Raw genomic sequence first — 260,106 nt, 5'->3', positions numbered from 1 at the left:
GGGGTGGGTGTGACCAGGGTATATCCAGAGCAAGACACTACCCAGTCAGGGTGGCACCAAACCCTCTCCTGTTCGGCAGCAGGGATGGCAGTCTGACTGAGGAAGGGGGTTCGGGATCGGCCCTTCAGGCACACCTGTCCAAGGAGCTCATGGCGTTCACTTTGCGGGTAGATTTATTTGGGTAGTTTCGGGGGGACGGAGGGAAACCTTTCGTGGAGTCCCTGCCTGAATTGCTCAGGCTGGTGTTGCAGGGGTGAGACAGGAGCTATCCCTTGTCCCCGGGGCAGGAGAGGGTGGGAGGGGCAGCCCCACCTGCCCCCAGGGCTCAGGTCACGCACAGAGGCAGGAATAATACTGAGTGCTTACCACCTGCCAGGTGTATGGCTGAACGTTTTAAAAATATGTTTTTATTGATTTTATTTTTTGAATATATTTTATTGATTTTTCACAGAGAGGAAGGGAGAGGGATAGAGAGTTAGAAACATCGATGAGAGAGAAACATTGATCAGCTGCCTCCTGCACACTCCCTACTGGGGAGGTGCCCACAACCAAGGTACATGCCCTTGACCGGAATCGAACCTGGGACCCTTCAGTCCTCAGGCAAACGCTCTATCCACTGAGCCAAACCAGCCAGGGCTGTTTTTATTGATTTTACAGAGAAAGTGGGAGATGGATAGAGAGAGAGAAACATGGGTGAGAGAGCCTCCTGCACACCCCCTACTGGGGATCAGCAGAGACCCACAGTGCCTGTGCCCCTGCAGCCCGCAGGGAGGGAGCTAGGGAGGTGGCATTACCTAGTCTGCTCCTGGCCAGTCGGGCCTCCCAGGAGAGCCTGGGTGGATACAGCACACATTAGCCTGTGGCACGGAGCGGGGAGACCAAGGATGCACCGTGGATCAGCAGGCAGACTGCGACAGTCCACACATGCTATCTTTGGCTCGGCAACCTTTTCCATCCTCATCTGTGCCACCACCCCCAGCCGCCCCACCTTCCTAGAATCTACTGGCATGTTTTCATGCCTCCAAGATGTATGTTCTCCTCTGAGTCCAAGGAGACCATGACCTCTGTGGTCATCCAGATCCTTTCTGCTGCCTCACAGGTCTCCCCACCACCATGTCTACCTGCTCTGGTCGGTCCCTCCTCCACCTGGTGCCAGAGTTGCCTTGATTCCAGCCATACTACTACTCTGATTTAAAAACCTCCAATGGCCCGGCTGGCATGGCTCAGTGGTTTAGCATCGACCTATGAACCAGGAGGTCCATGGTTGGATTCCTGGTTAGGGCACATGCCTGGGTTGTGGGCTCGATCCCCAGTGAGGGGAGTGCAGGAGGCAGCCAATCAATGATCCTCTCTTATCATTGATGTTTATATCTCTCCCTGCCTCTCCCTCCCTCTCTAAAATCAATAAAAATATATATATTTTTAAAAAACAAACCTCCAATGGCTTCTCATTGCTCACCTGTACCTACAAAGTTTGGCTCAGTGGATAGAGTGTTGGCCTGGGGCCTGAAGGGTCCCAGGTTCCATTCCGGTCAAGGGCACGTACCTCAGTTGCAGGCTCCTCCCCGGCCCGGGCCCTGTTCGGGGCTCCTGCAGAGGAAACCAATCCTATTTCTCTCACATTGATATTTCTCTCTGTCTTTCCCTCTGTCTCCCACTCTCTCTAAAAATCGATGGAGCCCTAACCGGTTTGGCCCAGTGGATAGGGCGTCGACCTGCGGACTGAAAGGTCCCAGGTTCGATTCTGGTCAAGGGCATGTACCTTGGTTGCGGGCACATCCCCAGTGGGGGGTGTGCAGGAGGCAGCTGATCAATGTTTCTCTCTCATCAATGTTTCTAACTCTCTATCCCTTTCCCTCTCCCTTCCTCTCTGTAAAAAATTAATAAAATATATTTTTAAAAAAATCGGTGGAAAAATATCCTCGGGTGAGGATTAAAAAAAAAAAAAAAAGATTCTGAGCTCAGTCCTTTGCCTGAGTGATTGCTGTTGGCCTGGCAGGGGTCCTCAGACTACGGCCCACAGGCCACATGCGGCCCGCCAAGGACGTTTATCCGGCCCGCCGGGTATTGCTGCCTGTCCTGCTTAGCAGCCGACTCGTCCCGGGCCCGCAGTGCGCATAGGAATTTGTTCATAGTTTTTTTTTAAACTATAGTCCGGCCCTCCAACGGTCTGAGGGACAGTGAACTGGCCCCCTGTTGAAAAAGTCTGAGGACCCCTGCTGTTGGGGTTCTGCCTTTGGGAGGTATTTCTGTATGTCTTTTTCTAAAACAGCCGTGCTGGCTCTCTGGGTCACATTACCTGTTCGTTTCCTGCTGGAAACAACTTGAAACGTCATGAGTCTGACGACTTGCTTACTGTCCATCTCACTGCCTCCATGATGGCACAAACTCCAGATCTTAGCTCAGGGCTGCACACAGAGGCTGCTGAAGTTTGTTGACTGAATGGAGCGAGGCCACAAGAGCACCCATCATTTACTGTGTGCTTCACACGGTTACCGTGTTTCATCCTCCCAGCCTCTCTACAAAGGGGAAACGGTGGCTCTGCAAGATGAAACAATTAGACTCAGGTCACTGGGTGATAAGATGTGGGGCCTGAACTCAGGTCTTCCTGACCCAAAACCTACACAGTGCTCCTGAGGGGGTCCCACGGATGTCCTAAAATAGGTGCGAGGGCCCGAGGGTAATGAAGGGCTTTGCTGGCATGGGACAAAGGGCCCAGGGACAGATTGGACTGCTTAAATGTTAGGGAAGAGTTCCTTATGCAGAGGGGTTCTTTTTTTAAAATATATATTTTATTGATTTTTTACAGAGAGGAAGGGAGAGGGATAGAGAGTTAGAAACATCTATGAGAGAGAAACATCGATCAGCTGCCTCCTGCATACCCCCGACTGGGGATGTGCCCGCAACCAAGGTACATGCCCTTGACGGGAATCGAACCCGGGACCCTTCAGTCCGCAGGCCGACGCTCTATCCACTGAGCCAAACCGGTCAGGGCTCAGAGGGATTCTTGAAGCCCAGAAGAGGCAAGGGACTTGGCTGAGGTTATACAGTTGGTCAACTGGAGAGCCAGGACTCAAACCCAGGCTCCTAATGCCTCGGTAGGGGAATTGGCTGGACAGAGCAGCCGCCGCCTGCATAAGGGAAGTTATGTTTCAGGAGGCGGCATCCACAGCGGTTGTTTTCTGGCATTGATTTTTCCTGGCTGCATTCTGTACCAGCTATGTGAATTGGGAACATATCTCAAGTTCTCTAATGCCTCCATTTCCTCATTTTTAAGCGGAGAATCAAATGCGCTTGCATTTAGGAAGTCCTTAGTAGATGCCGGCCACAGAATGAGTACTCAGCACGCAAATGCTTTTCACTGTTATCTGGGTCTGGGAGCCAGGATGGGCTGGCGGGGGGAGAGGTACCATTAAAAGAGCTGGCCGTTGCCAGGCTCCGTGCCTCTTCTCTGATTTCTGAATGTTTTGGGGAATCTTAGGCACTGGGGGTGGGTAGCTGAGGCCTGCACATCCGTTCTAAAGATGAGGGCTGGAAATTTCAGAGGCCTGGAGGGGACATGCTGGCCTTGAAGCCTGTGTCTCCCATGACACTTTGCTGAAAGTGGCTGTCCCTGAGTCCGTCTGATGTGCCATATACTGTGATGAAGGGCACTGAGAGATGGGCTTGGAAAATGAAATGAACCCATCTTCACTTTTTTATTTTTTTATTTTTTAAATATATTTTATTGATTTTTTATAGAGAGGAAGGAAGAGGGATAGAGAGTTAGAAACATCGATCAACTGCCTCCTGCACACCCCCCACTGGGGATGTGCCCGCAACCAAGTTACGTGCCCTTGACCGGAATCGAACCTGGGACCTTTCAGTCCCCAGGCCGACGCTCTATCCACTGAGCCAAACCGGTTTTGGCCATCTTCACTTTTTAAAAAAATATATATTTTGCCCTAACCCGTTTGGCTCAGTGGATAGAGCTTCGGCCTGCGGACTGAAAGGTCCCAGGTTCAATTCCGGTCAAGGGCATGTACCTTGGTTGCAGGCACATCCCCAGTAGGAGGTGTGCAGGAGGCAGCTGACCAATGTTTCTCTCTCATCAATGTTCCTAACTCTCTGTCCCTCTCCCTTCCTCTCTGTAAAAAATCAATAAAATATATAAAAAAAATAAAATGAAAAAAATAAAAATATATATTTTTATTGATTTCAGAGAGGAAGGGAGTGGGAGAGAGAGATAGAAACATCAGTGATGAGAGAGAATCATTCATTGATTGGCTGCCTCCTACATGCCCCACACTGGGGACTGAGCCTGCAACCCCCTGGTTCATAGGTCGACGCTCAACCACTGAGCCATGCTGGCCGGGCTATCTTCACTCTTGATAAATCAGAGAGGATCTTTAGCCCCGCCCCTCGTCTCCACCTTTCAAATGCAGGTGAAGTCCACTGGTGAGAATTAGGCTGCAGACGTGTGCTGCCTGGGTGGAGCCCCAGCCCTGCCACATCCCAGCAGGGTGGCCCTGGATAAATTGCTTAACCCAGTTGTCGGCAAACTCATCAGTCAACAGAGCCAAATATCAACAGTGCAGCGATTGAAATTTCTTTTGAGAACCAAATTTTTTAAACTTAAACTTCTTCTGACGCCACTTCTTCAAAATAGACTCGCCCAGGCCGTGGTATTTTGTGGAAGAGCCACACTCAAGGGGACAAAGAGCTGCATGTGGCTCGCGAGCCGCAGTTTGCCAACCACTGGCTTAACCCATCCAAGCCTCAGTTTCCCCACCTGCAAATTGGGGATAATGATAAGATCTAACTCATAGCATTGTCCTAAGGATGAAATGAGAGAATTCATGAAAAACTCTTAGCACAGTGCCTGGCCCAAAGAAAAATACACCAAAAGTTGAGTATTATTATTTTCATCACTGCATCATCTGGCCCTTGCCTGTTTCACAGAGATGTCATATCAATTCACGTTGCAGTGGAAAAACAAAAGGAAAGTTGACCCCTTTTCAGAAACTGTTAGTGTGAAAATACAAGAATGTAGGTTAGGATTTTTCAGAGCCACAGCTATGCAGCGTAAGCCACTCGTTGCCATGTGAGGCAGTCAAGGGGGGGACTGTAATTGAGCTGTGTGTGAAAATGCCACCATTGTGTGGCTGTCACTCAGGAACGGGCCTCACTACTGCCATGCCAACAGTGCCACAGGTGTTGGGCTGCTCACAAGAGGGTGTGTTAAATTATTTGCTGAGGGGAGGGTATGAACGAGCCCAAGTTTCCCAGGCAACTGGTCTGCCGACCATGACTGCTGTAAGTTGGCTTTATCACCAGCACTTCTGGGACCTTCTACGTGCCCATCCCTGTCAAGGACTGGGAAGGACTCAGAAGTATAGAGTCCTTTACTTTGTGCCCACTCAGTGATGGTTGGCATGTTGCCATGTCCGGTACAATGATGGAGACCATCTGGGCAGTGCAAGGTCAATCGACAGCTTGATTCCGGACATCTGCAGAGTGCTCTGGAGTCTCTAGATGGTTTGATCAGCTGTGATTTGTTTTCCCAGTTAGCGGAAAGCATTGCCGTGCAAAGCCCTCTATTGGGTGGCAGGGCTATTACTGACATTATCTATTTCACATTTGGGACTTCTTGACTCAGCAGCCTCAGCCACACTGCCTTCCAGCTGGAGCTGCCCTGCTAAGCAGGTACAATGCCTGTTTGGCAGATGAGGAATTCAAGTCCAGAGAGGTGAGGTAAACCACTCCAGGTGACATAGCCAGGAAGCAGCAGATGCAGGATCAAACCTGGGCCTGCCTGCTTCCAGGCCTGTGCCTGGTCCACCCTCCTGCAGAACTTGAGGCAGGGAGGGGCCCTGAGTGGGGAAAGGGGAAGGGAACCCCCCCTTGAGTGGTGGGAAAGGAAGAATGCAGGGAGGGTGGGAGGAGATGAGAGGGCCAAGGGCCAGATTTGTAGGACCTTGGAGACCATAGTAAGGACTTTGGATTTTCATCTAAATGTCACGGGGAGGTGCCAGAGGGTTTTAAGCAAAATAGTGACATAATTTGATTTCTATTTTAAAAGAATTACTCAGTTTCCTGCTCTGTAAAATGGGGATAACTGTAGTACCTCCCCCATAAGGCTGTCATGAGGAAATGAAAGGGACTGAGTGGGAGGATGAGGGTAAGGGTCTTCGTTGGTGCCAGGCAGAATAGGCTGTTGAATGGATATTGGCCATGATGGTGACACAGAAGGTGCACTGAAGAATTCGGGGTGAGGCTGGGAGCCGGAGACAGCGAGGACCTGGAAGGACTACGCATACAGGTTAGAATCCAAGAATCCCTCTAGTCAGCTTGGCAGAACTGACGTGAGGCCGCCAGGAGAGGGAGAGAGTGAAGAGGGCTCGGGCTCTTCAAGTAAGCAAGAGGCAGCAAGGATCAGAAAATGGCAGTTCTGGTTTTTTATTTTTGTTCATCCTCACATGAGGATATTTTTCCATTGATTCTTAGAGAGAGTGGGAGGGAGGGAGACAGAGAAAGAGAAACATCAATGAGAGAAACACATCAGTTGTTTGCCTCCCGCATGCAGGGTGTGGGGGCCAGGATGGAGCCTGCAACTTAGGTACGTGCTCTTGACAGGAATCCTACCAGGGACCCTTCAGTACACAAGTCGATGCTCTAACCACTGAGCAACTGGCTAGGGCAAAATGGCAGCTCCAAAGTCTGTGTAAGAAGATGGGGCTGGGAGGGCACTCAATCTTCAGGTTATATTGCAGAAGCACGTGCTGTCTAACCGAAGGAGGAGGTTGCAGATGAGATTATGGGACGGGCTGCGCATCTGGAGTCCACTGCCTGCCCCATCCGGCTTCGCCAAACTTAAAAAGGGAGAGGATGTGTATGGACAAGAACAGAGAAAATAGAAAAAAATAAATCACCAAGACCAATGTTAGGGAGCACGAGTAATTTTAATAGCAACCCACCCAAGAAAAGCATAATGGTTACCGACACGTGAAACAAGCCCTTCACCCTCACTCTCCAGCAAGCATTCCTCAGCTGTGGCCGCTCTGGGAACTGCGCATGCCCAGTACAGTGTTTTTAAGCACCAGGCTTTTTGAGGGCTTAACTTCAAAAAAAGTTAGGAGCTGACTCTGTTATCAGTCCCAGGCCTTAGGGGTAGGTAGGGGCTGGAGAGACTGAGGCACCAAACATGCAAATAGGCTGAACGGTATAGAAAGTGAGAATGGTCTCTGCTGGCCCGCCTTGCAGGTTGAAGTGATAAGTACTGAGGCCTGAAAAGGCTCCACGCGCAAGCAAGGGCCGGTCTGCTATTAGCGAGGGTGTTGTAGTGATGACGCCACTGCCGCGCCCATCAATGGTCCGGCCAGTGCGGAAAGGGAAATCCCCGGAGAGGCGGAGCCGGCGCGCAGAACGGCGCCTGCGCAGTCACTCCCGTGCGCTGCGAGCGGAGCGGAGTCACCGCGGGGAAGTCCCTCCTACTGGGTTCCCGCTGGGGTCGCGAACGGCGCTGGGTGGGCTACAGCAGACACGCCTCACTCGGGGCGTCGCGGCGTCCGGGAAGCCTCTGGGCGTCATTTCCGCCCTCGTCCCCCGCCCCACACGGAGGGGGAGGAGCCGGAGACAGGCGCTCTGCCTGTGCGTCACTTCCATTGAGCCAAGCGGCGACAACGGCAACATGGCCCTGAACGGTGCAGGTGAGGATTTGAGCTTCGGGGTCCGCGGCTGCGGGGTCCGGGAGGCCACCTGCTTCGGCGAGAGCACCAGGTCCCTTGTGCCTTTCTTTCCCCAGAAGTCGACGATTTCTCCTGGGAGCCTCCGACCGAAGCGGAAACGAAGGTGCTGCAAGCTCGGCGGGAGCGGCAGAACCGCATCTCCTCGCTCATGGGCGATTACCTGCTGCGTGGTTACCGCATGCTGGGCGACACGTGCGCGGACTGTGGGGTGAGGAGGGACTCGGAATGTGAGAGCAGGGATGGGGCCCAGACTAGGCCGCACGGCCCTTCCCCAACCTCTCCTCTCCGGTCCCTATTGCCTGGCGTCTCACCCCAGCCCCTGTGCTTTCTGACCCATAGACGATCCTCCTCCAAAACAAACAGCGGCAGATCTACTGCGTGGCTTGTCAGGAGCTCGATTCAGACGTGGATAAAGATAATCCGGGTGAGGGGCTGCGTGTGCTTGGTGGAGAAGCGTGGTGATAGAGCCCTGGGGACAGTAGTGCTGGGAGGTGACAGTGGCGTCCTTGAGTGGGACGGAGGTAAGGCGCTTTCTCCTTTTAGCTCCATAAAGGAGCATTCATTCAGTAAGAGCAATGAGCACTTCCTGTGTGCCAGACACAAGGGAGGGTCCCAGCTCCATGAGGTATAGTCCTGATGAGACAGATGACTCCAGGACATACGTAAATATGATAGAAAAAGAAAATGAATGAGTTGCCCTATAGAGTGGCAGGGAACACATCTGAAGCATGTAAAGAGCAGAGCAGTAGAGAGTTAGGAGGTGGCTCAGGGCCGAGGTGGGCCAGGCATCCTGACCATTCTACTCGGTTTCTCCTCTTTTAGCTCTGAATGCCCAGGCTGCCCTCTCCCAAGCTCGGGAGCACCAGCTCGCCTCTGCCCTGGACCCCCCCTCAGGCTCTCGGCCCGCCCCTCAGCCCCCAGTACCCCGTCCAGAGCACTGTGAGGGAGCTGCAGCAGGGCTCAAGGCAGCCCAGGGGCCGGCCCCTCCTGCTGTGCTTCCAAATGCAGATGTCATGGCCAGCACACAGGAGGCCCTCCTGCAGAAGCTGACCTGGGCCTCAGCTGAATTGGGCTCTAGCACCTCCCTGGAGGCTAGCATCCAGCTGTGTAGCCTTATCCGGGCTTGTGCTGAAGCCCTGCAAAGCCTGCAGCAGCTGCAACACTGAGACCCCGCTTGAGAAAAACCCGCTAGAAAAACAGCTGCTCCTCCTGTGTGATTTGTTCTTTCCGTGGTTCTGAGTGTGCATGTTAGCCCCAGCGGCACTCACCTTTTTCCTGCTTTTGGTCTCTCTCCCTCCCACTGTCTAATCTCCTTGATGTCCCGAGACATGAGTTGGGCTTGTTTCTGCTCAGTTTCCCCACTCGGGGGGGTGATGGGGAGGGAGAGGACTCAGTGATAGTTGCCTCCTCAAAGTCAGGACCGGGAGGGATGGGCCTCTGCAGCACCTCTAGCCTCCTGAGCCACCCAGTGCTCCTTCTCCACCCTTTAGTGAGACAGGGATGCCAGTCCCCTTGGTAGCTTCTTCCCTGCCCAGCCCGGGTACTCAGACACTCACAAGGCACCAGGTTGCACGTTAGGGACCAAGTAGGGATTTACCCTGACCCCCACTTTTAGATCCTTTTCCTTGGGAGTTATAATTGGACAGGATAATTAAACAGTGTTGGGGGGAGCATAAAGAACTGTGAATGAACCGTGGCCGCCGCTTTTGGTCTTTTCCCTCCCCACTTGCCTGTCTCCCTTCTGTCACCCATCCCCTTTACTCAGCTTTCCGCGGCACAGGGGGAAGGGGAGGACTTGGGCCCACCGCCGTTGCCCTTTTAAGAGAGGCCCCGCCCATGCGGAGGGGGGTGGGGCAGGGGCGGAGTCGGAGGCATCTGGGTAGGAACAAAGCGCGGCCTGCGGGCGGCGGCTGGGCTCGGCCGGTGGGGCCCCGGGGTGCGGGCCCCGAGGGCAGCAGCCCGAGCGGAACATTGGAGGGAAGGAGTCGGCATTGTCGTCCGCGCCGGCCCGGCCATGAATGGGTTGCCTTCGGCCGAGGCGCCGGGCGGCACGGGCTGCGCCCTGGCCGGACTCCCGCCGCTGCCGCGCGGCCTCAGCGGTCTCCTTAACGCGAGCGGGGGCTCGTGGCGGGAGCTGGAGCGCGTCTACAGCCAGCGCAGCCGTATCCACGATGAGCTGAGCCGTGCGGCCCGCGTCCCTGAAGGGCCCCGCGGCGCCACGGGCGCTGCCAACGCCGGACCTGCCGCCGGTCCCCTTGGCCCGCGGCGCCCTGTCAACCTCGACTCGGCTTTAGCGGCGCTGCGCAAAGAGATGGTGAGTAGCTGGGCCCGGGCCAGGGGGTTTGGGTGGGAGAGGGGGTGGTTGCTGCTGCCGAATAGGAGAGTCCCGAGGTGGGGTGGAGTGCAGAGGCGCGGAACCAGCGCGGCCTGGGTCTCAGAGGACATGCAGGAGCCGGTTGGGTCAGAAGGGATATGGTAACAGTAATTATAGTTACCGTTTATGGCAGTAGTTCCATATGTTTTTAAACGCTTTACTCGATTTCATTCCGTCCTTACAGATGAGGGTTAGTGACTTGCTAAAGAGTCACAGCTTGCAGGTGGTGTCTATGTCCACAGACATTAGTACTTAGAAAGTGTGGGAAGATGGCTAGGGCTGTGGCTGGGCTGAGGGTGGCCTGGACCCCAACCCCAGCCCACCCTCAGTCTTTTGCAGGTGGGGTTGCGGCAGTTGGACATGTCCCTGCTGTGCCAGCTGTGGGGCCTGTACGAGTCAATCCAGGACTACAAGCACCTGTGCCAAGACTTGAGCCTGTGCCAGGACCTGTCATCTTCCCTGCATTCAGACAGCTCCTACCCACCTGATGCTGGCCTATCTGATGACGACGAACCTCCTGATGCCAGCCTGCCCCCAGACCCACCTCCCCTCACTGTGCCCCAGACACACAATGCCCGTGACCAGTGGCTGCAAGATGCCTTCCATATCAACCTCTGAAGAGCTGGGGGGAGGGGGCGGGCATGTACCCATGCAAAAGGCTCAGAAACTTACCCCTCAACAAGTACTCAGACTATAGTGCCTGCTTTCCCCCATACCACCTCACTCCACAGGAGGGCAAGGCCTGGGTCCCTCAGAGGCACAACTGCCAACCTCCTCTCCTATCTTGGGTTAGCTGGCACTGGGGCAGGCACCTGGGCTACAGCCTCTGCCCATGGCACTGGACCTCCACTTCTTCCACATGTATGCACCTCAGCTTAGCCAGCCTTCCGTCTGTCAGTGGGCCCAAAGCATCTTGCCCTCCCTGGGTATCTCTGGGATTGGGATGAGTATCTGGCTCCCATCTCCTTTTCACCTTTTGCTGCTGTTGGCAGCTGCTGGCTCAGGGGCATGCCACCTCTGGTCCCTGGGTTCCACTGCCCTCGACAAGGGCTCCAGGACCCAATCTTGCACCCGCCCACAGCCTGGAGGGCCAAGACTCTGTGCAGGATATTTAAGTTTAGGGGCCAGCCTCCTGGGCGCATAGATAAATAAATACTCTCAGCGTTCCAGTGTTCTGACTGCTTGGTTCTGGGACGGGAAGATAGCGGTGTTTCTGGCAAGTGCGGTCCCGTGCTCCGCCGGCAGGTGGCGCCGGGACCCTGAGTGAGGTTTGGCGGCGGCAGGGTGCGAATCCTCCCCCAGACGGACTGTGGAGCTTTCCAAGTTGGCCCAGCCTGGTCCGGCGGTTGTGTGTCTGCGGGCGAGTCACTTCCCCTCTCTGGCCGGAGGCCTGGGAGCCCAACCTCCTTCCCCACTCACTTTGGGCCTTCCTGGCTGGCCTGGAGGGAAGAAGAAGGAGCCGCCCATCTTAAGGAGAGAAATTTTCCACCCCGAGTCGAGTGGGGGCGGAGTTGGAGCAGCACAGGAAATGGGTGGGTCAGAGCTCGCAGGCCAAGGGGCCCCTCGGAGGAAGAGGGGAAGGCACTTCTGGGAAGGGCCTGGGAGCTAGCGAGTGCCCTATGGGTGGGAGGAAAGAGCTGCAGGGATAGAAGGGGGTGAAGTCGCCATCCCAGGTCTCCCAGAAGCCAAACAAGCCCTGAAGAAGAGATGGCGGTCAGTGCCCCAAGCTTTGGTGCATAAGACAAGGTCCCAGACACCCCCATTCCTCAGTCTCATACAGACAGCCTGGCCCCGCCCCACAGTGCTTGGGACCTTGAGGGTTGTAAGTTAAAAGACAGAGGAAATGGAGGACTACTCTGCTGGGACTGGGAGCCAAACCCACCAGAGAAGCCTGCACACTTGGGGACGGTGGGTACTCATTCCCTCATGCACACACAAACACCCCACAACTTTATATATATATATACACACACACACACACACATATATATACACACACACATATACACACATATACACACACACATATATATACACACATATATATACACACACATATACACATACACATATACACACACATATATATACACACACACATATATATACACACACACACACATATATATATATATATATGTATAAAGTTGATTTCAGAGAGGAAGGGAGAGAGAGAAACATCAGTGATGGGAGAGAAATATTGATCGGTTGCCTCTTGCACGCCCCACATTGGGGATCGAGCCCAGAACTCAGGCATGTGCCCTGACTGGGAATCAAACCATGACCTCCTGGTTCATAGATCGACTCTCAGCCACTGAGCCATGCCGGCTGGGCATCACCCCACAACTTCTGAGACCAAGAAGAGAGAACAGGACCTCAAAGTCGCACATTTAGGCTTTGGGGTTGCGCAGACCCACGCCCAGTTTCTTGCCTCCTGGAGACAACTCAGCTGGTACTCCTGGCAGATGAGGCGTCCCGTGTAAATGGAGTGTTTATCCAGCACCAGGCTTCTCTGTCCACGCACAAACCCTGCAGCGCTCCAGCCCTGGCAGGGTGGGAACAGGCTAATGTGCTGCCCGGGACAGTTCTCTAACTCGGCTTGACACCTGCGGCTCATTACCATACTGGGCGGACTGGTAAGCGATGCGGCTCTAATCTAGGTGTGAACAGTGGCTAACACCCAAGGCCGACTTCCCAGGGGAGGGAGCGGAAACACACACTCCGTTAGTGATAACGGATTCTACTTAACGAAACCTCACGAAATGTAAGGTTCCCAAATACAAACCAATTTCCAAGGTTTCATCCTCTCAGTCACTGCAAAAGGCGGAACTATCATCACTCCTATCTAACAGGGGGGAGCTGAGGCTCAGAGCGGTGTGCTTTGCCCAGGGTCACGCACTTTTTGGAGGACAGGATTTGATCTCCAGCTCTGCTCGTTGGGTGTTGGGACTAGCTTCCTACTGACCGCTGAAGAGGCAGGTTCTGCCTGGCCAATGGATGCTGTCCACAGGTAGAGCCTCCCAGGCTGGTACCTGACTCCTCCTCCTGCCGCCCCGGTGTTGAGTACAGTTGGCTCTGGTCCAGACTCGCACTGGGACCCTGAGCAAGTCTCTTCGCTTTTCTGGGCCTCTGTTTCCCAGCCTGTGAAATGGGGCTACCGGTACGTACCCCGCAGGGCTGTGGGCAGGAAGGGAGGCGGCCCTGGCAGCGCTCAGAGGGCGGCCCCGAGGTGCCGTTACCCTCTCCCCCGCAAGCGCGTCCACACCGCCTCGGAGCGCAACGAGCGGGCGCTGCAGTCCCGCCCCCCCACCCCCCCCACCCCCCCCCACCCCCCCACCCCCCCCACCCCCCCCGGTCGCGGTGAAAGGCCCCGGAAGCCCGGCCGCCCCGCCCCGCGCCCGCGCCCGCCGGAGCCCCGCCCGCCTTCCGACGGGGGTGCGGCTCCAGGAAACGGCGCGCTCCGCTCAGCGCTCCAGGGACCCGACGCGCTCCGGCCCCGCCGTCTCAGCCAGACCCACAGGCGGCAGGCCGGACAGCGGCCCGGGTCCGAGCCTCAGACAACTCCGCACCGACGGGGCGGGCAGCGCGGCCAGGAGCCCCGGGAGCCATGGGGACCTGGGCGGGGCCAGCGGTCGCGGGCCAGCGGGAGCCCGGGTTCTGAGGAGCCGGGCGGCGGGGCCATGACCTCGGTGTGGAAGCGCCTGCAGCGCGTGGGCAAACGGGCCGCCAAGTTCCATTTTGTGGCCTGTTACCACGAGCTGGTGGTGGAGTGCACCAAGAAATGGTGAGTGGGCGGAGGCCTCGGGACCCCGGGCTGCCTGGGACCCCATCCAGCCTTTGGAGCCTCAGAGAACCCCGTCCGCAGCGCAAGGACTAACGTGGCCCCCCCCCCGCCGCCCCCCTCTTGGCCCCTGATGTCCAGGCACAGACACTGAGAAGGGCCCTTGCAGCTGGTGGGACCCCTAGAGTTGGGGGGTGTGGGAGCTTTGAGGGAGTGGAGTCAGGACTTCCGCCTGAGACTGTCTGCGCCCACACTTCCCTCAGCTGCGCTCGGGCTGGGGGGAAGGGAGGCCTCATGTTTTTGGCCAGAGGATGGTTCAAGGTGGCCAGTTTTGAGCTGTGCCGGCGCCAGGCTGGGGCAGAAGCCTTCATGGGCCTCAGAACAAGGATGCTGTCCCCTCCTCCCTGCCCACTTGTTGAGCCAGAACCTCCCCCCCCCCCAGCCAGACTGGGCTCTGGGAGGCTGGATTCATCTCCACAATGTCCTTAAAAGGGGAAACTGAGCACTGGGAGGGATGAGGAGGGAGGCGGGAGTGGCTTAAAGGGGCCTCGGAGGTTGTGGGTCCGGGAGGAGAAGGCCTGGAGAGGGCAAGGTAGTGGGGTGGGGGAGACATGTGGGGGTGCAGGACCTGGCCTGGACTGCCAGAGGACCCAGGGGTATCTCATTCTCCACAGCTGCCTAGGCCCCTGCGTCACACCCTAAATATATGTGTTCACTGGTGTCAGCTTCCCTTGGCTGGCTTAGGGCACAGCTGAGGGGATCTTACCCGCCAGGCTAAATTTAGGCTCCCAAGAGGAAGGACTGCTGGGGTAGGAAGGGACCTTGGGGTCCCTTAGGGAGCTGCCATGTTCCTGGTCTTGCCCTTTCAGCGAGGCCCAGAGCAGACGGGCTGGCTGGGGCAGCACAGCACGGCTGGCATGGGAGGGAACTCTGGCCTCTGGCTTCTACCTGGTACCCGCCTCCCTGGGTAAGGTCAGAGGATACTAGACATGGTCGGGGAGAGCAGGCCAAAGGTGTGGGCCATGTCCACGCATGTGAGTCACAGCGGGCCCGTCAGGGCCTCCTGGGCTGCTGAGCCCAGGTTGGGAAGCTGCCCCTGCCCAGGTCGAAGCTCCCCAGGAGGGCGTGCCCAGCCTGAGTCAGACTGCTTGGCCAGGCCCCGCCCTCCCTAGGCACCCCTTGTCCACTTCCCCTTTCTGGGAAGGCCCCATGGATACCCCTGCTCGGCCATCACCTGCTGTTTGGGGTTGGGGAGAGGAGCTTGGCTCCAGGCCAGAGGCCTCTAGGGTCAGCTGTGTGACCTTTCCTGGCCCCCTAATCTCTCCAGGCCTCAGCATCCTCAGGGTTTGACCAGTGAGCCATTTATCTTGGCTCCGACTCCAGAGGGGCAGTGAACTGGGCGAACTCAAGTGCCCTGGCATGGGACTGGATACAAGGAGGCTCTCGTGCTGCCCTCGACCATCCCCACCCTCCTGGGCAGCAGTTGGACCCTCTAACCCAGGGGTCCTCAAACTACGGCCCGCGGGCCACATGCGGCCCGCCGAGAACATGTATCCGGCCTGCCGGGTGCCGCTGCCTGTCCTGCTTAGCAGCCAACTCGTCCCGGGCCCGCAGTGCGCATAGGAATTTGTTCATAGTTTTTTTTTTTTAACTATAGTCCGGCCCTCCAACCGTCTGAGGGACAGTGAACTGGCCCCCAGTTTGAGGACCCCTGCGAGTCTAACCCAAAGGGGCCCCCTTCCTCCAAGGCCCCGCCATGTGTCAGCTCCGTGCGGGGACTGGGCCCTGCACAGGCGACTCTCCTCTTGATTTGTCTCTGTCTCCTCACATCTCTGCCTGCCCTCCGAGTCTGCCCTGAACATGCTGTTCAGCTTAGATAGAACCTGGAGGTCTTCCTGGAGGCCCCTCACAGGAGTCAGACACCCTGCAAAGCTAGGGGCCGGGGCTCTGGGTTTGAGAGGTGGGACGCACGCTGATTCTCCGGGCCGGGTCCCTGGGCCCAGCAAAGGACTGGGCATCGAAGGCCCTGGGCGGGTGTCTAAAAACAAGCGGACCCTCTGACTCTCTGAGCACCTCTCACCCCCTGCCCCCTCCTCTGACTCAGGGCCTCCCCCCAAACTCGGACCTTGCACTTGCCATTCTACCTGGAGCCCTCACACTGCCCATCCCTCCCCCGCTCATGCCTCTGCTCCCACATCCAATCGTAAGGAGACCCTGTGCAGGCACGACGTGCTTGCGCGGCGCTCTCTCCGGCCTCTGAAGTCAGCTGAGTGTCTTTTTCCTCTTAATTAGCACTCTTCCCCCACCTTTGTTGTTCTGAGCCCAGAGGGTCCTGCCTCTGCTTTGCTCTGCTCTGACCCTAAGATGCCCTTCACAAACAGTGTGAGTGAAGGGCTTCTCTTAGCCTGGTCTGTGCCTCTGCAGGGTCCTTGCTGTGTTTCTCTGTATCTGTCTGTGCCGGTCCCTTTCTCCCTGCCTTCATAACCCCGCTGACCTACATTGGGCCTTTGCCCTTCTGCCCTGGGCCCCACCCTGCTGCAGCAGCCCCGCCCTGCTCCCTGTGGCTTCAGATAAAGGGCTGTCCATGCCCTCTCCTGGGGGAGGGGAATGTGGGCAGAGGGAAGACCCTGGAGGAGATGGAGAAGCTGGGCAGCCTGACTGAGCAGCCCCCCCCTCTCCCCCACCCCTCCCAGGCAGCCGGATAAGTTGGTGGTGGTGTGGACCCGGCGGAACCGACGCATCTGCTCCAAGGTATGTTAGCTGGGGATACAGGTTAGGGGTGGGGCCAGTGAGGGGGTGTGGGTAAAGTGGGTGAGGGCTGATGGAGTGGTGGACTTCGTGGACTCCGGTTCAGATCAGAATCCACAGAATGGAGAGAAAGATGTGGTCAAGGTTGAAGACAAGGGCAAAGGGGGAGGGGGAGAGTTCAGATTGGGGGAGGACTCAGACTGCTCATTGCAGGCCCATAGCTGGCAGCCGGGCATCCAGAACCCATACCGGGGCACCGTGGTGTGGATGGTGCCTGAGAATGTGGACATCTCCGTGACCCTGTACAGGGTGAGTCTCTAGCCCTCCACGTAGAGGGGACTGGGCTGGCGATCACAGCCCCAGGCAACCACAGGGGTCCCCTGCTGGGCTGTCAAGCCAAATAGGAAAGACTGGTGAGACCAAGAACAGGGCTGCCTGTTCAGCGTGAGTGGCCAGGAGGTCTCCTTGGAGGAGGTCACATTGACCTGCCACGGGCAGTAGGAGAGACAGCTGGGATCAGGAGAAGCTAGGGGCAGCCCAGGCAGGATGGACCAGCACGTGGGAAGGCCCCAACCAAACACCCCCTGAGCCGGCACAGGCTCTTCTCCCCGCCCTGCCCCTACCCAGCAGCCCCTGTGCTCACCAATGCTCCCTTTTCCCAGGACCCCCACGTGGACCAGTATGAGGCCAAAGAGTGGACGTTTGTTATTGAAAATGTGAGTGCCTGTGGTGGGCTGGGGGCGGGGGTCTTGGGGACTCTGGGGCAGCACTGTACTCATTCCTCCGGCCCCTCCCCCTGGCCCACAGGAGTCCAAGGGGCAGCGGAAGGTGCTGGCCTCGGCCGAGGTGGACCTGGCCCGCCACGCGGGGCCTGTGCCTGCCCAAGTTCCGCTGCGGCTGCGGCTGAAGGCCAAGTCGGTGAAGGTGGTACATGCGGAGTTGAGCCTCACCCTCTCGGGGGTGCTGCTGCGAGAGGGCCGTGCCACGTGAGTGTCTGCCCGCCCTCCTTGGCCCTAGTTTTCAATCTCTGACCCCAACCCTTACTCCTGACCTCTGACCCCCAGGGACGATGACATGCAGAGTCTTGCGAGCCTTATGAGCGTGAAGCCGAGTGACGTGGGCAACTTGGACGACTTTGCTGAGAGTGACGAGGAGGAGGCTAATGGTCCAGGGGCCCCTGAGGCTCGGGCTCACGCACCCCAGCCAGGTGGGCTCACAGCCGTGGACGTGGACTGACCACCAAGACGGAGGGAGGGCGGGCCACATAGAAGCCACTTGCCCTGTGGGACAGGGGCAGCTTAGGCACGCCCAGTGACGGGAGCTCACAATTGCCCAGGCAGCTCTGCCCTGCCCTGCAACCCTGGTTGTCCAAACTTGGCCCCCGGTCCTGTGGTGGCCTGGGTCCTTGGCTGAGTCCTGCAGGATCCGTTCCCAGGATTCCCCATGCTCCTGGCCCTCTCCACCCACCTGGAGAAGAGCGGGTGCCTCCCCCACCTTGTACTTGTCCTATAACAACTGTGCCCAAGGTGCGGAGGGGCTGCAGTCCACCCTCACCACCCTCACCACCCACGCTTATGCCGGTCACCAGCTTCCTTATCCCTCCCTTTAGCTTATTAAGGCTTTTTTTCTGTCTGTCCTCCTGGTTCTCTCTCTTTTTCTCTGCATTCTCGGGCCTGTCTCTTCTCGCAGGCCGGGGCGGTGCCCTGAGGCCGGGGCGGCTCCCAGGTAGGCCCAGCGCTCTAGTTGGAGGGAGGGGGTCAGACCTTCAGGGCTCGCCTTGATCTGAACCTGCCCCTCCAAACCCTTCCCCAGATCCCCCTCGAGAGCTGAAGACACTTTGTGAGGAGGAGGAGGGCCGAGCACAGCCCCAGCAGGCAGGTGAGGCCCAGACTGGGGCTGGATGGGGACTGGACCTCCAGTCATGGGGCCCAGGCCTCAGCACTGCCCTCCTTGCTTCTTCCCCAGCTGCCAGCCCTTCCAGTACTGAGGGTACCAGCCCAGCCCCTGTGAGTGTCCCTGCGCCCCCAGCCAGGGCCTCCCGGGGCCAGGGGTCAGAACCAGCTACTGTAGTCGGGGGCCAAGTGGGGCCTGAAGCCCCAAGGCCCCCCGGAACCCCACTGGAGACAAGGTGAGCTTTGGAACCAGCCCCACCCCCATGCCCTGACCAGTTAGGAAGCTGCCCTCCCTCTACCAACCTGCCTCTCCAGCACCCCAGCAATCTGAGGGGAAGGGGGGTTGGGGCTGAGAGTCGGGGGGGCAAATGACTCCTCCAACACCCCCTCCTGCTCTCTCCTCAGGTCCTCAAGACATTCAGGCCAGGATTTGGCCCCCATCCCGGCCCCTCGGCTCCGGAAAGGCTCTGATGCCCCCTGGCCCTTAGTCCCCCAAGGGAAAGATGAGGCCCCCAAAGCCTCAGGGGCTCCCCCAGCAGGAGTGGGTTCTGCTGGGGAGACCCAGGCCCAGGCAAGCCCTCAGGAAGGGACAGAGGCCCAGGGAGCCAGGCCAAGCTCAGGCATTGAGGATGGAGGCTGCAGAAACTCGTTGGGAGAGCAGAAAGTCAAGGCTGAGGAAGGCACCATTGGGGACAGGCCAGAGGCCAGTGGGGTGGACACTGAGCAGGGGTCAGGACCCAGAGGAGTGAACACTAAGAGGTCAGAGGTCAGAACTGGGGAGGCTGAAGAGAGTTCAGAAGTTAATCAAGTGGATGCTGAGCAGAGGTCAAACATGAGACACGTGGACACTAAGGGACCAGAGGCTACAGGGGTGATGTCTGAGGCAAGGGTGAAGGGAACTCCTGAGGCTCCTCTGAGGGCCTCTCAGGGGAGGACAGGGGTCAGCACCCAGGATGAGGCTCCTTCTATCCAGAGCTCACCCCCAGCAGAACCTGCAGGGCATCCCAGGCATCTCAGTGACTCCAAGGGGTCCAGGGCTGCTGCAGGCCCGGAGAGAGAGGGTGCAGAGGTGAGGGGCGGGGCCTCTGGTGTTGGGGGGACAGGCCTGGAGCAGGGCCCCTCTGTTGGAGCAGCAAGCACCAGGCCCCAGGTGAGCAGGTCCCAGGAAGCCCCACCCACAGCTGACCAGGGGGCAGTTTCTAGGGATCTGGGGGTCTGGGAGGCAGAAACTGGAGTCTTGAGTGTCCTGGGAACAGAGATGGGGATGAAAGAATCAGAGGTTCTGGGGACCCAGGAGACAGAAGCAGAGGGATCAGGGTTCCCAAAGATAGAGAGCGGGACTGCAGAAGCTGAGATGTTGGAGGCCCAGGAGACAGAGGCAGCGAGCTCAGGGGTTCTTGAGTCAGAAGCCGCTGGGATGGCAGAGTCTGAGGAACCGGAGACCCAGAAAACAGAGGCTGGGGCTTCAGGAGTTCTGAGAACAGAGACTGGGATGGCAGAGACTGAGATATTGGGGGCCCAGGTGATAACAGGGGGCTCAGGGGTACTGAGAATAGAAGCGGAGATAGCAGAGCCTGCAATACTGGGGGCCAAGGAGACAGAGGTGGGAGGGTCAGGGGTCTCAGCAATAACATCCGAGGTACCAGGGACCCAGGAAACAGAAGTAGGAGGTTCTGAGGTTCCAGGGTTTGAGACTGAGACAACAAAGGCAAAGATACTGGGGACCCAGGAGAAAACAGTTGAGGGTTCAAGGGTCCCCGAGATAGAAACAGAGGTAGAGGGTTCAGGGGTCCCAGGGGTGGTGACTGAGACAGCAGAAGCTGAGATATTGGGGACCCAGGAGGTAGCATCTGGGGGTTCAGGGGTCCCAGAGATGGGGACTGAGACAGCAGAAACTGAGATATTGGGGACCCAGGATAGAGCAGCTGGGGATTCAGAGGTCCCAGGGGTGGTGACTGAGACAGCAGAAGCTGAGATATTGGGGACCCAGGAGGTAGCATCTGGGGGTTCAGGGGTCCCAGGGGTGGTGACTGAGATAGCAGAAGCTGAGATATTGGGGACCCAGGAGGTAGCATCTGGGGGTTCAGGGGTCCCAAGGATGGGGACTGAGATAGCAGAAGCTGAGATATTGGGGACCCAGGATAGAGCATCTGGGGGTTCAGGGGTCCCAGGGGTGGTGACTGAGACAGAAGCTGAGATATTGGGGACCCAGGAGGTAGCAGCTGGGGGTTCAGGGGTCCCAGAGATGGGGACTGAGACAGCAGGGGCCCAGGAGACAGAGGTGGGGGATTCAGGGGTCTCAGGGCCAGAGGTTGGAATGTCAGAGGCTGAGGGACTGGGGACTCAACAGACAGAAAGAACGGTTTTGGAGGCTGAGAACTCGAAGGTCTCTGGGGTCCTGGAGGCAGAGACTGGGCTCTGCGGGAGCTTCATGTATGAGGCATTCAAGGCCCCAGTTACTAAGCATGGAGTTTTAAGGTCCCAGGGATCAGAGGCAGAGACTGCAGTTTTGAGGGTCCAGGAGTTGGAGGCTGGGGTTTTGGGGATTTCAGAGGCCAAGCCTGGGGTTTGGGGAGCCTGTGAAGAAGAGATGGAAGTTTTAGGTCCTCCAGAGAACCAATCTGGTATTTTTGAGGCCCAGGAAGCAGAGGCTGGGGTCTTGGGAACCGAGAAGGGGAGAGAAGCTGAGGCCAGCCTGACTGAGACGCAGGTGGCCAGTGGGGCAGGGGCTGGGGTGCCCAGGCCCTCAGGGGCCTCTTCCCCAGAGGAGCCAGAAGAGGACAGGAGGCTGCCCGGCAGCCAGGTAGGGATGGGGGCTGCCGAGGGCCCAGTCTTCTGCTTCTCACTAACCTGGGGCTGAGCTAACGGCGGCTCTGCATGGACCCACCTGGTCGACTGGGGTGGGGTGGCGCGGGCTCAGCTTCAAGGAGCCCCCTCACCCCGTCCTCTCTCAGGATACCCTGGCTCCCCCACCCTGTCTTCCCTGGGCTGCATGGAGTGGGACATCCTTAAGCTGATTTTTCTGGGCTGACCTTGAGGTGTGGCTGCTGTGACCTCTGATCTTGCCTGGGGGCCACGGATCTTTTAGGTGACTTTGGTAGATAACCCCAGAGCTGGAAACTTGCCTGGCTCCAAGGCTCTGGCCGGTGGTCTCTGGTGACTCCTACAAAACCAGAGCTGGGGCTGTTTTATGCCCAAGGACAGACGCACATATTCACATTCCCTAAGCCCATCCCTGTGTCCCCAGGCACTACCTGCCCTGGTCAGCTCCAGCCAGTCCCTGCTGGAGTGGTGCCAGGAAGTCACCGCTGGCTACCGTGGCGTCCGAGTCACCAACTTTACTACATCCTGGCGCAATGGTTTGGCTTTCTGTGCCATCCTGCACCGATTCTACCCAGACAAGATGTGAGCCACCAAAGGGGGTAGGAATGACCTGGGGAGCCTGCCAGGAGGGCAGTGTGAACCAGCCTCTGACCAGAGCTCTCTCCACAGCGACTATGCCTCCCTGGACCCGCTCAACATCAAGCAGAACAACAAGCAGGTGAGATGGGGAGGGAACAGTGCCTGGCGGGAAGGAGGGCCCAAGATTGCGGTCCCAATGTCTGTCGGAGAGGAATCTGGGCTGGCGGGCCCCAGCCGTGGCTTTTGGAAGTTCTGCCACCTTTTATCCTTTTGGTCTTTTAAAATTTAAATTGTTCGTTTTCCACGGTTTAGTTGTGTGGGTTTTAAAGCATATCTCCACTAGTGGGTTTTTCCAAAACCACTCCTTCGCGAGCAGTTGCTGGGTTACATGAGCGTTGCACTGTTGCTACGCTTCCTCCAATAGGAGGGTGAAGGCGTTGCTAGGCAAACCTTGGCATGCGGGTCGTGGGGACCCTGGGCGGTCCAGGGTGGTGCCACAGCGTAGCTGGGCAACAGCCGCCAACCGGGCTGCCACCGCTGACCCCGAGCTCTCCGTTCCTAGGCCTTCGATGGCTTCGCAGCCCTGGGCGTGTCGCGGCTGCTGGAGCCCGCGGACATGGTGCTGCTGTCGGTGCCGGACAAGCTCATAGTCATGACATACCTGTGCCAGATCCGCGCCTTCTGCACGGGGCAGGAGCTGCAGCTGGTGCAGCTGGAGGGCGGTGGCCGAGCTGGCACGTACCGTGTAGCCAGCACCCAATCCAGCCCGCCCGACGACCTGGACGCCAGTGGCCTGGCACAGAGGCTGCGGGAGCACCGGGCAGAGTCGCCCGAGGAGCCCAAGGAGCTGAAGGAGGCTGCGCGCCACGGGGAAGGGGCAGCCCCCGAGGGGGCTTCCAAGGACCAAGGGGCCGAGGCCGCCCAGGAGGCGCGCTCTGCGGAGGCCCCGGCTGAGGGCCCCGGAGCCCGAGCGTCGGTGCCCGCGGCTGAGGGGCTGGTGAACGGGGCCGGAGCGCCGGGCGCGGGAGGCGGCGTGCGGCTGCGGCGGTCATCAGTGAACGGGGAGGCCGGGCCGGTGCCCCCGCCCCGCGCGCACGGCTCCTTCTCCCACGTGCGGGACGCCGACCTGCTGAAGAAGAGGCGCTCGCGGCTGCGGAACAGCAACTCCTTCTCCGTGGAAGACCCCGACTCCGGAGCCACGGCTGCGGTGAGTCCTCTCCGCGGTGTGGGTTATGGGCAGCTAAGGGGCGGATCCCGAGGTGCCCCAAGGGCAGCGCTGGCGTGGAGGAGGGGGTTTGGGGGGCGGGACTCAGCGGGGCTGGGGAGGCACTCTGATCAGAGGGACCTTGGTGCCTGCGGAAGAGTCAGCAAGGCCCGCCGGGCCCCCAGCGACTGCGGGGAAGAGCCCTGGCCTCCTTAGGTACATGCTGTCGGGCTCTAGAAGGAAAGTCCCAGAAGGCTCCAGGTTGTCACACTCAGGGCAGCACTCCACGTGGCCTTTAGAGTGGGCTGGGCCTTTCTTCCCCTGCAGGTGGCCCAGGGTCAACCAGTAGCCATCGCTGCCTTGCAAGCTGGGGGCAAGGTGTCCATACCCAAGGGGGCCATTCAGGGCCTCCCAACACCAAGAGCCTCTGACTTGGGTCTTTAGCTCCAGATGCTGGAAACCAGTTTCCTCTTTTCTGTGATAATGGGAGGTTGGACATTGGAGACCCTCATCCCCTGCAGGTCTCAGGTCAGAGTCTGCCGGGGTGTGGTGTCACGTGGTCACTACAGATCTTAAAGGGGAGATGGTCCCAGAGAGGGCAAGGTTTTGCGCAAGGACTCCAGCCACTGAAGTCCAGGCCGTGGGCGTTCCAGCTGGGGTCTGCCCACTGCATCCTCCTGCCTGTGACAGCAGGAGCAGCGGTCAGACCACTCCAGCCTCCAGCTGCCCGGGATGGCTCCTGAGTTCTAAGGAAAGGAGGGGATACACTGGAAAGCCTTTTCTGAGCCAGGCCGATAGGACAGGCAGGTTTCCCAGGGGGCAGAATGGGAGGGGTGGTTCTAAAGTGGAGGGGCCCGCACAAGCAAAAACATGGCAGCAGGAAATCTCCGGTCTCCTGTAGGGAACTGCCAGGCCTCTCGGGTCAGGTCCGCAGGTGGTGGTGAGGCAGCCCGGGGAGCAGAAGCCTTGGGAGGGCCCAAAGGCACCCACAGGAGATGTGATAGACGGGAGTCAGAGGGACACAGCCACCCGGCCTAGCCAGTCTGCTGGCCTCTGGACACAGCCTTGTTAATGTCAGTGACTTCCCAGTGGCGTAGCTCAATGGTTGAGCGTCTATCTACCTATGGACCAGGAGGCAGCCAATCAATGATTCTCTCTCATCATTGATGTTTCTATCCTCTCTCCCTCTCCCTTCCTCTCCGAAATTAATCAAAATATAAAAAAAATAAAATAAAGGGGAGACTTCATCCTACAGTCTTCTGGGCCCAAGTTCAGTACCTGGTCCTTCCAAGCCAGGCCGCTTCCTGTTCTTGTCCCACAGGAGATATTTGACCAATGGGACTGCAGAGGACTTCTCCTCATTGGCCACTCCCAGACCCATGCTTGTGTGCAGTGGCAGGATGTCAGGCCTGGCCTCACCCTTGGGCACTCCCAGTGTCCTGGAGTAGGATGAAGTCAGGCCCCTTGAAGCTGGGGTGGGGCTGAAGCAATGCCATGAGGAGGGCAGGATGCCTCTGGTGCAGTTCAGCAAGGCTTCCTGGAGCAGGGGCCACACATAAGGGTGTAGGAAGGGGAATCTGGGCCAGACATGAGGAAGTACTGGAATTCCCACCAGCACTGGTGTGAGTAAGCTCAGCTGCTGCTGAGGTTGGGGTTTCTCCACTGTCCTGCCTCTGCCTGCCTGGTGGTTGAGCTCTTGCTGTGTGCCTGGCTTGCCTCCACAACCCATATGGACTCCTCACAATGCCCCTTCCAGGCGGGAATGACGGTCCCATTTTGCAGGTGAGAACATTGAGGCTCAGGGAGATGATGAAAGAGGCAAAGGGTGTGAACCCAGCTTCGGAGCCTGAACTCCTAAATGGGGGCTCCTTCTGGGCCCAGCACTAGTGACTGGTTGTGTGATCCTGGTAAAGCCACCTCCCTCTGTGCTCTCTGCCTGACGATGAGAGGCAAAGGCATGGAAGTTCTTGGCAGAGAAGCCTGGGAACCCACTCAGGGTGCTTTCTGAAAAGGGGCCTGTGTTTTCCCTCCGTGTCTGTCTGGAGCCTGCAACTCCAGGTCACACGGGGCTGGGGTGTCTTTTTTTTTTTTTTTAATATATTTTATTGATATTTTACAGAGAGGAAGGGAGAGGGATAGAGAGTCAGAAACATCGATGAGAGAGAAACATCGATCAGCTGCCTCCTGCACACTCCCCACTGGGGATGTGCCCGCAACCAAGGTACATGCCCTTGACCGGAATCGAACCCGGGACCCTTGAGTCCGCAGGCCGACGCTCTATCCACTGAGCCAAACCGGTTTCGGCAGGGGCTGGGGTGTCTTCCCATTTGACTTTCAAGAACACAGACAGGCCCAGTGGTTCTGTTCAGCCTAGAGGCAAGCAGCAAATCGGTGGCCAAGCTGGGAACAAACCTTTGGATTAGACATCCCTGGGCCCTCGGCCAGGCTCTGTGTGAGCCTCATCTATGACCCTCAATTTCCTCATCTGTAAAGTGGGGATAGTAGTCGCTCCTGCCTCTCAGGGTTGTTGGGAGAACTAAATGAGCTAATCCATGCATAGTCCCCAGCGTATGAATGCTGAGTCAATGTCAGCTATTCTTAATGATAATATCATAATAATGTTTTATGTTAATCAGTGTACTCTGAGTGCATTCTCTGGGCCCCACCCTGTCTGCGGGGCTACCTCTGGCCAGGGAGACATGGGTAACTAACAGCCATGATGGGGTGGGGGGTGGGGCTATGATGGGGGAGGCCCAGGAGGCCATGGAGGAAGCATCTGCCCAGCCTGGGGCTCAGGGGGCGCTTCCGGAGGCATGAAGGGCAAAGAGGGAAGCAGAAAGCGGTATGGGAGCCCGAAGGGGCTTCTGGAGGAGGTGGAGCTGAGCCAGGTCATGAAGGTCAAGTTGACTCCAGGCTGAGGAAGCTACTTGGGGAAGTGAAGTCCATGACTGCAGCTGGTGGGTGGCGACTGGGTGGGGTTCAGGGTAGTGGGAGTTGAGGCTGCAGCTGCCGGTAGGCCTTGGCAACGAGGCTGGGGGCTGGAGAGGTGGAGGTTTTAGGAAGACCCTTCAGTGGTGGCCTTAGGGTGTTAGCAGGCAGGGCATGGGTAGTGGCTGGTGAGGAGTTACCACTGACTCAGGCCAGAGAGATGGCACCTGAGCAAGGGGTGTCTAGGGCTCCCTCTCAGAGGGGTGCAGGGTGGGGTGGACAGTGGGGTGACCTAGAGCAGGAGCCATCAATGGAGCCTGGCTGTCAGCTGAGCTGAAAGTGGGGGGCCCCCAGGTCTGTCCCCGGGAGTCGCCAGGGACGAGGCAATCAGGGGCCAGTCCTGCCCTTCCAGTCTAAAATGGTAGTTCCAGGCAACTTTCCTGTTCTGAGTGATATGTGAAGTGGGGCTGGCTCTAGGCATAGAAATTGGTAACAGGAGAGCACCCCCCTTTGGTCAGTAGGTGGAGGTGCTGGCTCAGGATGGCCACATCAGGCCAGCTCCGTCCCTGTGTGGGGCCCTGGCCATGATGGAGACGCCAGCACTAGGTGACAGGAGTCAGCGGTGGCCTGGGAGAGGGAGATCCATGGAAGAGGGGGCAATAGGGGGAAGGAGGGGCTCCAGTTGGCCGCTACACAGCCTTTCACCCCTGACTCTCACCAATACTCTGTGAGGACCCAGGAACGAGGATGGTGAGGCTCAGAGAGTGCGAATCGACTGGCCAGGACCACAGGGCCAGGCTCTGGCTGGGTCCAGGGTGGGATTTTTGGGGAACCCCTCCAAGCCGTCACTGTCTCCTTCCTCCACAGGAAGGCCTGAGCCCTGCCCCCAGCCCACCCACAGCCCCAGCCCCACAGCAGCCCTCTGGTGAGTAGTTTTGAAGGGGTGGACCCAGCTCAACCAAAGCTGCTCCTTGATCCTGCACTGGGGACCTCTTGGGGGCAGGTGTCAGCTGGAGGTGCCTTAGCCTGGTCTCTGTCTGCAGGTGGCAGTCCCCCATTGGAGGAGCCATCCCCAAACCCAGGGGAAGAGGCTGGGCTGGTAAGGTGGGCTGAGGTGGGAGGAGCTGATGAGTGGGCACTTCCTAGGCAGGGCCTGGGTGGAACCCACCCTGTTCCCCCTCCCTTTTTACCCCAGCAACGGTTCCAGGACACAAGTCAGTACGTGTGCGCAGAGCTACAGGCCCTGGAACAGGAGCAGAGGCAGATAGATGGGCGGGCAGCTGAGGTGGAGACGCAGCTGAGGAGCCTTATGGCATCAGGTGGGCCAGGCTTCTAGAGTCCACTCCCCAACACATGCCACCAGATCTGCCCAGTCCTGCAGCCCTTCCTGCCCTGGGGAGGAGTTGGGGGGAGGCAAGACTGGGTTCATCATCCCCATTTACAGCTGGGCACCCTGAGGCCCTGAGCAGGGAAGCAGCTTGCTGGAGACACACACTCTGGCTTCTGGGATGCCATAAGGGAGCGTCCCCCCCCCCACCCCCCCGGTTCAGGGGCAGGCCTGGTGACTGTCAGGCCGGGCTCAGGTGCCAACAAGCTGCAGGAGGAGATGCTGATCCAGGAGTGGTTCACACTGGTCAACAAGAAGAACGCTCTCATCCGGAGGCAGGACCAGCTGCAGCTGCTGTGAGTGCTGGCCCCTCGCTGTCCAGGCCCCACCCCGCCACCCACGGCCCACAGAGCAGAGAAGCTTTGCTACTTTGATTAGAGCGACCCATTGCTTTCTTCTTTCTATGAAGATCTTTTTGAAAAATTGCTCAGCCATCTTATTCCCCCCCACATTTCCTGTTTAAAGTGTGTACCTCTTAAATTGGTGCTAATTTTACTAATGAGAGAAAAATGTGGTGCAGACAGGTCGGGGCTGAGTGCCCTAGTTTGACCCTGTTCCTTTACAGTCAGGAAAACTGAGGCCAGAGAGATCTGAGCTGGTTTCCCCAGGGGCATCAGAGAAGCCACTCTGGCAGTAATCGCCTTTGTAGTCCTGCTTTTTGGATAATTTTTAATACTTGCTGTTTATGAGTAATGTTCATGCAAATCATCCCACTGGGTTGCTTATTATTTTATTTTATTATTTTTTTTAATCCTCACCAGAGGAAATTTTTTTTTTAAATATATTTTATTGATTTTTTACAGAGAGGAAGGGAGAGAGATAGAGAGTTAGAAACATCAATGAGAGAGAAACATCAATCAGCTGCCTCCTGCACACCCCCTACTGGGGATGTGCCCACAACCAAGAATGCCCTTGACCGGAATCGAACCTGGGACCCCTGAGTCCGCAGGCCGATGCTCTATCCACTGAGCCAAACCGGTTAGGGCACCAGAGGAAATGTTTGTTTGTTTTTTTCCATTGATTCTAGGGGGAGAGAGAGAGAGGGGGAGATACATCCATCGGTTGCCTCCCATATGTCTCCCAACTGGGACTGAACCCAGGACCATTCAGTGCAGGGAGCGATGCTCTAACCCACTGAGCAACACACAGGGCTGTTTTATATTTTTAAAAGGGGCGGGGCACCCCGGCCGGGCAGCGCAGCTGGTTAGAAAGTCATCCCCGTAGGCCGAGGTTGCAGGTTTGATCTCTGGTCAGGGCACATACAAGAAGCAACCAATGAATGCATATGCAAGTGGAACAACAATATCAATGTTTCTCTCTCTTTCAAATAAATAATTAAAAATAAAATAAAAGGGGTGGGGGATGGGAGGAGACAATATAAACTTCCAACAATTGGGGAACAGTTGGAACAAAAGAGATGGCCGACTCCAGGATATAGCTCTGCCCTCAGCCCAGTCCTCAGGAGACCTGGTGGTGAGGTGGATGGGGGCCAGGGAGTGGCTCTCCGTTCCCCTTCCCCTGACCCGTCACCTCCGCCTCCCAGCATCGAGGAGCAGGACTTGGAGCGGAGGTTCGAGCTGCTGAGCCGGGAGCTACGGGCCATGCTGGCCATCGAAGGTGGGAGATGGGGCCGGAGGGGCCTGGGTTGAGGACAGGGCCGCGGCCGGTGCCTCCTGACCCTCCGCCTCTTCCGCCCTCAGACTGGCTGAAAACGGCCGCGCAGCAGCACCGAGAGCAGCTCTTGCTGGAGGAGTTGGTGTCGCTGGTGAACCAGCGCGACGAGCTGGTCCGGGACTTGGACCACAAGGAGCGGATGTGAGTGTGGCCGGGGTGCGCGGGGAGCGGGGAGCTGGGAGGGCCCGGGAGCGCACCCCCGAGCGCTGGGCATGGCCCCGCGGGCTGACGCGCACCCGCCCCGCCCCAGCGCCCTGGAGGAGGACGAGCGCCTGGAGCGCGGCCTGGAGCAGCGGCGCCGCAAGCTGAGCCGGCAGCTGAGCCGGCGCGAACGCTGTGTGCTGAGCTGAGCCGCCGCCGGAGTCCTCGGCTTTCCGGTCGCCGGGCGCATCGCCGCCCCGCCGTGCACTCCCGACGACCCGGCCCTCTCGGCTGCCGCGCGCGGCCTGTAGGGGCCGCTGTCGCTCCTTTACCAGGAGGCTCGGGCGGCCCTTGGGTCCCGTAGGACTGAGCGGCGCGCGCCGTCGGGCGGTATTTATTTGTCTGTGTGCGAGTGTGTGTGTGTGTGTTCGCGGGGCCTGGGGGTCCCCGGAGCGCCGCGCAGAACCCCTCCTCGACGGCAGGGCCCGGGTGGCCAGCCCCAGGGGAGCGGGGTGGTTGTGAACTGCCGCGCCCGCCCTCCTCTGCTTCCTGTTCCCTGTGAGCAATAAAGTTGGACAAGGCCACACAGCACCGACTCTTTCTCGGAGCAGCTGGGGTTATCAATGGACGGAAGGGGTTGGTGCTCAGCCGATAAGGTTGTCTGCGATCCTAAACGGGGCTGTGCGGGCTTTGAGGTTCCCAGATGCCAATGGAGGCGGGACTTTCCAAGGTTGATGGGGCTTTGGGTTGACTGCGGGGAACAACCATTTCCAAAGAAGAGACAAACACGGAGTTGGGATTGTTGACCATTTTATTTTTTTAAAGTCTCACTCTTTTTTTAAAATATATTTTTATTGATTTCGGAGAGGGAGAGAGAGAGAGAGAAACATCAATGATGAGAGAGACTCATAGATTGGCCGTCTCCTGCACGTCCCATTGGGGATCAGGCCCACACTGGGGATTGGGCCCACAACCCGGCATGTGCCCTTGACTGGAATCGAACCTGGGACCCTTCAGTCCGAAGGCTGACGCTCTATCCACCGAGCCAAACCACCTAGGTCCTAGGGCAACTATTTTATTTTTTGTTAACATTTTATTCTCTGAGGTTCTCACGTCTCCTCCCCTTCATCTCTAGATTCCTCCTCAGGCTTCTTCACCTGAAAGGAGTTAACTCCATCACCTAACACCTGTCAGCAGGCGGGGCCTGTTCTGGGGCTGCAGTTGAGGGGGGCAGGGTGCTCAGAGCCAGTTCATCCTGACCCAGGATGCCACTTTGGTCCTCAGCAGTCAAAGGGCCACTGGACCCAAAGAACTTCACCAAGGCACGGACCTGTGGCAGCTCCGAGAACGTCTCCACTGCCAGCAGCATGGCCAGGAGCCCCAGGAGCAAGTAACCTGGGGAGAAAAGGTTCTAGGGCAGCTTTGGGGATGCCAGCGATGCTCTTTGCCCACCCTCTAGCCTGGTGACCCACCCTGGTACCTGATGCCACTCACAACTTTCTGCCGAGTTCTTCCAACTAAAATTCCCTACACCTGGGAGGCTCAGCCTCCCCCAGTGGTGTATGGGAGTTGTAGTTCAGGCTCCTCTCCTCCCACTGGGTGCTTGTTGGCAGCTGAACTCACCAAGAAGTGCGATCTGGCCAAAGTGGTAAAGCACTGGATTCAGGTCAGGGCCACGACCAGGCAGCAGGTCCCCCAGGCCGATGGTGCTGAGTGAGCCGAAGCAGAAGTAGATGGCCTCCAGCAGGCTGTAGTTGCCCTGCAGACCCCACAGCAACAGCGCTGGCAGCAGCACGAAGGTACCAGCCACTAGCAGGCCCAGTCCAAGTGCCTGCAGCAACGCGGCCCTGGCTGGGGTCAGCTGCCAGCGGACAGCTACCCAGGCAACCGGGCAGCTGAGCAGAGGCAGCAGACAGTGGCGCAGTGTGGCCACAAGTGCTAGGGAAGCTGGCAGCCCCAGCGCCGCGTAGACCACACAGAAGGCTTTTCCACCTGCTGATAGTGGGGCCATGTGGCCATAACCTGAACAGGAGAAAGGCAGTGGGCAATGAGTCCTTGTGTGCAGTGCCTGCTAGGGTCCCCACTTCCCCCAACACGCCTCAGTGGAAAGGCTGCCCTCTAGTGGCTGAAACTGCTGGAACCGCTGGGGCTCAGGCTTTGGCTCTGCTTCTCATCAACTGGAGAGCCTTGGGCAAGTCCCTTAACCTCTTTGGACTACTCTTTTATTTTCTGGAAAATGAAAAATTAAAAGAGACAGTCTGCCCTCAGTCCTCTTGTAGCTGGGACAATTCTGAGAATTGCTGTCCTGCCCCAGAGGGAGCCTGGCTTTCTAAGAACCTCAGCTCTGCCCTTGACCGATACTTCTGTACCCACTGGGCAGGGCATCACCCCCCCCCCCCTTTCATTCCCCAAAGGTGTTTTGAGTTATCCTGCGTGCTGGGCCTTGCGCTGGAATCTGAGTCTGCTCAGGCCCTGCCATGCGGTGGGAGAGACAGGCAGGAAAATCTGTCAAGGCGCTCCCTAGGAAGAGCTGCCGAAGAGGCCGCGTGCATGAGAAAGAGCCTTCAGCACCAGAACAGCATGTGGAAAGCAGGGAGAGGTGTGAGAGCGGGAGGACAGGACCGTCTAGTCCAGAGCTTGTCAACTCGAATGCCTGGAGGAGCCAGGCAGTGGTGGGGACCAGGAGACAAAAGGGAGTGGTGGGGACGGGTGCCCTGGAGCCCATGCTCTGCCCAGAAGGGCAGCCCCGTTCCACTCCTGCCAGCTGTGCCTTGCAGGAATCCTGGCTCAATGCAAATATGTTTTCTGATTTTTCCAACCGAAGTTGGAAAACAGATTAATAAAAAAAATATTTAGAGACTTTGCTGACAAAAAAACACCAACCAAAAAAGCCAGGGCTGCCAAAACCGGTTTGGCTCAGTGGAAAGAGCGTCGGCCTGCGGACTGAAAGGTCCCAGGTTCGATTCTGGTCAAGGGCACGTAACTTGGTTGCGGGCACATCCCCAGTAGGAGGTGTGCAGGAGGCAGCTGATCGATGTTTCTCTCTCATTGATGTTTCTAACTCTCTGTCCCTCTTCCTTCCTCTCTGTAAAAAGTCAATAAAATATATTTTTAAAAAATAAAAAAAGCCAGGGCTGTGTGTCCCGTTGCTTTATTTCTTCGGCCCCTCACACATGCTGTTCCCTCTGCCAGGAACTCCTTCATCCCTCAAACCTGTGCCTTGGCTACCATCTCGTCAAGACTTCTCACCAAGGAGCCTTCCCTCACGTTCCCTCCTGAGTCAGTGCTGCTCATCTGTACTCTCAGGTTCACTCCATTTCCCTCCACCCCAGGATCCATCCCATGATGTGTTCCCTGCCTTGCTGCAGGCCCATGGGGTCTGGGCACCTCTCCTGGGTCTCAAAGTGTGCCTTGGGGTGGGGCTGGGGAGGCCACACCCCTCCTGGCAGCTGAAGTTGAGGCACCAGTTGGGGTGTGTTGGTGTGGAGAGACCCAGCTGTGATGTCAGGCCTAATAGGGCCTGGGCTCTGTCTGGCACTTTGGAGCTGGGGGAAGGGTTGTACCCCCAGGCACCCCAGGAATTAGGAGGCTCCCTTCTGCCCAGCCACCTGGCAGCCTTACCCGTGGTGGTGAGGATGCTGGCAGTGAAGAGCAGGGCTGAGGGCAGATCCCAGTTCCCAGCCTTTGAGACATTGCCCAGGCTGGAGATCCCATGGGCCTGGGCTGCCAGGGCGGTGCCCAGCAGCTCCTCCAGTGCCCCGGTTGGCAAGCATGCCCCATACTCCGCCTGGAAAGTGGCCAGCTCGGCCCTGAGCTGGGCCTGGAGCCGGCGTGCTGGGGGCCCCTCCAGGGCCTGGAGCACCGCAGCCCCAAGGCCCAGAGCCAGCAGGTGAGCCGCAATCAGTAGCCCATATCGAGCCCAGGGCCTCAGCCCCCCCATGGTGTGCTGCCGGGGAGTCTGAGGTGTCCTGAAAGCTGGCTGCTCCACCTCAGGCAACTGGGAGGGTTGGCAGGTGGGGCCAGAAGGAGGTGCTGCGTGGGTGGCTAAGTGAGGGAAGCCTGGAACACAGCTGGGGTGAGTGTGAATGGAGGGAGAGGTGGCATCTCAGGCTCGGAGATGAGCTGGATCACTCCTCCCAGTTTCTACGGCCATTATTTGCCCAATTCCCCAAAGCTGGGTGGTGAGGACCAGGTGGAGGAAGGCGAGGCCCAGAGAGGTAAATGACTGGCTCAAAACCACACTGCAGTGGTTTACCCAGGGACACGACCACCCCATCCACTCCGCAGTGGCTTGGATCCCGAGGACACAGCAGGAGAGGACAGACACACGTTCCTTCCTTCCTGGTGTTCACACAAGAAACCTGTTGGCAAGGAAGCATGCGGTTCACATGGTCCTATGCTCCCTGAAGGAAACCCCTGGGCAATGGGCGAGAGCTCTGGGGCAGGCAGGGGGCTCTCGCTGGGAAGGTTCCGGTAGGAGTGACAGTTCAGCTGGGGATAGAAGAGGCTAGTCAAGGTGGGAAAGAGCTGGGGTGAGAGGAACGGGCTGTGAGGGTAAGGACACAGGGCCTTGAGGACAAATGTGGCCCGGAGACCCATGGGGGGCATTACTGTACGCATCCTGGATGGAAGGTGGTGGCCTGGGCAGCCGAGTGGGAGAGGAATATGGGATTGGGATGGGTCTGGTAGGGACAAGGGTGGCAAGGTGTTAGAGGAACAGAGCACTTGGGACAGATGGTGCTGTCAGGTCTCCATTCCAAGTCCTTCCTGGTAACCACCACCCCCCGCCCCCCAACACTGGAGACAGTGAGCCTGGCTGCCATGGACCACGAAGGGGAGGGGAGCCCACACTGGGACTCCCATAAACATCAGAACCCCATGGTAGTAAGGAAAGTGTGAGTGGAGCCAGGTGCCAGGGTAGGTCACTCCTGTGTCCAGACCCTGGGATAGACAGTCAGTCAGACAGTCAGGACAAACCTCCAAAATGCTGCCAGAGGGCTTTGTGTTCCTGAGTTCAGCGAGCTGCCCGGGTTGGGAGCAGCATGGCCAAGTCCCAGGGGAGGTCACACGAACTGGCCCCAGAGGCTAAGCGGGGGCCTTCCGGCAGCAGGACTAATCAGGCGATCACCTGCAATGGTGGGAAGAGCCTGGCAAGGGTGAGGAGGTGGGTGAGGCCAGTTTGTGTGGGTGCCAGGGAGGCTGACAAGGGCCTTGAATGCCTGACTGAAGCTGGTGGACTTGATCCCAGGAGACGGGTATGGTGCAAGGCACCAGCCCAGGCCCAGGCCGACTGCCCATCTGCTGGGGGCATGAAGTCACCAGCATCGTGTGATGGGTTGGATCCCTGGTTACTTCCAAGAACGGTGACAGGCTGTGCTTGGGGAGATAGCTTGGGGAGTTTATTTGGCTTCATTGGATCCTGAGGCCAAGGCCCCAACCCTGGCCGGGGCAGCAGGAAGGCACCTAGAGAACCCTGGCCCTAGATGGCCCCCAGGGCAGGGGGGTTCAGGCACTAAGCCCTGGGGCAGGGGCCACAGTAGCAGGACTTGGTCAAAAGTGCTGGTGACAGCTGAGGCCGGCCCCTCTCCCTTGCACCTCCCCTCCTCCCTGCGCTACCCCTGGGGGCAATTCCCTGAGACAGGCTATGGTCCTCCCAACCAGCTGGGTACAGTGTCAGGCCCCAGTGGGGCAGGTAAGTCAGGGGACCCACAGGTTGCAGGTATGCGGGGGGTGCAGGCCCCCCATCCAGTGTGAAGGCTTCCTGTGCAGTGTAGTGTTCCTGACCCCCAAAGGGGGCGGGTCCCTGGGGGAAGCCAAGGCAGCGACAGAGGCTGGCCTGGCTCCTGTTCCAGTGTATGCTGTGGCTCCTCGGGGGCAGCTGGAGCGTGGGGAGCAGCCGGTCCACTCATGGCCCTGCCTCCGGCATCCACGGGGCCTGGGCACCCATGTCTTTGGTCTGTGCCCTACAGTCCTGAGGCCCCCCCCGGAAGGGGTTGGCAGGTGGAGAGTCCCAGAAAGGGTCTGAGTCTGGGAACAAGGTCCAGGGCGCCCGGCGGGGCGCAGGCTGTGGCGAGGGCAGGGGCGAAGGCCGCGGTCCAGCTGACACGAAGCTCCACGGGTCAATGCGGCTGCGGAGGGGTGAGGGCCGAGGTCGGCTGATGAGGCCCAGGGGCGGTGAGCGTGGGGTACCGGGGGTGCCAGGAGCAGAGCGGGATATCCCTGGCGGGGGTGAAACAGTGCTTCCTGTGAAGAGTGGGAGAGGAGCAGAGGGTCAGGCAGCACCTACTCTTGGGTGTCCCCAGGAGGCATGCCCTGCTCTGGGCCTGTTTTCCCATCTGCACAGCAAGCTACTTGACTCATCACTTCACGGCCCCTTAGCTCCACGGAGCACGTTTGTAATGTAGGGTTAAGAGCCGGGCCTCTGGAGCAGGCGGGCCTGGGCTTGGATCCCAGCTCTACCACTTGGTAGTGGGACCCGCAAGTCCCTTGCTCTCCCTGCGCCTTCAATTTCCTCACATAAAAATGGGTCTAGCCCAGGGGTGGGCAAACTTTTTGACTCGAGGGCCACCAATGGGTTCTTAAACTGGACCGGAGGGCCGGAACAAAAGCATGGATGGAATGTTTGTGTGAACTAATATAAATTCAAAGTAAAGGAGCGGAGGAGAGAGCAAGAGAACCGGACAGAACAGCCGGATCCGGCCCGCGGGCCGTAGTTTGCCCAAGGCTGGTCTAGCCCTAGCCGGCTTGGCTCAGTGGATAGAGCATCAGCCTGCGGACTGAAGGATCCCAGGTTCGATTCTGGTCAGGGCACATGCCTGGGTTGTGGGCTTGATCCCCAGTAGGGGGCGTGCAGGAGGCAGCCGATCAATGATTCTCTCTCATCATTGATGTTTCTATCTCTCTCTCCTTCTCCCTTCCTCTCTGAAATCAATAAAGAAATATATTACAAAAAAATGTGTCTAACAAGAGCAGCTATTCACAGGGTTCCTTCAATACCTGAGACAATCTCTGTGAAGCACTAGAAATAGGACCTGGCACAAGCAGGCAACTAGCATGCATCTGCCATCCCTGTGGTCATCATTATTCCTTTTATTTCACAACTAGCCTGGCGGGCCCCACTCCACTTCTGAGCACTGGTGGCTGAACTTAGAATTCAGTTCCTTTCAAGCGTGCCCAGCGCCCACGTGTGGGGCCCAGCGCCCAGGTGTGGGGCCCAGGGGAGACCATGTCCCCACCAGCCCTTCCTCCCTCCATCACCAGGCAGGAGGCCTGCACGGGGCCACTCACCGCGCCTCCCTTCCTCGCGTCTGGGACTCTTGGCCGAAGGCTGGCCTGCAGGGACACCCAGCTCCAGCAGCAGGGGCGCAGGCGTAGGTGGGCCTGGGGCGTCGGGGCTCAACCGGGAAGTGGGGGCTTCAGGCATCTTGGGGGAAGAGCGGATGAGCCGGGAGGGGAGTGAGGAAGGGGGCTGGGTGGGAGACAGGGTGGGGGGCGTTGGCTGGGGCTCCCCACGCGGCTGCAGGTCACGGCCGAGGCCCAGCGAGGCGAGCAGGGCAGTGCCGCGCAGCAGTGCACGCTGGATCAGCTTGGGGGTCCCAGAGCCGCTGCTGCGTTCAGCTGGGGCCGGCCGCCGGGGCTCCTCAGGCTCTGGGCTCGGCCGTGGGGGGTTACCTGGTGGCGAGGGTGGGGCATAGGTTAGGGGATCTTCAGGTGGGGTGCTCTGGTATCCCTCATTGGCCCTGGTATGAGGACTGAGTTAACATCTCCCCTGACCCCACCCATCGTGCATCCCCCATCGCACACATCCAGGTCTTTCAGAAGTGGGGGTGGGGGGAGGCTGCGCAGGCCAAAGCAGCAGCAAGGGCAAAGCCTGGGAGGCAGCTAGGTGCCCTGGAGCCAGAGATGGGGGATGAAGGGGGAGGAAAAGGGGTCACCAGGAGGCAAGCATTGGCCAGATCCTCAATGGCCAGCCAGGAGCACCTGCGGGGCCCCAGGGACAGGATTAGGGCCTGAGCCCTATGCCCACATTCTTCCTGGATGGGCAGAACTGGTCCTTCTGCCTGCCTGTCCCCACTTCAGGGGTAGCTTATCTGGGGCAGCAGGTGAACTCCAATGTGCACAACAGCCCCAAGAGACACACATCACTGTCCCTATTCCAGAAAGGAGGAAACAGGTTCAGAGAGGTCTGTTGTTTGTGCCAGGCCCGGGCAGAATGATTTAGGGAATGACGTTGACTGATCTCATTCTGCAAGAGTCCCGGGATCAGAGAGGTTAAGGGCTTGTCTGAGGCTGCACAGCCACTATGGGGTGGAGCAGGCCTCCCTCTAGGCAGGGGCAACAGAGCCTTTGCTCTCCACCACTTTCCAACCTTTCTGCTCTGGATTTCAGGACATCTGTGTCCTACTTGTGGGCCTAGGGGACCTGTCAAACCCCAATTTTGTCTGGTCCTCCTTGGCTCCAGAACCTGCCATGGCTCTCCACTGCCACTAGAAGAAAGTCCAGGCTCCTTGGCTGGGCTTTCAAAACCCTCCCCAGCCTTGCCCCGCCCCCTTCCCTTTCTCTTTAGGCCAAGCATAACGTGGGCCTGCCTGGAGAGGAGCACTGGGCGGGGTGTCCAGAGAAAGAACTAAAACTGGAAAAAAATGGCCCTAACCGGTTTGGCTCAGTGGATAGAGCGTCGGCCTGCGGACTCAAGGGTCCCAGGTTCGATTCCAATCAAGGGCATGTACCTTGGTTGCGGGCACATCCCCAGTAGGGGGTGTGCAGGAGGCAGCTGATCGATGTTTCTCTCTCATCGATGTTTCTAACTCTCTATCCCTCTCCCTTCCTCTCTGTAAAAAAATCAATAAAATATATTAAAATAAATAAATAAATAAATAAAACTGGAAAAAAATGAGCTTCTACTTTGAATCAGAACTTTTTTTTGCGGGGGTGGGGGGGAGGTGTCCCTGTTCTCAGCCACAACCCTTACCCAGTCTCTCTGTCTCTGGAGACAGGTCTCGGCATAAAAACTCCCCATCATTTTCAGGCTCTTCCTTAACAGGCGCCTGCTTATTTTTCCGGCTTTGCTCACTCATTCATTCAACAAACTTCTGCGGACAAACTTCCATCGTCAGGGCTGCACTGGGCTTCACAGACCCAGGAGGTGCAGGCCTCGTGCTCTCCTGTCACTGCCTGGCTCCCAACCCTGCTCTGAGCTCCAGCCAGACTTCCTTTTGCTCAGGTCTGGTGAGCCCCACGTCTGCACACACACTATTCTCTCTGCCCAGCACACCTTTCCCACCCAACTCAGGTGTCACCTCCTCTGTGAAGCTGGTGTTGTGATCCTATATAATAAAAGGCTAATATGCAAATTGACCGAATGGCGGATCGACAGGTCGTTATGATGCGCACTGACCACCAGGGGGCAGACGTTCAACGCAGGAGCTGCCCTGGTGGTCAGTGTGCTCCCACAGCGGGAGCGCCGCTCAGCCAGAAGCCCTGAGCTGGGCTTATGGCTGGCGAGCACAGCAGCGGTGGTGGCCGGAGCCTCTCCTGCTTCCGTTGGCAGCGCGAAGAATGTCTGACTGCCGGCTTAGTCCGAGGGCTCCCGGACTGTGAGAGGGTGCAGGAACCGCCCCCCCCCCCCCAAGCGCACAAATTTCGTGCACCGGGCCTCTAGTTTATAATAAGAAATGTATACTTGGTCTTCCTCTCATTTCAGGCACAGAGTTCCTAAAACCCTGGGAATTTTCTAAGTGATAGAGTGACAAAGGTAAAAGGAGCGCCTTTTAAATTCATAACAAGCCCCTTGACCACACCTGAGTTCCTATTGATGGGGTGACTTTTGGAAAGCCCTTAGGGATAGGGGTCTGGTCGCCGGAGGAACCAGCCACATCATTAGAGTTGGAACTTTCCAGGGAGGGGAGGGGCTGGAGATTGAGTTCAATCACCAATGATTTCATCGATCCATCATATCCACTTAATGAAGCCTCTATAAAACCCCGGCTGAAGGGGCTTGGAGAACTTCCTGGATAGTGAACACATCTGGGCGCTGGGAAAGTGGTGCATGCAGAGAGGGTGTTGGCGCCCACGTCCCTTCCCATATCCCTTGCCCTATGCATCTCCTTCATCTGGCTGCTCTTGATCTATATCCTTTATAATAAACTGGCAATCCAGTAAGTCAACTTTTCCCGAGTTCTGTGAGATGCTCTAGCACCGTGGTCGGCAAACGGCAGCTCGCGAGCCACATGCGGCTCTTTGGCCCCTTGAGTGTGGCTCTTCCACAAAATACCACGGCCTGGGCGAGTCTATTTTGAAGAAGTGGCGTTAGAAGAAGTTTAAGTTTAAAAAATTTGGCTCTCAAAGGAAATTTCAATCGTTGTACCGTTGATATTTGTCTCTGTTGACGAATGAGTTTGCCGACCACTGACCTAGCAAATTATCAAATCCGAGGAGGGCTTGTGGGAACCTCCAATTTATAGCCAGTCGGTCAGAAACACAGGCAACGACCTGGACTTGCCACTGGCATCTGAAGTGAGAGCAGTCTTGAGGGACTGAGCCCTTAACCTGTGGGGTCCAGGTAACTAACTCCAGGCAAATAGTGTCGGAAATGAACTGAACTGGAGTGGAAAGAAGTTCTTGCAGGGGGCTGGGAGGTCAAGGTCATGTACTCTTGTGGGCGACCGGAGTGCGGCTTGTGCTAGGGCAGTGGTTGGCAAACTCATTAGTCAACAGAGCCAAATATCAACAGTACAACGATTGAAATTCCTTTTGAGAGCCAAGTTTTTAAAACTTGAACTATATAGGTAGGTACATTGTTATTAACTTAATTAGGGTACTCCCAAGCTGGCCTTTGCTAAAAACTCAAGGCGCCAAAGAGCCGTATGTGGCTCGCGAGCCGCAGTTTGCCGACCACTGCGCTAGGGGAACCCAGTGCTCAGCCGGTGGCTGGGCTGGGGCAGGTGATGTCCTTTCAGGTAACCATTCCATCTTCCTTCCCTCCCTAGAGCCTGCTGAGGGCGCAGTGACTGCCTTGGGGCCAGGAAAGTGCCCTCTTCCAGGCCAGGCCTGCAAGGGAGACCAGAGAGGCGGGAAAGAGCCCTCTTCAGACTCTGGCTCCCTGAGGCTGGGCTTTATCCAGCTCCGTTGTGGGCCTGCAGTTCAAAACTGGATTCCAGGGCTCGCTCTGCTATGCCTGCTGGCTTCTGGTAGTCTCCCCACAGTACCCACAGAACGAGTGCAGCAAAAAGTCTTCTGGGGGCAACAAGGCCACTCACCATTGAGTGTTGGGGGTGTGGAAGGAGATCCCAAGGGGGATGAATCATCTGAATCCAGGTACCAGGTGGCTTCATCCATGCGGGACCTTCTCCTGGTTACAGGAAGGGAAGGGAGTTGCGCTTTGTGAGTCTCAGGACTGTTGGAAGGCAGATAATACTGGAGTTGGGGGCACTCACCTCCCATTCTGGGCTTCCCCAGGCTTGGGGGAACTGGGACCCCAGGCCCAGCATGCTCGACGTTCTCCATTGCTTGAGTCCTCCTGACGTCGGGGGGACTGGCGGCCCCATGCCTGGCCTGTTTCTGCAGGTTCCACTGCGGAGGGAAACCCAATGGAGTCTGAGCTGAGGTCAAGGCTCTGATCTTTGTGCTCTCCCATCATACGAATCAGGCTCCAGGGGTAACATGAGGATGGGAGCAGGCTGGGCTCCAATCCATCCCTGGGTGGGCTTTGGGCCACAGAGAACTTAACAGAATTGGGGCTCTCTAGGTGGGTTTGGGTCCTGGGGTAGGCAGCAGGGGGTGGGGGCATCTCATCTAGTCCGTCAGCGGGCATTTGCTGTTTAGTAGTTAGTACAGACACCACAGAAGTCGACCTGGGTTTGAATTCTGCTCTATTATTAGCTGTGTAATGTTAGGCAAGTTACTTTTTTCACTTTCCTTACTTATAAAACTTAAAAGGACAGCTCCCTCACAAAGTTATTGTGAGGAATTAAGTCAATATTAGCAAAACGTTTAGAAAAATGCAGACTCATAAAATTAGAAAATACTAGTATCATACAACTGTTTGACGTTTTAAAAGTTAGTAAAACAAATGCTGCTTGGGGAACTCGAAGGTACCAGTCTAGACTGATAGGGAAGGGAGACTGGGGCCGGGGTCCACTGCCAAGGATAAGGTTTGACAGAAAGAGGTGGAGCAAGGACAGAAAGAGGTGAGGTTTCTTACACTGGATGGCCCGAAACCGGGGAAAGGTGGGTGAGTCCCCAGCTCCGACCTCGAAGACGTTTCTCCTCCGGTCCAGGCCGGGCGAGGCCTGCACAGTGATTCGGTGTTTGAAGTCTGGGTTTGGGAAGGAAGCAGGGCCAGTTCGTGGTGAAGGAGAGCCAAGATCCCAACCTGCAGGGGCCCTGGGCCAGCTCGTAGGCAGTGCAGGGACCGGGCTTGGCACGGTGGGAATACGACTGGGGCCAGTTTACTGCCCTCCTGAGCCCCGGGCTCTCAGTAAGGAAAGCGGACCGCCTGCCTGGACTCCAGCATCCGCAGGAGAGCGACAGAGCCCGAGATCCCCAGAGGCCGAGGAGGCGGCCGCCGCCGCCGCCGCCGCCCCGCCCCGCCCCTCCCCGCCCCTCCCCGCCCCTCCCCGCCCCTCCCCGCCCCTCCCCGCCCCTCGGCCTTCCCAGAACTTTCAGGATTCCCGCCCCTTCCCCGTTGCAGCCACTCTCAGGCCGACATGCAAATATCCTCACCAGAACCCGCCCACAAACACGCCGAGTCCCAACCCCGACCAGCCTTCAGCTCACGCACCCACCCACTAACTCCCTGAACCAATCAGCACGAACGCCTGACCCCGCCCCCGCAGCCAATGGCGGGCGGCGCGCCGGGCCCGCCCCTTACCGAGTGGCATACTGATGCGCTCGCCGCCGTCGCGCGCGCGGAGCTTGCTGCGCTTGAAGGTGCCGCGGCGGCGGCGTACGTGCGGCCGCTCGCGGTCCACCTGCTGCAACAGCAGCGTCAGCTCGCGCTCGAACACCTCCAGCTCCCACTGAGCCAGCAGGTGTTCGCGCCGCCGCAGCTGCTCCGCCTGGGAACGCTGCTCACGCGCCGCGCGGGTCAGCTCCTCCTCGCGGCTCAGTAGTTCCTGTGCCCGGGACAGTGGAGACAGTGGGGTCAGTCCGGTAGGGCCTCGGCGCCCGCCCCAACTCTCCGCCCAAAGGAGACCCGAGTGTCTCCTTCCAACCCCGGGACACTGACTCCTCCCACCTTTTCCTTGGCCCGCAGCTCATCGAAAAGGCCTTGGATCTCACGCTTCCAGCCTTCCTGCATGGAATGGAAGGAGTCCCGCGGCATTTCCCGCAAGACCTGGGCCTCCAGCGCCTCCAACTGCTTCAGGATGGAGGCGAAGTCGGGCCTGCGGTGGGGGTCCTGCGCCCAACAATCTGGGGGCACAGCATGGAGGGGGGGACAGAATAAGAGGTCTGTGGGTGGAGGAGCTCTGTCCCTCACCCTCCCGCACCGTCCCCTTACCGGCCATGAGCTGTGCGAAGGGCTCGGGGCAGGTGGATGGGATGGGCAGTGTGAGCTTGTTAACAGCCACTCCGTAGGCTACAGCAAGGCAGTCGATGCCACGGTAGGGCACCTCTCCAGTCAGCAATTCCCACAATAGCACCCCAAAGCTGTGGGAGAGAGAAGGGTGTGTCCTCTCCTCTACTCATTGCCATTTCACCCCAAAGCAACCAGGAACTAAACGGCTTGGGTCCCTCCCCCTGACTGCCCAGCCTAGGATTTTGGCAGCCACATCTACCCCCTGCAGCCCCACAGCTGGCCCTGTCCAGCCTCCATCCAGGCCGCACCTCCAGACATCGCTGCCCTTAGAGAAGGTGGAAGCCTTGATGACCTCAGGAGCCATCCAGGCATAGGTGCCGGCGGCACTCATTTGTGTGGTTTTGTGCCACTCGCGGGCCAGGCCGAAGTCGGTGATCTTCAGGGTCTTGTGCTCCATGTCATCACCCTCAATGGGCTGCAGCAGCAGAACTGGGGAAGAGAGAGGCGGGACTGTGGTTGCTCCAGGCTCAGGTGGGAGGGGCACGGGAAGAGCTGGGAGCTAACTGTCCTCTGACAGACATCTAGCTGGGTACTGGGGGCATGGAGGTGATCTTGCCCAGGAAGGAGAGCTCGCTGCTGGGGCTGGGATGGAATCAGACAAAAATAACAATACTGGGAAATGTTTCCAGAGGGGCTACTATAAGCCACGCATTTTACACTCAGTTCTAGCAGTCACACGCAAAAATGTTGTGAGGTAGGCATCATTATCCCCATTTTACAGATGAAGAAACTGAGCAAGGAAATGACTTGGCTAAGGTCATAAACAAATTCAACAGAGATTCCAACCTCGTCTGTGTGGTTCCAAAGCCAGGCCTATAACTTTCTCCTAATACTGCATTGAATAGAAACTAGCAATATCGCAGCCTCTTAGCCTTGATGGCCTTAATTTTAAGAGAAACCTGTGTCTTATCATTTTGCGAAAACAGGAGTGTGAATCAGAATCTCCCTGGGGGTGGGGAGCAGGAGGGAGCCCTTTGGTGAGAAAGGAAGCCCAACAGGCGCCACAGACCCCTGGTGCCCATATCGCAGCGTGGCCAGTGCAGCCGCTCCCCAGGGAGCGAGACTCCAGAAGATAACTACTAACGCAGTTGGATGTGGAGAGAAAGGGAGGGGTCTGAGAAGATGATGGTTCTTGCCCAGAAAGGAGGAGCTTGGGCTAAATGTAGGAGTGGATGGTTAGACTTGGCAGGGGCTCATGGCTTTGACCCAAATGGGGCCACCATATCTGTACAGAGAGAAGCAGCAACTTGCAAACCTCTCATCAGGAAAAGCATGGCTCAGACGAGAGGAGTTTTAGAGGACAAAGTAACAGAATCATCCAGGGTCTGGAAGGGCCCCTCTACTGTCCTGGTCGTAGAAAACTGCACTGCAGAGGGGTGCCATCCAAGCCAAATACATTTCTGAATCTGTGTCATTCCCGAGCACACCTCAGCGCTCCTGCCCAGGTGACAGCTTCATAATGGGGGCAGCTCAGGGTACTTGGGGTGGAGTGCCAGCGTGCCACTCGGTCAGGGGCGGGCCCCAGCACCTAACACAGCCCAGTGAGTCAGAGAAGACTTCTCAGAAGAGGTGGCAGAACCAGGGCACTCACTTTTCCAGGCCTAAAAGCCACAACCCCTGATCCTGCTTCTGGCCAAGCTCTCTGGGCCTTGTGGGGGCATCTGGCACTGCTACCCAACCCTCCCCCAATGTCCTTGACTCCTGGGGCCTCTGACTGGTGGGTTTCCTTCAGGGCCTCCCCTCCCTCAGCCCTTTCAGTGCAGGTGTCCCTCAGAACCTGGCCTCTCCTAAACTTCTGCCCACTGCTCCCAGACTGTCTGGCTCTCCCAGGTGCCAGCCACCCATTGGCATCTCCCATATTTGGACCTCTAGGCCAGAAGTCAATTCAGCTGCCCACCAGCTGGCCTGCCTGATGTCCACAGGTCCTCAACAACCACCTTCATCATACCACCAGGCCTGGCAAACCTTGCCATTTCTCCTGATTCAGAGAATGGTCCTACAATCTCCCCTCTCCTCTGAGCCCGACTGGGGCTGAGTCCTGAGCAGTTAATAAAGCCGAGGATGACAACAAAAGCCACCTCAGAGGGTTGTCATGAGATCCCACTTTTTAAAGCCTTAGCACAGGGTCTGACACCCAGCATGAGCATGCTGAATGCCAGTGGTGCTAAAGACTGTCACTCACTAACACCTCTCTGTAGACTCTCTCTTCTCCATCCTCTATCACAACTTACTCTGGCTTGGCTGCTGGAGGCTCAGAACCGGACCGTTTAGTAAACCCTACAGGAGCTCATTCCCAAGAACTGCAACAGGCTGGGGGCAGGTGGCTGGAGTGGGACCAGCCAAAGGGGTCTGTGTGCCGGGGTTGGGAAGGGACTCCTGTCTCCTCTGGTGCCAGGACCCACCCATCCTCTTGAAGACCAACCTTTGCTGCTTCCTGGCTGTGTCTCCAGCCACATGTGAGACCTCACAGACTAGTGAAGCACCTTCTGTACCAGTATCTCAGGCCGGCAGGCCAGCCGCTCCTTTTCAGCCAGCTAATCTGAGCCCCAGATAACTCACCCAAAGTCTCAGGACTTCTTTGTACGGCGGCCTTTCTGCCACCTCCCACCCCCGGCTTGACCTGACAACTTCAATGTCTCGTCCTCTCCCCTGCATCTCCTGTTTTTCTCCAAGTGCTTTGAATTTGTCCCAACCCAAGTTGCTCTTCTGGTGTCTGATGTAGACCTTGGGAATGGGGTGGTCAGGACCACCCGGAAGAGAGAGCTAGAGATCCCCCTCTCAGTGCCCCCTTAGGGCTCCCTGGCCCCAGCCCCCTCCCAGGCTGGCCTCTGTGGGGCTCGGGAGTGGCCTAGGCTGCTCACACCTCTTCCGCTTCCCTCCCATGGTCTCTACTTCTCCTTTCTGTGGGCCTGGCGCAGGTCTCCAACTGGGGGGGTCCTTTGGGGGAGAATTGGGGGAGGTCAGCCTCAGGCCGGGCTGGCTGGTCAGTCCTGTGACTCGTGGGCCTGGAGAATTCCCCCTCCACTCCCCACCAGGCTTCCTCACAAGGCCCCCATTGTCCAGGAAAATCACGCCATTGTTTCCTGCCTGCGCCCCCCCCCAGTCCAGGGACTCCCCCGCCCCAATCCCGCAGACAGTACCTCAGGCCTAGGACTGGGGTCTGCAAGGTGGGAGGCCAGGCTCAGGGAGGCTGAGGGCACCCTGCCTGCCCTTTACCACCACCCAGACTCTGGGAGAGAAGCAGGGGAACTGGAGGGGAGTGGGGGTGCAATCCCTGGCTCCTTCCTCTCCCACAAGCCCCCCACCCCCAGCTCTTTCCTCCCCTGTAGGCAGCTGGACTGGGGAGGGAGCAGAGGCTGGAGCAGGGGCAGGAAGCTGGCTCAGGGGCAGCAGGAAATGCAGGAAGCGGTGGGGAGGGTGGGGAGCAGGGGCCTGGGCTATTGTTCCATTTTTTCTGGAAAGAAAACTGGAGGAAAAACAGAAGATGGAGTCCCCTCCCCCTGGGGCCTTCGGGGAATCCCCCTCAGGCTGGGCTGGGAGTGGGGGGTCCTAGATGGCTAGAACCGAGCAGTGAGGCCGAGAGGTGGGAACTGCCCCCTACTACAGATGACAGGAGGGGGAGGGTGGCTGGCAGGCATCCCCTGGCCCCCTCTGGCCCTGGCAAGGACTTGGATATCACCGGGTCCTGGCGTTCTCCCTCCAGGTCCCTTGTCCATGGTCAGCCCAGGCCAGGAGGCTCAAAATATACATCTCACCCCTGCAAGAGCTGTCCATGCCTCTCCACTATTCCCATTGGCCCCTCCTGCGCTTCCTCTGCTCTACAGCCTCCACCCTGGGCCTCCCCAGGCCCAGCCCTGTGTCCCCCCACTATTGTGCTGGGTACTGCCTCCTGGCCTTTGCTTTTGTCAGGCCCTGCTGGACATTCCTTGGGCGCCTCTCTGAATGCTGCCTGCGTTTGGCCTGCCTGCGTAAGGAAGCGCTCTGAACTTGTCACTCCTTGTTTTGGGTCCCTGCTGAGCAGTGTGCAATCCCCAATGGCTGAGGATGGAGGCCTAGTCCCACCACACCCACCCCAAGGGCTGATTCCAGGCGAGGCCCCGTTGGTGATCCAATCCCCAGATGTCCACACTCACGACTGAGGACTTACTGTGTGCTGGCAGCAGACACCAGGGCTTGCCAAGACTGTTAAGCCATTTTCCCCTCCCCGTTACTCCCTTTTTACAGAGTCTGAAATTGAGGCTCTGACTTGAAATAACCACCTAGAGGTCATGCAGCCAGGGGGAGGGGGAGGGCTGGAATTGCAGCAAGACCAGCAGGCTCTCCCCCCCCACCCCCACCCCGAGATCTCTGTTCTGGAGTACCTGCCCATCACAAGAGGAGGGGGAGGAGAGAGCCAACAGCACAAGTGTGAATTTAGGGGACAGGAAGGTGAGTGCCAGCATCCAGTGTTCTGCTACCTTGAGGCGGCCATCATTAGGCAGGGTCATTATGGCCCACCTGAGTGATCCCAATTTTTTAGCTTCTGTAAGCTGGCGTCAAGAACTTCTGCAGCTGGGGCATGAGAGACTCTGGTGCCTGGTACTCCTGCTTTGGGGGCAGTGGGCATGCCAATCAACTGGGACTCCCCTTGGGCAAGAGATCCTGCCTCTAGTACCAAAGAGGCCATGCTGGGAGAGGGCTGGGAGCCAGGTTCCTTTCAGAAGCCAGGTAGCCCCAGGCAGGTCCAGCTGAGAGTTGGCAGTATGTGTGTGCTTGGGCCATGCCACCCTCCACCCCTGCTCCCCCAAACTCACTGTTGTTGGACTTGAGGTCTCGGTGGATGACGGGCACCAGGGCCTCACAATGCAGGTAGTGCATCCCACGGGCAATTTGCACAGCCCAGTTGACCAGCACGTGGGGGGGTACACGCCGCCCCGCCAGGGCCCGGCTGAGGGGACCACCAGCTGCGTACTCCATCACCAGGCACAGGTTGGGCTCCTCAAGGCACACTGCCTTGAGGGCAATGATGTTGGGGTGTGCCAGCATGGCGAAAAGCCGGGCCTCCTGGCGCACACTCTCAGCTGTCACACTGATGTCCTCATCGGGGTCCTGTCGAGCTGCCTTCACAGCCACCAGCTCACCTCGCCAGCTTCCACGGTAGACCTTGCCGAAGCCACCAATGCCGATCACCTCCTCTAGCCGCAGCTCCTGAAAGCTGGCCACCTCACAGGGGGGCGGGCCGCCCCGAGACACATAGTTGGATGGAAAGATGCCTACCTGGCCGCCTACCTGGCCCGCCCACCAGCCCTCATCGCCGGAGATAGCTGCATCCCGGGACAGCACCTCCACACGGTCACCCTTCCGCAGGGCCAGCTCGTCCTGCCCATTGGGCTCGTAGTCAAACAAGGCTGTCCACACAGGGTTGGCATAAGCCGCTGCTTTCGGGGACCCCTCTGGCCAGCTTCCGCCGCTGCCACCGCCGCCCCCACTGCCACCGCCGTTCCATGAACCCAGTGGGCTCTTGAGGAAGAGGTTCTTCAAGGGCTCCATGGCTGGGGGCTGGCGTTGGGGCGTGTGGGGGACCTTCCCTGGGTGCCCCTGGTCTCCACCCCTGCTGGCTGCGGAGGCCCTAGTCCTGGAACCTGGGCATGCGGGCCCTGGCCCTCAGCCCCAGACCCACGCCTCTCTGGGGAGCCAGGAGTGTCGCCTCCTGGCCCGCCGCATCTCGGGCTTTCTGAGGAGGGCCAGCCAAGGCAGTGTGGTCAGGCTCGGGGGGTGGGACCCCGGGGTCTCTGGCGTCTCACCATTGCCAGCTCAGAAGGGCCTGGGCGTCCCTCAGCAGTCCCGGGAGCCTGGCTCCAGCGCCCGCCAAGTGTAAGGTGGAGCCGGTGAGGGGCAGTGCCTGGACTCCGGTTGGGTCTTTTCGCGCAGGGGTGGCTGGAGCGTCCCTAGTTGGGCCGAGCTGCCCCTTCCTGGCCCAGCTCCCTCGGCCCGATGGCTCCAACCCCCGTTCCCTTCTTCCTCCTCCCTTTGTACTTTGGCCCCGGGGGCGGGAGGCAGAGGTGGAGGGTGGAGTTTCACTTTTTTCCGCTCTTCTCCCTCCTGCAGGAAACAGCATCAGATGACGCGAGCGGGTAGCACCGCTCCCGTACCGGAGGCTGTGGGAGGCTAAGCAGGGGAGTTCCCGGGTCGCGGTCGAGAAGAGACAGAAGGAGGGAAGGGTAGACCCGACCCCGGTCGAAGTTGTCTCTGATAAGGATGGGCCACCCCCGCCCTGCGTCAGTTAAGAACCTGGCTTGGAAGTGAAGTAAACCCGAGTCTGGTCTCGGCTCCGAAGTTGTGACCCATCCTCTCTGCGCCTCATTCTCATATCTGAAATGGGGCTAGCTTTGCAGAGCTAGTGGGGCCGGGGTGGGGGAGATTGGAGGAGGACAGAACTGGCTGCACCTCAAATTCTTGGAACGGGTTGTCTCAGGCGCTCGTCTTCCCCTTACCAGGAAAGCAATTCGCTTCTTCATGCCTCTTCCCTAGTAGAGAAACCTGAGACCTGTCCTGAACTTAGCCCAGTGATTGGAGTCAGAATCGTTAAGTCGCCCTCCGCCACAGTGTTGACCCCAATTGCCTTGAGCCTGTCACTTTAAGAAAAACGACAATCTCCTATTTCGACTATTCCCGCCTGCTCTGGAGTGTCGCTCTCTACACTCCAAATCTGAACTCTGACCCGGAAGTAGAGGCAGCTCCAGCCCACAGATGCTCATGACGTTTGAGGTCCAGCCCTAAAAGGGGCTGACCTAGAGGGAGGTGCTCCAGTGGAGCTGAAATATCGCTGTAGCCCCGAGGAGTCCACGCCTCCACCCGTTTCCTCACCACCTTCATTGGAAGAGCTTTTTTAAAAATATATTTCTTTACTGATTTCAGAATGGAAGGGAGAGGGAGAGAGAAACATCTTCTACTGGGGATGGAGCCCGCAACTTAGGCATGTTCCCTTGGCCAGAATCGGAACTGGGACCCTTCAGTCCGCAGGCCAACGCTCTATCCACTGAGCCAAACCAGGGCATTGCAAGAGCTTTGCGCCAATTAACAGATCCTGCGCCGGGGGGAGGGGTCTCGCTCACTGCTTGTTGGTTCTTTGACCCGCACCAGAGCACCTTTAGTTCCACCCAGTGGTGGTTTTCGCTTGGTTGGCAACGCCTAGGTGTGCGCATGCGCCCAAGCGCTTCTACCCCTTGGATTCTCCTTCCTTAGACTTGGACTCTGCGCACGCCCAAAGGGCTCCCGGCTTCTCGGCGCTCCAACGCTTTCTCGCGCTTGCGCATTCATGCCATCAGATTTTCCTTTTCCGGGTCCCAACTGGGCCTGTCGGGCGCATGCGCCACTGCAGGCTGGCTGCTCGCGGCACCTTCTTCCGGCCTCCCCCTTGGGCCGGCGCCTGCAGGAGCGGGGCGAGTGTGGATCCCGAAGCGATTGACCTGTGACCCCGGAAGTGGACCTCAGGGTCCCGGGGCTCTCCCGGACCGGAGCCTGGGAGCCGTCGTCTGCATCTCCGGAGCACCCACCCCACGCCCACCTCTGGATGCCGCCGACGGGTGCCCGGCCCGTGCCCCGCGCTTGCTCGCCGGTTCGGCCTCTCGGAGCAGTTCTGGGTCGGGGGTGGGGGCCCAGACCCCGCCCCTGATGCGGCTCCCCCGCCGCGCCCTGGCCTGGCTCCGCTGACTGCCCCGACCGGCCCCGCCCCCTGCCCGCAACCTCGCCCCGCGGACCCTTCTTCCCTGCCGGGGGAGGCCATGGCGTGAGCGCGGCCAGCCCCGGGGCCTTCGGGCGCCAGGCGGGGCATGGGCCGGGGGCCGCCCCCATGAGGGTCCCAGGAGGGGGGCGCGCGCAGCAGTGGCGGGGCCATGGGGTCGCAGGTGTTACAGATACTGCGCCAGGGAGTGTGGGCCTCGCTCACCGGCGGTTGGTTCTTCGACCCGCACCAGAGCACCTTCTCCAACTGTTTCCACCTCTACGTCTGGATCTTCCTGCTTACCTTCCCCTTCCTGCTGTACATGGTGAGACACTGCCACCACCTACCTGTAACTCCTGCCGTCGAAAGTGAAGGCAGATGTCACCGAGGGTTGGCAGCCTGGCAGGGATTCGGAACTGCGCCCTGGGTGCTGGGGTGCGGAGAGAGGAATCTCCGCAGAGTTTGGATCTTGTGGAGAAGGAGTCAGATTCTTCCTTTGCTGGGCTGGGTGACCTTGAGCACCTCATGTAATTTCTTGAGTTAGGAGACAGGACCCCTGGCAAGGTATTTCACTAGTTTCACTGAGGGATGGCAGAGCTTCTCGTGAATTTGTGAATCCTAGCCATACTGTGGTGGTCCGGCTGTTGAGAAGGGACCTGACTTGCTCCTGCTGACATCTCCAGGTCCTGCCCCCCAGCTTGATGGTGGCCGGTGTGTACTGCCTCGTGGTGGCTGTCATCTTCACTACCATCAAGACTGTGAACTATCGGCTGCATGCCATGTTCGACCAGGGCGAGATTGTGGAGAAGCGCAACTCTACCCTGGGGGAGCAGGAGGAGGAGCCTGCCCCGGGGGACAGCAATCTGCTCAGGTGGGCGGGGCGGGGCGCTGTTGGGGATTGAAGGCTTCTTGGTGCCTGGGCCTGAGCATTGGAGGATGGAGGAGGGGCCTAGGGAACATTGGCTCCATGAGTGGTCAGTACTGGTTCTGTGGTTGGCCCTGGAATTGTGAAGGAGTGCTTGAGAAGTGATGGGGATGGCAGAGGAAGTGCTATGTAAAGAGTAGGTTAGCTCATAGCTAATGCTCTTTTCCACTTTCAGGGACCCTGGAGTGGAGATGACGGTGTTTCGGAAAGTGAGTTCCACCCCCCCAGTACGTTGTAGCTCCCAGCATTCCGTGTTTGGCTTCAACCAGGTCTCGGTGAGTGATCCCAGCCTTCAGCCTCTCCTACTCCTCTCCTGGGAGCCCTCCCCACCATGGGTATGTCCTGGGCTTCCTTCCTGTCCTGTTTGCTCCTTCACATCTTTTTCCATCTGCTCAGGAGTTGCTTCCCCGGATGGAGGACTCTGGGCCCCTCAGAGGTAGGTGGCTGCTGCTCAGGGCTGAAGGTGGTGGTGTGGAACGGGATGGCAGGCAGCTGCCCTGGGGTCCTGCTGATGCCTTTGGGGCCACGGTTGCAGACATCAAGGAGCTGGTGCGGGAGCAGGGCAGCAACAACGTGATCGTGACCTCAGCCGATCGAGAGATGCTAAAGTTAAGCTCACAGGAGAAACTGAGTGAGTGGGCTTGGTGTGGCAGGGGCTTGGGGGAAGACTGTCTTGTCTTAGAGTCACCCCAACTTTGCTTCCCTGGTGCTTTCTTTGTTCTGGATGGGGCCTCCTCAGGGTCCTACCCCTGCTGGGCTCTCAGAGAAAGATCCCTTAGCCACCAGTTCCTTTTGCAGTATGTCCTTCACTCACCTTCTGCCTTCCTTTCTTTGACAGTTGGAGACCTTCCCCAGACGCCCTTGGGGGCTGCCCCAGACCCCTCTCTCCCCAGTACAGATTCTTCGGAACGCTCTCCCCTGGCTGGAGATGGAGCCCCCTGGAGTGGGAGCAGTGTTGCTGACACTCCTATGAGCCCCCTACTGAAGGGGAGCCTCAGCCAGGAGCTGAGCAAGAGCTTCCTGACGCTGTCTCGGCCTGACCGGGCCCTGGTGAGGACCAGCAGTCGACGAGAACAACGCCGGGGAGTGGGTGGCTACCAGCCCCTGGACCGGCGGGGCTCAGGGGAGCCCATGACCCAGAAAGCTGGCTCCTCAGATTCCTGCTTTAGTGGCACCGACAGGGAGACATTGAGCAGCTTTAAGAGTGAGAAGACCAACTCAACCCACCTGGACAGCCCCCCTGGTGGGCAAGCCCCTGAGGGCAGCGACACAGACCCACCCTCTGAAGCTGAGCTGCCAGCCTCACCAGATGCTGGAGTCCCCTCAGATGACACACTGCGTTCTTTTGACACAGTCATAGGAGCAGGGACACCACCGGGGCCAGCTGAGCCACTCCTGGTTGTGCGGCCCAAAGACTTGGCCCTGCTTCGGCCTAGCAAACGGCGGCCGCCTGTGCGAAGACACTCCCCACCTGGCCATGCCCCTCGGAGGTCCCTGCTGGAAGGTGGGGGCTTCTTTGAAGATGAAGACACCAGCGAGGGCAGTGAACTGAGCCCGGCCTCCAGTCTCAGATCTCAGCGCCGCTATAGTACCGACAGCTCCTCTTCTTCCTGCTATTCCCCGGAGAGCTCCCGGGGCGCGGCAGGGGGTCCTCGGAAGCGACGGGCCCCTCATGGGGCTGAGGAAGGGACTGCTGTGCCCCCTAAGCGGCCCTATGGGACCCAGCGGACGCCTAGTACTGCCAGCGCCAAAACACATGCCCGTGTGCTGAGCATGGATGGGGCGGGGGGTGATGTCTTGAGGGCCCCCCTGGCTGGCTCCAAGGCTGAGCTAGAGGCCCAGGCAGGGGTAGAGCTGGCTGCTGGGGAGCCCACTGTGCTGGCTGCTGAGGCCCACCGGGGACCTGCTGCCAACCAACCTGGTTGGCGGGGGGAGCTGCAGGAGGAAGGTGCTGTGGGCGGAGGTAAGTGCCAGCTCCAGGGCTGGGCGGGTGGTGAGCTAGCTAGAGGCTTGGGTTCGGGCAAGGGGCAGGCTGGAGTGGGCCTGGTCAGTCAGCTCAGCCTGGCTCAGGCAGCAGATGGATGTGAACTCAGCGCTTGAGTGACATTGTCTGCCAAGCCCCTCAGGTAAGCAGGGCTGCAGCCATGAGGAGACAGGCAGAGACCTCGGGCACCTTGCCCTCGGTGCTGCGGTTCGTACCTGCAACCTCTGCCCCTGAGGACTCCCAGCGTCACATCCGTCTTCCTGGGCCACCAGTGGGGCAGGGCAGATCATACTGTCCTTATTTTCAGATGGGGAAACTGGCATGAGCGGTTGGTGACCTCACTGGGGCCTAGAGCCAGGGCATGGTTGGACTAGGCCTGACCTTATCTCCAGCAGGAGTGCCTGCACCCCCCACCCGCCCCGATCTGTCTAAGCTACTGTCACTTATGCTCGGGGGTCTCTCTCTGGGCAGCAGCTGAGGAGACGGGAAAGCGGGACCACTCGAGCAACGTGAGGCGGACCCAGGCGATCCGGAGGCGCCACAACGCAGGCAGTAACCCCACTCCTCCAGCCTCGGTCATGGGCTCACCCCCGAGGTGAGTACCTGCCACCGGTCGGAGGGCGGTGGGGCCGGGGACCATCTGGCTCTAGGTGGTGCTGACCCACGGCTGACCCTCTCCAGCAGCCTGCACGAGGCTCAGCGGGGCCGGGCTTCCTCCCACTCCCGGGCCCTGACGCTGCCCTCTGCCCTGCACTTCGCTTCCTCGTTGCTGCTCACTCGGGCTGGCGCCAACGTGCACGAGGCCTGCACCTTTGATGACACCTCGGAGGGGGCTGTGCACTACTTTTACGACGAGAGCGGTGAGCCCCTCCCTGCGGCCTGAGAACCCTGTAGGCCCAGCCTCCAGCCAGCCCAGGGCCCCCGCTTTCTCCTGCTGAGGGTCTGGTCAGCCCAGCAGCAGTGCTCGCCGTCAGGCACATCCTGACCTCTGGCCCTCTGCTGAGCGCCTCACCTGCATCGCCACCTGCAGCCTCTCTGAGGTGTGCATGGTCTCATGCCCGCTCTGCTGATGAGGAAACTGAGGCGCAGCCTGAAGTCAGAGGCTAAGTCAGTGGTAGAATGGAATCCACACCCGGGTGCCTGAGTGCAGGGCCCAGGCTCTTGACCAGCAGGCCCTCCCTCCTCCTGCTCTTGTCCTCAGGGGCTGGGTAAAGGGACATAGCACAGAGTTCTCTCGAAGGCCTTGGTGCCCACGTGGGTCGGGCCTTGGTGCTCCTATCTCTGACATGTTGCCAAATGCCCCACACCCCTGCTCCAGGCGTGCGGCGTTCCTACACCTTCGGGCTGGCTGGAGGCGGCTACGAAAACCCCGTAGGGCAGCAGGGGGATCAGGCAGCCAATGGGACCTGGTGAGTCCCCCAAGTGTGAGCTCTCCTGGGCCCGCAGCTGGGCTGCCCTTTCTGGGAAGTTTTCTCTCCAAGGCTGAACTGGAGGCCCAGGTGGGGGGTGGGGGTGGCTCTGCGTGTCTCCCCATGTCTCCGTTCACTGGGTTGGGAAGGGGCAGTTCAGAACCTCTAGGTGGGGGCAGTGAAGGGCAGGCCTACAAGGATCTCTTGGGTCCCTGACTCCGTGATACTTCTAATCAGGAGGCTTCCAGGGTCTTCCAGGAACCCAGGGCTACCTGCCCCCCTGGAACCCCCTATTCTGTTCTTTTTCTGATCTGAGCAGCCCCTCCAGTTATGGCCTGGGGTTGGCCTCAACCCCGCCCGGTGCCAACGGCCCTGACCCACATGGCTGTGGTTTCCACAGGGACCGCCACTCACATTCCTCCAGCTTCCACTCGGCTGATGTCCCTGAGGTGGCTGGGGGCCTGAACCTGCTGCAGCCGAGGCCCGTGGTTCTGCAGGGCATGCAGGTGCGCCGAGTGCCCCTGGAGATCCCGGAGGTGAGGAGCTATCAGGATCGGGCAAGGACCTGTAGGAGGGGGCAGTGGGGTGGGGGAGACCACCAAGCCCTCCCCCAGCTGCCAGGAGGGACAGCCGGCTGAGTGAGGGTTCCAGGGGCCTTGAGGCGTCTGTTCTGGCCTTTGATGGCTGGCACAGGATTTGCCTAGATCTGAGTGGTTCAGGGAGCTGCTTATTCAGCAAATGCAGCTGGAGTATCTTCTTTGTGTGTGTGTGTGTGTGTGTGTGTGTGTGTGTGTGTGTGTGTACTTACTGATTTCAGAGAGGAAAGGAGAGAGGGAGAGAGAGAAACACCAATGATAAGAGAGAATCATTGATGGGCTGCCTCCTACATGCCCCACACTGGGATTGAGCCCACAACCCAGGCATATGCTCCGACCAGGAATCAAACCGTGACCTCCTGGTTCATAGGTTGATGCTCAACCACTGTGCCACGCCGGCTGGGCATGGCGTATCTTCTTGATCGTGGAGGGACCCATAGTCAGTGGAGATGATGGGTGTTGGCAGTGACACCTACAGAAGGGGCAGTTTAACTTACTTACTAGACCGTAACTGCTGCTCCCTGCCTGGGCACCTGACACGTGGGCTAGCTTGGGGACACTTCCTGCTTGTCATCTCAGCAGTGACAGTGCTCTCTTTTACTCCTAGAAGTGTCCTGATTAGGACAGTAATTTTCAGGGTCAGCCAGTACTGGAAGTACTAAGCATGCGTGGAACAGATTCAGAGTTTAAAGAGTAGTGATAAAAGGAGCACCCAGGCCTCTAACACCCAGGCGCACAGGTAGACCATGGGCATCACGCAGAAGCCCCAGGTGCCTCTACCTGATGCACATATTCTCCTTAACTTTCACGTGTGGTAGCAGCGTTGTCCTTGCACAGCCGACAGTCACCTCCAAAGGCGGGCGTGTGTTTCTGGCTCTCCGTTATATCCCCGGGGCCCAGCACGGAGCCAGGCCCAAGGTTGTGCCCTATAAGTACTTGTTGAATGAAGAACACAAGTCAGAGAGGCTATAGCAGTGACGTTGGCACCAGGTCTGTCCGAGGCCGGTGTTCTGTGTGCGCCAGGGTGGGCTAGTCAAAGTGACCTCGATGGCTCTGTCTGGGAGATGAGTAGCATTTACACTGAGTCCTGAAGGACAAGGTGAATTTCATTGAGCCCAGGAAGAGGCAGGAGATGCTGCCCGAGTGGAGAAGACAGACGGATACAGGAGCTAGTCCCGGGCAGGCAGTGAGCCGTGTCCTGGGAACCTGGAGCAATGAGGAGGCCCTTGCAATGGAGAGTCAGGGCAGGCCACGGGGCTGCTAGAAGGTGGGGACTTTCTGTGCTGGAGGAAATGGTCAACCAGTACAGTGTGCCCAGTGGGAGGTGGAGGGGTGGAGGGGGGATGGACCCTGTAGAGGGCGAGGGGCTGATGGCCGCGGCTGTGGGGACTGCAGTTTGACCTGCTGGACCAGGACTCCCTGCACGAATCCCAGGAGCAGACACTGATGGAGGAGGCGCCGCCCCGAGCCCAGCACAGCTATAAGTACTGGCTCTTTCCTGGCCACTGGACGTCTGTGCGCTACGAGCGTCTCGCCCTGCTGGCCCTGCTGGACCGGTGAGTGCCCGCCGGTTAGCCCCCAGTCTCTTCCAGACCTTGTACATGTGGGGGCTGTCATGGCATCAGAGAACCTGACCGCTGGGGGTCACTGAGGGTGCACCGAAGACGAGTCTGCAGTGGGGTTTCTTTAGGTCCCCCTGGGGCACAAAGGGGTGGCCAAGTGGGTAATACTCTCCCTCCCAAAGCTCTGCTCAAAACAAACTGTCCCTTTTTAGTCTATTATTTTATTTGTTTCTGTAGTATATTTGGGTAAATTGAGTCCTGTTGCCTAAAAAAGCTGACGAACTATTTGTCACCCCATTTCTCAGGGGAAACAGGCCCAGAAAGTCAGGTGACTTTTGTTGTCTGTGTGGACAGTTTCGGCCTAGGACCCACGTCCTGGCTTCCCGTGTTCTGGGTTTCCCAAGGCTCTGTGACCGTGTGTGCTGAGCACTGCCTGTGTGCATGTGTGGCATGCCTTAGCTGGAGATGGGCAGGTCCCACGAGTGGTGGCACCTGGAGCCCTCCGTCTCTAGACGGGGCACAGATTGGGACACAAGGTGGCTTCCCGGAGCAGGTGCAACCTGGCCACGCCCCTGAGAGGTCAGAGGTCAGAGGATGAGGACTGGCATGGGCACAGGCCCAGACAGGGGCCTTTGTGGTCAGGTTCTGCGCCCCCTGCCCTTGTTGCCCCGTTCGTGGTGAGGAGGTTGTGTGACCTGACCCGCTGTCTCTCTAGGACTCGGGGGCTGCTGGAGAACATCCTTGGTGTCGGCCTGAGCAGCCTGGTCGCCTTCCTAGGCTACCTGTTGCTGCTCAAGGGCTTCTTCACCGACATCTGGGTCTTCCAGTTCTGCCTGGTCATCGCCTCCTGCCAGTACTCCCTGCTGAAGGTCAGGCCTGGCTCCTTTCCCCACCTCTTCCCAGGCACCTCCTTCCCATGACCTGGCTTGAGGGAGGTGAGCTAGCTAGAAGGCAAGATGCCTAAATCCCCCATAGCCAGCCCCCATCTTACAAATGGGAGAACCGGGGCTCAGTACAGTTTAGGGTCCTTCCCTGGTCACTCGTAACAGCCCAGTGGTAGAACTCAGCGGCTCCTGGGGCCTCTGTTTCCCCAAGGGTGCTGGCTCTCGATGCAATGTAGCTCCCATCTCTTCCAGAGTGTCCAGCCTGATGCGGCATCGCCCATGCACGTGAGTCCTGGAGGATCAGCCCCTGTGCCAGGAGGCTGGTCCTGGGCGGGGCTGAGACCAGGTGGGGAGGGTTCGGCTAGCCCCAGATCCTCCGTCCCTCTGCCCCTCCCCTGCCAGGCTTTCTGTCTTTGGTCCAGGGCCAGGCCTGGGGCGCCTGAGTGTGCATGTACGTGCATGATGTGTGCACATGCGTGCAGGGTGGTCAGTGGGGGAGGCCCAGCTCCTCACAGGCCCACTTCCCAGGGCCACAACTGGGTGATCGCATACAGCCGGCCCGTCTACTTCTGCATCTGCTGCCTGCTCATCTGGCTGCTGGACGCCCTAGGCTCGGCTCAGCCCTTCCCGCCCGTCTCCCTCTACGGCCTCACGCTCTTCTCCGCCTCCTTTTTCTTCTGTGCCCGTGACGTGGCCACTGGTGAGACTGGGCAGGGCTGCAGTGGCCCAGGGAGCAAAGCCTCAAGGTGGGCCTAGGGCCAGCCTGCAGGCTGACCGGGTCCTCACTTGCCCTCCTACCAGTGTTTACCTTGTGCTTCCCATTCGTCTTTCTCCTGGGCCTCCTGCCCCAAGTCAACACCTGCCTCATGTACCTGCTGGAGCAGATAGATATGCACGGCTTTGGGGGCACAGGTATGGTGCCCACAGGTGGCTTGGAGGTTAGGGGGCAGGGTGGGGCCCAGGCGGGCACCATGGATTCGAAGAGCCTGTTTGTTCTCCTCCCTTCCCCTCCCCTTTCCTCCCCAGGCAAGTGGTTTAAACCCCAAAATGCCAGAAGCTCTGGAGGCCTCTCAGGGCTGGGGGAACAGAAAAGGGGCTAGGGATGGAGCCCCAGGGAGGTTAGCCTCTGGGAGTTGAGGGGCAGCGGGGCGAGGGTGAGGTGGGGTGCCAGCAGGTAGGAGTAGGGCTTTAGCTGCTGTTTCTTACCTCGCAGCCGCCACCAGCCCACTCACTGCAGTCTTCAGCCTCTCCCGCAGCCTGCTGGCGGCTGCCCTGCTCTACGGCTTCTGCCTTGGGGCCATCAAGGTAGCGATGACTGTGGGGTGGAGGGCATGCTGAGGCCCAGGGTGGTGTCTGGACAGGGCTGTGTATTGGGCTTAGCTCAGCAATGGCTTCTCCCGTGGGGGGTGGCATCCCCTCCTCCCACCTCACCTCCTCTCCCTGCCCCTGACCAGCATGCGTTCTCTCCCCAGACTCCTTGGCCAGAGCAGCACGTCCCAGTCCTCTTCTCGGTCTTCTGTGGCCTCCTGGTGGCACTGTCCTACCACCTGAGCCGACAGAGCAGTGACCCCACCGTGCTCTGGTGGGTGCCCGCATGTGCCAGTCTGTGTGCACACACGTGTGTTTGTATGTGTGTCTTTGCATGGCAAGGGTTGGGGGGCGGTCTGTGGGTCTGTGCATGTGCCTGTCACCTACTGACCTTGGGGCCTGTGGGAGGAGGGGGCTCTCTCCAGACCTGGGTACCTGATTCTTCTCACCCCCCAGGTCTCTGATCCGAAGCAAGCTCTTCCCTGAGCTGGAGGAGCGGAGCTTGGAGACAGCCCGGGCCGAGCCCCCAGACCCACTGCCAGACAAGATGCGCCAGTCCGTGGTGAGGGGCCCGAGTGTGGGGCTCTAATATTGGGGTAGGGGGCTGAGAGAGGGTGTGGTCAGCCACCGGGTGACGGGCACCCAAGCCGGTTTCTCCTGGCCCTGCAGCGCGAGGTCCTGCACTCTGACCTAGTGATGTGTGTGGTGATCGCCGTGCTCACCTTTGCCATCAGCGCCAGCACCGTCTTCATTGCCCTGAAGGTTTGTGTGGCAAGGCCACCCCCTCCCCCTGGCTTCTTGCAGGAGCCCACTTGACCTGAGGGCCCTGAGCAGCCGTGGCCTCACGTCCCCTCGGCCCCTGCCCAGCCTGTGCCCAGGGCCCCCTGTGGCCCCTCGCCTCACTCCCCTTGGCTGAGCCTCTGGCCTCTCCCTCTTGCAGTCAGTGCTGGGGTTCGTGCTGTACGCACTGGCTGGGGCCGTGGGCTTCTTCACACATTACCTGCTGCCACAACTCCGCAAACAGCTGCCCTGGTTCTGCCTGTCCCAGCCTGTGCTGAAGCCGCAGGAGTACAGCCAGTACGAAGTGCGCGGTGAGTGCCCGCCTTTGTGCTGGGACCCTCCACCCCAGCCCACCTGCCCTGACTTCCTGGCTGATCCCAGTGTGGTCCTCTCGGCTTAGAGTGCCAGCAGGGGGCAGCCTCCTCCTGGGCTGCCCGTCTGCTTCACGGCCCTCGGTGCCCTCTCCTGCCGCTTGGCCCCTGCTGTGCCCTCCCCTGCCTGCTCTGCCCTCTTCTGCTCACCCTGTTCTCCAAGGAGATGGGAGAAGTCCAGGGCCTTAAAGAGATCTCTTGTCTGAGAATCACCAGCTGGTTACCAGTGGACTAAATCTGCCTGGTGCACGTTTTCACTTGGGCGGGGCAAACTCACTGGAGCCTGTATGTAAACGTCTGGATTTGTTATACAAAGGTCCACGTGCCTTGTTTTTATAAAACGGTGGAAGGTTTAGCCCTTGGGCCAGCATGTCCATGTGGCTATAATTAGCTCGAGCCAAGTGGCAGTGGCCCCTTCAGAAGGGCCCTAGAGCTCAGGGTCACTGTGCACTTGGCCTCACCCGCCTGCCTTGGCTGCAGTAGGCGTCTGGGAAGCCCTTGTCAGGTTAGAGCCTCCCCTCAGCCCCTGAATGCGCCCTGCCCAGGCCTCCTCACTTCTATTTGTGCCCAAGGTCACCCGCCTCCCCCACTCAGAGTCTCTAGGGACCCGGAACACAACCTCCTACGGTCTGCCCTCCCTCCAGGTTTCCTCCGAGGCACACCTGTCCTGGCTCTGCAGCGGGAGGGACGGGTGGAGGGCCAGGTGCTGACAATGGCGCCTCGTGTTGCAGGCGCTGCCCAGGTGATGTGGTTTGAGAAGCTGTACGCCGGCCTGCAGTGTGTGGAGAAGTACCTCCTTTACCCCGCCGTGGTGCTCAACGCCCTCACGGTGGACGCCCACACGGTGGTCAGCCACCCGGACAAGTTCTGCCTCTAGTGAGGACCGCTCCCATCCCACCACCTGCATTCCCACGTGATGCACGGAAACTGAAGCCCGGAGAGGAAATGAGACCCGCTCAGTGCCCAGCAAGCTAAAGGAGGACCCAGCTCCTCACTCGCTGTCCGTTGAGCATTTGCCTCTAGGAAAGCAGTGTGTCTCCCACATAGGTCTAAAGAGGGTGACCCTAAGAGGGCAGAGACTAAGTGTCATTGGCCCAAAAGAGCAGGGCCAGCCCAGCAGAGCCCAGGCAGCACAGCCACTGTCCCCTGAGGCCCCCCCTGCCCCCCGCCAGGCAACTAATACAATGCCTGCCCCTCACTCAGCTGCCGGGCGCTGCTGATGACCGTGGCTGGGCTGAAGTTGCTGCGCTCTGCCTTCTGCTGTCCACCCCAGCAGTACCTGACCCTGGCCTTCACAGTCCTGCTCTTCCACTTTGACTACCCGCGCCTCTCCCAGGGCTTTCTGCTCGACTACTTCCTCATGTCCCTGCTCTGCAGCAAGGTGAGCCAGTGGCTGCATTGCGGGATCTGGGCTGTGCGGCCGGAGCAGAACTCTTCTGCCTCAGTGCGGGGTTGGGCGGCTGACTCCCCAGGGGCCTGCGCCCCTCTAGCTGCCCCTCTAGCTGCTGTCCCACATCAGCCCCGCTGTGGGCCTTCCCAGCAGCTTCTTGAGGGGCAGAGAGGAAGGTATGGTCTAAAGAGGTTAAGTGACTTGCTTCAGGTCCCCAAGAGAATTGGTGGCCAACTAGGATTTGTGTTTCATATATATATATATATTGATTTTGGAGAGAAAGCGAGAGGGATAGAAAGAGAGTAGCGTCGACTGGCTGCCTCCTGCACGCCTCCCACTAGGGATCGAGCCTGCAACCTGGGCATGTGCCCTGACTGGAAGTCGAACCAAGACCTCTTGGTTCATAGGTCGATGCTCAACCACTGAGCCACACTGGCTGGGCATCACCCAGGATTTGAATCCCGGTCTTTCTCTGAATCACGATACTTGACCACCTTCCTTGTAAGCAGTAGATAGGTCTTGGCCTTGTTCTCAGGACACCGACCTCTGCCCCTTGGCCAGCAACAGTCCTGCAGCCCAGTTAAGAGCTGAGTTGCAGCCCTGACCGGTTTGGCTCAGTGGATAGAGCGTCGGCCTGCAGACTTAAGGGTCCCAGGTTCAATTCCGGTCAGGGGTTATGTTCCTTGGTTGTGGGCACATCCCCAATGGGGGGTGTGTAGGAGGCAGCTGATCGATGTTTCTGGCTCTCTATTCCTCTCCCTTCCTTTCTAAAATCAATAAAAATATATTAAAAAAAAGAAAAAAAGAATTAAAGCAACAACAACAAAAAAACCTTCTGTGCCAGCTGCAGGACTCCCAGTGGGGTTGGGCTCACAGTGAGCAAAGGACTGGTCCTGGCTCTGCCCTGGGTCCTGCAGTCGTGCCGCTGCGTAGGCCCGAGCCTCTTCTCGCTCGCTGGGCATTCTGATCTGGTTTTCTGGTCTGGCCCATGGTATGGAGAGCCAGCCTGTCTCTGAGGGCAGGGCCTGTGACTATGTCGACTTTTTTTTTTTTAATATATATATTTTATTGATTTTTTTTACAGAGAGGAAGGGAGAGGGAGAGAGTTAGAAACATCGATCAGCTGCCTCCTGCACACCCCCTACTGGGGATGTGCTCGCAACCAAGGTACATGCCCTTGACTGGAATCGAACCCGGGACCCTTCGGTCCGCAGGCCGACGCTCTATCCACTGAGCCAAACCAGTCAGGGCTATGCCTTGACTTTTGGTGCCATAGTCGAGGCCCAGCCTCATCACTGACAGAGGGATGGCCTGAGCTAGGTCTGTACCTGCTCTACGTCCTCTGAACCTCAGCTCTCCCATCTGTGAAGGGAGCCTGCAATGAAAGCTCCTCGAGTGGTTGGACGAATTAAATGCCCCTCAGCGTGGTTGCTAATGGCAACAAGTGCTTTGAGCCAGGTCCAGAGAGAAAGGGCTGGGAGTGAACTTGAGCTTGACTCCCATGTGGGCAGCCAGTGGGGTGCCCCAAGGCTCTGAGTGGGCACTGGGTAGACCCCACTCTGTGAGTGACCTCATGTCTTTGACGTTCTCCCCTCTGACCCTGCCAGCTGTGGGACCTGCTGTACAAGCTGCGCTTTGTGCTGACCTACATCGCACCCTGGCAGATCACCTGGGGCTCGGCTTTCCACGCTTTTGCCCAGCCCTTCGCCGTGCCACGTACCCGGCCTACCGCCCGCTGCCTGGGTGGGGTGTGCAGAGAGGACCATGGCTTAGGATGGGGGTGCACAGGATGGATTGGCAGGGGTTGAGACGGGGTGGAGGGAGGCGGGGCGGGTCCAATGTCCTGGCCACCTCCTTGACTCGTGCCCAGACTCGGCCATGCTGTTCGTTCAGGCCTTGCTCTCAGCGCTCTTCTCCACGCCCCTTAACCCCCTGCTGGGCAGCGCTGTCTTCATCATGTCCTATGCGCGGCCCCTGAAGTTCTGGGAGCGCGACTACAAGTGAGTCTCCAGGGAGACAGGCACCTTACTCAGAGGGACCCTGTGGGGAAGGGGCTGCTGCCTGAGACAGGGCAGGTTTCTGGGAGGGAGGCCAGCTGGGGCCCTGCAGCGGGGCTGGGTGCCTGGGCGTAGCGGGCTTCAGGTGGTTGGTCCAATGAGGGCCAAACCCAGGCCACGCCAAGGCCTCGGGCTTACACCCTGGGCTTCTTGGCTGTGTGGTCCTGGGTGAGTCCCCTCCTGCCCCTGAATCTCGGCCTCCTCCTAAGTAACGGTGCTGTCATGGCATCCGCCCAGGATGGGGGGTGGGCTCAGCGGGACGTGAGGGTGGGCCGACGGGGATTGCCATCTGAGCCGCCACCTCTGTGCCCACTGTGTTGTCGTTCTCTCCGAACAGCACTAAACGTGTGGATCATTCCAACACCCGCCTGGTCACACAGCTGGACCGGAACCCCGGTGTGTACTCAGCCACTCAGGGGGCTTTCCGACGGGTCTCCTGAGGAGGGAGCCTCGCTTACTTGTCACTTTGTCCACTTGTCTGTCTGTCCTGGGTCCCAGGCGCTGACGACAACAACCTCAACTCCATCTTCTATGAGCACTTGACACGCTCGCTGCAGCACACGCTGTGTGGGGACCTGGTGCTGGGCCGCTGGGGCAACTACGGCCCCGGCGACTGCTTCGTCCTGGCCTCCGACTACCTCAATGCCCTGGTGCACCTCATCGAGGTTGGCAATGGCCTCGTCACCTTCCAGCTGCGTGGCCTTGAGTTCCGGGGTGAGCTGCTGGGCCTGGCCTGACGCAGGATGCGCTTTCCTAGTGTGTGCAGGCTGGGTGCCAGTCCAGCTCTGCCCGGTTTTCCTGGTGACCTTGAGCAAGGCATTCTTCCTTCCTGGCTTTGCCTGTCTGAGCAGTGGGGTGGCAGGGTCTCCTTTGGCCAAGCCTGGACTTCGGGGCTGACGCGACTGAACGGGCTGCGCGGTGAAGGCTTGGGCCTGGAGCTCTGAGCTCTCCCGCCAGTGCCTGCGGGCCTGCTCCATGGCCTTGGGTTTGGCCCAGGTTGGGTGCCGCACATAACCCCTGTGGGTGAACTAGCTTCGTACCCACAGTAAGACGTACACATGGGATACCTGCTTCAGAAGCGGCCCCTAACGGTGCACAGGGCTCTACGCACAGCTCATGAACCGGAGCAAAGCCACTTCTCTTTGAGCTTCAGTCTGTCTCTAAATGAGGGGCCAGAGCCCTGTGCCCTCCACTCCCACCCCACTGTGGCCCTTGGAGTCAGGAGAAAGGAGCCTCTTTGTTAACTTACTCACACAGCATCCCCGTTGGGAGGGTGATTGGTGCCACACCTGCGCACTCACTGGGGAGAAGGTAGGCAGGGTGCCTGGTGGTCCTCTGAATGGGCACCTCTCCCCACAGGTACATACTGCCAGCAGCGTGAGGTGGAGGCCATCACAGAGGGAGTGGAGGAGGACGAGGGCTGCTGCTGCTGTGAGCCTGGCCACCTGCCACGGGTCCTGTCCTTCAATGCTGCCTTTGGGCAGCGCTGGCTGGCCTGGGAGGTGACAGCCAGCAAGTACGTCCTGGAGGGCTACAGCATCAGCGACAACAACGCAGCCTCCATGCTGCAGGTCTTCGACCTCCGCAAGATCCTCATCACCTACTATGTCAAGGTACAGCCGCGGTGCCGCCCGCGGAGGCCTGCTCCCTGGCCGGGAGGGAAGCAGAGGCCTCCTGAGTGTGTGCAGGCTGGATGAAGGCTCGCCTGGGGCAGTGGCATTGAGGGCAGGTGGGCAGCACTGACTGTGCCAGGCCAGCCCCTCCCCGCATTCCCAAGGGCTTGCTTTTTTGGTTCTTGGAGGCTGTGGTGGGCCCAGACTGTGGAGATGGTCAGTCAGGAACTGGTCTGCCTGGAGCCCAAAGTGACCTCATAGCCATCCTGCCCCTGCTCGCCCATTACGCTCCTGGTAGCCCTTCCTCTTTTGAAGGGGGCAGCCCAGCCCTCTCCAGACTGTCCAACCTCCTTCCCACATCCCCGGTGACATGGTGCTGCTTCCATTCCAGCTGCCGTGTACTGGGAGCTGATAGGGCCCCACTCGTAGCCATGGCTTCCAAAAGCTCCTCTCCATTTGCCCAAACCCTCCTCAGAAGCCAGCAGTCTCTTTTTTTTTTTTTTTTTTAAATATATTTTATTGATTTTTTACAGAGAGGAAGGGAGAGAGATAGAGAGTTTGAAACATCGATGAGAGAGAAACATCGATCAGCTGCCTCCTGCACACTCCCCACTGGGGATGTGCCCACAACCAAGGTACATGCCCTTGACCGGAATCGAACCTGGGACCCCTGAGTCCGCAGGCCGACGCTCTATCCATTGAGCCAAACTGGTTAGGGCCCAGCAGTCTCTTAAGGGGTCTGGCAGTCCCTGACTTGGGGCCCAGGATGATTTTTTTCTGAGGGGAGGTCCTGTGGCTGTCACGCTTCAGCTGCCTAAAGAGATGTGTGCGCCGGCCTCACTGGCCTGTAGGCAGCCCCACTAACAGCCTGACTTTCCCAGGCTTCTGAGATCTGGACCCCATGGCATCATGAGATTAAAGGTCCTGGGATCCCGTCACACCTCAGTCAGCCCTGCTGTGTAAATTTAGGCAGGTCTGTGGTTTGTCCAAGCCTCAGTTTCCCTCACAAATGGGGCATCTTCTGAAGCAAGCATTTGCCACAGTGCAGGACCCTCCCAGGGACGCTCTGTAAGGAGGGGTGCCTGCTGTCCGCTTTCTCCAGCTCCTCCGTGGCCCAGGGGAAAGATTTGCCCATGTGGCTTCAGGAAGCTGAGGTCGGACGTGGATGAGCGTCCCAGGACGCAGGCCCCGGCTCAGTGTCCGGGAGAAGCCCCTGTCCCCCGACTCTCTCCTGCAGCGGTGCCCGACCAGGGCTAAGGCACTGCCCCGGCACTGGCCCAGCCCTGACGCCTGCGTCTCCTCTCAGAGCATCATCTATTATGTGAGCCGCTCGCCCAAGCTGGAGGCATGGCTGAGCCATGAGGGCATCTCGGCAGCCCTGCGGCCTGTGCGGGCGCCCGGCTATGCTGACTCGGACCCCACCTTCTCCCTGAGCGTGGACGAGGACTATGATCTGCGCCTCTCCGGCCTCTCGCTGCCCTCCTTCTGCGCGGTGCACCTTGAGTGGATCCAGTACTGCGCCTCCCGGCGCAGCCAGGTCTGGCCACCACTGCCCTGGACTGCCACCTCCTCTCCCGGGGACTTCCTCTCACCCTCAGCCTCCCTTGGCCTGGGTCCCAGCCCCAACCCCAACCCAAGTTCCCTGTCCCAGGTCTGAGCTGGGCTCTGGGGATGGGGGTCCTTGTGCCACAGCCCGTGGATCAGGATTGGAACTCGCCGCTGGTCACTCTGTGTTTTGGCCTCTGTGTGCTGGGCCGCCGGGCCCTGGGGACAGCCTCTCACAGCATGTCTGCCAGGTGAGTGCCCACAGGTCCGGCGGGGCCTGTCACCCCCCTCCACCCCATCCATGTAGAGTTCCAGGCCAGAGGCCACCAGGAATCACCTCTGGTCTTCCTTCAGTGTGCCTCTCTTGTGGGCAAGGCACCCCATAGTCGTGACCTGTCTGTTCCTCACCACCCTGTGAGGGACCTGGGCAGAAACTGACCTCCTTGTCCAGATGAGGAAACTGAGGCCCAGCGTGAAGAATGGCCTCAGCTTAGAGCGCTGCACGTGGAGCCAGAGCTAAGAAACCTTGGCGCCCACCTCCTTGCTCCTTTTCCAGCCTGGAGCCCTTCCTCTACGGCCTGCACGCCCTGTTCAAGGGGGACTTCCGCATCACCTCCCCGAGAGACGAGTGGGTCTTTGCTGACATGGACCTGCTTCACCGCGTGGTGGCACCTGGCGTTCGCATGGCCCTCAAGCTTCACCAGGTGGGGAGAAGCGTGCCCAGGCAGAACGGGCAGGTGGGGGTGAAGCCCCTCAGGTCAGGGGCCCCTGACCCCAGCCCTCGTCCTCCCACAGGACCACTTCACGTCCCCAGATGAGTATGAGGAGCCAGCTGCCCTGTATGATGCCATCGCAGCCAATGAGGAGCGGCTGGTCATCTCGCATGAGGGCGACCCGGCCTGGCGCAGCGCCATCCTAAGCAACACGCCCTCGCTGCTGGCGCTGCGCCACGTCCTGGATGACGCCTCTGACGAGTACAAGATCATCATGCTCAACCGGCGCCACCTCAGCTTCCGAGTCATCAAGGTGCGGATAGCCCACCCACCCGACCCGGCCCCTGTCCTGCCGCAGCCCCCTGACCCTTGCCTGTGGCCGCCCGCAGGTGAACCGAGAGTGTGTGCGCGGCCTGTGGGCTGGGCAGCAGCAGGAGCTGGTGTTCCTGCGCAATCGCAACCCGGAGCGCGGCAGTATCCAGAACGCCAAACAGGCGCTCCGCAACATGATCAATTCCTCCTGCGACCAACCACTCGGCTACCCCATCTATGTGTCGCCCCTCACCACCTCACTGGCCGGCAGCCACCCCCAGCTGCGGGCGCTGTGGGGTGGCCCCGTCAGCCTGGGCGCCATTGCCCGCTGGCTTCTGCAAAGCTGGGAAAGGTGAGCCCTCACCGCCACCCCAGCCTGGGAGGCTGGGTTCATGGGGCAGGAAGCTGAGGCTCAGGGAGATGAAGCCACTTCCTCCAGGGTCTCGGGGAGGAAGTGCTGGAGCCAGGATGGAGCCGAGAGCTGACCCCTTCCCAGAGCTGACTTGGCTCCACCCCACCCCACCGCTGAAGGTGGCCTTTAGCCTTAAGAGCCATTGGTAATGCCTTCCTGAAAAGATCCTGTAAAGCAGATGGCAAAAATCTCTTAGAGACAGCACCCCAGGGCTCAGGAATGCTAGGAGACTTGTCCTGAACTGAGAACTTCCGTTTGTTAGGTCTCTGGCCTTTCCACCAACTTCTTCGCCTCCCCCCTCCAGGCTTCATAAGGGCTGCGGTGCCGGCTGCAATAGTGGCGGAAACGTAGACGACTCAGACTGTGGTGGAGGCGGTGGCTTGACCTCCCTCAGCAATAACCCCCCCTTGGCACACCCCACACCTGAGAACACAGCAGGTGAGCCAGTGAGGCCAGGCTGAACCAGTAAGTGAGGGGACAGCCTAGCTGAGTCTCTGCCCTCTTATCTGTCTTCCACAGGCAGTGGCGACCAACTCCTCCCACCAGGTGCTGGCTGGGGCCCGAGGCCCTCCCTTAGCAGTTCTGGTGATGGCCGTCCCCCTCCTCTGCTGCAATGGCCACCCCCTCGGCTCCCTGGACAGCCCCCCGCTTCACCTGCCCCCACTGAGGGTCCCAGGCCCTCAAGGCCCCCTGGCCCTGGTCTCCTCTATTCTGAAGGTCCCAGTGGGAAGTGGAGCTTGGGGGGTCGGAAGGGGCTAGGGGGATCCGAGGGGGAGCCAGCCTCAGGGAGCCCCAAAGGAGGCACCCCCAAATCTCAGGTAAGGATCCTGTGGGAGGGGTGGGTTCTGGGCAGCTCAGGTCTTCTTCTACCAACCTATCTCCCCTCCCCCAGGCGCCCTTAGACCTCAGCTTCAGCCTGGATATCAGCACCGATGCCTCACCCCCCAGAGCAGCCCAGGACATTCCTTGCTTGGACAGCAGTGCTCCTGAGAGTGGCACACCCACAGGGGCCCCGGGTGACTGGCCTGCCCCTTCGGAGGAGCGTGAGAGCCCAGCCGCCCAGCCCCTGCTGGACCATCAATACTGAATGCCCCACTCTTCTCTGGATCCCCGCCCGGATTCAGTAACTTGGACCATGGCCTCTGGCCCTCTCTGCTGGACCACAGGACTGAATGGTTTTGGCTTCCATCCACATCTGAACCCTGACCTCTGGTTGCCTTAGCCAGAGCACCAGAACTAAGTGGCCCAGAACTCTTACCTTGACCCCTGATCTCTCGTCCCTAGTCCAGGGCCTGGACTCCCCAAACTGAGGAAGGCAGCCTCCCAGCCAGGCCCTAAGAGCCAAACCCATGGGCTGGTCCCGCTTCAAGCCTGTGGCCAGGACTGACTTGGCCTCTGGGCCTGCACTGCCTGCAGGGGCAGCCCCTTGGCCTGGACCTGGGGCTGAAATGTGGGAAGGGTGGTTTCTTTTTCTTTTTTCTTCCGTGCTTCGGAGACACCAGAATTAATAACACTATTTTTGATTTTGGTTGGCGGTTTCTACTTCTATCTGGGAATGTTTGGGTGGAAGGCAGAGTTGGCCAGGTCAGAGTGAGTGAGCATGAAGAGGAGTATAACGGATGGGGGGTGAGAAAAGTTCAGAAGACCACGGTGGGTTCAAGTAGGCCTGGGTCCTCTTCCTTACAAGCCTATTCCCTTTTCAAGCCTGATCTAAAATCCATTTTATTTCATTTCTTCTCACCTGTATGACATTTGAAGACTTCGTTACAGTGGCTGGCTCCTATAATTATCAGCCCTGATAATTGGCCTTATGTGGCCAAGACCTTCCTCTGAACTAAATTTCTCCCGCTATAAAGAAAATGACACCTGTCTACGGTGTTTTAAGGACAAATGAGTGTGTGTAGAGCAGGACCCGGTGCTTAGCAAGTGCTCAGGCAGCAGTAGTCTGTTCCTGAGCACCTGTTTTGTGCCTGGTAGAGCCGGACACGCCCAGTTGGTCTGGGGGGGCAGGTATACTTGTTTGTGCGGCTTGGCCCGGGCCTGGAGAACTGGACAGCTTGCTGGGCTGGGCCTAGCTCTGGCCAGCGCTTCCCTCCCGAGCCAGCTCCTGGGCCAGCCCCGCCCCCGCTGCATGGCCCCGCCCCCTGAGTGGCCCCGCCCCCAGGCGGAGCCGGCGCCTGGAGCGGTAGCTAGAGAGCCGGCAGTGGGACCCCAGCGCGGGAGGCGGCCGCAGGGCGGGAGCCCCAGAGGTACCAGCGGGCGCGGGGGAATGGAGTCACCGCGGTCGGGCTGGAGGGAAGAACGTGGACTGGCGTGGGCTCGGGTGCTGTGTGTGTGGGAGGGGGGCCCTCGCCGCCTTTGCTGCCTGTAGCTTCCCAACCTCCCTTTGGGCTCCAGCTCCAGTCCCGAGTCGGCATGTCTAGTCCCTTGCCTCCGGCTCCCAGGTCCCCACTCTGACCTCTGCTTGACTGCCTCACCGGGCCAGTGTGCGAGTATGCGAAGGAGTGGATGCGGCCGCCCCCTGACTTCTCTCGGTGGCACTTGCAACTGCCCCTGCTCCTGGCTGTCTGCAGGGCTCCCCTGTTTTGGGGCTCCCCTTCTCCCTGGGTGGCCTCCTCCCTAGCCTTTGCACACCGCCCCGAGTCCAGGGCCAGGCCTGGGAGGAAACATCTGTCGCACCCCCTGGCAGCAGAAGTAGGGTCGTGACCTCCAGATGTGCTGGGAAGCATCCAGCGCCTTCTCCTGGGGCAGCCGGGCCTTCCGGATCTGTGGGGGCGGGGCCAGCCCCCCTTCCCCAGTGACACAGGCGGGGAGGAATGTCCCGGCCTCAATGGACCCTGTGTGAAGCTGCTGGGTGGGGGGCAGAGCCCAAGAACACCCCCCAAGGCACGGCCAGAGCCTGGCGCTGGGCCAGAGCAAGAGCAGCGCATGAGCTTGGACACGGAGCTCAGCTCGCACGGAGCAGGGCTTGCACAGACCCTCCCTCTGTCCCCCTCTCACCACACGACACTGCCCAGGCCCAAGGGCTTGGCACGTGGAGCCAGGGCCTGCATCTGCCTCTGCACACCTCACACATGGCCAGCTTTACTTTCTTCACCCTCCAGGCTCCCCAAAGTGCTGAGAAGGGATGGGATTGGTTAACCCCACTTTAGGGATTAGAGAACAGAGGCTCAGGGTCAGCATCAGAGCTTGTCCTAGGAGAAACAAGGAGGGAGACACTCAGCCTTGGAGACCTCCCCTTGCTTGGTTTTAGAGCTAGCTGAGGGGTGCACAGAGCCCCTGCCCCAACCCTCCCCTAGCCCAGTCCCACACAATGTTATTGGATGATGTATACAGACCCACTAGCAGCTGCCTGCACCCCTAGTGGCCACCTCCATCCGGGGTTCACACACCACCCTTTGCACCTGCCCCTGGCCTCCACACATTTCCGCACCTAGCAGGTCCCTGGGGCCTGGGGTGTCTCAGTCTTACATCCTGTGAGATCTTGAGCCTCGGCCCAACCCCCCATCTGCCCCACACTCTACACACAGGGACAGGAGTGGGCGGGCACGGCATTGTTTAGGCCCTGGGAATGGACAGACCCAGGCTCAAATCCTAGCTCTGACACGAAATTGCTTCAGGCAAGAGCATCCCCTTTTCGGGACTTCAGTTGGACTGCCTGTCACCTGGGTTCAGACCTGGCTGTCAGCAGCAGTGAGGCCAGAAAGGCAGAGATCCCCAAGGGTCTCAGTTCCAGAAAAGGGGCCCAGTCATTGTGACTCACTCCCTTGCCCCAGGCATGGCCACCGTAGCCTGCAAGAGGTTGAGCCAGGGCCTGTCCTTCAGGCCAGTGTGACTTGGGTCCCATGACTGAGCTGGTGTGACCCCACCACCTTCCTCAGGATGTGGGGCTGGGCAGGGGGCTGGGCCCAGAGTTGGGGCCACTTCCTGTGCCAAAGGAAGTCCTCTTGTCGTTCCTGCTGCCCTGCCAGTGCCCCTGGGGACCCCTGTATCCTTGAGGTTTTGAGGCCGTGAGGGCCAGGGCATGGAGACCTGGCCTCTGGGTGCTCACCTCCTCAGGGACCCCAGAGGAAGTGGGAAGGGCAGGGAGGAAAGTCTCTGGGGACAGGACGTCCTCCCTTTGTCCAGTGGGCAGGACCCAGACACCAGTGGCCCCGTGGGTTTCCCGTCCCAGCCGAGACAAACCATCTGTCCACTGGGCCAGACCTTGGTGGGGACCTCGGTCTGGGCCCAGGCCAAAGCCAAGGCGTGTGAGTGGGAACTGGGGCGCACTGGCAGCCTCAGGGCTACCCAGGCTCCAGATCCTCAGGGCCAAGCCCCGGCAGCCTAGCCCCGGCCCTGCCCAGCACTAATGGAGGAGGGGGCTGGAAACCTTAGCCCACGGGAGAGGAAGTGGCCAGGAAAGCGGAAGCGGCTTTGATGGTCTCAGAGGGGGCCGGAAGCCAACCCGCGTGGTGGAGGACCAGGCTGGAAACCTGGGTTCCTGTTTTCTCCCCAGTCCTGTCTGAGCAGCCCCCTCCTCCCTCAGGGCAGGAACCGGCCTGCCGGCTGGGAACCAAGCATCCAGCGTCGCCGTGCCCGCCAATGCGGCCGGGCCCCGGGAAAGCCAGGCCCGCTGCATGCCCATGTGGGCCGGCGGCGTTGGGAGCCCTCGGCGGGGCACGGCCCCTGCACCCACCGATGACCTCTTTGCCCGGAAGCTGCGCCAGCCAGCACGGCCCCCGCTGACACCACATACCTTCGAGCCAAGGCCAACCCGGGGCCCCCTCCTGCGCAGCGGCAGTGACGCAGGCGAGGCCCGGCCCCCCACGCCAGCCAGCCCCCGAGCCCGTGCCCACAGCCACGAGGAGGCCGGCCGCCCTGCTGTGGTCCCCACTCGACTCTTCACTGACCCACTGGCACTGCTGGGGCTGCCAGCTGAGGATCCGGAGCCCTCCTTCCCACCAGTGCCTGAGCCCCGCTGGTTCGCCCACTATGACGTGCAGAGCCTGCTCTTTGACTGGGCTCCAAGGCCTCGGGGGGCGGGGGGCCACACTGAGCCCGGCTCTGGGACCCTGGCCTCTGCTGAGGACCGGACTGCCCGCTCAGACCTGCTGCTGGAGGCACCTGGCTTTGTGAGTGAGCTCGGGGGTGAGGGTGAGCTGGGCCTGGGTGGACCGGTGTCCCCGCCCGTGCCTCCTGCACTGCCCAACGCAGCCGTGTCGGTCCTGGAAGAGCCACAGAACCGAACCTCAGCCTACAGCCTGGAGCACGCAGACCTGGGCGCCGGCTACTACCGCAAGTACTTTTACAACAAAGGTGAGGGCAGGCCGCCAGGGAGGCCCGCGGTCCCTGTCACCGTGGTGCATACAGGAAGACTCGTGAGCTGGCCTTTCCTGTCAAGCCCCTGGCCAGACGAAGGGTTAGGCTCTGCCTCTGGGCCAGGGCTGCTCTGCTGGGCCCAGCTTTAACCGCCTCCCTACGGCCAACCCCAGCCTCCACCCACGGCCAGGCACGCCCCTCTGCTTCCATCTGGTTCAGCCTCATACTCCTCTGGGCTGGGGAGAGATTTCCTATCTGCATTTCTGAGAGGTGAAAACTGAGGCCTGGAAACGCACGCAAACCAGAACCTGATTCTTGTCTGTGTCCAGAAGGGAGGGTCCCACACATCCTGGAGAATGGAGGGGGTGGGCAGGGTCATGGCAGGCTGCAGGCGGAGGAGAAGGCCGACATGGGGCCCCTCAGTCTGAGACAAGGTGTGCTAGGACGGGGATGCAGAGGTGGAGGGGCTTAGGGCCTGGGGTCTAGGGGCAGGCGCTGGGCTTGGTAGAATGTGGCCGGGCTTCGGGGGGTGGGTGATGAGATGGGGCCTAAGAGGGGGATTGGGTGATGGGTGTGGTCCAGCGAGGGTGGGACTGCTGGGTGGGCAGCAGGACTAGTCATCCACTGTCTGGGGCCCCCTCAGAACACCAGAACTTCTTCGGACTGGATGAGGTGCTGGGTCCGGTGGCAGTGAGCCTGCGGCGGGAGGAGAAGGAGGGCAGCGGAGGGGGCACGCTGCACAGCTACCGGATCATCGTGCGGACCACGCAGGTGGGCCAGGGTCATGGGGTCAGACGGCGGATTTCATCCTCAACAACCTGTCTGTGTCCTGAGTGCCCCTGCATTTCCTTCCCAGCTCCGGACCCTCCGTGGCACCATCTCGGAGGAGGTGCTGCCTCCGGGGCCCCCGAGGGGCCTGTCCCCGAGGAAGCTTCTGGAGCACGTGGCGCCCAGGCTGAGCCTGACCTGCCTGCGCCTGGGCTCAGCCTCACCGAAGGTGCCACGCACACTGCTCACGCTGGACGAGCAAGTGGTGAGTGGCCGGGATACCCCCAGCCCTATCGCTGGACCCGGTCTGAACCCAGCCTGCCCAGCTCTCAAACACCTAGCCCCGACCTTGATCCTGGACAGGAATGTAACCCCAGCGAAGCTGGCTTTTCAGAGAGGCTGCCAGCGGTCATCTGGAGCCTGGCCTCTCTAAATAAGATCTAGACCAGCAGCACCCATATCACCTGGACGCTTGTTAGAAATGCAGATACTTGGGCCCGGCCCCAGACCTAGTGCACGAGAGCCTGTACTTGAAGAAGATGTGAAGGATTGGGGAGGGAGTTGGGGTTTAGGAGCTGGGCTGGAAGTGGGGCTGCAGGAGGTGGGAGGTGAAATTAAAGTGGGGACCATGGTATGGACAGGATTAGCATGAAGAGGAAAGGTCAGAGCTGAAGGGGAACAGGTCTTGTTTGTATGGGGCCACAGTGCCTCGAGTTGTGCAGTTAACCCCAGCTGGAAAGGAGCCAGGAGCAAACAAGGAGCAGAGGTGGTATGGGACGCAAGGCCTCCAGAGTGGGGTGCCTGGGGTTTGAGGGAGCAGGGGGCAGGCTAGCTCTGAGATGAGGAGGATGTGAATGTATCTCGAGACGAGTGCACCGTATTTAGGATCCTTTCCATGAATCATCTCCCCTGTGGACACAGGAGAACCAACCCCCGCCCCGTCCTGTCCCACCTGGGACCTCCTCTACCCTCCTGAGCACTGGGGCAGACAAACGGAACCCACTTGATAGGCAAGGACACAGGTGGCTTAGAGAGGGTGGCGCTCAGGCCTGGGCATCAAGGCAGCCCCGCCTCCAGGCCAGCGTCCCATCCATTCCCCGAGACCCGGTGTGGGTGGGGCTGGGAGGGACTGAGGCCTGTGTCCTCTGCCTGTGCCTTCCCCGCCCTCCAGCTGAGCTTCCAGCGCAAGGTGGGCATCCTGTACTGCCGGGCGGGCCAGGGCTCGGAAGAGGAGATGTACAACAACCAGGAGGCAGGACCCGCCTTCACGCAGTTCCTCACCCTGCTGGGCGACGTGGTGCGGCTCAAGGGCTTTGAGAGCTACCGGGCCCAGCTGGACACCAAAAGTGAGACCCAGCCCTGGCCAGTGTGGCTCAGTGGATAGAGCATCAGCCTATGGGCTGAAGGGCCCTGGGTTTGACTCTGGTCAAAGGCACATACCTGGGTTGCAGGCTCAATCCCCGGTCCTGGTTAGAGCGCATGTGGGAGGCAACCAATCGATGTCCCTCTCTCACATCGATGTTTCTCTCTCTTTCCCTCTCCCTTCCACTCTCTCTAAAAAAAAAAAAAAAATCAATGGAACAATATCCTCTGAGACCTAGGAAGCTGGGGGTGGAGGGCGGGGGCAGACCCGTGCTGAGGGGCAGGATGCCTTGGTGAGAACCAACTGTCTTGTCACTTTTCTGTCTCATATTGCCTAGGGGTGGGGCCAGGAATGGAGAGTTCTTGGGGCAGCTGGGGACATGGGTCAGGGGCTGCAGAGGCAAACCCATGGGCTGGGAGGAGGGGCTGGGACTGTCTCCAAGGCCCCGGTGCCTACTGCCTGAGCTGGGGCCAAGGTGGTTTGGAGGCACCACGCCCTCCACCAAACACACATGCTCCACTCCCAGAGTGCTCTGCCTCCTGGCTCGAAGGGCCCAAGGCCCCTGGGAGGTGTTTTTATTGAGCGCCTCCTGCCTGCCTTCCATTCTCCCGCTGCTCCACACTGCTGGTGCCTGGGCCAACATCTGTCCTCTCCTAGGACATCTGTCCTGCCTCCCTCCTAGCAGGCCATTTCTTATTTCTGTCAACACTCCAAGCTGACCCCAGGCTGGCGGCTGGAACCTGTGGGGGAAGGGGAAGGGAGCCGCCAAGGCTGAAAACCTTGGCCATGGGCTGGCGGCATGCAGGGGTTCCACCTGCTGCGTGGGCCACAGAGGCTCCTGACTCCAGGCAGGGGTGGTAGGCAAGTCGCCCAGATTACCCTTTCTCCCTCTGTGTCCCAGCGGACTCCACAGGCACGCACTCGCTCTACACCGTGTACCAGGACCATGAGATTATGTTCCACGTGTCCACAATGCTGCCTTACACCCCCAATAATCAGCAGCAGGTGTGAGAGGCTGGGGTGGGGGTGTCAGGGGCTTCAGGGGGGCCAGGGAGGGGTGCTGTGGGGATGGCAATCTTTGAGCCTTGGCTTGAGCTCTGTTGACCTCCAACAACCCTCCCAGCTGCTAACGCTCCTCAAAGGTGGCGGATCCACCGGTGCCCAGGCTCTGCCCTGCTTGCATGAGGAGGGACTGGGGGCAGACAGGTCCCACTCACACACACACCCCACCATCTGACCCGCAGCTCCTGCGGAAGCGCCACATCGGCAACAACATTGTGACCATCGTGTTCCAGGAGCCAGGCAGCAAGGCCTTCTGCCCCAGCACCATCCGCTCGCACTTCCAGCACGTGTTCCTGGTGGTGCGGGCACAGGCGCCCTGCACTGCGCACACCTCCTACAGGTGGGTGCGCCAGCGGTCCCAGTTCTGCCCTGGGCAAGCCTCCCTGGATCCTTCCTGTTGCCCCTGACTACCGTCTTCCTCCCCGTAGGGTGGCTGTGAGCCGCACCCAGGACACCCCAGCCTTTGGTCCGGTTCTGCCCCTAGGTGGAGGCCCTTTCGCGGCCAATGCCGACTTCCGGGCCTTCCTGCTGGCCAAGGCGCTCAATGGCGAGCAGGCGGCGGGCCACGCACGCCAGTTCCACACCATGGCCACGCGCACGCGCCAGCAGTACCTGCAGGACCTGGCCACCAATGAGGTGACCACCACGTCGCTGGACTCAGCTTCACGCTTTGGCCTGCCCTCCCTGGGCGTGAGGCGGCGGGCGTCCCCTCGGGGCGCGGGGACCGAGCTGCAGGCGGCTGGCGCGCTGGTGTGGGGAGTGCGCGCGGCGCCCGGGGCGCGGGGCGCGGCCGGGGCCCAGGCAGGCAGCCCCGACCACCCCGAGGTGCCCTGCCTGCTGGGCATCTCTGCCGAGACGCTGGTGCTGGTGGTGCCCCGCGATGGCCGTGTCGTCTTTAACTGCGCCTGTCGCGACGTGCTGGCCTGGACCTTCTCCGAGCAGCAGCTCGATCTGTACCACGGCCGCGGGGAGGCGATCACCCTGCGGTTCGACGGCCCCCCAGAGCAAGCCGTAGGCGAGGTGGTGGCGCGCCTGCAGGTGAGACCCAGGGGAAGGGCGGGGCGCCAGGGCGCTCGCAGCCCCAGCCTCCGCGCGTCTGGGCGGAGCCTGCTGTGGGAGCGTCGCTTGGCAGTCCCAGCCCGAGTTTGGCAAAGCCGGAACTGCGGGGTCCTAGGGCAGGTGACCCTAGTCTCCGAGCCACGAGCCCTCATCTGTCGGGTGGGGGCCCTGGGGGAGGTCTGTGTGGCCTTGGACGAGGTTCCCGGGGCTGGCACTGGGGCGACCCCTCCTCCGATCGCCCCGCTTATGCCTCGCTCTGCCCCAGCTGGTGAGCCGCGGCTGCGAGACCCGCGAGCTCGCGCTGCCCCGCGACGGCCAGGGCCGCCTGGGCTTCGAAGTGGATGCCGAGGGCTTCGTCACACACGTGGAGCGCTTCACGTTCGCGGAGACGGCGGGGCTGCGGCCCGGGGCGCGCCTGCTGCGCGTGTGCGGCCAGACGCTGCCCAACCTTGGCCCCGATGCCGCGGCTCAGCGGCTGCGCTCAGCGCCCAAGGTCTGCATCACCGTCCTGCCCCCAGATGAGAGCGGCCGGCCCCGCAGGTCAGGACGCCGGCACGGAGGCGGGAAGGTGGGAGGGCCGGGCAGCTGCCACCGCGCGGGGCCTTCTGTGTCGCTAGAGTGAAGTGAGTAAATGATGTGCCCGAGTTCTACTAAAGCTTTATTTATAGACACTGACATTTGAACTTCATGAGTTTCACGTGTCATGAAATGTTCTGATTTCTTTCAACGCTTCTGAGCTGGCATTAGTTAAGAAACAGGCATACCTGAAAGAGAAAAGGCAGAGGCCGGACTTGGTCCCCACACAGTAGCTTTTGGATCTCTATGCTAAATGATTTACCTGTGTTATCTTTTCAAAATATATTTTTATTGATTTCAGAGAGGGAGAGAGAGAGAGAAACATCAGTGATGAGAGAGAATCATGGATCGGCTGCCTCCTGCACGCCCCACACTGGGGATCCAGCCTGCCACCAGGCATGTGCCCTGACTGAAGTCGAACCGTGACCTCCTGGTTCATTTGGTTCATTGGTTGACACTCAACCACTGAGCAACACCAGCCGGGCATACCTGTGTTATTATTTAAATCCTCGCAGCAAGGTGTGAGATCAGGACTATCACCCCGTTTCGCAGGTGGAGAAGTGGACAGAGTGACTTGCCCTGGATACACAGGGGCAGCACTGCGGTTTGAATCTAGGCCTGGGAACACGGCCTGTAGCCAGGCTGACGTTTTTCACTGTGAGGGAGTGTGGAGAGCTCTCCTGGAAGTGAGCCTCGACAGCTGGGGTGGGGCTGGGTATGCAGGGTGCTGGGGACGGGGTGTTCCTACCTGAAGCTGCTCCTCCCCCCCCCCAGGAGCTTTTCGGAGCTGTACAGGCTGTCTCTGCAGGAGCCCAGCAGGCGTGGGGCCCCAGAGCCAGTGCAGGAAGAGGTCCCTGAAGTGGCCCTGATGCCCACCACGCAGCAGATGCTGCACGTGTGCCTGAGTGACGGCAGCGGTCCTCCGGGGCCCGGAGATCTAGCCGAGGAGAGGACCGAGTTCCTGCACAGCCAGAACTCGCCATCGCCCTGCAGGTGCGCCCGCTCGGCCCTCCCTCTCTCCCCGCCCAGTGAGGCTGCGCAGGGGCCTCTGCAAGCCAGGGCCATGGGTGCAGCTTCTGGTGCTGAGCTCTCCTTGCTCTCCCCAGCTCCCTGTCAGATGAGGCCCCCGTCCTGCCCAACACCACCCCAGACCTCCTCCTGGCAGCCACGGCCAAGCCGTCACCTCCTGGTGCTGGCAGGGAGACACCCCCCACCCAGGTGAGCAGAAACAAGGCTCCGGAGCCCTACAAGCAGGGTGGGCACAGTGGTGATAGTGGGTGTCACTGTGTCCATACCCGTTTCTGCCCCTCAGGATGGGCCGGCCAGCCCCAGTGGCGATGAGGACAGAGGTGACCCGGCCCCAGAGATGAGGGCCTCCTTCCTGCCACGAACCTTGTCTCTTCGAAACTCCATCAGCAAAAGTGAGTGTGGAGCAAGGTGGAGAACAGGAAGGAGGTGGGCAGCGGGCCTGGGCTTCCCTGGCTGAGCCCACCTCCTGTGCCCAGTCATGTCAGAGGCGGGCATGGAGACTCTGGAAGACGAGTGGCAGTCCATCTCAGAAATCGCCTCCACTTGCAACACCATCCTGGAGTCGCTGTCCCGGGAGGGTGAGGCCACTGAGGGTGAGTGCTGTGGGGAGGAGCCAGGATGGGGCTCTTACTTCCGTTACCAATCTGCTGTTCCTCTTTCCCCACAGGACAGCCCATCCCAGAGAGTGATGCCAGGGGAACCCCAAAATCTGATGCTGAGTAAGGCTCCCCACCCTGATCTAGCCCCTTCACTGTGTCTATGTGACCACCATCTGTGCCCATTCAGTGGACTTCAGCACATACATATGTCTGAGAAGACTGGGGGGCCCTCTCCGGTGGGTCTGGGGCCAGCTGTGGTACTGACCTCTGCCTCAGTCCAGCTGAGTCTTGACCCCCATGTCCTCAGGCCAGAACCCACGAGCCTGTCAGAGAAGGTCTCTCACCTGGAGTCCCTGCTCAGGAAGCTGCAGGAGGACCTGCAGAAGGTGACAGGGTGGCTGGGGTTTGCGGGGAAATCGCAGGGCTGCCACTGGGAAGGGGCCCACCCTTCTGACTCGCGCTTCCTCGCCGCACACCCCTAGGAGAAGGCAGACAGAGCAGCCCTGGAGGAGGAGGTCCGCAGCCTGCGGAACAACAACCGCCTGCTCCTGGCCTCCAAGCATCTGGGCTCGCCCACCACTGACTTGGCCTGAGCTGTTCGGCCCAGCCTTAGCCTGGCTGTGCGCCTGCTCAGAACTGCCCAGGTCCTTCAGGGCACGGGGTCACACTGGGCCCTGGGCCCCCTCAGGAACTCTCCCTGCGCACAGGCGCATCTTAGCACTGCCCCCACTCCCCAGCCCATTACTGGTGGCGAAGTTTCCCCTGCCCATTCCTGTTTGTAAATATTCTGTGAGAAAAGGGGACTTCAGGGATTAAAGAAGCCACTGCAATTTGTGTCGATTGTGTTTGATACTCATGACAGGGGAAGGGGTTTTGCCCTCAGAGACCCCAGCCAAGCTCCCAGGACCTGTCAGAAAGGCAGGCCCAGGGGACAGGGCTGGGCTGGCGCTTACTGAGGGTCTCTGATGCGCGGCCACCTCTGGCTTCTCTTCCACAAACATTCATTTGGTCTGTGGGGAGGCACGTGGCCACACCCCACACCTGCTCTGCTTAGTTTCCAAACTAGGCCCGGCCAGGTCCCTGCCCTGGAACCAAACCTGATGGGTTGAGATCAGGGCCAGAGGGTGGATCTGCAGGACAGGGAAGAGATGGAGTTTAGGGGTCAAGGAGCCTGACCACCCCCTTTCACCTTGCAAGGCCCTACCCCCCCTCATCCTCACCTCCCATGCAGGCCCCTCCTTTCCTCTCTAGTCACCTAGCTCCCAAGCCTGGCACTCCCTACTCCCCCTCCCAAAGGGCCAGATCGTACATGGCCCAGTTCCAGAGCGGCAGTGTCTGTGCCTCAGTTGCCTGGAAGGTGTTTCTATGTCCTGGAGGAAATCAGTCCTTGACCTACTTTTCTCCTCACCAGCCTATGACCCCCTCACCAGGCTAGGCCCTTTCCCATGAGCAGGTCCAAACTTGAATTTCATCTAAACCCGTTTTCTGGATCTGAGGCCCCAACAGGGCACTGACTTGCCCAATATCACATGCCTGCCCGGCCCCTGCAGGCTGGCTGAGGCTCACCCTGCTGAGACCGGCTCTGTCCATCCATTAACTTAGGCTTTGGCTGATGGCGAGGCTTTGAGTCACAGCATCAGGGTGTCAGGCTTCATGGGAAGGTAATGTGAGGGCTGGGTTGTGAAGGCTGAGCTGAAGGCATCCGGGTAGCACCAGTCTGGGGACTACCGGACTGGCGTCAGGACAGAAGGCTGGAGCTGAACCAGAAAGGGCTGTGAGGGTGCACTAGGGATCCTGGACTAGCAGTTCCCAGCACTTCCAGCTTTTACCTGCTGTGGGCTATACTGAGCAGCCCTCCTGGGGCCGACTGGTCGCTCTCTGGGGGTGTCTGCAGAACACAGATCTGGTCATGTCGTTGATAGATGTTCAAAATGAGACTAATGAGGCGAGATTTGGCTGCAGGGAAAGCAAAGCCAGGGAGGAGGCTGTAGCAGCAGCCCTGGTGGGAGGTAGTGGAAGCCTAAACTAGGCGTGATAGGGGTGGAGATGGGGAGAAGTAGGCAGACTCGCCAGGACCTGGGCTTGGGGAGAAAATGCAGCATCCACAGTGGTAGCCCCTGGAGGAGGACAGGGGCATCGCTGAGATGGGGAGCGTAGGCTGGGGATAGCTCTGGTCATTTGGAACAGGGCTCTTTGGAGAGGGACGTCGGTGTGAGATGTCCAGTGGACTGGCACGCAGAAGAGAGGTCTAGGCTGGAGATAAGGATTTGGGGCTGGTGCGCCCTGAACAGGATGAGGTCACTCAGGAAGTGTGGGAAGGGTTTCCGGGGGTCACGGGAGGACGCTGCCGGACGCTGGGAATGCCAAGAAGAGCGAAACGAGGCGTGGCTGGAGCACCCCTCTATGCCTCAGGTTGGCCAAATTTCGGGCAGCTCCTGCCCCGTCATCCACTTCCTCAGTTTAGGGTTAGCCTTCTCACCAGACAAGGCCCCTCCTCGAGCTCCCCAGGCAGCCCAGTACCAGGCCTCCATCAAGCCCCGCCTCCCCGAGGGCTGCCTGGCAGGTTCGCCCGGGTCTTGACCCGGCCACTACGGTCAGGTTCCGCCCCTCGCACGGAACTGCAGTTGGCGCTGACCCCTGAGTAGCTCACCCTGTTTCAGGCCCCGCCGCTGACCCCGCCCCCTGACCAAGAGGCTGCAGCGAGGTCCACGCTAGACATTTTCCAGTTTCACAACATTCTGCGGCCCCTGCGCCCAGAGTCTATGTTCCCACGGGCCTCGCTAGCTGTTGTAGCAAGTCCCGCTGATAAATCGCTTGCCGCTGCCTTCAGCCTCCTGCAACAGCGCAAAACCCGGAACACAGACGTCATCTGCTACAGGACAGGGATTTTCCCTAAGCGGTTACCTGGCTTCCGGTCACAGACTACTGCATGTGAGCATGCGCACTCAGAAAGGCTGGTCCTAGCGGCCGGGCCCAGTGCGCCGGAATCCTGCTTTACTGCGCATGCGCCAGGCCAAACCGGAAATGCCTCTGTTCTAGCCCTTTGGGTCGTGGCCCGGCTTTGTTTAGGCCCTGCGGGGCTGCGGAGCTAAGATTTCTTAGGTCCTTGGTCCTGGCAGAACAGGATATCAAACCACAGACCTTTACCTGGCACTTACTTCCCCAACAGATACTCTCTCCCTTGGCGACCCAAAAGATGAGGTCCAAACCTTAGTCCAGCATTCTTGATCTTTTATAGCCTGGCCCCATTGAACCTTTCCACACCGTTGTCTTACCCTGCTCACCTACAAATGCTGGCTGGTCCCTTTGAAATCCACCTTCCTCTGTTTACCTACGAGCTGAAGTTCCCCACAGCCAATAGGGACCTGCGAGGCTTTCACTACGCTGAGAACCCCACCCATCTTAGCTGTCTTTCATGCACTGGACAGTGACTAGGGGTTTCCAAGGGCATCCTCAGAGGGCAAGCTCCCCAATGACTATTCATCCAAGTCTGTATCACCAATGCCCAGTCTGACGTGACCAGCACGAGTGTGATGAAAGAAGGCAAATCTCTGATAGGCTTGGCAACAAATTTATTAGTTCAGAGTAAAAGCAAGAGTCCAACTGCTTTGATTCTTCAGTAAAAACTGAGCCTGTTGACTGGAGAGCTGCCAGCCTGCCCTCCCCCCCACTCTCCAAACAACTCGCCCTTCTATTAAGGCACTTAAAAAAGGAACAGAAAAGTCTCAGACCTAACCTCCCTGGATCATGGCGAGGAGAGGGCCAGAGCTGTCCCACCAGACTCCTCAGCCACAGCTGAGCAAAGCAAGAGCCGGCAGAGACCTTGGCAGGGCAGGAAGTCCAGCCTCTCAAATGCTGGTGTTAGGCACAAGGGAAATGCCAGCACCACAGAAGAGCTGGTAACGGGGGCATCATTTTGGCTTAAGTGTAAATGAACCCATAATTTGAGGAAGACACTTGATAATAAGGCTTTGTGGCCTCCAAGGCATAGCTCCAGCCTGTCCCTCTCTCTAGGAGAGTACTAGAAGCTGGAGGGTGGGGATGGGAGCCTCCAGAATTTCCTAGAGAGGAGCTGAACATCAGGACAAGGGAAGGGTCTGGGTCCTCCCAACTCCATTTCCAGAGAAGTTAATGCTTCTGCTTAAGCACCTCCAAAATGAGAGAGAGATATTGCCAATGAAAGAATAAAATGCAACCCCCCACCACCACAAAGACATCACCCAAATAAGTTGGGGGCAGTTGGAGCACCCCTCCCCCCAGAATCCATAAGTGCTTGCTTTGGGAGGGCTTCCATCTCCTGCAACCCAGTGCTCTGGGCAAGGCAGGTGTCACCCACTTAGGAGCTGATTTGACTCAGTAGGGCTGAGAAGTCCATGTCTGCGATGGAGGAAAAGTCTTCATCCCCTGAGAGGAGGCCGTTGGAGAGGCCAGAGGCCCCCAGGGGAGCAGGAGCTGGGTCAGGGGGATTCTGGGACCCTGTCACCAGGCGTGTTATAGCCTCAGGGTACTCCATCAGCATGGGCTCCGCTGTGTGGGGGGCCATAGAGACACCCTGGTTCAGCATCTGCTGAAACTCAGAGTTGTCGACGGAAGCCAGGTCCGTGAACACGGCTGGGTCAGTATTATTGCCCAGCAGGGCCCCCAGGTCTTCATCAGCATCAAACTGCAGCTGTAGCAGGGCCTCTGTCAGTGTCCCTTCCCCTGCCTGGGTGGGCTTGGGGGCAGGCGGGGCCACAGCCTGAGCAAGGCTGGAGGCTAGGATTTGGACAGGGGCTGGGGTCTGAACCAGAGCTGGTGCCATGGCTGAGGGAGGGGCTGGTGCCAAGGCTGAGGGCTGGTTTGGGATCTGCTCAGAAGTAAAGACCATGGGGGAAAACTCCTCAAAGTTGATGGTGCTGAGGGATGGCGTAAAGTGATAGGGCTGGGGAGCTGGAAGAGAGACAGAGAGACAAGGGTCAGAGGAAGCCTGAGACCCACCCCGTCCTCTGTATCCCAGCCCATCAGTATGCACAGGACCAAGCCCTCCCTGTGGAGTCACTGCCAGCACCCTTTACCCAATCTGACTAGGCTGGGGGTCCAGTTCCAGCCCCACCTCCTTGGAGCCCTATCCACTCCAGCCCAGAAAGCTCTCCCACCCTTTTAGAGGAAGGGATGCTTTCAGAAGTCGGCTGGTAAAATGTCATCTTATAGCTGAAAAGTCAAGCCTCAGGAGGGCACGGGCCCAAGGAGTATCCAGTAAGTGTAGCCTGAAGCAGGACACTACTCTTTTGAGCCACACACCAGCACATACAGTTTGCTACTTTAGATGTGTTTTTTTGTTTCCCTAATTCAACTAAGAGCTGAAGGCAGAGACTGTGTGCTTTTTAACTCTGGATCCCCAGGTATCCAATATGGAGTTTCTAACTGGCACAGTGGTTCTCAGACCTCTCTGTGCGTTAGCGTCCCAGGAAGTAGCTGGTTCCTGACCACACTTCCAAAGCTCCTGATTCCACATGTGTAACGGCCCCGGAATCTGCATCTTTACCACTCTCCAGATGGCTCTGGCAGAGATAATTAGGCTCCATGCCCTGAGAAACATGAGCCCAACACACAGCAGTCTTCAGACACCTGTGGATGAGGCTGACCACTCTGTTCTCTCCCAGCGGGTGTGTGAGCCACAGGCTGAACAGATTTGAGCCTATAATTCCAGTGTGACAATGGGAAATCATTACCTGGCTTAGGGACGGAAGTTGAGCTGCGGGAAGGCACAGCAATGCGCCGGGGAGGGGGCCGGGGGTCGGTGGGTCCTGTGGAGCAAGTCTGGGTCAGTTCTTGGCCCCCAGGGTCTCCACTCCCCGACCCATGCCTTCTAACTCTCCCCAGCCCCCATCTCACCATTGAAAGGACTCTTCTTCATGATGCTCTTGAAGGTCTCATATGTCCTTTTGCGTTTCTCCTCAATCCGGTGACGATCATCTGGGAAAGTAACGGGGAGAAATGAGTCTTGTTCTTCTCAGCTAGACCCCCAAGCTCTCAAAGGGCTCTCAGGAAGAAGGTGATGAGCCAAGCTTTCCTGAAACCCTTTCTCCAAACCTTCCCGGTCAGTGAGAAGAGCTGCATGACACTCAATGACTCTTAAGAATCCCACAGCTTTCTGAGAAGGTCTCTGCTGTCTGAATCTGTCTCGTCTGAAGGGCACAGGAGTGCCTCCAAGTAAAGGGGCCCTGGTCTGGGAGAACAGGGGTCCTCATGAGGCCCTAATCTCAGCTTATCCTCTTCCTTGCACTGCTCACTCCTAGCTCATCTCCAGCCTCGATCCAGGCCTGGCGGTGATCTCCTTGTGCTCTGGGACAGCTGAGCCATGACAGGCTTGCTACGGCTTCCATAGAGGCATCTTCTCTGATGGCTTGATAGTTGAGTCTAGAGCTTTCAGGACTGTCTTTCTAACTATAGCAGCAACTGGGTAACTCCGAAGTACTCAACACCATCAGTCCAGAGCCAGCCTCATCATCCCTCCTCAGAAACCTTTCTCCTCCCGTGTTCCCTCCCCACCTGCCTGCCCTGTCACCAAATCTAGGAATCTTGGAATCATCCTCAACATCTTCCTCTCACTCACACCTTTCATTAACTTGACATTTATTTACCAACCACCTACTATGTGCCAGGCTCCATCCGAGCCACTGCGGATATAGCCCTGAGTAACCAGACAAGGTTCCTGGTCCCAAGAGCTGACATCCTGGTGACAGAGGGGCAGGGAAACAACCAAACACAAGTGATAAAAGCACCAAGGAAGACACCGGGTGACGTCAACAGTCCCAAAGGTGAGGTCAGGGAGTCTAGCTTAGAGATGGCCACGAAAGCACTGGGGCAGGCCCATCCCATGAGGATCCAGGGCCAAGCACTTCAGAGGCAATAGCTAGAACACAGGTCCTGAGGCGGGACGAGCTTGGTGTGTGTGAAACTCAGAAAGGGCTGTGGGGCTGCTGGGTAACAGAGGAGGACAGCAGCGTATGAGAGCGTCTCTGCCATTCCCTCTGCAAGGCTCACGCGGAGTCTTCTCTTCCTGGACTACTGTGACACCGTCCAGCATGGCCTGCCATCCTCCAGTCTCTCCCTCTCAGATCCTCTACTCCGTTGCCAGGGTGAGCTTCCAGATCTGCTCATGTCACTTCTATGCTTAAAAACTTGCGGTGGCTGCCCACTGCCTTCAGGACGAAACCCTGGATGAATGTCTTAAGCCTGTAACATTCAAGGCTCTCCTGCCTGGGCCTGCTCACTGCGCAATGTCACCTCCCACCACAGAGCTGCCCCAGACACGCTGTGCGTGCTCCAACACCCTGCCCTTCCCGGCGCTGGTCCACCTGCCTGGGGAGCGTGCCTCTGTCTTTCTCCAATTTCAGTGCCACCTCCTCCATGCTGCTGCCTCCAGCACATACCTCCCTCCGTTTCACAAGTCACTGTTTTGCATGTCTTCCTCGTGTGACTGAACCTCTGAGGTCAGGGACCACGTCTTAAGTCATCTTTGTGTTCACAATACCTGGCACAGGCCCTGGCATCAAGTGGGCACTCAATAATTATTTGTGGAATGAATTGCTGGCTGGTTTGGGGGTTGCTTTCCAAGCTCCTAGGGCAGAAAACAGGCTAGATGAGGGGCACTGGACAGAGGATCATTCTGGCTGTTCCTACTGTGGTGAGATGCACAAAAGCCTTGACCAAACCATGGCTGTGTGACAGTGACAAGAGACACAGCGTGGCAAAAGGACCCTGGAGCCAGAAGCCTGCATTCAATTGCTGACTCTGGTTCACTATCTGTGTGACCTCAGGCAAATCAGACGCTATCTCCTACCTCAAAAAGTTCCTGAGAATAAAATCAGGTGAGGCACCGATATGTTTGAAATAGAGGCAAGAGTGTAATAAGAGCTCAATAGTCTTGAATATTGTTATTATTAAGCAAGGCAAGAGAGAATGTGATTACTGTGGAAATCCCACCCAGCTCCAGCTTTAGACTCAACCACAGCCCCACACATCCAGCCCTGGCCTCGCTCTCCTCGGCTGAGTCACCCTCCCCAGCTGTGTCTGTGTACCTGTGTCTGGCAAGTACTGGAATTCCATGGGCTCGCTGAGCTCCCGATCTGAAGGCCGCCGCAGCTGCATGGAGACGCGCACGGGGGCCTGCAGGCTGGGGTCTGCATAGGGAGGTGTCCGGAACACAATGGCCACTTGTCGGTGTACATCGGCTTGTGAAAAGGAGCCTCGGGCCTCCCAGCCTGGTCCCGTGAAATACACTTCAATGTCCTCTGCGGAAGACGGAGTGGCAGTGTGGGCTGGTGTGCTCGCCTCGCCCACAGCCCGCCGCCCGCCCTATCGCTGATGCTTGTTCCCCGAGATACTCAGAGGCTTCCCCGAGGTGGTGGGGGAGCGTTTAAAGCCAGTTCCCTGACTTTCCATCTCTGCTCAGCCTTGCCCCTCACCCCTGCTCCAGAGTCTTGCCCTGCTTCCTGGAGTGTACCTTTCTGCACCTTGTCACACAGCAGGAAGATCTCGTCCCCCCCGAGGCAGCTCCCAGAGTTTCGGTTCACTCGGCAGATCTTGAGCTCTGCTGTGTTGGGGGCGCCTGGGGGGTGGGAACAAGGAAGAAAGCCCTGAACCACCAGAGGTCTCCAGGACTGGCCTACAGCAGATGCAACATCCTGGTCCATCCCAAAGTCAAGATTATGCAGAGCTTGCTGACCACACCTTTGCAGCCACGGTTCAACCATTCCCACTGGCTCCTCACCCCAACCAATTCAGCAACCATTTCTCCACCAGCCCCTACTATGTGCCCAGCACTCCTCTAGGCATGAACGCGACGACTCAAACCTAAGCATTTCCGCCCTCATGGAGCTTACAGTCCAGTGGGAACCAGTCTGGCCACACCTCCTTTCTCCACCTGACTTCAAGGCCCAGTTTATTACACCCACTTTGGTAATGAACCCTTCCCTCCTGAACCGCCCCCCCTCGCCCCTGTTCATTCTAGTTTCCTGTCCTTAGGGCCTAGAGCCCTTTTATTTTATTTTTTAGAATACTTCTATTGGTTTTTAGATAGAGAGGAAGGGAGAGAGAGAAACATCAATGTGAGGACATAACATGAATAGGCTGCCTCCTGCACGCCCCCCACCGGGGATCAAGCCAGCAACCCAGGCATGTGCCCTGACCAGCAATCAAACTGGTAACCTTTTGGTGCAAGGACAATGCCCAACCACTGAGCAACACCGGCCAGGGCAAGCGCCCCTTTGTTTTCATTCATCCTTTTGGTTATTTCATTAAAGACGGCAGTTACTCAATGTCAGCCCGATTGATCTGTGAACTTCCTGCCAGCTTTCATCACTGAATTATTACTTTCTAACATTGTCTGCTTCTGGGAGTTCATTTCCTGGAGTCATCACTACAGTTCTGGGCACGCCATCCTTTCATCTAACTCCCTGCCGGCCTGGAAGCTACACCACAAGGCGGCTGAGTCCTCTCTGCCGTGTCTCCCAGGCCAGCAGGACTGGACACAGAGAGATGATGAAAAGGCCAGATGACCGAACGGAGCCAAAGGGCCCCTCGCAGGCCATAACCACCAATTCCTTCTCCTCACAGGCCCATTCCTCTCCCTTCCTGCACTCCCTGGCCACTCACGGTTGTCAAAGATGGGATGAGAGAGGACAGGTGACAGGCAGAGGGGCCTGCCTGATGGGTCCCGCACTGTCACCTGGAAGCAGAGCCGCACAGCATTCAGGTCGTAGTCTCCGCGCTGCTCTTCTACGGGAACTGCCAGAAAAACGGGTGGTCAGCAGAGCCGGGGCAGGGGTGGGGGCAGGGAGCTCTGGGCTAGGAAGGGCTGTTGGAGGGTGTGTGAAACAGGAGGCGTCCTGGAGGAGGAGAAGGTTCTAGACCCATCACTGACCTGTGTGACCCTGGCTGTCATGTCCCCTCTCTGGGTCTGTTTCCCCAATGGTAAAATGGGAGTGACCGAATGGCCAGCAAGATTCCATCTGTACTGTGAGTCTTGGCCAATGAGGGAGATGCAGGGACGTGGCCTTGGAAGGGTGACAGAGGGTGGGGGTGCTCCAGGCGGGCCCAGGCCTTCACCCCCTCAGCCCTCACCTTGGAAGGGGTTGTTGTTGGTCTGGATGCGCTGACTGATGGCCTGCTCCAGGTCCCGCTTCTTCACACATTGGATCCCCAGGTTCTGGAAGCTGAGTTCCCCCAGGCATCAGTCGCACTGTCTCCAGCAGCGCCTGGGCCCTCCTGCCTCACCCAGTCTGTCCCTTCCTTCCTATCCCCTCACCAGACCATCACTCCATGCTTACCCCTCTGGAATGGCTTCCCACTGTGCTGCAATGAAGCCCACTCCTTACTCTGGCTCACAAGACCCTCTGCCTGTGATCTGGCCCTAGACACAGCCCCTGCCAGCTCCCTACCCTCAGTCACAGCGGCTTTTCTGTCCTCCAAACATGCTAACCTCATGCCCACTTCAAGGCCTCTGCACTTGTTCATTCTTCGCGGAATGTCCTCTCCGTGCCTCCCTGCTCCAGCTCACCCTCATCTTACCTGGAGGAGGCCTTCCTGAGCCTCCCAGTTCAAAGCAATGAGACCAGCTCCCTCGCCTCCCCACCCCAGGCTATTCTCCCGACTTATTCCTGTTTCATCTTCATCATTAGATTATTACTCTCAAACAGTATTTTGCTTATTATTTATGTTTTTATTTACAGCCTGTCTCTGTCAACTGGTATGTAAGCTCCAGGGGAGACTGTTGGTTCTGTGGTTTTCTTTCTAGTGAGAAAGAGATGTTCCAGCCACACGGGTTGGGGTCAGAGGTAATTAGGGACCCAGCCCCATCTGATATGGCTTCCCACTTGCACTGCAATGAAGATCTGCTTCAGATAGTAGACACATACACATCATTTCAAGACAAAGGAAATCTGCCTGCGGAGCTGGGGACAGAGCAGCAGTAAGAATTGTGCCCCGTGTCCAGAAAGAAGTAACTCTGTAACAGTGACACTGGCCCTCCCCTTGACCTCCCACCTCACCCTGAAGCTCTGCAGGCCTGGGGGAGCTCACCTGTGGATGCAGCGGTCCGGGCAGAGCTCAGCCTCATAGAAGCCATCCCGACAGTCTTTCCCTACCAGCTCGTGGGGGTGAGGCCGATGCGGGGGGTCCTTGGTGACCAGGGAGATGCGAACCGTCCCTGGCCCCGTGTAGCCATTGATCTGTCCAAAGCACAGAGAGCACGCTGGAGGCTCAGGAATTCCAGACACAGATTTCACGGGGCCTGGAGGCAAACCTTCCCCACCGACCCAGGCCCTGCAGGCCCTGCTGACCTTAATGGTGGGGTGGGTCTTGGTGGTATCCGTGCTCCTCTCGCCGGGGATACTGCCCGCCGAGCGGCCCTCGCACTTGTAGCGGAAGCGCATGCCCCGCTGCTTGGGCTGCTCGATGATCTCCACGAAGGGGCCAGGGGCCTGGGCGGGCTCTGCGGACACACAGCCCCCATCAGGCGGCGCCCCGCCACCCCCAACGCTGGGCAGCTCTCCGGGAGGAAGGAAGGTCCACTTACCGGAGGGGAAGATGAGGGGGAACAGGTCTGAAAGGGGAGGGAGAAAAGGGTCAGCACAAGCCCCTTCCCAGCTCCACCAGGGAGGGCCTCCCAGGGAAACTGAGTCAGGGCCTGCTCCCTGGAACCTGAGCGAAATTCAGGGGTGGGAAAGGAGCCAGGAACACCTGTGTCTTAGGGAACACTGGGATGGCGTTCTCCCTTTACTCGGGGAAACTGAGTCACGGCCCTTTCTACTTTCCTAAGGAAAACGACGGGGCGGCACCTCCCACCCGGATCCTAAGAGGAAACTGAGTCAGGCACTTTCTCCCCTAACAGGGACACGAACTCAGAACTGCCCCCAGGAGTCCGGGGGGAAACTGAGTCAAAGCCCCCCCTTCCGCCACCTACTGAGTCCAGGTCCCGTCCACCCAGGAGAGCAAGTGAGTCAGCCCCCGAGCGCCTGCCCCGCCCCACGGCCCCTCGGCGCAGGAAGGGGCGGAAGGCGGCGCGGAGGTTCCCGCCGTGGTCCCCGCGCCTCCGCACGGCCATCCCCCAGGGTCAGGGCGCGCTCTCACCGTCCATGGCCGGGGTCCCGGGATCCCGGGGGCGGGGCCGGGGTCGCAGCTGGGCCCGCGGCGCGCGCTACTGCAGAGCCATTCGCCAGAGGCGGAAATGCGCCGCGCGCGCCCGCCGCCGCGTCACTGCCGGGAACTGGCCGCGCCTGCGCGCTGCGTCCCACCGCTGCCGCCGCCGCCGCCGCCGCCGCTCCGCGCGGGAGGCTACCGGCGCGCCCGGCTCCGAGAGGCTGCGCGGGGCCGGGGCCGGGGCCGGGGCCGAGTGTGCGCCGCGCCGGGGACCGGGGGACTTCTGGCCCGCAGGCCGCTGGCGGGGCGGCCGGGTTCGGCTCGCTCCTCGGTCTGCGCCCCGCCTGGAGGGCGGGCCCGGCGATTACAATGTTTTTAGGGGATTTCGGGGCCCCCTCCTGCGGCTCGGAGGAGTTGATGATGTCACCCCGGGCCGGGCCTGGAGCCCAGCCAGGGTTGCTGAGCTGCGGCCGCCCGCCCTGCAGGGAAAGGCGCAGGCCTGCTCAGACCGCAGAGCCGAGCGCTGAACCCGCTCGGTTACCTAATCGCTGGAAGGTGTCTGTGTCTGTCGCCGCAGAAGCAGTTGTTAACTTCCCACCCGCCCCGACCTCGCTGCCGCGGGGGCGGGGGCGGACCTCTCCACCCGACCGTGCTTGGATGGGGGGTTGCGGGGAGCTGCTACGCGCGAGGGGCGACCGAAGCTCCGCGCTGCGTCCGCTCCCGAGGGCCCAGGGGTCGTAGCCTCGCCGTTCAAGCACGGGTTTGGGGTACATCACACCGCCAGCCCTCGGGGCACTGGGCGAGCAGGAGGCGCCCAGGTGGTGTATCACCGGGGCCTGACGCCTGCACCTAAGAAGGGCCGGGACCCCCAGTTGGGCCGCTTGGCCCATAATGTACCGCCGCCCCTGCCGCTCCCCAGCGCCTCCTGTTAGGGACAGAAGTTGGCCGAAGTGTTTCCACTAAGTAATTGTCATGTGACCCCTACGCGGGGGTCCTCAAGCGAAGCCCGCGGCGGCGTTAGTGCTGGATAGGGGTGGAGGCCCAGGCCAGTTCCTCATCCCAGAGGCAGGATGCTTCCGGGCGGGCGGCGGAGTCTTCCCCAGATGGAAAAACACTTTATTTTCTATGAATTCGTTCTAAATTAGGGAATCATGTGGGAATTGGAAAAGATGGGAAATTCTGAGTTGCTTTCTCAGGCCCTGAAAAAACAGGAAGAGAAAAGTGAAAACAGTTACCAGCCTCCCACTCATTTTAGTTTCTCACATGGCTGGCCCGGATTAGTCAAGTCAGTTTACTTTTCTGAGGCGCCGGCTTACGATGAACAGAATAGGTTAATTATAACCTTTGCTTAATGACATGCAATCATCATTGACCCTTGCATGATCCTCTCTTTAAAAATTCATATAGCCCTCGCTGGTTTGGCTCAGTGGATGGAGCATGGCCTGCGGACTGGAAGGGTCCCAGGTTCAATTCCAGTCACTGGCACATGCCTGGGTTGGGGGCTCAGTCCCAGGTGGGGGGCATGCAGGAGGTAGCCGATCAATGATTCTCTCTCATTATTGGTGTTTAAATCTCTCCCTCTCCCTTCCTCTCTGAAATCAATAAAATATATTTTTAAAAAATAAAAAAATTCACATATATTTAGAATTTAAGTAAAAAAATTGAATTCCATTGTACCCACTGCAAAACTCAAGGGCTGGATAGAATACCACCAAGACTTACTAGTATATCTACCCGTGTGCTCTGCACCTGTCCCTCCTCTCCTTATCCCCTGTCCAGGGCATCACCACCCAGAAGTCTGTATTTGCTATACGTGCTTACATATACATGCCTACACAACAGGTTGTTTGATTTTGCTTAGTTTTGAACTTTTATGAAGAGCATCATATTATTTTTGGTCTTTGTTACTTATTTTTTTAATTCAACATATTACTAAGTTTCATGTGTTTCATAGTTCATACATGTTTTATGGCTGTTTACTATGCTGTTGGGTAAATAAGCCACCGATTATTTGTTCATCCTGAGGGTGGCCATTTCAGTTTCTAGTTTTTTGCTATTATAAGCAGTGTGATTAAGAGACATCCTGTGAGCCCTAGCTGGTTTGGCTCAGAGTCCCAGGTTAGATTCCAGTCCGGGGCACATACTTAAGTAGCAGGCTCCTCCTGGGCCCCGGCCCTGGTAGGGGCGCTTGCAGGAAGCAACCAATTGTGTTTCTCTCACATCAATATTTCTTTCCCTCTCTCTTCCACTCTCTAAAAATCAGTGGAAAAATATCCTTGGGTGAGGATTAGTTTTTAAAGAGAGAGAGAGAGAGAGAGAGAGAGAGAGAGAGAGAGAGAGAGAGAGATCCTGTGGCCTTGGCCAGTGTCACTCAGTGGTTAGAGTCTGGGACAGCACACCAGAGGGTCGTGGGTTCGATTTCCATCAAGAGCACATACCTGGGTTGCAGGTTCCATCCCTGATACCCATCCCTGGCCCCTGACAGGCACTTGCGGGAGGCAACCAATTGGTATGTCTCTCTCTCTCATCAATGTTTCTCTCTCTCCTCTATCTCTTTCCCCCTCCCTCCCTCCTTTCTACTCTCTGTGAAAAGCAATGGGAAAAATATCCTCGGATGAGGATTAACAAAATAAATTGAACTTTATCAATATTTAAAACTTCTTTGCATCAAGGAAGCTTTAAACAGTAAAAAAGCAACCCACAGAATGGTAGAAAATGTTACAAATCACATATCTGATAAGGATCAAATTCATAATATATAAATAACTCCTTAAACTTAACAAAAACCAAATAACCCAATTCAAACAATGGGCAATGGACTTGAGTAGACATTTCTCCATAGAAGATAATAAAAGGGCCAATAAATAAGCACATGAAAAAATGCTCAACATCCTGGCCAGAGTGACTTAGTATTTGAGCCTTAACCTATGAACCAGGAGGTCATGTTCAATTCCTGGTCAGGTAATAGGGTTCAGGCTCCATCCTCGGTTGGGTGTGCAGGAGGCAGCCGACCAATAATTATCTCTTATCATTGATGTTTCTATCTCTCTCCCCCTCTTCCTTTTCCTTCCTCTCTGAAATCAATAAATATATATATGTGTGTGTGTATGTGTGTGTGTGTGTGTGTGTGTGTGTGTGTGTATATATATATATATTTAATTTTTTTTTTTTAAGGAATGAGCCCGGCCAGCATGGCTCAGTGGTTGAGTATCAACATATGAACCGGGAGGCCAGGGTTCGATTCCTGGTCAGGGCACATACCCAGGTTGTGGGCTTAATCCCCAGTGAGGGGCATGCAGGACGCAGCCGGTCAATGATTCTCATCATTGATGTTTCTACCTCTCCCTCTCCCTCTCCCTTCCTCTCTGAAATCAATACAAATATATATATTTTTTAAAGGAATGAAATTCTGATACATGCTACCACAAGGACAAACCTTGAAAACATTCTAAGTGCAGTAAGCCAGGTGCAAATGGGCGGACATTGGATATTCTACTTATATGGGGTACATAGTCAAATTCATAGAGGCAGAAAGTGGAATAATGGCTACCAATGGCTAGGATAGCAAGAATGGGGAGTTAGTGTGTAATGGACACCAAGTTTATGTTGGGGGATAATGAAAAGATTCTGGAGATAATGATGATAGTTGCTCAACAATGTGAATGTACTTAATGCCACTGAACTGTACACTTAAAATGGTTAAAATGGTAAATTGTATGTACTCTTTACCAAAGAATATAAATTATCAATGATACTAATCAGTTATTCATTTGATCTACCTCACACTATACACAAAACACTCTCAGAATAACAATACCAACTCTATCACCAATAATGTGATTACTGAAACAGAACGTATTTTTGCATTTGTAATTTTTGGTACATATCCATTATCAAGTTAAGGAAGCTCCTTTCTGCTCTAGCTGGTTTGGCTCAATGAATGGAGTGTCGGTCTGCGGGCTGAGGGGTCCCAGGTTCGATTCTGGCCAAGGGCACATGCCTGGGTTGTGGGCTCGATCCCCAGAAGGGGGCGTGCAGAAGGCAGCGGCAGCCAATGAATGATTCTCTCTCATCATTGATGTTTCTCTCTCTCTCCCCCCCTCTCCCTTCCTCTCTAAAATCAATAAAATATATATATTTTAAAAAGGAAGCTCCTTTCTACTCTTCATTTACTAAGAATGGTTATAAGAAATCGGTATTGGTTTTTATCAAATGCTTTTCCTGCATCTATAGAGAAGGTCATAAGATTTTTCTCCTTTATCTGTTAATGTAGAGTATGACATAGATTTCCTAATAGTAAACCATCCTGTATTTTGGGATAAACTTAACTTGCTCATGGTGTTATATTGTTGAATTTGATTCACTGGTATTTAGGAGAGGGTTTTGCAGCTCTCTTTGTAAATGAAATGGCTGTAGTTTCCCTTTATATTTTCCTGGCCTTGTCTAATTTTGGTATCAAAGTTGTATCAGCCTCACAGAATGATTTGAAGAAAAATACCCCCTTTTCTTTTCTCTGGAAAAGTCCACATAAGTTTGGATACTTTGTTCCTTAAAAGATTTTGTTGTTGTTGTAAATCCTCACCCGAGGATAGGATATTTTTCCATTGATTTTTAGAGAGTGAGAGAGTGGAAGGGAGGGGGAGAGAAACATCCATGTGAGAGATGCACATTGATTGGTTGCCTCCCACACGCACCCGGACCACCAGGACCAGGGATCGAGCCTACAACTGAAGTACCTGCCCTTGACTGGAATCCAACCCAGGACCCTTCAGTCGGAGGGCCGACGCTCTATCCCCTGAACCTAACTGGCTAGAGCTGTTCCTTAAAGGATTTGTAAAACTCACCAGTAAAATTGCCTGTAGCTGTTGTTTTCCTCGGCAGAAAGATTTTAACTTTTTCATTATGAACATTTCAAACACATAATGTTTCATTATGATATTGGGGGCGGGGGGTGGAGAGTAGAAGAGAGAGGGACACATGTTTCATTATGATATTTGGGGTGGGGGGGGGTGGAGAGTGGAAGAGAGAGGGAAAGACAGAAACATCCATGTGAGAGATACACATCACTGGCTGCCTCCTGCAGGAGCCCCAACCAGGGCCCGCGCCTGGGAGGAGACTGTGACCAAGGTACATACCCTTGACCGGATCAAACCCGGGACCCTTTGGTCCACAGGTTGACTCTCTATCCACTGAGCCAAACCGGCTAGGGCCAAACACACTCAATATTAAAGAGAATGGTATAATTAACCTCACATCCCATCCTTCAGCTTATGTAAATGACCAACAGTGCTGCTTGTTTCATCTCTCTCCTCCACTTCACATGTGAGCTGTCCTTGTTCACCGGGCGCTGGGAAGCAGCCCCCGCTGGCCCACCTCCAGCACTGTAATAACAGCTAATGCTTGAGCATTGGTGGGGAGCCAGATGTTGAGCTAAATGCTGTACATGGGTGACCATTTGAATCTAAAGCTTACAACCAACTTTTGGGGTAGGTGTTGTACCGTTGGTATCTCCACGTGGTAACAGGTTCAGAGACATTGAGTAACATGCCCAAGGTCACACAGCTTAATGGAGGAGTGAGGATTTGAACCGATTATGTCTGACTTGAGAGTGGACATTTTGTGCAGTTACCTATCACAATGTGACCATGAGCCAAGTCCTAGATTCAGTGTCAGCTTCCCCGGTGTCCCTCCAGACCCATCTCTGCCCCAATCTGGTCAGGTTAGGCAACAGGATGCTCACAGAAGCTCTGGTTTCTCAAGGTCCTTTCTGATGGAGCGTCAAAATCTGTCTCCCTTTGACTTCCCTGTGAGGGTCAGCCTTCTGCCCTATGGGCCCTCAGAGGAGACATAAGGCTGCTCCCCACGCTAGGGAATGCCTCAGCTCCTGAATCACTCATTCACCAGATATTGGCTGTGTGCCTACGATGTGCCTGGGACAGAGCTGTGAACAAGACAAAGTCGTAGCCCTGGTGGGGTTGATGTTTATTTTATTTTTAAAATGTATTTTAATTAATTTCAGAGGGGAAGGGAGAGGGAGAGAGAGAGAGATAGAAACATTAATGATGAGAGAGAATCATGGATCGGATGCTTCTTGCACGCCCCTATTGGGGATTGAGCCCCAGGGCATGTGCCCTTGACCAGAATTGAACCTGGGACCCTTCAATCTTCAGGCCGATGCTCTATTTACTGAGCCAATCTGGCTAGGGCTGGAGTGGATGTTTTAAAAGGAGACAGACATAAGCTCCATGTCGACAGTGACACACACACACACACACACACACACACACACACACCCCCTGTCCCCTTCTAGCCTCTCTGGATCATTCCAGATTTCCAGATTTGACACCCTTTGGAAATGTCCCAGATGAGGTAGTCACACAAAGAACAGGACCATGGGGCTGCCTGTGATGACCCCACAAGACATACCCTGGCTTGTTCCTGGGGCTCAGAGTGGCCACAGGTCCTGGGTAATCCTAGAACTTCACTCTGTCCAAATCCTGGCAAAAAAAAAAGGAAAAGAAAATCCCGTTTCCAGCTGCCATACACCAAACAGGCAGGCAGTAAGACACGTCCATTTTACTGGCCTCCTACCCTCTCCCAAGGCCAGACGCCCCTATGCCCACTCCCCCCTCCCCCTCCCAGCAGCTAAGTCCTGCCTCTGCTTCTGCTCTCTCCTGGCCAGGGCCTCTGGGCACTTCTGACTCACGTCACATTCGGCTCTTCTCCAGCCCAAAGCCTGCCGGCATATTCTCACTGTGCCCCAGCACACATATCTCAGTCCCTCTTCTGTCTTCAGGCCAGGCATGACCCAAGACCAGGAGTCAGTGCTGTTTCCTTAGATTCCCACCCTTCCTCTGCACCTCCTCAACCTGACACATCTTTGGAACGGGAGAACGTTTTGAGATAGTATCACAGGACACACACACACACACACATACACACACACACACTTCCTTGTACCCTGAGTCACTCCCTCTTTAGTCACTGACTCAGGACACAGTGGAACAAAAGAAGTCACTGATTTCAGTGTCATAAACAATAGATTTGGAAGAATGAATGCTCGGATACTGAACTGACCAACTTACCAACCTCCATCAAGGGGAATGATGAAAAGATGAAGAGAGGGAAAGAGAGGAACAGCAGAAGTTTCAGAAAGGAGTGGAGAGGTTAGGGTGTTTGTTCCCAGGAAGAGCCTGTGTCTCAGTCCCTACTGGCCTCAACCCCAGCTGAAGTGTAGAAATGAAAAGAGAACCCAGAGCCCTGATTGGTCTGGTTCAGTGGATAGAGCGTCGGCCTGCGGACTGAAAGGTCCCAGGTTCGATTCCAGTCAAGGGCATGTACCTTGGTTGCCGGCACATCCCCAGTAGGAGGTGTGCAGGAGGCAGCTGATTGATGTTTCTCTCTCATTGATGTTTCTAACTCTCTTTCTCTCTCTCTTCCTCTCTGTAAAAAATCAATAAAATATATAAAAAAAAAAAAAAGAGAGAGAGAGAACCCAGAGAGATAGGCTTGCTGACCGCCCTGATGCCTGTGCCATGTTTCTGGGCTGGAACCAGGTCAAGGGTATATCCAAATGCTCAAGAGGGAGCCTGGGAGTTGGTGTGAGGAGCTTCACAGAGTCCCTGGGCCTTGGGAGGGATCAGGGCACAGAAGAAGGCTCCCCTAGCCACCAAGAGTTGAGTGATTTAGCATCAAGAGCTGGTAGAAGAAAAACAACACACTAATTTGAAAAGATATATGCATTCCTGTGTTCACTGGAGCATTACTTATAATAGCCAACATATGGAAGCAAAAACTAGGTGTCTATCGATAGATGAATGGGTAAAGAAGATATGGTGTGTCTTCATAATGGAATATTATGTAACAATAAAAAGAATGAAATCTTGTCATTTGGAACAACATGGATAGATCTAGAGGGTATTATGCTAAGTGAGATAAGTCAGACAAAGACAAGTACCATATGATTTCACTTCAGAAGTGGAATCTAAAAAAAACAGAACAGCTCTAGCAGGTTTGGCTCAGTGGATAGAGCGTCGCAGGCAGACTGGAAGGTCCCAGGTTCAATTCCGGTCAAGGGCACATGCCTGGGTTCAGGCTCCATTCCCAGTAGGGGGCGTGCAGGAGGCAGCCAATCAGTGATTCTCATCATTGACGTTTCTCTCTCTTTCACCCTCTCCTTTCCTCTCTGAAATCAATAAAAATATTTTAAAAAATAAAATAAAATAAAATAAAAAATAAACAAAACAGTAAGAGACCCATAGATATAGAGAACAAGCTGATGGTTGCCAAAGGGGGGTGGTTAGGGGAGTTGGGGAGGGGAAGAAAGCAACAAGTGCAAAGGCCTTGAAGTGGCATTTTAAAAAAGAGCTGGCAGACCTGGAGTGGCTCTGCCTTCAGGATGGGGAGGCACAAGATGCAACTGAAGGGACCAAGCGGACTTTCCCTGGGTGCGAGGGCCCAGACGCCCCTCCCCCAACAGTAACATCTAGCCTTTGTGGAGTGCTCACAATAGGACCCTTCAGGTGAATGAATCCCATTTAAATCTCAAAACAACCTTGTGAGACACTATTCTTCCCATTTTACAGATGAGTGAATTGAGAAGTGAAGACACTCACTCAAGGAATCAGCACAGAAGTGGTAGGACAGGTATTTTCACTTGTTTTAAAAAATCCATGTCACTAAGGTACATTTGCATACAATAGATGCATATGTTTTGAGTGTACAGTTCAATGAGTTTAACAATGTATCTATCACCACAATCAAGATATCGAACATTTCCACCACCCCAAAATGCTCCCTGTGCCTCTTCCCAGCCAATCCCCACGCCCGTCCCATGCCCGAAGCAATCAGTGATCTGTTTTCTGATTCTATTAATTCAATTCGTCTTACCTAGAATGTCATAAAAATGGAATCATACAATATGTACTCTTTTGTGTCTGGCTTCATATGTCATCTATTGTGAAGTTTCCAGTCAAAATGTTTGCTGTTTTGTTCTGTTATTGAGCGTTTAGAGTCCTTCATACATCTGGATACCAGTCTCAAATTTGAAACATGTGTATTGCAAATAGTTTCTTCCAGTTTGTGGTTCACCTTTTCATTTCGCTAATGATGTCTTTCTAAGAATAGGTTTGTATTTATTTCACACTTTAACAAAATATATTTTTATTGATTTCAGAGAGGAAGGAAGGGGAGAAAGAGATAGAAACATCAATGATGAGAATCATTGATTGGCTGTCTCCTGCTCGCCCCACACTGGGGATTGAGCCTGCAACTGGGCATATGCCCTTGACCGGAATTGAACCATGGACTCTTCAGTCCACAGGCCGATGCTCTATCCACTGAGCCAAAACGGCTAGGGCTACTTCACATTGTTTTTTCTTTTATGGCTCATGCTTATGTGCTATCAAAAGAAATCTCTGCTTACCCTAAGGTCACAAAAGAAGTTCTCCAGCATTTTCTTCTAGAAGTTTTATTGTTATAGTTTAATAGTTTTCATTTTACACTTAGGTTTATGATCAGTATTTAATTACTTTTTATATAGGCTACGAAGAATCAAAGCTTATTTTTTCCCATATGGATGTCTGGCTATCCCAGCTTTATTTGTTAAAAAGCCTATTATTTCTTCACTGAATTCTCTTCACTTTGTCACAAAACAATTGACTATATATGTGTGGATCTATTTCTGGATTCTATTCTGTTCCATAGATCTATGTTTTGATATGTTTCTATTATGCTAATATTACACTGTGAGGCCTCTGATCTCATTCTTTTTCAAAACTGTATTGGCTATTCTGGGTCCTTTGAATTTCTCTATATATTTTAGCATCACCTTGTCAATTCCTACCAATAAAGTCTACTGAGATTTTTAAAAATGTATTTTTTATTGATTTCAGAGAGGAAGGGGGAGGGAGAGGTAGAAACATGAATGATGAGAATCACTGATCAGTTGTCTCCTGCATGCCCCCTACTGGGGACTGAGCCCACAACCCAGACATGTGCCCTGACCAGGAATGGAACCATGACCTCCTGGTAATTAGGTCGACACTCAACCACTGAGCCATGCACGCCAGGCTAATGAGATTTTGATTAAGATTCTTTTTTGAATCTATAAAATTGAATCTCATTCTTAAAATTAGAAAGACTGCTTAGAAACAGTACATATTTTTATTTATTGATTGATTTTTAGAGAGAGGAAGGGAGAGAGAAAAACATTGACTTGTGGTTCCACTTATATATGCATTCATTGGTTGATTCCTGTATGTGCCCTGACTGCGGATCAAAGCCACAGCCTTGGTGTATCAGAACAATGCTCTAACCAACTGAGCTACCTGGCCAGGGCCAGAAACAGTACATATTTTAAGAAAAAAAAAGGGGGGGGGACAAAAAAGAAGGGTGAAAAGAAAGGAAAACTACGTATTTAAATCAAATTTCTAGAATTTATAATTATGAACTGTAGCCATGGAGTAACCAAACTTGATGTAATCTGAATAATTATTACAGTTCAATCCTTAATTTAAAAAAATTATTGTGGCCCTGACTGGTTTGGCTCAGTGGATAGAGCGTTGGCCTGCGGACTGAAGGGTCCCAGGTTCGATTCCGGTCAAGGGCATGTACCTTGGTTGCGGGCACATCCCCAGTAGGGGGTGTGCAGGAAGCAGCTGATCGATGTTTCTCTCATCGATGTTTCTAACTCTCTATCCCTCTCCCTTCCTCCCTGTAAAAAATCAACAAAATATATTAAAAAAAATAAAAAATAAATATTAAAAAAAAAATTATTGTGGCCAAAACCGGTTTGGCTCAGTGGATAGAGCATCGGCCTGTGGACTGAAGGGTCCCAGGTTCGATTCCGGTCAAGGGCACGTACATTGGTTGCGGGCACATCCCCAGTGGGGGGTGTGCAGGAGGCAGCTGATCTATGTTTCTCTCTCATCAATGTTTCTGGCTCTCTATCCCTCTCCCTTCCTCTCTGTAAAATATCAATAAAATATATATATTTTTAAAAAAATTATTGTGTTGGTGAGGATGTGGAGAAATTGGAACCCTGTGCATTACTGGTAGAATGTAAAATGTGGAGTCCTCAAAAAGTTAAACAAGCTATTCCACTTCTGGTATATTGCCAAAATAATTGAAAACGGGGACTCAAACAGATGTGTACACCAATGTTCATGTAGCATTATTCCCAATAATACCCAAAAGGTGGAAACAAGTCAAATGCCTATCAACAGATGAGTGAATAAACAAAATGTGGTCTATTCATATAATGCTATTTTATTCAATCATAAAAAATGAATGTGTTTTTGACACTGGCTATACAGTGGATGAACCTTGAAGACATTGTGAAAATAAAGGGAAACGTCACTAAAAAGGGATCAGAAGGCCAGTAGGGGGAGCTCTCACTCAGTACCACTGATGCTAAGGACAATAATTGTCAATTACAGACCCCAACAGAAATGCCAACAGGAAAGAGGGATCAATTACAAGCCCCAACAGAAAAGATTCACATTGCAGCTCCTACAACCCCCAGCAACTCAGCTAACGGGAAACCTTCATTTCCCTGAACGCTTCTTGCCTTTCTCCAATGGACATTTGTTAAAACAACTCCTCCCAACTTCTTTTTCTCTCTCCATAAAACAATGTTCCTCTCTTTTGTTTGTCAATTTGCCTATGGCTTTTGCTATAGCTTGCTTGTCCTGAATTACTATTCTTGGTACTTCCCTAGTAAACCCATTTGTGCTGGTAAAATAAATGGCTGTTTAAGGTCAACCTTATGCTAAATAATGTAAGTCATACACAAAAGGACTAATATTGTATGTTTCCACTTATATGCGGTACCCAGAATAGGCCAGTTCAGAGAGACAAAAAGCAGAGTAGAGATGACCAAGGAGTTAGGGAGCAGGGAATGGGAAATAAGTGTTTAATGGGTAGAGTTTATGGGATGATGAAAAAGATTCTGGAGATGGGTTGTGGTTATGCTTATATAATATTGGGAGTATTCTTAATGCCACTGAAGTGTATGCTTACAAGTTTTTAAAAGGATAAGTATTATGTATGTTTTAACAAAATAGAAGTTAAAGCTTTATTAACCAAGTTCATGCACTGGAGGAGGGTCCCTCAGCCCAGCCTGCCCCCTCTCACAGTCTGGGAGCCCTCAGGGGCAGGAGGTGACCCGGCAATCAGGGGAAGGCGACGCCCCCATCACACCTCTGCTGCTGCCACTGCCGGCAGTGCAAGCCTCGGCCAGCCCTGGTTACCTGAGCCTCCGCCCGGCCCTGGGCGGCTGGGGGGCTCAGGGGACTGGGGGACTCCGGAGGCAGGCATGCGGAGCGGCCAAACCCGCCTGGGGGCGGACCTGGACATGCTGTGCACCTGCCGCCCCAGCGGGGCTGAGCGGACTGGGTGCCACCATCTTTGAGGATGTGGCAGTCAATTAGCATATTCCCTCCTTATTGGCCATGGGTGCCACCATCTTTGTGAGGGCATGATGGACAATTTGCATACCTCCTCTTTATTAGATAGGATTAATGGCATACTTTTTTTTTCTTTTTTAAAACATATTTTATTGATTTTTTACAGAGAGGAAGGGAGAGGGATGAGAGAGAAACATCAATCAGCTGCCTCCTGCACACTCACCACTGGGGATGTGCCTGTAACCAAGGTACATGCCCTTGACTGGAATCGAACCCGGGACCCCTCAGTCCGCAGGCCGACGCTTTATCCACTGAGCCAAACTGGCCAGGGCTAATGGCATACATCTACCTGCATTTAAAACTAGGATAGTATGAGGGTGGGGCAGGGCTGCAATCCTCATTTTGATATATATATTTTTTAATATATTTTATTGATATTTTACAGAGAGGAAGGGAGAGGGATAGAGAGCTAGAAACATCGATGAGAGAGAAACATCGATCAGCTGCCTCCTGCACACCTCCCACTGGGGATGTGCCCACAACCAATGTACATGCCCTTGACTGGAATCAAACCCGGGACCCCTCAGTCCGCAGGCTGACGCTCTATCCACTGAGCCAAACCGGTTTCGGCTCATTTTGATATTTTAAAATGTGTCCTATTATTTTTGTCTGTACCGTGTTTCCCCAAAAATAAAACATCCTCCAAAAATAAGACCTACTTACAGGTTTCCTTCTGAGTGAAATATAAGGCATCCCCCCCGAAAATAAGGCCCCCAGGCTCTGTCTCAGAATGAAAATTAATTTACCGTAAACTGGTCGCTAGGGCCACCCCGACTGGCGTCTAGCAACCAGTGACATTACGCGGAGTCCTGACGTCACTGCTGTGTGGAGGCGGAGCGGAGGTCGGAGTGAGCGGTGAGCGCGGGGCGGGAGAGAGGAGGAGACTTTCGCAGATGCGTGTAGAAGAACAGGAGGATTAGAGCGGACGGGACACAGCGAAGGTGGTGAGTGCTGGTCTGTCTCTGGTGACACTACCTGATGCTCGCAGCCGCCTTCATGATGACTGAAGGTTCTCAGTCAGTGGCAGACCCTGCTCCAGCCCAGATCCAGGCCCCAGCAAGCCCAGTGACAGTCCCCAGGCAGTCCCCAGGGGGTAAATGTATGATAAAGGGGTAGGGGGGATGTCTGGTGAAGGTGTTCAGTGGCACAGGGGTGGGGGGAGGGGGATCACTTAAAATGACACAGGAGGATTAGAGGGGGCAATCAAAATGACACAGGAGGATCAAAAGGGGTTACTAAAATGGTAATCCCCCCTCTGATTCTCCTGTGCCATTTTGATTCCCCCCTCTGATCCCCCGTGTCATTTTGAGTGATCCCCCTCACCCCACCTTGATACCCCAATTCCTTTTTTTTTACCCCTAGAAATGAGCGCAAAAAGAAAAAGCTACTCCGTGGAGTACAAGAAAGGAATCGTGGAAGACTCTTGGGGCCAAAATCTTACTGCTTTCTGCAAAGAGAAGATGTTGAGTATCCGATTGGTCCAAAAATGGCGAGCAGAGTATGGTAACCTCATTGAACAAGTGGACAAGGGAAATGCTAAAAAGCGCAAGTGTGGATCAGGTCGGCAACCATTATTTTCCGAGCTGGAAGACCTGATCTGTGAATGGGTTGTTGACAGGAGAGCAAAGGCTTTGGTTGTGAATAGGGCTCAGATTCAAGAATTTGCCCTTGCAATGGCACCACAGTTTGACATAGCCCCCCGAAGACTTCAAAGCATCACAACACTGGCTGGATAATTTCCTTCAGCGAAGTGAACTGTCTTTAAGAAGATCTACAACATTGTTTAGGTTGGAAGATACTCAAGTTATTAAGCGAGCACTTGCATTCAAGTCCTTTATTGATGATGCTGACTTCTCTAAATACAATCTTTCCAACATGATTGCTATGGATGAAACTGCAGTGTTTACAGGCCAATCATCTCAAACAACAATTGAACAGCGGGGTGCCTCCTTAGCGTACATTCCCTCCACTGCTTACGAAAGTGCACGTGTTTCCTGTATTTTGGCAATTCGTCTGGATGGCACTAAAATCCCACCTTTAATCATTTCTAAGGGCAAGAAGGAAAAGATTGAACGTGTTTTGGGCATTTTTATTCTTGAAACTGAAAAAGCCTGGGCCACACAAGCAGTTATAAGGAAGTGGGTCGATTTAATGCTGCCGCTTGTTATGCGAGGGAGCCAAAGAGGTCTGCTAGTCTGGGATGCAGCCAGCACTCACCGCGCTAAAGACATGAAGACATTTCTTCACGAAAGAAAAATAGATCAGATAATGATTCCCGCAGGAATGACGGCCTATCTCCAGACTCTTGATATTGCAATAAACAAGCCATTCAAAGACAATTTGCGCATGGAAATTAATGACTACATTGAAAATAGAATGGAGAGAAAGCAGCGTGGAAACTTTGTGAAACCTAAACTGCAAGAAGTTGTGACTTGGGTGAAGAATTCATGGGAGAAAATCACTGACAGTTGCATTGCAAATGCACTGCGAGCAGGCTACCTTGACAAGAAGTACTCATTTAAAGACAGTGCTATTGCTAAACATGAGAGATTTGGTCCACTGATTCTGAAAGAAATGGAGTCACAAGAAATTCACCAGGAAATTCAGGAATTGGATTGTTATGATGATGTTCCAGAAGATGATGACATGATTGTCATTGAATAAATGAGTAAATTTTTGATACTGTAGGATTCACAGTTTGTCTGGTTTGTGTTGACAACTACCGTACTACCGTACCGTATACAGGTAATAAATTTCCTTTATTTTCATTTAACAATAAATGTGTACCGTATTCTTCTTCATGGAAAAATAAGACATCCCCTGAAAATAAGACCTAGCGTGTCTTTGGGGACAAAAATTAATATAAGACACTGTCTTATTTTCGGGGAAACAGGGTAGGTGGGTTCACAAGGGCAACAATGTGTCTCCTGAAATCAACAGGTGGTCCATCGCTCATTTCATTCAACAAATATTTATTGAGCATCTAACATCGGTCAAACACTGTTCTAGATGCTGGATGGTGGTGTGGAGAGGATAGTCATGAACAAAACAAGTTCTTGCACCCAGGGAACTTATATTCTACTTGGAAGATAAAGGTAATAAATAGACACATGAATATGTACTACTAGAGGCCCGGTGCACGAAATTCGTGCACTGGGGGTGGGGTGGGGCGTCCCTCAGCCCAGGCTGCACCCTCTTCAATCTGAGACCCCTCGGGGGATGTCTGACTACAGTTTAGGGGCATTAACTCCAGCCATTAGGAAAATTACACAGAATGTCCTTGACATACAAACAGTGTGGTTTTATGAGTTGTTTTAATAATAATGGCCATTCCTTTAAATAATATCTGCTTACATACAATACAGCTGGTACCATGTGAATTCAGAATGTTAATATCACAAAATCATAGAAGGTTGTAGTGGGAATAACCTTGAATTGTCTAGTTCAAACTTTTATAAATATTGGAATTCCTTTTTCAAAGATTTTGAATGCTTTTTGTCCTAAGCAGCTTAACCAACTTTTGAGGCAACCCATTTTCTGTGAAAGGACTGGGGGACTCCGGCGGGGCTGAGGGGACTGGGCACTGCTATCTTTGTGACAGTCAATTTGCATATTCCCTCTTTATTAGATAGGATATCAGATAGAGATAAGTACAATGAAGAAGAGGAATTACTTGATAGTCTTTTATTAAAGAATTTTGAATCTGTGTTCATATAAAATGTTGATCTGTGAAGTCTTTCCTTGTGATAGCTTTGATTTTGGCATCAGGGTAATGCTGGCCTTACAAAGTGAGTTGGGAAGTGTCCCCTCTTCTGTTTTCTAAAATAAAATATGTGTATGATCGGTATTATTTCTTCCTTAACTTTGATAGAATTCACTAGTGAACCATTTGGATCTGGAAGTTCCTTTGTGGGTAGGTTTTTACAAAATATATTTTTTAATTTATTTCAGAGAGGAAGGGAGAGGGAGAGATAGGAACATCCATAATGAGAGAGAATCGTGGATCAGCTGCCTCCTGCATGCCCCCTACTGGGGATCAAGCCCACAACCTGGGCATGTGCCCTGACCAGAAATTGAACCGTGACCTCCTGGTTCATAGGTCAACACTCAACCACTGAGCTTTAATTTATGAATTAAATTTCTTTAATACACATAGGACTATTCTGTTTCTATTTCTTCTTGAAACATTTTTGCAACAGCAGGCACGATTGGCTTATTGAAAACACTTAACCACCTTGTTTGTGGTAAAGACCTATTGATTTTGGGGTACTCACCATGTGCTGAACATTGTGCCTGACCTACACAGGCATCATCTGTAGGTGTCACCATCATTGTCTCTGTGACACAGCAATCAGTGTCTCTCCTTTGCTTCAGCACATAAGCTTCTTCTGAAAGTGGTAGAAGGGCTGAGGTCCTCTGTGCTGGTGACATGTGGAATGAAAGGCAGATGACACCTTGAGGTAAGTTGCTCAGCCTGACAGAGGCCTATTTCCCTGAGCAAACACTTAACACCCTTCAAGCCCAAATCCTGGAGCTAATGTAGAAGGGTGGGCCCTGGCTTTTTTCTCTGTGAGCCACTTTTCTCTGACTGGGGCTCTTTTATTATTATTCTTTAGAAGATGTTTTATTGATTTTTATTTATTATTATTATTTTAAATATATTTTATTGATTTTTTTACAGAGAGGAAGGGAGAGGGATAGAGAGTTAGAAACATCAATGAGAGAGAAACATCGATCAGCTGCCTCCTGCACACTCCCTACTGGGTATGTGCCCGCAACCAAGGTACATGCCCTTGACTGGAATCGAACCTTGGACCGTTGAGTCCGCAGGCTGACGCTCTATCCACTGAGCCAAACCGGTTAGGGCTGTTTTATTGATTTTTAGAGAGAGAGAAAGAGAGAGAGAGAAACATCGATCAGCTGCCTCTCATGTGTGCCCCGACCAGGGATCAAACCCGAAACCTAGGTATGTGACCTGACTGGGAGTCAAACCCACTACCTTATGGTGTCCAGTACAATGCTCAACCAACTGAGCAACCGGCAAGGCTTGTACCACTTCTTCTTTTATCCATTTCGTCTGTCAGTGGACACTCAGGTTACCTCCATATCTTGGCCATTAAACAACGCTGCAACGAACACAGAGATGCATGTCTTTACTTCTGCTTATTTATTTATTGATGTGAAACATCCATTTGTTGTTCCTTTTATTTATGCATTCATTCGTTGCTTCTTGTATGTGCCCTGGCCATAGATCAAACCCCCAACCTTGGCATATCGGAACGACACTCTAATCAAAAGAGAGAGAGAGCTACCCAGCCAGGGCTAGCATTGTCTTTTCAATTAGTGTTTTGGGTTTCTTTGGATAAGTACTCAGAAGTGGAATTCCTAAGTTCTTTTTTATCTATTAAAGCCTTTGTTTTAAAGTCTGTATTTTGTCTGATATAAGTATTGCTACCCCAGCTTTTTTTTCCAGTTCCATTTGCATGAAATATCTTTTTCCATCCCTTTTTTTTTTAATCCTCACTCAAGGATACTTTTCCCATTGATTTCTAGAGAGTGAAAGGGAGGGAGGAGGGGGAAAGAGAGAGAGAAACATCGACGTGAGAGAGATACATCCATTGGCTACCTCCTGCATGTGTCCCTACTGGGGCTGGGGAACCTGCAACTGAGGTACATGCCCTTGACTGGGAATTGAGCCTGCAACCCTTCCGTCTGCAGGACGATACTCTAACCACTAAGAGAACTGGCCAGGGCTCCATTCCCTTACTTTTAACCTGTGTGCGTCTTTCAGTCTGAATTGTGTTTCTGTAGGCAGAATATTGGCCAAATAAAGTTGATAATTTTGTATGGCCCTCGAATGATGTCATAAAAATCCTAATGGCCCTTGGCAGAAAAGAGGTTCCCCGCCCCTGCTCCAAGTCTTTTCTCAAGTGATACAGTTCCAGCCGGGCCTGCCCTGACCCTATTTAAAATGGCAACCTACCTGCCCATCTCCTTTCCCTCGTGCATTCTTTTTGGTTTCCCCAAACACTTATCTGTCTTTAATATACTGAATAATTTACTTTATAATATATTTACTGTTTGTTACATACACTCTTCTTTTTCCTCCCAACCTCCAAGAATGTAAGCTCTATGAGGGCAAGGTTCTTTATTTACTGATGTATTCCACACTCCAGGAAGAGTACCTGGCACATGGTAGGAGACTATTAAACATTTGTTGAATGTCTGAATGAATAGTGTTGTGTTGTTCTTATAACTATAAACTTAACGTGCAAGACAACCCAGAAATATCCTGAGTCCCCCTAAGTAAGGAATGAAGTCCCTTCACAGTCCCACCGACTCCCAAACCTTCCAGACCCGCCCGCCGCGGAGCACGCGCAGTTCACTTCCATCGACACCTCCCACAGCCACCAGGACACTGAGTCCCGCCACCCGCAAAGCACAAACATTAGCACCAAGTGACCCGCGCTGCGCCCATGTGACTGGCGTCGCACCCGGTGAGCGTCACGTGACGGACTCAGCTTTCCTCCAATCGTTGTGCACGTTGTGGAGATTCCACCCAGGACCCGGCCCGAGATTTAAAACACCCCATTCTCCTGCCAGCCAGACGGGCCGTCTTCCCGCTTCCAGCTGGGCAGTGGGGTCTTTCAAAGGTCCTAGTCTGGAGTGGCATCGGGAAGCCCGGGCCTAGAACGCGCTCAGTCCCGGAAGTGACGTCTCCCAGAGGGGCCGGAAGTGGCAGTGGAGGGAGGGAAGATGGCGGAGGTGGTGAGTCCGGTGCCCGGGGCGGGGCGGAGGGAGCCAGGGGAGGTGGGTAGAGCCCGAGGACCCCCAGTAGCCGACCCTGGCGCCGCGCTGTCTCCCCAGGGGGAGATAATCGAAGGCTGCCGCTTGCCGGTGCTGCGGCGGAACCAGGACAACGAAGATGAGTGGCGTGAGTGACGTCGGGGGGCGGGGCTAAGCGACCTGAGGGCGAGGGGCGGGAGGGAGTCAACCGAACCCTCGGGAGGAGGAGGGACCTCGAGAATTCTGGGGCGGGCGGGGCGCAGATACACAGGAGGGGCGTGGCTTGTAGCGGCTCCGAGATGGATAGGGCGGGGCTTGCAGAGGGGGTGGCACTGGGTGACAAGGGGCTTGGGCGAGAGCTTCCTAGTGCTGGGGCTTAGAGATCCGGCTTGGGAGTGTAGTTCAGGTCACAGAAGGGTGGAGCCTCATGGCCTGACCCTTCTGTTGCCCCTATGCTGTTCGACAGCCCTGGCCGAGATCCTGAGCGTGAAGGACATCAGTGGCAGGAAGCTTTTCTACGTTCATTACATTGACTGTGAGTGCTGGGCTGGGATAAGGAGGGGCCGCTGGGTAGAGTTGGGGGATGGTCTCTGGCACTCCTTCCTGAGCCATCCCCACTGCTGCAGTCAACAAACGCCTGGATGAATGGGTGACCCACGAACGGCTGGACCTGAAGAAGATTCAGTTCCCTAAGAAAGAGGCCAAGACCCCCACCAAGAACGGACTCCCTGGGTCCCGCCCTGGCTCTCCAGAGAGAGAGGTGGTGAGTAGGTCCCCTACTTCACCTCTTCTCTCCTGCCTCCTCCTTCTCTCATCTCTTGGCTTCAGTGGTTCCTGGATGGGCTGGAGGCAGCACCCTCCCATCCTGGTTTCGGCTTGCAAAGGATGGGGACCAAATCGCAGATGTAGCTTCCAACGGCTATTCCTGTGTCCTTGAGAGGGTGGGGTTTGATGACTCCATGCTGAGGGGCCCCCACTCCCCTGCCCCATCCCACCACCATCCCCACCCCAGAGGAAGACCCTGGACCTATCTCTACAGCCGGCCTCCGCACAGGCCAGCGGGAAGACCTTGCCAATCCCGGTCCAGATCACACTCCGCTTCAACCTGCCTAAGGAGCGGGAGGCCATTCCCGGTGGTGAGCCCGACCAGCCGCTCTCCTCCAGCTCCTGTCTGCAGCCCAACCACCGCTCAACGGTACCCTCAGCAATTCCAGGGACCTTGCTTTCCTCTCAGGTCCCACCTTCTCTACCTTCTGACCCACCTTTCTTGGTTTCTCTCTGCAGAAACGCAAGGTGGAGGTGGTTTCACCAGCAACTCCAGTGCCCAGTGAGACAGCCCCAGCCTCAGTTTTTCCTCAGGTGAGCCCTCCAAACCACGTTTCCTTCCCTTCCTTTCTTCCACCTTCTGGTAGCCCCTTTCAAACTCATCTCACAGCCCCTTCTCTTCCTGTCATCTCGTGTACAGAATGGATCAGCCCGCAGGGCAGTGGCAGCTCAGCCGGGACGGAAACGAAAATCAAATTGCTTGGGCACTGATGAGGTAGGTCTCGGGAAGAGGGAGGCTGAGTGAAAAGGAAGGGACATAGACAGGTGGAGGGTTTAGTGGCTAGTTTATAAAAAACAAAAGTGGTGGGCAGCCGTGGTGGTGGTATTAGGAGCTAAGCAGAACTGGTTGGCAATCTTCCCAAAGTTCTCAATGAAAACTTTCTAAGTCCTGGTTTCTTTATCTGGAGTGGGGATTCTGTAGTACCTCCCCCACAAGGTTGCTGTTAGGCTTGAACAAGAGAACCTGGGGCGGGGCGCGGGGGGGGGGGGGACGAGCAGTGTGAGCTGTAGTCTCCTGTAACCCAGTGTCTTCCACTGGCCCTGGGCAGGACTCCCAGGACAGCTCAGATGGAATACCATCAGCTCCGCGCATGACTGGGAGCCTGGTGTCTGACCGGAGCCACGACGACATCGTCACCCGGATGAAGAACATTGAGTGCATCGAGCTGGGCCGGCACCGCCTCAAGCCGTGGTACTTTTCCCCGTACCCACAGGAGCTCACCACATTGCCAGTCCTCTATCTCTGCGAGTTCTGCCTCAAGTATGGCCGTAGCCTCAAGTGTCTGCAGCGTCACTTGGTATGAAGGGTCCCAGGGACTGCCCTACTACCACCCCCATCCTTCGCCACCTCTGATCCTCCTCTCTTCCTCAGACCAAGTGTGACCTGCGACATCCTCCAGGCAACGAGATTTACCGCAAAGGCACCATCTCCTTCTTTGAGATTGATGGACGTAAGAATAAGGTCAGTGACTGAGGCACAGTGCGGAGTCCTTGGAACTTGGAGTCTGGGGGAAGTCAAATGAGAAGCTTCTTCCTGCTTAGGAAAACACTGACCAGTCTGGCCAACAAGTTGGTCACCCCATTTTTATTGAGTTCCTGCCGAAGGGCAGGTGCTGGGAGATAAAAACATGACCAGGAATTAGACAAAAATCTCTGCTGAGAGCTCACAGTCCATGGAGAAAACAGACACACCAATTGCCACTTTATTTTTTTTTAATCCTCATCTGAGTACATTTTCCCCCCACTGATTTTTAGAGAGTGGAAGAGAGGGAAAGACAGAGAAATATCGATGTGAGAGAAACTCATTTGATTGGTTGCCTCCTGCATGCATGCCGACTGGGGCCTGGGTCAGGGAGGAGCCTGCAACTGAGGTACATGCCCTTGACCGGAATCGAACCCGGAACCCTTCAGTCTGCAGGCCGACGCTCTATCCACTGAGCCAAACCGGCCAGGGCCCAATGACCACTTTAGATTTCTCAGTGTGTTAAGTATCCTGAAGCAAAGGGTGTGTTATTAGGACCCAGAGGAGGTAGTCGCCAAAGCTTCCCAGAAGAGGTGACTTTTGAGCCTTGACATGAAGGACAAGGTGGTAAGGGACTCCCAAGCAGTGGGGTTCTGAAGGGCAGGCATGTGAGTAGGTGTGAATGGCAAAGAGCCTTCTGGTTGAAGGGCAGAGAGGATGCGGGAAAGCTGTTATAAGGGACAGAGCTCGGGAGGTGGGAATGAGGCCAGGTTGGGAGAGTTGGGGACACCTTGAGTTTGAAACTTCAAGCCTGCTTTAGTCTGTGGTTATGGGGAGGAAGGAGTAACCTGGAGGGACCGTTGAGAGACTCCCCCATTCCTGGGTCCTAGAAGGTGGTGAGGGAGAGGCAGGCACCTCGACGGGCAGGGGAGAGCTCTGGCTTGGGTGCTGGGGGAGCTTGAGAGGAAGAGCTGCTTTAACTGTTGTTCTGGATTACGGGTGGACTTGGCTTCTAGGTGGCAGTGCCCGGCATGTAGTTAAAAAGTCATGTCTTGCCAAAACCGGTTTGGCTCAGTGGATAGAGCGTCAGCCTGCGGACTGAAAGGTCCCAGGTTTGATTCCGGTCAAGGGCATGTAACTTGGTTGCGGGCACATCCCCAGTAGGAGGTGTGCAAGAGGCAGCTGATCGATGTTTCTCTCTCATCGATGTTTCTGACTATCACTCTTCCTTCCTCTCTGTAAAAAAATCAATAAAATATATTTAAAAAAAAAAGTCATGCCTGAAACGCAGGATAAATTATGTGCAGAGGGAAAAGAGCAAAATTAATAAGTTTTGGGGATAGGAGGCTCCTAAGGCTACTTTTTTCAGTTCCAGAATGCCTTCCCTCGGTTGTAGACTGAGTCAGTTCCCAAGAGGTGTGACTGTAGGCAAAAGAGTTGTATTTTTTGACAGCCAGACTCCTGGCACATGGGCGGAGCTTCTCTCGTAAGCCTCGTCAGTCTTCTTGGGTACGTGTCAGCTTGTTGGCTGTTGTTGACTATAGCAGAGGGCAGTGGAGGTCCCCCAGGGCTGACTTAGGCGGAGGCATGTCCACTGGGCGGGTCCCTGGGCTTCTCAACACTGCAGAGTGGCCCTGCCTGATGGAATCAGTCCGGTCTCAGGGAGGAATGCTTGTCACCTGTTAGCCTGGGCTACAAGCTCCTGGTGGACCCTGTCCCAATGGCCATGCTTGAATCGGTACCCAGAGCGGTGACAGGCTTTTTCCTTTGCAGAGTTATTCCCAGAACCTGTGTCTTCTGGCCAAGTGTTTCCTCGACCACAAGACCTTGTACTATGACACAGACCCTTTCCTCTTTTACGTCATGACGGAGTACGACTGCAAGGGCTTCCACATTGTGGGCTACTTCTCCAAGGTGAGAGCCATGCTGCCTCTCCCTCAGCCCTGCTCTGCCCTGGGCCAGGTCCCGTCCCTCACTCACCTGCCACTTTGCAGGAAAAGGAATCGACAGAAGACTACAATGTGGCCTGCATCCTGACCCTGCCTCCCTACCAGCGTCGGGGCTACGGCAAGCTGCTGATTGAATTCAGTGAGTACTTATGCTCATGGCCAGGGGCTGGGGGTGCCAGTGCTCCCATCGCATGTGCTGTGATTCTCAGCCCAGGCACCTTGGCCAGAAATCAAGATGGGACTCTTCCAAGATTCTTTCATTCTCTGGTTGACTGCCCTGGTCAGCTGCGGGGAGCACCGCAGGATTAGGTTCTCGGCCCCTCACTGTTCCTTGACCAAGGTTCTAAGCATCACCCAACTTTCCCCAAATTTGACTCATATCCTGCCCAGGGCCATGAGCTGAAGCCGAGTGAGCCACTGTTGCTCATCCCTCTGCTACTGTATTGTCATGCAAGTTCCTGGATGAGGACCAGTTGTTTCCGGAACTTGGTAGACAGATGTTCAAAATGCTGCTAATTCAGCAAAGAGGTGGAAACACTGACTTGCATGGTTATGGCCCATATTCCTCGTATTCCGTCAGGTCAGTCTCTTAAAGCCCAGAAGGGTCTCTGCCCCACATCCTTCATGAATTTTTCAGTGTCTCCTCCAATCCCAAGTCTCCTGCTTCCCAGCCTCCCTCTCCCATTCTGTTCAACTCACCGTTCACTGAGCTAGCCAAGCTCTGAGCTGGAAGACGGGGAGGGAGCCTTAGCTATTCGGGAAAGACAGAGGCTGGACTTGACCAGGGCATGGCCCGCTTGGGAAATTTTATTGGTAGAACAATGCTACGATGGGGTCACATCTTTAGAAACCCTCAGCCTGGTAAAGCAGGTGATGCTTAAAGCCCTGGAGGTCAGACCTCAATGGAGAGGGGGTGCGGGCAGGGCTACCCAGGAGGTGTGCTCAGTTTGGCAGGCAGGGTGGGAGGGTGTCAGGAGGGGCACTGGTGAAGGGCTAGGTGTTCCCCACAGCTGAGGAGGCCAGTGTGGTGTCCAGCTGATCTGTCAGGACTTTACACGCACCACGACCCAGCGAGGTTAAGTAGGAACCCAGTGTGTTCGTCCTCTTCGTGCTTCCTCTCTCCAAGCACGATCCTCTGTCCTCACACCGGCTTTCCTGGTGGAAATCATGAGGCTGGGCAGGAGGGCCAGACTGGCTGGTAAAGATGAACCGAGAGGAGGAAAGCAGAACGGGCTGTGGTGCAACACGAAGCGGTTATGACTGAGGATGAGGAAGGGTGGAGACATCCCAGGGCGACTGAAGACTGCCCGAGAAACGTGAGGCCATGCAGTGTTTTGCAGGTCTGAGTTCTCACCAGGAACTGCCAGTGCCCAGTGCAGGGGTGGGCAAACTTTTTGACTTGAGGGCCACAATGGGTTCTTAAACTGGACCGGAGGGCCGGAACAAAAGCATGGATGGAGTGTTTGTGTGAACTAATATAAATTCAAAATAAAGGAGCGGAGGGGAGAGCAAGAGAACCGGATAGAACAGCCGGATCCGGCCCGTTCGCTGTAGTTTGCCCATGGCTGGCCCAGGGTCAGCAGGAGCAGGCGAGAGGAGGGCAGAGCAGTCAAGTGGGAGGGAGCTTCGAGAGGGAGGACTGTCTTCCCTGACTTGGGAAGCGCTTTGGTGCTCCTGGCAGCCTCACAACCACCTGGTCAGCCCAGTCTTAGAGCTGCTGTGGTCTCAGGTCACAGCCAGGGGGAGCACCTCAGGCCTGGTCCACAGGTGGAGTCTGCTCTGCTTCCCTCTTCACACACCCAAGTACAGAGGGAGTGTGGGGTGACACAGGAAAATTGGAGGCACTTTTTTTCTAGAAGCCATTTTCTCTGCCTCCCTGTGCCCCACCTCTAAACCCTTACCCTAACGCTATGCTACCACCCCTCCTAGCTGGTTGTAGCCACTTCTCTTAGTGCCTTCAGCACCCGCCACCGTGCTTGGCACACAGGTGAAGAGTGTGTGCTCACTAGTCCTTCATGAGGAAACTGAGGCACAGAGCAGACAAGCCACACACCCTGTCACAGAACTGCCCCATAGCAGGGCCTGGATGGGAAGCAGGCAGTCTGCCTCAGCATTGGTTACATGAAGCTGTGACCCTGTCCTCAGTCCCTTCCTCCCCAACGCTTTAGGTTATGAACTCTCCAAAGTGGAAGGGAAAACGGGGACCCCTGAGAAGCCCCTCTCGGACCTTGGCCTCCTGTCCTACCGAAGCTACTGGTCCCAGACCATCCTGGAGATCCTGATGGGACTGAAGTCTGAGAGCGGGGAGAGGCCACAGATCACCATCAAGTGAGCCTGGCCCCACCTACCTGGGGGTGCATGGCATGGCCTGTGTTCCCAGGCTTTCTCTCACCCTGAGCTCCTGGGGCAAAGATGAAGGCCCCAGGGGACCTGATCTTTGTCCTCCCGCAGCGAGATCAGTGAGATCACCAGCATCAAGAAGGAGGATGTCATCTCCACCCTACAGTACCTCAACCTCATCAACTACTACAAGGTAGGGGGCGGGCAGGGACTGGTGTGTGGAGGTGCAGAGTGCAAGCCCCTGGGTTGACCTGCCTTGTCCCATCTCCTGCCCAGGGCCAGTACATCCTCACACTGTCAGAGGACATCGTGGATGGGCACGAACGGGCTATGCTCAAGCGACTCCTCCGCATTGACTCGAAGTGTCTGCACTTCACTCCCAAGGACTGGAGCAAGCGGGGGAAGTGGTGACCAGGCACAGCCCATGGTAGCACCAACAAAGCTGGCAGAACTGGAGCTGACAGCCCATCCCACCCCCACCAGGGCCCCCAAGGGGGACACTAAGGGAGACGGACCAGGCTGAGGACAGTTCCACAAGGAGAGGGCAGGCCTGGTAGGGGCTGGTTGGTGCCCAGCACCAAAGTGAGCTCAGGGCTCAGGTCACCTCGAAGGCCAGCTGGCTGCTGGCTGCAGGCCCAGGCTTGCTGTGAACCAGGGACCAGAGGGAGCCAGGCAGACGTGTACAGTGAGATGGGAGTGGGGGCACTCTGTACAGAGGGTTGGTGGCTGTAAAAAAAAATTGTAAAGTAGGAGTTGGGGGTGGGGTGGGTATTGGCTACAAAATTCTGGCCTCTCGCCCCAGTGCCCGTCCTGCCCCTGTGTTTCCCCCCGTACCCCCTCCCCCTGTAATAAACTCTTTCTATGGGCCAGAGCCATGAAATGTTCTTGTGGGAGAAAGAGCAGCTCCAAGGTGTGGGCAAACTCACGGATGCTGTGAAAGGGCTCATTTATTGGGGTGATGGAATCAGTGGGTCCAAAGTGGAGAGCTGGTTTATTGGGGTGAAGGGATCGGTGGCTTCCAGTTTCAAGCTCTGGTTCTCAGTCCTGCGGCACCTGTGCATGGATCTGCAACCGGAATCCCTTTTACTACTGGATTTCTGAGATGGAGTGGCTGGGGGTCCACGTACTCTGGAGGGACCCAGCTCCTCAGAATGGTGGCTCCTTCTACGCAGGCCAGAGAAGGGTGGTGGGGGAGCCACACAGCCCTAACCCAGTCTAACTTTCCACTTAGAGCCAGGCTCCATCAGCCCACTGTACCCAGCAACCCTAAAGCCCCAAGGCCACTTAGGGGCAAGACTCTAGACAGCCCAGTAAATAAACAAGCCTGAGACGGGCAATGGATGGGCCTGGAAAGAAGCGGGCCCACAATCTACTCACCGCCTCGGCGAGGCTGGGCCAGGTCAGGGCCGCACGCACTTTGGCATCCGGGCCGGGGATGGTCTCCAGGCCCCACAGAGTGAAGCGGCTGAAACTGGCGGAGGCGCGAATAAAGCGGTCCTGGGGGAGGCGCCAGGCTCAGCATGGGGCCGCCGCTCCCGCCCGCACCTCCTGCTACCCCTATGCCCCTGTGCTCACGAAGTCCCGCTCCAGCGCCTCCGGGGGTTCCACCAGGTCCTGCTCGTCATTGTCTAATCCCGCTGAGAAGTCATGCTTCCCCACCGACTTCTCTTCCATCACCATCACGTATCCCAGCAGGCCGGGCGGCACCTCCACCTCCTCGCCCCGTAGACTGCGGCCCCGAAACGACACTTCGAGTCCTGAAGAAGGTGGTCGTAGGGCCTCAGTGAGGGCCTGGTCCATGCCCAAAGGGGCAACCCCGGTGGCGGCTCTCCCGCCGCCTCCGGTGGACCACGGTTCCCAGGAGCCCTCGCGCCCGTCCTCGCCGATGAGAGCGCGGCGCCGGCGCGGGGGCTACCGGGAGCCGTAGTCCAGCCGCGAGCGCTCACCATCGGGACCCTGACGGATGGCCGGGGTGAAAAAGCGCCCCACAGGGGCGGGCCGGTTAACCCGGACTTCACAGGGCAAAAGGTGCAGCGTGACAGGCGCGGCGTTGCGCAGAGTGACGGGGCGTAGGTGGATGCGGTGCTTCTCCACGTCTTCCTCGTCGCCGCTCTCCATCCTCTGCCCAGTTTCCGTGGCTCGCTGACTGAGGCCAGAGCTGGCGCGTAAAGCGCGCGAAGCCTGTCGGGAGCCCTTGGACAGTCAGCGCAGAGCCCACTGGGAAGCGTAGTCTTTTCTGACTCTTGCAAGCCCCACCTCCCTCTGTTTAAGTCCCAGTTTCGTTTTTCTTCTTGAAAACTATTTTTTCTCTTTTTAAAACATTTATTGCCCATCTGGTGTGACTCAGTGGTTGAGCTTTGACCTATGAACCAGGTCACAGTTCCATTCCCAGTCCCAGGACATGCTGGGGTTCGGGGCTCAATCCCCAGTAGGGGGCGTGCAGGAGGTGCCCACTCTGATTCTCATCATTGAAATCAATAAAAACATATTTAAAAAAAAATTATTTACTTATTTTAGAGAGGAAAAGAGAAAAAACAACAACTTGTTGCTCCACCCATTTATGCATCTATTGGTTGATTCTTGTATGTGCCCTGACTCGGATCAAACGCAACCTTGGCAACCTTGGTGTATAAGGACGATGCTCTAATGGTTAGAGAGTCTAACCAACTGACATACTGGGTCAGGGCCTTGAAAATTTTTTCAATGGTATATTTTTTATTTTGATAAAAATGTGTTTGCTATTACAGTTAACATATGATATTAGTTTCAGGTGTAGAATGGTACATTCTTATTTTAAAAAATTAAAATTATTCCAACAATACATTTTTTATATTGATAGGGAGGTTTAAATTTTACTAGGGATATCAACTCTTCCTCAAATGAATTGAAGATATTTTATTCTTTAAATATATTTTATTTATTTTTTTACAGAGAGGGAGAGGGATAGAGAGTTAGAAACATCGATCAGCTGCCTCCTGCACAGCCCCTACTGGGGATGTGCCCGCAACAAGGTACATGCCCTTGACTGGAATCGAACCTGGGACCCTTCAGTCCGCAGGCCAAGCCACTGAGCCAAACCGGTTAGGGCTGAAGATATTTTATATGAATTTGTGGTTTGTCTTCCAAACCTGTGTATTTTTATTTTTATTACACAGATGAATTTATTTTGTGCAGTCAAATTTACCAATCTACCAATCTTTTATTTTTAGGTCTTTTAGTTTTCACAATACTTTTTGGGTTTCTTAACTCTTCTCTAATGTTTATTTATATAGCTATGTTCTGTCAAGTTCTCTCAAAAAACAAACACAGCCCTGACCGGTTTGGCTCAGCGGATAGAGCGTCGGCCTGCGGACTGAAGGGTCCCAGATTCGATTCCGGTCAAGGGCATGTACCTTGGTTGCAGGCACATCCCCAGTAGGGGGTGTGCAAGAGGCAGCTGATCGATGTTTCTCTCTCATGAATGTTTCTAACTCTCTGTCCCTCTCCCTTCCTCTCTGTAAAAAAATCAATAAAATATATTTTAAAAACAAACAAACACATATGAACTGGTGATCAAGATGAAAATTGCATTTAATTCATTGATTTGAGAAAGAGAAAAACATCCCCAGACATCGGGAGCTGGCCTTGGCGTTCTGCTGAACATGAACGATTCCACAGATGATCAGACAAGGTCACGAGGGACCAAAAGAAAAGCAAGGTCACTCTGTAATCACGGGAACATGGACAAAGGCAAACATTGTCCAAACCACAAAAAGGACGAAACATCCCTCTATCGTGGATTATATGTGATTTGCTTCTTTACCAATTATAGCTTTAGCCTCCATCTAGTGAAGATGTTAACATTATTATATAATAGAAATACTTCCACTTCCTAACAGCACCAATCCAAAGAAAAGCCCCACTTCCTTAAATCCTCCCCCAAATCACCTAACACAAGCACAGACCCTATAAATCCTTCCTAACACCCACTTATTGAGATGCCCCACAGTGTAAGAATAATACACCCATTCATTCAGCTACAGACGTGTTCCTGGTCTTTGGCTAGAGAGTATTGACAGATTAATTTAGAGAATCTTGTTTTAGTTTTCTATCAAGAATAAGATACATAACCCTGGCTGGTGTGGCTCAGTTGGTTGAGCGTCATTCCAGGCACCAAAAGGCTGCCAGTTCAATTCCTGGTCAGGGCACATGCCTGGATTATGGGCTTGATCCCCAGTAGGGGATGTGCAGGAGGAGGCAGCCAAATGATGTTTCTCTCCCTCCCCCTCTCTAAAATCAATTTTAAAAAGTTTAAAAATAAGATACATAGTACCAATTACATCTTCTTTTATGTCTGTACAGTTGAGGTTTTCTTAATACTTTTTTATTTTTTAAAAAAGTGTTTTAATTGATTTTTACAAAGAGAGAAAGGAAGAGGAAAAGAGAGATGGAAATATCAATGAGAGAGAAACATCATCGATAGGCTGCCTCCTGCACGCTCCCCACAGGGATCTGAGCCTACAACTCCGGCATGTGCCCTGACCAGGAATCGAACCAGCGACCTCTTGGTTCCTGGCTCGACGCTCAGCTGCTGAGCTACACCAGCTGGGCAATAGTTATATTTTAAAGTATATTCCCAGATCTCTTTTTCCATTTTACCTTCTGATTATTACATATATATCAGAGGTTGGCAGACCTCACATATGGTCTCTGTCACAATTGCTCAACTTTGTCATTGTGGCATAAAAACAGCCATAGACAATATGTAAGTGAGTGGGCATGGCTGTGTTCCAATAAAACTTTTTTTAAATTTTTTTTATTGATTTCAGAGAGGAAGGGAGAGGGATAGAAACATCAATGATGAGAATCATTGATTGGCTGTCTCCTGCATACCCCCTAATGGGGATCGAGCCTGCAACCTGGGCATGTGCCCTTGACTGGAATTGAACCCAGGACACTTCAGTCCGCAGGCTGACGCTCTATCCACTGAGCCAAACCAGCTAGGGCCCAATAAAACTTTATTTGCAAAATCCAGCAGTGGGAAACCAAAACATTTGGGTGACTCACTTTATTGCAATATTCGCTTGATTGCGGTGGTCTGGAACCAAACCCCAATATATTCAAGGTTGCCTTATTTTGTGTCACTCAAAGAATTTGTCCATTTATCAGATTGGGGGCATAGAGTAGTTCATACTATTTCATTATCCTTTTAATGTCCGTGGGATCACTAGCGATGACCCCTCTTTCATTTCTGGTATCAGCAGGCTCCTTGGAATGGGTCCAGAGTGGAGTATTAACTGTCCTGTGAATGTTCCCCAAAGAGCACCCTCTGCAGGTAGAAGGCAGCACTTCCTTTCCAAACCATACCTATCCTTGCCCAACAGGCTCATGAAAAGGTCGAAATGGGAGGCCCTGGCCATGTAGTTCAGTTGGTTAGAGTATCGTCCCAATACTCCAAGGTTGCGGTTCAATGTCCAGACAGGGCACATGCAAGAAGTAACCAAGGATTTTCCTAGCCAATGTAAGCCCACACACACATATCATTTAAAACATGACACACAGAATGAAGAACAAGATGCATCTTCTTAAACCTGGAAAGTATTCTGCTATTTAAATGATGTACAAATGAAAAATAAAAAAGTGACCAATAAATGCATGAATAAGTGGAACAAATCGATGTTTGTTTCTCTCTTCCCTCCTCTATCTCACAAATCAATACATTTTTTAAAATGTTTTTTATTGATTTTTTTTTTTTTTAGAGAGGGAGAGAAACATTAATTGCTTCCAGCATTGAACCACAATCTGGGTATGTGCCCTGACGGGGAATCAAACCAGTGACGTTTCAGTGCACGGGATGATGTCCAACCAACTGAGCCACACTGGCCAGGGCTCAAATCAATAAATTTTAAAAAATGTCATGGATGAGGGATGGACGTGATGCATGCTGAGCTCAACATGAATTTCTCCTCAGCAAGGCTGATCTATTGCCACAGACAAATGTCTAATGTCCAGGAGAGACCAGCACTGAGTTCCCAAATAGCAGAATATAACCCAGGAGACCAGCCAGACGCTGTCTCAGGGTAATCACATCAGACCCTTCCCATGATGAAAGGGGCAGAATTGGCTGCTCCAGGACACGGCTGTTTTCTCTGACCATATTGCCGCAGCCATTATTTTCACAGCAGTATCCCACTCCCACCCTGCCTCACAGCACTGCTGCCTAGTGTGACAGCTCTTCTGGTTACAAAGGAAGGAATGGGACCAGAACCGTGGGCATCCCTGGCCTCACCCTGCGCCTCTCTTCCAGAACAGCAGGCTTGCGTGAACAGCGGAGTGCTTATTGAAGACTCGGTTATGCCACCCACTGGGAGTCAAGATCTTGCTAGTTTCAGGGCCACATGGGTAAGCACTGGAGTTGGCTGGGAGACAGAAAGAAGGACAGAATAGGCCACGACGTTTATTGGAGCTTCTGAGGGAAAGGGAAGATGCGATTAAGGTCAACAGTTTAGGGTTGGCTAGCTTACATAATTCCAGCAGTGTCTGGGGTGCAGGGGCCGTCTGCAGTACTGCTGGTTGCTGCACCTGGCAGGAGCGTGGTGCTGGAGAAGCCATGAGCACGGACCATGGCAGCTGCTGGAGGACCTTGGGTGCCAGACAAGCTTGAAGACATTGTCTAGTCAGCACACAGGAGGAAGTTTGAAAAAGCCCTTCTGGCCCTGACTGGTTTGGCTCAGTGGATAGAGCGTTGGCCTGAGGACTGAAGGGTCCCAGGTTCGATTCCGGTCAAAGGCATGTACCTTGGTTGCGGGCACATCCCCAGTAGGGGGTGTGCAAGAGGCAGCTGATCGATGTTTCTCTCTCATCGATGTTTCTGACTCTCTGTCCCTCTCCCTTCCTCTCTGTAAAAATCAATAAAATATATTTTAAAAAGGAAGAAAATAAAAAGCCCTTCTGCAATGGCTCCCCTGCGCCCTCTACCAGCAAAGCTTAATAATGCGCCAGCTGGCAAAGATAAAGGGTCCAGGCCCATTTTCAGAGTAGGCAATAAAGAATGAATTTGGAGCTGAGAGGCACCTACACAGCCACCAATCAGCTTATCTTACTTTCATATTTCCCTCTTCCTCCTCTCATGCTTTTTTAAAAAAATATTTTCAAATTTACTTCAGAGAGAGAGAGGGAAAGAGAAACATCAATGATGAGAATCTTTGATCGGCTGCCTCCTGCACACCCCCTACTGGGGATTGAACCTGCAACTCAGGCACGTGCCCTGTCCGTGACCTCCTGGGTCATGGGCCAATGCTCAACCACTGAGCCACACCCACTGGCTCTCCCATGCTTTTAGTGATATTGTTTCTACTTCACGATGATATATGATCTATTTATTTATTTACCCTCATGCCCACCTTTCAGTCCTAGATCATATATTTAGATAAACACACACACATGCTCATTACCTCTTGGTTGGATGAAGTGCATTCTCTATCAGATCCCCTTATGGGTGCATAAACACTTGTTGAAAAACACAAAACTGTTTCCTAAAGCCCTGACACTTGGAAGGACAATCCGTGCGAATATGAAAACCTCGGTTTACCCTTAAATGTTTAGAAGATGCTGCTCCAAATGCCATCTTACTTTGTATGTGCCATTTTTTAAAAATTTTTTATTGATTTTTTACAGAGAGGAAGGGAGAGGGAGAGTTAGAAACATGGATGAGAGAGAAACATCGATCAGCTGCCTCCTGTGTGCCCCCTACTGGGCATGTGCCCGCAACCAAGGTACATGCCCTTGACCAGAATCGAACCTGGGACCTTTCGGTCCACAGGCCGACGCTCTATCAACTGAGCCAAAGGTTAGGGCTCTATGTGCCATTTTGACTTTTTGCCTTTGTAAATTATTTGATCTTTCTGCTTGGAGATCTTGGGGATTTTTGTTGAAAAAAAAATTGAAAACTGGTAGTTTTATGAGGATGTCTCAAAGTAAGTTGACTGTTCCGAGTTAATTTTCCAAGGTTCCCAGCGGGCCCTTTAAATGTGCAGATTTTTCTTCCTTGGGAAGTTTTCCTTAGAATGCAGTGGTAGATACTGGTGCTGGTTCAGCGGTTAGTTTTCCTTCAGGGACCCTAAATGCAAATGCGACTCCTTCTCTGACTATCTTCTGCTTTCATGACTTTCTTGTGACCCCTTGGTCTCATTTTCATTCTGGTTTTTGTCTTTCTTCAATGCTCCTTATTATATTTTGAGTCTATTCTCCTTTGGGCATCTTGTAATGTAATCTTTATTTCTAGATACTTTGGTGTTTCTTTTATTTTTAAATATATTTTTGTTGATTTCAGAGAGGAAGGGAGAGGAAGAGATAGAAACATCTCTCTGATGAGAATCATTGATCAGCTGCCTCCTGCACGCCCCCTACTGGGGATCCAGCGGCAACCCAGGCATACGCCCTGTTTAGTGTTATTACAGCTTTCTTCTGTTCCCAGGCTGCCCTTCCAGGGGATGTGTGTGGACTACCTGGATGGATGATGAGATCCATTTTCTGATATTTTGCAATAACTCTGTACAAACCTGTTCATCTTTATCTTGTTCGTTTCTGTGCTGTTGGGCGTTTTATAAGATCCCTGTTTAATGCACCCTCTTCTGTCAACACTGCCGAGTCCAGATTTGTTTGTAGATGGGGGCCAAGTTGTAGGGCCTCCGATTTTGTTTTGTCTTGCAGAACCATGACATTTCTCCGTTCACTTCCCCTTTCACACCCAAATTACTTCTTCTTCCTTTTTGTGTGTTTTGCTTTCAAAGGCCGCCCCTTCAAGTGGTACGTACACTTCAAAACCCCTTCCCTGTAGTCCCAGCCCTAACCCTCCAGGCACTTAACATTTTCAGACTTACAGCGGACTTAGTCTTTCTGGTGCTGTGTTGGACCAAAAAGAGGCCCCCTCGCCTTCTTTGTAGAAGCTGTTTTCATGTTACCTGCAGTGTGTCCAGCTGCTGCGATGGGGCTTAGGTGTTCGGTCCCTCCTCGCCTAATTTCAGGTGTCAGAGGACACCACCTCTAGAGTCGGGGAGTCTGAGGCCAGGAGGGTCCTTGGTTTGGGATCCCAGCTCCTGTAGTAGGAGGGGCTGGCCAGGGGGGAGAGCCAGTTTTTGCAGTTGAGCCTGAAAGAGCAGGTGGTTTGCGTGTCTTACCTGTCCTGAACCGGGTCCTGTGGGCCTTTAAAAAGTTGGATCTGTGATCCTCGGGGTTTTTGTTCGATGGCTCCACTGAGGCTGGCAGAGCTGTCTATATTGGACAAGGCCTCCTCCTGGAAGAGCTGCTTGGCAGATGTGTGAATATTGTGTTGGAAGTTCTTTGACATTTAAACATTTTCGCTACAGCAAATTTCCCAGGTACCATAGGAGTCCAGAAAACACACTTGCTTTCTTTTTGACTTCAGATGCAGATGGCATTAGCCCTTTGCCCAAGATTAAGATAACTGGCCCATGCAAGGACTCACCAGCCCTCCTTCCATCCATCACTACCCATTCATGCCTCCACAGGTCAAGGGCTGTAGGCTGTGGTCTGGGCACTGAACCTCCTGCAGAACCAGGGGTTGGGGCCACAGCTGATTACAGTAGCTGTACAGCCCCCAAAATGCCCAGGGTGTGACTTAAGGTAGCCAGCTGCAACTCAGGTCCCAGCCATGGCAGCAACAGAGAAAGATGGACAGCTAAGACACCAGAATGGTCCATGTGCCACCAGCATTCACACCCCAGCCCAGGTCCCACAGCAGGCACTCTCAGTGAGCTCCCCACCATCCGATTCTGGGCCGACTACACTCTACCTTGTTCTCCTACTCCACCCCCAGTCCTCCCCTTGCAAGAGATGACAGGGAGAGGCAAAACCTGAGTGTGGAGAAAGGGAGCCTGCAGCCAGCTGGGTACCCGTGACCCAAGAGTCACAGCTGTCCTCTGCCTTCAAGAGTAATTCAACCCTGGCCAGGTGGCTCAGCTGGTTGGAGTATCATCCCATACACCAAAAGGTTGCGGGTTCGATCCCTGGTCAGAGCATTAAAGAGGCAACTGATTGATGTTTCTCTCTCACATCAATATTTCTCTCTGCCTTCCCCTCTCTCTAAAATCAATTTTTTAAAAAAACATATCCTTGGGTGAGGATTTAAAAAAAATTCAGTTTACAGCTTTGGTACCTGAGAAATAGGTCCCACCCATTAGATGCCCTCTGAACAGTATGGTTGGAGAAATGAGGCCGCAGGCATTTGCCAGCTGTGAAGCTCCCGTCTTTCTGCAGCAGCGTCAGCTCTCTGGCTTTATGGGGAGTCAAGAGGCAGTGATGGCAGCCCCACCCTATGTTCCAGGGCCGGGCCCAGCTTCCTGGGTGCTGAGAGCTGGACTGCAGGCAGGGAAGTACATTCTGGAACGCGGCAGCCCAGCAGTGGCCTTCTGCAGGACCATGTTCCAGCCTCCCCAGGGATTCAAGTACCTGGTTCTGCCTTAGATCCTTTCTGCTGGAAGCAGCTGGAGGTCCGCTCCAGGGTTTGCAGTGGCTTGCCCGGATCCTACAGCGAGTTGTCACTGGAGCTCAACCTTGGGACAGACCACCTGACCTGACGTGTAACAGCCCCACTAGTCCCAGGCCCTTCTTTCCTTTCCTAGCCAGCCCGGCAGGAGAGGCAGGGCTGGGGGCCCAGGAAGCAGGGGTGGCAGAAGACGCCCTTCCCCCAAGACACCAAGGCCCAAGCCTCTGGCCATTCTCCACCCAGCACTGCTGACTGCCGCTCCTGTGACCTCCTGGGGGCTGGCCCCAGGGCAGAGAGGGTGGGGGCTGTGTCCCCACGGGCCCGTGCAGAGCTTTGCTCGGATTAGTGTGGCAACAGAAACCTGCTCCAGCTCCAGGATGGTAAAATTCTACACCATGCCCCAGACGCGGTGCGTGCAGGAGACAACCAATCGATGTCTAGCATCAATGCTTCTCTCTCTCCTGTCCTTCCTTCCCTTCCACACTCTAAAAATCAATGGGGAAAAATGTATATATCTGTTTACTTATTTAGGTTAATCCTCATGCAAGGGTGTTTTTCCATAGATACTTAGAATGGAAGGGAGGGGGAAAAAGACAGAAAAACATCAATGTGAGAGACACACTGGTTGCCTCCCCCATGTGCCCCTACCGGGGCAGGGATTAAGCCTGCAACCCAGGTACATGCCCTTGATCAGAACTGAACCCAGGACTCTTCGGTTGGAGGGCTGACACTCTATCCACTGAGCCGCACCGTTGAGCCATACACACACTCTCCAGTGAGGATTAAAAGCACACATCAGAACCCTGAGTATTTTACATATTTGGAATAAGGACAAGGGTGGTGATTCTTAGAGGAAGATTCCTAGGTCCACTGATGGGGTAAGGAAACCCCAGCTTCGTTTTAGCCCAGACCATGGGGCCCCCTCAGCCTTGAAGCTGTCCGAGCAGGCCCTTCCTAGAGCTGGCTCCAGTCCTCAGCCTGGGGGCCTCTCTCCAGGGAAGGGGCCACTGCAGTCTCCTCAATGTTTCTAGCCCAAGCTCCCGGGGTCAGGGGCCCTGCCAACCTCAGGAGTTGGAAGCGCTGGCCCACAGGTCAGGAGGCCCACTCCAAAGTGCTGGGGGGCTTTGGGCAAGACCAGACCCTCTGGGAAGCAGAGGTGAGAATGTTTTTCCTCCTGCCTCCGGGGCAGAGATTCTGGAGAATCCCAGCCTATTTGGGCAGGAAGGCACTTTGGAGGCCCGCAGTCTGGGGTTCCTACTCTAGAAGCTTTCTGGGAGCCTCTGACCCCATCCCAGTGGTTCTGCTCCCGATTAGGGCCCCGAAGAAAACAAACGAGAGTCATTGGTGAACGGAGGTTTTTAAAAAAGGGTCCATAGGACTGTGTCCTGCTCTGCAGCTGCCCCTCTTAGACAAGACCCTATAAGGGCCACAGTCCTGTTCCCACCTGGCCCGGCCCAGCCGGGGCTCAGCCCGCAGCTGACAGCCCTCGGAGGTAGTCCCCCACCAGGGGCAGCACAGCCCAGTCATCCGTCCGCAGGACCATGGGCACTCCGTCCGCCTGGGCTGCCTCCAGCCGCAGAAGCAGTTTTGAGTCTGGGGGCAGGCGGATGGCTATGTGGTAGCTAGTGGGGGGCTGGGCCACCACTACAAAGGGCTCCAGGTGGCGTGACACCAAGGCCTCCAGACCCTGTGGCCCAAGAGGGCACCACAGGCGACTCTCGGTGCCCTTTGGCAGGCAGGAGTCCCACAGTTCCTCAAAGAAGCCTAACCTGGCACCCTCAGGGGGCTTCGGGAAAGGCAGGAAGAGGTCAGCGAACTTCACAGGCAGGGGGGGCAGGTGGCTATAGCATGTGAGGCCAGTGGACTTGGTGTAAAGAGCACGGATATCCAGCTGTGTGGGGGCTGGGCGCCGAGGCTGCAGGGGCAGGAGCAGGGGGCGGGCCGGGCGGCCAGGGCACAGGCAGGGCACGTGGACAGCCCCTAGGGGTGCATAGAGTTGTCCTTCCACTCGGAAGCGCAGCTCCAACGAGTACACTGGCTCCAGCACCTCTACCTGGAGCTGCAGCACTGGGACCGGGCCCTCAGCCCTTTGGGGCCCCACGCTCAGCCGAATCGGGGCTGGGGCCTCCTGCACCATCAGTGCCGTGGCAAAGCCCTGGTTCTCGGCCACCAGTGAAGAGGTCAGTGCAGGCGCAGCAAGGGAGGGGCCCAGGGCCACCCCCAGCTTGGGCCCTGACAGGTGGCTCAGGAGGATGTAGTAGAGGCGGGCGTGGTCCCGCCCATCAGGGTCCTCCAGCTGCCTGGCCAACGCCTGCAGCAAGTCTGCCAGGCCGCCCCCAGCACCCGCCCGCAGCAGGGCCCGGCAGACTCGCAGCAAGGCCTGCTGGAGGCCCCAGTCGGTGCAGTGGGCAGCTGCAGCCTGTAGGAAACCGAGGGTGGCACTCTGAGCATCCCCGTCTGCCACCTTTGCCAGCATCTGCAGGTGCCAACGAAGGGCTTCATCCCCACCTGGCCTGGACACCACCTCTTGCCGCAACACCACCCTCAGGGGCTCCCCCAGCTCAGGGGCCACTTGATCCAAGAGGTCAACAAAATGGGGAGCCAGCACAGGCCGGGCTCGGTAGAGCTGGGCCAGTCCGTGGGTCAAGGGTGTCAGCACTGTATGGTGCCCGGCCAGGCAGTGAGCAACGAGGTATGAAGCCTGGAAGCAGAGTGTAGCCAAGGCCCGGGGGCCTCCAGGAAGGGCCGCCCTCTGCTGCAGACCAGCCAGGAGTTCCTGCAAGTAGTGGCAGGGGCTCTGAGCCTGTCCTTTCTCCTCCTTTTGTTCGTCCTCAGCACAGAGAAGGCACAGCAGGTGCAGGCGGGCCAGGAGGGCCATTGGGTCATGAAGGAGACTGGGCAGGAGGCCACGGCAGAGCTGCGGTTCTAGCAGCAGTGGGGCAGCCTCCTCACCTGCGGGGCCCAGCGGGCAGTTCTCTGGGAAGCTCAGGAGGCAGTGCAGGTAGAAGAGATGGGCGGGCAGGGGCAGGGCTGGGTGCTGAGCGGCCAAGGTGAGCCGGCGGAGCAACAAGGCCTCGTCCTGAGCCGTGAACAGTGCCTCGCCGAAGGCCGCCTTCAGTGCCAGGACAGCGTGCAGCAGTGTCAGCTGGGCTGTGCCCAGCAGCCGTACCAACTGTGGCTTGAAGAGCACTGGAGGCTGTCCCCGCAGACCCCGCAGGGCCCAGCCCAGCAACCACAGAAGCTGGGCCTGGGCCACAGGTGTGAGCAGGTACGAAGTGTCCAGAAGCTGGGCCACTGCGGCCCGCAGCTCCCGCGCCTCTTCGGGGCTGGGCTCTAGCGCTGAAAGGCCACACTCCTCCTCAGCTGCCGGCCAACTGGGCGCTTGGGGCTGAAGGTGGGCTTCGCCCTCTTGAGCTAATGTCCAGTTCCAGGGGCCACCCCCAGGGGGAGAAGCCCTGACTGTGAGCAGGCCCTGCAGGCTGGCCCTGGCCCTAGCCTGTATCACCAAAGTGTTTCGCAGGACAAGTGCCAGCAGCAGGCTGAGTGGCTGGACAGGGGCCACGGGGCCCTCTTGGCCCAACAGGCCACGAAGAAGCCCCAGGCAGCCCCCCAGCAGCCCAGGCTTGCAGCTCTCCAGCTCCCGCAGGCACTCGCACGCAGTGGCCTGCAGGGGTCGCTGCTCCGAGGAGGGGCCAAAGCCTCGCCCCAGATCACCACCTGAAGCCAAGCCGAGCAGCAGGGGCAGAAGCCGCAGGGAGGCCCCGGAGGTGGGGCCGAGCGCACCTCCGGTCACCAGGGCTGTGGTTGCTGCCAGCAACAGGGGCCTCCGCAGAGCTGATGGCCGTGGGGGCAGAAGGACTAGGGTATCCAACAGGGAGGTGGCAGCTGCCTCAGCTGCAGGGGCATCCGGCCACAACTGGGCTGGGTACTCCAAGCTCAGGGCCAACATGGAAACCTGGGGATGGGAGATTTGGAGAAGATGGAGTTCAGAGCGCAGTGGGTTGAGGAGACCATATGGGCCAGGTCAGGGGCGGGGCGTTCAGGGCCTACCTTGGTCTGTTCGCTCAGCTTCTCACTCCTCAGGTCGCTCAGCAGGTCACGACCCAGATCCTCACTCTCAGGAGCTGCCATGAAGGCGGATGGACTGGCCCGGAAGGCGCCCAGGCGCTGGGCCCAGGTTTCCCGGCTCAGGAGCCCCATGGTCAGGCACGTGGGTCTCTGCAGGGAGGGGGGGGGGAGAGATCAGGCCGGCGGCCGCAAGACCCGCCAACCCCGAAGGAGGCATCGTCACCCCAGAGCCCTTTGCAGACCTCAACCACCCTCGACTACGCGCAAACGCCAGCGGGGACCCCGTGACTGGGTCCCGAAATAAAACCGAGAGGTTTCAGGGTGACGCTGGGGCGGGCCGCCAGGATCTCTGCGGGGCAGAAACGCGGGAGAACAGGGGCGGGGATGCCGGGCGGGGCGCCAGCGCGGGGTGCGTGCCGAGAGCTCATTAGACCGCCCGCCCGCGGCCGGCACCGAAACCACAGCGCCACCCCGGTCCCCAGCGCCTGCGGCAACGGGCGGCCGCGCTTACCTTTACTGACTCAGCCGCCGCCGGCGCTCCAGCCAGCCGGCTCCTTCCGGGCGGGCGGCGCGGGGCGGGACGCGCAGCGCAGGGCGGGGCTCGGGGCGCGTGGGAGGCCGGGCCCGGGCGGGGCTCGGCCGTAACGGGGCCGCCGCCTTCCCCGCCCACCGGCCGGCAGGTGCCGACTCGCCGGTTTCGCTGGGGCTGAGTAACTGTCCCGCTGCGCGCAGGCCCCCCTTCCCCGAAACCGCCGCAGGCCGGGGCAGGGGCGGTGGAGTTGGGTGGCCCCTGTTCCCAGAAGCCGGGGTCCCCTCGCGCGCGAGCTGCGATCCCAGGGCCCTCGGGTGGACAGCGACCCCGGGTTGGCGACGATGGCAACCTGCGCGCCCCCCACCGGCGCCCAGGCGCACCGCACCCCGTTCCAGCCGCGCGCCTTCCCGGGGGTGGTGTATGGTGCGGGCCCTCCTGCTCCCAAGGTGGCCGCTGGGGGTGTACAAGGTGCGGTTCCAGGCTCCCGCAGGAAGCGCGCGCCGCGGCCCTGGCTGAACCGGTCGGGCAGGCGCCTCAGGGCTTGGCTTCGCTTCTCCGACGCCGACCTGGGGAGCCCCCACCCGTTCGGCTTGGGGGCGCGGAGCCAGCGCCCGGGTCACGGCGGGAGGAAGCTGCTGACTTTTGCCAGAGGCGGCACCGACGGTCGGCCATGGTCGCGGCTGCCAGGCCAGTGTAAAGCTGGAGACAAGACCATAAACCGTAACGAAGCCGGAAAACAACGGGATGCAGAGGTGCGGACTGGCAGAGCCTGGCGTGTCCCGGGGTCGTGACACCGCATGCCTAGCACCGACTGGGAAACCTAGGCTTCGCCGGGGAAGACCTGGGGCCAAGAAGTGCGGGAACCCAGTACTCTTGACTTCCAGAGGGCTGGATCAAGGCTTTTGGGGGCACCAAGGGAGCTGGGGCAGGGGTTCCCTAGGAGCCGCTCCTGGGCCGGGGGCCAAGGCTGTTGATGCCCCAATGACTGCAGGTTCCCAAGGCACAGAACTGCAGGCGGCCAGACCCCACAGCCCGCTGGCCTAACGCCTGCGGCTCTCATTAGCCGGCTTTGAAGATGAAACAGCCCCAGTCCCGTACTAGCAAATGCTAACTAGTTTCTCTCCTTCCTCCAGGCTTCACAGGTCGCTCCCTCCCTATCCAACCTGCTGCCCTCCAGATGGGAGGAGGTAGGAAGTGATGGAGTAGCTGGAAAAGAGGCTATTGGGGTGCCAGGGGGATGGAGACAAGGATCCACCCCCAGGGACAGGTCCGACTGGAAAGCCTGTCCCAGCTTCTCTGGGCCCTGGCTCCACAGTTGACTCACAGGCGGCAGCCCCAAACCACTTCCTTCTCGGTGCCTCCGTTTCTCCATCTATAAAATGGGAGTGATGACCGCCCCCCCCCCCCACAAGAGGCTGTGGGGTGGGGTGGCCTGGCTAATTATGCCTAAGATGAAAGAGGCCAGGATGAGAGCAGCCCTGGGAGGGAGCCCGTCTGGTTTCCCTGTCTGAGGCCCAGAGGGTGCTGATAACTGCACATCCCCAGCCCTCACCACTCACAGGAGGGAGGACTGATTATTAAACCCCTTTTACAGTTGAGGAGACAGGCTTCAAAGGGTCAGGAAATCTGACGCTGCTCTGGCCCCCACTCAGCCTCTGACAGCCACCAGCCTTTCTGAGCGTTGGCTCCTTTGGGCCCAGGTCTGAAGGGAGGGCACCCACATGTGGGGCCCAATGCTGCGGTGGCTCATCCACATGGACTCACAGGCTCATAACAACCCTGAGGGACCCACGGATGGGTACCATTCACAGATGGGGAAAGGAAGGCCCAGAGAGGTGCATCACTTGCTCCAAGTCCCAGAGCTCGCAAGAAGTGGAGCCTGGACTTAAGCACGGCCCCTCGCTGCCCCTGACTTGGCCCTCCTCCCCTACCAGCTGCCCTCAACCCTCCTGGGTGTCCAGATCCTGGGATGGGCCCTGCCCTCAGCTGCTTGCCCTGCTCCCCGGTGGGAGGCTGGTGCTGGTCTGTCCCTGGCACAGGACAGGCATAGAGTTGAACTCAGCTCACCAGCAGTGAGGGCATGAATGTTCCCTCCATCTGCAGTCGCAGACCTGCCTCTGACGGTGACCTCCCTGAGATGCCCAGGTGTGGGCCTCAGCCAGGGAGCCAGGAAGGGAACGCCCCACTCGATGCCCACACCTCACTGCTTCTCTCCCTGCTGAGTTTCCGTCCTCCGCAGTGCAGCCTAGTTCTGGGGAGAAGATAAACACAAGGCTTGGAACAGGGAAAATCAATTTTCTGAGGGGTCCTGAGCCTTCTTCTCACCTATAACGTGGGGGATGCGACCAACCCTTCCTCACAGCACTGGGCACTGGGGGCACAGGGGTGTTTTGTTTTATTATTATTTCTATATGTTTTTTTTAAAATATATTTTATTGATATTTTACAGAGAGGAAGGGAGAGGGATAGAGAGCTAGAAACATCGATCAGCTGCCCCCTGCACACCCTCCACTGGGGATGTGCCCGCAACCAAGGTACATGCCCTTGACCGGAATCGAACCCAGGACCCTTGAGTCCGCAGGCCGACGCTCTATCCACTGAGCCAAACCGGTTTCGGCTCAATATGTTTTTATTGATCTCAGAGAGATGGAGAGAGCTATAGAAACATCGATGAGAAACAACAAAAACAAAACAAAAGAAACTGATGAGAGAAACATCACTTGGCTGCCTCCCACATGCCCACTCCCTGCCCCTCCCGCCCCCCACTGGGGATTGAGCCCCAAATCCAGGCATGTGCCTGACTGGGAATTGAACTGGTGACCTCCTGTTGATGACACTCAACCACCTGAGCCACAATGGCTTAATTAAATGTATTGGGGTGACAGGAGATGTTTTAGAAAGAACATGCCTTGCCCTGACTGGTTTGGCTCAGTGGATAGAGCGTCGGCCTGCAGACTCAGGGGTCCCAGGTTCGATTCCGGTCAAGGGCCTGTACCTTGGTTGCGGGCACATCCCCAGTGGGAGGTGTGCAGGAGGCAGCTGATCGATGTTTCTTTCTCATAGATATTTCTAACTCTCTATTCCTCTCCCTTCCTCTCTGTAAAAAAATCAATAAAATATATTAAAAAAAAAAAAAACAAAACATGCCTGAGAGAAAGCAGAGAAGTGGGTGCCAGAGGTTGAGAGGAATGGGGAGTGACTACTAATGGGTACTGGGTTTCATTTGGGGTGATAGTTGCACATGGGTGAAGATATTAAAAACCACTGAATTGTATACTTTAAAAGGGTAGATTTTCTGGTATACGAATTATCTATATATAAAGATGTAATATGCAAATTAGGCTGGGACGCCGTAACAGGTCACAACCGGACAGGAGGAGGTTGCGTGCGCAGGTGAAGCCCAGAGCGGAGACGGAGACAGAGACATGGGGGCCGCTCCAGCTCGAGCAGCCCTGGAGCGGACACAGGCAGGGGAGCAGGGGGTGGCCTGGGGCAGAAGTCAGGCGTAGGTCCTGGCCACCCACAGAGCCGGTCCGGCCTGACTCCTGCAGTGGCCCGGTGCAACCGGTCACCAGGAGGTGCATGGAGCACCTCTCGGCCCGGCACCCCGCGGGGTGCCTCCTCGCACAGCAGGAGGCAGGGCGCCTCCTCGCGCGATTTCAATAGTGCACTGGGCCTCTAGTCCTATATAATAAAAGGCTAATATGCAAATTGTCCCCTCGGGAGTTCAACCGGGAGACTGGGAGTTCAATCGCTCGCTATGACATGCACTGATCACCAGGGGTTGGCGTGGAACATGGCAGGCGACCAGCAGCTGCAGCGGGGTGCTAAGGGAATGAGGGAAGGTGGAGGCAGGGAACCTGATCACTGGCCAGGCCTAGGGACCCCACCCGAGAATGAATTTCATGCACCGGGCCTCTAGTATCTAAATAAAGCTACTAACACGGTGTTAAAAGAGGTCCCTCTTGTACGGAACTCTCATGGGGGGCAGGGGAACAGACAACAAAGATGCTGCAAAGAGAACAGAATAGGGTAATGGGACAGAAGTGACCAGGGGACAAGGATCTAGCTGGGGAGGTCAGTGAGGCCTCAGAAAAGGGGACATTTGGCTGAGATCTGAGTGATGAGAGGCAGTCAGCCATCAAGTAGCGAAAGGCGTTCCGGGCACAAGGCATAGCAGAGGAGAGGCCTGAGCTGGGAACAGCTTTGGCGTGATCAGTGGACAGAGGGCAAGTGATGTGGCTGGAACTCACAGAACCAGCGGAAGGGAGAGGCCCTGAGAATCCGAGGTGGTTCCTGTATCGGAGATGGAGCTGGCTGTGACAACTGTGAGGATGAAATAAAGTCTGGCCCTAGCCAGTTTGGTTCAGTGGATAGAGCGTCGGCCTGTGGACTGAAGGGTCCCAGGTTCGATTCCACTCGAGGGCATGTGCCTTGGTTGAGGGCCACATCCCCAGTAGGGGGTGTGCAGGAGGCAACTGATCGATGTTTCTCTCTCATCGATGTTTCTAACTCTCTATACTCCCTTCCTCTCTGTAAAAAAATCAATAAAATATAATAATAAAAAAAAAGAAACAGTCTGGCAGGTCAGACACGTGGCCACAATGGTGAGCCTCACCAGGCGTTTGGCCTCCTCCAACAGGAACCCAAGGCTTCCTCGGCTCCAGCTGGCCCAGGGAGCCTGCTCCTCTGCCCATGGCCCCCAGCGCCACCTCAGGAGCTTTCTACCCACATGCAGCCCCCCTCCCTGCCAGCCCTAAGCGGCCCTGGCCCCCCTGGCAGTGGGTTGAGAGGCCCATGGGCAGAAACTCAGCAAGAGATGAAGGAATCAGTCCCCACAGCACTTCCCACGCTGTTAGGGGCTTTGCGGCCTCCACAGTGCTGCCGGACAGGCTGGAAAGGCCATTGTTTGAGCCGAGCAGAGGCCTCGGGGCCAGGGACACACGGGCCTGCTTTAAGGCTGAGTTCACTTTCTGGGGCTGCTAGCCTTCCGGCAAAAACCAATTGGTAGCATCATTCGACAGCTCTGAGGAGCAGAGCAGGAGCTAGGAGCCCCACTTCACAGATGTGTAAACTGAGGCCCAGGTCCCCAAGATGAAGAGTCTGGGGTACACGACTGGCCAAGTGCTCTTTCCTGCTTGTCCTCTCAGCACATCTCAGCTTCCAGAAGCCCTCCTGGCCTGAGAGGGCTTCAGCCCCCACACCATCCCGGCTCCTCCCGGAAGCCTTCTCTGAGAACAGGAAGGCTGGTTGCAAACCTTCTCCCTCCACCCCACTCCTGTCCTCGCTTTTCCTGGCCTGTTCCGGATGGCAGCCACGCACTCCGAGGTGCATGGTCCTCACTACCCTGCTGGGGTTCCGCCTTCCTTCACACCCCTGTCCACTATGCCTACGAGAGGTGTCCACCCAGAACATCCAGAGTCAATGCTCATGGCTCTGCTGGCACTGACCCAGGCCACTATCACCTCCTGCTCGAACTGTAACAGCAGCCTCCCTTACCGGTCTCCCTACTGCCACCCTCACACACACCCCTCCACCGAACACACTCCATTCCCCCATTACCCTACCCGGAGCCCCACCACGCTGGACCTCACACGATGTGGCCCACCTGCCTCTGCAACACCAGTTCCCACACCTCCTGTCCCCTCCCCTCCCAGTCTGGCCGCCTCTCCCTTCGGTTCATCACACACACTAGGCTCACTCCCACTCTGGAGTCCTCGCACCAGCTGTTCCTCCTGCAGGTCAGGCTCTTCCCAGCTCCACACAGCTGGCTCCTTCCTCTCTTTCAGATCTCAGCACCCCCGCCTGTCACCATCCCATCCCTAGAGTCCTGTGTCACAATAATAGTTTCCTTAGTTTTTTGTTTACCTTGACAGGCTATGTGCCTACTGTACAGTTGATGTTCAATAAATACTTGTTGATAAATTAAGGAATGAATGAATGATACCTAACTGGTATCGTGCGAACAGAGCAGACAGTGTCTTCATGGAGTACATAGTTTAGCTTCCGTGTTTCCCCAAGTTCGTACACATTGACCATGAACCACAGGCCACACACCATTAGCCTGAGACAAATCGGACCCACGTTGGTATTTTATTTAACTCACTCTATGTTTTGAAATTTTTTGAGTCAACTTTAAACTGATAGCGTCCACATACTAACCTGGATTTTCTATTTCTCTTGGAAAATGGACAGATGTGGCCACATTGGGTTTCTCTGCTCACTGTCACTGCCCCCGTAGATAGCACATTCTCCACAGCCCCCAGCACTCTCCAGTCTCTCCCTGACAGCCAGTGCCAGTCGCCTCTCATCACTGAATTTGCACTATTGTTCTCTTCATAATAAAGAACCTTGCTCTGGCCTGGCCAGTGTGGCCCAGTGGTTGAGCGTCAACCTATGAACCAGGAGTTCACAGTTTGATTCCCGGTCAGGCACATGCCTGGGCTTCATCCCCAGTAGGGTGCATGCAGGTGGCAGCTGATTTATGATTCTCTCTCATCATTGAAGTTTCTCTCTGTCTCTCCCCCTCCACTCTCTCTAAAAATCAATGGAAAAATATCCTCAGATGAGGGTTAACAGCAACAACAAAACACAAACAAACAAAGAACTTTGCCCTGTACCTATGTGTATACCAAAAGTTGGAACAGGAAAGGCTGAATGGGTCACATGCATCAAGAAAAACAGGATAGCCGAAACCGGTTTGGCTCAGTGGATAGAGCGTTGGCCTGCGGACTGAAGGGTCCCGGGTTCGATTCCGGCCAAGGGCATGTACCTTGGTTGTGGGCACATCCCCAGTGGGGGGTGTGCAGGAGGCAGCTGATTGATGTTTCTCTCTCATCGATGTTTCTAACTCGCTCTCCCTCTTCATTCCTCTCTGTAAAAAATCAATAAAATATATTTAAAAAAAAAAAAGAAAAAGAAAAACAGGATATTCATTCATTCAATCAGTATTGCTAACCCACTATGCCAGGCACAGCATAGGTATGAAGAGAGAGCCATGGACAGCAGGGGCAAACATGGCTCCCTCCCTGTGGCCTCATTCCAAACACTGTGTAACTTTCTTTCCACAAGTGGAGACGTGTGAGCTGCTTCCCAGCCCGTGAAAAAGACTGCCTCTTGTCCAGGGTCACCCCTGAAGACGACAGGTGCTCACTAAGCACTTACTGTGAACCAGCCCCCGTCAGGTCTGGCACAATCGAAGTGCTCAATTCATATGAATTGAGTGAATGAACTAAATTCACCTCTCTCCTAGGCAGACTGTTAGTCAATGTCGTTTCTCCAGGATTTATCCAAAAAGATAAGCGCATAGTAGGTGCTCACTTAGGGTCAGTTGAAAGAAACAGTCTGGGATAAGAGTGGAAGGTTGACAGGCAGACATGGGTTGTCTGAAAGCAGATCAAAGGCAAAGGCAAAGGCAAAGGCAAAGGCAAAGGCAAAGGCAAAGGCAAAAAGGCAAAGGCAAAGGCAAAGGCAAAGGCAAAAAGGCAAAGGCAAAGGCAAAGGCAAAGGCAAGGGAAGGGTGGGGTGAATATTACCCCCCACTGCCAAGCCCACACCCCCTCACAGGGACCCTAGGAGGTAGGTGATAGGATTCTCAGGTGACAGACAAAGAAGCAGGATGGAAAGGAAAGCCCCTTAGCTACACTTACAGGTTCCGGGAAGGAGTGGAGGAGGAGGTTCATTTGCCCCCCCAGACCCACACTCTCCCCACCCAGCTGGATGCTCCACAGACGCCCTGTGGGGGATGGAAAGGGCCTCTGGAAGCCACCCCTTGAAAAACTGTCCTCTTCAACGGGATGCCCGAAAGGCCACCATCCGCAGGCTACCCGACCCCTCTTCTCACTTGTGACTTTTGAACTGTGAATTCATTTTTCAGACTCATTTCCTCCTAATCTGTTCCGGCAAACATTTAATATGTGAGGAAGGTGTGTGTGGTTGGGCCTACGAGATGTTTATTATGGGGCAGGGAGAGCGTGAAAAAGAAGGGTCCCATCCCGTCCCTGCCCTGACTATGTCAGTAAGAGAAGCTCAGCTGAGGCCAAAGTGTCCAGCGGCCAGCCTCACGGAGGCCACCAGCGCTCCCTCCAGCTGGGCCTGGGGCCTGGGCAGAGCATGATGAATGGCTGGGGAAGGTCCCAGTAAGAACCTGGGCCAAGGGTGGGCTCTAGGGGGAAGCCGACATGAGCTTCCTGTCCCGGCTGCAGCCAGGCTGGGGCTGACTTCCTATGGAGTCCGCGGCTCTCCGGCCTTGCTGCACCTGAAATCCGTCCATTTGGGACAAAGATGAGGGTGTTTGCGCGTGTGTAAGCCCCAATGACTAAGGCCCTGGCGTCTTTCGGGATCTCGGTGAACTCAGAGAGGTTTAAACGCCCCTTCCTCCACGAAGCCTTCCACACTTCCCGGCCAGTGTTCAGCGCTCTCCGCTTTCCATTGCGGCCCTCCGTGTAGCCGCCCGTCTGCCCACCGGCCGGCGCGCTCCGGGGCCCCGTGTGCCCTCCCGCACGGAGTCCGCGCCCAGCAAATACCTCTGGGCTGAACCACGAATTGCTCAGCCCAGCCATTGGGATCCTGGGCTATCTGGGCCCGGGCCGGGTTCAACAAGTGTGGGCCGGGCCGCCCGTTCCCGCCCGACGGTTTCGCGCCTCCCCAGACGCCCCGGGCGCGCCGGGCCGGGCCGGGCCGGTACCAGTTGGGCGAGTTTCATTTCATCACCCACAGAGCGTGCGAGCGCCGGTGCAAATAACGTTGCCTCCTCCCCTCCCCTGCTCACTCCGAAACTCCCAAACTCCGTTGGCGAACGCTGCACCCCGTCGGGGAGGTCTGGGCGGGCGGGCGGCGGCTGGGCTGGTTGGGCAGCCGGGTGCTGGGTGCCCGGCGCCCGCCCCCCGCCCCCGCCCGGCCACCCCGCCCAGGCCGCGAGGCCACCTCACCAGCAGCGGAATGAAAACCGGTTCGACAGGTAACAAATAGGTGGGTTGTCACCGTTATTTCCCAACGCATGCGCCGTCGCTCCCCGGGCCACTCCAAGCTAATTAGCTCAGATCACCCCCGCTCCCCGCCCCAGCCACCAACACACACCGCCGCGAGCCAATAAAGCGTGAACCCGTCCGTCCGGCTCGCACTTTAGGACTTCCCGAGCGGCCGCGGGGGACGCCAGTCGAGCCGGGAGACGCTTACCTGCCGCTGTCCCCCCCGCCCGGTGCACCTGGCTGCAGGGACCTCGTTCGGAGGAGCTGGGACCCGGCGCGCGGCGTCCAGGCCACGGTCTCTGGCGGAACGCGGGGCGCTTCGGCGACTTCTTCCCTGACCTGCCTCCTTCCCCAGCCGTCTCCAGCCCCGCCGGGAAGGTGGGACGGCGCCGGCTTTGGTTACGGAAGCGGACGGTGCCGGGCGAGCAGGGTTCGAAAATGCCCCGCGCGTTTCTAGTGAAGAAGCCGTGCGTCTCCACGTGCAAGAGGAACTGGAGTGAACTCCCGGACGAGGAGCGCGGCGAGATCTACGTGCCAGGTGAGGCATGGCCCGCGGCTCCGAGTCCCCGCCGCCCTTCGGCCTGGGGCCCCGTCGAGACGGCGGACGTGCGGGGCGCAGTGGCGCGAGCCCGGCGGCTGGCGTAGTCGGGGCGTCCGATTTAATGTTCAAGCGGCCGCAGCCCCGTTAGCCCGCGCCCGGGGGGAGGGGAGGGCAGGGGCAGCGGAAGGAGATGCCGGGTGGGGGTGGGGATGGGGGTGGGGGCGGGGGCCGCCCGGTGAGGGGAGAGCAGTTCCCAGGCCCCGCGGCCGGGCGAGGAGCGGGCGGGTCCGAGGCGCTCGTATCCGAGCGGCGTCCCCCTCCCTCCACCGGCCCGAGCCGCGGCGCAGGGGAGGCAGCCGGGTGTGTCACCGCTCAGGCGACCCTCCACTCTCGCGTCGTAAATCCAGAAAGTCGGGACTTTTATGAGGCGGGAAGAGGGCACTGGAGCGATGCCACTTTGGGGGGCAGGGAGCGAGCTGGAGTTTCGGCTGAGATTTGTGCAAAATGTAAGAGAAGACCCAGCGTGTAAGGTGCCTTCATTGGTCTCTCCCGCTCCCTACCTACACTGCTGGCCGGAAGGTCACCGCGGTGAGGGCCGGGCGGCGGGGTGCTAGGAGCCTGTGGGGAAGGCGCTGGGCTGCACCCCGCTTGCCCTGAAGACAAAGGTGGGATCAGGGCTCAGCTCTGTTACAAACGCGCCTCCTCCCACCTTGCGGAGGACACAGTTGAGCCGAGAGTGGTGTTAAGGAGGCCACCCCACAGCCAGGGACCAGGCCCCGGGGAGGCTGGTGCACCCCGTTTATTTTTGGAAAACGCCTGGACCGCGGCGTCGGAGGCCGCTTTGAATGAGTAACCTGCGTTGTTCCTTCCCGCAGCCGCCTCTTCCTCTCTCAGCCCCAGAACCTTCTGTCCTGGTGGCCGCCCCCTCCCCCACCAACATCTTCCCTCTGGAGAAAGCCGGTCTCCTTCGGAACGCCCCCTCCCCAGGCCTGGGGGTGGAGCGGGGATGTGCCAAACACCCCGTCCAGCGCCTCCAAGGGGGGAGAGGTGGTAATTAACCAACCGACTTTGACCCTTGATCCGCTGGCTCCCTGGCACCGCCCCAGGCCTTGGAGAAAAGTGGAGAAACGAGGGCGGTGGGGGCCCTGTGAGGGCTCCTGCCTCAGTTTCTCTCCTGAGTACATTTCTGGAAATGGTGCTGTGGTTACCTGTGTGGCCCGACCCACCAGGATCCAAAGGCCTGCGGCGCTGGCTGGACGTTTCTGAGCTCGGCCTTCTCTCCAGCCCTGAGACCCTTTCCTGTGGCGTCCTCACACCGGGGGGTGTGCCGCCGACTCACTCCCGTGACTCCGGTGGGAAACTGATACAAGAGGAGAGGGAGCTGCCTCCCCCTTGAGGTGGATTAGCCTGTGGGCCCAGGCTTGTTTACAGTTTCTTGCTTCCCCACGTTCCCTTCCCTGGCAAGCTGGAGGGTGTCCCAGGTCCAGTAGGGCCGGCAGGGACGGACGCTTCCTCCCTCCTGCCTCCTCCCTCACCTGTGTTTGACTTGCTGCTTAGCTGCTCCCTGGGATCTGATAAACTGAACTTGGACTGTGGTAAAGGTGAGCCGAGAGCCTTGCAGGAGACTCGGTGTGCTGTTATTTTTAGTTTTATTTCACATCCCAATCAGGAACAGATCATGTGTTGACTTTTACAAAGGACAAAGAAATTCCGTTTGTTGAAATCATTGACTTCCTTTCGCCTGGTGATTTTCCCCACCACGGTTCTGGCAGCCACCGTGGGGGTGGCTGAGGAGACCTTCATCCCAGGGTTGTCCCATCGGGGGCAGAGGAGGGCTTCTGGGTGTCTGTCACCTGCCGCTGTTATCCAAGTGAGGGAGACCTGCGGGCCACTCGCTCTGCAGGATGGTCCCCAGACCTCGGTGAGGGTCTCATCTGGAGGTGCCTGTGGGAATGTGTCCTTGTCGCTCTGCAGGGAGAACGCTGTGGAGTCAAGTAAAGGGTAGACGTTAAAGAACTTAATTTTGCTTCAAAACCATGTGGCGCATTGGAGAGTTTTCCCACAGTTTTTGGAAATGAGAAATGGAATGTTCTCGGGCCACGCTCGGGTGCCTCAGATGGCTGGAGAGTGGGGGGGCTGGCCTGTCCCCTGGCTGGGCCATCCATCACCAGTCGACTGTGACCCCAGGAGCCGGCTGGGCACGTTTCCATCACCCCACCTCACAGACTGGGCACGTTGTGACCAGCTAAGCATTGACCCCATCCATTCCCCCAAGAGAGGCACTGCAGGGGCCGGGAACAGGGAAGTGTTTGAGGTCTGCCCTTCCCGCCAGGGCCCTCTGAGACCCTTAAACACCAGAGAGCGCGTGGAAGGAGTTGTGTTTTTACTGACTGAGGGCCCTGGGCCCAGTCCGACCAGCACTCCTGGCTCTCTCCCTGAGGCACAATTCAAGAGGTTCCCCAACACCCGCCCCCCCCAGGGCAGAACCTTCCCCTCGGGCCTCATTCTCCTCCCAAAGCCAAGGACAAGCCCAGGGGTGGCTGGGGGCCACGGCATGGCTGCACTCACGCTGGGCGGTGAAAGGTTTGCAGTTAAGGTTGAGATGCTGCCTGCTGGTGCCCTTCACTCCCCTCTCCCCCGCCTCCCCTGGCGGTTCTCCTTTGTTATGTCAATGCTGACTGCTTGTGCTGGGAGTAAGGCTCATTTCTGGAGGATGCCCCCACCCATTGTACCCAGGGGCTGAATTCCATTTCCTGGACTGAAGGGGAAGCTCCAAGCAAGTCCTCCAGGGCGATAAGTGCAATCTCCATCTGGCACGGCCAGGAAGGCTCTTGAAGGTAGATGGGCCCGGGAAGCTGGAATGACATGAGCATCCCAGGGCCTCTTCCAGGCCCCCAACCACCCCCTCCTCTGCTTCGAGGCCCTGCTGCCTGTTCTGCCCGTTCCTCAACACGTGCCCACCCTGAGGAGGCAGGCAGGCTACCGTGCAGGAGACGGTGTTTCCTCACCTGGCCCGAAGGCAGTGCGGGAGCTTTAGAAAGGCCACGAAAGTCAGCTTTGGGTCCCAGAATACATGTGTGCGGGTGGGGAGAGAGTAGGCCTCCAGTGGGTGGGGAGAGAGTAGGCCTCCAGTGATCATGATGATGATTTTTTTAAATGTATTGATTTGAGTGGGAGAGAGGGAGAGAGACATCAACGTGTTCCACTTATTTATGCATTCATCGGTTGATTCTTGCATGTGCCCTGAATGAGGATCGAACCTACAAGCTTGACATATCGGGATGATGCTCTAACCCAGTGGTCGGCAAACTGCGGCTCGCGAGCCACATGCGGCTCTTTGGCCCCTTGAGTGTGGCTCTTCCACAAAATACCACGGCCTGGGCGAGTCTATTTTGAAGAAGTGGTGTTAGAAGTTTAAGCTTAAAAAATTTGGCTCTCAAGAGAAATGTCCATCGTTGTACTGTTGATATTTGGCTCTGTTGACTAATGAGTTTGCCGACCACTGCTCTAACCAACTGAGCTACCCAGGTAGGGCTGGTGATGAATATTCTTGTAATTCCTGGGAAGTGTTGGCAGTGAACGACTTGTCACCAAGCTCTCCAGGGAGCAAGGCTGGGAGAGTAGACAGCCAGACAGTGGATGGGGACAGAAGAGCAACTTGGGCCTGGGCAGTGGGCTAGATGGGACTCCCACCTGTCCCATGGGGTGCCGTCACCCAGGCTGCCAACCTGTTTGTTCGTAGCTTGGATGACCCAGGGCAGAATCCTGCCAGACCATTTGTCCCAGAAAGAGAGCTGTGAGCGCAAGTCCTCTGGGCACAGGGAGGACAGGAGCGAAGCACGGGCTTGGTTAATATCAGGGTTTCTCTTTAACGCTGTTCACGTCCAACACGTCGTGTCTGGAGTCCCGCAGGATCCCAGCCCTGTGCTGAACGGAGGGTAGGAAGGATGCAAACGGGGCATAGTTCCTGGTCAGGGCTGTCCACCTAGTGTGAGGGCTGAGTGCACAGTTTCAACTTCCTTACAGACACGGTGTGAAAAGCGGGTGGGGGACGGGGAAGGATACTGCCTGAGAGAAAAACTGGGTGTTCAGAGTGGAAACACGGGGCCGAGGGACAGACCCATGTGTTCCAGGGCTGCGGCCTCTGCCAGTGGGCTGGCACGGGCTTTCTTTCGGGCACTGCTCGCTGACCTGCCGGGGCTGGAGGAGACGGCACAAGACCCCTGCCCTTGCTGATAAGGGTGTCAGGCTGCCTAACACCCACCTGGGCTGTACACTGGGTTCCCCCCACCCCATTCAGAGCCAAGTGGACCCCCACCCCCCAGGTCAGCACCAGCTCCGTGGTCAGAGGCTGTGCATCTCGCATCTGCTTCACTTGCTCTCTCTCCCCGAGAGCTGGGACCAGACCTCCTGCCAGCCCTGGCCTGAGGTCTTAGATGGAGCAGGACCTGGCATTCTGTCCAGTATTTGGCCCAGTAGCTTAAAAAAAAGATTTAATTCTCGCCTGAGGAATTGCTTATTGATTTTAGAGAGGGGGCATGGAGGGGAGGGAGGGAAACATTGATGTGAGAGGGAACATTGATTGGTTGCCTTCTGTATGTGTCCCGACCGGGGATTGAACCCGCAACCTTCCGGTATATGGGACGACACTTCCACCAACTGAGCCACACCGGCCAGGACGGGCCCAGTATTCAATCCAAGAAAGACAGGACTTGCTGAGGGTAAGGGAGGGGAAGGGCCTCGGATGGGCGGCTGCTGTGGGCCTGTGCCCTCAATGTCATGCAGGTGGAGGCAAGTTGGGCAACAGAAGGGGAACCCGCAAACCCCCTGAGGGAGTGAGGAGAGGGCCTGGCCGGTTTGGCCTTGGCCTTGCCACACGCCACAGCTGTGGGCGGGCAATGAATAGCCACAGCGGCCACCGCCTTGCCGGAAACATCTAATTAGGGGACAGAGGTGCACAAGGCGGGCCCAACCAGTTCTGCTTCCTGCCTCCTGCCACTCAGTGACACTCGGTGACAGGAGCGGCACGCCGATGAGCACTCCCTGTGCGTGCGGCAGCATCAGGGACACGCTCGTGGGGGTGGCAGGAAGACAGGTTTGGCAGGGTGGCTGGAATGAGGCAAACATCCCCACCCTGGCAGCCATGAGGCTGCCCCTCGGTGGAGCTAGAGGAGGCAAGGAGGCCAGGTGGGCGCACACGTCCCCAGTTCCTTAGCGCCATCATGTCAGGGTTTCTGTGTAATGGGAGGGGCAGGCACAGGGTCTCCCCCCAAACTGGCGTGGATCCTTAGAACACTACCCATGAGCCCCACCTATTAGAGAGGGAACCGCGAGCCGCACCAGTCAACCTCACCTGCTGTCCCTCCTCCCTCTGCTGCTCCACGAGCACGTGTGGCCCGGCTCCCACTTTCCCGAGCCTCACGCACGCCCTCCTACACGGAAAGACAGAAGAGGGGAGGTTCCGGTTTGTCTCTACCTGGACTGAGAAATGGAAATTGTCATTCAGCTTCGAATTCTTGGCCAAGATCTGTAATAGCTGCTAAACTGCCAACACACAGACACGCCCCTGTGCTCCCCCAGCCCGTGTATATAGACAGCCGCCCTTGCAGCAAGACAGGAGTCGTGTCCCCCGACCCCGACCCCAACCCCCCCGGCTTGGGCCTGCTGGCCGGCCTTCCAGGGCCTGGGGAGGCGCCACGCCATCTCAGGGACCAGGCCAGGGCCAAGCACTGGTGAATCAACTCCCGGAATGAGGTGGCTCATTAAAGTCCCCCGGACAGAGGGACGCCAGTGCCAGCAGAACGGGTTTGGGCGGCAGGCCGCGCATTCTTCCTCTGTCAGACCTTTGTTGTGTTTTGAGGGGGCGAGAGCCGGGGCCTCTCCCGAAACTTCGGTGCTCTCACATTCACCCTCCATCAGTCCGTCCCTCTGCCTCCCCCCACGTCCGTCTGTCCACCCGGGCCTCGTCACAGTGGCCTGGGAGGGGAGGTGAGGGCAGCAGCCCTCCTGCCCGGGTCCCTCTGTCTCACCAGCTGTGGGCACTGGGCCTTGTCATGGGCCCAACACCCCAACTCACCCTTCTAAGTCCCTCCCCTGAAGCTCACTTGTCCTTTCTCTCTTGGCCCCTCTGGGTTTTGCCTTCTGTGGCTTGGAAAACGCTCCTCACGCACGGGTTTTAAGTATAGAGCTTTGCCTTTTTGGAAGAAAATTCTCAACTAAACTGAAACATTAGCTTGCATGCCCCAGCTGCCAGCTCTGAGGCTTGTTTCCTCTGTGTCACTCAGAACTCTTCCTCCTCCCTAGTGGGGACCGGGGCCAACCCTCCCCGGCCCCGTTCGGTGTGAGGTGCCTGTCGTGGGCAGCGGTCATGTCAAAGGCTGCCAGGTATCGGTGCCGAGGAGGGCGGGAGCCCAGCCTCACTGTACAGCGAGCGGTCCTGCTGTGGGGGAGGGTTGCGTAACAGCTGGGCAGGTGCCCAGGAGACTGTTACGCAGCATCCACCTGCTGCTCCCTGACCTCCTCCCTGCCCCACCCCACCTGGCCTGTTTGCCTGCCAAGCTGGGCCAGTGGGAGTGGGGACCCCGGAGCCCCACTGGGCTAAGCAGCAGGGACGGGCCGTCCGGAGGAGGAAGGGGCTAGGAGCACCCAATCCCCTGAGGCCAGCAGCTAAACGGCCTGGAGGCGAGGCCCAGGGTGGCCCGGGCCACCAGGAACTCTCCTGGGGCAGGGATGAGTCCCTGGGCGCAGGCCTCCGGGGCTGCCCTTTGTCCTTGCAGGAACATGGATGAGGCCTGGAATCCAGAGGGACGGGCCCAGGTGGGGCAGGCAGACTGCTCTGGAGGGATAATTGGCAGGGCAGGTTTGGTCCTCCCAGTTCCGCTAACACACAGATTACTCAGCGGGCAGGCCTGTGGGTCGAGGCGCTTGCTGGCGTCACCTGTAATTACCTTAATGGGGCAGGAGGGAGGCGCAGTGTGTAGTGGGCTGGGGGGAGCCCTGCTCTGCCACATGCCTGCCAGGGGCGGGATGGAGGCTCCAGGTTCCAGCCAGCTAATTGCCAGGGAACCTTCCTGAAATCCCACTGAACCCCCCTTTCTCCGCTAAGCCCCTCACGGCCATTCTTCTCTCCGCAGTCAGCCTGGGCTTCTATCCACCACAGCCCTGCCCGGAGCCAGAGCCATCCGTGGCTGAACCCCCTTCTTGCCCCCTGGCTTTGGACATGAGCCTTCGAGACTCGGGCTATAGCGTGGCCTCTGGACCCTGCGTGGTGGCCCAGCTGCCCTCTGAAGACATGGGCCGCCTGGCAGACCCCCAGAGCAGAGACCACGGCTTCCTGCGCACCAAGATGAAGGTACTGACCTCGCACTGTCTCTGAGGAACAGCCCAGGAGATGTGGCACAAATGAGACCTAAGTGGAGACCGGCCTGAGGTCCGGGCCCAGGTTTCTGCAGAGGTGACCCTCGCTGGGGCATAGACAGGGGCTGGAAGAGAAGAAAAGTGGCTCTAAAGTGAGGATGTCATGCTGGGAAGAAGCAGAGGGGTTCAGAAGACATTTAAGCCTGTGGAGTCCATTCTGGGGGTTTAGTTTCATTTCTGGCCTCACGGGGAGCCACCTCTGTACACTGAAGTCCTAGGAAAATCAGGGAGACGGGAGGCCGGCTCAGCACCTTCTCCTGGGGCCCCATCCGGGCAGCGATGCGAGTGAGGTCTGGAGTCCGCCTGGTGGTTGGCTCTCTGCTGAGGCACGTGCTCGGCAGTCTCCCCACGTCACCCAGTGTGCCACTGGAGGCCGTGCGCACAGGGCAGGCCTGGGGGGGTGGGGTGCGCCCCGCTGTGCTCAGCAATGGAAGCGGAGCGTATGCGCCAGGCTTTCGAGGAGCGCACCTGCGGCAGGGCTGCCCTGGCAGGGCCTGCCTTCCTGAAGCTCGAGGCTGGGAGGCACCCGCCAGCACTGATCTAGTGGAAGCGTTCTTGAAGCGCCGTCCATGTGCCAAAAGATTGGAGAAACTGGCAGTGGAATACTGTTCTTCCCTCTGTTTCCTGTGGAGGCCAAGTGTGTGTTGTAATGAAAGGGGAACCACCGAGATGTGTGCTGGGCCGGCCAGAGAGGCAGCACCGTCGGCGCCCCTGATCCCCACACCGCCTTCCTCCCAGCCTGGGGCCCCAGTGGATAGGGAGAGATGCAGAAAAAGCAGAGGGCACCAGAGAGCCGGTGCTGAAATGAGTCCTGATCTTTTTTTTTTTCTTTTTTTTTAAATATATTTTTATTGATTTCAGAGAGGAAGGGAGAGGGAGAGAGAGACAGAAACATCAATGATGAGAGAGAATCATTGATTGTCTGCCTGGGAATTGAGCCTGCAACCTGGGCATGTGCCTTTGACCCGAATCGAACCCTGGACCCTTCAGTCCACAGGCCAACACTCTATCTACTGAGCCAAATGGGCCAGAGCGAGTCCTGGTCTTGACTAGCTGGCAATAAGGAGCATTTACCCGGTGCCAGAGTACAGAGGAGGAGGTGCGGTGTGGCAGGTGCACCCCGAGCACAGGGAGCGCAGGAGGAGGTGCCAGCGATGGCCACCCACCAAGTACAGGCAGCCTCAGAACATGACTCCACTTCGGAATAGATTTGAGATTTTCCACAATTACAAAGAACAAAGCGAAAAATGCTTATAAGCAAGCAAGTCATCAGGTAGCTAAGAAACTCAAACCATATCATGTCAGGCCTGGCTCAAGTAAAACCAGGGGCAGGGCTGACCTGGGGGGGCGCCCAGGCTCCCAGCGGTGGCTTCAGCCAGGAAGGGCTGTGCAGGAGACAGTGTTGTGGACATTTTCCCCTGTCCCAAGGCATAGAATGAGGACGGAGAGCAGAAACGACAGGGAAAGATTTGGGCTCAGCGAAGGGGAGAATGTTCCAGCAGGTAGAATCGCTGAGGATGAATGGGGCTGTTTCTATAGGGAGTCCCTGCCCATCTCCAGAAAAGAAGGGGCGGGCTGGCAACCTGGAAAGGGGACTTGGGAAGCATCTGCCAACCTGCAGTCCTAACTGCTGGGTATCTGTCACAAAGACTGTCCTTGCCCACAGGTGACGCTGGGCGACAGCCCCAGTGGAGACCTCTTCACCTGCCACATCTGCCAGAAGGCCTTCACCTACCAGCGCATGCTGAACCGCCACATGAAGTGTCACAACGACGTCAAGAGGCACCTCTGCACCTACTGCGGGAAGGGTTTCAATGACACCTTCGACCTGAAGAGACACGTCCGCACCCACACTGGTGAGAGGAGCCCTCGGTTGGCACCTGCCTGAGGCCACGTGGGACACTCGGCAGGCCTGCTGTCTGGGGGCGGGGGGCTGGGAGGGGCGCCGGAGCTCAGGGCAGAAGCCGTCCTCAGCTCGGCAGTTAGGGCACTGGGGGAGCTGGAGATGCACAGGCCTCCGTCCCTTCCTCTTTCCCAGAGTCAGGGGGCCGGGCCTTTCTGTGCCGGGAAGCTGCTGCCAGGTCCCTGACGCCCGCCCTGTCCTCCTCGCAGGCGTGAGGCCCTACAAATGCAGCCTGTGTGACAAGGCCTTCACGCAGCGCTGCTCCCTGGAGTCTCATCTCAAGAAGATCCACGGTGTGCAGCAGAAGTATGCATACAAGGAGCGGCGGGCCAAGCTGTACGTGTGCGAGGAGTGCGGCTGCACGTCCGAGAGCCAGGAGGGCCACATCCTGCACCTGAAGGAGCACCACCCCGACAGCCCGCTGCTGCGCAAGACCTCCAAGAAGGTGGCCGTGGCCCTGCAGAACACGGTCAACTCCCTGCTGCAGAGCAACCACCACCTCTGAGTGCGCCGTCCGGCCCAGGCAGGGCCACCACCCTGCGGCCTGGCCAGTCCACCTCCTGCGGCCTCCTGCTGGAACACTGGTGATCGGGACTGGAGCCCCGGGATGTGTGCTCTCTCGGCCCCGCACTGACCTCTGCGCATGTCGGCCTTTTTGTATTTTGGGCGGAGGCCGATCCAAGCCTGTATTATGGGCAGACGGGTGTCGTCTGGGGCAGGGGCCAGGCCAGGACTGCCTTTGAGGAAGCAGCACACCTGCAGAGCCAGGAACTCTTTCCGGAGGAGGATGGTCCTGTGACTTTTCTGCCTCTGGAGCAGAGGGTGGGGGCTGCTGGTCCCCCGTGGATGGCAGGGTCAGGAGCCCTGGCAAAAAGCACCCTGTGAGAGACGGCGGTGGCGCTTGGCGATGACCTGCCTGGCGGTGCTTCTGATGCCCAGGGCTGCAGGGCTCTGCCCTCGGCGGGGCGCATGCGCAGCTGAGGATGTGCGCGCCTGCACACACGGGAGGCCTTTCCACATATCACCTCATTTTAAAAAATCCATGACAAGGTGCCAAGGAGGTTTTATTTCCTTTTTTTAAAAGATGACAAATGTATAGATATTAATATATTTTTGGTGCTGATGTCGACTATTATTAAGAGAGGATGAAGCTGGCTTATCTCTCTCCCATGCGGTTCTATTTATCCTGGACATTTCACATCCTCTGTGCCGTGGCTCTGGGGTGGCTGCCCTGACGCCCCGAGCTTCCTACTACCTGTGTCCTTCCTCGGGCCTTGCCTGGAGGACGCACTGCCCTCTCTGGTCCCCTGCCACCGGGACAGCACATCCCATCTGCTCTTCCCTCCCACAGCTTTGCCTCCCTCCCACTGCTTTCTAGGCAGCCTGGGCCGACCGAGGGCCTTCTGATCAGACAACAGACTTGGGCATAACAGCTCACGGTTGTGGAGGTAGAGGGCTTGTCCGGGTCTAGCTTCAGGGGTGAGCCAGGTGGGGAGAATCTTTGAGAGGCCCGGAGCCGTGGCCTGAAGCACGGGAGAGTCCAGGCCAGGCCGCAAGGCCTGCTCTTTTCCTGGTTGAGTCAAAAACCTGAGAACAACAGCAAAAAAATTGGGACAGAATAAATAACCAGACACATCAGAAACCTGTAGCGGGAGGACAGTATTAGATGGCTAATAAGTTATATTTGTAGCCTTTTTTTCTGACTGTTTTTCAAGTAGCAAGGCTGGGTCCTGAGCCAGTGGCTCCAACTGAGGGACTCAGCCAGGCTCCCTTAGCTTGGCAGGTTTCCTGCTAATAACAGGAACGGGGGGTGGGTCAGAGGGGGGAGGTGGGCAGGGGTTGGAGAAGGCACACTTGAAAGCAGTCCGCAGAACACAGCCACTGGGCCGCCCCTGAAGACGTGCCCAGGGAGAGCAGCGCCCGCACAGCCCGGCTGAGGGCAAGGAGCCTGTCGCTGCCCTCTGCATGGAGACTTGTTTACCTTGGCTGAGAGTGTGGGCGCTGCAGTATTCTGGAAGTTCTATAGGACGAAACAACATCTGGAAGCTCTGTTTGTTTACATGTCTGTATCCCTGTTCCTTGCCAATCTGAGGGAGTCACAAGGCTCTGTGTTACCTATTTTATTTTATAACTTTCTCTCCAACTATTAAAATAAAAGAAACTCTTTTTTTCTGCCTTTTTCTGTTTTATAGGCCTATTTCCACTTGCAGGAAAATTAATCAAAACAATTGATGCGTTCTATTAAAAGCTTTATCCTCTTGCGGTTACCAGTGGGCGCAGACAAGGGCCCGACCCAGACAGGTTGGGTGGCCTGCCTCTGGTCTCGGCAGTCAGTGCCTGCAGACCCCAGACTGGCGGGCCTCGCCCAGGGCTCTCTGCCTGCCTGATGCTCCCACATCCTGATACAAGGCTTTCCATCGGGCGGGTCCAATCACTCGGGTCCAGTCTGGCTTCCCTTCCCAACAGCCTGCCAGGACCACAGGAGGAAGAGCCACATTCCCAAACAACAGGGCACACAGTTCATGTCATTTCCGGGTCAGACACTGATGGGAGGGCTACACTTCACAGCACCTATCCTGTGCCAGGCACACTCGTGTGTTACACGCATCAGCTCACTGGACCTTCCAGCCACCCTCTCTCGGGCAGAGAGGTCAGGTGGCTGCCCAAGTCTCCGACTAACACGTAATGGAGCGGCTCAGGTCTGTGCCTGCAGGCACTGTGCATCCTGCCGTATAGAGCAGGAGGCCTCGTGGCACCTCGAGGAAATCCAAAGTAACAGTAAATCTAGAGATGGCCTGATCTCCCCCCTCACCACCCAGCATCATCGGGGAGACCTCATTGCCCTGGTCTCGGAGTCCCAGGTCAGTATTCTGTCATGCCCTGCCAGGTGGACGAGGAGGAGGGGAGGGGAGCTGCCAGGCTGGGCCCCTGGCGTGATGCTCTGCACCGCACGGGAAGGGTCAGTGCTCTGGTGCTGTGAGGAGGAAGGAAAACGTTGATCTGACCTCTAAGGCTCCCTGTGAGAAGCCCCGAGGATGGGAAAGGGCCACTAACCCTCCTGTGTCTCTAAATAGCTCTTTATCGCAAGGGCCCCCTTGCGAGAGACCAACCAAATCTCCTTGCACATGTCCCATGGCGAGCAGAGCCCACTGTTAGAGCCCAGATGATTAACTGCTATGTAAACCTGAGGAGGAGCTGAGGACAGGCAGGCTTCCAGGAAGCCAGGGATGGGGTGTGGGGAGGGTCCTGGGGCTCCCTCTGAGCTCTACTCTCCCATTCCTCAGAGGAGCTCAAAGCTGGGACACCTTCCCTAGCAGGCTCGGGCCAGTCACTTTTCCCCCAGCCAGATCATTCTGAGGGCTCACCATGTCTACAGACTTTGTAGGATGGATACCATGAGGGAAACAAGAGCGATACGGGCTCCTCACTGACGGAACTAGGCCCAGCCAGGAGAGAGAAGTGATTAGTGCGAGTCCTTATATAACCAAGGACAAATGGCATGGCTGCGCTGCAGATGCCGGAGCCCAAAAAGGAGTCTTGTATCTGAAAGAATAAAGACTTCTTGGAAGAGGTGGGATCCAGCTGGTCTGGGAAAATGGGAGGATCTGAAAAGAACAAAAGAAAAGGGAAGGTGTTTTAGGGATCAGGCCCTAGCCGGTTTGGCTCAGTGGATAGATCATTGGCCTGTGGACTGACGGGTCCCGGGTTCAATTCCGGTCAAGGGCACATGCCCGGGTTGTGGGCTCAATCCCCAATACGGGGTGTGCAGGAGGCAGCTACTCAATGATTCTCTCTCATCATTGATGTTTCTCTCTCTCTCTCTCTCTCCCCCCTTCCACTCTGAAATTAATAAAAATATATTAAAAATGAATAAATTAATTAAAAACAACAACAAAACCCACAACATCTATAAGGGGCAATAAAGCAGGTCACAATAAAACGAGGTATGTCCTGTATTTCCATCGACAATCTGGATGCGTGCACCATCCGGTCAGTCAGCCACAGCACGGGTGTTTTTTGAGCCCTGCCCAGGTGCCAATTAGAACGAGAAACAAAACAAGATTCTGAGCGGCAGGAGAGCTGCCTGGGACGTAGCCAGAGGGTCTGATTGAGGATGAAGGTAGCGTTCTATTTTCACACCGAAAACAGGGCAACCAAGTACAAGGTGGGAAACTTTACAACAGGAAGTGCTATGAAGGTTTATACTTTATATGTTTCATGGATTTTCTAATTTTTTTTACAATGGCATATATTATTTTTACAATGAGAAGAAAATAAAGTTATAAAACAACTTAGGGTGTTAGTAGACTTGAAATTCAACACGTCAACAGGGAGATGGGGCTGCCCCCCGAAAAGCTAATGTGATCTTTGACAATAACAGAGATGTGGCAACCAAGACCACCTCCCTCGCCCTGGGCGAGGCGGCAGTCAGTGGGTGGCGGGGAGGGTCAGAGACCGGGTTGAGGCCCAGCCCTGCCTCAGGCTGTCTGTGTGACCTAACCCCTCAGTTTTCTCATCTATAAAATAAGGCAAGTTCCTACGTTCAGAAGTCCCTTTCTGCCCGGCCGGCATGGTTCCGTGGTTGAGCCTCGACCTGATCACGGGTCCATTCCAGGTCGGGGCACATGCCTGGGTTACAGGCTGGATTCCCAGTGTGGGGCTTGCAGGAGGCAGCCAGTCAATGGTTCTCTTTCATCACTGATGTTTCTCTCTCTCTCTCCCTCTCCCTTCCTCTCTGAAATCAATGAAAAAGAAATATTTGTAAAAGTCCCTTTCTGTTATAAAGACTTCGTCTCTAGGCCCCGTTTCCATAAAAACCTCGAGGAAACTGACAAACTGCAGTGGAGATGAGGGAGCTCTAAGGCTGAGAAGCTGCTCAGAGTGGAAACATGGCTGCTGGCAGAGGGAAACGGCTTGTTCCGCTTATCCCAGCAGTTCCAGGGGGCAGACCCTGGGCCAGGAGTGAGGGTTGGGGGAACAGACCACTGCAGGGAGCCCCGGCACAGCGTACCCACGGGATGGCTGCTGGGGCCAGGAGCCCGGGCATTGTCACCGCAGGGCTGCTGGCCAGGCTGGGAGGCCATTTGTTAGGAACCTCCAGAGGGACTGGGTCACGGGCTGAAGGCCGACAATCTCCAAGGCTCTTTCCACCCACAAGATTCCACAAGGCCCTGACCGGTTTGGCTCAGTGGATAGAGCATCGGCCTGTGGACGGAAGGGTCCTGGGTTCGATTCCGGTCTTGTGGGCACATCCCCAGTGGGGGGTGTGCAGGAGGCAGCTGATCGATGATTCTCTCATTGATGTTTCTGACTCTCTATCCCTCTCCCTTCTTCTCTGTAAAAAATCCATAAAATATATTAAAAAAAATAAAAAGATTCCACAAGGACGGGCCAATGCGCAGCAGTCAGGACTTCCAGGCCTAATGGCCATTCCCCAGAAAGCGGAGCCAGGAAGCAGAGCAGGCGAACAGGATGAGATGGAGAGGAAGCCACCAGACAGAGGGGCCCCAGTTGGGAGGCTGTTCCGTCCGCTGGGCTTGGGGTGATGAGGGTGTGGACGCGCAGTGGGCCGGGGCTCCCCTCTCACTGCCACTGGCTCTGGCCCGTCTTCTGGGGCCACCCAAGACCAGGCCACTCCCTCAGGTGATGGCAGCCACCTGCCCCAGGAGGTCCCCGACTCTTCATGTCCCAGACAACCTGCCCTCCTCCTTCCTCATGCCAGCCCCTCCCAGGTTTCTAGAGTCTGTTTGGAAACTCTAGCCCCCCACCCCCAAGCCGATGCGCCCAGCTCTTTGAGCCCCTTCCTGTAAGCAACCAGCCACTCCTCTGCATGCCCCGAGACCGCCCTCCTTGCCTGGCACCTCTCCTCCTGGGCGGCAGACTCGCTGACACGGGGCGGGGGGGGGGGGGGGCGGGGGGCCCCTCAGGTCCCACGCCACTGCAGGGCCGCGCTGGAGGGGAGGCTGAGTCAGCGTGGGGAGTCTGGTCCTGGGACGCGGCGGTGCACTGAGCGATCCGCCAGGTCTGCTTCCTGAATGGAAGAGCTGGGCCGGCGTGATGGTTCCCTGTTCCTCACGCGCTCTCTCCACATAAAACGGTGCGAGCACTGCTTCTCCCCACCGGCCTTCCCAGCAGAATGAAACACAAATCGGGCACCTAAAACTGCTCAGCGAGGTGCGGGCTGGGAGCTGGCGGCCCTGCACACCGGCCTCAGTATCCAACGGGAGCGCCCACCTGTCTTCGGCCCCCACCTCTGGCTCAGACCTGAGGGGCAGCTAACCCGCCCCAACAGCACTGAGGGGCTGCTCTGTCCAAGCTGCTGGCCACCCTGCCCGCACGCACCACAGCAGAGGTCTCATTCCCCAGAGCAGAGGGACCACGACCTGGGTAGGTGACCACACCCAGAGGCTCCCGGGGCGCCGAGATGCCGGGGCCACGGGCACTGCTAACCCCCGAGTGCTTGGGGCCAGCACTTGGCTTTCGGAGCGTAGGTAAACAGTCCTGTAACAGCAGCTAATCACCCCTTCCATTTATTGAGCTCCTATACACGCTGCACCCCGGGCTTCTCTCTGACATCAGCGCTAACCCCCACAACCTCCCTGGGAGGTAGTCATCGCTGTTCCTATTTTTAGACAGAGAAGTCGAGGCTGGGGAGCTGCAGTACCTGCTCACGGTCAGGGAAGCACGGACGCCGGCCTCTGGCCTAGGGCTGTTGGACTCAACGGGGGCTCTTGACTTTCAAATTAGCAATGACTGGAATGGGGGACCCTTTCCTTTGGGTTCTTCATCTACTGACACTGAGCACCTGCTCTGTGCCAAGCGCTGTGCTGAGGCGCGGGGAACACAGATGAACGAGGCGCGGCCCCGAGCTCCCGAGGTCACCTTCCTGGGGGAAACCTGGCCAGTGGGGGGGTGGAAGGGACAGGAGCAGCCGCGGGTGAGAACTGAGGACAGCAGGAAGGGGGCCCACCCTTGAGCAGCCATCTCTGAAGCCCCCAAATGTCACCCATGTCAACAGAGCTGAGAAGAGGGCAAGGAGGGAGAAACCCTGACAGAGTGGCGCCCCGCGCATGCACCACCTGCCTGGCTGTGCGCAGACCCTATTACCATCTCCCCAGGCAGGAAAGTGAAGCCTAAAGAGATCAACAACCTGCCAGAGCCCCCCGCCCCCCCCTCCGGCCACCCGGCCGCAGAGGCCCGGACTGGCTCTCCGTAGCCATCACACTGTCTTCCCAAGAAATACAAGGAAAGAAAGTTCTGGAAACACCTAAGCCCAAGTGCAAGGGGAAAGCTAGTCCTCGGAGGGAGAGCAAGGGCCCAGGAGCTGGGGGTCCAGCTCCTGCCCCAGAAATGCCAGGTGCGCTGTTCCCGTGAACGTCGCAGCCACTGCTGTCTTAAATATTCCTGTTCAGCCTGGAGAAAGGGCGAGAGGGACCAGGAGTGGGTCAGGATGTTCCAAATGCATAGGAGCTCCGGCAGGAACTCCCAGCATCCGCCTCCGTGTGTACCTGACCTCCTCCCCACAGTCCCAGTTTTCCAAGGTAGTGATCTCGCTAAGAAACTCATCCTGTCCTCACCACCTAGGCTCATCCAGTCCAGCCGGCTCCAGCCAGCCCCCTCGCCACCTCCCCCGCCTCTGAGGGGGACTCCAGGTAACAGGCCCAGGCGCCTCCCTCTCCCCACACGCAGCGCAGCGGGCGAGCTGCTGAAGGAACCCAGGAGAACTGGTAGAACTTGTGTCCCCTTTGCCAGAGGCACACACGAACCTGCCAGCGGTAATAACAGGGCAAAGGAGCGGACCCGCCTGCCTGCGAAGAGGACAGGCTGGCTGCCACAGCCATGCCAGAGCCCCTGCCATGACGGCCTTGCTTGGAAACAAGGGGGGCCCTTGGAGAGTGGGGTTCTCTACAATCCTGCCATGACGGACCTGACGAGGGCTCTCCCCTCCCCAACAAGATGAGCCTCCTCTAATGCTAATACCCCACCACCCTCTCTTCCACTCTTCTCCCAGGAGTTCTAGAGATTCAGGTCTGCAGCGTGAGCGGGAACCTCTAGGGCCACCATCATCCCCACCCCAGCCCTGGCAGCCGGGTGTGAGGGGAGGAGGAGAGGCGGTTCTGGAGGTCAATGCAGAAGTGCTGGGAGCCGCCCTTAGGAGGCCAAGGTGCTCTGAGGGTGAGCCCCGCGGAAGAGCCCTCTCCTGAGTCTGCTTTGTTTGGGGGAATTTGTTAAAGTGAAAGAAGAGGGAAAAGAGCGAAGCATCCGTGGTCTTGGTGGGAGAGTTGGGGAAAATCAGTATGTACCCAAATTCAACGTGGTGCACGAAAATGTGATGTCCAAATGAGTTTTTGGCAGGTGAAATTTTAGCCTTAATATAAAGAGTTCTTACATACCAATAAGAATAACATATAACATTAAAAACGGACAAATAGCCCTAGCTGGTTTGGCTAAGTGGATAGAGCGTCGGCCTGAAGGGTCCTGGGTCCAATTCCAGTCAAGGGCACATGCCCGGGTTGTGGGCTCAATCCCCAGTAGGCGGTGTGCATGGGGCAACTGATCACTGATTCTCTCTCATCATTGATGTTTCTCTCTCTCTCTCCCTCTCCCTTCCTCTCTGAAATCAATAAAAATATATTAAAAGAAAAACCACCCTGACAAACAGTGTGGAGAGCCTATTCATAAAAGAGCTTCAAAACGATCAAAATCATATGGAAACAAAACTCAACTTCATTCATAATCAAATAAATGAAAATTAAAATAAGATATAGAAGTCTATCCTAAAACATTATAATAATGAAAAATAGGAATAATCTAAATGTTTAACTCTAGAATACCAGTAAAATAAGGAAATATTATGTAGCCATTAAATACGTTGTTATAAAAATATTTACTAACAGGAAAATGTTTACAATACATTAAGTTCAAAAGCAGGTCCCAAACATTGTTATGGGTAGGCACATTTTCCATGTTTGTAAACACAAGTCCATGTATACATCATAAAAGTTAAAGAAGACTAAATACCACAATGCTAAGAATACTAAGTTATTACTCAATGGCAGAATTATGATTTTTATTTTCATGGTTTTTTGTCTATATTTTGTACTTTTTTTCTACAATAACCGCCCCCCCCCCCATTGCTTTTATAATGAAAAGAAACCTTGTTGACTTTGAAAGAGTCCTTGGCAGAATAAACATGAGAAATCACTTGCGTTATGTGTACAGTCTTCACCGAGAAATGGAGTCTTCTCCCTCTTTGAAAAACATATATTTTTATTGATTTCAGAGAGGAAGGGAGAGGGAAAGACAGAAACATCAATGATGAGAGAGAATCATTGATCAGCTGACTCCTGCACACCCCACACTGGGGATCGAGCCCACAATTCAGGCATGTGCCCTGACTGGGACTCGAACTGTGACCTCCTGGTTCATAGGCTGACACTCAACTACTGAGCCACACCAGCCAGGTGATTCTTCTCCCTCTTAATCATACAAGTGGGGGTGAGATGGGACTAGGTGGGAGGACGGCTGAGGTCTAAGATCACTTGGGGGTGCAGAGATGGGGTAAGGAAAGAGATCCAGGAATCCCAACTCTGATGACACTCTGAAATCTACAGGGGGCCCATGACCTTGCATAGAAGGCAGAGAGGACTGGGAGTCAGAGGACGTGAGTGAATCCTAGGTCTACCAGTTGACACTGAGGAAGATGCTTTTTTTCTCTGAAACTCAATGTCTATAAAGGGAAGTAACAGTAATGCAGAATTACTGTGGGAATTAAATATGACAATTGTTTGCTTTGTGCGATATAAAGCCCCAAACCAACATTAGATGTTGTAGTTAATAACATTCATCTCTGATTCAGCCTTAGCAAGAAAGGTGGCCAGCGGCTGTGGCCAAGTTTGAATTCTGGATGTGCTGGAGGGAGGGACACAATTTCCCCCTGTGTTCAGGCAAGGTCTTGGATTTCCTGGTCCATAGTATAGAAAATAAAAACAAAATACACCTACTGTGAGTTCAGAGGAAGGTGTTTGGGGACCTTCTGACTACTCTTTGAGGAAAGAATATTTAGCCCATAATGAGAAATCCCTGGCCAGTCATGTGCTGAGCTCTGGGAAGGAGAAAATGGTACAAAATGCAGACGTCTGTGGCCCCCTTCACCTATACTTGTTTACTGATGTTTTGGCCATGTTTTGGGGCTGAGTTGGGTGGACCAAGGATGCCAGAGCTTGCCATCTAAGGAGATGGGGAGAGGCTGGGTGGTGGTTCTGGTTCGATGGGTCCCCACGCTGCACGAGATGAGATGGGGGAAGCCATGGCTTCTGGGTGGAGGTGGCAGGCATACTCATGAATATGAGCCCCTCTTGTTCATAACTGGTTGGCTGCTTCTCACAGCGCCACTCACGGTTTCCACGCAGGATGGCCCTAACGTCCCCAAAGAGTACTACCGTCTTCATGCCACCAGATGAGAGGGATTTATTGACGGGGTGACAAGCTTTCTAAGTATTGATCATGTTGGAGACTCATTCTTGACTGTACCACTCCAAGGCCATCCGCCCCTCAGATGCGAAGCACAGTCTTCACTCTCCTCCTCCTCCATCTTTCCTGCCCTTACTCCCTTCTCTTCCTCAGATCGTTTTCACTGCTCTTCCTCGCCTTGTTCCTCAGTCTCCCTCTCCTTTTCCTGGCCCCTCGCTGGTTCCAGATCCAGCCAGCATCCCCCTCTGCTCCTCGTGTCACAGGCACCCACCACTGGAGCCAGCCGATGCCGGGGTCCTGGAGCGCAGCGGCCTGTGTGATGGGGGCGCAGGCGGAGATGGCTTGGTCAGCAGTGCGGGCTGTCCCTTTCCGCCCGGCCACCAAGGCTGGGCTTCCTGAGCTTTAGTCCTCATTTCTGCCCTAGTCCCTTCCTCAATTATCCAACACGTCTTTTAAAATCTTTTTGTAACTAAGTTTTTCTCCTAATCCTCCTGCCAACCCCGCTCCCCTGCCCAGGCCCCTCCCACTCGGAGCCTCTCATGTCTTGCTGGTGCTGACATGCCCTGGACGGCGCTCCGCTCCGGGTGTGGTTTCGCCTGGTGGACAGACGCAGCGGGCCTCCTGTCCTGTGGGCAGTGGGGAGAGAAGCAGTGTTCAGCTCAGCTGCTTCCTCCCAGTCCAGGCCTCCCAGGCTTTTCATCTATCCCCGCTACCCACCAAGTGCCAGGTGGAAGCCTTTTCTGCCTCCTTCGTCCTTAGAACTCACCCAACTGTGTTATTTCTAATCTGAATCTCATTTCGAAATCTCCTGCCCAAGGGGTTTCCCAACGCCTCTCAGCTTTGAATCAACCTGCTGTTTACAGCACACCCAGATCAGGGGGACCGGTTCTGACACTACGCCCTGAAGACACTCCTGTGCCCGAGATAGTCAGTGACACCTGGACAAACATTCCTTCCTTATCTCCCATGAAGGAAGAAGCCAAGTAGGCTCCAAGCTGAGAACAGGAACTGGCCGGGAGGCAGATACCAACTTGGCTGTATTCTTCCCCTGGGGAGACGGCTGGGGGCTTGCTGTAAATGTAGGTCCAGCCTGCAGGAGGGTGACCCTCTCCAAGCAGCCCACAGAATTCTCTGCCCCCAAAGTGCCCAGTCCCTCTCAGGGGGCCATTCCACAGGAATGGGAATCTCAGTCCCCGCCCATGGCTTAACGGGGTGGATTTCTGGCCAGAGGGACCTTGAGCCAGAAGCAGCCTCTAGAACAAACACAGAGAAGTGGGTCAGTGTTTTTTTTGAACAAAGGAAAACGGGTTGTTCTCTGCACACAAAGGTGACCCACTCACTACCTGCCTTGGTAACCTGAGAGCTCTCCCCAGCAAGGAGGGTCTCCGAATGGCTCCTCCTCCAGGGGAAGCTGAAGGACCAGTGTGGGGGAGACATAGCAACCTGGGTCTCTGCATCATGCTCTGGCCAAGAAGACATTTCACCTTGATTTTTAAAAAATCGACTCAAAACCCAGTTCTGCATCTGAGTCCCTTCATGCAAATGAGCAGAGCAGATCATGGATGCCAAGCGGCCTCGGAGGCTCGGCACTCCCTCACTGAGGTGAATGCTGTGGGCCGGGACAAAGCCTTTCTCCGCTCTTCTCTAATTTGAGAGAAAACACCCGATGCCACAGCAAACTCCTGTTCTTGGCACTTGGTGTCACTCTTGCTTCACCCTGACTCAGCTCCAAGCCTTCAGACTAGTGGCCAGCATCACAGAGGAGACAACTCTATCCTCCATCCCACCCTCACTGTACATACACACACACACACACACACACATGCACACGCACACACGCATGCATGCACGCACACCAGGGCCGAGCCCAGCTCTCCCGGAGGAAGGGGAAGTGTCCGGGTAGAGGATGACAGGAGTGCCACACATGGAATGACAAGAGGAAGGGCCTCATCTTCGCTGAGCAAGGCCTGGGTGGAGCCTGGGCTCCTGGAATTGTTGGTGGTTGACCTCACCACCATTTTCTTAAAAGTCAGAATTGCTCACAAGGCAATCTCGTAGCATAAACACGCACACCCAAACACCAAGAGTCACCTGACATCACACTGGCAAATTTTGGTGGCGGAAACACAGAAACGACCCATTTATAGCTGCCAGGTTTGCTGTGTGTCTCCTCTTCAACTCTTGGCTACCAAGCCTTTGTCCATCGGCAGTGCAGGAGCTCACAATTTTTTCTACTAAGAACACCCTGGGCAACCACAGGAATGTTACAGTCCCTTGTAGTTAGTCTAATAATTAGCATTACTAAGCTTCTCCTCCTGTCATGCTCCTCGGCCACTGTTCCACCTTCCCAACCCCTCCCAGCCTCTGCTGTTTCCCTTTCCTCATTCAACAAGGATTTAATGAGCTCCCACCAGGCTCTGGGCTCACTCCAGGGTCTCCTTCTGCAAACCCCTCCCTCTACACTGCCTCTAGGACATGTCTCTGTCCTTGAGGTTCTCCTGTGGGTGACTAATCCTCATGGGCACAGTGGTTCCTCCTCTGGGCACAGAGACCTAACATCCTTCCCCCCAAAACCCAACTCCTTTCCCACCCACAAGGCCAGGTGCTTCGGGATGAAGGCTGACAGCCCCCAGGCAGCACAGGCTTAGTGACGAGCCGTTAGCCAGGAAGAGCTGTGTGCAAAAGGCCGCCTGCCCAAGCTATAGCCGTCCTTCAACCGGCTGCTGCCCACTGCAGGGCACACCGTCACCAGCCTACTTAACACAACGATATCTAGGTTATGGGCTCGCGGTCACCTGATGCTCCCTGATCCCTCGCATGGAACTGGCTGTCCCGAGCAAGAGGTCTCGGGGAAGGCGGAGCTTCCATCTGCCCTCCAGTCAGAATTCTGACGCCTGACGCACCAGGGAGCAGAGGTCATCGCTTCCCTGCAGCCTCATCTTTGAAAACATCTTGTAAACATGCATCAGAGGAAGAAATCTTCATTCTACCTCTTATTAGTTCCTGGACGGGGCTGGAACTATGCAGCCCGACAGCTCATGCTGGAGATGACAGAGGGCCGGCGTGAGGAGACTCCAGCGGCTGAACTACCGCTTATCCTACTTCTGGAGATAAGAGAGTGGATGCCAAGGTCAGGAACAACATAGGGCCATGGGGCACTGTGTCAACAGCAGACGATGGAAGCCCTGGACCCGGGGCTTTGTGAGCTGCCCAGGGAATGGCCAGTCAGGTTGCATTCTTCCTGAAGTCATCAAAGCACGGTGTGACCACAAAAAGGGCTTCTGTCGTGAGTGGCGCACGCAGAGCAGCTTGATTGCTCTACATGTGGAACCGACATCAAGAGATTTCAGAAGCACAATTTTTTGGTACTTGGGCAGCTGGTGATCATTGGTCCTGGCGCCCGCAAAACAACAACAACAACAAAGTACTGTATGACCATGATCTTGATCTTACCAACGTCTAAGGAAGGGAAGAAAGAATAGGGAAGAAGTCTTCTGGTTTTAATTAAAAAAAATAATAATAATAATGGGGAGGAGGAGCCTTTAGGTGAACGAGCCAGAAAGCCAATAAAGAAGCACAAACTCACCCTGGCTGGTGTGGCTCAGTGGATAGAGTATTGGCCTGGGGATTGAAGGGTCCCGGGTTCAATTCCGGTCAAGGGCACGTGCCTGGGTTGCAGGCTCAATCCCCAGTAGGGGATGTGCAGGAGGCAGCCGATCCATGACTCTCTCTTATCATTGATGTTTTTCTCTCTCTCCCTTCCCTTCCTCTCTGAAATCAATAAAAATATTTTTTTTTTAAAAGAGCACATACCTTGGTTGCAGGCTTGATCCTCCGCCCTGGTCAGGCGTGGGTGGGAGGCAACCAATCAATGTTTCTCTGCGTGTGTGTCTCTCCTCCTCCCTTCCACTCTCTCTAAAAATCAGTGGAAAATCCTTGGGTGAGGATTAACAACAACAAAAAGAAGCACAGGTTCAAAAACCCTGACCCAGGCCCCATGGCCATAGCAAATCAGACAGATGGGTGATTCTGTATGTGTGTGTTCAGACTGAATTCAAAAGATAGGCTGAATCTGACCCCTCTTGAAAGAATACCAAGGTGCAAATCCCCCCGCCCTGACTTACCCAAACTTTGTAAACAACAGAGACACTCACTAGAGAGATTAGAAGACACAATGGCTAAGTGGTTGGAGAAGGCGTGGCTAGAAGCACGTGTTTTCCCTAAAGCCACATGTGTAGACAGTCAAAAACACGCGTTTAATGAGCTTATAAATTTGGAGTGACTCTTCACATCTCCCAGAGTCTGGGGTTCAACTATTTCACCTCTTAAATCCAATAGGCTGCTACTGAACCCTCATCCCTGAGCACTTCTTCCAGAGGCTGCTCCATTCAACCCCTCCTCACTTTACCCTTCGGCCCAGGTAACTGACCCAAACAATTCAGCCCCCAGTGTCTTGCAGAGGGAGATTACAACTTCTGGTATTCAAAGATGTCTTCTGACGTTGGATCTCTTTCCTTTCCTCCTTAGTTGCTCCCTGAAATCCCTCTTACACCCTTTAGGGACCTGCACGCTTCTTTGAAGAGCTGGGTACCTGTCCTGGTTAATTCCTACAAATTCACAAGGTTCTCTCATGCTCAAGTTCAAAGCACTCTAATCTCAGTAATCACTGTTTGCTGTAGGGCTGTTCTAGCCTTTTCTGTCTACGGTATTTCTTAACATTAACTTAATTGAACTTAAAAGATATTGTACATTTAGCGCAATTTGGCAAGCTAATCATGTAAACAGTGTCTTGCTGACAGGGTAAGTCCAACGCAGGAAGCCACGCAGTCAGCAGTGCTGTCCCACAGCTGACAACAAACCCCAAACAGCCCCAGGGGCTCCTGTGAGGCACACGTGGGTGACATCATCCATGTAGGGCTGGGCCACTCCGGCTGGATCTGAAGGTGCTCGCTCTCCCTTTCCAGTCTGTTTGTCCTTTAGAACTAATATTTGGGGGGGGGGCCACCCCAATATTTTATTTTCTTTCTGATCCAGGCCAGTCTGGAGACCAAGACAGAGCAAGCCTGCAGTTGAACACTTTGTCGCCACTTTTCCAGAGCCCTAGGCTAGCCTCGCTCATGTTCAGGGCTATGCGTGACCTTGCTGTCCCACACCATGGAACTATCTATTCATTAAACAGACAGACAAACAACCTTCTAACTAGGGCAACTACATATACTCCGATGTAAGCCCTTGGTTCCATTTCTTTCTCTTCAAGGAGAGAGTATTTTGAGGAATTTCTCACGGACAATAACATAGCAGTGTTCTCCTCGCCCCCCAAAACACTCACTGAGTCCTTCATCCCGCAGCCACCCCCGGAGAGCCCACGCCTCTGGCATCTGCCCCAAACAGCCTGAGCTTCCCATGTGAGCTTGACTTTCAGATTTGTCATTCTCATGGGCTTTTCTGGGCTTCTGATGATACAACCCGGACAAAAGAGAAATCCTAATTCTGTGAAGCTGGCTGACGGTAAAAGCTTTAAGATAAAGGAATCTTGGGGAAATCATTACAACATCTAAAGAATTCCTGGTGCAAAAGTTCCCAGCACCACTCTCCCACCCCCAAACCAGTTGCAGACACAGACCCGCCCTTCTCCAGGCTGCTTTAGGGACCAGATAGGCATCAACAATCTGCTCTCTCCCTCCCAACTGAATCCGTGCCCAGCTGGTTAGGCCCAGGGCTCCTCAGAGACACCACCAAGTAGCAGTCCTTCCTAGGAGGTGGCAGTGCCCTTCAGAAAGCCTGGCATCACCCTGAGAAGGCCTCCCCAACGCCGCTGCCTTTGGCAGGTACAGAGGGAGGGTTCAGGAAGCAGGGGTGTCCCTGGATGTAGCAGCCCAGGTCTGAATGAGGAACAGTGCCCTGCGGGCAAGGAAAGGCCTGAGAAATGAAGGCGCTGCCTGCCACGTTGCTGCACAGGTCTGAGCTGGAAGGCTGAGCAAGAAACTAAATGATGAAACAGAAACGCATTCTCAGTGGTGATCAAACTCCCAGATTAGGTCTGTTTGCTCTCTTTTAAAAAAAAAAAAATGCATCTCTGTAGCATTGGTTTTCCTCGGGGTATGTGAAACTTTCGCTTTCTCTTCCTCCGTCCTCTTCCAGAGGCGAGAGGAGGGAGAAGAAACAGGTTCTGATTCAATGCCAGGTTAGGTCGTGAGTGGATGGACCGTTCTCCTCACACACATCAAATCTAACCGATAAACATGCTGATCTGACATTCAGTGAGTGCTCTGAACAAGGAGCCATGGCAGGAGGAGCTGTGAGGAGTCTGTGCCTTCAGGGGCTTTTGTGGGGGCTAACCAGGCCAGCATGACTACACCTGCCTTCATACACCTGCCCTTAGAAAAGTCTGCGCCAGGTCAGGTTTTCCTACGTGGAAGCCGCAGCCCTTACTGACTCACCGGTAATCAGAGCCTTTCTTTTCATTTAAGACTCATCTCCCACTGGTGACAGCTTTCCACAGTTAGCTTCCAGTTTTTCTGTCCTCTCTCCTACCTAAGTGCTCTAGGAGAGCTTCTTACTTATTTATTTATTTATATTTTTATTTATTAATCCTCACCCAAGGGTACTTTTCCATTGCTTTCAGATAGAGTGGAAAGGAGGAAGGGAGAGTGGGGAGAGAGAGAGAAACATGGATGTGAGAGAGACACACTGATTGGTTGCTTCCTGCATGCACCCCCATTGGGGCTGGGGATCGAGCCTGTAATCCAGATACGCGCCCTTGACTGGAATCAAACCTGGGACCCGTCAGTCTGAAGGCCACTGAGCCAAACTGGCCAGGGCGAGCTTCATCTTTAAATAAGTCCAAGGATGAACCTCTGACAAAGTGAAGACTATTTCTGTAAAATGAGGAAGTCTTCCCAAATTCGTTTGCCTCATCTGGGGCTGGCATAAATCACTTTTTTCTAGAATTGGTTTCCATTGCCACCTAAACTGAAGAAAAGGTAAAAACCAAGTTCTGTCTGACTGCATCAGAAATTCTTTAAGGTCCTGCAAATACAAGTAGCCATCCCAAGGACTTGCATGGTAAGGGAAGAAGAGGAAATGGGAAATGTTGGCCAACGTAGGGAGCTCCGGGAACCAGCTCTGCTCCTGCCCGGGAAGGTCAGTCCGAAGGTGATAATGCCCGTCATTGCTGACAGGCCTCTCCAGTGACCACACTTCGGAACTGAGACTTGGTGCCAGGTGTGGGCTGGCAAAGGAGTTGAGATTGTCTCAGAAACTGATGCCATATGGCTGACTCAGGGGACTCTCAGTCATGCCCATCAATTCTCTCCCCAGATGCCTGGAGTTTATTACACTGATTAAAGCAGATGTTCAAACAGGCCTCCAAATGGACCTATCCACAATTTTCATTTTCCCCAAATCAGCCTCCCCCTTTAAAAAGGATATGTCTCGCCCAGCCGCAGTGGCTCAGTGGTTGAGCATCAACCTATGAACCAAGAGGTCACAGTTCGATTCCCAGTCCAGGGCATATGCCCAAGTTGCAGGCTCGATCCCCGATTGTGCAGGAGGCAGCCAATCAATGATTCTCTCTCATCATTGATGTTTCTATCTTTCTCTCCCTCTCCCTTCCGCTCTGAAATCAATAAAAAGATATTTAAATAAATAAGAAGGATATGTCAGCAGTAAATGAACATAACTTTGTCTACTGATTCAGGCAGGAGGTGTTATTGCTCTGATCAAACTGGCTCTTTTCAGATTAAAAAGTAATTATTCCAAAAGAAGAGTTTCTGGTTAAAATTAAACCACAGTCCAAGAGCTATTAGAACCTGGACTTTGGACAAATGCCAAGAGGCCAGTTCTGGGCCTCACCCTGAGAGAAAACGAAAACGACTCACTAGAAGGAAGAAATCTTCAACAACTGATCACATAAAATAAATCAAATAAGCCCTAGCTGGTTTGGCTCAGTGGATAGAGTGTCGGCCTACGGACTGAAGGGTCCCGGGTTCGATTCTGGTCAAGGGCACATGCCTGGGTTTCGGGCTCGATCCCCAGTGGGGGGCGTGCAGAAGGCAGCCAATCAATGATTCTTTCTCATCATTGATGTTTCTACCTCTCTCTCCCTCTCCCTTCCTCTCTGAAATAAATTTTAAAAAAATTAAGTAAAATGTTGGAACCTGTTCAACCACCCTACTTCAGTTAGAAGGCACCTCTTAACAACATTAGGAAAGCGAAACTAGCTGTGGGTGGGGTGGAAATGCTGCCAGGTCATCCTGCCTGGAGAAGCCTGACAATTGCGCCTACATGATCGACGTGCAGCACTGTCACGGCGCAGCACCAGGTGGCCACGAGGGGCACGCTAGCAGCTTTTGTGGCTCCCCGCCCTGGGCCGCACCTATGTTTTGGTGATCACCAGCTCAGCGCTTGAGCTGACTTGGGCTACCAGCCCTGATTTGTTATTCCACAGCGTGATTAAGAAACAATCACCCAGTACGAGAAGAGGCCCAAGGGAGCTGAGAGCTTGCTGGGTCATGAGTCTCTGACGGATGGAGCGGGGAGGGAGGAGGCAGGTCCCAGGAGGTCCTGTGAGGTGACTCGGAAGGCAGCCTCGCAGTGCCCTCTCCTGGAAAGCTGGGAGTTCACCTTGTGGGCTGGGTGGCAGCAGACAAACCCCGCGGTGCACGTGTGCGAGTCTTCCAACCAGGTGTGCCACTGCCCCCTATTGGACACAATGCTCTTCAGCTTTACCGGACAGGTCTAAAGTGAAATATTAGCGATAAGCCCCACCAGCTGATCTCAAGCAAGTCACGTCCTTCTAAGTCTCAGTTTCCACATCTATAACATGGGAGCGATGGTAAAAACACCTGTGCTTGCGTACCTCAAAGGGCTGTCATCAGGAGGAAATGAATGAAATAACTTTGCTTGCCTTCCTACCTCCTGCCTTCACATAATCCAGGTCACTTTCCTGAGTGTCTTTCTCTCCAGTGTCTCTGAACTATGAGCAAATTATAAAAAATATGTAATCATGTTATTCTGAGCTTTAAAAGCTAGTGGCTTCTCCTCTTCTATTAGCTTTAAACACAATTTTCAAAGCACTTTTTTCTATAAGCATTTATCATAATTTAAATCAATTTTCTGGCAATGATAGGTTCAGTGGCTAATTCCCTCACTAGATTATGTGGGGACCTGTACTAGTATGTCCTCTGTCAGCATTTTCTTCCCAGTACCTACCTAACCTGGTGCCTATTGCACAGTAAATGCTTGATAATTATCTGTTGAATAAGCACATGGATGAATCATAGGAACTGGAGAACGCCAGCCAGAAACAGAAAGGGCAAAGTCAGATATGGCGGGGGATCCTTTCCCAAGAGCAGTAACACAAACTAATATTAAAAACAAAAGGGCCGGGTGATGAAAAGATTGGAGACTAGACAGAGGTGGTAGTTGCACAACAGTGTGAATGCACTAAATGCCACTGGATTGTACGCTTTAAAATGGTTAATTATATGTTTTGTGAATTTTACCTCGATCATAAAAAAAATGAAAGGACAGAGCTTTAATATAATCATTATGATCCATGATGATTTAGACACTCTACAAATACGTGATGAAGTCAACTTTTTACATGCTTGATGGTTTGCATAAATATTTCCACATAAATGATTTCATTCGCTCCTCCCAACATGGATTTGCAGACAAGGAGAATGAGGAGCGCAGATGTTCATTTAGCGACTTCCTATTCCTCCAACGGGCCAGGCCTTGCCCCTCGGGCTCTGTCCCTGCTGCCCTCTCGCCTGGAAAGGACTTCATCCAAACAGCTGCCTCTCCCTCACCCCCTTGTGGGCCCTGCTCATCAGAAAGGCCCTCCCTAACTCCCCCACCTAAAAGGGCAGCACACACACCGCCATACTCTCTTCCTCACCCTGCTTGCCTTTCCTTCAAAATTCTTAGCTCACATTACATATCGTCCTCACTGGTCTGTCTCCTTCCACATAGCATACACTTCAAGAGATCAGGGCGATTTGTCAGTTTGTTCTGTTAAAATCCTGACATCTGGAATAGTGCCTGGCAAATAACAGGTGCTTCCTAAAGATTTGTTAAGTGAATAAGTAGTAGAATTTTACCACGAACTTGGCTGGATCTTCTTGGGCCACACCACAAAAATAAAATTACAGTGTGAATGAGATAAACACCAGTTGTTAATGCACTGTAACCAAGTGTACCTTGTTCACAAATCAGTCCCTGCGTGCTCCTCTCGTCCTCAGGGCAAGGCACCTGACTGCTGTGTCCCTGGCTCTCAGCATGGTTTTGATCACGTAGTATTAGGCACTTGTCTATATATCAATAAGAAACAGTGGATTCTGAGCAATACAGACACGAACAGAACCGGCCTCAACACGTGTCCAGGTCCCACCCTAGACATGCACATCAGGGGTGTGGCGTCTCTGCGGAGGAGGGGGAGGGGGAGGGGGAGGAGGAAGGAGAATGTGCTGGGCAAGGGTCAGAGTCCAAGCAGCAGCAGAGTGTGGCCTCGCAAGCCCGTGTATTCTACGTAGAAATAGCTCTGCAATGCGACCTTATACAATTATTTCTAACTCCCGGGGGAAGCTGGCAGGGCTGGCCTCTTGAGAGCTGGGTCAGTGTGATCTGACAGGATGAACACTCTTGCAAGGTGGACAGTGAACTTCTGAAACGAGGGGCCATCCCATAATGGTGCCCAGTGGCTTCTAAGAAATTTGTGCCCAGCAGCAGCCGCCACCTTCCTCCAGCTCCTAAATCAGGGGCCAGGCATGACGGAAACTGGTGTCACACAAGAACCCAGATTAGGAGTCAAACTCCTGAAGCGCTAGTCAGCTTTCTTTCTTTCTTCCTTTCTTTCTTTCTTTCTTTCTTTCTTTCTTTCTTTCTTTCTTTCTTTCTTTCTTTCTTTCTTTCTTTCCTTCCTTCCTTCTTTCTTCCTTCCTTCCTTCCTTCCTTCCTTCCTTCCTTCCTTCCTTTCTTTCTTCCTTCTTTCCTTCCTTCCTTCCCTTCCTTCTTTCCTTTCGTTCCTCCCCTCCTTCCTTCCTTCCCTTCCTTCCCTTCCCTCCCCCCCTCCCCCCCCCCTTCCTTCCTTCCTTCCTAATCCTCACCTGAGGATACGTGTTGTTTTTTTTAATTAATTTTTTTAGAGAGAGGGTAAGAGAAAGAGAAAGAGAGAAACGTTGATGTGAGAGAGAAACATCGATTGGTTGCCTCCCACAACCTAGGTATGTGTCCTGACCAGGAACTGAACCCATGACCTTTCAGTGTACAGGATGACACTACAACCAACTAAGCCACACTGGCCAGGGCATCAGCTCGATCTCTTACACCTGTTGGAACTTGTGTCTCTAAATGCAATTTACAAATTTCAAACAAACTCACAAGCATAGATTCCGTTATTTGGCCAACCTGACCACTGCCAACCATGGGGGACTGTTACGTCTTAAATGTAACAGAGTATTTAATATGGACAAATACCTAATTTCCCATCCCGTGCCTCACATTTTAGTTTAATGGTACAGAAACAGGTTTTCAATATTTGACAAATCACAAAACTTTTTAAAAAATGTTCTGAAACTGAATTTCTGCAGAAAATGTCAAGCTATATAAGCTATAGTACACACACACATACATGCACACGTATTTTCCCTAAAAGCTTCCTTATAATACACCCAAAGTACACAGCTCAAAATTCAAGCCAGTGACTTATTACAAAACAAATTAAACAGAAAAACATCACAGCATAATTTGTACAGCTGCCACTACTTTTGCCACTTTCCATGGTACGACTGATAATTCATTTCAATCGGTGCTGGTTGCAGGAACTACGACAGTCACCTTTGTCCTGCACTACCACACGTGAAACTGCTCCTTGTGGGCACTCAAGCATGGGTAGGTATGTAGTTTTTCTCAATTCCCACAGCATTTAGAAAAAGACAAACAAAACACATTGTTTTTATCTTATACTGCATTCCCTAAGTTCAAAAAGAGTATTCAGCCCTAGCCGGTTTGGCACAGTGGATAGACTGTTGGCCTGCGGACTGAAGGGTTTCAGGTTCGATTCCCGCCAAGGGCACATGCCCAGGTTGTGGGCTCGATCCCCAATGGGGGGGCATGCAGGAGGCAGCCGATCAATGATTCTCTCTCATCACTGATGTTTCTCTCTCTCTCCCTCTCCCTACCTCTCTGAACGCAATAAAAATATATTTTAAAAAAGTGTATTTAGCCATCAGTAGAGGCCTGAGCATGACACGAGATTAAATGCACAAGCACAGCCTGGCATCAAACTGGACCAGCTTGTCACCAAGAAATGTAAACTCAGGTACCTGTGGAGGTGGGCAGGGACCCTAGGCATGCTGGCAGGCTCTGGCCCACTGGGAGCACAGGTCCCCGCTGTTGGAAACCCAGAGAGGCAACAAGGGTTGCAATATGGGGCTGGTGTGGTCAGATCTCCTCGCTTTTTAAGAAAGCCAGAAACCCAGGTTTTAATGCAGCCGTGGGCAAACTATGGCCCACGGGCCGAATCTGGCCCGTTCAGCTGTTCTATCCGGCTCGCGGAGCCGAAAGAGCGGAGGGTTCTCTTGCTCTCCCCTCCGCTCCTTTACTTTGAATTTATATTAGTTCACACAAACACTCCATCCATGCTTTTGTTCCGGCCCTCCGGTCCAGTTTAAGAACCCATTGTGGCCCTCGAGTCAAAAAGTTTGCCCACCCCTGTTTTAATGTGAATCTGTAGATTTTTAAATGTTAGCAATTAATTCTAAAAACTGTTTATAATTTTCTATGGGGCCCTGACCGGTTTGGCTCAGTGGATAGAGCATCGGCCTGCGGACTCAAGGGTCCCAGGTTCGATTCCGGTCAAGGGCATGTACCTTGGTTGTGGGCACATACCCAGTAGGGAGTGTGCAGGAGGCAGCTGATCGATGTTTCTCTCTCATCGATGTTTCTAACTCTCTATCCCTCTCCCTTCCTCTCTGTAAAAAATCAATAAAATATATTATAAAAAAAATAAAATTTTCTATGGGCCATGTACACCTGAAACTAATCTATAATAATAAAAGTGTAATAGGCTAATTAGACTGGATGTCCTTCTGGATGTCCTTCCAGACAACCTTCCGGATGAAACCGGGGCTGCGAGGGAAGCCTGGGTCCCAGGTGCCAGAGGGAAGCCGGTGCTGGCAGCCGGGAGAAGGAAGGCCTACTCTTGCACAAATTTTCTGCATCGGGCCTCTAGTATGAAATAATATTGAATATCAATTGTAATTTAAAAAGAAAAAAAAAAACACCTGACTGGTGTGGCTCAGTTAGTTGAGTATCATCCTATGTACCAAAAGGTCACTGGTTTGATTCCTGGTCAGGGCACCTGCCTAGGTTGCAGGGTCAATCCCCAGTAGGAGGCATGCAGGAGGCAGCTCGTCAATTTCTCTGTCTCGCTCTCTCCCTTTCTCTCCCCTCTTCCCTCTCCTTCTTCCTTCTTCTCTCTCTAAAAAAAAGAAAGGAAAGGAAAAGAAACCTCTATGGACCAAACACAACACATCTGTAGTCTGATGGCACCCAGACAGCCTGTGTGTGAACTCTGGGAAGTAGTAGGTGCTTCCAGAGGGATCCAGGCCCGAATCTGCCACTCATTAACTGCTTCTCAGGGTGGTCACTTCACCTCCCAGTCACTTGGCACTGAAATCCAGGCAGCTGCAGAAGCTACCAAGGAGCAGCTAAGGGTGCTGATTCCCTTGGGTTCATATCCTGACTACCATCACAATGTACCTGCCTTGTCGCTTTGATTGACCACTCTGGGCTCCAACTTCCTCATCTATAAAATCTGGATAATAACACAACCCCGCTCATAAGGCTATTAGGGGATTAAATAATATACTGCATGCAAAGCATCTAACTGCAGAGTAAGGTTGATGACATAGAGCAACTACTATTATCTCTAAGCTTGGTGCCGCCCTCCTCACCATCCACTCACAATCAGGAAATCCTGCTAAATAGGACGTCTAAAACCCTCTCCGATCTATCCTCTTTTCGTTTCCATTTGTCTGCCTTGGTTCATAACCTCATCCTCTCTACCCTGAACTATTCACTATGGCTAATAATTGCACCTCCTGCTTTACTGAACACCTACTCTGTGTCAGACAGAGCACCACGCGGTGCCCCCCTCTGACCCACTCCCACGCTGTACCCAGTTGATTCGGATCTCTCGGCTTGGAACGTTACGTAAAGCAAAGATCTGATGCTGTCATTCTCCCTGTCACCTACAGAACAAAGGCTAACTTCCTTAATCCTGTATCAAGGCTGTCCCCAGGCTCTGCCCAAGCTCACATCCTGCCAGTCTCTAGAATACCCTCTCTACTCCTTTTCCTGGATGAGCCTGGCAGGTCCTGGTCAATGTACCTTGGCAACACTATTCTCTCTGCTTAGAACGTTTATGTGTCCTCTTCTCACCCATTGTTACCTTCTCACCCTTTTAAGTCCAGCCTGAAATGGTTATCTCCTCCACCACGGCTTCTCTGGTCACCTCCCTAATTCGGCCCCCTGGGGTCGGGCCTTCTCTTCTCTGTGGCTCCCACCGCACTTGGTACCTGGCTCTCTCACAATGCATGGCGATCTACTTGTTGAGACATCTGTCTCACCGTGAGAAAGGAGGCCAAGGGCAAGGCCTGGCCCAACACTTTGGCTGCCTTCCCACCTGGCACGTTTTCAGTATTGGCTGAATGAATGAGTGGGACAGCCTAAGAGGACATTTTAATAAAACCAACCATAATGTCACTTTAAACACATCCTGTTGCAAGAAACAGGAATTTTGGAGAATATGCAAAGAAAAAATAGGATAATAAAAATATGTTTAAAAAATCACTCAGGCTGAAACCGGTTTGGCTCAGTGGATAGAGCGTCAGCCTGCGGACTGAAAGGTCCCGGGTTCGATTCCGGTCAAGGGCACGTACCTTGGTTGCGGGCACATCCCCAGTAGGGGGTGTGCAGGAGGCAGCTGATTGTTTCTCTCTCATCGATGTTCCTAACTCTCTATCTCTCTCCCTTCCTCTCTGTAAAAAATCAATAAAATATATTTTTAAAAAATCACTCAGGAGCCCTCAATTCTCGGAAATGTGTGCATTTTGGTTAAGTTTAGTAAAAAGGGATATTACAAAGTACTAGCTACCTAGGTGACTGAAAATATCTATACCTACAAGGTGGCTGCCATTTCCCACAGGTTCTTGGTCTTCACTTTTTCTTCCTGTGGCTTCAGTGAACAGCGTCCGCTATCCCAAGAGAAAATGTAATCCGGCCAAAGAGAAAGTCTGGTTGTTTGGTTCATAATTATATACTGTGCAGTGCAATCTGAGAGACCCGCACAACAGAACACTGTCCATCTTGACCTCATGCATGAGCAGGCCTCTTCTAAGAGAGGCAACAAGTTCTCGGTGCTCAGAGAACCCCGCCAGAGGAGGCTAGGAGTGGAAGATCTCGGGAAGGCAGAGATCTGGGGGAAAATAAACATCATTGTTTTTTGGCATTTGCGGTCTTAAACACTTGCCACTGAAGCACTCATTCAACAAGCATTCACTGAATGAATGGCAGGGTGTTGCACAGCCTCACTCCCTGCCCCCGGCGAGGCTCAGAGCCCTGGCTTTGGCAGGCCACAAAACCGAGGTGGCCATCTAGCAGAGTGTGGCCTGGGGTCAGGCTGCCTGGGCTCAAGCCGGGCCCTTGCAGTTTCTAGGTGGTAGAGTTGATAGAGTAAGAGTTCCTACCTCAGCGTTGTTGGAAAGCTTGATTGATAGAGAACATGTAAAGTGCTTAGCATAATGCCTGTGAAATTATTCTGATTATTATAAATTCAGTAAATGTTAGCTATCATCATTTGTCAAAAAGCTCCTACTACGAGACTTGAGCCTTCTGTAGCTTATCTTTCCAACTCTGCCCATGCCCAATATCTCTACTTTATTGTCCAACTATGGGATCAGAGTTCCTTGAGAATGGAAGAAAGCACAAGCTATAAAATTCTCATCAATAAGTAAGTAGCCCGGCTGTGGTGGCTCAGTGGTTGAGCATCGACCTATGAACCAAAAGGTCAGAGTTCGATTCCCAGTCGGGGCACATGCCCGGGTTGCATGCTCGATCCCCAGTAGGGGGCATGCAGGAGGCAGCCCATCAATGATTCTCTCTCATCATTGATAATTCTCTCTCTCCCTCTCCCTTCCTCTATGAAATCAATAAAAACATATTTAAAATAAATAAATAAACAGAAATATGGAGACGAGTAGAAGAAACAGGCCACATATACAGAACACCTGGTCAACATAAAAATAGATCTGGACTCTCAATGGCCATGCTTGAAGGGACAAAACAAAGGGGCATGCCTTCAAACTGCTGAGGGAAAATTCTGTACCTACACAAACCTCAGGTATGGAATAGAGGATTTTTTTTAATCCTCATCCGAGGATATTTTTCCATTAATTTTTAGAGAGAGTGGAAGAGACAGGGAAAGACAAAGAGAAATATCAATGTGAGAGAAACACATTGATTGGTTGGCTTTGGTTGCCTCCTGCAAGAGCTCTGACCAGAGCCCTGGCCTGCAACTGAGGTACATGCCCTTGCCTGGAATCGAACTTAGGACCCTTCAGTCTGCAGGCCAACGCTCTATCCACTGAGCCAAACTGGCTAGAGCTGAAATAGAGACTTTTTAGGCATTTGAGGCTTCAAAAATTTTGAGATAATCTAAGAACAGGGTAAATTATTACAGCAATTCCTCAACAATGTTTAATAGTACTGAGCCAGGTAAAATTACTGAATATGACAGATCATTTCATACCACAAATATATCTGAGTGCCTACTATATGTTGGTTTGACAGTGACTAAACCAGGTAACCCAGCAGACACACATTGGTTCCCTCATGGAGCTTACATTCTAGTGGAGAAGAGACAGATAATAAACCAGGGGAGGAAAACCCTGAGTCAGAGAGTGATGAGGGCTACAGAGAAAGAGAAACCAGGGCCCATAACTCTAACTCCCAGTGTACAGGAACTACAGCAGAGAGAAGCATGGACTAATTAGATAAATCCATCTGGACACAATTAGATAATTCCAGAATGTTGGACATGTATAAGAATACAGGCTTGAAATTTTTAAAATATCTAAGTTGTTAAAACCAAATAAGAGGGAGACTAATGTAGACTAAAAGAGTTAGTGTCGCCGAAACCGGTTTGGCTCAGTGGATAGAGCGTCGGCCTGCGGACTCAAGGGTCCCGGGTTCGATTCCGGTCAAGGGCATGTACCTTGGTTGCGGGCACATCCCCAGTAGGGGGTGTGCAGGAGGCAGCTGATCGATGCTTCTCTCTCATCGATGTTTCTAGCTCTCTATCCCTCTCCCTTCCTCTCTATAAAATATCAATAAAATATATTAAAAAAAAAAAAAGAGTTAGTGTCAGCCTGCGGACTGAAGGGTCCCAGGTTCGATTCCGGTCAAGGGCATGTACCTTGGTTGCGGGCAGGTCCCCAGTAGGGGGTGTGCAGGAGGCAGCTGATCGATGTTTCTCTCTCATTGATGTTTCTAACTCTCTATCCCTCTCCCTTCCTCTCTGTAAAAAATCAATAAAATATATAAAAAAAAAAAAAGTTAACAATCATACTCAAAAAATGAGCCCTGATTGGATCTTGGACCAAGGAAAAAAGTTATAAAAGATGTTTTGGGGACAAGAAAGGATATTTGAATAGACTGAATATCCTATATAATAAAAGGCTAATATGCAAATTGTCCCCTCGACCGGGAGTTCGACCAGGAGTTTGACCAGGGGGCAGGACCCCACCCATGTATGAATTCGTGCACTGGGCCTCTAGTTAGATAATACAAGGGAATTATTCATGATTATAATTTATTAAATTAAATTTTTAAAAATATATAAAAAATTTAAAAATTAAATTTACTTAGGTATTATAGATATGTAGGAGAATATCTATATTCTTAGGAGGTATGTGTTGAAGTAAACAGATATAAAGTAAATAAAGCAAAGTTATCAACTGTTGAATATAGGTAGAGACTATTTAGTTGTTCATTGCTCTAATCTTTCAACTCCTCTGTATATATTAAAATGTCCAATGTAAAAAGTTAGATAGAAAGGAACAGAGGAGAATACTTAGAAAAAGTAAGCATGACAACTATTTGGAGGAATTCTGCTGTAAAGGGAGGATCTTAGTTTCTTACAACTGATGAACAAATCACCACCAATCGGGTGGCTGAAAAGAACAGAAACGTATTTTCTCACAGTTCTGGAGGCCAGACGTCCAAAAACCAAGGTATTGGCAGAGGCCACACTCCCTAAGAGGCTCTAGGAAAGAATCCATTCTTTGCCCTTCCAGTTTCGGGTGGCTATCAACTTTCCTAGACTTGTGGCTGGATCATTCCTGCCTCTGCCTCTGGGGTCACACTGCCTCCTCCTCTTCTGTGTATGTCTGATCTCCTTTGGTCTGTCTCTCTCATATAAGGACACTTGTGATGGCAGTTAGGGCTCACCCAGGTTATCCAGAATAAGCTCCTCCTCTCAAGATCTTTAATTTGATAACATCTTTTGCTATATTAGGTAATATTCACAGGTTCCTGGGATTAGGGAAGTGAATATATCTTTGCGGGGGTTGGGAGGAGACACACACTTTTGTGCCTACCACAGGGAACAAGAAAAATAGGGCAGTATGTAGAGGGGAATGTGGGGTCCAGAGAGATTTTCAGTTTTTTAAAAATGAGAGAAGTTACATGTGTATAGTAATATTTAGTAGGGTTTGTTGTACACTACAGTAGTAGTGTAGTAGTACAGTGTATTTATTCATTGTGTTAGCCACTTTAACACAGGAAAATTCATAAAGTTACCTTCATGATGAAAAAGAGGGTTACTCTTGAGAATTCAATTAAGAAAAATCAAAACGTAATGGAGGAGACATTCTGTCAAACGTGGAAGATTGAACACACAATGTTTATCTCCAAAACCACCAGATGAAAATAAACAAATATGGTATAAAACTATAAAGACAAAGAGGACAGGAGAGCAGACAACAGCAAATCAGAGAGGTCAAAACATTTTAAGAGATGAAGTGGAAACTAACTTAGCAGAGTGCAGGAAGCTGGGACTTGAATGCTCAAAGAGGAGAGTATAAACAAGAAGATTAATATGTTCACTGTACTTATCCCTCCAAAACGTTAAGACCTTGAGGAAGGAGAAAGGCATGTAGCTGAAAACAGGGCAAGTTTTTATAAGTATGTATATAAAGCAGTTAAACTCACATATCCCCTCTCCAACCCTTTTTAGCCTGGTAACAACCCCCTACAGGATACCAGAGGGTTTATTCTCTAGAGAAATTGAATCTGCAAAACACCGTCTCAGGGGCACCAGGCACAGCTGAAGGCAGTGGTGAGCACCGAGCTGAAAACAAAAGGACTGGGTGAAAATATGCGTGCTAAACGTTGGGTCCACAGCTCTCTTCCCCCTACCCTGATACTAAACCTCAACAGTGGTGGCCATGCAAATATTCCCCAGATAGAGGCTGGAGAATTCTTCTCTGGAGAAACTGTAGAGGCCCTGCAATGTGACCTACAGAATCTGACATTTGAGGGTGCCCAATGAAAACATTCTGCTTACTCTAGTCACCTTAGAATGAAAGCCATCCATTAGCAAGCCCCATCTGTGCACAAAGAGTTTCCAATTAGCTCTGCTTATTGCCTTGTTCTTAAATATAAATAGTCAAAGATCCAACATTTGAGGAAAACCTTCAACAACAATACACATATACAACAGATAATGGGGGAGTTCAGAGGAAACAATATGAAAAGTAGAAGAAAACTTAAAAATAGGAAAATTTCTTGGAAAGATAAGAGAACCTGTACATGAAACAAAACTATATATATATATATATATATATATATATATATATATATATATATCAATCTGTGAACAAAAGAGTTAAAATTAAACATTGGATAGAAAGGATAAGAAGGTAATATGAAGCTGTCCAGAGAATAAACAGAAAGAGAGGGACAAAAGTAGAAAAAACTAAGAGCTATAATTCAGGCTCCAATATCCTGTAGTAGAACCACAGAAATTGGGATAAAAGTGCAGATTGAGCTATGGAGTGGTAGAAAACAGGTATTTTACATAAGGGGGAAAACATCAAATAAAAATAAAAAGAGGAACAAAACACATTTATAAATAGCAAAACTTGGAAATTAGAGGACAGTGGGGCAATGCCTTTAAAATTCTAAGGAAAAGTATTTCTAACCTAGAATCCCATACCCAGCTAAACTATCAATAAACTATGAGCAAAGAATCAACATTTTCAGACAGATAAGGTGTCATAAAGTTTACCTCCTATGGTCACTTTCTCTGGACGCTATTAGATGATGTCGTTGACCAAAATGAGCCTGTAAAACAAGAAAGAGGAAGAAGGTTTAAAATCCAGGCAGTAGGAGATCCAACACAGAACAGAGAGAAATCTTTTTTTTTTATAGCTTACTTTTATTTATTATTATTTTTATTTTTTATTACTATTTTTAATCCTCACCTAAGGATATTTTTCCATTTATTTTTTTTTTTAGAGAGAGGGAAAGACAGAGAAATATTCATGTGTGAGAAACACATCGATTGGTTACCTCCCACATGAGCCCAAACCAGGGCCCAGGCCCAGGAGGAACCTGCAACCAAGGTACAAGCCCTTGACCTGAATCTAACCTGGAACCCTTCAGTCTGCAGGCCAACACTCCAACCACTGAGACAAACCGGCTAGGGCAGTGGTCGGCAAACTCATTAGTCAACAGAGCCAAATATCAGCAGTACAAGGATTGAAATTTCTTTTGAGAGCCAAATTTTTTAAACTTAAACTTCTTCTAACGCCACTTCTTCAAAATAGACTCGCCCAGGCCGTGGTATTTTGTGGAAGAGCCACACTCAATGGGTGAGCTGCAGTTTGCCAACCACTGGGCTAGGGTGATTTTTTTATTATTTTTAAATTTCATTTTTTCACCATTCATCCCCACTATACCCTCTTCCACCTCCCCACCCCATATCCTCCCTCCCCCCTGCACCCCCGAAGTCTTAAGAAGCCCAGGAAAGCAGCCATAGAGCAAGCCTAGAACGCAACCACCCTACATTACACCCAAAGGACGAAGTACTCCAAAAAAGAAAATTCCAGTGGACAAAACTGAATTGGTATATTCTGTTAGGTCTGACGATATAGATGAACATATTGCATGGGGTTTACGTATCTTTTGGAGACTTTGGGGAAAATCAATGAAGGGTATGTAGAAAACTTAACAATTGAAAAACATGAGGCTATTATAAATGTGTCTTATGATACTTGTGTTATATTATGTGAAGTTTCTACTCCTTAGATATTTTAGACTTTTAAAAGTACACGGAGAGCCCTAGCCGGTTTGGCTTAGTGGATAGAGCGTCGGCCTGCAAACTGAAAGGTCCCAGGTTCCATTCTGGTCAAGGGCACATGCCCGGGTGGTGGGCTCCATCCCCAGTGGGGAACTTGTAGGAGGCAGCCGATCCATGATTCTCTCTCATCGTGGATGTTTCTATCTCTCTCTCCCTCTTCCTTGCTCTCTGAAATCAATAAAAATATATTTTTTTAAAAAAGCACATGGAGAAAAGTGGGTGAAGTATTCCTTTAGTCCTAACTATCCATGATTGTTGTCCTATCCAAGAGACAACAGGATGTAAGTGCCTAAATTCTGGCATTGATGTCTTGACAGTGGGCACTCAGGGAGTCTTCTCTCTTCCCTGGAATGAGAGTAGACAGTGGGTGGCATGTGGAAGACATTTTTAAAAAGTCCCAAAGGCCCAGACAGCATGACTCAGTGGTTGAGTCTCGACCTATGAACCAGGAAGTCATGGTTCGATTTCCGGTCAGGGCACATGCCTGGGTTACGGTGCAGATTTGATTTCCATTGTGGGGCGTGCAGGAGGCAGCCAATCAATGGTTACCTCTCATCATTGATGTTTCTATCTTCCGTTCCCTCTCCCTTCCTCTCTGATATCAAGAAAAAATATATATATATTTTAAAAAGTCCCAAAGGACACAAAGACAAGGGGAAAAGTCCATGTGATTATGTGAATAATTAAAAATCAAAGATGAACAATACAAATAATTGAGACAACTTCAAATCAATATGAGCAATTCAGATTTGATGTGGAGGTGAGGGAAACCTGTGGAAATGGCGGTCATGGTGAAGTGATTAAAATAGTGGAGCCCAGCAATTATTCAAAACTGCGTTTATAACAGCAACAACTTGTAAATTATAGCATAGTGGGGAATAATTAGAGGGAAGACCAGTGAGGATGGGCTTGGTCCAGATATACAGGCCCTGTGAGAGGCCTGTTCCATTAGATTGTAAAATTGGCTAGATGGGAGAGGAGCGTACAGGAATAGGGAATGAAATGACTTTAAAACCCAACACACATCATCACTATTATGAGATTTGGCTTCTTACTTTTTTTTCTTCATTTGTTTATTTTCTTATCTCTCTCTTTTCTTGCTTTTGTCTCTGTAGAGTCCCTTGTCCATCTTTAGGATCCTCGTTCAGAAGTTTGCTTGCTCCGGCCTGTATCTTCCTCCACAACCTTCATTATTTATCCTTTATCGTGCTGTAATTTTCCATTTTTCTCACTGCACTCTTACTATGCACACCAAATCCTTACAGCCAATCCATTTCTCAAATATTTCCCTACAAGCTCCTTGGTTACAGCTCTTCTCCAAGAAACAAATATCCAAGGTTTCTTTACGTATGAACACATTATCAAATATTTTCTTTCTCCTCAAAATGTCCCCATCTCCTTTACCACTCTTCTTTGTTTCCTTTGGTCTTGGTCTCTGCCTTCAACCCGCTAGCTCTTCATTCCCACTGTCCGAGGCTTAGATGCTTCCTCTCCTCTCTCATATTTACTCTTTCCGGGTCACTGATGTTCTGCTGGGCTCTAATTCCTCCTCATTGACTTGCAACACGTTCTCTAACTGCTTCTCTTTCCCTCTTTAGCTTCAATCCTTCATCTGCCTCATTCACCTGTAACTTCACATATGGCCTCTTTCTTTTCCATAGAAACAGATTCACCTGTGATATCATTCACTCCACCAAGACATCCTCCACTCCATCCTCCTCAACTTCCACCCCTTCCTCAGTCTCCCAGTTCATCATTCCTTCCCCCCCTTTCAAAAGGAATGTCTATTTCAGCGCCAGGAACTCTTTCACTACCACTCTTTCTATTTTCTCTTCATTTATGCTCCCTATTCTCGAACCCTTCAAATCCTCTCCACCAGTCCCCAGCTTCTCTCCTCTGGATCGCCGCCTCTCTTCACTCAACCTCAGCTTCCCTCCACTTATGCTCAACTCCTCCTCGTTCTGCCCTACTTTGTATCCTCTGGATCTCATGTCCTCTCTACTGGTCCCCACCCCAGGAAACCTGGGCGTCTCTTTAAGCGCAGACTGCCTCCTAGACCCTGTGGGAGGCCCTGCACTCCCAACTTCAACCTTGGTTTTGTGGCTGGCTTCTTGCTTTCCCCACACTTCCTTGGGGCTCTCTTTCACCAAGCCTACCGAAGACTGTAATACAGTGGCTACCCGGTGCAGGAGCCGCACATTCCTTTCCTGACTCAGGCCTGACCTCGCTTTCCAGATCATTTCATCTTCCAGTCCCTGGGACTTAGTCTCAGGCTTCGGCTTCCTAGGTTTTTGCTTGTTTCTACCCAGCAGCTCCATTCTCTTCCCAATCACGATGAGCCCGTCCCAGGGGATCCACATTTTTTCTCCCACCGGTGACGCTCTGCTTTCCAGCTCCGGAAAGAAGCACACGCGGACCCGGGCCGGGCCTTGGATGCCCAGGCCGCGGGCCTTGCCGCGCCCCTTCGCCTCCCAGTGTGGCTTTCCCCGCCGCTCCCTCGGGTCCCAGAGCGGAAATCCAAACGGAACCCCTTTCTCCACAGACATTAGTCCTTGCCCTCGTCCGCAGCCCACAACTCCCTCCCCAGCTCCCCATTACCTCCCCCCACCCCCTACCCCCCTACCCCCCCACCTAGTCTCCCACCCCCCCACCTAGTCTCCCACCCCCCCACCTAGTCTCCCACCCCCCCACCTAGTCTCCCACCCCGCCCACTAGCCCGCCGCTCCACCCACCGACTGGGTGGGGGGGCGCAGTGAGCTAGTGCGCACGCGCAGACCACGCGAGACCCTCGAAAGGCGCAGTCCCAAACGGCGGCGGGCGAGGCAGCCAGCCTGGGGGCGGGGCTGACGTGGCGCGAGACCTCTGCGCCCCAGAGCCCCGCACCCCAGCGCCCACGCTGTCGCTGGTTCCGGGCCCTCTCAGTTCCGCGATTCCCCTGAAAAGCTGAGGCCTGGACACAGGAAACGACAGGCGTTGCAGCCAATGGCGTCGCGCACGATAAACCTGATACCCAATCAAAGACAAGGCTGCGGGGGGGGGCGGGGGGAATGGGGTGGGAACCACGCCCGACTCCAGGTGACTCCTGGGCTGCGAGCTCTCCATCAGCTGATAGTATTTACACTCGGCCGGTTCCTAGGGGCGAGTAACCCGGGACCAAGCTGCGGGAGCGCGCGGGCAGTGGCCAGCCGCGGGATCGTTGTGTGCAGCAGCTGAGGAGAGTGATGGAGAAGCACCAAGAAGCTGGGAGGTGTAGCTCAGCGGTTGAGCGTCGACCCGGGAACCATGAAGTCGCTGGTTTGATTCCCAGTCATTGCGGGCTCAATCCCCAGTAGGGGTATGTGCAGGAGGCAACCATGTTCCTCTCATCGATGTTTCTATCTCTATCCCTTTCCCTTCCTCGCTCTAAAAAAAAACAAAACAATAAAAAGAGGCTAAGAAGGAGAGTAAGGCAAAGAAAGAATACAAACCTCACTCCATGATACCCAGTCAGGGTCAGGGAGGTGTGTGTGTGTGCGCGCGCGCATGCATGAGCAAGAGGTTGGGTAGCCTCTGGCACCTGCAAGGGGACTGGTGAGGATGCCAAAGGAAGCAGGGTTTACCTTTGTCCTTACAGATGGAAAGGGACCTGTCATCGTCAGTCACACTCCCTTATTTCCCCAGGACAACTCATGCTGGCTTGGTGAAGAGGAGGGAGGGATATTAGGGATGGAAAAGGGGCTAGAGTACCCTGTTCAATCCTGTTCAGCGCTCGTAGCTTCACTTGTGTATCTGTGTTCATATAATCATAAGACCATTGCATCTTTCTTTCCTCTTTACTTCAATCAACAAAAAGCTGTTGTTGAGCATCTACACTTTTGAGGTGCACACTTTTGAAGGTTGGGAGCATGTACATAGTGAGCTGTGGCTGAGGGATAAGGATGGAGCAGCTGTGGTCCATCCTTTTTCTTTTTAAATCTTTACTGTTGAAAGTATTACATACGGCCCCCTTTAACCCCCATTAACTTCCTCCAGCCTGCCCCGCCCCCACCCCAGGCTTTCATCACCTAATTGTCTGTGTCCATGAGTTATGTGTATGTGTATGTATATGTATGTATGTATGTATATGGTGTTTGTAATTAGATTTGTGGTCCATCCTTCCATCCTTGACATCCCTGGGTTGCAGGTCAGGCGAGTGCAGGAGACAACCAATTGACGTGTCTTTCTCACATCAATGTCTCTCTCTCTCTAAAAATCAGTGGGAAAAATATCTTCAGCCCTGCCGGCGTGGCTCAGTGGTTGAGCATCGACCTAGGAACCAGGAGGTCACGGGTTCAATTCCGGGTCAGGGCACATGCCCGGGTTGTGGGCTCGATCCCCAGTAGGGGGCATGCAGGAGGCAGCCGATCCATGATTCTCTCTGATCATGGATGTTTCTTTCTCTCTCTCTCTCCCTCTCCCTTCTTCTCTGAAATCAATAAAAATATATTCTAAAAAAATATATATCTTCAGGTGAGGATTAGCAAAACAAAACAAAAAAAGATTAAAATGGTAAATTGTATGTTACGTATATCTTACCAAAAAACTTGTCACAAACATTACAAGAAATGAAAAATGCAGGTTAATATCTCTGTGAACATAAATGCAAAAATCACAAACAAAATATTATCAAGTTGAATAAGCAAAATATTTTCAAAATAATACTTTATAACAAAGGTGTTCTGCCTGGCTAGTGTGGCTCAGTGGTTGAGCGTTGACCCAATAAACAGGTTACAGTTTGATTCCTGGTCAGAACACATGCCCCGGTTGTGGGCTCAGTCCCCGGTGGGGGATGAGCAGGAAGCAGCTGATCAATGATTCTCTCTCATCATTGATATTTCTCTCTCTCTCTTCCTCTCTGAAATCAATATATATATATATATATATATACACATACACACACACACACACATATATATATATACACACACACACACACACACATATATATATATATATATATATATATATATATATACACATATGTGTGTATATATATATACATTTTTTAAAGTGTTCTTCCAGGAATGCAGGTTGTTTACCATCTGAATATCAATCAGTGAAATTCAGCACATACACAGAATAACAGGAAAATCCAAATGATTTCTCAAGAGAGGGAGAAAAATAATGATTTAAAAAGTCAAGAAAGGGCCCTAGCTAGTTTGGCTCAGTGGATAGAGCGTCAGCCTGCGGACTGAAAGGTCCCACGTTCAATTCCGGCCAAGGGCACATGCCTGGGTTGCAGGCTTGATCCCCAGTGGGGGGCGTGCAAGAGGCAGTCGATCGGTGATTCTCTCTCATCAATGATGTTTCTATCTCTCTCTCCCTCTCCCTCTCTAAAATCAATAAAATATATAAAAAAATAAAAAGTCAAGAAAGGGAGAAGGGGGAGAGAGAGAAACATTGATCGGTTGCCTCCCAAATGGATCCCAACCGAGTATGGAAGCTGCAACCTGGGTATGTGCCCTGACCTTTCGGTGTACGGGAAACCGCTCCAACCAACCTAGCCACACTGGCGAGGGCAACACAGTCTTTTATAAAAAAGTGCTAAAATAACTGGTTGTTTATATGGCAAAAACGAATCATAACCTAAATTACATAGAAAATGAATTGAGCCCTGACCGGTTTGGCTCAGTGGATGGAGCGTCGGCCTGTGGACTGAAAGGTCCCAGGTTCGATTCCGGTCAAGGGCATGTACCTTGGTTGCGGGCACATCCCCAGTAGGAGGTGTGCAGGAGGCAGCTGATCGATGTTTCTCTCTCATCGATGTTTCTAACTCTCCCTTCCTCTCTGTAAAATATCAATAAAATATATATATAAAAAAAAGAAAATGAATTGAAAACGAATCATAGGCCTAAATATAAAAGCTAAAACTATTAATTTCTAGAAGAAAAAATAGATAGAATATCTTCATGACCTTGGAGTAGGCAAAAGTTTCTTCAAGAGTACACAAAAATCCTTAATCATAAAAGAAAAATCTGATATATTGAGCCTGTAAATTTTAAGTCATTAAAAGAGTAAAAAGGCAACCCATTGAGTAGGAAATAATGGCAACACATATAACTGACAAAGGGCTTGTCTTTAGTGTGTATAAAGAGTTCCTACAAATCAATAAGAATAGCATTTTAAAAAGGCTAGGGGAGGAACAAAAGATTCGAATAGGCACTTTACCAAAAGAAGATATCCAAATGGCCAATGGGTACATAAAGTGGTGTTCAAGGTCATTCATCCCCAGGGATTACAAGTTCAAGGTCATTCCTCCCCAGGGATAATAGTGTGCTATTAATCTTACCACCCCAGTATGGCTAAAATAAAAAGGACTAACAGTTCTCTACGTATTGGCAAGGATGTGGTGCAACTGGAACTTCCATACAATGCTGGCAGAAGTATAAATTAGTACAGTTATGTTGGAAAATTCTTTGGCATTATCTATGAAAGCATTTTACACATGGCTTCCTTATGGCCAAGCAATTCTCATACCCAAAGAAATTAGTACTTAGGTCCCTCAAAAGACATACAAGAATGTTCATGGTAGCTTTATTCATAATAACCACAAACTTGAGCAAATGTAGAATGGATACATGAACTATGAAATATTCATATACTGGAATACTACATAGCAATGAAAAAGAACCACTGCACTCAACGTTTGTGTGTCTCACAAAGAACATGACCACAAAAAAGTATATACCGTACAATTGCATGTTTATGAAGTTCAAGATCTATGGTGACAGAAGTCAGAATAGTGGTCCCCAGTGTGTGCCAAAGTCTGTGAGACAGTTGTGATGCATGGAAGTGTTTCTGCAGTGCTTGGAGACCCACCCCACGCTGCAGCAAAACCACTTCTTTGACTTTTTGGAATACAGCCAGGATGTGAGCTGGGCTAGAGCACAGGGGTCACCCCTAGGGGTGGGAGACAGGGCTCTAGGAAGGCTCAAGCCTCTCATCAGCTCTGCGAGTGGCATGTGCCTGGGGTGGGAGGTGCAAATACCCACCCCAACGTCATACCCTCCCCATGTGTACCTCAGCCGAGTATCGGAGGAAAGAACAGAGATCCTTGGGGGTTTTCTGAGGAATATTGTGAAGTCTGCAGATGAAGCCCTCATCACTGGCATGTCAGGGCTCAGGGTGACCTGTGGGGCTGTTTCTGGATTCACCCCAGGGCCTTAGATCCACAGGAAAGACTGAGGCTAAGGGTGGCTGTGGGAGGAAAGCCACTGTGGGGCCTGGCCTAGAGGAAGACTGTGCCACCCCTGGTTGTCTGTGTGGTGCCATGCTCTTGGTCACAGTGGGTTTTATCTTACTCCCTCAGGTGGATCACTTCTTTGGCCAAGAGGACCTTCCTGCTGGAGTACCACACCCACATCCGGGATGCCTGCCTGCGAGAAGACTGAGTCATGCACCCCCACAAGTGTACACAGGGCCCAAGGGGCCCTGGATTCCCTGCCCCCTCTCCCTGGTGGTTTCGTTCCCCAGGAGAGAAGAGAGCGGGAATGCCCTGTGTCTGTCATGGCCACAAACACCAGAGGTGAGGCTTGACCTGCAGACCAATGGGTTCTGATGGAGGCCTGGCAGACAATTCTATCCCTGTCTCGGCTTCACTAAGTTGTCTGGGAACACGGGAAGTCAACCAGCTAAAAAGGTGACAAATGCCCAGCAGGCATGGCTCAGTGGTTGAGTGTTGACCTATGAACCAGGAGGTCACAGTTCAATTCCCCGTCAGGGCACATGTCCTGGTTGTGGGATTGACCCCAAGTAGGGGGCATGCAAGAGGAAGCCGGTTAATGATTCTCATCATTGATGTTTCTATCCCTTCCTCTGAAATCAATAAAAACCTATTTAAATAAACAAACGTGAGGATTCCCTCTCACCCCCCTGCTGCCCTTTCTCTATAGGTTCCTCTGTGGAAGCCTACTATGTATCTGCTCTAGGTGGGAGTTGCAGAAGTGCTTCCTGGGATTTGGGAAACGGGAGAGGGAGATTTCCCCAAGGGTGGGGTAAGGACAGGGAAGCTTTAAGCATCCACATAAGGCCCCTGCCCTAACTCCTCCCCACTGCCTCTTAGGAGCTGCCTCAAATTGGCAGAGTTCTTTGAAAGACTAAGAGTGAGTACTGCCTTCTGCATTGAAAGGCCACACAAAGACCCCTTGCAGGGAAGAATCCTGGGAATGGGTAAAGCTCCAGGATAATTTTGGAATCCTCATGACTTCTTGACTTATCCTCCTGACTAGTTTAATAAAGAGGTGAGTGGAGACAGGGATCCAGCCTCAAGTGTGTGTGTGGTGATGGAGGATGATGAAAACCAGGCCTGGCGAGGCATTTACATGGATGTGCCTGTGCCTCTGGCAGCCTGCACTGTGCTGCCAACATCCTGCTCCAGATCTACTCTTTCTGAACTCTTCTCCGAGAGTCACTGGAGTGTGCCAGTCTTTCTAAAATGTGTTGGACCACATCTCTTCCCAGCTCAAGACCCTTCAGTGACCCTGTCCCTTCCAGAAACTGCCCAAGACATAAAGCAAACTGGCCACTGCCATGAGGCTTCCCACTGAGCTTCTGGCTACCCAAGCACATACCAGGTTTGCACACCAGCAAAACCTTTGGCTGTCGTCTCATTCCTACTCAACCCCCAAGATCCAGATCAGATCCCACCTTGTGTGTGAAGCCGTCCCTGGCCTGCTCCCCTGAACATCAGGGTTTCACCTAATAGTTACCAAGTGATGGGTATTTATATGAGTAGTAGCCCCCAACCCTCAGCAAGCTCCCTCCTCAACCACCTTCCTGATTCACAAGATGGAGGGCCAAGAGGCCTCAGACAAGAACCTAAAGTTGTCAGACATGGGGAGACACATGGGGGACTCACAGGCAGCCAAGGTGAGATGGCCCCAGAGCAGACATCAGGGCTAGAGGCCAGTGGGACTAAAGCAGCCAAGGAGAGGTCATCAGTGAGCAAGTGATCCTGTGTGCCTGCTGGCCCCAGGACCTGCTGTACCAGTGGCTGGGGGTCCTGGCCATTATGAGAATGCCAAGGCATGCACCAGGAACCAGGGATGGGGACGGAAAGCCACCCCATTCCTCTCCCCGCCCCTTTCCAGACTCACGGAGTCCCTGTCTCCTCTTGCCACAAGTTGGCGGAGCTGGAGCTCAAGCATGCCAAGGGGGGCCCTCCAGCCTCACTGAGCCTTCTTGCTACCTCAGCCCCCAACCCCCTGGGTTCTTTTCCAAGTGTCTGAGAGCAGCCTTGAGCAGTCCCAGCTGAGGTTCAGGGCCATGTTTTCCAATCTTGGGCCAGGACCCTGCCCTTAACAAAGCCCTCAATCAATGGCAACTGTTACTGTTGAGGACAAGGATGAGGGGGGGAGAGGGGTAGTTATCTGAGGTACATGAAGAGCAATACCGTCTCAGGGAGCATGGTGGCACAGGCCAGGGACATCCAGAACCTTGCTCCTCTGCAGGATATCACACTGTTCTCTGGAACACCCTTGTCACCCTCAAAGGGAAGCCTTAGAGCAGCCAGATTTTTGGTTAGCCCCCAAAATCCCAGACCTCCCATCCCAGCAAGATGCCTCCTTCCCCACCCACAGCAGCCACTGACCATGCCCATAACCTCCCAGGGCAGGCAAGCCCAAGCCCCACCCATGCCAGGTGCTAGGCCCTGCCAAGAATAGGGGAGCATGGGTACCATACTTGTCCACAGGCAAGCAGAGCAGCCTGCTCATAGAGCCTGGTTTTGTAACAGAGGCCTGCTTCACCCTTACTTCCCAGTTTCAGGGCCCACCAAGCACACCCTCTACCAGGGCACTATGGAGACCAGATCCTGGGGGACACAGGGAGCACCCCACAGCAAGCATCCTCAGCCATTTTCCAGAGCACCGACAGATTCCATGGGAAGGTGCAAGACCCAGTACTTAGAATCCAGGGTCAGTCAAGGAATGGACCACATATGACAAATCCTCCACACCCATTTTCTAAGTAGTAAAATGGAACTAACCCCTTCCTGCCTCCCACGGATACTGGCAAGTTCCAAGGAATCAGGTCCAACTCTAGGCTTTTAGATGGGAATGGAGGGGGGTATAGATCCCACATTACCACTCTTAGGACTTCTCGGATACCTTTACCTGCTGGGCAGGTTAAAGCCTAAAGTACAGGCTGGAGAGCCCAAGCACTGCTGGCAAAAGGACTCAATCTCTAGCCAACACCCCCTTGATTAAACACAGGGAGGCAGAGCCCAAGACACCTGGGTCTGAAGTTCTGGGCTCCACCTGGTTAGCCCCACCCTGGACTCCAGCCACATATACAGCAGGCCAAAGGCTCAACCTGGCTTCTGACTCATAGCAGCCACTGGACCCAGCCCTCATAAGTCAGCCATCCAGGGAAGGTAGAGAAAACAGCAAAAATAATCCAGAAGGCGGAGAAAGTAGCTCAAGGGGTAACCTGTGACTTGCCATCTCACAGCCCACATCTGGGAAGGACTGAGCATGGAATCGGAGAAGGGGCCTCACTGTCCTGTCACCCACCAGGGTCAAGGCTACGGAAGAAAGCAGTTCAGGCATAAAGCCCCTTCTGCTGGAGGGCCCCCTGCAGATATATCCTGGCTTAGGTACCTCCTAAATAGCCAGTCTGGTACCAGCTGTGACACCACCTGTAGCATGAGTGGCAATTGTCAGAAGGGAGACTTGGCCAGTTATGGCGGCCAGATGAGGGTGTGGGGCTGGTTGGAGATAAGGTTTATTTTTTTAAAATTTTTGTTAATCCTCATCCGAGGATGTTTCCCATTGATGTCTACACAGAGTGGAAGAAAGAAGAGGCACAGAGAAACATCGATACAAGAGACACATAGATTGGTTGCTTCCCACATGCACCCCAACCAGGGCCAGGAACCAAGCCTGCAACAAGGTACTTGCCCTTGTCCAGAATCAAACCCTGAACCCTTCAGTCCGAGGGCTGATGTTCTATCCACTGAGCCAAACCTGCCAGGGCAGAGGTATAAAGAGAAGATTCTGCTCATTCTCCTAGCCTATGGCCCCCACGAGATCCCCTGGGCCCCAATCTGGAAACAAACAACCTTTAATTAAGTGAGGCTTTTTATTGTTGTTTTTCTTCCTTTTTTTTTTAATTAAGGGTCCCTTACTGGTCCTGCTTCCATGAGTGGCTGAGACCAGGTGGAAAAGGGGAGGGGAACCAGGCAGCATGGGGAAGGGTTATCTTCACAACATTCCATTTATACACAGAACTAAACAGACAAGCACAGAGTCACTATTGCGGTTAGAAGTTGGCAGCATGGGAAAGGGGGGGAGGAAAACAGGTTGCAAGTAGGGGTGTCGTTAAAAAAAATACAGGCCCTCTCCAAAACTGGGGTGCCTGGGGTAGGGAGGACTTGGTCTGTTTCAACCCAAGAGGAATCAGAAGATCAAAAGCTGTTTGGGAAGGCCAGAACCGTCAGGGGTGGAGGGAGAAGGAAGGTCCAGGGGGTGGGGGGCTGTTTGGCAACTGGGTGAAGGGATTGCCCTCCCCCTGCTGGGATCCCTCCAGCCCCTCCGGTCTGGCAGAAGGGGGCAGCCTGCAACCCCCCAAGGCAGGTCTGGGGCTGCCAGATGCTCCAGGCAGGGGGCTGGAGGGGGCTCACAAAGGCTTGCCCTCCAGGGAGATGACAGCACTGCCCCCCAGCTTCTCTGCCAGAGTGCAGCGGTCCTTGACCTCCTCGTAGCAGTTTGCTTGTAATTCGTGCTTGATCCCTGTGGGGAAGAAGGGAGAGTGTTAGGGCCAGGAAGGAGCCAATCAGAACAGATGGAAGGGACAAGGTTACCTTCCAAACAGGCAGCAAAGAGGGGCCAGAACCACCTCTGCCATGCCAGTCACCCCACCCTGCAGCCAAGATGAGCAGAAGCACATGTGGCTTACCCGTAAGCTTCTTCTTGATGGCATCCTTGGAGCTGGCATAGATCATTTTGCTCTTAAGAGGCGCAGACTCAGGGGCCCTGGAGGGAAATAGAAAATTTGCAGCAAAGCCCCCTCTGAGTCTAGGAAGTGTCCTCAAGCTATAGGTGACTTCCAGAAAACACTTGGGCTAGCCCCCAGCATTCAAGCTTTTATCAAGTTCCTCATCGACAAGTGTTCTCCCTCCCGAAAAACACACGCCTCTGGTGAATCAGGAGCCACGGATTTCCAATCCTGAGAAAGAAGGGTAGGGCAGAGCTAGGACAGGTGACACAAAGAAGTGCCTCACTGAGGAGCTCACCAGAAGATAAACACCAGGTCCTCCTTCTTGCTCTCCTTGGTCTCATAGGTTGCATCATACAGGGCGTAGCGGCAGTCTTTGTCCGGCAGCATCTTGACGAAGGTGGCGTAGGGGTCGTCTACTGTCTGGCCCACATCACCTACCAGGATCTCCTTGCCCTCTTCCAGAATGATGTTCTTCTTGTCTTCACTCAGGCAGAAGAGCACCGCCTTCTTGCGCTTCTTCACCTCCTCTGGTGTCGAGGACTTACGTACCTTCATGTCATTGAACACTTTGATGACTCCATCAGAGACAGCCACACCAGAGGCCTGGGGGGTGTGGGGGAGGGGGGGAGACAAGCCACACACATCTCATAAGGAATATTTCTGGGACTCCCCCTGAAGTCCCTCCTTTGCTTTCTTAGGAGTTCCGTCTGGATGCCAAAATAGGATAGTCCTCAGCACCAAGAAGTCATTAATCCCTTCCCAAAATAAGTGACCCTATTTTCCCACCCAAGCCACTATCAAAGAACCAGATGGGACACAACCCCAGAATAGCAGCCATGGAAGAGACTTCTGATCACCTAATTCAGCATCACTCCTCCCCCCTGACACCTTACAGGCTAACCATTAAAGACCTGTGGGAAGCAGAGCCCTGGCTGAGACATTAACACAGAATTAAGACTCCACAGTTACTGACTCGTTTCCTACTCACAGTACTCAATCTCAGCTTTTGGATAAAAGTGCTGATTCAGCTAGACGGAGGGAACAGACACTCCACAATGCTAGATGGGACACCCAATGTGCTCAACCTTTCTGCAAAGTTCATCAGAACTGCTCAATACAGTTATTACCCAAATTATCCTCTTCTCTGCTGGTGTCTTCCTCAACCAAAGCAAAAATTACAACCCCCAATTACGGCCCTACCGACAATTCCCTGTCCTCTGGAAAGAAATACAGGCTCAAAGGTCGTTGACCAAAGTAAACAGGCCAAGCTAAGTGCCCACGGTACTTCAAAGCCCTCCAAACTTCTATGATGGGTCGTGTTGGGGGACACCCGGAAAGGGCTATCCACAGCGAAATCGGCCTCGCCCCCCTCCCGGAACTGCAGAGGAAGTGGACCACGTGACTCAGCCGCTTCCGGAGTAGGCGGAGAAAAGACATCAGCTAGGCTCGGCCTCCTTCGAGAGAAACCCCTACCCAAAGGCAGCAGCACTTACAGGGTCTCAACCCCAAAGACTCGCCTTTACCGACCGGCATATCAGCCACCTAGGCAAGTTACAAGAGTTCGGTTCTCGCAGCCTTGGGGCCGAACACAGAGGGCGGGGAGGTTTCCGGGCGGTGCCCGCCTGGGTCACTTCCCTAAACTAGGCTCCACCCTCAGGGCCCATCCGGGAAAGCCGACGGCCCCGCTCGTCCAGGGTTCTGGGCCGAGCGGCCAGACCTGAACGTGTGCGCACGCGCCAACCGACAGCGCCGTTCCAGCCTTTGCAGGGAGGATACGGCGGAGAACCCAGCTCGCTTTATGGGCTCGCTCGCTCTGAAGCAGGGCCGTGGCCTCTGTGGTGTATGCTTAGTGAAGCACGGGCCAGCAATCCCCTAATCCCAGGCGCCCGCGGCCGGACCCCGCTGCCCCAGTCCCTCCTGGGCGCAGGCATCCCTACCACCTGCTCTCGGACAGACCCGCCTGCCACGGGAGGGTGACGCGGAGGCAGGAACAGCCCTTGGGTGGGGCGCGCGCGCCAAGACCGCTCGCGCGCTTTTCCTTTGCCGCCCCCGGGTCGAGTTTGGATACCGCGTGCTCCCGTCGAGCGCGCGTTCCCGTGAACCGACTCACTTCGGCCCCGCCGCGGCGCGCGACACAAGCTGCTCCACGAGGGGCGGGCACGCGCGCACCCCGGACCCCTCCCCCACGGCCGGTGTCCGCGCGGGCGCACCAGCGGGGTGGGGGAGGGGAAGGGAGCCCAGGGGGCGCGCGAGCGACGTTGAAGCCGGCCCTCCCCTGCGCCCACGGACGCGCACGCGCATCCCAACGCCGCCCGCCCCTCAGCGAGACCCTCATCCCGCTTGGGGAGTTGGGGGAGGGGGTGCCGATGTCGCCCCCCCCCCGTTACCTCCCGCGCGCGCAGACGACCGATTCGCAGCCGCCTCCCCTCAGGCACCGTAGCCTAGCGCTCACCATGTTTCCGGAAGCTAAAGGAGATAGCAGAAGAGCCTGGAAAGACGAGAGCCGCTGCAGCTGCTGCCGGGATCCGACTGAACGCGGCCTCTCCCGGCCCCTTCCGTTTAGTATGAACCGCACAATGAGGGGCGGGGCTGGCTTCCGGCGCTCCCACTGCGGGCCGACGGGTAATGAAGTCCGAGGGTCCTGCACCGTCCTCTGGCTCGCTGGGTAGCAGTCGTTTTCGTCAGCCGACCACATTGCATACTGGGAAATGTAGTTCGACGGAGGCGGGGCTATGGCACGGAGCGCGCGCCTATTGGTCGAGTTTACCAGGAAACACTATGAACGGAGAAAGGCATCGGCGCTCCTTAATAGACCCGAAAAAGAGCCCAGACTTCCCGGCTTTTGCGAAACGGTTTTTCTTAAGAACTATGTTGGCACTTTTAGGGTCCCTTGGTCTGAAAACTTTGAGTGAGTTAGCATTTTCTTTTCTGAATTAAAGCAACTATTCATTGGCCTGGAATCCATTCCTTGAGCAAGGAGTATCGCAAGTATAAGGCGCCTTCAATCTAATAAACATTCCGTGTGGTGCAAAGACAGTCTTGTCTCCTGAGAAGACACCATATGCAACTTAAACAAAATAAGAGGGGAAAATAAGGGAAAAGCTACAAGGAAAATTTCATAAATAGCTTTGTTCTTGTTTTAAATGTTTGGCAAATTCACGAGGCAATAAAGAGAGAAGGGCAGGGGTTTGTGCATTCAATTCAAGGATTATGTGCCTTTTGCTAGACAGCCAAAAGAGGAAATAGATATTAAATCTTGTTCTCGAGTTGATAACCAGGAGTATGATTAAACCTACAAAAATTGAGACAAGCTCTGCAGGAACATAAGCTTCACAAAAAAGAAACTGGGGCGGAGGGCTCCGGAAGATTTTGATGGCCTCGAACAATGTCCCTGGCCTCAGTGTGCAGGCAGAGAAAACGGTCGCAAACAGGCGAACTAGGACTACTGAACTCACAAGTGGAGGCCCGGTTTTCATTATCTGGGGATCAGTGCCCGGAGTGGGGTACCTTGCAGAGCATGCCGGGGGTTGTAGTCAGGGACTTTGAGCCGCACCGCCCACTACCCGAGCTACGGGGAGCCACAGGTGAAGGCCACTGCTCGACCCCAGACTCTTGCTAGCGACCCAGCCTGAAGAAGCTGGCTCCACCTTTTTTAAGCTTTGGAGTTTCCAAGAGCAACGGGGAGGGGAAGGGCGATATCGCAGTTACCCTGGAGACGCTACAGCCCGCCCCTAGCCGCGGGATGCCCTAGATGTCCTTATTAGGACAAGAGACTAGAGGGGGCGGGACCAACCCTAAAGCTGGCTGGAGGCTCCTTATAAGGCAGCGTCGGGAGGGAGGCGGGAATTCTGAGCAGGCTGGAGGAGTAGGGTCGCGGCTGGGCGGAGTCTGAAGGGGCGGCCGACCCGAGCCAGCACCTCGTGACTTCCGGTACTACTGCTGGGGCTGCTGCAACTCCCTGGCAGAGACCCTGGTGCTCCAACTCCTCGTGAATTTGCTAAACACTTAAAACAAGAACGTATTCTCTCTCAACGTGGGACCTCTTTGTATAGATTCCACCTTAAACCTCACTGAGGGTCCAATGAGTCGCTAAAACGTCAAAGTTCCCTTCCACCCATGTCTTGCTTCTTACCTGCTCCTACAAATCTAACCACCTGCTGATCCCGGCCACCACCCCCTCACCTGCCAGGATGCCCAGCACCTCTTACTTGTTCCCCTTCTACTTGCCCTCTGTCCCCCTCCCACCGTCCTTTGGCCTTCCTTGCACGTCCTCGACTTTGCACCCCTCCCCCATTGCCCTGTGTCGTTTCCTCTACCCCAGCTCGGAATCACCATTTCCTCAGAGGGTCCTTCAGCTCCTACTGCGTTGCTTGTGTGTCCTTATGCCCTGTACACCTTCCTAGACATCACTATTGAAAACATACCTGCACCTGTTCGTCCCCCACCCCCCACCTGTCCCGCCCTTCCCAAGCCCAGTTTCTCCAGCCTCCTCCGCTACGGTGAGGCCGAAACTGACAGCCTCAGGTTACTTGGTTAAGCACCGCCCAGGGGCCTCCGTGCCACAAGGGGGCGCTGTCCCCTCTCTCGCCTGCACAAAGACCGCTCTAGAATCTGTAGTGGGAGAAGGGACGGGTTTAGGCTCCGGGGGCCGGGTGGGGCGCGTCCAAAAGACTGAAGGGGCGGGGGTTGGGGGGAGGAGGTGGCTGGAGAACCTTAGAGAGAGTACTGTCTCTGTAGTGCAGGGACGGGAGGGCAGCAGGAGGCTATTCTCTAGTTAGTGACCCTCGTCGGACAGCGTGTTGGGAGAGGTCCCGCCCTCACCCATCTCAGCCAGGTGTTCGAATCCTTTGTCTAGAACTGGTGGCGTCCCAGTCCCACCGGCTTGAGGCGCCAAAGGACCAGTCTTGGGGCTCATGGCGGCGCCGGTCCGCTTGGGCCGGAAACGCCCGCTGCCGATTTGCCCCAACCCGCTCTTTGTACGCTGGCTGACCGAGTGGCGGGACGAGGCAGCCAGCAGGGGGCGCCGCACACAATTCGTATTTCAAAAGGTGGGTCTCGGCCGGGCCTGATGGGGCAGGTCCTGGCGGAACCAGACGACCAGGCCGCCCTGACCCGGTACGGTACCCTGTACCCCCGCCAGGCGCTGCGCTCACTCCGGCGTTACCCACTCCCCCTGCGCAGCGGCAAAGAAGCTAAGATCCTACGGCATTTCGGAGACGGGCTGTGCCGGATGCTGGACCAGCGGCTGCAGCAGCACCGATCTTCGGGCGGTGAGCGCTGGACGCAGGGGTCGGTGGTCTCCTGAGCCCCCCACAGTGCAGCCTTCGCAACCACCTGGCATACCTAATTCCCTCTCCTGTCCAAGTTACCGCTTGTCGTTGGACTAGTGGCTGGCTCTCTCAGAACCGCACCGCTCTCAGCTACCATACGAGCTGGCAGTGTCCCAAACCCTCCCAACTGCTGGATTTCTGGATTCTGTGGGGTCTGGGGTTGACTCTCTTCTGCTCCCGCAGGTGGTCATGCCCCAGCTTCATCTGGAGCTAAGAATCCAGTCCCGGAATGGCCACCTGCCGAAGTCCCGGAGGCTTCCATGCCAGTGAGGATGGGGAAAGGGAAAGTGGGAGCACCAGGATGGGAAGTAAGATGTGTAGATCTCCCCACCAGTGATGCCTAGCCTTTGGGCAAATGAGTATCTTTCTGATACTTAAGTTTTCTCATCTGTAGATGAGTATGTTGATTGATAAGAGTCAGTTGGGAGAGTTCCATGATCAAGCTATTGAGGAGGCCAAGCCCAGTAAATTGTGGGGGTTGCTGTTCCTGAGTTTTCTTGTGTGACCACCTCTGTCCTGCAGTGGGTGGTAGAACTGAGGCTGGACCCGGTCGATTACACCATCTCCCCACAACCCTCCACTGTCTCACCCCGGCTTTGCAGGGGATCATCCCATCCTCTGGCCTATTTTGCAGATGTGGAACCCGAGAGGCAGCTGAGGGACTTAGCCAGGGCCATGCTGAGATAACACCTGAACCTCGGCCCAGCCAGGCATTAAGTCTACAAGGTATGGCTCTCTGGCTTTTGTGTTCAAAGCCCCTCTGTGCCTTTCAGGTTCCATCCCAGCCCAAAGTGGGGAGCTCCAGCAGCTACTGGCCAGCTCGGCACTCAGGAGCACGAGCAGTACTGTTGCTGCTCTATAGAGAGCACCTGGTGAGGGCCCGCTACACCCGGAGGCGGGAACCAAGGCAGTGGGGCGTGAGGCTCTGGAGGAGACTGGCGCAGGCACTGAACCTCCTTTGGTTACATTTCTGCCTCGGTTACAGAATCCTAGTGGCCACAGCTTCCTAACCAAGGAGGAGCTGCTGCAGAGGTGTGCCCAGGAGTTTCCTGGGGTGAGCACTGAGGGGGGAAGGATGGGGCCGAGTGGCTCTGGATCTGACCTTGAGCCCGCCAGAGGCTGCCCTTCCCGGGAGAAGAAGTGGCATGGGGCACGGGGAGTTGGACACATGGCAGCACCAGGGGCTCTCTAAGGGTCCCCTCTTCTGTGGACAGGTGGCCCCTGGGAGTGCTGGACCCTGGCCAGCCCTCCGCTCCCTTCTCCATAGGAACCTGGTCTACAGGACACACCAGCCAGCCAGGTGGGGTCAACTACAAGGCTGTGCAGGACCGAGTGGTGGGAGGGGGATCATGCATGATGTTCTGAGTGGGGCCTGCAGTCACCTAGCAATTCCTAGGTCTCATAACGTTGAAGTTGGGGGAGGCCTTGCCTCCAGAAGCCCCACTGGGGGGAGGGAGTACCAGGAGGGTCTGAGAGACCACGCAGGGAGGGTGAGGTGCCACAGGTTACTGGACAAGCAGAAAGGCTTTGCTGAGAACATAGCATTTGACGGGTCTTAGAATCCAGAGGGTAGAGATGCAGGAAAGGCATTCCAGGGAGGAGGGGACAAGATAAACAAAGTTGGGAGGAAGGAAAGTCTGTCTGAGACGCACTTATTGCAGACTTGACTTGAGAAACGGCCCTGGGCAGGTCCAGAGGAAGCTGAGCTGAGGGGCAAGAACATAGCCTGGGGTGTTGGGGGTGGAAGCCACTAGACTTATTTGTGCAGGTTGCCAAGGGCGTGGTGAGACCAGCTAGCGGGCAGCAGGCAGGAGAGCCTGCCAGGTATGAGTGAAGAAGGGAGATCTGTGTTTGTCTCCTCCGCCTACCAGGTACTCACTGACCCCGCAGGGTCTGGAGCTGGCCCAGAAGTTGGCAGAGTCCGAGGGCCTGAGCTCACTGAATGTGGGCACTGGGCCAGAGGAGCCCTCTGGGGAGGAACCAGAAGTGCCAGGATCGGCCTCAGCTGAGCTGTGAGGAAGGGGGCAGGGAGAGGGGGATGAAAAGAAAAGGGAAGCATGAGTCTCAGAATGAGGCCAGCATCCCCGCCCCCGGTCTCCATCACCTACAGCTGAGTGGGGCTGCACCACTTCCACTGGGTTTGGAGGGAAACTGCCTTGGCACTGAGGCGCTGGCCTCACACAACCCCCTCCTCCCTGTAGTGGCGCCAGTGAAGGCAGTGTCCAGCAGCCACCGCTGGAGCTGAGGCCTGGAGAGTACAGGGTGCTGTTGTGTGTGGATGTTGGCGAGGCCAAGGGGTGAGTGAGGTGGGGGAAGTGAGGGAGGGGGTGCTGGGGGATGTCACTGGCCTGCCCTGACCTAAGCCTCCCACCTTGCAATTCCAGGGCGGGGCACAGGCCGGAGCTGCTCCGCCAGCTGCAGCGGCTGCACGTGACCCACACAGTGCGCAAACTGCACGTTGGGGACTTCGTGTGGGTGGCACAGGAGACCAGGCCCAGAGACCCATGTAAGGGGTGTGGACAGTAAGGTGGTTGTCAGAGGCAGGGCCTGGCGGGTGGGGGGACGTGAGCCAATGGGACCCTTCTTGGCCTCTCGGCAGCAAGACCTGGGGAACTAGTCCTGGACCACATCGTGGAGCGCAAGCGGCTGGATGACCTATGTAGCAGCATCATCGATGGCCGCTTCCGGGAACAGAAGGTTCCTTTACCAGCCTCAGAGCCCACTACTTCCTGCCTGCTCCGGGGTTTCCTCAGCCACGAGGAATCTGGGGGAACTCCTGGGTAGCCCAAGGAAGAGGTCCCACAACTCCAGCCATACCCCATTAGAGCTGCCCCTCGGGCCCCTCCAGGGGCGCAGGGTGTCTGGCTGGGTTGAGGAGCATATTAAAGATCCCTGGAGTGTCCAGTCCCTTCAGTCTGGCAAACAAGGCCCAAAGTTCCAGAAGTGGAACCGCTGTTTCTCGGTACTGGCTCCTGGGCTGATCCTATAATTAGACCCCATGCGGGCTGAGGGAGGCTTGAAGAATGGGCATCATTAAAAATGGTGGACAGGCTTTCCATGCAAGAGTAACAGCATGAACAGAGGTGTGGAGGTCACTCTGAGACGAGTAGAAAGACTAGGGAGGACAAGAAGATGAATTGGTGGGATCAGGGTTCCATGGGGATGTTGAGTGACGTGATGGGTGGCCCAGCATAGGGGCATCCAGGCCTTACATTCCCTTCCTACCCCCTCGCCCCCCACTCCCACCCCTCGGCTTCCCCAGTTCAGACTAAAGCGCTGCGGCCTGGGGCGCCGAGTGTACCTCGTGGAGGAGCATGGCTCGGTGCACAACCTCAGCCTTCCCGAGAGCACGCTGCTGCAGGCCGTCACCAACACGCAGGTGAGCTGGGAGGGCAGGGCCAGACAGCAGGGGAGCCTGTGGTCTGTGGCTTGGGCCAGGAGCCACCTCCCTGTCGGGTCCTCTTCCCCAGGTCATCGATGGCTTCTTCGTGAAGCGCACAGCAGACATTAAGGAGTCAGCTGCCTACCTGGCCCTCTTGACACGGGGCCTGGAGAGACTCTACCAGGTGAGCAGGTGCATGTGTCTGCACTGGGCCCTGTGCGCCCTCAAGGACGGCAATGTGAGTGAGATCCCTATTCCTCCGGTGGGCCCCCTGGGGCCTAGGACCCGGCAAGGACTGGCTGGGGGGTTTCCCTAGAGCTCTGGCCTGGCCTCAGTCCCCTCTCCCCTCAGGGCCATACCCTACGCAGTCGCCCCTGGGGAACCTCAGGGGACCCCGAATCAGGATCTGGGCCCTCCCCAAATCCTCTCTGCTCGCTCCTCACCTTCAATGACTTCAACGCGGGAGCCATCAAAAACAAGGTACTGCCTCTGCCCACATCCTCCTTAATGTGGTCCAGCCCCAGGTGACCCCTAACACAGTCCTCCCCTGACCCCAGGCCCAGTCTGTGAGGGAGGTTTTTGCCCGGCAGCTGATGCAGGTTCGAGGAGTGAGTGGGGAGAAGGCAGCAGCCCTGGTGGCTCGGTACAGCACCCCTGCCAGGTAGGCCTCCACAGAGCCCCTTGGGGTCCACTGCCCCTGCCCCCCAGCATGGATTTCGCTCAACCAATGCTTTGTGGAGGGTTTGGTTCTGTGAGGGCTGTACAGGCCCCGAGATGGACAGATTCAGCTGAACCTTGGGGAGGCTGGGTAGTAAGGAAGACAGTGCCATCCAGGACCAAACACTATCTCAGGTGTTGGGGGAGCCCACAAGAGGGAGGTTGCATTCCACCTGGTGTAGCAGAGAAGGCATCCTGGGGTGGGGTGGGGAGAGACTGGGCCAAGAACTTGGAGAACAGGAAGGGAGGGTGAGTGGGATGGAGCAGAGCCTTGAATGCCAGGTTCAGGAAGTATGAAGTGGTTCTGATGCCTTTAACCAGTGCAGACCCCTTCCTACCTGTCTCCCATGACTTTGGCCCAAGCTGCTCAGTTGGGCCAGCAGTCAGCCATTGTCAAATGCTCCTCCCCATCTCCAGCCTCCTGGCCGCCTATGATGCCTGTGCCACCCCCAAGGAACAGGAGATGCTGTTGAGCACCATCAAGTGTGGGCAACTGCAGAGGTGAGGCAAGGGACAGACCTGGAGGGAATGGCTGGGGCCGAAGTTGCTGTGGTCCAGGACCTGACCCTCGTTAGCCTCTCTCTTCATGCAGGAATCTGGGACCCGCTCTGAGCAGGACCTTGTCCCAGCTCTACTGCAGCTACAGCCCCTTGACCTGAGCTGGGCCACGAGACGGACCCCAGCACCCATAATCTAGGCTGGCCAGCCTTTAACCAGCATCTTAGGGCTTCAATAAAAACCCAAGTGTTTGCAGCTTTCTGTGCTATGGAGGCGATGGCAGGCCCCAGGGCCTTGTAAAATACCCAGGTGGTTTTAACTGAGCTCCTTAGACTTGGAGTTTGCTGGGAGAGCACGGAGGCTGCCAGGGAGATGGAGTCGGTGAGCCGCTGCAACTTTGAATCTAGTTTATGTCATCAGACGATCCCTGATCAAACAAAATTTCCTTCGATAAAAGGTTCTGTCGCTTGGAAAAGAAACGTTTAAAAAGCACTAACAGTCAAATCGCCTCATTTTATGGATTGGAAAACAGTCTCAGGGAGCTAGTAGGGTTTGTACAATTGATAGTTTGAGGCCCAGGTAGGGTTGAAACCAGGGCCTCCTGGCACTGCCTAGAGCAGGGTTTCTCGGGCTCCCTGCAAACCTGCCAAGCCCACATTTCTGCTGGGGCCTGGAGTCTGCAGCCTCCTTACTTCCTCCCTTCTCGGGGTGATTCTGATACCCGTGGTGTATAGACCAATCCCAGCCTTGGGTACACAGCTCCCAACTTCTGCCAAAGGGGTCCCCTCAGCCTGAGCCAACCCCCGCTTTAGGCGGACTTGACCCGCCTCCCACAAGCCTGGCCCCTTCCCCAGTCTGGGGTTCACTACAGTATTGCCCGCCCACCTCAGCCACCAGGACTCCTTCTTTCTCCCTTTATTGCCTTTCTCTCTCTACCCTTCACAATAGCATCTTCCCTTTTAGCAGAACACGGTCATCCCTGAGCCTCGGGCTTCTTGGCTACAGGGGCCACCCCCTCCCTGAGAGCTCTCCCCACTCCTCAGAAGGTGTAGGCCCCCACGAAGACGGTGAGTCTCAGTACAGAGCTGGCCCGGTAGCTCATGAGGGAGTTCATGGTTACCATCTCGAGGTCCAGCACATACTCCCGGGGGCCCGTCACGGGCCGGGCGAGGACCAGCATGGCGCTGACATTGTTGATTTGCTGCAGGGCACAGTGGGTGGGGGGACATGTAGATTGTATCAACCTTCGTGCCAGGACCGTTCGCCAGCATCACCTCCCTGCCCCATGTTTTGCACCCACAACCAGTTGTCTGTGAAGCAGAGAGAGCCCTGGCCAGGCTGTGGTCCCAGGCTGTCATCAGGCTCCATGATCTTTGACGTCTCATCCCCAGCACCCAGGCTCCTGCCCTCAGAAATTTTTCACTGGTGCTCTTCCCGCCCTTTCCAGCTAGTTCTTCCGTCTAACCAGGGTCAGCTGTAACTCGGCCAGGTGCGAGACTCTGGGGAGTGGTGAGGCCTTTGGTGACCTGGAGCAAGCGTCTCCGCTTCAAAGCTTTCCATTTCAGAAAGAGAACAAGGACTGATCGCAGACAAACCTGTGCGCCCTCTCACTACTCACACCTGGACCCCTCCCTCCTAACAGCTCCACCAGCAGAGCTGATTCTTTGACCCGAGGCCACTGCCCCACCCCATCTCTAAGGCCCAGCTCCCCCTGCTGTCCTTCATGGGCTCTGCCTGTAACCTCGGAAGTCCGCTCATGGCAGTCACTAGTTCTAAGAGTGAAGAAACTGGGGCCAGATGAGGAAACGCAAACCCCAGTGTGTCCTTAGAAGTACATTTAACAACCTAGTTTGTCCCAAGGGAGTTTACAACACCCCTACCTTTCTACAGAAATTCCGCCTCCCGGGGCGGGGCTTTGAGAAGAGGCGGGGCATGGTGGCATAACCGAATCTCCCATTTAAGGTTTCCTGGAATTCAGTTTTGGATGATGCATGTCATTTGAGGGGTAGGGGTAGGGGAAAGCCTTACCCTAATGTAGAAGTCCCCCTGCGAGTTCCCAGCACGGATCTGAAAGGCATTGTAGGCGCCGGGGTAGACGGAGGTCGCTTGGATCTGGAACACATCAGCGGGCACGCTCCGCTCCGAGGTGATACTCATGTAGCGGTGCACGATGGAGGAGGGCTGCTCCCGGCACAGGGGATTGGAGGCTGGGCAGAGGCAGCGACTAGGGCCCACGGGAAGGGGATACGAATGAGGTCCTAGCCCGTTCCCCAAATTGGGCCCACCCCCAAAATTAGTACGAATGGTTGGCATGAAGGACTGCAACTCCCATCAACCCCCGGGGCACTTGCCAGTCCTAATAGAGGCCAGCCAGCTGCAGAGCCCAATGGGGGTTGTACTGTGTGTGCAGGGGGTAGCCTCGAGTTGACTCACTTGTCGGACACCTGCACATAGGGCTCCACGCAGCGGTTGGTGTCCACACAGCGGTAGCCCCCATAGAAGTTGACACAGGTTTGGGCCTCAGAGCACTGGTGTGCACCGGACTCACACTCGTCAATGTCTGTGCCAGGGGAGAGGGGCTGGAACCTGGATATCAGGCCACTAACCCCTGACACCACCCTGCCCACTCCACCTGGGCAATCTGTACCTTGGCAGAGGCGCGTGGCCAGCAGCTGGTAGCCCTGTGGGCAGTGGCAGGAGAAGCGGCCTGGCTCATTGACGCAGCGGTACTGGCAGAGGTAACTAGAGTAGCTGCACTCATCAATATCTGCAGGAGAGGGATGAGGACTCTGGATCAAGGGCAGTTCTCTCATTCAGTCCCATAAACGTTTACAGGGAGAGCCCAGCCCCACGTTAGGTCCAGTGTGGGGAGACAGAGGGGGATGAAACAGCCATGCAAGCACCGCGGGGGGACAGAGAATTCCAGGAAAGGTCTGCCCAGACCGCCCAGCTCACGGACTGTAAGAGGAAACTAAATGAAAGCACTAGACTCGCAGGGGTCCTCAAACTTTTTAAGCAGGGGGCCAGTTCACTGTCCCTCAGACCGTTGGAGGGCTGGACTATAGTTTAAAAAAAAAAAACTATGAACAAATTCCTATGCGCACTGCGGGCCCGGGACGAGTCGGCTGCTAAGCAGGACAGGCAGCGGCACCCGGCAGGCCGGATACATGTCCTCAGCGGGCCGTAGTTTGAGGACGCCTGCTAGAGGCTTGGTTTTATTCCTACTGAGTTTTGGAAACCTCGATTTCCCTGTCAATAAAATGAGTAAGTTAGACTAGCTGAGCCTTGAGGACCCAGTCGGCTCTGGTTCTCAGTAACTTGCCCAATTCCTGCAACCCACAACCAGCCCACAGTCTCCTCCTGCCACTGCGATCTGCACAGGCAGGAGCTGAGTTTTCTACTCGGGTTTCCCTCGTGCTGCCTCGCCCTGAGCCAGGTACCAATGGGGCCCTACTGGGCAGCAAAGCATAATATAAACAGGGTATGTGGCCAGTTGACATGGAATGAGAAGCCGGGGTGGAGCCCTGGCCCCGTCTCCCCCTAGTTGTATGATCTTGGGCAAGTCACTTAACCCCTCTTTGATGAAGGACTTCATGCTTACTCTCTTCTTGTAAGCCTCTCAACAAACCTTGAAGGAGATAATGTCTTCATTTTGCAGAGGAAGGAAACAAATTATACTTACCTCATAGGATGGCTAGCAGGATTAAATAAAGTCAGGTATATAAGGGAAGTGCCCTGCACAGGGAAAGTTCTGGATAAATGGCATTCACTTTAAAGTGTTGCTGCTTGGGACTTGACGAAGCCTGAGTGTTGTCATTTTCCCACTTAGTTCTCAAGACAACCCATTTTACAGATGAATAAATGGGTTGAGAGAGAAGAGTGACTTGTCACAATCCTGGATTCAAATGCAAGTCAGCCTTGCCCTGTCTGGTGTGGCTCAGTGGATAGAGCGTCGGCCTACAGACTCAAGGGTCCCAGGTTCGATTCCGGTCAAGGGCATGTACCTTGGTTGCGGGCACATCCCCAGTAGGAGGTGTGCAGGAGGCAGTTGATCAATGTTTCTCTCCCATCGATGTTTCTAACTCTCTATCCCTCTCCCTTCCTCTCTATAAAAAATCAATAAAATATATTTTTAAAAAAACAAAAACAGCCGAAACCGGTTTGGCTCAGTGGATAGAGCGTCGGCCTGCGAACTCAAGGGTCCCAGGTTCGATTCCGGTCAAGGGCATGTACTGTGGTTGCGGGCACATCCCCGGTGGGGGGTGTGCAGGGGGCAGCTGATCGATGTTTCTCTCTCATCGATGTTTCTAGCTCTCTATCCCTCTCCCTTCCTCTCTGTAAAATATCAATAAAATATATTTAAAAAAAAATAAATAAATCTTTAAAAAAACAAAAACAAATGCAAGTCAGCCTGATTACAAGGGAGGAGGCCACTTACACCCTTGCTCTGTCTGCCCACTGACCTGACTGCTCCCTCTGTGCCTTCCCTACCAGGCTGGGGGTCGTGGTGGGCCGGTCTGCGGGACCCCTGCAATGCAACCAGCTGGGGGTGGAGTATTTAGTAGGTACGTGGGTGCAGCATGAACGGGACATGGAGGCATCAAACGGAGGGCCGTGTGGCAGGAGGCACAGCATGACGCAGGGGCCAATGGAGGGACACTTGGAGGGTGGAGCTCTCACCACTGCAGGAGAAGCCATCCCGGTGCAGCTCGTAGCCCTGATGGCAGCGACACAGGAAGGTCCCATAGGAGTTGAAACAGCGCTGCTCACATGGAGCCCCCATGTCACATTCATTCACATCTAGGGGTGCCAGAAAAATGGAAGGAGTGAAAGCCAAGGAGCAGCCCAGAGCCCCCCATTTCACCTGTTCACCTGGGCTGGGCAGGAAGGGAGCTAGCTCCCCACCCCACAGCACCCTGCCCAGGGCCCAAAGCCTGGCCCAGCCCAGCCTCACCCACACAGGAGCGGTTGTTGGGCCCCAGCTGGAAGCCTGGCTCGCACTGGCAGCGGAAGGAGCCCGGCAAGTTCACGCAGCGGTGCTGGCAGTAGCGGTAGCGGCACTCGTCTATATCTGGGATGGAGGGCAGGGGGCAGAGGGCAGAAGTCAGGTGGGACTCAAGCTGGCTGGGAGTTAAAGCGTCACCACCCATAGTCTTGTCTGTGGGCTGGGCTGGGCCACATCAGGCAGGACTCACACATACACCCGTGCGGTGCTGTGTCTGGTGACAGAGGTGGCAGGGGCCTGGGGTGAAGCCTGGAGGTGGGCTGGGCTGGGGATCAGGTGCTGGGTGAGAGCCAGGCCAGGGGCACGGAGCAGAAACTGGCAAGGCCGCTCCTGGACTCACCCACACATTCAAGCCCAATCTTGCGGTAGCCGTCGGGGCAGGTGCACTGGTAGGAGCCGGGCAGGTTGTGGCAGTCCTGGCTGGGGCGGCAGTCGTGCAGGGCCTGGGCACACTCGTCCACGTCTGCAGGAGACACCACTCAGCCCTTGCACCACCCCTCATGACAGACACCACAATGTTGGAGGACACACAGGCCAGGAACCATTCACATGGCGTGTGGGTGATGTACTCCGAAACATGACCACGTGGATCAGGGGTGGGCAAACTTTTTGACTCGAGGGCCACAGTGGGTTCTTAAACTGGACCGGAGGGCCGGAACAAAAGCATGGATGGAGTGTTTGTGTGAACTAATATAAATTCAAAGTAAAGGAGCGGAGGAGAGAGCAAGAGAACCGGATAGAACAGCCGGATCCAGCCCATGGGCCGTAGTTTGCCCAAGGCTGGATTAGACCCTCCCAACAGCACAAAACACAGCCCCCAGCCTGGGAGCCAGCAGGAAAGGCACCCTAACCTGTGAGAGCCCATGCCAGGGAAGCACAGGAAACAAGGCCCTGTCCATGCTCCTAGGAGCACTGATTCCAGGGCCTTCCTCCAAGGCCCCTGGTGCCCGGGGATGGGGCCAGACCGGAAAGGGGGTGAGGGGACAGAGGCTACGAGGCAGAGCTCTTGCCGTGTGTCTGCAGCAGTGGAGGGGAGGGTCCCGCAGGCTGGCTAGGGTAGTGGGACAGGAACTGGGGCATCTGTGGCAGACCCCACACGAAGTGAGGGTCCAGATGTTGTTCCAGTGACTCTGAGGAGGCTTTCGAGCAAGGGAGGAACAAGAGGTCTGAGTTTTTAAGATGAGTGACAGACACTTGGTAGGAGGACTGGAAGCCTCCGTGCCGGGGTGACTCTTACCCACACAGCTCTCTTGCTCATCAGGCTCGTAGCCTGGTGGGCAGGGGTTGGGGTGTTGAGCAGGGGGCACTGGTGGTGGTGGTCCCTCGCCATGCAGGTCGTTGATGACGGCAGCTGAGCGGGGCAGGCACAAGTAGCCCCCATAGTGGTTGATGCATTTCATTTCCCCCTTGCAGGCCTCGGGGATGGTCAGGCACTCGTTGACATCTGCGGAGAGGGGCCTGCTGGGCACAGCCAGTTTCCTGGGCTGGCCGTGGAGGGGGTGGGAGGCAACAGCCCAGCTTGGCCTTCTCTAAGCTGTGTGACCCCAGCAGGGCCTTCCCTCTCTACTCAGCAAGCTCAGGCTGCCTGCCCAGGACCCCTCCCCAGGGCCTGCTGGGGCTGATGGTGGGGTGGCTGTTCCCACAGTCACCTCCATTCTCTTGTCCCTAAGAGAGTCTCTATCCCTCCCCAAAGCTCTGGCCCTGGCTCAGCCCAAGAGTGATGAGCAGGCCTCCTTACCCACCCCCCCCCACCCCCGCGGACACTGCCCTTCGGGATGTGATGGGGCACCCCTGGGTAGGAAAGTGCTTCCAGAAGGTGCTCCTCAGGGCAGTGCCCTGTTGCTCTCCTGCTGAGAGGTGGGGGCAGGGTGTCCTGGGTTTCTCTGAGAAGGAGGGGCCTGGATGGCTTCCCCACCCCTAGCTGAGCTGGTCCCCAAAGAACCAGAGCTGGCCTTGGCAGAATAGAGCTGGGCAGAGGACAGGCCATTGGCCTCCTGCTGCAGCTCTTGGAGCTGGGGTTGCAAACCCTTTCCCGGTTCCTGAGGGTCCCCCAGGCACACTCACCCCGGCAGTGCTGGCTGTCAGGGTCCCACTCATAGCCATCTGTGCATTCCTACAAGGGGACCAGCGGTGGCCAGTGTTCATCCCCTGTCCCCTCCACTGACCAGGCCAAGGTCAGGGTCCTGAGCCTCGCCACCCTCCGGGGACTGCTCCAAACAATGGCCCCAGCTGCTCCACCAAGCATGGGAGGGGAGGATCTTCCCCAACAGCAGCCCCCCAGGATCCTGATCTGTGTCCCTGCCCATTCCATCCCAGGCCAGTGGCCCCACGGTCCCCACCGTGTAGCTGTCGGGCTCCTCCGAATCCTGGGGAGACGCTGCCCCCAAGAGCAGCAGCAGCAGCGCCCAGAGCAGCAGAGAGCCGGGGAGGCAGGAGGCGAAGGGGAGCATCCTGGGCGGAGGTGGTGGGCAGGGGTCAGCGCCTCTGCCTCGGCGCTCCATTCCCAGCCTGGCCCCGCCGCCTCCCGCTCGGGACCGCACTTAAGACCCCGGCGCTTCCCAGGGAGGGAGGGAACTCCTCCCGCAGCCGACCCCTCGCGCAGGCCGCCCCGCCCCCGCCCGGTCCCAAGGTGGCGCGGGCGGAGGAGCGTGGGCCTCGCTCTTCGCTGACGCGACTGGGCCGAGACTGCGGCTCGCGCCCTCCCCCCACGGCCCGCCACTCACTTGGCCCGCGACGCCCCCGCTGCCCGCGGCTCCGGCGGCTCGGCTGGCTCCGGCAGTGCCTGCGGGCGGACGGACGGGCCGACGGCGCAGCTCCCTGGACGCGCGGCCCCAGGAAGCGCCCCCCGCCCGCCCGCCCGCCGCGGCGCGGCCCACCCCGGCGCCTCCGCCCGCCCCTCAGCGGATTCCTGAGCCCGCGCCAGGGGGAGGGACCCCGACCCCCCGCTTCTCCGCCCTTGGCCAGCCGCAGGCCCCCACCCGGTCCCCCGCGGCGCCGCCCGGAGCCGCCTCCGGGCTCTGGGCCAAGGTATATTCCCCTGGGACCTCTAGCGAGATCCAGGGGCATTGATCCTAATGCTCGGCCCCCAGACTCTCCCGGGTAGTCCCCAGGCCCTCAATTTGTGCACCCCAGAATGTCATACTGCGCACCCGACCCTACCTAATCCGCGCCTCCAGAATTCCATCCTGGGCACCCCACCCACATCTTAATGTCCGGTCCCCCAGACTCTTTCTGCGCCTCCCAGAATGTCATCCTGGGCACCTAAACCTAACCTCATACTGGGACTACAGGGCCTCAATCTAGACCCTGAAATTTTATTCTGTGTACCCGGACAACCATTCTGGAAATACCAAGACTTCCTCCGGGGTCCCCGAACCCTCGCCCGAGGGCGAGACGCTCCCAGGCCCTGAACTGTTCATCTCTGCGGCCTCTCCCCTCCATCCCCAGGGCTGTCTGGGGGCGGGGGCCGCAGTTCCCCTTTGGCCCAGAATGAATGGAAGCCCCTGCAAAGGCGGGCAGGACCAAACTTGGGCGTGCAGGACGCCAGGGTCCTGCGCCAGCGTCTTCCCGGCCCTCCTCCCACCCGCGAATCCGGGGTTTCCGCCTCCTCCCGCCCCCAAGTGGAGGGAGAGCCTTTGAGGGAGGGGTTTGGGCGGAGCTGGCTCCCAGGAAGGGGCGGGGCCTCGCCTGCCCACGTCTTAGGGCGGAGCCAGACGGGAAAGGCCGCGTGTCCAGGGAGCCCCCGCCTCGGGGCACACCACGTGCGGGAACTGCGGAGCCCTCCCTTCCCTTTCCCACTCTACTTGATCCTCACGATCTCCACGAACGCAGCCCTGCCCAGGAGGGAATGCCCAGGAGGGGACGTGACCAGGAAGGGTCCCGAGGTGAGCCCTGGACTCAGGGTCAATTGGAGAGTGTCTCTCCCACCCCAAATCCTTCCCAGCTGCTTGGGTGAGGAGGCTAAAAATAATAGCTGTTTGAAACCAAAAAGACAGACATTAACAAGTGTTGATGAGCACATGGAGAAATTGGAACCCTCATACAATGTGGGTGGGAATGTAAGTTGCGGCATCCCCTTTGGAAAAATTATGGCAGATCCTCAAAATGTTACATGACCCAGCAATTTCACTCCTAGTAATATACCCAGGGGAACTGAAATATGTCCACACAAAAAAAATCTGTACACCTTGTTCATAGCAACACTGTTCATAAGAACTAAAACGTAGAAACAGTTTAATTTCTGTCGACTTACAAATGAATAAAATGTATATGAATGGATAAAAAATGATAGAATATTATTCAGCCATAAAAAGGAATAAAGAACTGATATGTGCTACCACATGGACGAACCCTGAAAGTATTATACTAGGAGAAAGAAGCCAGACACAAAAGGCCACATGTTCTGTAGATGTGACAGCCAGACTAGGCAAATCGGAGAGACAAACTACATTAACGTTTGCCAGAGGAAAACGTAATGGGGAGTGACTGCTAACAGTTATGGGGTTTCTTTTGGTATGATGAGAATGCTCTGAAATTAGATAGTGGTGTTGACCACACAATTATATAGATACACTAAAAACCACTGAATTGTATAATTTACAAGGGTAAATTTTATGGTATGTGAATTACATATCTCAATAGAGCCATTATTTAAAAAATAATAAAATGTTACTGCTGGATTATGAAGATCTAACCATTCCAAGTATCAGCATGTACCCTCCTGCCAAGCCAGGGAAGGGGTGCCATTATCACCCCATCTCACAGATGAGAGGCTAAGATTTGACCAGGCACAGCCAGAGCTAAAGACAGGATTTGAACACAAATCCTTCTGACTCCAAGACTCTCTGGGCTCTAATAAAACATAAAAACAACAACAAACCAAAAAAGAAAACCAACAAGACGCCGGCTCCTTGCCCCACAGTAGAGCATTAAGGACCCACCATTAGAACAGCTGCTCTGGGCCAGCCAGGGTGGAAGGTGCTCCACAGTGTCAGTCCATCAAAGGAACTGTCACTGCCACTTAGAGATGAGGAACAGAGGTCCAGAGGGGAATGGCTGGCTGCACAGTTGACGTCTCGAACTTGGACTCAAGCCTCCATCTGCACTATTAGGCCTGAGTGCACTTGCCACTCAAAGTTGTCTCCTGACCTCTGTGACCCTAACAACTTCCCTGCCTTCAGCCCTTCTGCACTGGGGCACAAAGCCTCATCTTGGTTGATGTCAGGAGTTCCTCCCAGGCAGTGAGCCCTTGAGACCCCTGGGCCCCTGGCCCAGCCCTCACTGGGTGCCAGCCAGGAGCTGCAGGATGAGTGCAAGTGAGTGAGTGGGGAAGTTCATTCATCCATCCATTCATTCAACAAATGTTCACTGTGTGGCCACCATTGGCCAGGCTCTGTGTTAGGTACCAGGGACACAGCACCAATCAAAAAAGACTAAAATCTCCTGGCATCATGGGGCTCACAATCAATGGAGGGAAGAAGTGGATCAATGAGGAAGGTCACCCAGCTCCACACCCCCAGTCTCTCCTCCGCCAAGTTTCCACCACCACAGATTTTATGACACCCCCTTTTATGCCCACACTGGGACCTCTAGCTCTGAGGCTGACACATGGGGCCTTAGTCATAGGTCACACACAATCCAAGACTAGCCTGGGGCATATGACTGGGGTCTACAGCCACGCAGCCAGGTGCCCCTCTGTGGATGGGCTGTCTACTGAATTTTATTTTATTTTTTAAATATATTTTATTGATATTTCACAGAGAGGAAGGGAGAGGGATAGAGAGCTAGAAACATCGATGAGAGAGAAACATCGATCAGCTGCCTCCTGCACACCTCCCACTGAGGATGTGCCCGCAACCAAGGTACATGCCCTTGACCTGAATCGAACCCGGGACCCTTCAGTCCGCAAGCCGACGCTCTATCCACTGAGCCAAACCGGTTTCGGCTGTCTACTGAATTTTAATAAAGACAGCATGGCTCTTTTCCCCAAACAGAGTGGTCCTTTGGCTGATTGCCTGGGGTGGGAGTGAGGGTGGTGCAGCAACATGGGGCAGGTTCCTAACGAATGAAAAAATGAGGTAGGCACACAAATAAAGGAATCCCAGGACCAGAGCCCCGCCCCCTCTCTCCTATCATTATAAATCCCTAGAAACCAGTTCTCTCCCCCATCTCTGGTCCTGGGCACTGGTTTCTATTCTGGGGGCCTGGTTTCCTGCCTGGAGGCTCATAGGGGAGAGCCCCAGCCTAAGGAACCCTTTGAACGGAGGCAGCAGTGACAGGTGTCAACACCCCTCCCCAGCACCTGACTTCACAGGCCTTGGCCTTGCTCTGAGATGCCAACCCTCCTATCTTTCTGCTCCCACGTCCCCACTCAGATTGTGACAGGAATGAGGAACGAAATGAGGCAGGAGCTGCTACTTGCCGTCCCTGGATATGCTCCTGCCACTTGCACTTTCCTGTTTAAAACCCATGAGAAACATGATAAATTGTTCAGTCAACAACACCCACCAAGCCTGCTCCGTGCCGAGCCACATCCTGAGCACTGTGGACACGGGCGCCTCAGACACCTCTGGTGTGGTTGGAAGGAGATGCAAGTGGGCTCAGGCACGGCAGGGGCTCAAGGGGCTGGAGGTTACATCAGAGGATGAGAGCAGGGAAGGCTTCTTGGAGGTGACCCTTGAGCTGACTAAGCTTTGTAGGATGAGCAAGAGTGTTTTCCCAGGGGTCACTGACCACCCTCTCTCCACACACCCAGTTGTCAGGGCCTGTGGCTCCCATAGTCCCCTGGGCTTACCCTTCACAGTACTGATGGCTTTATGTCACTGCCCTCTTAGGACCTGTCTCCTTAAGGACAGATCTAAGAATAGCCCAAAACAGGGTGGGCTGAGAGCCTCTGTTGAATAAGGAAAAAGGGTGCCCTAGCTGGTTTGGCTCAGTGGATAGAACATTGCCTTTTTTGCCAAAACTGGTTTGGCTCAGTGGATAGAGCATCAGCCTGTGGACTGAAAGGTCCCAGGTTTGATTCTGGTCAAGGGCATGTACCTTGGTTGTGGGCACATCCCCAGTAGGGGGTGTGCAAGAGGCAGCTGATCGATGTTTCTCTCTCATCGATGTTTCTAACTCTCTATCCCTCTTCCTTCCTCTCTGTAAAAAATCAATAAAAAATATTTTTAAAAAAAAGAACATTGCCCTTTGGACTGAAGGGTCCTGGGTTCGATTCTGATGAAGGGCATATGCCTAGGTTGTGGGCTCAGTCCCCAGTAGGGAGCATGCGGAGGCAGCTGATCAATGATTCCCTCTCATTGTTGATGTTTCTCTCTCTCTCTCTTCCTCTCTAAAATCAATAAAAATATATTTTAAAAAATTAAAAAAGAAAAAAAAGGGGGGGCGAGTAGACAGGCCTTGCAGAGATAAAAGTCCGAATGCCTCTTGCTTGAGGGGTCCGCCCCCCCTCGCAGCCCAGTTTCCCCCTAGTGGTTTCTCTAGCTCCGCCCCCTCAGTCCCTCCAGCTTGGTCTTACAGTTTCCTGTCCCCAGCACTCTGGTCTACAGCAACATGGCACTAACTGTCCATCTCTCCTGCCTCCTGGTCCTGTTGGTGGCAGGTCTAGCCCAAGGCATCAAGGACTCCCTCAGAGTCCAGGTAAGTGCCCGCAACCTGCTCCCCAAACCCTTCCTTCTGCAAGCCCCATGCGTGGGGCTCACCCCTTCAGAAACCACTGACTTGTTCCCATTTCTCTGAGGGAGCCACGGAGGCCGGAGAGGTGATGGATAGGTCACCCAGGGAGACAGAACAGACTAACTGGCTGATCCCCTAGCTCAGTCCCAGCAAGGACTCCTCATCCAACCCCCTCCCCCACCACCCTTGGTTCCTTCCAGAACCCAGGTCCGGGGCCGCTGGAGCTGAAAGAGGTCTTCACTCTGTTCCAGATCCAGTATAACCGAAGTTACTCAAACCCAGCAGGTATCATGGGACCCCTTTGTCTCTGGTCCAACCCCACTGCTCCCATTTAATCAATGATGAAATCAGGCTCAGGGTGGGCAACGGGCTTGGCTAAAGCCACTCAGCGGGACAGCAGCAGGGCTTGAGGTGAACTCCGATTCCTGAAAGCACAAGTCATTCCTGCGCATTGAACACGGTCATTCTTTGCTGAGTCTGGAGGGAGGTGGTGGCTGTTGGGGGTCGGCCCAGAGGATCCTTCGGCTCCACAGCCACTTTCTCGGGCCTCCTGGCAGCGAGCAGGAAACCACCCTCTAGTCACGAGCTCATTCAGCAAACACCTAAAGATACCCATTTTGTCCTCAAGTTGGGACTCCCTCTCCACCGAGTTGCTGGTTCTGTTCCTGCCCTCTCTCTGGGTCTCATCTCCCTGAGGGGGATAATCTGTGGGTGCCTTTCAGCCTGTCATGGACCTGTACCCCATCCTCCCCCACCCCTGCCATGTTCCAGCCCCAGGCCTGTGGTCAGAAGTGTGAAGGTGCTGACCTGGTGGCAGGAAGCCCGTCCCCAACCACCCACCTTTCCCTGAATCACTCTGCCTTCAGACCCTTTACTTGGCTCCCCGCCCCCCGCGGTGGGCAGAGATGCCCCCTTCCTGTCTCCTGGGAAAACCCACCCTAGTGGGCTGGGAGCCACTTCCTTGGCCCAGATTATCTGCAGCGGGGCTGGCAGGGGCCACAGGAAAGGAGCCAGTGCTCATCTGGGTGAGGGTGGGTGGGAGGACACCCAGCAGGTGGCCACTTCCTGCCCCCACGGGCTTGGGAGCCAGCCTAGAAGACCATCTGTCTTTTGGGCCAGAGCATGCTCGCCGCTTGGGTATCTTTGCCCGAAACCTGGCCCAGGCCCAGCAGCTGCAGGAGGACGACTTGGGCACAGCAGAGTTTGGGGTGACTGCATTCAGTGACCTTACAGGTACTGGGACACCTCCTGGCTCCTAGGTGGTGGGTGGGGAAGCAGAGCTTGTCCAGGGATACTGGCAGATGGACAGGCTGGACCTTTGGCATTCATTTCCCAGAGAGGGACCCTGAGGACCAGAGGCCTGGGTGCTTGTCCCCAATCACCGAGGGCAGGGACAGGGATTCCGGAGGCCTGTGTCCCAGCTCAGCTCAAGGCTGAGAAAGCAGGTGCAGGGGAATGCACTGCAGCAAGGAACTGGGCCTCTCTCTGTGCCTCAGCATCCTTGCCTTTGTGTCTCCCAGGGTATTATGGGGACTCAAATGGCCAAGGATGTGGATGGCTGGAGTGGGCGAAGCAGAATATGGGGAGGAGGGGTCAATATTATGATCTTGGTGGTCCCATCTGCCCCCAGAGGAGGAGTTTGACCAGCTGTATGGGAATCAGAGGGCAGCTGGAAGGGCCCCGAATGTGGACAGAAAGGTAGGATCTGATGAGTGGGAGGAGTCAGTGCCCCCCACCTGTGACTGGCGGAAGGCGCCCGGTGTCATCTCATCTGTCAAGAACCAGGTATCTGCCTCACCCAGCCTGGCACAGTCCAGCCCCAGTGGTGGGAGGGAGGGGGGGGGGCCAAGGCCCAGATCCCTTACCAGCCCCCACTCCTTTCCCCACTAGAAAACCTGCTCATGCTGCTGGGCCATGGCGGCCGCGGGCAACATCGAAGCCCAGTGGGGCATTAAAAACAGCCAGCCTGTGGAAGTCTCTGTGCAGGGTACGGCTGGAAGAGGGGCATGAGTGCCCGTGGGGGCTTGGGGCCTGGGGCTTAGTCACCCACATTGTCCCTTCTTGCACCAGAACTACTCGACTGTGGCCGCTGTGGGGATGGCTGCAGGGGCGGCTTCATCTGGGACGCGTTCATAACTGTCCTCAACAACAGTGAGTGCCGGCCTCTCTGGGGGGCTGAGGGGTGGGGATGTTCTGGGGCTGAGTCTCCTGGCCTTGCTTACTTCCAGGTGGCCTGGCTAGCGAAAAGGACTACCCATTCCAGGGGGCGGTCAGAACCAAGTGCCAGGCTAAGAAGCACAAAAAGGTGGCCTGGATCCAAGATTTCATCATGCTGTCGGACAACGAGCAGAGTGCGGGCAGGGTGGAGACCCAGGCGGATGTGGGTGGGGGGAGGAGGGATGACAGGGATAGACAAACCAGGACAGAGGCAGACCGATGGGGCTATAGACAGAGATGGAGGAAGGGGGGTGGGAGGGAGAGAGATGGAGACAACCAGGAGCTGAGAGCAGGGGAAACAGGGCAGGCATGGCCTGATGGCACCTCTACCCCCAGGAATTGCCCAGTACCTGGCCACTGAGGGCCCCATCACTGTGACCATCAACAAGAAGCTATTGCAGGTGGGATAGGGAAGAGAATGGGGGGAAAATATATAGGGGATGTGGCCCCAGACTCAGCCCCTCTGCCCCTGCCCCTGCAGCAATACCAGAAGGGTGTGATCAGGGCCACACCAACCACCTGTGACCCTCAATATGTGGACCATGTTGTCCTGCTGGTGGGTTTTGGTAAGACCAAGTCAGTGGAGGGGAGGCAGGCAAAGGACGTCTCACGCCATTCTCATCGTCGCTCCACCCCATACTGGATCCTGAAGAACTCCTGGGGGGCCGACTGGGGTGAAAAGGTGAGTGTGATATTGGGACAGGACAGGGCAGGCTTCTCCCCGCCTTCTGGCCCTGATGTCCTCTGACTTCCTAGGGTTATTTCCGGCTGCACCGAGGGAGCAATGCCTGTGGTATCACCAAGTACCCGATTACTGCCCGAGTGGGTCAACCAGCTAAGAAGCCGCATCTGGTCTCCTGCCCTCCCTGAATCCTCACAATATCGCTCTCTCCTGCTATGCCTGTTGCTTCCTTGCTGGCCACCCCCCAAAGTCTTCTCCTGTCCTCCCAACCCTCTTGCTATGGGTTGAATAAACAAAGACAAGATTCTGTATTCTCAGTGGACTCAGCTGGGTGGGAAAATGGAGAGGGAGAGCATAGACACCATTCCTGGACACATCCTAGTTCCTGCAGGGCCAGCGTACACACAGGTCCTCATACACCGTGACACTTAGATACATACGCGTACACACCCTCCACACACGGACCCTATGTTTACCCATGCACAGGCTCCTCCAAAGTCATGGCAACTTTATTGTCAGTGTGAGTAGAGTGGTGGGAGGGGCCTTAGTCATGATAGAGGCGCAGGAGGCAGCCACGGAGGGTGCCCATGTAGCGGTCCCAGAGGCCCTGGTGCCTGCAATGATAATGGTAACAGTAATGGCTGAGGTTTAGCACAACCCACCACGTCATGGCCCTGCTCTAAGTGCTCTATGTACCTTCACTCTTTAATCCTCACACTATTCTTATGACCCTCACCATTATCACCCCCAGCTTACATGTGAGGAAACTGAGGCACGGAGAGGTTAAGGGACCTGCCCAAGGTTAAGTCACAGCTTCTTAGAGGTGAAGCCAGGACTCTGGTCCACAAAGACATTCACCCCAGGGCAGCAGAACAGGGAACCCTGAGTCTGCAGGAGGGCCAGGCCCTGGCAGGAGGCTGGCTGGGGCGAGGCCACGCTGAACAGGAGGCCGGGGTGACTCACCGGAAGCCATCCAGGGAGTGGACCGATGCTGAATACTGGTTCAAGAACAGCCGCACATCGTTCAGCGGCCAGTGGTCAGAGCGGCAGGGCTCCACAAACTGGGGACCCAAGGGAACATCTAGCACTGGAACAGCTCAGAGACAGGCCAGGTTGGGGACAAGTGGACAGTGGGCAGGACAGCTCACCTTCTCCACCAGGTCCACAAACAGATCTCTGACGTCCTTATTGTGGGTCAGCTTGGCAGCCACATTCACCAGCCCCCGGGATAGGTTCTGTGGGGCAGGGAGCCTGGGAGTTCTGCCTTCTGCCCCAGAGGCTGGGGGAGGGGCAGGCCCCTCTCCAAATCTATCCACCTCCCTCAATCAACTCCCCAATGTTTAGGAGCTGGCTCCCCCAGCACAGGTGGGCAGAGGGAACAGCAGCGCCACCTGCCGGTCAACCGAGGGCATGAACAGTCACCCGGTGGGACAGTGCACTGGAGGCTGAAGGTGCCCAAGGGACATAGGCTGGCTTGGGCCACAGACCTTGAAGTTGGCTTCCATCTCAGAGAAGACACCGAGCTTTCCCCGGAGGGTGGTGCACACCAGGCTGCAGGAAGACAAGGTCAAGCCTAGAGCTGCCTGGGCCCCCCACTTCAGGCCCCACCCCATGGACATCCCCCCAGAGTCACCTCTTATGCAGATCCAGAAGGTCCTTGTCAGCCACCAGGACTTTGAGCTCCTTCAAGTCCTGGAGAAACTCTTTGTCTAAGTCCACATCCATGTCATCCACCTGGGAGTCTGAGTAAGGCCCATGAAGGGAGTTGGGGAGGGAGGGGCATGACAAAATGCTCTCCTTTGATAACCCAAGCCTTCCTCACCCACATCGCACCCCCGTAAGACAGAAGAGAAAACAGAGTGTCAGGGAGGTGGAAAGCTTTGCTCCAGACCACAGAGTAGTGGGCCCTTTGTCTGCAGACAAGGTGTGTATGGGAACACTGGACTATGAGCAGAGATGGCTGGGGAGGGGCCCCGAAGAAGAAAGGATGCTGGGAACTAGGGGCCTGCAGGAGACAGTGCTGTGGGGTAGCAGGCCCTGAGAGGGTTGGGAGGTGTCTAGGCACCTGGGTCAGTGGGGGCCTCACCGACGGCTCCAAGGGTCCAGTTCTGGATCATGAGCTCAGCACAGAAGGCAAAGTCGCCAAAGCTCAGATACTGCAGTTTTTTCTTCCCTGTCTCAAAGCGGTTGTTGGCAAAAAAGACGATGGCTGCATAGTCTCTGCAGGGAGGACAAAGCAGACCTGTCAGAGCTGGACATTCCTTCTTAGCAAGCAGCTCCCACCTGCACCATCTGCTAGGCATCTGAGCTCTGGCCTCTCTCTGCCCCAACTCCCTGTGTGACATGTTTCAAGTCACCTCTCTCTGGGCCTCCTCATCTGTGAAAAGGTTTCAACCCAGGTCTCCTAAGGCAGTGGTCGGCAAACTCATTAGTCAACAGAGCGGCAAACCGCAGCTCGTGAGTCACATGTGACTCGCGAGCCGCAGTTTGCCGACCACTGTCCTAAGGGATACAGCGGGAGACCACAGGGGTAGCAGTTACCATTTACTGAGCACTTCCCAAGCCCCGGAGCTGTGCCATAGCTTTACAGGTGACACCTCAACAGTCCAATTAATTGGTGAATGGTGGGCTGGGATTTGAACCCAGGCCAGTCTGACCCAATTTACAGAGCAGGAATGAGATAACCATCCCCCCACACAGCCACGAGGTCAAGTGGGTTGGGGGGTGGGGGAGGTGGACCAGACTCTGGGCCCAGGGAAGGACTGTGCAGAATGGGGGAGATAAACGGCTCCTCGCCTGCTCTCTCACCTGGCCAGTCGATCAGAGAGAAGGAAGTGTTGCTGGATGTTATCGACCAGGGAGCCCCGCATTTCCTCCACCACCTTGAAGACTCGCTTAAAGTTGTCGAACTGCAGGGAAGTTGGGAGCAAGGACTGGTCAGAGGTTGCTCACCCAATAAACTGTTTATTGAACACAATCCCTCACCTATCGATCTATTCAGGCAACAGATGCTGATCTGTTATTCCTTCAATAAGTTATCAATTTAAGAAATGTCTATTAGCTTTTGCCATCTTGACTCAGATAAACATTTACTCACTCCTACCACTGAATTCACTACTTTTCAGCACCACGCTCTCCAGTTCTTCTCCAGCTTGTGCTGGAACGGACCCTCCTGGCTAAGGCCCAGAAAGTAAAAAATGCTAAGCTGTATACAGGGAGTTCACAAGAAACGCAGAGAAAAGACACTTAATGTTCCAGAAGAAGAGTGACTTCTCCTTGGCACCACCAGAAAGCGTGTGAAGAAGGTGGCATCTGACTCTGCCTTGGATCGCAAGTAGAAATGGCCAAGAACTGAACCCTCCAGGTAGGAGCAGCACAAGCAAAAGCAAGCTAGACACTGGGGACCTGCAAGCCTAGAGGCGCTGGCAGGGACCAGACCACAGGAGAGTGTGAAGGGCAAGGCCAAAGGGTGCGGCTACTATCCAGAAGGGAGTAGGAACCGATGGAAGTTTATGGGCAGAAGAAAGCTACGGTCAGATCTGGGATTCTGAACGGCCACTCTGGCTGAAGAACAGGGGATTGTTTTGAGATGACAAAAACAGGGGAGAGGAGATTGGGTATGAAGCTGCTGCCACAACCAGAAGTGGAGGAGGAGGTTGGAGTTGGGACAGTGGCCAAAGGGGTGGAGTGAAGGGGCGGACTACAGATGGAATGTTGTGTTGGTGAGGAGGCGGCTGCAGTGCCCACCTGTCTTCGGCAGCTTTTAAGGGAAATGCCAGTTTTGGTGCTGATGTCATCCAGGTCTTTCTTGGTGCCCTTGGACAGCTTCTTGCCCAGGACCTCGCGCACAAAGGCCTCATCAAAGGCATAGTACCTGCGTGGAGGCAGAGGACACTAGTGACTTCCCATAAAGGTGGGTACAAGGGGGGCTGGCAGAGCCTGGGCTTGGCCCCTTCCTCAGGGCCCGGGTGAGTCCCGTCCCTTCCTGGGCCTCAGTTTCAGTCTGCAAAATGGGAATATGGCCAGAGTGGCTGGCATCCCCACCTCTCAATGAGCAGCGCTTGTCGGGAGGGCGGGATTTGGAAGATGAGCTGGTGCAGCAGCTTGGGCGGTGCATGCAGCAGGCGCTCCAGCATGTGGAAAGTTCGATAGTGATCCATGGTGTCACTCTGCAGTACCGCTGCCGTGGCGCCCGTCTGCTCCAGGATTCCTGAGTGCACCCTCAGGGCCACCGCATCGTTCACTGGGGAGCAGGCACGAGCATCAGGCCCCGCCCCGACCGCAAAGCCCCTTCAGGGATTCCAGCTCCGACCTCCAAACATCCCTTACTCCTCAGCCCGCTAAAAGACGTCCAAGTCCAGGCTCCGCCCCTTCACCCATCCAAACAACCGCTCGGCCCGACTGGCTCCCCCAGACGGCCCCTCACAGACCCGAGTAACCATCCAGCCAGAGGCGATACACGTCCTCGTCGATGAGGGTCGTGTTCCCTACGAAGATATCCAGCTCGTTGGTCATGGCGACACCCGGACTCGGGAGCAGCCGCAGCGCCCCAGCAGGAGCGAGTATCGCCCGGGCGGGCGCGCCGCCTATGGGCCACTTCCGGGAGCGCCCGAGATTCCGCTCCCCCGCACCCGGAGCCACAGACGGACCACTTCCGGGACAGAGAGGGTGGGGCAGGAGCTGCGAGGGAAGAGGCGGAAGCGGTGGAGCAGCCCCACCTCTCCGCAGGAGGGGGAGTCCCGGGCTCCCCGGTCCGCACCGCTACCCCTACCCCTACCCCGGCCCGGCCAGTCTCCCCGACCTTGGAATCCTTCCCCGTCACGTCCTCTGTCCCTCCACCCCGCTTTCTCTGCTCTTAAAATCCTTATTGGCCTGTATCCTAAGTGTGGGAGTTTAGGGCTCAATCCTAATTATTTTTTTTCTGTGAATAAAGACTTCCAAAGCCTTTTGCTGGGAGCCCTTCAGTTCTTCCTGCGGCTAAGCATCTCTCCTGGGAGCGTACACTTGCTCCCAGGTTTGTGCTTGTTTGTTTAATTTATTGATTTTAGAGAAAGAAACATGGATGCGTTGTTCCACTTATTTATGCACTCATTGGTTGCGTCCTGTATGTGCTCTGATCAGAGATCCAAAGGCAGCCTTGGTGTTTTAGGACAATGCTCTAACCAACTGAGCTACGGGCCGGGGCTACACCCCCCGCCTGGCCACTAATTAATGACCTCTCTTGCTCTGCAGCTCAGAGCTCTGCCTGAAGGCCACACCAGGAGGGCAGCCTACCTATGAGTCTTTCAAACTCTCTCCCCACAGCCGCCGCCCCAGCTAGATAGACTTATCAGTCTCCCCAGTCAGTTTATCTCCTGTGTTCCTATTTGTGACAGCCCCAACATCCACTATCTCAGAAACCTGGGCTTTCTCTCAGACTCCTCTCCACATTCAGTTTGCTGATTTGCCTCCTAAATATTTCTATTATCTTTTTTGTTCTCTCCATCCTCACTGGCACTGCCCCAGTCCAGTCCTTCTGCAAAATTCTCCTTGCCCATTGACACAGTGTTCTTACTAATCTCCCTGCCTACATCCCCTCCCCATCATCCATCTCACACAGAGCAGCCTGAACAATCATTTTTAAAATAGATATTTTAAAATGTTACTCCCCTGATTAAAATCCTTACTGGCCTGAGAAAATGTGCCAGCCTAGTAGTGAAAGCCCTTAAGAATCTGGCTTCCGCCCTAACCGGTTTGGCTCAGTGGATGGAGCCTCAGCCTGCGGACTGAAGGGTCCCAGGTTCCATTCCTGTCTAAGGGCATGTACCTTGGTTGTGGGCACATCCCCACTAGGGCGTGTGCAGGAGGCAGCTGAATCGATGTTTCTCTCTCATTGATGTTACTAACTCTCTATCCCTCTCCATTCCTCTCTGTAAAAAATCAATAAAATATATATATATTTTTTAAAAAGAATCTGGGCCCTGACCGGTTTGGCTCAGTGGATGGAGCGTCGGTCTGTGGACTGAAGGGTCCCGGGTTCGATTCCGGTCGAGGGCATGTAGCTTGGTTGCGGGCACATCCCCAGTGGGGGGTGCGCAGGAGGCAGCTGATCGATGTTTCTCTCTCATCGATGTTTCTAACTCTCTGTCCCTCTCCTTTCCTCTCTGTAAAAAATCAATAAAATATATTTAAAAAAATAAATATAAAAAAGAATCTGGCTTCCCACCACCTTTGTTTCCTCCCTGCCTCCCTTTCTTACCACTTTCTCCACGCACCTGCCTTTCAAAAAGAAATCAAGCTACTCTTACTGTTCCTAAAGCAGCTAGGACTAGGCCCTTGCAGGCCCCAGCATCGTTCACCATGTTATTTCCTCTCTCATTGCTTGACAAAGCCCTATGCATTTTTCGGGGACCTTGGGATATCATCTCTTTCGGGAAACCTTTTCCGGGGTGGGAGGCGTCCCTCAGACTATATCCCTCCTCCATTTGCTTCTTGTTTAACACAACTTGTCTCCCCTGCCAGATTAAGACTTCTTTAAAGACAGGATAAGACTCTTGATCAAGTTTATTCTGCATGGGTTTTACACACAATAAAGGCTTATTGAACAAAAGAATCCCTTGTATGTGTACCCCACCCCCTCTCCCCCGCACCCCACCCCTGGGAAGGATGGAAAGGAGATCGTCCCGGCTCTGTCGGGTGCTGGGGGGCGGGGGGCGGGAGAGTTCCTTCTTGGTTCTCAGAAGGAGCCCAGAGGCCTAGGCTCGAACCTGAGGCAGTTTGGAACTGGGAGGCACGAAGCACCTAGTTTCGGGTTGACAGGAGCGGGTGCGGGGACCCAGTGTCCCCGACGGTCAGGGACTCCTTGGTCGGTAGTGGGCGGGCCGGGAATGGGGCTCTCCGAGCTCAGGCCCCGCCCCGCTCCAGGGAGACGTCTTCGGATTGGCTGTTTTTCCTTAACGTCAGAAGATCCCGCCCCGGCGCGCGCCCTGCCGCGTGCCCACCCCCGTGCGGCGGCTGCAGCCTACGCTAGCCTGCCACAGCCCGCTGCCGGCGAAGCCGGATCCTAAGCCCCAGTCGCGCCGGGCTCGACGTGGGGCACCTGGACCGCGGCGGCGGGCAGGCGATGCTCCAGAGACCTGAGCAGCCATGGAGGCCGAGGCAGGCGGCCTGGAGGAGCTGACCGACGAGGAGATGGCGGCTCTGGGCAAGGAGGAGCTGGTGCGGCGCCTGCGGCGGGAGGAGGCGGCGCGCTTGGCGGCTCTGGTGCAGCGCAGCCGCCTCATGCAGGAGGTGAATCGACAGCTGCAGGGTCACCTAGGCGAGATCCGCGAGCTCAAGCAGCTCAACCGGCGCCTACAGGCCGAGAACCGCGAGCTGCGCGACCTCTGCTGCTTTCTGGACTCGGAGCGCCAGCGCGGGCGGCGCGCCGCGCGCCAGTGGCAGCTCTTCGGGACCCAAGCATCCCGGGCTGTGCGCGAGGACCTGGGCGGTTGTTGGCAGAAGCTGGCCGAGCTTGAGGGCCGCCAGGAAGAGCTACTGCGGGAGAATCTAGCGCTTAAAGAGCTCTGCCTGGCGCTGGGCGAGGAGTGGGGCCCCCGCGGCGGCCCTGGTGGCGCGGGTGGCTCAGGCGCTGGTCCGACACCGGAGCTCGCCTTGCCCCCCTGCGGACCCCGGGACCTGGGCGATGGAAGCTCCAGCACCGGCAGCGTGGGCAGCCCTGATCAGTTGCCCCTGGCTTGCTCCCCAGATGACTGAGGGCATAGCTTCCTCTGCGCCGACGCCCGCTCGGATGGCTCCCCAAGAGCCTGGATTGCGATGGACCTCGGAACCTGGAAGCCGCCCCGGCTGCACACGAAGGGCTGCTGGCATGGACTTAGACATCCTGGCACTGAGGAGCGCCCTTCGCTCTTGCTAGATGGGCAACAGGGGGACTGGAGGCTGGAGCGGAGGGACTTGCAGGGGGCTGGGTGGGGGCTAATAAACTGGGACGGAAGCAGAGTCCATGGCAGCGTCTGTTTGGGACTCGCCGGGGTTAGGACAAGGACGGGGACGTTGAGACAGGGTATGGTTCCTATCCGGAGGGGCTGCAGAACTAAGGTGTCTGATATCCCCTCATTACCTCAAGTCAGGAGCGGTGTGAGACCGTGGAAAGCCGCTGGCTACAACCCCCCACCCCCTACACCTCCGCCGGCAGGCTCCGGGACCAGCCGTGATCCGGCCCCTGAAGTGGCTCCAGTTCCCTTCCCGGCTCCTTCCTGTCCAAGACAATGGGGCAGGAAGCAGGTGTTGGGGGCCTAGAACCCACTCAGCCGCCTCCTCTCTGGCTGGAAGGGCATAACAGCGCCCTCCTGTGGTACACCCAGGAGCAAGGTGGGTCTCCACCCAGAGGAGGATGGTAATCCTCTTGGCTTGCATCCCACAGCACTCTTTTTCTCAATCCTGGAGATGAGGCAGAGCAGATGTAGCTTCATTTGTCAGATAAGACACAATGGAGGTCCAGAAATATCAAATAATTTGTCCAAGGTCATGCATTGAGTCTGTGGAGCTGAAACCTGAGCCAAAGGTTTTGAGGATCCAAATGTTTTCCCTTTAGCCTCTGAATCCAACGAAACCAGGCCAGAGCGTCAAGCCTTTTATTCCATTTTGGCAGGTTTGTATAAAAATACTCTCTTTAGGAAAATAAATAGCAGCTGCCCTTGCAGTGGAGGCTTAGATTCCCTGGAGCTAAAGTCTTCTCAGAGCCAGGGGCTGCAGCTCAGCTCATCACAGAAGTCTCTAGCACTCTCTTGAACTGTGCCATTTCTGGAGGGGGCGGCAGAATGCCCTGGTTCAATCACCTGGTGCTGCTGGCAGTGGGGCTGGGTGAGTTAGTGTTCTAGGCTGGTATCATATCACCTTCTGTCTGGGGTGAGGTTGGGTGGATCACAGGAAGAGGATAATGAAGACTTAGGGAAGGCCTGGAGGGGGTTAGGGCTCCAGAAAACCTCTAGAGTTTTATCAAGTCCTTTGGGGCTGCCAGGAGTTCTCTTGCACAAATGGGAAATAGTGTGTCTCTGATTTAATGCAAATTGTGCTAGAGAGGCGAGCTCTAGAGAAACTGAGCAGCTTTGGTAGCCCCAAGCTGGCTCTGCCAGGAAGCAAAATAGGCTCAGTCTCATCTGGAGGGATGGAGAACCTGCTTGGGTTGAGCATGGGATATAGCCCAGGCCAGCTGGACCAATGGATGGGGAGATATTGGCCAGGGAGGATAACCAGAGTGCCTCATAAGGCCAAGAGGGTGGGGGAGCCTAGGGGATCAGAGGATGGGTCCCCACTGCTGCTGCTGCTCTTGCGATGGGCTGAGGCACAGGGCTCAGGAGTACTGGGATAGGTGAAAACCAGACTGGGTGTGAAAGGAGTCAGAGAGGGTGTGGTCATGAGCGTGGGGGTGTGCAATGCTTCGGGTTCAAGGACAGGCCCTGGGGAAAGGGAGATACAAGGCACAGGGCGGGAAGGAGCTGGTGGGCTGCTGGTACCGCCTGGGCCACCAGTGTCGCTCTCCTTGGCTCCTTCCGGGATTTTGCAGATGGGGCGGTGGGCTTCGAGCACCAGCTCCAGCCGCTCCTTCTGCTTCTGCAGCTCCTCAATCTCTCGCTGCAGTCCTGATTTCTCGTCCTCCAGTTTGTCGGTCTCCTGTAGGGAGAAGGTCAGGAGGGGAGTCAGGAAGATGAGGGCCGAATACCGCGTCGCCTTCCGTGGTGGTGAATAGGCAATTGGAGGTAGGGTGAGGAGTCCTCCGCAAGTCTGGACTACAATTCCCATGAGCCCTTGGGAGAAAAATGTGCCAGACTCCAATCAGGTCCCGGGGGGCATCTTAGGAGACTGTCTGCCTGAGCTTCAGCTCGGCTGGGCAGTGCCCAGTACTTTTTCCTGGTCCTTTTCTCCGAAGGCCTGTCTCTCCAGCGCCCTCTGGGGCCCTACGGGCTCACAGGAGGCGAGGCCCTCCGAAGGTTTGGTGGGCCGTAGCCTGGGCGCCCTCCGCACCGGCCGATGCTCACCGCCTGCAGGAAATCGGTCAGTTCCTTCCTCCGGTTCCTGCACTTTGCCGCGGCCAGCTTGTTCCGCTCGCGCCTCACCCGACGGCGCTCCTCCTCCTCTGGGCTGATCTGAGGAACAGAGGAAGCAGTGAGGTGGATCCTGGGCCATTGGCTGTCTGGCAATCGCCTAGTGCGGTGGCCCAGGGGTAGGATCCTAGTGGAGGGCATGGCAGCGCGGGGGCGCCCTTCTCCTGCACTTTAAGGACCACCGCGCCTAGCCCGGTTCCTGGAACTCATGATTTAGTAAACTTGCAATAGTTAAAATTTCCCCCTTGCACCCAGCTTTTGCCTCCTACGATTACCTTCTCAGAATGCCCTTCCACAAATCTTAATCCTCTTCATGTCCCAGGATTCAACTAAGATGCCTCTGTCTCGCCCTGGCCGGTTTGGCTCTGTGGATAGAGCATCGCCCGCGGATTGAAGGGTCCCGGGTTTGATTTCCGTCAAGGGCATGTGCCTGCGTTGCAGGCTCCATACCCAGCCCTGGCGTGGGAATGTGCAGGAGGCAACCAATGGATGTGTCTCTCACACAGATGTTTCTGTCTCTCCACCTCCCTTCCACTCTCTAAAAATCAATGGAAAAATATCCTCGGTTGAGAATTAACGAACAAAATAAAAGATGCTCTGCCTCCAAGAAGCTGCCTCTCATTTCCCAGCCAGAAGTGGCCTTTGCTCCTTAGAGCTGGTGGGAACCGGCCACTCTTTTTTGAAGGACCCCTATTTTTTTCAATCTCTTGATAACCAAGTCTCCTTTCTCCATAGGCTGTAAGCACTAGGAGGCGCCAATGAATGCTGCTAAGCAGTTATTATTTTATTATTATTATTTTTTTTTATATTTTATTGATTTTTTACAGAGAGGAAGGAAGAGGGATAGAGAGTTAGAAACATCAATGAGAGAGAAACATGAGAGAAACATCGATCAGCTGCCTCCTGCACACCCCCCACTGGGGATGTGCCCGCAACCAAGTTACGTGCCCTTGACCAGAATCGAACCTGGGACCTTTCAGTCCGCAGGCTGATGCTCTATCCACTGAGCCAAACCGGTTTTGGCACTTATTTTTTTGTAAATATATTTTTATTGATTTCAGAGAGGAAGGGAGAGGGAGAGAGAGATAGAAACATCAATGATGAGCCGAAACCGGTTTGGCTCAGTAGATAGAGCATCAGCCTGTGGACTGAAAGGTCCCGGGTTCGATTCCGGTCAAGGGCATGTACCTTGGTTGCGGGCACATCCCCAGTAGGGGGTGTGCAGGAGGCGGCTGATCGATGTTTCTCTCTCATCGATGTTTCTAACTCTCTATCCCTCTCCCTTCCTCTCTGTAAAAAATCAATAAAATATATTTTAAAAAAAGAAACATCAATGATGATTGAGAATCATTGATTGGCTGCCTCCTGCACTCCCCTCACTGAGGATCAAGACCGCAATCTGGGCATGTGCCCTTGACCAGAATCAAACCCAGGACCCTTCAGTCCGCAGGCCGACGCTCTATCCACTGAGCCAAACCAGTTAGGGCTTGCTAAGCAGTTATTTATTGGGAATCTACTGTGTGCCAGCAAAGTGCTTTTCTTAGATTCTTAACACAACTTTCCATGTAAGGAACTGAAGCCCAGGGAAGATGAATAACTTGTTTATGCCCCTAGAGCAGAAATTAAAATCCACTCTATTCTATGTTGAATGAGAGGCCAGCTGATGAAAAGCATCCCACTTATAACTCACAGCCCCAGTCTAAGAGTACCCAGGATCAAATCACCCTCAGGACAGGGCTGACGGAAGAAAGTCCAGAAGCCTGCCTCTGGGGCTCACACCAGTGTTCTAGGTGCTCTCAAAGGGCCAGCCATTCCGTTTCTGGGAAAGCCTCCCCTAGCCCATAGCACATCTTTCCCAGGATCCCAAGCTCCCTCCCCATCCTCTACCCTGCCCCGCAGAGCAGTCTGTCTAATGTGCAAACCTCACCCACTACAGTTCCTTATACTAAAATGCTCTAGGGCAGTGGTCAGCAAACTCATTAGTCAACAGAGCCAAATATCAACAGTACAATGATTGAAATTTCTTTTGAGAGCCAAATTTTTTAAATTTAAACTTCTTCTAACACCGCTTATTCAACATAGACTCGCCCAGGCCGTGGTATTTTGTGGAAGAGCCACACTCAAGGGGCCAAAGAGCGGCATGTGGCTCACGAGCCGCAGTTTGCCGACCATGGCTCTAGGGAAAGGAAAGAGGCACCACTCCCTTAAAGACTCTCTATCTCTTTATCATTTTTTTCTATCTCTTTATTTTGATAAGGACTTTATTAGTGTGTGAGTAGGAACCCTGATTGGGGAAGCAAAAATTCCCAGCTCACTCTTCTTCAAACCTTCTCTTAGATCTGGGTGAGACAGTGTGGCTTGGTGGTTAGGATCTAACTTTAGAATTGGACAGACCTGTCTCATTACTCACTGCTGGTGTGATCTTGGGCAAGTGACTTTATCTTTCTGTGCCTTCATTTCCTTGGCTGTAATACGGGGAAAACCAGAGTATGTTCGCCAGAGGGTTTTAGGGAGGTTTTAAATGAGATAGGGAAACTGAGATTCAGAGAGTAGCTAAAGAGAACTGTCTCCTGTTCTCTCCCCAGCTATATAGACATAGACAGCATAAGCCCACCCTCTCCACACATGTCAGCAGGTGAATACCCTTTACTGTCCATGTGCCTTCCCACATACACCTTACAAGTTCCCCCTCCACCTCCATTCTTGCTCCTGCCATCCCCTCTACCTGGAATGTCCTTTCCTTCAACTATATCTATGCAAATCCTACCCATTTTTCTAGACTAATATGCCTCCACCTCCAGGAAGCATTCCCTGATCCAAAAGTGACCTCTTTGCCCTCTGGGTCTTCCTAGAGGCTCCTCTCAATAGTTACTATTGACTATAAGTCCACCTTGGCCAATAGTCACTAGTGGTGCTACCTTCTCCCCGCTTCTAAACCTGTGGTCTCCTTTTGGGCAAGAGCTATCCTCCGCACCTCAGCACCCCTGTGGGAATCAGACCAGTGCAAAGCCTCTGCTTACCTGTTCAGAGGGCCGGCGACGCACCCCTGGAGGTGGCCCCAGGGCCCGGATGACTCCTGGCCGGGGCTGTGGGTAGCTGTACTGAGGATAGGCCAGAGGTCTGGGGTAGCTGCCGGGTCCCAGGAAGTGAGGCTGAACCATCCACTGCAGCTCCTGGCTGCCACTCACAGCATTGATGCTTGGCACCAGGTGGAACTTCTGAGGGACAAGAAAAGGAAGGCCAGGGGTGAGGTCTGTGTGAACTGGGGGCTTCCAGTGGACAAAAGCCACACTGCTATCCACCGTCAGTTAAAGAGACTGCTCCTGAGCTGTGTGACTTTGGGCAGGTCACATAGCCTCTCTGAACTTCCGTTTCCCCATCAGAGCTAATACTCACAAAGTGTGAATTCCAGGCACTGTCCCAACCACTTTACAAATACTGACTCATATAATTTGCACAACAGTATCTTCTTTTTCAGACAGGAAAACAGTTGTTCTCAGACACACAGCCAGTAAGTGGGAGGTAGGATTTGGGCCATGGCAGCTAGACTCTTTCCCACTCCTGCGTCCCATTTGCACCAAGAGGATAAGTATAGCTCCTCACTCCGAGGGTAGCTGTGAGACTCAGGTGAGAGAATGTGTGTGGCAGAGCCCGGTGAAGGCTGTGGACGTCAAGAGCCACTGCTCTCAGTTCAGGCTGTCCAGTTATTATCATTATTACAATTATAATTTTTAGGTAGAGGAAGGGCCTTGGAGCTTGGGAGTGAGGAAGCTGATGGTAATGGCCTGGGGAGGTTGGGGAGGGGAGGGAAAGAGAAAGGTGTGGCACGCTCCCAGGAGGGAGAGCGCCCAGGCTGTGCAGTTCTAATCTTAGCTTGGCCGCTTACTGGCTGTGACTCTGGGCAAGGTGAAGATTATGTCATTTCATTGATGCTAAGAAGTACCCTTTAGTAGCTTTGAATTCAGTTTAATTGGTGACTTTTAAAAAAAGTGGTGCCCTGGATGGTTTGCTTAATGGTTAGGGCATCAGCCTGCAGACCAAAGGGTCTCCGTTCGATTCCAGACAAAGGCATGTACCTGGGTTGCGGGTTCCCCAGCCCTGGTAGGGGCACCCCTGTGTGGGAGCCAACCAATCGATGTGTCTCTCTCACATCGATGTTTCTCCCTCCCTCCTCCTTCCCTTCTACTCTCTGCAGAAATCAATGGAAAAAATATCCTCGGGTGAGAATTTTTTTAAAAAAAATTGGGAGGTGGAGGCGGGTTAGAAGAGGTCAATGGGGGGAGGGGGAATATGTAATACTTTCAACAGTAAAGATTTTAAAAATAAAAAGAAATTAGCGGCTGGGTTTTTAAATCATTGGGGTCTTAGATTCTGTGAAATGCGGTAAATGAGTGAAACTGCCCAGCACGATGCCTCGCTGTACTGATGCGCTCCAGGAATTTCCTGCCACTATTCTCTTACAGCCAGAAACGTGAGGGATGGGTTGAGATGGGGTTCAGTGTTCGGGAAAACTGGGTTCAAGCTCTGGGGCTGGGCTCTGGGTGTGGGCGCCCAGTCCTCCGGGAAGAGCAGGCTCAAGCCCAGGCAAGTCCATACAGTGGTGTCCCTGGCCCAGCTCTGGGGGCCCAGGGGACCAGTGACCCCAGTTCCGGGATCCAGGGAGCGCTGGCGGCATCTCCCGCTCTCTCTCGAGGTTGCCGGGGCCCCGGACGCTCTGGGCCAGGAAGGGAGGGGCGCCCCGGGTGAGTCAGCCACGGTGACTCGGCCGCCGTGACTCGGCGGAACGGACGCCGCTCCTTCCCTCCCCTAGCGACACGTGCTCGCAGCCCCTCGACAGGAAATAGGCACCTGCAGCCTCCTGGGTCCCCCCAGACGCCAGCGGGCGCCGTTCGGGGCCGATCGTCGGGGGTGCGGGAGTTGCCCGCTGCATGACCCCGCGCACGTTCTGGCACCTCCCGGTCTCCATTGGCCCCAACCTGTAAAGGAAGGGGTCGCAAACCGGTCTCCAGGAGCCCACCAGGCTCCACTGCGCCAAGAAGGGGACAGGGACTTGGAGACGGGTTAGAGCGGGACAGACAAACGGACAGACACACAGACGACACAGACGGTGCCGAGGATTCCCGGTCTGTAGGGCAATGCGGATGGGTCCCTCCTCCCTCCTGTGTGGAGGCGTCTGGGTCGCAGCCGGGACTCCGGAGCCCACCCCGGGAACGTAGTCCCAGGCGAATCAGACCCGTCTGGGCTGGGACTAACGCAGGTGCCCGGCCCCCTTCGAACGCAGATGGGACAAGCCATGAGCGGCGACAGGAAGAAATAAACAAGGTAAGGACAGGAGGAAAGAAGACGGAGGGACAGACAGACAGCAGGCAGCGAGGGAAAAGGGGATGAGGGAGAGGGAGAGAGAGAGGAAAGAGAGAGGACGTTGTCAGAATTGTGTTATGCCCCCCGCGCGCGTTTCCCTGGGTTGTGGGGAAACCTGCCCTGGGCGGCGGAGAGTGGGGACCCGCCAAATGCGGTCCCTGCTCCGGCTCCTGCTCCCGCTCCCGGCCCCAGTCCCGGCGGGCGCGCGCCGAGCGGACCGCAGCGTCCCGGGCGCTGTCCTCCCGGGACCCCGGCGTCGGCTCCCGCTCACCTGCTGGCCAGTCGCGGGGGGCTGCGCCGGGCCACCGTACGCACCGCTGGGCCCGGAGCTCGGCCCGGGCTCCCCGAAGTCTCGGAACATGCCCTGGGCTGGCTGCTCCGTGGGGTCAGCGTCGGCAGCTCGGGTTCTGAGTCACCCGCTCTTCGCCGAGTCTTTTCTTTTTATGAATGAAAAGTTCTGGGGCTGAACCACTTCAACTAGGGGGTGGGGCGTTGCGCTGCGGCGCGGGTCACCTCGGGGCTCCGCCTCTCCCGAAGCGCCACCTTTTGCCTGTCCGCCCCGACTGCCTGCCAAGGTCCCGTTGCCGCCTTTTGTGGGGTTCGTGGGAGAAGGAGAGGACTTGGCGTCCCCCAGCCGGGGCGGCGGGCCCGCCCTCTGACGTAGCAGCCCATACATGGTGCAATTTCCTCGCGGCGCCCGCCCAGGTGGAGCCGAGGATTCCCTTCCGCGGGATTAGCACCTGCGGCCCCGCCCCGCCTGGTGAGGCCGCGCCCCACTCCCTGGCCTGCGCGCCCCCCCGCCCCCCCCCCCCCCCGGCCCTCTCACCGCCAGGTCCCGCTTCGGTTTCTATATTTGTAAAATGGGACGAAATGCTCATATAGCTACGCTACTGCGCGTGGGAGCTGGAATAAAGAATGTCAAGGGGGTTGGAAACTATAAAGTAGCTTATAAATGTCGCCGATTCTCATTATTACTTATTACTATTAAACTGGGTGCTTATTTCATGCCAGGAACCGTACTACTACCGACCAAGGTTTCACGTCGTGGCATGGAGCCCTTCCGCTCATTGTTTTAAGGTTCAAGTATAATAAAAAGTGACTAAATGACGGATGAACCATAGTTACAAAAATGGTGGTTATTTTAAATGCTTACATTGAACAAGTTAATGCCTTGAACTACCCACAAATCCAATGCAAAATAATGATGCTACTCGCAGGAAAATTTCAGGAGCTATCGCTAGTTTTAATTCAGAGCCCCTATAAGCAGTGAGAACCTGCAGTGGGACGCAGGGTCCCCCGGCCTGAGAAACACCATCTTCTTTAAATACTGCCTGTGCCCTTCCAACGCTGTGTGGTCGACAGCCTTGTTTGGAGATCGTGTCAAAGGTCTCTGTGACTGCCGGCCGGCGGTGTGGCTCGGTTGACGGGAATTTTGTCCCATACACCAAAAGGTGGCAGTTTCGATTCCCAGTCAGGGGCCATACCCAGGTTTTGGGTTTGATCCCCAATTGGGGGCAGATGCAGAAAGCAACCAATTGATGTTTCTCTCTCTTTTTTCCCTTCTTCTCTTTTAAAATCATTTAAAAGAGAGAGAGAGAGCTCAGCTGCGTGGCTCAGTGGTTGAGCGTTCACCTATGAACCCGGAGGTCACAGTTTGATTCCCCATCAGGGCACATGTCGGGGTTGTGGGCTCAATCCCCAGTGGATCCCCCGTGTGGGGGCGTGCAGGAGGCAGCCAATCAATGATTCTCTCTCATCATTGTTGTTTCTATCCCTCTCTCCCTCTCCCTCTCTCTGAAATCAATAACAAAGAGAGATAAAATAAAAAAAAGAGAGAAGTATATGTCTACCATTAAAAAAACAACAACATAAAAAAAAGGCCTGTGTCACTGTGAGGCCAGGGTTGAATGTCAACAATCAAAGGCCAACAACCCTGGGAGGTAGGCACCATCATCATCCCCATTTTACAGACAGGGAAACTGAGGCTGAGAGTTGTTAAAATGAAACACCTAAGATCACTGAGCAAGGGGCTGAAGCGGGCTGATATATGAGCTGTGGGAGCTCCAAGCCCAGCTCAGACAAGAGTTTTCAAAGCTCTCAGACATTTTTCCCACACATGCAGAATGTCAGGGCTGCGAGGACCACCCCAAAGCTTCTCTGCTTCCTCCCATTCTACTCAGGAAACATAGCCAGAGAAGAGTAAGGAGCTGCCAGTGTCACACAGCGACAGAAAGAGCGCTGGGCTCTCCGCTTTCCACCCGGACCTGCTCCATGTGGTCAGCTCCAGCTCTGTCCTCGGGGGTGGAAGATTTCAGGGGCCTGGGATCCTAGGTGGTCTTCCTTGGGGACAGAGGGCAGGGCAGGGTCTGTGGGTACACGCAGGACTTAGAACCAGAAGGCCAGCTTGGCCCGGGGCTTCCTGTCCTAGAGCTACCATTTTGTCTCTATGACCCTCGGTGTTGACCTTCCCTCTGAGTCCCAGTCCCTGTGGGAAGAACTGAGCCTCCTGCTGACCTCATGGGGCTGCTGTGGGATCAAATGAGATCACAAATGCGAAAGTGCTCTGTAAGCTGTAAATTGCTGCGTACTCAGAAGGTGGTTACCAGCCTGGTGCTGCTCCCTTGCCTCGTTCTACTCAATGCTTATCTTTTTATAAAAAAAAAGATACCAACAGCAGTTTACAATGAATGATATAGGTGTGTGTGTGTGTGTGTGTGTGTGTGTGTGTGTGTGTGTGTGAGAGAGAGAGAGAGAGAGAGAGACAGAGAGAGACAGAGAGAGAGAGATTTTTTTGAGACAGTGTCACCCATGGAAAAGAGCGTGCAGACTGGAATCAGACAACTCTGGGCTCTGAGTTTGAACTCTGCTACTCACCAGCTCTGACCTTGATGAGGCACAGTCTCGCAACACCTCTGTCGCTCCTCTGTAAAATGGAGACATGATCATAATTACATCTCAGGATGGCTGGAGAATAGAAATAACATAATGCCACATGCTTAGCACAGCATATAGTAAGAACTTGACAAATAGCAAAAATAAATACACGTGTTGATAAAAAGCCCAGGGTTGGGAGCCCTTGGGGCTCCGATCTCACGCCAAGGCACTCACATAGCATACACACGCACATGCACACACTAACTCATATCTGGACTCCTTGGCTGAGTCCAAGCTGGACAGGTCAGGGTGACACAGGGAGCCAAGTAGTGGCACATACCAGGTCTGAATCAGGTCAGCCTTGCCTACATCCATCTGCCTGCTCTAGAAACACCACCCTGCCCACTCCCCAAGCAACCTGGGCCAGTGACTGAGCAGGGCTCAGGTCTCGTGTGTGTGTGTGTGTGTGTGTGTGTGTGTGTGTGTGTGTGTGTGATTACATGGCTCTGAAAGTCCCTTCCTGCTCTAACCGTCGGTGGAGCCACAAGGAGGTCCTTTCAGAGGCAGCACATTCCAAGCTCCTCAGTCACTAACTCCCGCCTCGTGGCTGCAGCAACGTTCCTGGCCCCTGACCTCACCAGCTCCCACCCAGGGAGGCCAGGGGAGAATCCCAGTGGCCACAGGCAGGGTCTATGGGTCTCAGAGACCTGCTCCTGTCTCCTGGCAACCCTGAGAGCTGGGCTCAGTCACGTTCCCGAGAATCCCCATGTCTTGGAGCTGCAGAGAGGAGGGAGGCACTGGAGGAGGGTGCTCTGCATCCAGCAGGTTCTGTCAGTGCCCCCGGTGCCTGAGAGGTGATGTTAGCTTTTCAGTTTCCATTCACTTTTAAAATGGAAGTTTCTTTATTTTTAAATTTGAGGTGAAAGCCACATAACATACAATTAACCATTTTAAAGTGTACGCTTCAGTGGATTTTGGTGCATTCATAATGTTGTGCAACCACCACTTCTATTTAGTTTCAAAACTTTTTTTTCAGCCTTGTCGAAGCAAGGCCTCCAAAAATTAGGTTGCCTTCCCCCCCAAAATTGGAGAGAGTATCAAAACTTTTATTTATCTTCCCAGAAAAACACCCCATACCCATTAATCAATCACACCCAATTCCCCCTCCTCCCCATCCCCTGCTAATCTGCTCTGTCTCTATGGCTTTGCCTGTTCTGGACATATCATATAAACGGAATCCTACAAGGTGTGACCTTTTGCATCTGGTTTCTTTCACTTAGAATGGTGTTTTCCAGGTTCATCCATATTGTAGCTGGTATCAGCGATGGCTCAATGATATTCTATTGTATGGATAACCAATTTATTCATAAGTTGATGGGCGTTGGGATGTTTCTGCTTTTTGCCTTTTATGCATAAAGCTCTGTGGACATCTGCACGCAAGTTTTTGTGAGGACTTACGTTTCCATTTATCTTGGGTCATATGGAAACTCTGTTTAACCTTGTGAGGAACTGGCAGGCTGTTTTACAAAGTGATTGCACCATTTTATATTCCTACCAGCATGCATGAGGGTTCTAATTTCTCCACATTCTTGCTAACACTTATTATTTCCCATTTATTTTTTTTTATTTTTATTTTTTAAATATATTCTATTGATTTTTTACAGAGAGGAAGGGAGAGGGATAGAGAGTTAGAAACATCGATGAGAGAGAAACATCGATCAGCTGCCTCCTGCACACCTCCCACTGGGGATGTGCCCGCAACCAAGGTACGTGCCCTTGACCGGAATCGAACCTGGGACCCTTCAGTCCGCAGGCTGACGCTCCATCCACTGAGCCAAACCGGTTTCGGCTATTATTTCCCATTTAAAAATGAAAGACTTCCTAAGGGTGTGAAGTGGTATCTCCTTGTGTTTGATTTGCTTTTCCTTAAACCAATCATCATCAATGAACATCTTTTCATGCGCTTGCTGGGTATGATAAATGTCTATTTGAGTCCTTTGCCCATTTTTGTTGTTGTTGTTGTTAATCCTCACCTGAGGATATTTTTTCCATTGCGGAAGAGAGGGAGGGGGAGGAGGAGGGTGAGAGAGAGAGAGAGAGAGAGAGAGGGAGAAACATGGATGTGAGAGAGACACATTGACTGGTTGCCTCTCATGCTCCCCAACCCAAGCTGGGGATGGAGCTTGCAACCCAGGTACACGCCCTTGACCAGAATTGAACCCTTGACCCTTCAGTCTTCAGGCGACACTCTATCCACTGAGCCAAAATGGCCAGGGTACTTTGCCAATTTTTATTTTTAATATATTTTATTGATTTTTTACAGAGAGGAATGGAGAGGGAGAGGGATAGAGAGTTAGAAATATCGATGAGAGAGAAACATCGATCAGCTGCCTCCTGCACCCCCCCCCCCCCCCACTGGGGATGTGCCCACAACCAAGGTACATGCCCTTGACCGGAATCGAACCTGGGACCCTTGAGTCTGCAGGCCGACGCTCTATCCAATGAGCCAAACCAGTTAGGGCACTATGCCAATTTTCAATTGGATTGTTTGCTTCTGTTGTTGTTGAATTTTATGAATTTTAAAATATATTCTGGGTACCAAATCCTTATTTGATATATGAACATTTACCCCTATATTTTCTTCTAATAGTTACATAATTTTATTGAAGCTTAACATACATGAAGTGCACTCACCCAACATGTTCAGCTTAATGACTTTTTACATTTACGTAAATTTATGTAGCTACCTCCCTGATCAAGACATATGACATTTCCAGCAGCTCAGGAGCTCCCTGTGACCCCCTCCCACACCTATACCCCACCCATAGGAAACCACTAGTCTGACTTCTATCACTGGAGATTAGTTTTGCCCATTTAAATATATATATATACACACACACACACACTGAGCCAGAAAGTCCAGGTGAAGAAATTATTTTAAAACACCATCAGCATGGCTCAGGGCTGAATGTCACGCGGCACATACCTGGGTTTCAGGCTTGATCTCCAGTGTGTGTGTGTGTGTGTGGGGGGGGCATGCAGAAGGCAGTCAACCAATGTTCCTCTCTCATCATTGATATTTCTCTCTCTCTCTCCCTCTCCTTTCCTCTCTGGAATCAATTAAAAAAAATAGGGCCATCTTTAAAAAAAATAAAAACAAAAAACATGATTTATCTTTTTTACTTTGCCTTAAAATTTTAAAGTTGTTATTTAATTTATTCTTTAACGGTAATCCATTTCCCTGCTTCAAGATCCAGAAGCTACACAGGGTGTACAGTGAAAGCCTCCCTCTCTGCCAGCGTCTTTTGTATCTTTTTGCCCAGAAGGCAGCCTCCTCTACATCCTTGTTTTGCTCCTTGCTTTTTTTGTTTTCTTACACCTTGGAAATCCTTCCTCTGAGTATATATCAATCTTCCCCACTTACCCCCCAAAAAAATTCCTAATTGCTTCACTGAAATATATTTTACATGAAAAAAAATTCACTTTTTAAATGTGCTGACCCCGTGTTTGACTACTGTATACACCCATGTAAGCACATTCCAAGCAGATACGGAATATTTCCATCCCCCAGAAAGTTCTCTCAAGCCTCTGCAGCCCCCGGGAAGGAACTATTCTGCCACTGGGGTGGGGGTGGGGAGCAGGCTTCCTGGCAAAGGAGTATTTGAGGTTGGGGAGACATTCCTAGGGTTGGAGTCAGTGGGCACAAAGGCAAATGGTGGTGGAAGGGGAGACTTGGATGTCCCTGTGGTCGAAGGGCATGTGGTGGAATGTGTGTTGGGACCCTGAGCTGGAAGGATAGCTGAGTGAGGCCTAAGCCAGAGGCCTTGAATGCCAGGCTGAGGAGCTTGACTTGGGCAGAAGGAAAGGAGCTGGGCCACCATCTCCCCACTCCTTCCCTGGAGGTTCCTCCCCTCACCGGCCACCTCTCCAGCCCAGGGCAGCTGGGGAGCATCGAAGACTTGGTCCCAGGCCTGGCCATCTCTGATTTGTTACTGGATCTCAGGTCAGCCTTTTCCCTCTGGGGGCCTCAGTTCCCCCTTCTTGCCGATTGGTGGTTTACACACCGTGATCCTTCAAACCAGAGGTTTCAGTGGAGATCCACCAGGGGAGAGGCAGGTGGGTGGGACCTTGGGCCCCTCACCCCTGTTCCAGCCAGCACGGCTCTCGGAGGCAGTAGGGGACAACATGAAGTCTGGAGTTAGATGGCCTGAGTCCCAGCTCAGCCACTTCCTGGCTGTGTGATCTGGGCCAGTGGTCGGCAAACTCATTAGTCAACAGAGTCAAATATCAACAGGACAACGACTGAAATTTCTTTGGAGAGCCAAATTTTTTAAACTTAAACTTCTTCTAACGCCACTTCTTCAAAATAGACTCGCCCAGGCCGTGGTATTTTGTGGAAGAGCCACACTCAAGGGGCCAAAGAGCCACATGTGGCTCGCGAGCCGCAGTTTGCCGACCACGGATCTGGGCCATTCCTTTAACTTCTCTATGCCTCAGTTTCCTCATTTGTTATTTTTTATATGTTTTTAAAAAATATTTTTATTGATTTCAGAGAGAGCGATAGAGACATCAGTGATGAGAGATTAATTGATCAGCTGCCTCCTGCACGCCCCCTGCTGGGGACTGAGCCTATAATACCGGCACGTACCCTTAGACCAGAAACCAACCCCAGACCCTTCAGTCCGAAGGCCGCGGCTCTATCCACTGAGCCAAACCGGCTAAGGCTCAGTTTCCTCGTTTGTAAAAAGGATATGATAATGATTGTGCCTGCTTTCAGGATTGCTGCGGGAGTAAATGAGATAAGGTGTGGTTGGTGCTCAGCCCAGGACTGGACAGTAAGAAGTTAATGTTAGTGAGAATTTCCTTGTTGCTATTTTTTGTGTCATGTAGGCCATTTCCTCTGAATGGAGGGCATCAGGGGCTCTTCTGTCTGTGCCCAGGATGGCTCTGCCCGCTCAGCCTGACCCTTAGGTTTCTTGGAGCAGCTCCTGTTCCCTGCAGACCTGGACCTAGGGCAGTTGGGGCCTATCACCCAGTTCTTGGGCTCTCCCTAACCTCTCAGACCTGAGGCTTTCCTCCACCCTGGGCTCCAGGGTGCCAGCTCCTGCTCTGGGCCAGGAGCGGGATGAAATACTCATCCTGGGATGAAAGGCTCCCGGGCCTGGGCTGGGCTAGTAAGCCGCCCCACCCTCGCTGGGAGGACCTCTGGGCACCCGTATAAACTGAGTCATGGGGGGCGAGGGGGTGATTCATACAGCCTGTGACTGGGAGCCAGATGGGACAGAATTTGCCTGCCGGGGGCCCTTGGCCATGCCTCATGGAGCCTCAGCTCCCCTCCAACACCCAGCAGGCCTCTGCAGGGCCTGGAGGCTGAACTCTCAGTGTGCATGTGCGCGCCTGGGTGTGCGTGCCTGAGAGCGTGTGGCGTCTGTGGGGAGGGGCAGACAGGAAGGGAGGCTCTGGGAGGAAAGGATTACGTTTGGAATGGAGTCAAAAGTCCTAGAGAAGAAAATTTTGGTGGGAATACTTCGCTGCCCTCTCCTGGCCTCTGCAGGTTCAGCTGATTCCTGGCCTCCCCCAGGCCCTCCCCAGGAGCCAGCTTTCTCCCTTTAGCCTGGGAGGAGCCAGGACCCTGGGTTTTCTAGGCTTCCCAGGGGCCAGAGCTGCTCAGGGATGGGGACAGAGCTCCTTGCCCCAGTGGTGTGTACAAGCGCTCTTGGGAGCTGTGCAGTTGGCTGGAGCATTTCTAGCCTTGACCATGGCCAAGTTACTTAACCTCTTTCTGCTGCAGCTTCCTTCGCAGTAATAGGAGGGCTGTGAGGATCAAAACGAGAGCCAACTGCTTAGAGTAGTGCCTGGTGCAGAGGAGGTTTGTGTATGTATTCGCTCTTACTGAGCCTCCGTTTTTTCATCTAAAAAATGGGTGAGGGCCCTTATCCAGTCATCACTCTGGTTCCAGTCTCTGGTGTTATCCCTAGGGAAGCTGTCCCTATGTCCTGCCACCCTTCTCAACTCTGTCCCTCTGTCTAGCCTGGGGTGTTTTCATGTCCTGGCATCAAGGAAAGATGGGCTTGATGGGTTTCTAGGCCGGGTGCCCTCAGGTTACCCCTCAGTGTATGGGGGATGCATGTCAGAGAAGTGGGGAGTTTCCCTTCTTGGATGAATCAGCTGTGTGACCCAAGCCTCTGTCCCTGCCAAGGCCCCTCCCAGCAGGCAGGAGTGGGGTGCAATAGCCCTGCTGGGAAAATCCCCAAAACCTTGCCAAAGCTCTGGCTGAATGAAGCTTTCTCCTGAGTCAGTGCCCAGTCCCAGCTGGGATGGGGAGTCAGACAGATTCTCCCCATACCCTGGCCAGCCCCGTTTGAGCCTCCTCCCTGGGGCTTGGGGGTTCACAGTGCCTGTTGAGAGAAGGTGGAGAGTAGGGGGTGCCTCTCTCTGGCCTCAGTCATCCTTTCTGTGGTTTTATAAAGGGAGCAGAGCACAGAGGCTTGTCTAAATTCACCCAGCCTACCCCACCCTGGACTGGGCTACTTCCTTACCCCCATGTTAGAAGGGGCTGACCAAACAGGACAGAATGCTGTCAGCTTGAGGGGGTGGGTCGTGGGGAGCCCTTGGCCTGGCAGGGCAGCCATCTCCACAGTAGGCCTGGGAGATCCTTCTTGCCAAGGTCGGCTTAGTCAGTGTATTCTCTGGGCCTCAGTTTTACCAGTAAAATGGGAATTGGCCCTACCTGGTTTGGTTCAGTGGATAGAGCACTGGCCTGCGAACTGAAGGGTCCTGGGTTCGATTCTGGTCAAGGGCACATGCCCAGGTTGTGGGCTCAATCCCCAGGGTGGGGCGTGCAGGATGCAGCTAACCAATGATTCACTCTCATCATCGATGTTTCTCTCTCTCTCCCTCTCCCTTCCTCTTTGAAATATATAATCTTGGTCTTGGCCCAGCCTCCCTTTCGGGTGGTTCTGAGGACCCAACCTGTGTGCTTGACAAATTAGAGCCTAAGTCTTTGCTGGGTCTTATAGAGCGGGCTCAGCAATGCATCAGGGACTCTGGAGTTGGCAGAGTACCTGATTCACACCGTGGCTCTGCCACTTGCGGCTTTATAACCTTGAACCAATTACTGACCCTATCTAGGCCTGTTTTCTCTTCTGCAAAATGGCAGCAGCAATAGTCAAGTGAGGCTGAGCTGAGATAATGCATGTAAACACTCAGTTCAGTGCCTGGTTCATGTTATGAATACAATGAGGAAACCGGCCCAGACACAGAAGGAACTTTCATTCAATCACTCATTTATTCAATAATGTTTATTTGGCACTTGTGGGAGGCCAAGGTCCTATGCCGGACACTGAGGCCACTCTGAGGGATAAAGCTCAGCCACTGTTTTTGCGGGGCCCCAGACACACACAGAGCCCCAGGTGGGGGGTTGTTATGGGAGCCTGAAGTGCAGATGAATGGGGGAGGAGAAACCTCTGAGAAAATGAGCTTGTGGATCTGCAAAGTGTAGTCAGCCAGGAAAGCAGGCGAGGGTCAGGTACACCAACCAGAGGTGACAGCTGATAAGCAAAAACGCAAAAGTGAGGCCAGAACGTGTGCAAGAAAACCAGAGGCAGCTCATGATTCTGGAACAAGAAGGGTGAAGCAGGGAGTGGAGAGATGGGGCCAGAGCGACTGGCAGGGGCTGGATTTGGGCTGTACACTCATCCATTCAGTTAACACATTGTTCGCCATAAGCATCTGTAGATGCAGGCGGTGGACCTTCCCCACACGCCACGCGCATCTATAAAAAAATTCTTTTCCCTAAGTGGCAGCCCTGACCAACTTTAAGATCACTTTTCATGAGAATTTTCAGCTGAAAATATTCAAGAACACCCGAATTGTAATATATTTATTTTTATAATATTCATTGCAAATTGATTTTTTAAATTAAATTCAAAATATCATGGCACGTGGGGATAGTTTCCGTTTGGACACGTGGTAGTTAACTGATTAATAATGTATGGAGAGGTTGTTCTAGCCAAGCACTGTGCTAGGCTCTGGGGATAGGGCTGAGATTTAGACATTGCTGCCTTCACTGAGCCCACATTCTGGCCATGTGGCTTAGGGGTCAGTGGGAGATAGACATCAATCAAGTGGTTACATAAGTAACCTCTCCATCCTTGCTGCACGACAGGTGTTCAGGCAGCAGGAACAGCCTGAGGCTTAGGGCTGTGTGCCAGGGGGTGAAAGAAGTGCCAGTTGGCTCCAGTGGGGTGAGCATGGGCAGAAAGAGGCACCTAAGGGAAGCTGGGGGTGGGGGGTTAGGTTGTGGCTGGCTTGAGTGTAGACTCTCTAGTACAGGCTGGGGAGCCACAGAAGGGCTTTGAGTAGGAGAGGAACACAGGTAGCTCTGCAGGAGAGCTGGCTGTGGGGGGACAGAGGGAGAAGTGGGAGGGGACCGGGCAGAGAAGGCAAGTTGCAATGGTTTGGGAGGAATGGGCTAAAGCAGGACCACGAGGATGGAAAAGGGATGAGTGTGTGAAATCCTTAGTTACAGGAGAACCAGGTGGTGTTGATACTACTTGTTACCCTTATGCGACCCCTGAGGGCCTGGCCAGGATTCCCACAAGCCTTGGCCCACCTTGGTCAAGTGCAAAGCACTGATGGTCTGAGAGGCAGGGCACCAGGCTCCAATATGGACTTCCCAGGGCTGGGCTGAGGGGGGACTCAGACCTGGGGAAGCTGGGGGTGGGGAGGAAGCTGGGGAGGGGGCCAAGGCAGCGTCTCATGACTCATCCACTTCCACCCAGTCAGCCCAGTGGCATCTCCGCTCCCCTGCTCCAAATTCCAATTTGGTGAGGATGCTGGAGGCTGAGTCAGCTCCGGCACGAGAGCAGCGTCCCAAGGGGCTTCCTGCTAGACACCCTGGCCTCCAACCAAAGCCAAGGCCAAGCATGGGGTTGGGAGGGTGCAGAGCCAGACTCAGGCTACAACAGCCTCCGCCGAGTATGGTAGCCCAGCAGGATCATGTGAGTGAATGTGCCTGGTGAGTTGCGAAGCGCTCACTGTGGGTGAAGCCAGGGCGCGCACTGACTGAGGAAGTAGTGACCGGGGTACAAGTCCTAGCTCTGCCTGGCTCACTGCATGGCCTGAGGGCACTCTGTTCCCCTCTCGGCTTCAATTGCCTTGACCACAGATTAGTGCCAACGTCTCCTTTAAAAAGGTTGGGAGTGAAATGATGCATATAGAAGTGCTCTGAAACGGTCCAGTGCCCCCGTGCAGTCAGGGTGGTGGAGAGCTGAGGATAAATGGGAGGGTTTCCAGAGCCGCTCAGGGTTGTGCAGGTTGTTCTCTGCACACGGATGTCCAGCCCACCCTCTGTTCACCAGACCATGTGATCTGACCTAGAACTGCCAGGACCAAGAGGGTACTTTCTCTCACAGGCATAAATACACCACCCGTGGATTTATGGGAAATCACCGAGAAACTGATTCTGACTCCTGGGATGGAGGGAAGCAGGGCTGGCTTGACGGAGTCTCTTAGAGAGGTTCCCAGCCTTGGCAGCCAGGAATATCTTATTACTGGGGGCAGTTAGGAGGGCCTAGTCAGGGCAGAGGGCCAGTTTTTCCTGGCCCTGCCTCTCCAGCAACCAAAGCAGGTAACCACTAACAGTATTTTAAAAACCACTCAAGACACAGACCCAAGCTGGGTTTTATTGAAATGCCAAGAGCAGGCACATGACAAGGTAGGGAAGGAAGGGGGGAGGTGGTGCAGACTGTGAGGCGACAGGGAGGGGTAGACCCCATGTCCATGGCCCTGGCATCCCCTTTCTTGGCCAGGGGCTGAGTGGGCACAATCACCCCCCCTCCCTCCAAAAAATGGCATGCTCGGACCTGCAGGGCCTCTGCTCCAAGGAGAGGGACTGGAAGCACTAAGTTTTCTCTCTTGTGAGGGAGAAAGATAAGAAGGGGGAGGGATGCAGGAAGGGAAGGTAAAACCAAGGATGAGGATGGCCAAGGAGGGTTCTCCTCCTGGGGGTCTGGCCCCAGACTGTGGTCCTGGATGGCAGAGGGGAGCAGCAGCAAAGAGAGAGTCTGAGGGTCCGGCCCTCAGAGAACCAGAGCCTCCAGCTGATGGGGACTTAAGTCAGCCCTGAACAGAGGGCAGAAGTTCAAAGGGATTGAAGATGCAGGCAGTTCCAGCGTGACCTAGTCCTCAGAGCTGGGGGACTTGGCCCCCTTGGGACAGGAAGGAGGAAGACAGGAGGATCCATCCCTAGCAGGGGGTGCAGAGGGTGGTCTTCCACAGGTGGCCCCACTAAGTCAGTTCCACATTATTGGCGCGGTCCAGCACACGGGAGCCACGGGCACTGCCCCCCAGCTGGAAACGGCTCTCATACAGAGTGGGGCAGAGGTGCCAACGGTTGGCCCGGTAGATGCCCAGATAGGTGTAGACGTCAGGCTTGTAGGTGAGCAGGCACTTAATGCCTGCTGCACGGATAGCTGCATCTGCCTCCAGCACACCCAAGCGGTCCGTGAAGTCGTCCGTGTAAACACAGATGACCTGGCGCCCACCCTCCTTGGCCCGTGGGCTCACTTTGGCCACCTGAAGCCGGCCCTCGACCACAGCCCGAGCAATGCCAGCCCAGGCGTGGTCCAGCTTGAAGCCAGGTGTCAGATGCATCAGCCACTTGCCCGAGAGCACGTGGTGGGTGATGGCCAGCTGGCGAAGGGTACCCGGGGTGATGGGCCGCCCACTGGTCTGCAGAGCCTCCCAGGCTGCTTGCAGGCCCTGCACATCGCCAGAGTTGGGGATGTAGCCCTGCCCATATGCTGCAATCCAGCCCACAGGCTCAGAGTTGGGTGAGCTGGGGTCCCCATAGCGGGTAACTTGGGATGGTGGGTACTTGGCTAACCAGGCATCCAGCTCGGAGGCGGGTGTGGTACGGGCATCGAACACCAACCAGGGGTCCATGTCAGCTGCCATGGCCTCGGCAGCCAGGTGCTCAGCAGTGAAGCCATCCTCACGGCCGCCTGGAGAGTCCTCCTCCTCCAGCTCCTCCCCTGGCTCTCCCCTGGTGTGAGGGAACCGAATTAGGGTTCATAACAGATCTCCAGCTCGCTGGGCCCTCGTGGGTGCCAGGCACCTCACTAAACTGTGTGGCCTTGGGCAAGGCTTAATGTCCCTGTGCCTTAGTTGCCTCATCTTTACAATGGATAACAACTGTTCCTGGCCCATAGTGCTTGCTGTTGACATTTAAATACCTGCGGTGGAATAAGCGCTACGTAAGTGTTGTTGCTAATGTTATCACTACTCTCCCTGACTTACAGAAAAATGAAGCTCACAGAGAAGAGACTTACCCAAGGTCACACCTGTAGTGAGCGACTGGGCGGAAATGTGAATTCTGGTGGGGGAGCAATTGGCCCAGCTACACCTCCTGGCCCCGCCAGTGACTGGCAGGCATCCGGAACGCTGGCATTTAATGCAGGGCGGCGAAGGAGCCCTCGTTCGCGCAGCACCGAGGCAGGCCCTACGGGGCCAGGCCTCCCGGAGGGCGTTATCCGGTCCACTTAAAAATCAGGACACTGAGGCCCAGGGAGGGCAATGACGGGTCCGAGGCCCATGGGGCGATGCCCGGGCTCGAACTCCCGCTTTTTAGAGACTACGGGAAGGCCAGCTAGCGGCCCCGCCGCGCCCCCCGCCCCCCGCATTGGCTTCCACGGCCAGAGGTAGGCCCCGGCCCGGCGCCTCCCCTCCCCTCCCGCCGCCCCGCCGTCACCTTCGGCCTTCGTTGCGCTCGGCACCGGCCCAGCTCCGGGCCCGGCTCCGCTCCTGCCTGGGCTCCGCGCCGCCGCCGCCGCCGCCGTCGCGCCCCGCCCCCGCCACGGCCGCCGCCGCCGCCGCCATCTTAGCGCCCCGCCGTCTCAACAACAACTTTATCGACAAGCGCAGCGCGGGGCGGGGCCATCGGGCCGGAGCTGCCGCGCCGCGGGGCGGGGCCGCCCATGGAGGGGGCGGGCCGATGTGACCTCGGGGGCGGGACCAGGGGAAATAGAGGCGGGGCGGGCCTTGCAGGGCGTGGCTAACGTTCGCTCTTCAGGCCAGCGGACGGGCAAGAGCGGCGGCGCTGCCCGGGCCTGACGCGCACCATCTGGGAGGCTCAGAGGGAGGGGACTCGGCCCTGGGAGCGGCGTCCCTACCGGCGGCGCTAGGACCCAGTGGGGTGCGGCGGGGGCGGAGCGGGCGGCACCAGGACCCGGGGGATCCTCGGCAGGCGGGCGGGCGGTGAGCAGGCCCCGGGCCGGGAGGCTGCGGGCGGCGGCGCTGGGCCCGGCGCGGCGAGAGGCCCGGAGATGCCGAGCAAGAAGAAAAAGTACAACGCGCGGTTCCCGCCGGTGAGCACGTGGTCGGGTTCGTGAGGAGAGGGCCCGGCTCCCGGGAGGCTCGGGCCCAGGCCCCGCTGGGGGGCGGGCGTATCGCGGTGTTCTGGGCTCCGACGCCCCGCCCCCTTCCGTACCCTCCCCACATCGGTGCCCCCCGCCCCCTTCCTCCAGGGATCCCCCCTCGCTTCCCCCTACACCGTTTTCTGGTATAGAAGCGATGGGGTCCGAGCTCTCTGCCTTTTTCCCAGGCGCGGATCAAGAAGATAATGCAGACGGACGAAGAAATTGGAAAGGTGGCGGCGGCGGTGCCTGTCATCATCTGTATCCTGTCGGGGGCTGCCCGGGTTGAGGGACGTGGGGGCGGGAGGCGGCCTGGGTTGCCTTGTGGCCGGCTGGGGCCCCCTCCCGCGTTCTCCTTGACGCCCCTGAGCCCGGGCACTGGAGCTGTTCCTGGAATCGCTTTTGAAGAAGGCCTGCCAAGTGACTCAGTCCCGAAACGCCAAGACCATGACCACATCCCACCTGTGAGTGGCCGTGGAGATGGAAGGGCCCTGTGGGGTTCTGTCCCAGGAGTTGACACACTTAAGAGAGGCTGTGTCCTAGGAGGGCCCCAGACGCACAGGCCCCTGCCCGAGAGGCTGCAGGTGGGAGGCTCCTGGGAGACCAGCAAGGCCTTAGAGGCTGGTGGGTTTGAACTTGGAAAAAGTTGGGTGTTACCGCGAAGGGGCGAGGTCAGATGGTGGAGGTGAAGGTGGAGGTTTTCCAGGCTCCATTCTGACATCCAGAGCTTCTTACTGCCCCTCGCTGAGAGCCCCAACAGCTGGGCCCTGCCAGATGCCATCCCCTCCCACCTCTTTCAGGAAGCAGTGCATTGAGCTGGAGCAGCAGTTTGACTTCTTGAAGGACCTGGTGGCATCTGTGCCTGACATGCAGGGGGATGGGGAAGACAACCACATGGACGGGGACAAGGGTGCCCGCAGGTGGGGAGCCAGGGCCAAGTGTCCAGGTGTAGAAGGCCAAGGCCACAGGGGTTGGAGGTGGTTGGGGGTTGGTGAAGGATCGGGGAGATGGACTGTACCTTCCCAAAGGGGCCGGAAGCCAGGCAACAGCAGCCGGAAGAATGGTGGGATGGGAAGCAAAGGCAAGGACAAGAAGCTATCGGGGACAGACTCAGAGCAGGAGGTAAGTGAGGAACTCAGCCTGCTGTCCTGCCCTTCCAAGCTGGCTGAAGGCCTGATCCCATCCTCACCTGTGACCTCTTTGTAAACGGGGGCTGTGAGGTCAGCCTCCTGTCCCTGCCTTTTCCAGGGGTCTGGGCTCTCCAGTGATGGGCCCATGCCTTTCTTGTCGTTTCTGACCCCTGTCTTGCTCCCAGGATGAGTCTGAGGACACTGACACTGATGGGGAAGAGGAGACACCGCAGGCCCCACCCCAGGCCAGCCACCCCCCTGCCCACTTTCAGAGGTAAGCAGCTCAGTGGCCCCAGGAAGACACCAGCAGACTTGTTCCTCCAGGCCTCTGGCCACTTGCCTCTTTTCATGGTGGCAGATTTGGGGACTGGGAAGGGAGGCACTGAGGAGGGCTTAGAGACAGGAGACCGTGTCTCAGGAGCTCCCTTCCCCTGGGAAGGGCAGTGATTGGGGCCTGGGTGGGGACTGAGGGACCTGTTCTGTGTCCTTCCATTTTCTGGGCTTGGCCCCCCTTTGGTACAGAGGGTGGTGGGCCCCATGCTTCCTGTGTGGGGCTCAGTGGGCACCGGAGAGTAACCTGAGCTTCCTTTCCTGCTTTCTGCCCTGCAGCCCCCCAACACCTTTCATGCCCTTCACCTCGACTCTGCCTCTGCCCCCAGCGCCCCTGGGCCCCTCAGGACCTGATGCAGAGGATGAAGAGGATTATGACTCCTAGCACCCTCTGCCCCCCAGGCCACACCCCCTTTTAGTTGGTTTTAGTTGTTCTGGGCAGAGGAGAGAAGATAGAGCTGTTCTTAAATTTATTAAAAAAAAAACAAATAAATAAAAGGGAACATCAGTGTTTATCCCAGCCTCTGTGCAGGGCTTTGTGGCCACCTTCCTATCCATCCACCTGACTGCCCCACACCGAGCAGTGGTGGGCTGGGCAGCGGCTGAGTGAAGGGAGGGGCTGGGAGCGTGCATCTGCCGGGTGCTGATAGAAGGAAGGTGCGGGGGGCGGGGGGGCGGGGTGCTGGTCATGCCAAAGGACAACCTGTCTTACACTGTATGACCCTGGGCAGTTTCCTACCTTTCTCTGAGCAGCCTTTTCTTTCTCTCTGATGGAGACCATTCTGCCCACCCTGGGCTACTGCAGAGGGATAGACGGGATGCGTAATAGGAACTGTAGAGCTATGCCTGGTGCCATGAAGGGTCGGGGCAGGGGCAGTGGGAGTAGAGGTAGGTAGATAGACTGTGGAGAGCCTTGAAGGCCTGTGAGCAGGACAGTGACAGTCGCTTAGTCTACACTCATTTCTACACCCGGAGCTGCAGTGTCCACGGGGCAGGTGTGCTTTGAGGGAGCCATGGCTCGGTGAGGCTGGGCAGGAGGCTCGGTGAGGCTGGGCAGGAGGCTCGGTGAGGCTGGGCGGGAGGCCTGGGAGCAGTGGGCAGACTTGACGTCTATGTCAGCAGTGACTCAAGAGCACAGATGGTCGCCTGGACATGTGCTGAGAGGGAGGGGACCCTAAGGACTCTCAGGTTTCTTTCTGCAGCCACTTGGGCAGGGGCCTTTTCTAGCTGGGAACACAGGAGGAAGAGCAGGGTTAGACCTGAAGATCACCAGTTCGGCTCTGATGAATTGGGGTGCCTGTGAGGCTGCTGAGAGGTGTGGAGTGGTACTTGGGTGTAGGGACCTAGAGAGTAGGTGACATCACTCCATCAATGGAGACAGGATCCATTGGTAGTGCTCACCCATGGGTCTGGGAGGAAGGAGAGGCCAGTTGTGGAACGCAGATACCTGCAGGCTGCAGGCAAGCCTCTGCCAGAGCTGCCTGGGTGGCTCTGGCTCGGTGCGTGGTGAGGAGGCGGGAAAGCAGGAGGTGAGAAGCAGGTGATATGAAGCAACTGCTCAGGGCTATGAAGTGGAGATGAGAGCAGTGGCTCAGAGGGAGGAGGAGGGAAGTTTTTGTTCGTGTTTTCAAGATGGTGGAAATGCAGGCCTATAGTGAGGGAGGGGTGAAGGGACAGGATGGGGGAGAATTAATGGAGTGGGGTGTCGGGTGTCCGAGGTGACCCCGGCCTGATGAGGGAGAGTGCGGATTAGGTAAGAGGATGGTGGTATTGAGTTCTTCCCTGAGGTGTCTGACTTCTGTGAAATAGGAGGCTGCTGGTTGGCGTGGATGGTGGATGGGCCCAGGCCGCTGTAGTATGGGGTGTGTGGCTGCTGTCTGCCAATCATCTGCTCACCCTCTGGGCAGAGTGCCCCTGTCTTTTGGGAAACCATTTCTCCTCTATTCAACCTGCGGTGTGTGTAGCATCTTCATGGGGCAGAAGTGTCAAGGAGGCGCGGGTGGGGTGGGGGGGAGGTTGAGATGGCCAGGGGCCCGTGGGTTCAGCCTTAGCAGAGTGCTTAGGAGTGGAACCTCTAGAACCAGGCCCCAGGTTCAAATCCTGGCCTCTTCACTTATTAACCTCAAACAAGTTCTGTAGCTTCTCTGTGTTCAATTTCTTCATCTGTAAAATGGAGCTAGTCATTACCTTTGTTAGTTACATATGCTGTACTATTTATACTGGTTGTGCCTATTAGGGACAAGGGCTGATGTAACAAACTCAAAATACAGGCTCGAATGCAGTGGGACTTACTTCGTGTTTATGTAAGGTTCATGGTGGGATTTATCTGATCGGTGGGCGGCACTTCTCCAAGAGGGACTTGAGGGCCCAGGCTCCCTCTGTCTTGTGGCCTCATCATCCTCCACCCAGGACTCCAAGGTCACTGCGGAAGCGGAAAGCTCAGGCGCACGGCGGTTTTTCTAGTCCAGGACTGGACGTGACCCGTCACCTCTTTCACCTCCCATTGGAACGGTCACGGTTCTATCCGGAGGAGGCTGGGAAAGGTGGTCTAGCCAGCCTGGGTGACTGACCAGCCAGCTTCTGCTGCAGGACCTCACAGGGAGTCGGGAAGGGCTTGACTCGTCCTCGGCCAAGTATCAGGAGTGCAACCTCTGGGGTCAGAGGACAGGGGCCGGGAAGACAGTGCTCCAGGCTGGGTCTGGCCTCTGAGTGCCTCCTGGGAGTGGGGAAAGATGGCTCTGCCCTGTGGGTACCGCTGGGCACTGATGGGGGCAGCCTGTGACTACCCCATCTGTAGAGCTCCACCTGGGAACCAGATGAATTTGTTTCTTTATTCTCTATCATCGAAGAGCCTTGAGCTTCAGGCCAAGTCCTGTCTGAATGCCTCAGCCTGCCTCGGCTGCACGCTAGAGTGTACCAGTAAGTGTGACTAGTGTGTGAAATGGGGCAGCTTCTGAGGCCAGTGTGGGAGTCGGGGGCCTTGACCGTCATGCGAAGGGTATCATCCCACCGTCCCTGCCTAGTGGAGAGCCTCCCTCCACAGCCCATCTAAGGATTCATCCAGCAAGCGTTTACTGAGCATCCGGCACCATCACTGCAGGGAAATGAGAGGCGGTCACCCACCCCACACTGTGAAGTCTGATGTCACCAAGTGCGGAGAGGAGGTGGCGACTCCCAAACTCACGCTGTTGGTGGGAACATCAGTTGGTGCAACCACCTTAGAAAACGGTTTCTCAGTGAGTCTTAATATACGCTTCCCTGTCATGCAGCAGTCCCACCCGAGGCACAGGTCCACCACAGGACACATACCAGAATGTTCATAGTCCCCAAATGGAAACAAGCCCGAACGCCCATCAGCAAGAGCACGGGTAAGTCAGTGGTAGAATGTTGCATAACAGAACAGCAATAGTGAATGAGCCAGGCCCTAGCCAGTTTGGCTCCGTGGATAGAGCGTTGGCCCTTGGACTGAAGGGTCCTGAGTTCGATTTCAGTCAAGGGCACATACTGGGGTTGCAGGCTCAATCCCCAGCCCTGGTCAGGGTGCCTGCAGGAGGCAACCAATCAATGTCTCTCTCTCACATCGATGTTTGTCTCCCCCTTCCTTCCACTCTTTCTAAAAAAATCAGTGTGTGGGGGGGGGCGGGGGGAATCCCTAGCTGGTTTGGCTCAATGGATAGAGTGTCTGCCTGCAAACGGGTTCAGTTCCAGTCAAGGGCACATGTCCCAGTTGCGGGCTCAATCCCCAGTAGGGGGCTTGCAGGAGGCAGCCGATCATTGATTCTCTCTCATCATTGATGTTTTTATCTCCTCTCTGAAATCAGTAAAAATATATTTTTAAAAATCAACGGAAAAATATCCTCGGGTGTGGATTAACAACAACAACAAAAACGAGCAAACCAGTCTTACACACAACATCCTGGGTGAATCCTGCAGATGTTATGTTGAGCAAAAGAAGCCAAACACAAGAGTACACACTGTGGAGACCTTGGATGGTCTGTTTCCGGGTTGCCACCTCCCTGGCCAGCTAGCTGCCCTTGCTATTACACCTGTCAACAACCCCTTTGCCAAAGTCCTTCCAGAAAAAAAAAAAGAGTACACACCGTGACATTCATTTACATGAAATTCAGGGACAAGTAAAACTAATTCATGGAGATAGAACTCAATATAATAGTTACTTCAGGCTCTGACACATCAAAATTTATCTCTGTCTTTCCCTCTCTTTTCCACGTTCTCTGAAAATCAATGGAAAAATATCCTCAGGTGAGGACTAAAATGATAATACTATCTAATAAAGACAGACTATGCAAATTGACTGTAACTGCAACAAAGCTGGCAGCGCCCACAGCCAATGAGGAGGGAATATGCAAATTGACACAACAAGGCAAGAGGCAGAAGGCAGCTCTGGCCAGAGCGAAGGCAGAGAGGTGGCTCCGCTGGAGCAAAGGTGGTGCTGGCAGCCAGGGGAAGGAAGGCCTATTCTTGCATGAATCTTAGTGCATTGGCCTCCAGTAATAATAATAAATGGTTACTTCGGGATGGGGTTTGACTGGGAGGGGGCACAAGGAGCCTTCTGGAAATGTTCTATACCTTGAACCGAGTGGTGGTTTGATAGAAAAATATATTAAGCTGCACACTTTAGATGCATGCATGTTTAGGATACTCCCATAAAATTTTTATCGAGACACTTCTAGGTAGCGGTGTTCTTGGGGTTTATTTCTGATGGGGGAGAAACACAATAAGGAAGTTAAAGAGTGTGTCAGAGGTGATATGTGTCCTGGGGAAAATAAAGCATTTTAAGGGAGGAGTGGGGAGTCCCAGGCAGGACAAGTGGCCCCAGCCAGTCTATACAGGGTTTGGGGAGACTGATAAGGTGAGGTTTAAGGAGAAAACCCCGTTAAGGGAGGATGGGAGGGCCAGGAAACTGTGGGGAGAGGGCTCCAGGGAGAGGGGCATTGAGGGCAAAGGCCCGGAGGGTTTGATGTGATTCTATCCCGTTTCCCTCTGGGCCCCCTTGACTCCCACTTCCTCGGGCACCACACGGGCCCGGCTCCAGCCCGCTTTTGGGCCTGCCTTGGCTGAGCGGTGTCCTGTGGCACTGGCAGCCCCTCAGGGCCCCAGAAGCCTCGAGGGAAAAAGGGCGGAGGAAAGGAAGGCAGTAGGGTCCGGGTAGGAGGAACTCCTCCCCCACACCTGCCCCAGGGGCTGAGCGGGGAGGGAGGAGAGTTGAGGGATGGAGTGACCTGGCCACCATCCACTGGCCTGGAGGTGTGAGATGGCCTGCCTCAGGACCAGTGTGACTGGTGTGGCTTCATCAGTGGGGGGGGCTATTGGTACCCCCCTCCCGCGTGGTTTCTGGGTAGGGCGAGTGCATTGCCCTCTTCCAGGAGAGCTGTCCTCATCACCCCCATTTGCTGCGGCTCTGAAAGTGAGATGATGGCCCGAGTTTGCTCACTGGCCCAGAGCCGGGCAGGGGCTGTACACAGGCCTGGGGGCGGGGAGGGGTCCAGTGTGAGTGTGAGGGGTGGAGCTAACAAACTCCCCTACCTGAGGCCCCCCCTCCCATCTGTTCTCAGGTATGGTAGGCTTGGCCCCAGGACGAGGATGGGACCAAGTTCCCACTCTTCTAGGCTGTGAGCTCTGTGGCAGAGGACTGGCACCTGGGTCACCGAGGCCTGGTCCCTCCTCCTAGGGCACAGCTTGGGGTGAGCGTGTCATGTGGCTCTGGACTCTCTCGGGGGGCTCCTTGTAGCTGGGGCGTGGGGCAGGGCGGTGTGACGCTGACCTTCCATCATCAGAGTGAATTATCTTCATTGTGAAATCGCATCCTTCCTATTTTGTGTGCGTGCGCATGTTCAAATAAGATTGCTGCACCCACCCAGTACTCAGAGAGCTGAAAGGAAAACACAAGGTCCGCCTAGCCGGTGTTGCTCAGTGGGTAGAGCACCGGACTGTTTGATTCTGGTCAAGGGCACATACCTCGGTTGCAGGCTTCTCCCCAGCCTGGGCCCTGGTCGGGGCCTGTGCAGGAGGCAACCAATCTAGGTGTTTCTCTCACATTGATATTTCTCTCTGTCTTTCACTCTCTCTGAAATTCAATGGAAAAATATCCTTGGGTGAGGATTAAAAAAAGAAAAGAAAATACATGTTCCAACATGACACCCATCAGGTTGGCAAGAATAGGAAGTCAGATAACCCCGATGGCTGGTGGGGAGGCAGGAAATGGCAGGGTGGTGTTCGGGTGGGAATGTAAACTCGCAGGCATGTTCGAAAGGGCAGTTGGCAGCCGAGTGTCCCCTGGTGGTTCCACTCCTTGGGAAAACCTCCCCCAAGTGGAAAGGCGTGTCGTAGGCATGGTTTGAGGGGGCGAAGACTTGGAGGCTGCAGGGGTCCATCACTGGGGACCCCACGGCCAACGGCAATGTGGACAAAGCTTAAACGCATGGTGCTGAGTGAAAAACAGAAAAAGGCAGGACAAGATCTAGCACAGCAGCGTTGACAGGAACTCCAACAGAGAACACAGTAA

At 55.1% G+C, this 260,106-nt stretch overlaps 22 protein-coding genes and 2 long non-coding RNA genes across 68 annotated transcripts; 12 read left to right on the top strand and 12 right to left on the bottom strand.

Moving 5' to 3' along the window:
• The first annotated feature begins 7,433 nt into the window (after window positions 1-7,433).
• ZNRD2 (zinc ribbon domain containing 2) lies at window positions 7,434-8,947 on the top strand. Its single transcript, XM_080687563.1, has 4 exons — window positions 7,434-7,688; window positions 7,784-7,935; window positions 8,067-8,151; window positions 8,550-8,947. The coding sequence occupies exons 1-4, from the start codon at window positions 7,670-7,672 to the stop codon at window positions 8,891-8,893; spliced, it is 600 nt and encodes a 199-aa protein (XP_080543689.1). The 5' UTR covers window positions 7,434-7,669; the 3' UTR covers window positions 8,894-8,947.
• A 450-nt stretch (window positions 8,948-9,397) lies between these two features.
• FAM89B (family with sequence similarity 89 member B) lies at window positions 9,398-11,267 on the top strand. The gene is made up of 2 exons (XM_080687564.1): window positions 9,398-10,041; window positions 10,441-11,267. Exons 1-2 carry the CDS (start codon window positions 9,742-9,744, stop codon window positions 10,717-10,719), a joined length of 579 nt encoding a protein of 192 aa, XP_080543690.1. The 5' UTR covers window positions 9,398-9,741; the 3' UTR covers window positions 10,720-11,267.
• Window positions 11,268-13,593: 2,326 nt separating this feature from the next.
• EHBP1L1 (EH domain binding protein 1 like 1) lies at window positions 13,594-29,847 on the top strand. 8 transcript variants are annotated; one of them, XM_080641165.1, is made up of 21 exons: window positions 13,594-13,885; window positions 16,576-16,633; window positions 16,844-16,939; window positions 17,293-17,346; window positions 17,438-17,616; window positions 17,695-17,837; window positions 18,320-18,355; window positions 18,443-18,508; window positions 18,596-18,758; window positions 18,928-19,672; window positions 21,164-21,325; window positions 21,770-21,927; window positions 22,015-22,063; window positions 22,487-23,131; window positions 26,924-26,981; window positions 27,100-27,155; window positions 27,252-27,375; window positions 27,607-27,739; window positions 28,987-29,060; window positions 29,144-29,258; window positions 29,368-29,847. In XM_080641165.1, exons 1-21 carry the CDS (start codon window positions 13,782-13,784, stop codon window positions 29,465-29,467), a joined length of 3,318 nt encoding a protein of 1,105 aa, XP_080497291.1. In that variant the 5' UTR covers window positions 13,594-13,781; the 3' UTR covers window positions 29,468-29,847. The 8 variants fall into 8 exon arrangements, with proteins under 8 accessions (XP_080497291.1, XP_080497292.1, XP_080497289.1 ...); XM_080641166.1 differs by lacking the exon at window positions 21,164-21,325; XM_080641163.1 differs by having other exon boundaries at window positions 18,928-21,325; window positions 27,640-27,739.
• Window positions 29,848-30,053: 206 nt separating this feature from the next.
• Window positions 30,054-33,619, bottom strand: KCNK7 (potassium two pore domain channel subfamily K member 7). Its single transcript, XM_080641537.1, has 3 exons — window positions 32,880-33,619; window positions 30,882-31,280; window positions 30,054-30,653 (listed from the first exon to the last, which is right to left on the bottom strand). Exons 1-3 carry the CDS (start codon window positions 33,196-33,198, stop codon window positions 30,439-30,441), a joined length of 933 nt encoding a protein of 310 aa, XP_080497663.1. The 5' UTR covers window positions 33,199-33,619; the 3' UTR covers window positions 30,054-30,438.
• Window positions 33,620-34,636: 1,017 nt separating this feature from the next.
• MAP3K11 (mitogen-activated protein kinase kinase kinase 11) lies at window positions 34,637-48,853 on the bottom strand. Its single transcript, XM_080688397.1, has 10 exons — window positions 47,631-48,853; window positions 43,086-43,266; window positions 42,760-42,908; window positions 42,496-42,671; window positions 42,130-42,373; window positions 41,461-41,574; window positions 40,694-40,829; window positions 40,517-40,608; window positions 36,546-36,929; window positions 34,637-35,501 (listed from the first exon to the last, which is right to left on the bottom strand). Exons 1-10 carry the CDS (start codon window positions 48,364-48,366, stop codon window positions 35,164-35,166), a joined length of 2,550 nt encoding a protein of 849 aa, XP_080544523.1. The 5' UTR covers window positions 48,367-48,853; the 3' UTR covers window positions 34,637-35,163.
• A 1,319-nt stretch (window positions 48,854-50,172) lies between these two features.
• Window positions 50,173-69,928, top strand: PCNX3 (pecanex 3). Of its 8 annotated transcripts, none has more exons than XM_080642963.1 (35): window positions 50,173-50,864; window positions 51,223-51,410; window positions 51,640-51,739; window positions 51,861-51,900; window positions 52,000-52,095; window positions 52,303-53,427; window positions 53,923-54,043; window positions 54,133-54,308; window positions 54,767-54,857; window positions 55,258-55,393; window positions 56,849-57,009; window positions 57,731-57,884; window positions 58,152-58,184; window positions 58,428-58,599; window positions 58,701-58,811; window positions 59,113-59,204; window positions 59,372-59,481; window positions 59,664-59,769; window positions 59,877-59,969; window positions 60,148-60,298; window positions 61,090-61,234; window positions 61,562-61,739; window positions 63,356-63,464; window positions 63,619-63,748; window positions 64,143-64,201; window positions 64,304-64,519; window positions 65,165-65,418; window positions 66,725-66,955; window positions 67,111-67,214; window positions 67,520-67,667; window positions 67,759-67,989; window positions 68,066-68,340; window positions 68,705-68,838; window positions 68,920-69,218; window positions 69,293-69,928. In XM_080642963.1, the coding sequence occupies exons 1-35, from the start codon at window positions 50,712-50,714 to the stop codon at window positions 69,485-69,487; spliced, it is 6,117 nt and encodes a 2,038-aa protein (XP_080499089.1). In that variant the 5' UTR covers window positions 50,173-50,711; the 3' UTR covers window positions 69,488-69,928. The 8 variants fall into 8 exon arrangements, with proteins under 8 accessions (XP_080499089.1, XP_080499087.1, XP_080499088.1 ...); XM_080642961.1 differs by having other exon boundaries at window positions 54,130-54,308; XM_080642962.1 differs by having other exon boundaries at window positions 53,920-54,043.
• A 645-nt stretch (window positions 69,929-70,573) lies between these two features.
• On the top strand, window positions 70,574-80,991 carry SIPA1 (signal-induced proliferation-associated 1). Of its 4 annotated transcripts, XM_080687575.1 has the most exons (16): window positions 70,574-70,649; window positions 72,929-73,698; window positions 74,345-74,472; window positions 74,558-74,734; window positions 75,641-75,815; window positions 76,734-76,837; window positions 77,077-77,234; window positions 77,323-77,932; window positions 78,219-78,493; window positions 79,304-79,522; window positions 79,636-79,747; window positions 79,842-79,950; window positions 80,035-80,151; window positions 80,226-80,277; window positions 80,465-80,543; window positions 80,640-80,990. In XM_080687575.1, exons 2-16 carry the CDS (start codon window positions 73,020-73,022, stop codon window positions 80,748-80,750), a joined length of 3,105 nt encoding a protein of 1,034 aa, XP_080543701.1. In that variant the 5' UTR covers window positions 70,574-70,649; window positions 72,929-73,019; the 3' UTR covers window positions 80,751-80,990. The 4 variants fall into 4 exon arrangements, with proteins under 4 accessions (XP_080543701.1, XP_080543698.1, XP_080543699.1 ...); XM_080687572.1 differs by having other exon boundaries at window positions 80,035-80,277; window positions 80,640-80,985; XM_080687573.1 differs by having other exon boundaries at window positions 70,604-70,649; window positions 72,899-73,698; window positions 80,035-80,277; window positions 80,640-80,985.
• A 2,717-nt stretch (window positions 80,992-83,708) lies between these two features.
• RELA (RELA proto-oncogene, NF-kB subunit) lies at window positions 83,709-92,411 on the bottom strand. Of its 2 annotated transcripts, XM_080642395.1 has the most exons (11): window positions 92,272-92,411; window positions 91,718-91,744; window positions 91,482-91,633; window positions 91,222-91,370; window positions 90,265-90,356; window positions 89,797-89,928; window positions 88,646-88,750; window positions 88,221-88,433; window positions 86,032-86,112; window positions 85,869-85,943; window positions 83,709-85,086 (listed from the first exon to the last, which is right to left on the bottom strand). In XM_080642395.1, exons 1-11 carry the CDS (start codon window positions 92,276-92,278, stop codon window positions 84,494-84,496), a joined length of 1,626 nt encoding a protein of 541 aa, XP_080498521.1. In that variant the 5' UTR covers window positions 92,279-92,411; the 3' UTR covers window positions 83,709-84,493. The 2 variants fall into 2 exon arrangements, with proteins under 2 accessions (XP_080498521.1, XP_080498520.1); XM_080642394.1 differs by having other exon boundaries at window positions 91,222-91,633.
• Window positions 92,412-111,237: 18,826 nt separating this feature from the next.
• KAT5 (lysine acetyltransferase 5) lies at window positions 111,238-118,986 on the top strand. 4 transcript variants are annotated; one of them, XM_080688713.1, is made up of 14 exons: window positions 111,238-111,515; window positions 111,615-111,681; window positions 112,000-112,068; window positions 112,160-112,296; window positions 112,573-112,728; window positions 112,818-112,892; window positions 112,999-113,073; window positions 113,408-113,656; window positions 113,731-113,820; window positions 115,594-115,734; window positions 115,815-115,908; window positions 117,938-118,097; window positions 118,221-118,302; window positions 118,386-118,983. In XM_080688713.1, the coding sequence occupies exons 1-14, from the start codon at window positions 111,504-111,506 to the stop codon at window positions 118,518-118,520; spliced, it is 1,542 nt and encodes a 513-aa protein (XP_080544839.1). In that variant the 5' UTR covers window positions 111,238-111,503; the 3' UTR covers window positions 118,521-118,983. The 4 variants fall into 4 exon arrangements, with proteins under 4 accessions (XP_080544839.1, XP_080544841.1, XP_080544838.1 ...); XM_080688715.1 differs by lacking the exon at window positions 112,573-112,728 and having other exon boundaries at window positions 111,244-111,515; window positions 118,386-118,986; XM_080688712.1 differs by having other exon boundaries at window positions 111,489-111,681; window positions 118,386-118,980.
• Window positions 116,548-120,286, bottom strand: RNASEH2C (ribonuclease H2 subunit C). 13 transcript variants are annotated; one of them, XR_013961670.1, is made up of 5 exons: window positions 120,056-120,275; window positions 119,685-119,866; window positions 119,487-119,606; window positions 119,036-119,174; window positions 116,549-116,960 (listed from the first exon to the last, which is right to left on the bottom strand). XR_013961670.1 is itself a non-coding variant. In XM_080688726.1 (4 exons), the coding sequence occupies exons 1-4, from the start codon at window positions 120,225-120,227 to the stop codon at window positions 116,935-116,937; spliced, it is 504 nt and encodes a 167-aa protein (XP_080544852.1). In that variant the 5' UTR covers window positions 120,228-120,286; the 3' UTR covers window positions 116,548-116,934. The 13 variants fall into 13 exon arrangements, 11 of the variants coding, with proteins under 11 accessions (XP_080544852.1, XP_080544842.1, XP_080544848.1 ...); XR_013961671.1 differs by having other exon boundaries at window positions 116,556-116,964; XM_080688726.1 differs by lacking the exon at window positions 119,036-119,174 and having other exon boundaries at window positions 116,548-116,964; window positions 120,056-120,286.
• Window positions 120,287-129,934: 9,648 nt separating this feature from the next.
• On the bottom strand, window positions 129,935-133,216 carry AP5B1 (adaptor related protein complex 5 subunit beta 1). Of its 2 annotated transcripts, none has more exons than XM_080640503.1 (3): window positions 133,175-133,216; window positions 132,646-132,813; window positions 129,935-132,550 (listed from the first exon to the last, which is right to left on the bottom strand). In XM_080640503.1, the coding sequence occupies exons 2-3, from the start codon at window positions 132,793-132,795 to the stop codon at window positions 130,061-130,063; spliced, it is 2,640 nt and encodes an 879-aa protein (XP_080496629.1). In that variant the 5' UTR covers window positions 132,796-132,813; window positions 133,175-133,216; the 3' UTR covers window positions 129,935-130,060. The 2 variants fall into 2 exon arrangements, with proteins under 2 accessions (XP_080496629.1, XP_080496630.1); XM_080640504.1 differs by lacking the exon at window positions 133,175-133,216 and adding an exon at window positions 132,906-133,132 and having other exon boundaries at window positions 129,941-132,550.
• A 9,055-nt stretch (window positions 133,217-142,271) lies between these two features.
• On the top strand, window positions 142,272-153,468 carry OVOL1 (ovo like transcriptional repressor 1). The gene is made up of 4 exons (XM_080640505.1): window positions 142,272-142,702; window positions 149,839-150,056; window positions 151,788-151,977; window positions 152,234-153,468. Exons 1-4 carry the CDS (start codon window positions 142,603-142,605, stop codon window positions 152,527-152,529), a joined length of 804 nt encoding a protein of 267 aa, XP_080496631.1. The 5' UTR covers window positions 142,272-142,602; the 3' UTR covers window positions 152,530-153,468.
• Window positions 144,353-186,487, bottom strand: LOC308233484. The gene is made up of 6 exons (XR_013958999.1): window positions 184,983-186,487; window positions 182,854-182,909; window positions 153,463-153,611; window positions 150,065-150,186; window positions 148,059-148,186; window positions 144,353-144,687 (listed from the first exon to the last, which is right to left on the bottom strand). It is a non-coding gene; the product is annotated as an uncharacterized lncRNA (long non-coding RNA).
• LOC308233485 lies at window positions 162,351-181,877 on the bottom strand. Its single transcript, XR_013959000.1, has 3 exons — window positions 181,776-181,877; window positions 172,703-172,813; window positions 162,351-163,123 (listed from the first exon to the last, which is right to left on the bottom strand). It is a non-coding gene; the product is annotated as an uncharacterized lncRNA (long non-coding RNA).
• Window positions 186,488-190,585: 4,098 nt separating the features above from the next.
• On the top strand, window positions 190,586-191,728 carry SNX32 (sorting nexin 32). The gene is given in 4 exon segments (XM_080640739.1): window positions 190,586-191,103; window positions 191,178-191,333; window positions 191,337-191,355; window positions 191,509-191,728. Coding segments are annotated over 4 exon segments (627 nt in total). The 5' UTR covers window positions 190,586-190,731; the 3' UTR covers window positions 191,589-191,728.
• A 2,918-nt stretch (window positions 191,729-194,646) lies between these two features.
• On the bottom strand, window positions 194,647-198,653 carry CFL1 (cofilin 1). The gene is made up of 4 exons (XM_080687423.1): window positions 198,335-198,653; window positions 196,178-196,485; window positions 195,841-195,917; window positions 194,647-195,674 (listed from the first exon to the last, which is right to left on the bottom strand). The coding sequence occupies exons 1-4, from the start codon at window positions 198,575-198,577 to the stop codon at window positions 195,562-195,564; spliced, it is 741 nt and encodes a 246-aa protein (XP_080543549.1). The 5' UTR covers window positions 198,578-198,653; the 3' UTR covers window positions 194,647-195,561.
• Window positions 198,654-200,440: 1,787 nt separating this feature from the next.
• MUS81 (MUS81 structure-specific endonuclease subunit) lies at window positions 200,441-206,064 on the top strand. Of its 8 annotated transcripts, none has more exons than XM_080687413.1 (16): window positions 200,441-200,930; window positions 201,023-201,152; window positions 201,396-201,478; window positions 201,986-202,084; window positions 202,198-202,266; window positions 202,427-202,512; window positions 203,084-203,224; window positions 203,414-203,509; window positions 203,597-203,718; window positions 203,812-203,909; window positions 204,475-204,591; window positions 204,683-204,778; window positions 204,946-205,074; window positions 205,152-205,255; window positions 205,729-205,812; window positions 205,904-206,064. In XM_080687413.1, the coding sequence occupies exons 1-16, from the start codon at window positions 200,796-200,798 to the stop codon at window positions 205,968-205,970; spliced, it is 1,656 nt and encodes a 551-aa protein (XP_080543539.1). In that variant the 5' UTR covers window positions 200,441-200,795; the 3' UTR covers window positions 205,971-206,064. The 8 variants fall into 8 exon arrangements, with proteins under 8 accessions (XP_080543539.1, XP_080543540.1, XP_080543544.1 ...); XM_080687414.1 differs by having other exon boundaries at window positions 200,473-200,930; window positions 205,185-205,255; XM_080687412.1 differs by having other exon boundaries at window positions 200,480-200,930; window positions 201,396-201,520.
• Window positions 206,065-206,302: 238 nt separating this feature from the next.
• EFEMP2 (EGF containing fibulin extracellular matrix protein 2) lies at window positions 206,303-214,043 on the bottom strand. Of its 2 annotated transcripts, XM_080687422.1 has the most exons (12): window positions 213,974-214,043; window positions 213,538-213,596; window positions 213,154-213,265; window positions 212,879-212,927; window positions 212,052-212,258; window positions 211,155-211,277; window positions 210,764-210,880; window positions 210,490-210,609; window positions 208,457-208,576; window positions 208,243-208,369; window positions 207,838-208,033; window positions 206,303-207,010 (listed from the first exon to the last, which is right to left on the bottom strand). In XM_080687422.1, the coding sequence occupies exons 3-12, from the start codon at window positions 213,262-213,264 to the stop codon at window positions 206,849-206,851; spliced, it is 1,332 nt and encodes a 443-aa protein (XP_080543548.1). In that variant the 5' UTR covers window position 213,265; window positions 213,538-213,596; window positions 213,974-214,043; the 3' UTR covers window positions 206,303-206,848. The 2 variants fall into 2 exon arrangements, with proteins under 2 accessions (XP_080543548.1, XP_080543547.1); XM_080687421.1 differs by lacking the exon at window positions 213,974-214,043 and having other exon boundaries at window positions 213,538-213,663.
• Window positions 214,044-218,356: 4,313 nt separating this feature from the next.
• On the top strand, window positions 218,357-221,710 carry CTSW (cathepsin W). Its single transcript, XM_080640894.1, has 10 exons — window positions 218,357-218,455; window positions 218,692-218,776; window positions 219,611-219,724; window positions 220,122-220,276; window positions 220,382-220,478; window positions 220,562-220,642; window positions 220,720-220,842; window positions 221,045-221,109; window positions 221,190-221,390; window positions 221,465-221,710. The coding sequence occupies exons 1-10, from the start codon at window positions 218,369-218,371 to the stop codon at window positions 221,576-221,578; spliced, it is 1,122 nt and encodes a 373-aa protein (XP_080497020.1). The 5' UTR covers window positions 218,357-218,368; the 3' UTR covers window positions 221,579-221,710.
• Window positions 221,711-221,883: 173 nt separating this feature from the next.
• FIBP (FGF1 intracellular binding protein) lies at window positions 221,884-226,045 on the bottom strand. 2 transcript variants are annotated; one of them, XM_080688459.1, is made up of 10 exons: window positions 225,821-226,045; window positions 225,435-225,633; window positions 225,138-225,264; window positions 224,199-224,299; window positions 223,477-223,610; window positions 223,024-223,132; window positions 222,878-222,941; window positions 222,539-222,625; window positions 222,354-222,451; window positions 221,884-222,004 (listed from the first exon to the last, which is right to left on the bottom strand). In XM_080688459.1, exons 1-10 carry the CDS (start codon window positions 225,903-225,905, stop codon window positions 221,935-221,937), a joined length of 1,074 nt encoding a protein of 357 aa, XP_080544585.1. In that variant the 5' UTR covers window positions 225,906-226,045; the 3' UTR covers window positions 221,884-221,934. The 2 variants fall into 2 exon arrangements, with proteins under 2 accessions (XP_080544585.1, XP_080544584.1); XM_080688458.1 differs by having other exon boundaries at window positions 223,456-223,610; window positions 225,821-225,991.
• Window positions 226,046-227,922: 1,877 nt separating this feature from the next.
• On the top strand, window positions 227,923-230,061 carry CCDC85B (coiled-coil domain containing 85B). Its single transcript, XM_080640146.1, has one exon. It carries the CDS (start codon window positions 228,516-228,518, stop codon window positions 229,122-229,124), a length of 609 nt encoding a protein of 202 aa, XP_080496272.1. The 5' UTR covers window positions 227,923-228,515; the 3' UTR covers window positions 229,125-230,061.
• On the bottom strand, window positions 229,987-237,282 carry FOSL1 (FOS like 1, AP-1 transcription factor subunit). The gene is made up of 4 exons (XM_080640145.1): window positions 237,105-237,282; window positions 234,493-234,690; window positions 231,407-231,514; window positions 229,987-231,041 (listed from the first exon to the last, which is right to left on the bottom strand). The coding sequence occupies exons 1-4, from the start codon at window positions 237,192-237,194 to the stop codon at window positions 230,631-230,633; spliced, it is 807 nt and encodes a 268-aa protein (XP_080496271.1). The 5' UTR covers window positions 237,195-237,282; the 3' UTR covers window positions 229,987-230,630.
• Window positions 237,283-249,367: 12,085 nt separating this feature from the next.
• LOC308257635 (UPF0696 protein C11orf68 homolog) lies at window positions 249,368-251,657 on the bottom strand. Its single transcript, XM_080687707.1, has 2 exons — window positions 251,460-251,657; window positions 249,368-250,754 (listed from the first exon to the last, which is right to left on the bottom strand). The coding sequence occupies exons 1-2, from the start codon at window positions 251,585-251,587 to the stop codon at window positions 249,998-250,000; spliced, it is 885 nt and encodes a 294-aa protein (XP_080543833.1). The 5' UTR covers window positions 251,588-251,657; the 3' UTR covers window positions 249,368-249,997.
• Window positions 251,658-251,842: 185 nt separating this feature from the next.
• DRAP1 (DR1 associated protein 1) lies at window positions 251,843-254,098 on the top strand. 2 transcript variants are annotated; one of them, XM_080687705.1, is made up of 7 exons: window positions 251,843-252,075; window positions 252,312-252,384; window positions 252,494-252,587; window positions 252,924-253,043; window positions 253,152-253,245; window positions 253,439-253,527; window positions 253,863-254,098. In XM_080687705.1, exons 1-7 carry the CDS (start codon window positions 252,034-252,036, stop codon window positions 253,966-253,968), a joined length of 618 nt encoding a protein of 205 aa, XP_080543831.1. In that variant the 5' UTR covers window positions 251,843-252,033; the 3' UTR covers window positions 253,969-254,098. The 2 variants fall into 2 exon arrangements, with proteins under 2 accessions (XP_080543831.1, XP_080543832.1); XM_080687706.1 differs by lacking the exon at window positions 252,924-253,043 and having other exon boundaries at window positions 251,918-252,075.
• Window positions 254,099-260,106: the final 6,008 nt, after the last annotated feature.

The sequence above is a fragment of the Plecotus auritus genome (genome assembly GCF_963455305.1).
Source record: "Plecotus auritus genome assembly, chromosome: 9".
NCBI lineage: Eukaryota > Metazoa > Chordata > Mammalia > Chiroptera > Vespertilionidae > Plecotus > Plecotus auritus.
Note: the sequence above shows the minus strand (reverse complement) of the source record. Positions and strands in the feature narration are given on the sequence as shown.

Coding starts and splice junctions, on each gene's coding strand:
- ZNRD2 (XM_080687563.1), top strand. Junction 7,936..8,066: donor ACACGTGCGCGGACTGTGGG/GTGAGGAGGGAC, acceptor TCTGACCCATAG/ACGATCCTCCTCCAAAACAA. Junction 8,152..8,549: donor CGTGGATAAAGATAATCCGG/GTGAGGGGCTGC, acceptor CTCCTCTTTTAG/CTCTGAATGCCCAGGCTGCC.
- FAM89B (XM_080687564.1), top strand. CDS start 9,742: ATGAATGGGTTGCCTTCGGCCGAGGCGCCGGGCGGCACGGGCTGCGCC. Junction 10,042..10,440: donor CGGCGCTGCGCAAAGAGATG/GTGAGTAGCTGG, acceptor AGTCTTTTGCAG/GTGGGGTTGCGGCAGTTGGA.
- EHBP1L1 (XM_080641163.1), top strand. CDS start 13,782: ATGACCTCGGTGTGGAAGCGCCTGCAGCGCGTGGGCAAACGGGCCGCC. Junction 17,347..17,437: donor GGACGTTTGTTATTGAAAAT/GTGAGTGCCTGT, acceptor CCTGGCCCACAG/GAGTCCAAGGGGCAGCGGAA. Junction 22,064..22,486: donor TCAAGCAGAACAACAAGCAG/GTGAGATGGGGA, acceptor CTCCGTTCCTAG/GCCTTCGATGGCTTCGCAGC.
- KCNK7 (XM_080641537.1), bottom strand. CDS start 33,198: ATGGGGGGGCTGAGGCCCTGGGCTCGATATGGGCTACTGATTGCGGCT. Junction 31,281..32,879: donor CAGCATCCTCACCACCACGG/GTAAGGCTGCCA, acceptor TCTCCTGTTCAG/GTTATGGCCACATGGCCCCA. Junction 30,654..30,881: donor TGGCCAGATCGCACTTCTTG/GTGAGTTCAGCT, acceptor TTTTCTCCCCAG/GTTACTTGCTCCTGGGGCTC.
- MAP3K11 (XM_080688397.1), bottom strand. CDS start 48,366: ATGGAGCCCTTGAAGAACCTCTTCCTCAAGAGCCCACTGGGTTCATGG. Junction 42,374..42,495: donor AGCTGCGGGCCAAGGAAAAG/GTGGGAGGAGTC, acceptor TCCCGGGCACAG/GAACTACTGAGCCGCGAGGA. Junction 35,502..36,545: donor ACGCGAGGAAGGGAGGCGCG/GTGAGTGGCCCC, acceptor CACTCTTCACAG/GAAGCACTGTTTCACCCCCG.
- PCNX3 (XM_080642958.1), top strand. CDS start 50,712: ATGGGGTCGCAGGTGTTACAGATACTGCGCCAGGGAGTGTGGGCCTCG. Junction 51,901..51,999: donor GGACTCTGGGCCCCTCAGAG/GTAGGTGGCTGC, acceptor CCACGGTTGCAG/ACATCAAGGAGCTGGTGCGG. Junction 67,668..67,758: donor TGGCCCTCAAGCTTCACCAG/GTGGGGAGAAGC, acceptor GTCCTCCCACAG/GACCACTTCACGTCCCCAGA.
- SIPA1 (XM_080687572.1), top strand. CDS start 73,020: ATGCCCATGTGGGCCGGCGGCGTTGGGAGCCCTCGGCGGGGCACGGCC. Junction 74,735..75,640: donor TCACGCTGGACGAGCAAGTG/GTGAGTGGCCGG, acceptor CCCGCCCTCCAG/CTGAGCTTCCAGCGCAAGGT. Junction 79,951..80,034: donor TCGAAACTCCATCAGCAAAA/GTGAGTGTGGAG, acceptor TCCTGTGCCCAG/TCATGTCAGAGGCGGGCATG.
- RELA (XM_080642394.1), bottom strand. Junction 91,634..91,717: donor CCCCCTCATCTTCCCCTCCG/GTAAGTGGACCT, acceptor GTGTGTCCGCAG/AGCCCGCCCAGGCCCCTGGC. Junction 88,751..89,796: donor TCATCCCATCTTTGACAACC/GTGAGTGGCCAG, acceptor CCCACCCCCCAG/GCGCCCCCAACACAGCAGAG.
- KAT5 (XM_080688712.1), top strand. CDS start 111,504: ATGGCGGAGGTGGTGAGTCCGGTGCCCGGGGCGGGGCGGAGGGAGCCA. Junction 112,729..112,817: donor AGCCCAACCACCGCTCAACG/GTACCCTCAGCA, acceptor TTCTCTCTGCAG/AAACGCAAGGTGGAGGTGGT. Junction 113,657..113,730: donor AGTGTCTGCAGCGTCACTTG/GTATGAAGGGTC, acceptor TCTCTTCCTCAG/ACCAAGTGTGACCTGCGACA.
- RNASEH2C (XM_080688716.1), bottom strand. CDS start 120,227: ATGGAGAGCGGCGACGAGGAAGACGTGGAGAAGCACCGCATCCACCTA. Junction 119,607..119,684: donor AGGCGCTGGAGCGGGACTTC/GTGAGCACAGGG, acceptor CGCCTCCCCCAG/GACCGCTTTATTCGCGCCTC. Junction 117,003..119,486: donor GGCCCAGCCTCGCCGAGGCG/GTGAGTAGATTG, acceptor GTTGCACCACAG/CCCGTTCTGCTTTCCTCCTC.
- AP5B1 (XM_080640503.1), bottom strand. CDS start 132,795: ATGGGGCTCCTGAGCCGGGAAACCTGGGCCCAGCGCCTGGGCGCCTTC. Junction 132,551..132,645: donor AGCTGAGCGAACAGACCAAG/GTAGGCCCTGAA, acceptor TCCCATCCCCAG/GTTTCCATGTTGGCCCTGAG.
- OVOL1 (XM_080640505.1), top strand. CDS start 142,603: ATGCCCCGCGCGTTTCTAGTGAAGAAGCCGTGCGTCTCCACGTGCAAG. Junction 150,057..151,787: donor TCCTGCGCACCAAGATGAAG/GTACTGACCTCG, acceptor CCTTGCCCACAG/GTGACGCTGGGCGACAGCCC. Junction 151,978..152,233: donor ACACGTCCGCACCCACACTG/GTGAGAGGAGCC, acceptor TCCTCCTCGCAG/GCGTGAGGCCCTACAAATGC.
- CFL1 (XM_080687423.1), bottom strand. CDS start 198,577: ATGTGGTCGGCTGACGAAAACGACTGCTACCCAGCGAGCCAGAGGACG. Junction 196,486..198,334: donor CTTTAGCTTCCGGAAACATG/GTGAGCGCTAGG, acceptor CACACCCCCCAG/GCCTCTGGTGTGGCTGTCTC. Junction 195,675..195,840: donor CATCAAGAAGAAGCTTACGG/GTAAGCCACATG, acceptor TCTTCCCCACAG/GGATCAAGCACGAATTACAA.
- MUS81 (XM_080687412.1), top strand. CDS start 200,796: ATGGCGGCGCCGGTCCGCTTGGGCCGGAAACGCCCGCTGCCGATTTGC. Junction 205,075..205,151: donor CGGGAGCCATCAAAAACAAG/GTACTGCCTCTG, acceptor CCCTGACCCCAG/GCCCAGTCTGTGAGGGAGGT. Junction 205,256..205,728: donor CGGTACAGCACCCCTGCCAG/GTAGGCCTCCAC, acceptor CCCCATCTCCAG/CCTCCTGGCCGCCTATGATG.
- EFEMP2 (XM_080687422.1), bottom strand. CDS start 213,264: ATGCTCCCCTTCGCCTCCTGCCTCCCCGGCTCTCTGCTGCTCTGGGCG. Junction 212,259..212,878: donor TGACAGCCAGCACTGCCGGG/GTGAGTGTGCCT, acceptor CCCTCTCCGCAG/ATGTCAACGAGTGCCTGACC. Junction 208,370..208,456: donor GGCCACGCGCCTCTGCCAAG/GTACAGATTGCC, acceptor CCCCTGGCACAG/ACATTGACGAGTGTGAGTCC.
- CTSW (XM_080640894.1), top strand. CDS start 218,369: ATGGCACTAACTGTCCATCTCTCCTGCCTCCTGGTCCTGTTGGTGGCA. Junction 218,456..218,691: donor AGGACTCCCTCAGAGTCCAG/GTAAGTGCCCGC, acceptor GGTTCCTTCCAG/AACCCAGGTCCGGGGCCGCT. Junction 220,843..221,044: donor GCTGTCGGACAACGAGCAGA/GTGCGGGCAGGG, acceptor CTCTACCCCCAG/GAATTGCCCAGTACCTGGCC.
- FIBP (XM_080688458.1), bottom strand. CDS start 225,905: ATGACCAACGAGCTGGATATCTTCGTAGGGAACACGACCCTCATCGAC. Junction 225,634..225,820: donor CTGGCTGGATGGTTACTCGG/GTCTGTGAGGGG, acceptor CCTGCTCCCCAG/TGAACGATGCGGTGGCCCTG. Junction 222,005..222,353: donor CACTCCCTGGATGGCTTCCG/GTGAGTCACCCC, acceptor TTATCATTGCAG/GCACCAGGGCCTCTGGGACC.
- CCDC85B (XM_080640146.1), top strand. CDS start 228,516: ATGGAGGCCGAGGCAGGCGGCCTGGAGGAGCTGACCGACGAGGAGATG.
- FOSL1 (XM_080640145.1), bottom strand. CDS start 237,194: ATGTTCCGAGACTTCGGGGAGCCCGGGCCGAGCTCCGGGCCCAGCGGT. Junction 234,691..237,104: donor CCCCCGCGACTGGCCAGCAG/GTGAGCGGGAGC, acceptor CTTGTCCCTCAG/AAGTTCCACCTGGTGCCAAG. Junction 231,515..234,492: donor GTCGCCGGCCCTCTGAACAG/GTAAGCAGAGGC, acceptor TCTGTTCCTCAG/ATCAGCCCAGAGGAGGAGGA.
- LOC308257635 (XM_080687707.1), bottom strand. CDS start 251,587: ATGGCGGCGGCGGCGGCGGCCGTGGCGGGGGCGGGGCGCGACGGCGGC. Junction 250,755..251,459: donor GAGCGCAACGAAGGCCGAAG/GTGACGGCGGGG, acceptor CCCTCACACCAG/GGGAGAGCCAGGGGAGGAGC.
- DRAP1 (XM_080687705.1), top strand. CDS start 252,034: ATGCCGAGCAAGAAGAAAAAGTACAACGCGCGGTTCCCGCCG. Junction 253,044..253,151: donor GGGGACAAGGGTGCCCGCAG/GTGGGGAGCCAG, acceptor ACCTTCCCAAAG/GGGCCGGAAGCCAGGCAACA. Junction 253,528..253,862: donor CCCCCTGCCCACTTTCAGAG/GTAAGCAGCTCA, acceptor TCTGCCCTGCAG/CCCCCCAACACCTTTCATGC.